This window comes from Podarcis gaigeae (assembly GCF_964106915.1).
Source record: "Podarcis gaigeae genome assembly, chromosome: 9".
NCBI lineage: Eukaryota > Metazoa > Chordata > Lepidosauria > Squamata > Lacertidae > Podarcis > Podarcis gaigeae.
The window spans coordinates 74,928,368-75,216,725 of NC_139685.1; the positions used below are offsets into that span (position 1 = coordinate 74,928,368).

Genomic DNA, 288,358 nt, shown 5'->3' on the forward strand with positions numbered 1-288,358 from the left:
CCAATCACCTTCTAAATCCGGCCCACGGACAGTCCGGGAAACAGCATGTTTTTACATGAGTAGAACGTGTCCTTTTATTTAAAATGCATCTCAGGGTTATTTGTGGGGCCTAGGAATTCGTTCATTCCCCCAAAAAATATAGTCCGGCCCACCACAAGGTCTGAGGGACAGTGGACCGGCCCCTTGCTGAAGAAGTTTGCGGACCCCTGTTCTGGTGGTTCCCTCACAGCAAGAAGTGAGGTTACAGGGAACCAGGAAGTGGGCCTTATCGGTAGTGGCACCTGCCCTGTGGAATGCCCTCCCATCAGGTGTAAGGGAAATAAACAACTATCTGACTTCTAGAAGACATCTGAAGTCAACCCTGTATTGGGAAGTTTTTAATGTTTGGTGTTTTTATTTTTTGCTGGAAACCGCCCAGAGTGGCTGGGGAAACCCAGTCAGATGGGCGGCATATAAATAATAATTTATTATTATTATTCCAACATTCGGCTTGGTTGGACGGCCATCTGCTATGGATGCTTTAGCTGATATTCCTGCATTGCAGGGAGTTGGACCAGATGACCCTCAGGGTCCCTTCCAACTCTTAAGATTCCATTAGTTCTGGTCTTACAAGAGAGGGATAAAAAACCTTTCTTTGTCCACTTTCTCCATCATTTTATAAACTTCTATCCTGTTGCCTCTTCCTCATCTTTCCTCTCAACTCAAAAGTCCCATCCCCTTGATTATTTGGGTTGCCCTCACCTGAACCTTTTCCAATGGAAAGGCAGGATGAAAGTTGTAACTCAACATCATCTGGAGGGTGGTCTGTTGAGGAAGGCTGATAAGGATGACCACCAGCCATGTCAGGATCGAGAGAGTGGCTTCTCCCACATTAAATGAACAGATTGTGGTAAAAGCATAGTAGGAAAACAATGCTAATGATTTCTTTTATCTGATACAGGAGAGGATGTCCCTATGTAGCAATTGATACACTTGGAAATGCCCCTGTGATTTTCATATATGGCACCTGAAGTCTCATCAGCAATCCATTAAGGGGAGGATTTCAATGCTCAATGGTTACCTAGCTGTGGGGGACCCTCACACGCACAAAAAAAAAAATAACTATAGGAAGGAGAACCTTTAGACACAGAGTAGAAATAGAGATTTCTTTATTATTATTTTATTAAAATACAACCAAGTTCCTTATACAAATAAAGGAATTTCTGTTGTTTCCAAGAAGCAATTCTTTTATCAAAAGAAAACCATTCACGGAAAAGAAAAGAAGTCATCAACACTAGCTAAGAGGCATGCATTGCAATCCCAACAGAGCGAGTGCAAAATAAAACATAGGCTCTTCTCTCTCGCATTCTATATTCAAAACCCTTGCATTTGGTCACGTTAAAAAATAAGCATTTAGAACCGACCTCCAGGGCACTTGGTAAGGAACCCCCCCTCCCCTTTTTGCTACAAAGTACAGCAGTTAACATGAACCAGCTACATTCCAAGTCAGGGAATGGGGGGCAGGGGGACAAAATAGGGGCAAGGCAAACCAAATCTCCCAGTGTGTTTCAGATTGTCTATGCACAATATCGCCACTTAGATGGCCCAAAAGCAGGGTGCAAGGTTTGCAGGACTTCTGGCTCAAGAAAAATGTGAAGTAAGGATTATCGAAATACCCCCATCCTGTCTTGGGTTCTGTACATTAACCCATGTCTCTAACAAAGGTAGGGGGCTGTGGAAAATGAACATCGCCCATCCCTGTTTCATCTGAGTCCAGACACGCACAAAGCATTTGCTCTGATCATGCAAGTGTTTCCTGTGCAATGGAGCAACCACAAGCGGACTTGATGTCCTCAGTTATGTTGCACCCTGACACCCCCATCCCGGGGAATATCCAGAATGTTGGGTGCTGCCGTTTGGCAAAGAGATGTAGTGTCGTCAGGAACCTGAGCATCGGTCAGTAACGGTCGCTGTGCGCATGCAATCGAATCGTGCAATGGGTACATTCAGAAAATGGCGGCCGAATGAATCGCGGGTGTTTAGCGGTTGCTAGAGAAAAGAATACAGGAAGGAAGCGAGTGACAAAGGCCACGAAACAGTTAATCTCTGCTGGATCTGCCCAGCAGGGATATGGATCGCAGTGCCACGTTCCAGCTCTATAATATTTTGCACACACGTGAATCACCGTTATCAATTTAAAAGCGCACACACAGAGAAGTCAGTGGAAGCAGACTTTTTTGGCAAGAAGGTTCAAAACTATGTTGGTTTGCAGGGGGAAATATCAAGTACTGGCATGGGATCTTAGCACTTTAAATCTGGGAGCAGATCAGTGATGCATGTGCCGTGGCTGTTTTTGCCAAATCTCCCTTTGATGAACAAAAGCTCACGAATTCAAAAACCGTTCCGCGATGGGAAAGAGGCAAGGTGGCGGGGGTGAGAGCTGATAGAAATCAATAATTCAAATGCACATATGCCACTGCTTCTGAAAACACACATTTCCTCTAAACAGAGCAGCTACGGGTGCAGGGACCAAATCGGATGCAAGTCCGGGATGGGGGCTTACAGAGCTGCTCAAAATTTTAAAAAAGGAGCAATGAAGAAAATGCCTAACAATTGCATACATTCAAATACTGGCTTAAAACCCTGGTCAGCTATACAGCAGAGCCTACCAGGCCACAATAAAACAGTGACTGACTGAGGAAGTTAACTAGATTCCTGCCAAAATATACCGTAACTAGAATTGAACACCTGATTCACAGTAGGCTGAGCACCAAGTTGAAGGATGGGGAGCTTGTGGCCCTCTAGAGAATGGTGGACTCCAGTTCTCATCAGCCCCTGCCAGCAGTCAGGGTGGATGATGGTAATTGTAGTCCAGGAACACGTGAAGGACTCCATTGCTGGCCAAGGTGATTCCTCAACCTCTTTATATATCTATTTTCTGGGCAGTCATGCTTTTTTTTCAAGATGCCACCTAAGGCTCTCTTGCTGCCACCCCAGAGATGCCAAGACCAGTTTCTGCACAGCATCCAATGATCTTTTGCTGTGGTTTCACCTGGGAGGGCTGGTGGTCAATGGCAGCTCAGGGCCAGGTAGCCACATCCTCTGGGGATCAGGTATGGGGACCTGGTCCCCAGGGAAATCCTTGGGCTGACGCACCATCAAATGAATTAAAATCAGCAGCACTGAACTCTTGAGAGCACAAGCATGTCTGCACCAGAACAGAGGCTGCTGCCTCCAACGTTGGCTTTAAAAATAGCTAGAAGTGGGAACGTGAGGAAATCAGGGTCTTGTGGGGTGGGGTAGAGGAACGATGCAGCAGAGGACAACTGCATAGCAAACTTTGGGGAGGGGGATAAGTCCCCTCAAAATGGCTTGCGCAGAGACACATGCAACCCCACATGTGACCGTCCTTTCGCTGCAAGGCGGATGAGGAGGAATCATCAGAAGACAACAAGAAGGCTGAAGGTACACAGGTGGGCGGACTTGCCAATTGGTGTGTTTCCAGACAGCGGCAGGGGATGAGAATAGAATTCGAGGCAGATATGGAGACAAAGGAATTTAGAGGTTGGGTCAGTTTCGAAAGAGGAGCTAACACGAAACCGATTTGGTGGTGAGTCTCGGTGGGCCGATATCAGTCTACTGCTATGAAACACCACTCACAGCTCGCCTCAGGTTAGCTGGCCCAAAGCCCCTCTTACTCGCAAGGTGAACTATTTATGGATCTTTAAAGGGAAGCGTTAACAGGTTTTTCTGCAGACAATTGTCTCCGGGTTGTTTAAATGGATGGGCCCATCACCAATTTTCCACCAGAGATGTCTTGTCTCATCATGGCTAACACCTGGGACTCAAGTCACATGATCAGGTGTGACCATTTCCCCATCCCCTAATAATTTCCCCTCTGCAAGTCAGTTCCTGGGAAATCAAATTTTTAATTTACAGAAAAGAAGTCTGTTGAAAATGGATCAGACCACAACCGTTAAGCCATTCGTGGTATTCATGACGGGTATATATAGATCAGCAGGTAGCAAGAAAAGAGAATTTGGGGGGTGGGAAAGGTTGTGAATCCCTCCCCAGTCCTTGAGACAGAAAGGAACGATCCACAAAACCGTCCCCTATTGGGTCTCCAGATTTAGCTTTTGATAATTTTCCAGGGGGTGGTATCTCAATTTTGCTTGGAGCAAGTTCAGGAGGAAAGTTTAAGGGGAGTTTATGGCATCAAGACAAATTTGGCCTAACAACGCTCCTCTTTTTTTTTTTTTTGCAAACTCTGCTTGCGTTAAGGGAGGTGAAAGCACCCCATAATCACAAAAAGCATTCACAGTATCTCCCGACGAGCGGAACACGTACAGAGATAGCTTCCTCGCACCCGTTTCTTTGGCAAGATTCATGCAAAGAAAGAAAATGAAATAAAAATTTTAAAAAAGTCATCTTCTCTACAGAGCTTATAATAAAAGCATTTGGTATGTACATTCTAACCGTCTTAAAACCTTCGCAGTAGTTATTAAAGTGCAGAATTTGTTCTGTCTACGACAGACACTCTTCCTTCGCTAAGTCTGTTTCCTGGTAACCCAAGTGGAGGTCAGTAGAAACAAGAAACAGAAAATAGAACAATAAAACGAACCCCCCCCCCCAAAAAAAAACCAACACCTTTTGCAGCAGGAAAGGAGGGAAAGATGAGGGACGGGCAGTCAGGGAAAACCTTCTGAAGTAAGACATGTTCTGAGACAGCTCGGTTTCTGGTCTGCTACCTGTTCAAGTACAAGACCAAGACTAGGGGGTGGAAGGTTACTGGCCTTAAAATGTGCTAAGCCGCTCAGATTTGCAAGCTCTGAAGCTCTGGGTAATAACTGGAAAAAGACTATGAAATGTGTGCCATTGTGTGTGTGTGTGTGTGTGTGTGTGTGTGTGTGTGTGTGCGCACTGTGCAATTAAATCTTAAAAGCAGGAGCAGTCCTGGGCAAGAGAGGACCATTTTCACAAAGGTATCTAAGCACATTGCTTGCTGTTAAATCTCAACAAGCTCTGCCTATTTCACACGGCATGCAGGCTACCCCTATGCTACCCCTGAGTATATAGATCTAGAAACCTCAGAGGACTCTGCCCCCATGCAGCGCACAGAGTATTTCCTGAGGACCACGGGTGGGAAGCGCACAGAGAAGCTGCACAGAAGCCGAAACCAAAATTATTATTTTTTAAAGTTCACATGAGAACATCAGGGATGCTCCCGCTGGCAAATGAGATCTGCATTCCTTGAAGTTACTCTCTGTTTGCCTTTGCGCAGCCTGCGTCAAACCCTGCACATCCACTTGCCGTAAGCTGCAAGATAAGAAACCTGGGTTGCGTGCACGGATATATGTAAGTGTTTCTATAATCTGCATCAACCTCCACAGCCAGCCACAGATCATGTGTGCCACGCGCTAGCGATTTGGCTTTTTTAAAAAAATATTAATTAAGAGGAGAGCTTTTACCCTGCTTTGCTTCCCTGCAGAACTGAAAAACTGGCCTTTGTAAATGAACTCTCTGTGCTTCATATCCATTGCACAACTAATGTGCAGTTCTATTACGTTGGGCAACAGGCTCCGTCAGAGATGCATTTGGGCAGGACCACAGACCCTGCTAAACATGGCAGCCTCACATCTAGCTATGCTCCCTTGCCCTGGCCCTGTAGCATGCAATAATGAACTTATGACATACTTTACTACCTCTTGTGGTGGGGCAAGAGGCTGCCATTTTTGGCAGCAGTCTTAAGTTTTAAAATCTGTTTACATGCTAAAAAACAAAACAAAATCCAGCTACTCCACACACAACTCCCCTGGGTTTTCTGGAGTCAAATCTCCTGCAAAGATGGCTCCCAAATTTTCTCAGCGAAGGGACACCAGTGCCAACTCCGGAAATGAGCAGCCCCTGCAAAATATGACTACAAGTCCTACCAGCCTTAGCAGAGGAATTCAAGGCAGTGGGAGCTTGAGTGAAGAGGAGAGTTCTTAGTTAAAAATAAAACCAGAGAGAGCAGAGTGTTGTTTGCGAACCTCCTATGGAACAATAAATCTGGCTTCTTACATTATACATTCATACATAGGTGGACTATCTTTAGGTTCCCGCCCAAGACCGACTACATGGTGTGTCCATAATTATTCCCTGTGATTAAGCAGCTTGGGACAGAATTACAAACTGCAACATTTCGGACAGGACTTTGCAGACCAGGCCTGGTAGGACTTTGCAGAGCCAAGATGCTAAGCTGGGTTCATTCAGGCCAAACGAGCAACTCCAGAGATATATTTTTATGCTTTTGGAAAGCTCAGCATGAGAATATGTCACCCGCAAAGGCAAAATGCCCCCCTTTTGCACTTGTTCAAAGGTAGACTGTGTCCTTTGGCCGCAAAGGTGGCCAACCTATGCAGCCTTGACCAACCGGGTGCCCTCAAGACGTCCTGGACTGCAACTCCCATCGGCCCTGGCCAGTGCAGTTGGGAGTTGTAGTCCGAATAATCCAGGGAGCACCCAGTTGGCCAATGGGACAATCTCTGAATTTCCAGATGTGGTTCTTTTATTTGGTCATCGTTCTCACTGCAGAAAGCGATGCTCAGGACTTAGTAAAACAACAACAACATCAGCTCCCCAAGTCTAGCTAACTTAGAACTGGTCTACTGCATTGGGCTGCAACAAGTGTGCATTTATGCACATATGTGCTTGTCCATTGTGATCTGAACACTGTTCCTGGGCCAAGAAGGGGGAAAATGCTATATTACTCAGAGTATTTCCATGTTAGGTAGAAAAGGAGGGGAGAATCCGTCTCCCTGGCATCTGGTTTTCTACATGTAAGGAGAGAGAGAGAGATGATAAACCACTGAAACATAAAACAGTATCTATACCTCACCTGCTGTTTATGCAGGCCAAGCAGGGAACATCCTTGACTCTGAACTATAGAACTATCTACAGACATCAAGCCTCTCCAACCAGCGGCTTGGGTTCAGGAACAACCCTGCCACTGTACGCCGCATCTAGCCTTCTGCAAAGTCTTTAGCTCTCTTTCTTGCAAAAAGAATTTTTAAAAAAAACTTACCTTGCATGGAAGAGGAATGTTGAGAAATGCAGATAACAGGGGAGTTTGACACATATGCCTAATACAATATGGATTTTTGATTCTTTCTTTTTTTTGCAGTACTTAAAATAAAAAGGAGGCGGGACCAACAGGCTGGAACACAGAACATGCACACACAAATTATAATTAGGACCCACAGTGTATAAAGCAGACATCGGGAGCATTCGGATTTTCCAGAAATATAATGTCATGTTTTGCAGTGGGGGGGGGGGGAGGAGGAGGTTAGCTACAAAATTGGAACAGGGCAGAGACAAGCAGCAGAAACACAGCCGTTTGGGGGGGGGGGGGGTGGAACGAGACAAACCCTAACCTGCAACGCGACCCTGCCCAGGACCCCAATGTTCACTATGTACTGTACATTAAAATTAAACGCCAAGAGCAAATCAAAACCGATGGAGCCAAAGGGGCTAGGATTTAAACGGAGGAGAGGTGGGAAAGAGCAGGAGTGCGAAGGAGAAAAGAAGAGGAAGGAGGAGAGAATTTAAGTTGATGCAAGATACAGTACATGTTAACACTGATTGCACAAGAACCCTTTCACTCTCAGGTGGGAAAGGGAGGGGGAACGACAGGCATCAATTACCCAGGACATTTATATGCAAAATATATACACAAATCTAGATTAGCTATGTATATATGTACACATAAGTAGTACTGTACACACAGGGGAAGGGAAGAGGGATTCTGCCAAATGTTTCAATGCCTGGTTCAGTCGCCGTCGTGCAAATCTGCTGTTCCAAGTCGGGACCGTCTGCAAGAGGGTTTGGCTAATTCGCAGCCGCCTCTGGGCTTCTGCTCGAAAGCAAGGAGCTGCCTCTGCGTCAATGCAGAGGCCCCCAGACAGAATATGATACAGAACTGGAGCAAAAATCTGTCCTGGCTCTGCTCCACGTTGGTCTTCTGGTGGCTCTTGACCGAGTCAGTCACCCACTGATCTCCGGGGCTCCTGGCATGAGAGGTTGTATTCAGAAGTAGAGGACACTGTAATTCTGTCGGGTTAAAAAGGAACGTCCTACTGTTCCTCTCGCAGAGCAGCACAGTACAGGGTGTGTGTGTTTGGGTGTGTGTGTGTCAAAAATGTCTATAAAAACGGCGCTGCCCTTCCCTAAAACAAAGAAGCAGGGAACGCAATGCCAAACTTTTGTCTTTGGGGTTTCCGTAAAGCACACCTGCCGCTCAAGCTTCAAAGAGCGCTGCTTCCCCCACCCCACCCCCCCACCCCCCCACCCCTGAAATCTGGGCACTTGGTTGGCCTCTAGCAACATGCCTTTGGGTAGTCAGTTGTGCAGGAGTACAAAAATCAAGTCACGAGAGGTTCGGGGACCAAACCAAACGTCCGGCGAGTCGCCCAGCCAGACGCCAGCTTCTTTTCTGTTTGAAAAAGATAGAAGCCCGCTGGCTGATGTAAGGGAAACAAGGCTGCATCTTCCCCTAGTGCTCAGCATCCATTGCGTCCAAGTATTTCGCTTCAATGATCCTTGGAAGCAAGTTATACCTGGGTGGAAGAAGGGGGACACCGTTAGATTCTGCCCTAAGTAGAAGACTTTCCGCATGGCTCTTTTGGGCTCTGTACCTAACGCACTGCAAGGACACAGGAAAGCGCCTTGCGGTGAGCCACACCAGTGGTCCAAGGAGCTCAGCACCTCCTACACTGGCTGGCAGTGACTCTCTGGGAATTCAGAGCAGGGAATCTATCCCAGAACTACCTGGGGAGTCGAACCCGGGACTCTTCTGCGTGGAAAGGAAGATGCTCCATCTCTGAGCTGCTGTCTTTCGCTTATGAGCCAGGAAGAGAATCTGCTGCGCATGCAGTAAGACCCCAGAATAATTTGAAATGAGAAATGCAGGATACATCATAATAGCAATAATAATCATCATCATCACAGCTGTTCATGGAGGCGCAGGTTAATTCTGTGTCCAGGGTGGCTGTCTCCCAGCTCCATCTGGTACGCAGGCTGAGACCCTTCCTGCCTGCAGACTGTCTCGCCAGAGTGGTGCATGCTCTGGTTATCTCCTGCTTGGACTACTGCAATGTGCTCTATGTGGGGCTACCTTTGAAGGTGACCCAGAAACTACAACTAATCCAGAATGCGGGAGCCAGACTGGTGACTGGGAGTAGCCGCTGAGATCATATAACACCGGTCTTGAAAGAGTTACATTGGCTCCCAGTACGTTTCCGAGCACAATTCAAAGTGTTGGTGCTGACCTTTAAAGCTCTAAACAGCCTCAGCCCAGTAGACCTGAAGGAGCATCTCCACCCACATTGTTCTGCCCAGACGCTGAGGTCCAGCTCCGAGGGCCTTCTGGCGGTTCCCTCACTATGAGAAGTGAGGTTACAGGGAACCAGGCAGAGGGCCTTCTCGGTAGTGGCGTCTGCCCTGTGGCATGCCCACCCATCAGATGTCGAAGAGATAAACAACTATTTTACTTTTAAAAGACAACTGAATGCGGCCCTGTTTAGGGAAGTTTTTAATGTCTGATGCTGTATTGTTTTTAATATTTGGTTGGAAGCTGCCCAGAGTGGCTGGTAAAACCCAGCCAGATGGGCGGGGTATAAATAATAATAAATTATTATTATTATTATTATTATTATTATTATTATTATTATTATTATTTCCAAGGTGATCTCTGTGGCTTCTGGCACCAGGCCTGTTGGCAGACCAACTCCGTGTTACAAGGATGTCTGCAACATCAGCCCCGCTGTGTGGGAATCCCTTGCAGACAACTGCAGTGGCTGGAGGCATCCGCAGCAGTGACCAGAGAAGGAATGACCGCTGGGAGGAGCGCAGAGAGCAGAAAAGTCATGTGCATCTGCGGCAGCACAACCAGACGTCTTCACCTGCCCCGGCTCCAACAAAACATGTCACAGCAGGCACACTCCTCTGTTGTCTCCCGAGACAGAGCGATGCCAACTAAATATTTACATCCCACCTTTCTTCGAATGAGCGTAGGGTTGCTTACATGCTTCCCTGCCCTGCTTCCATTTTGCTCCTCACAACATCCCTGCAAAGTAGGTCAGGCTGAAACAGGTAGCAGCCCCCCAAAGCGCATTTCACAGCTGAGCACGCATTTCAACCCTGGTTGCGCCTGGCTCTTATAGCCTGACTCTCTAACCCAGTGGTGGCCAAACCGGCCCCCCAGCTGTTTTGGGACTACAATTCCCATCATCCCTGACCACTGCTCCTGTTAGCTAGGGATGATGGGAATTGTAGTCCCAAAACAGCTGGAGGGCTGAGTTTGGCCATCACCGCTCTAACCACTACACTTCACTACCGGCAGGATAAAAGAGGCCCCATCCAAGCCCAAAGCCCTCTTGGGCAAGGAGCACATCTCCGGAGTGTACCTGATAGGGACCATTCCGATCATGATGAGGGGGAAGATCATCTTCATGTAGGGCAGGGGAGACATCCCAAATCCACAAAGGATGAGGAGCTGGAGGACCTGCAAACCCGTGAAGTAGTGGATCTTCCTCTGGGGCACCCGGCGGATGTAATGCGTCGGAGGGTAGGCCGTCTGGAAACGACAAGGGTGTTAGTGAGAGACTGAGGCTGCCACATTCTCCACCCCACCCCACCCATCCTTCAACATAGGAGCTGCTTCCAGGAGAAAATCTGTGAGGAGATTTTCTGGCTGTGCCATAAAAAAATAATTTTTTTATTGGGTTTTATAAACAGGAATAACGTTATACAAGCAAGTAGACAAAGTTTTCTCATGCCATTTGTATATCACAAAAATACCATGATACAGTGATATCTCGGGTTACAAACGCTTCGGGGTACAAACGCCTCTAACCCGGAAGTAGTTGCTCCGGGTTGTGAACTTTGCCCCAGGATGAGAACGGAAATTGTGTGGTGGCAGTGCGGCGGCAGCAGCAGGCCCCATCAGGTTAAGAACGGTTTCGGGTTAAGAACTGACCTCAGGAATGAATTAAGTTCGTAACCTGAGGTACCACTGTAAATGTGGAAAAATATCTGCAACATATGTTTCATTTACAGATAGGTAGCCGTGTTGGTCTGCCATAGTCAAAACAAACAAAAAAATTCCTTCCAGTAGCACCTTAAAGACCAACTAAGTTAGTTCTTATTATCTGAAGAAGTGTGCATGCACACGAAAGCTCATACCAAGAACTAACTTAGTTGGTCTTTAAGGTGCTACTGGAAGGAATATGTTTCATTATTAGTGGTCAATGTACTGGTTCTTGGTTCATGAATTGGTTTAAACAGTAAAGAAGGAAGGAAGGAAGGAAGGAAGGAAGGAAGGAAGGAAGGAAGGAAGAAGGGGAAGGGGGAATGGTGAGTGGGGTGGGATGAGAGGAAAGAACTCACTCTGAAACTCACTTACAGATGGTACCTAACACCACAGAAACTAGCGCTAATACGCCCAGGAGCCTCACCAAAAATGCTGGAGGTATGTGCCACAGGCACATACCTCCACATGTGGTGGGAATGCCCCAAAATCAAACCCTTCTGGATAGCAATCATACAATGAATATGCAAAATAACTAAACAAGTATTAGAAGTCACCCCAGAACCGGCCCTACTAAACATCTTCCAAGATAGTAACACCGACTCACACCATAAAGAGCTCATAACCCATCTACTCTCAGTAGCCAGAAAATGCCTATTTCCCCTCCCCTTTGTGGTTATGTGCCAGGCATAGGCAAATCTGCTTGTTATTGTCTCTTTTCAGTTCTTCACTTTCCCAGTCTCTACAATCAGTTCTACACATTTCCACACCAGTTTAGCGGCTAGTATTTTTCTTTTTTAAAGTCCTTATGAATCTATCCTGGGGGGAACGTGGCACCCTGGAGGCCCCACAAGTGAACCGTGGGTCTATGGGGAACAGGATCAAATGGGAACCCCAGTTAAGGAACGAAGAATCTGATTCCTAGAGCAGATCTCCTTCTCTCCCTTCAGTTGTCATCTATGGGGCAGCCCCTCTGCCCTAGTTCGGCGTTTTATCAAATCAGCTTCTGAACACAACTGTAGAGAGCACCCTATTTCTTAAAAATAACAGTAATAAAGCTTAGCCACAATTCTACTGGTTTACACTGGTTTTAAAAAGGAAGTCATTTGGACTGAAGGATCAGAGTTCATTGCTGCAACCCAGAAGTCAGATCGTAAAATCAAAACAGCCCCACTGTAGCTGCTCATTTGCTGGGACCACAAGATCTTCCGCCGCAGGCCAAAACTACGACTGCCTGCGATTCTGCGGGAGGAGGAAAGTGAGTGTGATCTCTCCTCCGGGAGCCCGTGTACCTGGGCTAAGCCATCATTCAAAGTTTAGTGTTACACACGGACTCTCTCTGTCTCTTGCCGCAGTGGCGAAATCTGTGCCTGGCAAACTGTGGGCTCAAGCTCTCCATTTAACACAGGCACGTCCAACTCTATACAGACTGTGATCTACTCCCAGTATAATAAAACTGGCACTGATCTACCCAAGCCCCACCTCCAGCAGGGAAGGGGTGCAGGGATCGGAAGATGCTAGGGAAAGCCTCAACACCCAGCCTGAGCAAAGGGGAAGGGAGGCAAGTCTCCCTTTGCCAACGCCCACGTTGCGCAGTAGGTTTGCGAGCAGAGAGAGGAGGAGGAGGATGGAGGTCACACACTGTTATGCTGGGGAAGGTATAAGGACCGCCCACTCCCAGATTCTGCTAGCGACTGAGCAGACATGGACTTGCGACGCTTTGCACTGTAAAATACCATATTTTTTGCTCTATAAGACTCACTTTTTCCCTCCCAAAAAGTAAGGGGAAATGTGTGTGCGTCTTATGGAGTGAATGCAGGCTGTGCAGCTATCCCAGAAGCCAGAACAGCAAGGGGGATTGCTGCTTTCACTGCACAGCGATCCCTCTTGCTGTTCTGGCTTCTGAGATTCAGAATATTTTTTTTCTTGTTTTCCTCCTCCAAAAACTAGGTGCGTCTTGTGGTCTGGTGCGTCTTATAGAGCGAAAAATACAGTAGTTCGTACAGATGATAAAGCCTGGAAAAGACAGGTTGGAGCCTTGCCTGTTTACTCTCGAGTAACCACACCATCACCTGACACCATGGCTTAGAACAAAGGCAGGTGAATGGAAATAGATACTGCGATCGTCTCCTCTTCTGCTCACAAGCAGCTCTTTGCATCAAGCAGGGAACGAGGGGGTGGCTTGGCCTGGCCGGAGCATTGCTCCCAAGCCACAGCTGGGCTTCCACGTGTTAGGAATAAATCACCAGCTGTTTGAGATGTTCTGCCCAGCCTGGTCCTGTGGGCGCCTCTGCTGTGGAAGCAGATAAAAGATTCCTGATCCCCAGCTGCTTCCTTTCATGGTACCGAGGTCCTTCTGATCAGGGCACTGCCTGCGGATTTTTCAATGCCCCCCCAAAGCATGCTGGGACTGTCTTTTCCTGGGGCAGGGACGGTTTGGACACCAGCCCAACAAGGGAAGTCAACTCCGAGGACAGCTAAATACAGGCACGAGTCCTGCGGTCAACAAGCACCATCAAGGAAAGCTGGAGGGGACTTGGAAGAGGGAGTTCAAGAGGGTGTGGAACCATTAGGAGTTTGGGAGGCCCAAGTCCTTGCAGCTGCCAAGGCAGTGGTTTGTGACACCCGCATTGCAGTGCCCATAGCTGACAGTGGTATCTTGGGTTAAGAACTTAATTCGTTCTGGAGGTCTGTTCTTAACCTGAAACTGTTCTTAACCTGAAGCACCGCTTTAGCTAATGGGGCCTCCTGCCGCCGCTGCTGCACGGCTTCTGTTCTCATCCTGAAGCAAAGTTCTTAACCCGAGGTAATATTTCTGGGTTAATGGAGTCTGTAACCTGAAGCATATGTAACCTGAAGCGTATGTAACCCGAGGTACCACTGTACCGTACAAGCACCCTTCTGTTTCTGCAGGGAGGGAGCGGTACACAACCCAGTGCCAAAGGTTGCAATCAGAAGCACAGAAATTGTGTGGCACAAAAAGAGCCTCGAGGATACAGTTATACTCGAGGATAAGTTTAATAAAGTTGTTGTTGTTGTTAGCCCTATACCTGCAGGTCTCAGGGCGGTTCACAGGATCAAATCACAATATAAAACCACAAATCACATAATAAAAATAAAAATGAAAGCAACCCAATAACCACCACCACCAAACACGTATTAAAAGGGCACTGGATGTCAATTAACCAAAGGGCTGGTTAAAGAGGAACGTTTTCACCTGGCAACTAATGGTGTATAATGAAGGTGGCAGGCGAGCCTCTCTGGGGAGAGCATCGCATGATGCGGAGCCACTGCAGAGAAGGCCCCGTTCTTGAGTTGTCACCCTCTGGACCTCTCGTGGAGGAGGCACATGAAGAAGGGACTCAGAGGATGAACATAGAGTCTGGGTAGGTTCATAATAATAAAAAAAATTCTGCACAGAGCATACGCATGTGCATTGGTGGTGCAGGGAAGCATTTTGGAAAGCTCCCCAGCTGACACATTTGCAAGAAAAATGTTCCACCTGAAACAGTCTACCACGTCAATACACCTCAGCCTTAGGCCTGACCTCTCCTTCCTCCACAAGACGGTGGGATTATTGGGGGCTAACCACCTGCAAATGCAAGCGAGAGCCTTGCTAAAAGCCATTCCCCATCAGATTTTGACTCAGCATTTGGGGGGGGGAGCCCACTCAATCCGAGTCGGCACCCTGCCCCTGCAGAGAGGGTCTCGCTCGCTGTGGAAACGGCGCCTCTGCCGCTGTGACCGCGCAGTGTAGGAAGGTCCCCTTTTATTTTGAAAAGGCTAAACAGTGGCTGCTATGCCGTTGCACAGGCAGAGGGCAAGACCAAGGCCGCTTCTGGTGCCAGGAGGTGAAAGTTGCTGTTTCCCCCCCCGGACCGGATGACTGGGATGTTCTTGCTGGCAACTGTCCCAGCGGCATTTCGCCCGTCGGGTTTTTTGCTGCCGGAGCGGAGCCAAGACAACAAACAGGGCGTGAGGCGGCAGCGGTGGTGGCAGGAGCAGAGGGAGATCATAAAAAGCAATCAGAGGCTCTTTAACGGCCGTGTTTTTCAAGTTGCGGCAATCAGCTCGTGATTATGAGCTTCCTCAGGAAACAGAGGCGTGCAGGTCCGCCGGGGCCTCGGCTCCTTATCCTGCACAGCTTGCAAAGTCCGTGCCGCCCCCCCCCCCCCGGTGCGCTTACCTGCTCTTTCAGCAGGAGGGCGACCCTCTCAAAGAGCTGGTTCCCATCGATGGAGGTCAGGGCGATGTAGAGGAACAGGCCGTAGAGGACAGGCTTCGGGATCAGTTGCAGCGGGAAAGGCAGGAGCAGCAGGGAGAGGCCCACCAGGAAGTTGGCTACCAGGGTGGTCAGCCGGGTCTCCTTCACGCTCACGATCCTGGCCGGGGAGGAAGGACAGAAGCAGGGTGTGTTACTGAGCAGCAAGAGAGCCCATCGCGCAAGGATGCGTGCAGGAGTTTGAGAGAGCAAATAGAGAGTAGTATAGTAGTACAGTGGACGCTCGGCTGTGAACATGATCCCGCAGCAGTGCGTCTGCGCAAATGCGGGTTGCAATTCGGTGCTTCTGCACATGCGCAAAGTGCAATTTTGCACTTCTGTGCATGCGCGACCATGAAACCCAGAAGTAAACCCTTCGGGTACTTCCAGGTTTTGGCAGGTCCGTAATCTGAAAAAACACAACCTGAAGCGTCTGTACAGTGGTACCTCTGGTTACGTACTTAATTCTTTCCGGAGGTCCGTTCTTAACCTGAAACTGTTCTTAACCTGAGGTACCACTTTAGCTAATGGGGCCTCCCGCTGCCGCCTGATTTCTGTTCTCATCCTGAAGTAAAGTTCTTAACCCGAGGTAATATTTCTGGGTTAGCGGAGTCTGTAACCTGAAGTGCATGTAACTTGAAGCGTATGTAACCCGAGGTATGACTGTAGTAGTAGTAGTAGTAGTAATAGTAATACAGTGGTACCTCAGTTTTTGAACGTCTTGGAAGTCGAACATTTCAGTTTTCAAACACCAAAAACCCGGAATGCTTCCGTTTTCAAACACGCCTCAGAAGTCGAACAACTTCCGCTGAGTTTGCCTATTTCCCCTTGTTCCTCGGTTTTTGAACGTTTCGTAAGTCAAACGGTCTTCCAGAATGGATTACGTTTCGAAACCAAGGTACCACTGTATTATTTTAAAATTTATACCCCCGCCCATCTGGCTGGGTATGGCTGGGTTGCCCCAGTCGCTCTGGGCAGCTTCCAACACATATAAAAACATAATAAAATGTCAAACGTTAATAATTACAATCTGATCCAATACAAAAAGTCACAAAAACTTTAAAATAAACAACTTGTTTCAAATAAAGCAAAATTCAACGGTCCATTAAAATCTAATAGCGAACAGTAAAATTAAACACCAGCAAATAACAACAAAGAACCACAAAGACCCCGGGCACACTTGATGGCTGGGTGCCGAGAGATGATTTACACGAGAGGAGGAGCCATCGAAGATCAACCACTGCAGACTGAATGTTGCATGGCTCCCGCTCTGCAATTGGTACTTAGCAGGAGTCATAGAATCAGAACTGTAGAGTTGGAAGGGACCCTGAAGATCATCCAATCCAACCCGCTGTAATGCAGGAATCTGCAGCTGTCCCATATGGGAATCGAACCTGCAACCCTGGCATTATCAGCACCGCACTCTAGCTCAGTGAGCTATCTCGCATTGATTCACATGCAAGCAGCTGAGCTCTTGGGTAAACAGAAGTAGCAAGCGGTCTGCATGCATGTGTGAACGAGTCCCACGTGTCATACTAGAGTCGTGATTCTGGACCACACCTGGGGCATTGACCTACTTTTTGTTTTGCTATATAGTGAACGCCTTGGAGTTGCCATGCCTCAGGAGCAGGACTTAGTCTCTGACCTGGAATCCTGCAAGGCCAAAGGAAGTAGAAACAATAGAGAACAATAGAGAAACCAGGGGTCTGAAAAGGTGTCAACGGACCTTTCTATGTTCACCCATAATTCTATGGAAATTGAAGGGTTGGGATCTGGAGATGCAGTAAGAAACTAAATTCAACATCCTGAAAATACCTTGAATTTTTAAAAAAATCAAGTTTCTAGTCCTTATCGATGGAAAATGCAGACTTCTTATTTGTGCAACGTCTGAAGAAATCTCCGAAGTTAAATGGGCTTTCTGGTATTCAGGGATATGTGGCTAGCAAGTGACAGGATTTGTTGAAAGTGCATAATTTATACGGGCCAGAGACCCTGCTTCTCTAGATGCACAATTAATGTGTTTTCTTTAGCAATGAGCACACACAGCTCCAGCGATTCTCTTATTCTCGTTCCCACATTCAGAGCTTAAAACTAATTTAGCCTTTGCGGCACGCTACACAAAATCTCTTCGAACGGTTCAAATCCCCCTTTCCTGCCTTTTGATCCTCTCCAAGCCGCAACTATCAGATCTCAGAGGAGGGCATTGATTTCCTTCGTTTTCGTGGCATCCAAATAACCAAAGGAAAGCGAAAAAGAAATCGAAGGGCATCTCAGCAGAAACAGAAAACCCATCACCGCGAGGGGGCCAGGTGTTCTGATGAACCTCAAGGATAATCCTGTTTATAGCGCCAAATGAAGCTGCGCAAAGTGTAATTTCTATGGGGGGATTAGGAACTTCAGCCCTGATGTGGATTACGGGAGATAACACTGGCAAAACTCCCAAGATCAAATAGCAAGTTGGGGGCAACCTTTTTGGAATTTAAAGTGAGCTCACATGCGCCAAGCATCTCTCTTGCAAACTCTAGGTCCGGCCAGCGGCAAAATGGGCAAGACGTTTATAGAGCATGTTCTCAGCTAGGGAGAAGGTCGTGAGTTTTTAAGCAGCATCAGCAGAGGGTGTCACATACAGACGTGCAGTATCTCAGGCAGGTCTTTGCAAGGGTCTCTCAGCCACAGACCCCTTAATCAGGGATCCCTGGGGTTGAGAGGTGAAAGGGTCATTCCACATCATATTAACGCTGGAGACGGTTGGAGGATGGATGGTGGCTGAATCCTGACGCGACAGGGGGACAGGAGGCAGGGGGGTGTGGAGGACTCCTTGGTCCTGAATGGGGTAACTATGCCCCTGAAGCACCAGGTGCGCAGCCTGGAAGTCATTCTGGACTCACAGCTGTCCATGGAGGCACAGGTTAATTCTGTGGCCGGGGCGGCTGTCTACCAGCTCCACCTGGTACGTAGGCTGAGACCCTATTTGCCTGCAGACTGTCTCGCCAGAGTGGTGCATGCTCTGGTTATCTCCCGCTTGGACTATTGCAATGCGCTCTATATGCGACTACCTTTGAAGGTGACCCGGAAACTACAACTAATCCAGAATGTGACAGCTAGACTGGTGACTGGGGGCAGCCGCCGAGACCATATAACACTGGTCCTGAAATACACTGGCTCCCAGTACGTTTCCGAGCACAATTCAAAGTGTTGGTGCTGACCTTTAAAGCCCTAAACGGCCTCAGTTCAGTATACCTGAAGGAGTGTCTCCACCTGCATCGTTCGGCTCCGACACTGAGGTCCAGCACCGAGGGCCTTCTGGCGGTTCCCTCACTGCGAAAAGCCAAATTACAGGCAACCAGGCAGAGGGCCTTCTCGGTAGTGGCACCCGCCCTGTGGAACGCCCTCCCACCAGATGTCAAAAAGAGACAAACAACTATCTGACTTTTAGAAGACATCTGAAGGCAGCCCTGTTTAAGGAAGCTTTTAATGTTTAATAGGTTATTGTATTTTAGTGTTTTGTTGGAAGCCGCCCAGAGTGGCTGGGGAAGCCCAGCCAGATGGGCAGGGTATAAAGTTTTAGGGTTTTAGTTTTATAGCACATTGAAGTTCCGTTAAATCTGCGTTGTCTAACCCTCGGCACAAGATACTTAACGAAACTTCAAAGTGTTATAAAATTAAAACTGTTTGAGATAGAGGGGGGAAATTTAAAGGGGGTTCTTCCAACCACAAGGGAAGGGTGTACACTAAGTTTCATCAAAATCTGAGATGGAGGGTGACATGACCTTGTTGAAATGACATGAAATGACCCGCTAGCATAAGACAGGGCTCCCCCATACTCCCACTTGCCCTGTGCCTAGGAAGCACAGCTCCAAGCGCTTTCCCCACACTTTTGAGGCATGATTCCCTGCGGTTTCACATTTGCCCTACTGCTTTCCCCAGAAAATCTGCTGTTTGGTGCTAAATTGGGGAATCCGGAGAAAACCCGATCGACGTTTGCTCCGATTCAGCAGCGAACGGCGGGTTTCCCCAGTGGAAAGTGGCAGGACAAACGGAATTGTGGATGATCCCATAGTCCCCCTCTACCACCACAGCCTCTCGCATTGTGCGTCACATTCAGACAAGCAAGGCTGCCATCAGTTACTGGTGACCTGCAGACCAGCTGCAGATGACTGTCCCTGCAAGCTCACTTCAGTCCAAGCTTGAGCATGTTTGGGAAGCATTTGAAAACTTGTTCGGGGTCTCAAGGTTAAGCCAGCAGAAGGGAGTGGGGCTGGAGGGAAAAGCTTTTGCCAAGCAGGGATAATGTTTTTTGTTTGTTTTGCTCCTATAATCTGAGCCTACAGGATTCCCACACAGACAAAGAGAACAGACCTGATTTTCAATATGTACCTGGATCCTGCACATATGAATACATTTGCTACGATTCCACATGCCTAGCAGAAGCTTCGGGGGGTGGGGCAGGGGGAGAGGGAGCAGAATCTGGAAAATATGCTCCAAGTGCCCAGCTACATGCATCATTGGGACGCGGGTGGCGCTGTGGTCTAAACCACAGAGCCTAGAGCTTGCTGATCAGAAGGTCGGCGGTTCGAATCCCCGTGACAGGGTGAGCTCCCGTTGTTCGGTCCCTGTTCCTGCCAACCTAGCAGTTCGAAAGCACGTCAAAGTACAAGTAGATAAATAGGTACCACTCTGGCGGGAAGGTAAACGGCGTTTCCATGTGCTGCTCTGGTTCGCCAGAAGCAACTTAGTCATGACCCGGAAGCTGTATGCCGGCTCCCTCGGCCAGTAAAGCGAGATGAGCGCCGCAACCCCAGAGGTGTCTGCAACCGGACCCAATTGGTCAGGGGTCCCTTTACCTTTTACATGCATCATTATATAAACCTTCTTCTAAAGTGCACCGGTGTGGAAACAGGATGTTTAGTGGCAGATGGAATTGTTTTCCACCCATGTCTGGATCCTCGGGTTCATGCGGGTCCAAAGACACGGTTTGTTGTACAAAGACACAGCACACAACCTCCACACTGTGCTACGTAGCTGCAACCATCCCACAAGCCCTCACCCTTCTGGGAGGAGGAGCAGAATGGGCGCAAGGCTGTTCCTGGAGCCCATGTTTATACGAGTTTTAATTACGCCGCCCTTCCGCTACCTGCTCCTGCCCAGAGGGTAGGACTCAAACCAACAGCTCCAGGTTACAAGAAAGGAGATTCCGACTAAAGCTCAGGAAGAACTTTCTGATAGTAAGAGCTGGTCGACAGTGGAACGGACCCCCTCGGAAGGTGATGAACTCTCCTTCCTTGGAGATTTTTCAGCAGAGGTGGGAGGGCCATTTGTCATGGATGCTTTAGCTGAGATTTCTGCATTGCAGGGGGTTGGCCAATGGGGTAACTTCCAAGTCTACAATTCTATAATTATTGGGCAGAGATGAGTTTGCAAAGACAGTCTTACTCTGGGTCAACAAAGCTGTCCCCAGTGCTTAGACAGCAGGAATGGGGAAGCTGTGGCCTCTGAGATATTGCAGGACAATGACTCTCATTATCAAAGGGGAAAGGGCTGTGGCTCAGGGGTTGTTGTTCAGTCGTTTAGTCGTGTCCGACTCTTCGTGACCCCATGGACCAGAGCACGCCAGGCACTCCTGTCTTCCACTGCCTCCCGCAGTTTGGTCAAACTCATGCTGGTAGCTTCGAGAACACTGTCCAACCATCTCTTCCTCTGTCGTCCCCTTCTCCTTGTGCCCTCCATCTTTCCCAACATCAGGGTCTTTTCCAGGGTGTCTTTTTCTTCTCATGAGGTGGCCAAAGTCTTGGAGCCTCAGCTTCAGGATCTGTCCTTCCAGTGAGCACTCAGGGCTGGTTTCCTTAAGAATGGATCGGTTTGATCTTCTTGCAGTCCATGGGACTCTCAAGAGTCTCCTCCAGCACCAGAATTCAAAAGCATCAATTCTTCGGCGATCAGCCTTCTTTATGGTCCAGCTCTCACTTCCATACATCACTACTGGGAAAGCCATAGCTTTAACTATACGGACCTTTGTTGGCAAAGTGATGTCTCTGCTTTTTAGGGGTGATCAAATCTGTCAACCTCCACATCTTTTTCTCTTATTAAGCTCAGCTCTCCACATTTCCACAACCATTTTGTTTGTCTGCTTCAAGTCCCTGAGAAAATTCATCAGCCTTTCATGCAAATTTATCCTGATACTCATTCGTTTGCAAAACAAATTCCCCCGAGTGCAGCAAATTTTGCCTTGCTTTTGGTAACATAGGCATTCTTATGCATGCTTTAGTTTGGCCCATGGGTTTTTATACTAGGTTGGGAGAACCGCACTGCAAAATTCAGGGAAGCGAGAATGTCAAAAGACGGGTCTGTTTCGGTTTGTGAATTTTCAAATACTGCAGGTTTGGGAAGTTCACCTTTAAATGAGAATTGAATCTCGTTTCTTCCCCCACCCCTATCCTATCTGCTTTGCATTCAGAAGGCCCCAAGCTCAATCTTGGAGCAGTGGGGTGCAGTGAAATTTTTCATAGGGGAACAGTTAGGGGCAGAGGCACCAGGACGTCTGGACACTGTGCGTATGAGCATCGCATCTCCTCCCCCCCTAAGCTGGGCAAAAGCTTCCCAGGTTTGGGGAAGAAGGCGCCAATAGGGAAGGGAGCATTTAAGGGACTAGTCTAGGCCCCTAATCCACTGAACGCACACCGCTGGCTGGGAGAGACCCCTGCAGAACCACTGCAAGTCAATGAGGACCATACTGAGATGGTTGGTCAATAAGGAAGCTTCCTACTATGGACACTGGGCCATACTGGCTGGGAGTTGGCAGTCCGACAACATATGTAGAGCCACAGGTCTCCCAGCCCAGGCCCTCTGGCCTTGCTTCTGCCCTTGAGAAAACAGACCCATTAATTCCAGAGGGCTATACCTGAAGGAGCGTCTCCACCCCCATCGTTCAGCCCGGACACGGAGGTCCACCTCCGAGGGCCTTCTGGCGGTTCCCTCCCTGCGAGAAGTGAGGTTACAGGGAACCAGGCAGAGGGCCTTCTCGGTGGTGGTGACTGCCCTGTGGATAGCCTTGACGTCAGATGTCAAGGAAATAAACAACTATCAGACTTTTAGAAGACATCTGAAGGCAGCCCCTGTTTAGGGAAGTTTTTAATGTTTGATGTTTTATTGTGTTTTTAATGTTCTGTTGGGGGCTGCCCAGAGTGGCTGGGGAAACCTAGCCAGATAGGCAGGGTATAAATTATTAAATTTACTACTACTACTATTCCCAAAGCACCCTGCTAGATCAGATCACAGCTGTAGCATCTCAGATTCCTCAGGGAATTCCACAAGCGGAGCTTGAAGGAAACAGCTCAGTGGCCCAGACTGCCTCTGATCCCGGAGGCTCACTTTTATAGCCATTGATTGACGCAGCCTTCGTGTCAAATCACTCTTTACAGCCAACTAAAACGAATAAACTATGCATCCAACATAGATGTTCCTAACTGCAGGGCGCCCTCTAGCGGCCACAGCATTTCTTAAAATAAAATTAAAAGATTTCATCTGATCATGGGCACAGAGGATGATCCTGAGATTCTGTGTTACGGTTCAATGCGTCATTCCTCTGTCATGGGAATTAGAAAAGCTTCTGGGGGTCTGTGTGGCTGAAGAGCCTTAAAAAGGGGGAGGGATTTTGAAAAAATACTTGATGTTTTTAATTTGTTGGAAGCTGCCCAGAGTGGCTGCTGCAACACAGTCAGATGCGGGTGGCGCTGTGGTCTAAACTGCTGAGCCTCTTGGGCTTGGCAATCGGAAAGGCGGCAGTTCGAATCCCCGCGACAGGGTCAGCTCCCGTTGCTCTGTCCCAGCTCCTGCCTACCTAGCAGTTCAAAAGCATGCTGGTGCAAGTAGATAAATAGGTTCTGCTCCGGCAGGAAGGTAAACGGCGTTTCCGTGTGCTGCTCTGGTTCGCCAGAAGCGGCTTAGTCATGCTGGCCACATGACCCGGAAGCTGTATGCCGGCTCCCTCGGCCAGTAAAGTGAGATGAGTGCCGCAACCCCAGAGTTGGCCACGACTGGACCTAATGGTCAGGGGTCCCTTTAACTTTACCTTTTTATAATTCATTATCTTATATTTCACACGCTGTCGATTGCCCTGGCCTCCAAACAAAGAAACAAACAAACGTTGACCCCGACTTACGTCTCGTAGATGTGCCCGTTCTCCACCCTCTCCTCCACGTAGGCCAGGGCTCGGACGTGCATCGGCGAGTGGGGGAACGCAGCGTGGATCCACGGCAACCCAAAGATGGAGAGCCCTATGTTGATCAGAGCCACAAGAAGGAGGTCCCAGTGATAGGCTGTTCCCTTCACTAACCTGAAATAAATTCTTGTTAGTACAGTTGTAAATGCATGCTAGCCGAGAGGTGGCAGCAAGCAGACCCGAGTCAAAACAGACCCCCCCCCCAAAGCACAGCAAGCCTCTTGGGTCACACAGAGCATTATGCACTTGGGAAACAAGAGACTTAAGAGAATCACAGAAAATCATAATGGCCAGGTTGCTCACTGGGGCAAGATGGTCTGAGCATCTTACACCGATCCTGGCTCAACTGCACTGGCTGCCTATTAGTTTCCGGGCCCAATTCAAAGTGCTGGTTTTGACCTATACAGACTTAAGTGGCTCAGGACCGCAACACGTCAAGGACCGCCTCTTTCCATGTGAACCTACCCAGACCCTGAGATCATCTTCTGAGGCCCTCCTTTGTGTGCCCCCTCCATTAGAGGTCTGGAGGGTGGCAACACAAGAACAGGGCCTTCTCTGCAGTGGCTCCCTGTTTGTGGAATGCTCTCCCCAGGGAGGTTTGCCTGGTGCCGCCTTCATTATTTTGCGACAGGCAAGAAAGTTCCTCTTTCACCAGGCCTTTGGCTGATTGACATCTAATGCCCTTTTAAATGAGTTGTGGAAGTGATGATTAATGGTTTGTTTCTGTTCTTATTTTTATTATGTATTTTGTGTTCTATATTGTAATTTTATGTTGTGAACCACCATGGTATCTATGGGTATAGGGCAGTATACACATTTAATAATAAGAATATGAATAAGAATAGAATCAATGAGTTGGAATGGATCGCGAGGAACAGTCTACTCCAACCCTTTGCAATTTAGGAAACTTTCGCCCCATATGGGGCTCAAACCCACAACCTTGAGATTAAGAGCCTCACGCTCTACCAACTGAGCTAAACTTGCTCTTGGCTTCTTCTGCATTGGGCCCACAATGACCTCTGAGCTTGTTCGCATTTAATACTATTGCCCCAAGCATCTCTTTTAACATAAAGCCCAGACCACAAGTCAGAAAGGACTGCCTGGCTGCTTATGATGCCAAGACAAACACTGTCAGGGTTTGAGTCAGAAGGCTGCATCGATTTACCTTTAGGAAAATGGAAGGAGCGTCTCCAACCGCCATCGTTCTGCCCGGACACTGAGGTCCAGCGCCATGGGCCTTCTGGCGGTTCCTTCGTGCGAGAAGCCAAGTTACAGGGAACCAGGCAGAGGGCCTTCTCGGTGGTGGCGCCCGCCCTCTGGAACGCCCTCCCACCAGATGTCAAAGAGATAAAAAACTACCAGACTTTTAGAAGACACTTGAAGGTTGCCCTGTGCAGGAAAGTTTTTAATGTTTAATAGGTTTTGTATTTTAATATTCTGTTGGAAGCCGCCCAGAGTGGCTGGGGAAACCCAGCCAGATGGGTGGGGTATAAATAAATTTTATTTTATTTTATTTTTATTATTATTATTAGAGGTATGGCTGTATTATTATTATTAAAAAGAGAGAGCCTTGTGTTCTGGTGAATTTTGGTGCTCATAGACACCATCTCTCTCTCTCTCTCTCTCAACCGATACAGAAAGAAGAAATTCAGAAAGGCTCCTGTAGGACAGGAAGAGGAAGAAATAACGCCGTCTCCCACCAGCCAGCATCTGATGCTCTGCTTGGTTCTAGTTAGCTCAGAAACATCAAAGGGAATTCTCAAGCGCTGCAGAGCCTGTGCATAAATCAGGGCTCTCTGCTAGATAAAAGCAAGAGCACGTTCCATTTCTTGGCCTACTTTCAGCTCACCCGCCTGCCGGGTGGCTCAGAGGGAGACACAAGCGCCGGGGGAACGGAGCGACGATGACGGCAGCAGCAGCAGCAGCGTGGGAGAGCAGCTCCGCGGCACAGATCCCTTTGAGGGCTGCGCTGCCTTGTAGACCAAAGAGAAGGGTGGGAAGCATCTAGTTGGCTACTGTGAGCACAAGATCCTGGGCCAGTTGGGCCACTGGCCTGATAGATCTGTCAGCCAGACTCTGTGCTGGTCTTTATCCCTGGCTGAAAGGGATTCTGGATACACCGGTCTCTAAATTCATATTCACAGCCTTTGGTCAATGCTGCCTGGCATCTGGGGGACCAGAGCAGGATGAATCCGCAGGCACAAACAGACTGTAGGGGCTGGAGAGGTGTATTTACAGGACCGCCTCTCCTGGTGTGCCCCGCAGAGGAACTCCAGGTCCATGAATAACCACAGTTTAGAGGTCCTGGGCCCTAAGGAACTCAGACTATCCTCTACCTGGGCCAGGGAATTCTCAGTGATGGCTCCAACCTAGTGGAATGCTCTGTCCCAGGAGACTAGGGCCCTGCAGGATTTAACCTCCTTCTGCCGGGCCTGTAAAAAGGTAAAGGGACCGCTGACCATTAGGTCCAGTCGTAGCCGACTCTGGGGTTGCGGCGCTCATCTCGCTTTACTGGCCGAGGGAGGCAGTGTACAGCTTCCGGGTCATATGGCCAGCATGACTAAGCCGCTTTCTGGTTAACCAGAGCAGCGCATGAAAATGCTGTTTACTTTCCCGCCAGAGTGGTACCTATTTTTCTACTTGTACTTTGACGTGCTTTCGAACTGCTAGGTTGGAGCAGGGACTGAGCAACGGGATCTCACCCCGCCACGGGGATTCGAACCTCTGACCTTCTGATTGGCAAGTCCTAGGCTCTGTGGTTTAACCCACAGCGCTACCCGTGTCCCTCCAATAGTATATTAAAAACACATTCAAACATTAAAAACTTCCCAAAACAGGGCTGCCTTCAGATGTCTTCTAAAAGTCGGATAGTTGTTTATTTCCTTGACATCTGATGGGGGAGTGTTCCACAGGGCGGGCGCCACCACCGAGAAGGCCCTCTGCCCGGTTCCCTGTAACTTGGCTTCTTGTAGTAAGGGAACCACCAGAAGGCCCTTGGCCTGGACCTCAGTGTCCGGGCAGAACAATGGGGGTGGAGACGCTCCATTAGTGTCTAGTCCTCATTGTGAAGGAAGCAGAATTTGATGTGAGGCCTCCCAGCATGCCCCCTGCCCCTACCCCCACCCCACTGCCACCTTAAACGTGGAAGAATTATAACAGAACAGGTGAAAACAAAACAGACACAAACAAAAAAATACCTGTTTTCCGGGGCGTTTGTGAGTGATGCCACTATATTTTGCTCGATGAAGAAAAGCATGGAGAGCAGGAACCCCAGGCCCATCGCACTCATAACAGAGCCAATGGAGAGGTCTAGGAGGGGGGCCAACACGAACAAGCTCTCCGACGGGTTGTAATTAAACTTAGACACTGAAAGACACAAACCGGCAGTAAAGGCTTCTTCAAAAACTGCTTCCTGACTGCCACGGTTTTGCAGGCAAACTTAGGCTGCGGAAAGAAAGTGGACTCGCTGCTCTTGTGCAAGAAACCCATTTCCAAAGAAAGAAAAAGGAAGGGGGGGGGGCTTTTTGCAGCAAGGACAGAGATTGGAAAATGCACTGAACAATGGAAGTTAGTAATTAATTCTCCCAGGTCTGAAACAACAATGTCTGTGAAAGGCTATGCATGTGAAATGGATTTTATATTTATAAGATGTAACAGAGGTGCTTTTCGTAAGGAGGAAAAAATGTGGCCAGCTGCAAGAATGGACTAACAAGTGAAAGATCAATTGGACATTAAATAAGAAATGATGCGTCTACGGGAGGAAACGATCGACATATGTTTGCAACAGGAGCGGGAAGCTTGATTTTAAGAAATTGTATTAAAGTGATTTGGTTTGATTTGTAATCACTTGGAAAATTAATAAAAATAATCTGGGATAAAAAGGAAAATGCACTGGGAAGTGTGGGATAAACAATGGTATTGGGCAATGCCATATGCAACGTGAAGAACGAATGTTCAATAAATGGAATAGTTGCAAATTAGTTGTCACCCGTCTGTCAATGGAAGTGTGCGCCCCTGGGGTAATAAAAAGAGGCAACCCACCTGTTCAAAATTTGTGCAAACAGATCAGGATGATCTACCACATTGGTTTGGAAAGTTGTGTGTTTGCTGTACATTTGAACACTTTTACAATAGCACAACCAATGGATACTATTTCGAAACAAGATGGCAGACGGGACCTTGCAAAACTGCCTTGATCTTCCTGAGCAACTAGGGGCAAGGATTCAATGGATCACCTGGATATAGCTGGGGATGGAAAGTGCTAATTTTGGAAGAATCTGACCCAAGGGTCCATGCAACCCTGTTGGACGGAGGCGATTTTAGATGAGTAGGCGGGAATGAACTAGCTGCAGACTTCTGTAGTGTGAAATGCAGCCTTGCAAGTTCAGTTTCAATGCACTGGAGGAGGGTGGTCCAAGCCTTCTCCTTTAGGATGAACCATTCTGGAATCCCAAGCGTGGTTTGACCTGCCTGTCATGCACAAATTTGGGCCACCAGCCATGCCATGTTTAGGGGAGTTTTTAATGTTTGATGTTTAATTGTGTTTTTAATATCCTGTTGGGAGCTGCCCACAGTGGCTGGGGAAACCCAGCCAGATGAGTGGGGTATAATTATTATTATTATTATTATTATTATTATTATTATTATTATTATTCCACCCCAAAATGCACATTTGGTGCAATGCATGGGACACCTGCAATTTGGTCTCCGGTCCCAATAGAAGCTGTTCCCGTTATCATTTTACAGTAGACATATAGCTGCAGAATACTGCACTTTGCTCTGAAAACGACTTCTCCCTATGGAATTGTGACCCTTAGCCAAGATCTATTCAAGATCCCTGGAGTTCCTTAGTAGTGGCACTGACTCTGGCATTCTTCCTTGCCCTCCCCTAAACCCCACCAGGACTTACAATATCCATGCCCCCCCTTCTTTTAAGCTACACAGCCAAAGCAGGCCTGGACCAGCAAGGCTTGAAGAAGCACATCCTCTAGTTCGGTGTTCTGCAAATGTTGTTGGACTACAACTCCCATCATCCCCAACCCTTTGTTTAAGAGAGCTAGGGATGATGGGCGTCATAGTCAAACAGCTGATGGAGACCCAAGGTTGAAGAAGACTGTGGACCAGAAATTGCAAGGTCAGTCTTCCCCGTTCTCCATACGCAGCAGGAAGAGCAGCTGGCAGATGTTGTTGTTACTGGGCGTGTGATGGCGTTTGTGTGTTTGCGCGCCTGGAAACCAGAGCGGCTGCACTCAGAAGATGGCCAACGGCTTCAGGCAAAACACCAGAGTTAAATCTTTCATCCCTCCAGCGCTTGGGCCAGTTCCCATCTCAGCAGCTGAGGTGCATCTGAAGCTGTTGCTTTGCAAGCTGCGCAACGGGGATTTCCACAAAATACCCCGCATTAGTTTGCTTTCTGACAGGTGGCAAGGGAGCAATTGTCATTAAGGAAGTCATGGCGCACGCAACCGAATGCTGCCCACTTTCCAGTTCCGAATGGATGGAATGATGGTCACCGGGGGGGGGGGTGCGTGGGGGGAGAGGAACCTTTCTTAATTCTCTTCCATTCATTTCCTCACATTTCCCATGCGCGTCATCACTGGGGCAGGCGATTCCTGCCTTCCTGATGTGGAAAAGGTGACCCGCTTGGCCAAGAGGGACCTGGGATAATTTTTCAGGTTTCCTTGTGCATCTGATCGTCCTAGCAGATGTACCAGGCCATCAGCACATTTCAATTAGGAAAAATATTAAGTGGCGGACGGAGGGAAAAGCTCACAGGTCAAACTCATCACCAGAACATCTGTATGTTTGCTGACAAGTCTTCCTGCCTTTGGCAATTAGGCGAGCCTTTTGTTCCCTTGCCAGAACCATACGGAGGATCAGGTCTTTAATAATAATAATAATAATAATAAACAATGCAAAAAAGCGACATTTTAATTACGCTGAAATTAAATTACAGACTGGAATAACTCGCAGGAACAATACAAACCCTGCTGATACCATCTCGTCTGATTAGCTTGCTGCATGAATTAACGCCGACTGTGAACTTGGGAGGTGATTATTTGGGTTGTGGGGGGTCAGGAGGGGAAGCTCTGGGGTTTGAGAGTCACAGTTCTGAGCTATACCTTCCTCAGACATGTTTGTGATCCCATAAACCTCCCGGCTGCCTTCCCCTCTGCTAAGCAAACCGAGGAGACCAAAGACTTACTTGTTATTTCCTTGAAGAAATAAGACCCCACGGCGGAAAAGGTTAGGACAGAAATGGGCAAGGCACAGTCGGATAGGATTTCGCGGACTCTGGCGTGCAAATAAGGGCTGCAAGGATATACATTAAAAAATACTCAAGTCAGGGCAAAGGAATACAGCATTTCTACTTCAGGGGCTTAAAATGGCAGGATGGCGGGTGGTTATACAGCACTGGTCCTACTCAGAGCAGACCCAGCTGGATAAGTTAGTGGGTTAGAGCATGGTGTTGCTAATAGTAATAATAATCATCATCATCCCCCCCGGGAATCTTTATGGACATAGGATGGATGAACCAATTTAGACTGCTTTTATTTCTAAGTCTGCATCTATATTTCTAGCGAAGGGAGAAGTAAAATCAGTTTAACTAAGCAACACACAACACATAAGCCAAGTTAAAAATACCTGAAACAGGATTGAACTTGCGAACTTCTGAATATTTAGGTATTCAATTTGTATACTGTCCTTCTTCTGTAGATCTCAGGACGGTTGACAACATACAAAGCAGCATTTTAGCATTGAGCCATAGGCCTTCCCCTTCAATCTAATGTACTGGGTTCTAAGATGTTTGCAACCCACCAAGTATTGGTACTATGTCTGGATTTGCTATGCCATTTTTATTTTTATTTTTGCTGCTCTACAATGCTCAGAGGGCCACGGGCTCCCCATCACCTTTGATGTACCTTTTCTTAAACTGATACAGCGTGTGACCGAGCCAAAGGGTTCCGAGCATCAGCATGAGACTAAGAACGGCCGTCTCTCGCCCATAGGGCGTAGCGGCAGGGGGGGCGTCCGTCTGGTTCCCCAGCGCCGAGCGCTCAGCTGACATGTTCAAGAAGAAGGTGGTGTTATCAATCGGTGTGCTGTGCACTCTCGGGAAATGGTAGTACTTTGTAAAAACTAAAACAGAGAGGGAGAGAGAGAAGAAAAATGAGTGCATTTTAATAGAAGCCAGGCCTGTGGCACCCATAGGTGGGGCTGGGACAGGGACAAGGGCGAGGAGAACTTGTTCCAGAGGATCACACAATCTTTCTTGGTTTTCGAACGTAATCCGTTCCGAAGACCATTCGACTTCCAAAATGTTTGAAAACCGAGGCTTGCTAATTCAAGAGAGAAAATTGTGAAAAACAACAGATACACGCAGAGGAAGCCGTTAAACTTCTGAGGCGTGTTCAAAAATGGAAGCATTTTCTCCCGGGTTTTTGGCGTTCGAAAACTGAATCATTCAGCAACGGAGACGTCCGAAAACCAAGGTACCACTGTATTACCTTCTCTGCTCTTTCCAAGGAAAGGAAGACATCTTTGGTCGAACTACATGCTAGGCTCTTTGTCAGGAGTGAGCCAGCAGTGAATCACCCAAACAAACTGAGCTAAGTCTTTATTAGCAGAAAGCAGGATCTGCAGAGGGGTGTCATGCCTAATGAGCAGAGCGACTCAACGCCGGCAGGTCTTTCCCCCATGAAGCAGTTGCTCAGACGAAGTTCCCAACCTCCCCACAGCTGCCTAAGTCCCCTCCTCTCCAGGGTTTCCCCCCAAGCAATCTGAGACTGTGCCTGCATGACCCTAATTTCTCCTCTGCCCTCTTCATGCCTCTACTGGTCCTGGGAGACAAGGGGAGCTTATCGCAGCAGGAGTAGGAAATAGCCATGACTCTTCACCAGCTAGACTCATCTCTGCCTCTTGGTCTCCGTCCTCCTCCACTTCAGTTTCTGATTCTGATTTGTAATGGTTGTAAGGGGTTACTTGTGCGTAAGTTGCCTGCTAGTTGTGTCTGATTGCCTGGTTCACCATGCCTTGGCTGACAGCCCACACTCCGTGGCCGGTCAGTCGCTTGCAGAATCTGTCAGTGGGCGTTTCTTGAACCTTTTCCAGCATAAGAGCTGCTTGACGCCAAGTCTCCTCCTACTTTCCCTGCGCGGAACTCGTCTGCGCAAGTAAGGGGAAGGCAGGGGTGTGCCAGCGCTCTCTCCACTAGTCTCGGATGCAGGGTCTTGGAGACCAGTCTCCAAATCCTCCATCTCCCTCCCTTCTCTACTGGTGTTGCGCTGAATTCCTTTCCCCCTGCTGGTCCCCTCTCCGGCATCGCTCTGGAGCCCTGCCTCCGCCTCTCGCTCTGATGTCAGTTCCCTGACATGATTCTTCCTGCCACAGACTCTCCCAGTCTGTGAAATATGATATTCGTCTCATATTTCAAAGGCTTTGTATTGGGAGCCTGACCTAAATCCAGAAGTGTCTAGTCTTGCTCACTCAGAGATCTTTAAGACGCTCCATCTCTCTCACACATAAAACCACACAAAATATGGTGCTGGTTAGAATCACTGTTTATGTAAAGTCTGGGGTTCCATCAGGTGGAGAGGATTTTTCTGCCTGCCAGAGACAAATTGTTCTTGCAGAAAGAAGGCAGAGTCGTGAAGGGAACAGGCTGACATAGGTCATGCACTGGTTGAAAGGGTATACAAAACAGGACGATGCCTCCAAGCCCAGCCTTTCAGCGAGTTAAAAGAGCTGCAGACCCTTTTAAGACATCATGAAGTTAACAGGTAAAGATGCTGAGCAGCGGACAAGAGTGTAGATGTGGTTTCATGCAATCACAGGTGTTTGCTAACCATTGTTCCCCAGTTCAATGGTTGTTCCTTAGAAGCTCATGTACGTCATTTTAATAAATAACCTAAGATCTGATGTGTGCAACTTTGAAATGCCACGGGATATATACGTCTGTAGAAAATGGCTGATCTTTACGTCACGTTCCTATTCTTCGGATGAACAAAGCCAACTTTTGCCGATAACTCCTAGAGTCTCTGCTCCTTTGTCTGTGCACATGAAATGGTGACTCCCTAATTTTTCTATATGATTTGTGTTGCATTTGTGATGTTCTATGACGGGGGTAGACAACCTAAGGCCCGTGGGCCTTCTCAATCCGGCCCACGGACAGTCCGGGAATCAGCGTGTTTTTACATGAGTAGAATGTGTCCTTTTATTTAAAATGCATTTCTGGGTTATTTGTGGGGCCTGCCTGGTGTTTTTACATGAGTAGAATGTGTCCTTTTATTTAAAATGCCTCTCTGGGTTATTTGTGGGGCATAGGAATTTGTTCATCCCCCCCCCCCCAAAAAAAATATAGTCCGGCCCACCACATGGTCTGAGGGACAGTGGACCAGCCCACGGCTGAAAAAGGTTGCTGACCCCTGTTCTATGATGTTCATCATGTTACTGTATTTTATTGTTCATAAGGTGCTTTGCAATTCATTTCACTGAAAAGCAGCAGAAAAATATAATAAATTATTTACTTTAAGCGCCAGGCAAAAACATTCCTCTTCTCCCAGGTTTTTGGCTAATTAGCCAATCTGTGGCATTTTAAATTCTGTGGTGGGGAAGGTTTTTGTTTGTTATCATGGTATGGTTTTTGTGTTTTTATACTGTAAACCAGCCTGTGATCATTGGGTGAAGGGTGGCATAGAAATTTAATAAAAACATAATAAAAAATGATAATAATAAAGTGGGGAACTTGTGGCTGCCTGCTGGAATACTCGAGGGAACCCAAGGCCACAGCCCCCGGCCCTTTTTGCAACCTTTTCTTCCAAGATTTGCATCTCCGTCCCTAACCTTGCTTGTTGGAGCTTCCATTGACACCAGCAGAACTTTTTCCCAACTTTGTTCTGCTGGGCTGGGGAACGCGGTCGTCCAAGCTAAAGGCCACATTCCTATCTGGGCAAGAGTAAGAGTCACGCCCATTAACCACACCCACTTCTGTTCCTGGCCCCACCCACTGCCATGTGGCCCCTCAAAGGTTGCTTACAAGGAAGGTGGCCCTCAGGCTGAAAAACATCCCCCACTGCTGATCTCTGGCACTACAAGCATGGGGGATAGCTCAGTCGGTAGGGACTGAGACTCTTAATCTCCAGGTTGTGGGTTTGAGCCCCGTGTGGGTTGAAAAAATTCTGAATTATAGGGTATATGACCCTTGTGGTCCCTCCCAACTATCCTAAGCACATGCTCTGTCCAGTGGCATAGCGTGGGTTGTCAGCACCCGGGGCAAAGCAAGTAATTTGCACCCCCTAACCCGTGGATTTGCACCCCCTAACCTGTGGATTTGCGCCCCCTAACCCTAACCCCCAGGTGTTGCGCCCAGTGCGGCCGCCCCCCCCTGCACCCCCACGCTACGCCACTGGCTCTGTCTCCTGCTCCTGTTTCTCAGTTTGTGATAACTGACTGGCAGGTTATCTCCCCAAGCCTGCCGCGTAATTAGGAATTTAGTATTTAATATTCAACTGCCGCTTACTTAGCAACTTTCGGCTGATGCGGCCCAGGAGGGCAGCTGAAGGGATCCCTCTCTGCACGAAAATTGATTAACAGATTGCCCTTTAAATAACACAAAAGGCGTCTCCTGACTAAAGCAGGGCTGTCGCGGCTTCAGGGAGTTATTTAAGGTCCCTCTGATGTTGTTTGCTTCAGCTGCTGCCTGGCTGTTTCCTGCAAAGTGCAGAAGTCAAGATCAAACAGGAGTGCAGCTTTGGTGGCTGAGCCACAACTTTGGAAAACAAAGTGTCATTAAGCTGGTGAGAAGAATGTGGGGCTTGAATGTGATGAGATTTTAAAAAGAGAGGGAGAGGGAAACCTCCCACGCCCCTTTCCTGCAGAGCCGCTGGACCAGCGGAGCTTTAGAAATTAAGAGAGATATTCAACTGATCTTCCCGTTGGAAGGAAATGGGTCATGCACAGGGATGGAAAAGGACACGGCCTCCCCCCTCCGAGCCCCCAGCAAGCGAGTTCCGAAAAAAACAAGCGGGGGGTTAATGAGGGCTAGAGATTCTGGTTATTCCATACATCTGCAGACCAGAGAGGCAGAGGAAAACAACTCATTTCTTGCACTCATTTGTGGGCAGAGGAAATTGCGAACATTCATGCCTTACATTTGAAGCACTTTCACCCCACTTTAAGCGGTCATGGTTTCCACCCAAAGAATTCTGGGAGTCGTAGGTTGTCCCCCCCCCCCCAATGCAAAATTATAACAGAAATTACAAACATTGAATCAAAAATAATACCATACATACAAATTTCAAATTTTCTCTGATTGTGTAACATGCTGTAAATTTAATATCACATTTCCATAATTTCTCCCATTGGTCCAGCCGAATTGCGTCACCTATATCGCATGCCCATTTAGTCATAACTTATTTTACTTCTTCATCCTTTAACTCACATTCTAATAATAAATTATGCATTTTAGATATACTCTTTTTAGAGTTTTGTAATAATAGTTTTTGTAAATTTGATGATCAATCCCTCTTCACAGGGAGCTCTGGGAACTGTAGTTCCGTGAGTGAAACAGGAGGGTCTCCTAACAACTCCCAGCACCCTTAACAGACTACATCTCCCAGGATTCTTTGGGGGAAACCACCACTGTTTAAAGTGGTGTCACAGAGCTTTAAATTTATGGAATGAATGTGTCCACAGGCAGCTTTTTGCCGGACCGGCGCACCCGAAATGTTCTGGGCCTCAGCCTCTCAACCAGCAACCGCTATGAGAGGCCTCCAAATCGAACTTGCTTTTTAAGGTTAGGAGTCCAAGCGTCCAGCAGATCTGCGGTATGATCTGTGCCGATTCTACCCTTTGGAATCACGGCACAAAAACAAGGCACGAATGAAGGTCCTCAGTTCCAAACACTTTCCACACCTCGTTCTACAAAGCCTTTTTTGCATGACTGAAGAACAGAATCACTGCAGATGGGGACAGCAGTCACGAAATTAAAAGACACCTGCTTCTTGGGAGAAAAGCGATGACAAACCTAGACAGCATCTTAAAAAGCAGAGACACCACCTTGCCAACAAAGGTCCGTATAGTGAAAGCTACGGTTTTCCCAGTAGTGATGTATGGAAGTGAGAGCTGGACCATAAAGAAGGCTGATCGCCGAAGAATTAATGCTTTTGAATTATGGTGCTGGAGTCCCATGGACTGCAAGAAGATCAAACCTCTCCATTCTGAAGGAAATCAGCCCTGAGTGCTCACTGGAAGGACAGATCTTGAAGCTGAGGGCTCCAATACTTTGGCCACCTCATGAGAAGAGAAGACTCCCTGGAAAAGACCCTGATGTTGGGAAAGATAGAGGGCACAAGGAGAGGGGGATGACAGAGGACGAGATGGTGGGACAGTGTTCTCGAAGCTACCAGCATGAGTTTGTCCAAACTGCGGGAGGCAGTGAAAGACAGGGGTGCCTGGCGCGCTCTGGTCCATGGGGTCACAAAGAGTTGGACACAACTAAACAACAACAGCAAAAGAACAGAAGGCTGCAACAACACAACTCTTTGTGGCTTCCACAACCAACAACAATGAGAGTCACCTGCTGCCTGGCTTACCTTTTGTTATGCCCTTGAGGGCATCAAGGACAAATGTGATGGAGATAAAAAGTGCAATGATTTCTTCCGTCGACCTGCGAAGAAATTCCAGGTGGGTCATTGCATGTGGTCTTATTTGCACCAGCGTTTTAAAATATATTTTAAGGAAAAAGCAAGGGGTGAGAACCCTACGCCAAAGGATAAATGGACATAAATCTGGTATCAGGAACCACAAGACAGAGAAACCAGTAGGAGAACAATCTCCCAGGACATTCTATACAAGATCTCAAAGTAGCTGTCTTATTACAGAAGAATTCAGAAATAGACTGGAAAGAGAAGTTGCTGAATTACAACTTATTACCAAACTTAAAACCATGGAGAGACCTGGTCTGAATAGAGACATTGGATTCTTATCTCATTATACATGATAAAGCTATTTTTAGCCATCTCACCCCTTGCTTTTTCCTATAAGACCAATTGCAGTCGTTAACAGTCATCAACAGGTTTACCACACCTATCAGCCAATCACCCATTCCCACCACCCTTCTGAGAAAAACCCCACCCTCTCCCTATATATAAGGGTCTGGTGACTTCTGTTTTCAGTGTATCTGAAGAAGTGTGCATGCACACGAAAGCTCATACCCAAAACAAACTTAGTTGGTCTCTAAGGTGCCACTGGAAGGATTTTATATATATATATATATAAAAAAACTATGTTGATGACACACTTTTGAGACATGCATCTTTTAATGACACAGTAATTCAGTTTTACTAGCAAACGGGAGGTTAAACGAACACCTTTCCAGCCCTGTGAGGAGCACAGGGAGCGTTCGTGTGACACACCTACACACTGAAGTGTTGTGAAACACAGTTTGGAAAGCTCTGGACTAGATGATCTCAGGGTCCCTTCCAAGTCTATGATCCTATGGTGGCAATTTCCCGCCTACCGAAGTGGTAGAGTTACCTTTTGAAGAGTTTCATTACAAGACTGAAATTGAAAAGGGAATACAGCATCAGGAAGAAACTGTTCCAGAGTCCCACCCAGGCGTAGAAAGCGCGAAATTCCAAGTTGTAGTCAGTGCAGATCCCTTTGATCACTGAAAACGAAAAGAGCATCATCACACAAAGATAGAAGTGTACCAATGGTAGCCTCAGCTATCTAAATACAACAACCAGCCACGTACAAGAATTAGGTTTTTGTGTTTTTATATTGTAAACCACCCTGTGATCCTTGGAAAACGGGCAGTATATAAATATAGTCAATAATAATAAGTATATACAAGTAATATTCTACGCCTAAAGTAACCAGCTCCTGCCAACCTAGCAGTTCAAAAGCACGTCAAAGTGCAAGTAGATAAACAGGTACCGCTCCGGCGGGAAGGTAAATGGTGTTTCCGTGTGCTGCTCTGGTTCGCCAGAAGCGGCTTAGTCATGCTGGCCACGTGACCCAGAAGCTGACTGCGGACAAACGCCGGCTCCCTCGGCCTACAGAGCGAGATGAGCGCGCAACCCCAGAGTCGGTCACAACTGGACCTAATGGTCAGGGGTCCCTTTACCTTTTAAAGTAACCAGCACATAAACAATTGCATGGAACAACGCATGCAGTTGCACAAAGAAGGCATGTTATTAAATCACGCTGCAGAACTGTAGTGCCACATGGGGCTTGATTTGTTTATATGTTCTATAAACATACAACAACAACAACAACAATTTATCATTTATACCCCACCCATCTGGCTGGGTTTCCCCAGCCATTCTGGACGGCTCCCATGAGAATATTAAATAACACGCTAAAACATAAAACATTAAAAAAATTCTCTAAATGGGGCTGCCTTCAGACACAACACAAGCAGCTGGCGCGACAAACTCACCATTGATGTAGAGCGCTAAAGGAGCCGTCGTCAACAGCACCACAAGCGGCTGGCCTGAGAACAGCGCATAGAGAAGACCACCAATGCACTGGCCAACGATGGTTTTCTGGACATCTGAAAAGTTGGGGGGGGGGGGAGAGAAAGATGAATTAGCAAGAATCAGGTGGCTGTTGAAGCAAGCTTGCGTTAAATGATGGCACCACTGATGGTGCAAAGAGCACAGTGCACTATGCACACTGGTGCAACAGACATGCTCAAAGCATTAGCTAGGAGGGGAGCTGTGGGAGCATGGACTGTCACACTGGACACAGTTGTGTAGATGCCTGCATCTTTTTTGGTGCGACAGCAAAACAGTTAAGTCTCTCTTCCTCCTTGTAACAGTCTTCTCCTTCGTACTGCAGCTGCAGTGCCTGCACTGCATATATTTTTATCCTATTTTTTTATCCTAAGTATCCTAACAAAGTACAGTAGAACTGGATGCAGTGCCAAGCACCAACTTCAGATTTTCTGCTTTCAAGAAAGCTCACAGTCCATTTGACAGTGAAGAACCACATGCAAACAATGAGTGTGGAAATCTCAGGAACCGGGAAGGCTGGGTCTGGGTCTAATTTCCAGGGGTTGGGGGCAAGTCTTTGATACCCCTCCTTCTGATTAGCAAAGCCAGAATAAATAACATTAATAAACACGGCTTCCTTTCAGACAAGCAGTCAAGGCAGTTTTATTCCAGTGAGCTCTTTTAAGGCACTGTTGACTTTTCGCCCTTTTTCAATTGCGCTGGATATTTTCCAATAATAATAATAATTTTTTATTATCATGCATTGCTTTCAGTTTCTGCAAGCCACCGTGAACTGGAAAAAGCAGACTATAAACGCTGAAATGAAACATGTGTTATGCAAAGCTATAGTGAACCTGCAAATTTGCTCCATTTGTACTTTTTCATTAGAGCAAGCCAATGGGCTTTACTTCTGACATACCACCGGGTGAATGTGCCATGCACTCTACTGGCTCTCAAACCAGTTCTGGGCGATATACCAATTGATCACCCAGGCCGAGTGTGTGTGTCTGTGAACTACTAGTCTAATCTACGCAGTAAGCTTATCTTGGGACGTGGGTGGCACTGTGGGTTAAATCACAGAGCCTAGGACTTGCCGATCAGAAGGTCGGCGGTTCGAATCCCCACGACAGGGTGAGCTCCCGTTGCTCGGTCTCTGCTCCTGCCAACCTAGCAGTTCAAAACCACGTCAAAGTGCAAGTAGATAAATAGGTACCACTCTGGCGGGAAGGTAAACGGCGTTTCCATGCGCTGCTCTGGTTCGCCAGAAGAGGCTTAGTCATGCTGGCTACATGACCCGGAAACTGTATGCCGGCTCCCTTGGCCAGTAAAGCGAGATGAGCGCCGCAATCCCAGAGTCGGCCACAACTGGACCTAATGGTCAGGGATCCCTTTACCTTTACCTTTAAGCTTATCTTGGGGAGAGAAGAAAAATCGCCCTTGAAAGGGCTTCATTCGTTTAGACAGCAGTGGTTTCTTTGGTTGTGATCACACAGATTAGATCTTCCCTCCGGGGTCCCCAGTGAGAACCGGAACTTCCAGGGGGGCGAGCGAGGGAAGGGGCAGGAAGGAGGGAAGACTCACCGATGACCCCGTCCGTGTTTTCGTCATTGAGGGAGCCAAAAGCGATGGAAGGCAGGAGGCAGGCGAAGTACAGAAAGATCATGGTGGTGATGTATTTGCCTATGGCTTTGTTGTTGCCGATGACGCCTAAGACAAACCCCAAAGAGCAAAGTGAAGAAAGGGGTGGGCGAACTCCACATGGATCGAAGCGCGCTCAACGCCAAAGCCGTAACCAAAAGGGCAGACCCACACTGCAGGGGGAAGGACTGGACAAGACCCTCACGGTCCCTTCCAACTCTATGGTTCTAATAAGAAGCACATGGACAACAAGAGTCATCCCATTTAAGTGGGGGCTGGCTGGGACAGTGCCCCATTTGCCCTAGTGGACTAGCTTCTTCTGGTTTGGAGACTTCCCTGAGTGAATCTGCTGCTATGCTTCACTATCAGTGGTCCGTAAACAGTTTGGGGGCCACTGCCCCTTAGTTCCATAAATAATAATAATAATAATAATAATAATAATAATAATAATAATAATTTATTTATACCCCGCCCTTCCCGATTCAGAAAACCGGGCTCAGGGCGGCTAACAACAAATCTAAAACAGTTAATTGATGCTACAAAAAACAGCATAAAATACGGTATAACAATAAAATAAAAAATCAATTTAGGGGGGAAATCCATCCAGTAAATATTAGATGATCACCAGAGCTAGCTGGCTAAATTAGTTCTATTTCGGCCAGCAAGGAGACCAGGGGAGAATTAGCTGTGGGATCCCAGAGCGAGGAATCTTTATAAAAAGGGGAGAGGGAGGGAAGGAAGGGGAATAAAAGATAAATGCATCCCTGGTGCCCCCTACCCTATAAAAAGCATTCTTGTTTATAAAACCCTATAGAGGGAAGAGCGCGCATTACACTCGTATCTTGGATCCTGAACGCCTTGGTACTCAGATGTTTCGGCTCCTGAATGCCGCAAACCTGTAAGTGAGTGTTCCGGTTTGTGAACGTTTTTTGGAAGCTGAATGTCCAACAGGGCTTCCGATTGAGTGCAGGAAGCTCCTGCGGCCAATCAGAAGCCGTGCCTTGGTTTTCGAACCGTTTCAGGAGTCGAATGGACTCCCGGAACAGATTAGGTTCAACAACCAAGGTACCACTGTATTCAGAATAGCGGTTTGCACGAAGATAGCAATGCGATAAAATTCAAATCGGTAACAATTCATTGCACATTTATTCAAAATCCAATGAAAACTAGTTGGTTTAATTCGTTAAAAAAAAATTGATGAACCAGCTTTTCAAAGTCCGGTAGTCATTTGCACCTTGTGAGCAGCCCTCACCCCGTCTCCTTGCCTCTTAGTGGGTAATTCTACCCCCCTCCCAAAAAACCCCACTGTTTCACTTTATACCAGGTCATCTTAAATTCTTGGTCCAAGGCAAAATCCATCATTGTGCAGCCACCCTCTTTTTCATGTTGGGTTTGCACCCACTGCAAAATCTCTACCAAATGTTTCCAATTATAAGGTGGCGTGGGGTGGCAGGAAGAGACCAAAAAGCCCTTCGGGGAAAACCTGATGCAAACCAAATCTTGAACACCCTGTCGCCCTGGCAGCCAACCTCCAGGGGCTTACCTAGCGCTGTAGGAGGCTTAGCAGAACGTATGATGAAATGTCAAAAAGGAAAAACACGCAGCAAAACGGCACCTCAAAAACGGCTTTGCTGGCTTGCTTCAAGTGCTGGCATTTGCTTCCATGGACGCGAGTCAATTATTTTATTTTAAAAATCCTCCAAACAGACAAAGGAAAACCAAACATGGACCCATGCTAAAGCATCACAGAGGCTCCTTTGGGGAGGCTAGTGGGCGATTTGATTCCTGCGAATAAATGAACCCCTGGCTTGTACACTCATGTATAAGGCGAGGACTGAAACTAGCGGGAGGGAGGGAGGGAGGGGAAAAATAACTAGCAGCAGCTGAACGAGAATCTGCCTGCTGTTCCTGAATTTAACAAAGGGCAGAGGGTCAGAATGAAGGATTTCCTCTTACTTGGCCAAAGACTGCCTGCGAAACAGCTGAATAAGGCTCTGCTATGCACACAGACACTCCTCCTTGCTGAAGATAAGATTTCTTTTTAAGCAGAGGAAAATACTCCCAGGCGAGGAAGCTAAATTTGAGAAAATAAACAGAACACCCGGGGGATTCCAATGGCTCTACAGCTTCTATTCCTCACGGCTATTATATCTCACAGAGAGGAGGAGACATGTTTGCTCCTGGGACACCACACTTTTAATCAAAGCGTTCAGTTTTTGCCACAAATTTGGCAATCTGTATTTGCACACAGCTGAATGCACACCACATCGTATTCCTTACATGCTGAGTTTGTCTGAGTGTTATTTTAAACTATGCTCAATAGTCTGGGTGTTATTTTAGACTATGCTCAAGAGATGTGTTTGTGTGAGCCCTTGAGATTGGAGCTTCCAGCTCGAAAACACGCTGACAAACAAACATTATCCCTGGGGGAGATAAATGTTGCTTTTGAATTTTTTAAAAAAAATATTTATGAATTCGTGGAACATAGCCTTATGCTGAGCCAGACTATTTGTCCAGCCTTACAAATAGGTGCAGAGAAGTTACTAGCCTGTAGAGCATCATTTTTCCATCTAGCCTGCTGTGGGCTGGCAGCGGAGGGAATGAGAAGCACCATGCCTCTTGCAGCAGCTCCCTGCTCTTCTATACTAGGCTAGGTAAGGGGAAGAGGGCTTTCCTCCTCTTCCAGACTCTCTGGTTTCTATTGCTGCGTTCACAGAGAGATGGAGCACCCCGACTCCCCTCCACTAGTTCTGCTCACACCTGTAAGCTATTCTTGCCACCTATGACTACCAGGCAAGCGCTCCATCTCTAAATGCAGCTCCCACAAAAAAGAAAGAGCAAATCTGTTAGTTTTGGTTTCTCTCTGTTTCTTATTTTAAGTTCAGTTCTCCATGTTTCCTTATCTATTTGCCTTTTTTAAAAGGTCCCCATGAAAATTCATCAGAACATGTGTTTTTTTTAAAGCGATATATGCATCTTTAACTCAAGCTTTCTCCCAATGTATGCATTTCTGAATGCATCACTCGGTTGGAGAACCGCCTTGCAAAATTCAGAGAAGTGCGAATTTCGAAAGATGGCGGCATCCTGGTTCTTGCAAATGAGAATGACGAAGGTTCGCCTTTAAACGCAAACCGAATTGGACCAGCCGCCTGTCCCCAACTACGCATGATGAACAGCTGCAACATAATGGAAAGAGGAAAGATCTGTGCAGACGGATGCTCACTGTTTTGCAGTCCTTGCCAATCGCGCTCCTTGCAGAACTGCAAAAACACAAAACTCTAATTAGGTGACACAACACCCGTGTGAAGAAAACAAGGCAGGAAGTGACAAATTCAAGGCTAGCCTTTGGCAGGGAAGAGGCAGCAGCATCCATCACAGCAAGTCTCTGCTCCCGGTGATCTCACCACTCTGAAGTGCAAGTGTTTGCTTACGACAAACATGGTTCGCCCTCACTTAGGAAAACGACTTTGGCTGCAATGGGCTCCACACTATCTGCTCTGAAACTCTAGCTCCAAGGGACTCATTCACACTGTAAGAAAGTAAGAGGAGACTGAGAACCCTGTTCTCATCCCACCTTTTTAAAAAGAGAGAAACAGCCAAAGAACTGATAGACAACTGTGGCCAGAATGAAGAGAAAGAACGCCAGAGAGGCTGAGCAAAGGGAGATGCATATTTTGAAGAGCAAAAAAGAGGACACATTTGACGACTTCTACTTTTAACTGTGGGTTAAACCACAGAGCCTAGGGCTTGCTGATTAGAAGGTTGGTGGTTCGAATCCCCACAACGGGGTGAGCTCCTGTTGCTCAGTCCCTGCTCCTGCCAAGCTAGCAGTTCGAAAGCACGTCAAAGTGCAAGTAGATAAATAGGTACCACTCTGGTGGGAAGGTAAACGGCGTTTCCGTGCGCTGCTCTGGTTCGCCAGAAGCGGCTTGGTCATTCTGGCCACATGACCCGGAAGTTGTACGCCGGCTCCCTCGGCCAATAAAGCGAGATGAGCACCGCAACCCCAGAGTCGGCCACGACTGGACCTAATGGTCAGGGGTCCCTTTACCCTTTACCTTTAACTATGGGTTAAACCACAGAGCCAACAGCTTGCCAATCAGAAGGTCGGTGGTTCAAATCCCCACGACGGGGTGAGCTCCCGTTGCTCAGTCCCTGCTCCTGCCAGCCTAGCAGTTCAAAAGCACGTCAAAGTGCAAGTAGATAAATAGGTACCACTCCGGCGGGAAAGTAAACGGCATTTCCGTGGGCTGCTCTGGTTCGCCAGAAGCGGCTTAGTCATGCTGGCCACATGACCCAGAAGCTGTACGCCGGCTCCCTCGCCCAGTAAAGCAAGATGAGCACCGCAACCCCAGAGTCGTCCACGACTGGCCTTAACGGTCGGGGTCCCTTTACCTTTAACCATGAATGGCGACTCTCCTTCTACATACCTATGTGTCCAGGAAAAAGAGGACATATGGCAACTCTCACTGGGAAAGAATCATGGTGTTGCAAGGGAGCCTGAGAGCTTCTAGCCCAACCTTCTGCTAAATGAGTGCAGGATGCAACAACAACATCCTTGACAGGTGGCCATCCACCCTCTACTTCATAGGTGCCAGCTACCTCGGGCCCTGGGTGCCCAAGCACCCACAAAATTCTCCATTAAGTGGCTGGGCACCCACAAATTTCGGCACTAGGGCATGCATGCTGCATGGAACTCATGGCCCTGGGCACCCACGTAACGGGGCCAAGCTGGTACTCCTGCTCTGCTGAAAAGTTCCCACTTCCAGAGGCAGGTTGTTCTACTGTCCGACAGCTCTTTTCTCTTAACGCTTAACAAAGATCGGCCTCCTTGCAATCTCCACCCATTAGTTCTAGTCACGTACACAGGAGCACCAGGGAAGCAAGTGTGCTCTGTCCGCTGCCTGACAGCTCCTCAGATATTTGAAGAATTCTATCGGGTTTCCCCTTAATCGTCTCTCCTCCAGGCGAAAACATACCCAGCTCACCATGCCCAACTCAGCAGGGGCGGCGGGAGAGCGAGAATGCAGCCTCCTCTACATCCCACACGGAATTAAGTGACAACTACACATTCCCCGAAGTAGGCACATGCTATCTGGAAAGACCTTAATCAGACCTTCTTGGGAAACGGCACACTTCGAATCAAGAAATCTAACGCTATGTGCGGCTGGGAGCACATCCTGCTGGGCGATTTTCCCATTTCTAAAAGCAAGCATCAGAATTCTCCTGCTGTACACACTGCACATTTTTTTTGTCCTTTTGGCTACGAAGCAAAATGGTAGTGACTCAAAGCACTGGGTATTTTCCTGGGGTCCTGCGTACTTTGCAGGGGCACCCCTCTTGGGACCACAACATGAGATACAGAGCAAGGTTTCCCAAAATTGGCTGTCCAGCTCTTTTTGGACTACCACTCCCATCATCTCCAACAACTGCTTCTTCTAGCTAGGGATGATGGGAGTTGTAGTCCAACAACAGCCAGGGACCCAACTGGGGAAAACCCTGATCTAGAGTAAGACCTCGGCTCAAAAGACTCATTTCTACTGGCAGAAAGGTTGGCGACGTGGAGTAGAGACTTCTCCACAATTTTCCAGAGAGGCTAATCTGAGCCTAGCCTTGCAGGGAAAAGGAGGAGACTTCTTACTTGGGGAACTTTTTTATTTGGTATGTTAAACTTGATTAGAACACGTATCTGGCTTGTTTCTTCAGATACCACAGTTGACCTACGACACTTTTACAATGCACACATTTCTCATGTTTCAAGCTACTGGCTCTCACTTTTAGGAATTTTGCAAGAGTTGCAAGCGGCACAGGACTGGTGGGATATTAAATCTGTAAAGAAATATAGAAAAATTGGGCAGGTATCTGCAAAATCAGATGGACGATTTTGTTCTCCGCTCCATCCTTCTGGCCTCTACATAAATCATTCCTCAATCTCTGAGGTACCTCCATCTTCCTTAGTCCCTGGAGGGGCTGGGGGGGGGAATCCCTATAATTTATATTTTCTAATCAGATTAAATGGTGTGCAGCCTTAGTGATCATTGTTGGAAAAGCAGAAGAAATAAAGTTAATTACATGTTTGGTGGAGTTGTGATGAGATTAGAACTTATTGGGAGAAAACCTTAAATTTATCAGAAGATATGGTTATTTACACCATACCTTTAAATCCATTACAAGTTCTGCTGTGATACCTGCAAAATGATGTTGGTCCAAAACATTTTAATCTTAAGGAAATCTATTAAGAGCTGTAAAAACGTTGTTAGATGCTAAATGGCGCTGATCAGAAGCGAAGCTGCCGAAGCGTACAAGACGACCAGTCGCCTAATACACCGGAAACTATGGTACATAACATGAATATATTATTTCTGCAAATTCCCCACATCTAACCATCTAACCCGCTTCACTGGGCAGCTTTCTCCTGTCGCAGAGCGGAGCCCGCCGCCCACTGCAGCCATACCTGGCGTATAAAACGACCCCCGACTTTTTAACCTCTTTTCCGGGGTTAAAAGGTTGCCTTATATGCCGGAATCTATGGTACAAGGCTGAAGGTGTACGGCAATTAACCATGTAGTGTGAATTAACTGGAAATAATAAAAAATAATAAAAAATTAATATAAAGTCAAAAAAGAAAAAAGAAAAAAAAGAAAGAATGCAGAAAAGCAATTGCCAAGAGATGCTTGGCTGTGGAATTGAGCCCATGGGGCCAGACCCAGGAAGAGAAGTGCCACAGAGGAGCTACACCCCTCCAAACAGCATTCCCAAGAACCTGGATTTCATAGGACAGGTGTGAGTCATTGAAGCCCCAAATATACACTCTCAGTCGAGAAACCACAGCTTAGTGCTAAGCCACATGGATATTCAAGGAATTAATAGCCTCTTTGTGGCTAAAGTTCTCTGCAGGCCCAAAGTCAACAGATAGCATGACCTCACCATGGGAAGCCTGCGGGTCAAATCTATCCAGCAAAGGTTGGGAGCTTCTGGCCCATGGGCCTAATTAAGCCCAACATGGGGCCCAATTTGACCCACGAGCCTGTTTTCCCCAACCATGCCCTCATGCCCCGCACCCCATCTTATACAGGCCTCCTCCCACTAATATGCAGGTTACGTTCTGGGCCCCTACACTCAAGTGAAATCATGCAAAGTGGAGAGTATCCTCTAAAAAATGCTTCTAAATGCCTATTCCCAGCTCTTCTCCCGCTCTCTCTCCAATCCAGACCAAAACATCTAGAGTTGAAGCTCTGGGGCTGGAAGGACACTGAAGGAGGTGCTGGAAAACTGCAGCTGCTGCGCTACCACACAAGCCGGCTGTTAGGTGAAGAGGCTGAGCAGCCTAAACAAAGCCCCACCGAGCCCTGAGCCCCTTCTCTGCCCTCACCGATGTCCTCTTCAGGCTCGGGGTGTGTGTGTGTCTTCTCATGAGCCACAAGGACTCTCTAGCTTTCTCCTGCCATTTCCTGGTATAATAATAATAATAATAATAATATATTTATACCCCGCCTATCTGGCAGGGTTTCCCCAGCCACTGTGGGCAGCTTCCAACAAAACACTAAAATACAATAACCTATTAAACATTAAAAGATTCCCTAAACAGGGCTGTCTTCAGATGTCTTCTAATAGTTTGGTAGTTGTTTTTCTCTTTTGCATCTGGTGGGAGGGCGTTCCACAGGGTGGGTGCCAGCACATAGAAGGCCCTCTGCCTGGTCCCCTGTAACTTGGCTTCTTGCAGTGAGGGAACCGCTAGAAGGCCCTCGGCGCTGGACCTCAGTGTCCGGGCAAAACAATGGGGGTGGAGACGCTCCTTCAGTCTACTGGGCTTGGGCCGTTTAGGGCTTTCAAGGCCAGCACCAACACTTGTGCTCAGAAACATACTGCTTCCATTGATTGATTGATATACTAGGTCCAGTATATCTGAAGGAGCGTCTCCTCCCCCATCGTTCTGCCCGGACACTGAGGTCCAGCTCCGAGGGTCTTCTGGCGGTTCCCTCACTGCGAGAGGCCAAGTTACAGGGAACCAGGCAGAGGGCCTTCTCGGTAGTGGCGCCCGCCCTGTGGAACGCCCTCCCATCAGATGTCAAAGCGATAAACAACTACCTGACATTCAGAAGACATCTGAAGGCAGCCCTGTTCAGGGAAGTTTTTAATGTGTGACATTTTAGTGTATTTTTCATCTTTGTTGGAAGCCGCCCAGAGTGGCTGGGGAAGCCCAGCCAGATGCGCGGGGTACAAATAATAATAAATTATTATTATTATTATTATTATTATTATTATTATTATTATTATTATTATTATTCCCAGCATGCACGCAAACACGGTCACACACAAGTTGAAAAATATGCCTCCCAACGAAGAACCAGAAATGCCAAAACGCGCTCCCAATTGGCAAAGGAGAGCTTGCTATCGCTGCCAATCAGCAACTGGGCACAAGGCAGTGTTCCCCGCTGAAAACGACGATGAGCAAACATCCTTAGCCAAGGAACTGCCTCCTATATTCCTGAAGAATGCCTGCCTGCTTTCCTCTCCCTGGCGCCTTTCTGTTGTACTGTCACTCTTTGTTTACATACAGCTGCCCTATCAATATTATTTTTAAATGCCGTATTTTTCACTCTATAGGACGCACCCGACCATAGGACGCACCTTGTTCTAGCGGGGAAGATCAAGAGAAAAAAAAATCTCCCCCTCTTTGCGCAGCGTCTCTTCAGCGAAGCGGCAGGAGAAACGGAGACCCTTCCATTTCTCCTCCCGCTTAGTTGAAGGGGTGCTGCGCCTTAGCTGAAGGGGCACCTACCCTTCAGCGAAAGCAACCCGAAGTCTCCGGAGCACGTCAGGAGTGCCCCCACTGCGCTTCGGAGGCTTCGCGTTGCTATCGCTGAAGCCAAGGAGCCTGCATTCGCTCCATAAGACGCACACACATTTCCCCTTAATTTTTGGAAGGGGACAAGTGCGTCCTATAGAGCAAAAAATACAGTAAACCTGATCATGTACTGTATAAGGAATATGGAGGTTTCGACCGGGGCACAGTTAGCCCCATGTGAACAGCTGCAGTACCAGGTGCATGGATGACCCAAGGCAGCAGGCCAGAGGATGGACTGCACCAACCCTGCAAAGCTGTTTCAAAACTCACCTACGGCTGTTGCACGGCTGTTATCGCAGCTCAGCGAGCCTCAGCTTAGTCACAGCGAGGAGGCAGGAGACTGCCTGGAGCCCCGCGTAATCTGCTCTGAGCTTCCCAGAGAAAGAGGGACATGCGCGCAGTAAATAAAAGGAAAACAGAGAAAGCATTTATGCCAGAATCAGCTCTCGGCATTTCTGAAACAGGCCCCTTCGCAAGATAAATGGCAAACTGCAGATGAAATTGTCGACAGTCAGACAAGGCCGGTAATAGCTTTTGCCTAGGAATCGTACCCAAATCACGTCACTGAGATATATGTACATAAGCAATAGTGCTCTGTCCAGAGCATGCAATGATTTCTTTTCTTTGCATTCCCACAAAGCTATTTAGGTAGAAAATGGCAGCCCTGCAGAGCAATCAGGCAATCAGGGAAGGGGATGGATGGTACATGGAAGGGCATAAGCCACGAATGTGAAGCCTCTCATACAAAGCTGCCTTTATACAGAGTCAGACCATCGTTCCATCTCCCTCAGGTGCCAGGAATCGGGGCCCCTCCCGATATTGCTCAACCCCCACCAGCCCCAGGCAGCTCTCACAAGCCACTCTTGAGTTCATATACCAATAATTTAGAAACTCTCACCACTTTGTAACTAAGCTAAGTTTTACTGCCTGTGCAACTTTTTCTGAATGCTGTATGGAAAGGCACATGAATATGACCTTTGGAGAGTTTGTAAGTAAACCATTTTAAACTTACCAAATGTGTGGTCTTTTTCTTTGCTGGGGGCAGAAGGAAACTTTGGAACACACTTGAAAGGGTATATCTTAAGGGTCTAACAGCCTATATTTCCGTATTTGTTCTGCTGCATATTTTGTGACTTTAAATCTCTGCTGGGGTCCTCTCACAAAAGAGTAATTGCCCCAACCTTGGATCTTGGCATTCAGGGTATTATCCTTTTCATATCATTTTTTCCCCTTGAAGCAACACTAAAAAATGCAATCTTTAGGGGGGAATGCTTTGCAAAAATGCGATTAGACAAAATAGCGTAAAAAATTGTGTACTGTTGGAGAAATACGTGCTAAAATGCTGATTTTTTATTTTTAAAAATGACTTTAAAAAGAAAAACTCCACGGAAAACCTAAATTAATGAGAAAATGAAATTGACAGAATTGCCAATCTCTACTCTATGGAGACATTACTCATCATTTAGCTTACAGAAATCTCAGGCAGTCATTTAAAAAGTGCCAGCAGTACGATTTTGCCAAAAACAAGGATGAGAACTCTAGTTCTGTTGGATTTTCCCCTGCTTATGAATGAAAATGTGTTTCTACATGTGGATTAGCCTTTCTGGATCAAGGAATTTATCTAAAGCACCAGCCTTGGCTGAGGACATTGGGAATAATCTATAAGCCCAACACTCGGGATCCTTCCTGGTCAGCTGTGTGGTTGTCTTTCAGAAACAACAGAGCTACTACATAAATCTCCCTGCCCTCCAAAAAAAAGAAAGAAAAGAGTGCTCTGTAAACAGGACACGGTGCTATGAGGACCCCAGTCAGGCCGGTGTTGTTGTAAACAATGGCTCACCTACCATCAGTAAAGTCCAGCGCGTACACTGGAAACCTTCGTGCGATGTCATCAAAAATTCCCTTGCCAACATTGAAGAACTCGTGGAGCTGGAGAAAGGAAGGAAATGTTATGTCAGTTCAAATGCTCATCTATTGTTGAGAGAGGAGAGGGAGGCTTGAGCTGCCTGCCACGAGACCTTTAAAACCAACGGCTTTCCTTTAAAGGCTATGCAGTGGAGATGCTAAATCACAGAATCGTCGAGGTAGAAGGGACCCCAAGGGTCATCCAGACCAACCCGCCACAGTGCAAACGAGGCAATGCACATGGTTTGGAAAAGCAGCAACCCCATCTCAACACAGCCCAAAGAGGCAAGAAAAAGGAACTTGGCTCCTGTTGTGTGTGCCATATTTGTAAAATGGTTCATATCTCTCCCACTCCAGAGGCATACCAACAAACGAACGTCTTTGCATTAGGGGATGTCCTGAAGTAGAGGACCTTACGCATTATATCTTGCGCTGCCCCTTATATAATGAAGCAAGAGAAAGGTTTTTAGCACCTATAATGACAAGGTCCCCTGGCCAGAACCCCTCTGACGTGATTTTATATCTCCTCGCAGACACAGATAAGTATGTGACCTGGCGTGCAGCACTCTTTGCAACTGCCGCTAGGAAAATTAGAGCAAATTATATAGCCAAGGTAGCCACCAACTGTAAAGGAAATGAATTAATTTGACCCTATCTACATCAAGCTATATTCTATCTTTATCACCAAACTCCGAATATAATTGCACATTGTATTAACTACCGTATTTTCCCCTCTATAACACGCAGATTTTTTCTCCTAAAAAGGAAGGGGAAATGTCTGTGCGTATTATTGAGCGAATGTGTGGTCCCTGGAGCCAAATGGCGCGAGGGGAGGCAAAAAAAACCAGGCAAAAAATCAAATCGCGAGTCTCGGAGAAGGGAAACTTGAAAAGAGGAAGCGGCTGCTTTCCTGCATTCTGCCTCAGGGTCTTACTGCCCACCCTCCTCTGTTTCCTTGCTGTGTTTGCTCAAACGGAACAAAGAGCAGGGAAAGCCCCTCCCCTCCAGGCAGAGGGAAAGCAGAGTGTGTCTCTGTGCTCCGGTGCTGCTGAAAACATGCAGAAGGGAGAGAGAGAGAGAGAGAGAGAGAGAGAGAGAGAGAGAGAGAGAGAGCTGGCTGGCTTGGGTGGGTGGGTGGGTAGGTGAGGGAAAACTTTTGCCTTCCTTTCCTCCCTCCCGTTATACCCCTCTCCTGCATTCTTAGCCAGCTGCTTCTCTGCACACCCCTCTCCTGCTCCTTGTCCCTTCTGTGTTTTTCCTTCCCTCCCCACTTAAAATGTGGTTAAAAAGCATGGATCCACATGGATCCTCAGGATCTTTGCATTGGGTCACCCCAAATTCACCATCAGATCACATAGCATGTCCATGGCTACAGCCCGCCCCCCAAAAATCACGCACCCACTGTTGCCTGGGGCTGCAATGGTGCAAAAATGTGGTTACAAAGCATGGATCTACATGGATCCTCAGGATCTTTGCATTGGGTCACCCCAAATTCACCATCAGATCACATAGCATGTCCATGGCTACAGCCTGACCCCAAAAAAATCACACACCCACTGTTGCCTGGGGCTGCAATGGTGCAAAAACGTGGTTACCAAGCATGGATTCACAGGGATCCTCAGGATCTTTGCATTGGGTCACCCCAAATTCACCATCAGATCACATGTCTGTGGCCACAGCATGAAGCACAAAAATGATACATCCACTGTTTCATTCAGAATGTTTTTTCCCTTGTTTTCCTCCTCTAAAACCGATGTGCGTGTTATGGTCAGGTGCGTGTTATAGAGCGAAAAATACGGTAACATTATTTTTTAATATATTAGTGGCCATGTGGTGATTTTAGCCTATAAATTTCATGGTTTAATGTCTGAACCTGTATATTCAGGTACTTTTATAGCTCTGTTTGGAGTAGGTAACGTCTTGATAATATAAATGTTTTAAGTTTATTGTATAAATCCGGCATATTTTCTTTTAATTGCTGAATGATTCTGTGTACATTGCAGCAGCCTTTGGCTATGTGGGAAAAAAGTGATTGACTGACTGCCTCTCTTGATATTGTGCAGGGAGGAGAGGAGGAAGCCGAGATACTGGGAGGGCCTTCATGCACGGCTCCCCCCCCCCCCCGTCAAAAAGCAGTCAGATAAATGTTCACCACACAAGATTTTGCAAATACAGCCGTACCTTGGAAGTCAAACAGAATCCGTTCCGGAAGTCCGTTCGACTTCCAAAACATTCGGAAGCCAAAGCGTGGCTTCTGATTGGCTGCAGGAAGCTCCTGCAGCCAATGGGAAGCAGCAGAAGCCCTGTTGGACATTAATAATAATAATAATAATAATAATAATAATAATAATAATAATAATTTATTTGTACCCCGCCCATCTGGCTGGGTTTCCCCAGCCACTCTGGGCGGCTTCCAACAAAGATGAAAGATACACTAAAATGTCACATATTAAAAACTTCCCTGAACAGGGCTGCCTTCAGATGTCTTCTGAATGTCAGGTAGATGTTTTTCTCTTTGACATCTGATGGGAGGGCGTTCCACAGGGCGGGCGCCACTACCGAGAAGGCCCTCTGCCTGGTTCCCTGTAACTTGGCCTCTCGCAGTGAGGGAACCGCCAGAAGGCCCTCGGAGCTGGACCTCAGTATCCGGGCAGAACGATCGGGGAGGAGACGCTCCTTCAGATATACTGGATTCCAAAGAACGTTCACAAACCAGAACACTCATTTCCGGGTTTGCGGCGTTTGGGAGCCAAAACGTCCGAGTACAAAGGCATTTGGGATCTAAGGTATGACTGTATGCGCTACCTCTGGAATGGAACCCCCATGTTTGATGGGACTGCACCGTCATACAAATAAATAAACATGGATCTGGTAACAATATGAGAAATAATATAACTAACCAAGGTTAGCCGCAGCTACCCATGTATTTGAGGAGTCACAAAATTACCGTATTTTTCGCTCTATAAGACGCACCAGACCACAAGATGCACCTAGTTTTTGGGGGAGGAAAACAAGAAAAAAATGTTCTGAATCTCAGAAGACAGAACAGCAAGAGGGATCGCTGCACATTGAAAGCAGCAATGCCTCTTGCTGTTCTGGCTTCTGGGATAGCTGTGCAGCCTGCATTTGCTTCATAAGACGCACACACATTTCCCCTTACTTTTTAGGAGGAAAAAAGTGAGTCTTATAGAGCAAAAAATACGGTAATTTCTTTGTTGCATGCAGGTTCCATATAACAGTACCAATTGCCACCAAATCTGTCTGTTTCCTTTTCTTACTTTCACCGTTTCCAATACAAAAAAACCATGCTTGAGGTCACATCCGCATCATAAATATAAAACACACAGCTTCTCCCCCAATAAAAAAGAATGATGGGAACTATAGTTTTTGAATGTTGCTGGGAATTGAGGGATAAACTACAGTCCCCAGAATTGCAACGTAAAATTTGGAGGAGTGCAGATGTTGAAGGACAGCTGTGTTTAGGTGCACGTATCGTTTGGGTAAGTGCGAATCGGGAAAATCTGCCTTTAAATGGGAACAGGATTGCATTTCTCTCCCACTCCTAGTGGTCAGAAGATAGCCTTTTCCTGGGTCTGTACGCGACAGCTTTGCATGTTTTCCACATACATTTGGGAACAAAAGGGATGCAAACTGCATCTGTCAACACCTGCTTCCAAAACCCAGCAGGGGTACTGGGAATATGGTGTGGCATTTGCTGCCAGCCCTCCATGGCCCTCGCCTGCCCCTTCGCTGCTTGGCCCCCTGTCTGTCCCTTCCAGCCTTTCCCTGCCTTATCCCCATTAGGTCTCTCCACTTGCGGGACAACTTGTTACAGCAACAGGGATTTCTAACCTCTGCTCCTCTTCTCCCTCCAGGGAGAAAATTCATTTTTTGCTCCTTTGTTTTGAGACACAATTGTCAACAGGACTGGTGGCAGGGAGAGGGTGGGTTTAAAGTGCAGAATGATTTGAGCAGAATTTAAAAGGGCTATTTTTAAGATTCTTTCTTTCCTTCTTTTTAAGTAGCTCCCAAAGGAAGGAGCACAACGGCTTCTAACAAACTTGTCCCGCTGTGACATGTGAGAAGTTGCTGGTGTTATAGGGCAGAAAAGGGAGAAGGAAAAGGATTGTGACCATTTCAGCAAGGGGGCGGTTATACTTTTTTCGATCCGCTGTGCATAATTCTATATACATCTATCATGTCCACCTCTGTGCTTAACTTGCTTTTCACTCAGCAGAGAAGTCCTGAACCTTTTTTGGGTGGGACTTTCTTCATACAACAGACATATGGGACTTTGACGGCTGGATGAGCTCTGTTGACCCAGGATGAGAGACCTGAGGGGATGCCCAACTCCCTGTCAGAATTTATGCAACTTTGGCCTCCTTGGCCAAGTGTCTGGTATTCATCTCAAGATGATTTGGCTTTATAAGGTCCACCTGAAACAGTGGACCTTCGCCACACATACCTTGAGGGGCTTGTGGTTGTGTACTATGTGCCCGTCGGCCATTGCTGATGGTCTCTGGTTCACGACGGTCAGCAGATGACGTTGGTGAACCAAAGCCTCCTTGAACTCTTCCTCCGTTTTCGTTTCTAGAAGCTTCTGCCGGAAGGTTATATCTGAGAACATTGTGGCAAATGTCCGGCCCACTTCAGTTGCAGTTTTGGTACTTTTCTGAGGGAGGAAAAACAGGGCACATCCATGAGTGGTTTGGGTTACCTACACCACAGCTTGAGTTTTATGTGACACCTTAGCTCAGACAGGGTAAACCGATCGACAGGTAGATCCCTGGGTGATCCTGGTCGATTGCGGCATCCTTATCAATTACTGGATTGAAAAAACTGTGGAATGAATGTCTCTACCCCCGCCCCCTCGCTCTGCCCCTCCGTCACGTCCAGTGGGCGTTGTTTGGCACTTTCTGTTGACGATTGGGAATACAATGATTGTTTTTAGCGCTGTGTGCATTTTTTAGCGGCGTACTTCAAGATGAGCGATGAATGTCATTCCCCCCCTTTAAAAAAGCTCAACAACTCTTGTTCATGTTTTGTGATATAACTAGTGGATACAATTATCTTTCTTTGTGGGATTTTGATGTTCAGATCCCAAGTTGCTTGCAACTTTTATGTATATATAAAAAGACCATACATATTCTTATATTCTATTATAATGGCATATCAAAAGATAAGGGGAAAGGCACAGGATTTATTTTTTTAAAAAATAAAATAAAATGGAGGAGGAGCTCAACCCTACCATTTTCGGAGGAGCAAGGACCAGAATGACGAATCGCACTTCGCAGGAGTTCTCCCCCCAGTTCTGAGGCCTTTCGAGGCGGCTGATGCAAACATGGCGACGCTGAAGGGATTTTATAGTGCAACTGTCAAACAAGAGAAGAATATTATCAGTAGTTGAAGCAAAGCAGAGGGCGGCAGACCGTTGCTGTCAAATAAGGAAATCAGGTTCCTAAGGAAGGGCAGTAGGACACTGCTATCACAGACGACCAATGGAGGAACGCATGTGGACTAGTAACTTTGAGGCGCGAAAGATGTGCAGATGCCTATGGGGATGGTGCGTTAAATCCGATGGCCCTCCAGATGCGGCTGAACTGCAGCTCCCATCATCCCTGGCCACTCGCCATGCTTGCAATGGATGCTGGGAGTTGTAGTTCAGCAACACCTGACAGGCCCAAGTTTCCTCACCTTTTTAAGTTGTTTTTTTTTTTTAAATAATTCTGCAAGATTTTAAATGATGGATTTTGGCATTTGAGTGAAATAATGCTGGGGTAGCAACGATACATTAAGTGCCAGGTGCCCACCTATCCAATTAACAAGCAAACAAACAAAAATATATGCCTGTTCTATCCATGACATTCGAAAGCACATCAAAGTGCAAGTAGATAAGTAGGTACCACTCCGGCGGGAAGGCAAACAGTGTTTCCGTGCGCTGCTCTGGTTTCTCCAGAAGCGGCTTAGTCATGCTGACCACATGACCCGGAAAAACTGTCTGCGGACAAACGCCGGCTCCCTCGGCCAGTAAAGCGAGATGAGCGCCGCAACCCCAGAGTCGTTCGCGACAGGACTTAACGGTCAGAGGTCCTTTACCTTTTTTTTATATTGAAGCCAAAGAAAAGACTGAGCTCTAACTGGGTTGGTAACTAACTATTGTTGTTTTATGCTAGCAAAAATGTGAGTGTTTAACCTTAGATCAAAGGGATCTCAGAGGGATGGATGAAGAGATCAATCACTTGAGCTGGGTTGGCCACCAAATGGGCCATCTCTTTAATGCAGAGGTGAGGAGCCTCAGGCCAAGGGAACAAATGCAGCCCCTTAGATCTCTCTCCCTGGCCTTGCCTCCACCCTAGCCACTTGTAATAATAATAATAATAATAATAATAATAATAATAATAATAATAATTTATTACTTATACCCCACTCATCTTAAACAGCATCTTAAAAAGCAGAGACATCACCCTGCAAACAAAGGTCCCTATAGTTAAAGCTATGGTTTTCCCAGTAGTGATACAGGGAAGTGAGAGCTGGACCATAAAGAAGGCTGATTGACGAAGAATTGATGCTTTTGAATTCTGGTGCTGGAGGAGACTCTGGAGAGTCCCCTGGACTGCAAGGAGATCCAGCCTATCCATTCTGAAGGAAATCTGTCCTGAGTGCTCACTGGAAGGACAGATCCTGAAGCTGAGGCTCCAATACTTTGGCCACCTCATGAGAAGAGAAGACTCCCTGGAAAAGGCCCTGATGTTGGGAAAGATGGAGGGCACAAGGAGAAGGGGACGACAGAGGACGGGATGGTTGGACAGTGTTCTCGAAGCTACCAGCATGAATTTGACCAAACGGCGGGAGGCAGTGGAAGACAGGAGTGCCTGGCGTGCTCTGGTCGACGGGGTCACGAAGAGTTGGACACGACTAAATGACTAAACAACAACAACAACACCCCACCCATCTGGTTGGGCCTCCCCAGCCACTCTTGGCGGATACAACGTCTCTCAAGAGCCATCTCCCCTCGCCTGCCCCCCACCCTCAGTCTGAAAACACATGCATCCTTTCCTCAAATGTGAGGCATTAGCCAGCCAATCAAAGAATGACCAATGATTAAAGGAGTTGGATGGGGCCCCACCAGGATCTGGACCAAAACTCGCGCTTCCTTCTCCCCACACACATTTTTCTTTATCAACACCTCCGTAAACATCCTGAGTCGAATTGCTCAGAGCGAGATTCCCTGGGTTTTGGACGAAGTCTGCAAGAACTGAATTAATTCCTTCCACCCAGGTGCCATTGGTTAGCACGTAAGTGAATCCATATGAGAGTTTCCGAATGCTGAAGGAGGCCCCTTTCTGATCGACACCTTGATAGTTAAGTCATGCAAATGAAAGCCGCCCGCGAACCGTAACAAAGACAAGCTCATTTCCATTATGTTGCTGAGGACGGTTAGAGAGTTTCTCAGGCATGCAAGATATTCCGTTTCTCTCGCACGGCCTGTCTCCACTGCCTTCTTTATTTCTGACCCAACTTTCTAAATGACCCGGCCTCCCAAGAGAAATGCCAAACCTCTGGATATCTACTCGTCAACAAAAATACACTCCAAGATGGCTTCCCAGTGTCCGGGCAGAACGGCTAACAGATTGAGGTGGAATCCTGACAAGACAAAAGTACTGTTTTTGGGAGACAGGAGGCAGGCGGGTGTGGAGGACTCCCTGGTCCTGAATGGGGTAACTGTACCCCTGAAGGACCAGGTGTGCAGCCTGGGAGTCATTTTGGACTCACAGCTGTCCATGGAGGCACAGGTCAAATCTGTGTCCAGGGCAGCTGTTTATCAGCTCCATCTGGTCCAGTATACCTGAAGGAGCGTCTCCACCCCCATCGTTCTGCCCGGACACTGAGGTCCAGCGCTAAGGGCCTTCTGGCAGTTCCCTCGCTGTGAGAAGCCAAGTTACAGGGAACCAGGCAGAGGGCCTTCTCGGTAGTGGTACCAGCCCTGTGGAACGCCCTCCCACCAGATGTCAAAAAGAGAAATAACTACCAAACTTTTAGAAGACATCTGAAGGCAGCCCTGTTTAGGGAAGCTTTTAATGTTTAATAGGTTATTGTATTTTAGTGTTCTGTTGGAAGCCGCCCAAAGTGGCTGGAGAAACCCAGCCAGATGGGCGGGGTATAAGTAATAAATTATTATTATTATTATTATTATTATAACAAGGTAAGACTGCGCCTCTTTCTTGCAGGGAGAAAGGTGCAAGACTCTCCTCCAATGCTTGCCGCGGGATCACATTCATCCAGTGCTTTAGCAACTGCACTGGCTCCCGGTGGAGTACAGGGTCAGGATTAAGGTGCTGGTTCTCACCTTTAAAGTCCTATGTGGCCTAGGACCCACATATCTACAGGACCGCCTCTCCTGGTATGCCCCGCGGAGGACCTTAAGGTCCACAAATGACAACATTTTAGAGGCCCCAAGTCGCTAGATGGTTCAATTGGTCTCAACTAGGGCCAGGGCCTTTTCAGTACTGGCCCCGACTTGGTGGAACGCTCTGTCACAAGAGACTAGGGCCCTGTGGGACTTGACATTGTTCTGCAGGACCTTCAAGACAGAGGTGTCCCGCCTGGCCTTTGGTTTGGACTCAGTCTGACCCTTATGTTTCCCTCCCCTTATGGTCTTGATCTATAGGCTACTTTTAAAATGAGGCTGCATTTTAAATTGTATTTTAATCCTAATAAATTTAATCTTAATAAATTGGTTTTTGCCCCCCCCTTATGTTTTTAGTCATTTTACTGGTGTTAGCCACCCAGGGAGGGTGGGGTATAAATAAAAATTATTATTATTATTATTATTATTATTATTATTATTATTATTATTATTCATGATGAAACCAGACGTTCTGGGGCTATGAGGATCATTTATGGGTTAGGTTTATAATTGAATCACAAAAATTGGAGACATGATTTCTAATACCGAAAAGCACCCAAAAACTTCAGCTTCAGGAAGAGAGAGTTCTCCCAGTCTCAGGACTCTTTTTTTCAGCTTTCCAAGAGGCATCTGAGTGGACAACGTGAGAATAGGATGCTGGACCAGATAGTAATAATAATAATAATAATAATAATAATAATAATAATAATAATAATATATTTATACCCCGCCCATCTGGCTGGGTTTCCCCAGCCACTCTGGGTGGCTCCCAACCAAATATTAAAAACACAATACAACATTAAGCATTAAAAACATCCCTAAACAGGGCTGCCTTCAAATATGTCATTAGCCTGACCCAGAAGGGCTTGTCCCATGTTCTTAACTGGTCCACAATGTTGCGATCAACCTATTGCCTATGATGGGATGAGCAGAGAAGGAATCTGCCCATGTTTCTCCCAGTTTCTTGGTTTTTTAACTTTAAGCCCAGTTTTCCACATCAATTTGTGATCCTTTTCTTTTAAAGAGTGAAAATTCACCAGCATGTGAATTTCTTCTGGGGTTTTTTTGTATGGAATTTCCCCTAACGCAGTGCATTTTCATGCACCCTATTTGGCTGGAGAAGCGCACTGCAAAATTCAGCAATGTGCAATTTTCGAAGGATGCCTGTGTTTCGGGTTCATTATTTCAGGAAGTACCGATTAGGTGGGTTCGCCCTTACAAGTGAATGGAATAGTATTTCTCTCCCATTCCTGTGAAAAGATCAAACCACTCTGGTTCTAGTTGACCCGCATAGGTCACCTGGTGTGATGGCCTGGGAATCCGATTCAGAGGCTGAACCGGAGGAATCCCAGCCTGCACAGGAGTCCCTGCCTCCAGGGCCGGCTGAACTGGGGCAGGGCCTTGATTCTGAAGCGCCTGCACCTGTGCCGGATCCTCAGGAGCAGGCACCAGGTGAATCCACTCTGGCTCCAGAGGTGGTTGAGGACTCAGTGCCTACAGGTGAGTCTCCCCCTGGGCCCAGTAACCCTTCAGCCTCTCCTGAGCTGCAGAGGCTCAGGGCAGAGAGGTGAAGGGAACTGGTTTCTCCCAGGAGGAGTGCTCGCCTTAATGCCAGGAGAGGCAGGTCTCCTGGGGGCCGGGACCGCCCCTGGCCTCAGAGAAGATAAAGGCCAGTCAGCCCGGTCCCAGGTTGTGGGAGCAACGTTGTTGATGAGCTGTTTCGGCCAGCATCCAGTCCTTTCCCCCCCAGAGTTCCTGTCCTTGTCCAGCTTCCCGCTGTGGACCCCGTTTCGCCCGAGGAGGACTGTCTGCCGACCCTCAACTCAGGTCCTGGACCTCGCCCCACGGTAACCTCCCCCCTGGACCAGCACACCTGTTCATTTCTGAGCTCAATTAAAGTTGCTGGTTTTACCATGATCTCCTGTTGCACATTCATCCTCGCAATTTCCACTCAACACCTGAGATCTTGCTCTGCATTCCCTGGTTGGCTGCAGTGCATTGACAAATTGCTTCCCCACAATAATGCAAAGAATTCTGTACCTTCCTGCAGAATCAGCCGATTTGTCTATAACGATTTGTCAGTCAGAGCAAGATCACACATGCAAAAATAAAATTGATATGCTAGCGAAAGAAAGAGCAAGAACTGGGATTGGCTACAGCTCCACGCTAGGTGACAAATAAGTACTACATAAAACGGCTTGTATAAACTCATTTGAAAGCCTGGAGACATTGATGCGTCAGCGCAGGTGAAAAACCTTCTATGACATCCCTCCATTGAGCTAAACAAACAGAACTTGAATATCATTTGCTCCAAGAAGCTAATTTCAATTCCCCGGAGTCGTCAGTGTGTTTAGATTTAATTGCACTCACACCCTCTTGTTCAAATTCGTATTTATTGCCATGGAACGCTCCAGATAAATAGGCTGCTCGGTTCCTAGGACTATTTGGGTGTTAAGTCATCTAGCTTCGCAGATCATTTTTCTCTCATACATATTCATCGGCAGAGCCGGCGAGTGAACCGAGAGGTGAGGAGCTAATGTACTATTTGCAATTTGCCATTTTGTTCTGTGTGTTCAGTGAGCAACCCTTTTCACCCTTAAAGGTTAAAATTCTGGAAGCTTGAGAGAGGCGGAGGGAATGAGAAAGGAAAGATTTCTGTACTAGTTTTATGATTGTGTTTAAGCACACCTCACTTGCTTGATGTTTGACTCAACGAGGGGCCCCTCCACATGTCCTTTTCCCTGTACACTCATGTCGGGGTGCATGGGGTGTCAGGGCACGGGTAGTACATCTGATGGGGGACATGCCATGCTCTGTCTCGGGGTAGTTTGTCCACCTTGGGTCCCCGCTGTACACTCAGCTCTCACCTGTGGCTCCTGGACACTGTCAACACGTGACAGCAGCCACACCCAGCAAACGGCTTCAACTGGCTGGCTAAACCAGGAGGCGGTAGCCAATGGGTCTCGAACCCTCGTTGAGTTAGGGATTTCCCCTGCATATAAAGACAGGCTCCAGCAGATGGAGTGGACAAGACCAAGAGTGGGACCAATGGTCAAGAATGAACTCACACTGTTTCTTGATGAAACTACCAAGTAAAGCCCGCCTTTCAGGGATCAAATCGTGAACTGAAATGTGAGTAAACTTTTTGTTACTTTACTCAGAAAGACTCTGGTGTCTTTATTCTTTTGAGAGGGATTAAAGGGGACACCAGGAAATATCCTTAACTAACGAATCTGCAATATATTGAGAGGAATCAGCTCTGCTACATCACTTACTAGCGTGAGTGAAGGAAGGATAATACTTATTTAGTATATCCTTTCCTCTTGGGACGCGGGTGGCGCTGTGGGTAAAACCTCAGCGCCTAGGACTTGCCGATCACATGGTCGGCGGTTCGAATCCCTGCAGCGGGGTGAGCTCCCATCGTTCGGTCCCAGCTCCTGCCCACCTAGCAGTTCGAAAGCACCCTTAAGTGCAAGTAGATAAATAGGTACCGCTTTCTAGCGGGAAGGTAAACGGCATTTCCGTGTGCTGCGCTGATGCCAGCTCGCCAGAGCAGCTTCGTCACACTGGCCACGAGATGGGTGCGCAACCCCAGAGTCAGACACGACTGGCCCATACGGGCAGGGGTACCTTTACCTTTATATCCTTTCCTACTATCCTTAACATTCCCACGGCCTTGTCCGCCTCTTTTCAGCAACTCCTGGTGCCAAACATCTTGCTCTGCTTTCCTTTGGACCACCGAGCCCAGGACGTCCAGACACACTGCCCGGTCTTGCACCCCAGGGAGGTCACTTTGGCGAATTTGTCTTGAGGTTGCGTAAGAGGAGTCCGCACAGTATTTCCTCAGCAAATCTGAAGGCCCAAAGTGGTCTGAGGGGAACTGCAGAGTAGACCCTCCCCAAGAGGCAGGCATTAACCAACGGAATGGAAAGGGGACTCAGGGCAATGGCTTCCTTACCATTAAAATAAAGCCTCTAAAGCACAGGTGAGGAACCTGGGGCCCCCCAATAGTCTCCAATTCTCATGGACTGGGACAACGATGGGAGTTGTAATTCAGCAGCGTCCGGAAGACTACAGCTTCCTCAACCCCTGATTTAAAGGCTCTGAATGTGGTCCACTAGGAAACCAGTCGAAGATCATGGCCACTGGGCCCATCACTTCCTGACAAACAGAAGGGGAAGAAATGGAGGCAGTGAGAGATTTTACTTTCTTGGGCTCCGTGATCACTGCAGATGGTGACAGCAGTCACGAAATTAAAAGACGCCTGCTCCTTGGGAGAAAGGCGATGGCAAACCTAGAAAACATCTTAAAAAGCAGAGACATCACCTTGCAAACAAAGGTCCATATAGTAAAAGCCATGGTTTTCCAGTAGTGATGTATGGAAGTGAGAGCTGGACCATAAAGAAGGCTGATCGCCGAAGAATTGATGCCTTTGAATTATGGTGCTGGAGGAGACTCTTGAGAGTCCCATGGACCGCAAGAAGATCAAACCTATCCATTCTGAAGGAAATCAGCCCTGAGTGCCCACTGGAAGGACAGATCCTGAAGCTGAAGCTCCAAGACTTTGGCCACCTCAGGAGAAGAGAAGACTGCCTGGAAAAGACCCTGATGTTGGGAAAGATGGAGGGCACAAGGAGAAGGGGACGACAGCCGACGGGATGGTGGGACAGTGTTCTTGAAGCTACCAGCATGAGTTTGCCCAAACTGCGGGAGGCAGTGGAAGACAGGAGTGCCTGGCGTGCTCTGGGATGGATCATAGGGCCCTTGGCTTGACCTCCAAAAATTCCCCATGACAATGTTAAAAACAGCTGACGATGATTATTTTGTCAACCATCTTGGCCCAATCAAACCACACCGAAGGGAAGCCTGGAGATCTTTTTGGCAGACAGCTGCCTCAAGACACGTAAGGCATCTCCTGGTTGTGAGGCAAAATCAAAAGTCAAGGGTTTGGGGGGTTTTTTTTAAGGCATATGGGAGAAAGGGAAAATGTTTGTGTGCATGTAAAAAACCAGCAACCGACAGCTGACCTGAGTGTTTATGCCTTAACAGTTTATAAACTCACAAGATCTCTGTGACTGAAGCAAGGTCATCAGTGCTGGGAATAAATACTTTGATTATATTTTGAGTGCCACCCTGATTTTAAATGGGAGGGGGGTCCAGTTTTTGGAACGGCATCGTTAGAATACAATATATAACCAAGGGAGTTCCAACTAGGAAAAATAATTAATTACCTTTGCCATGGCAATGAAGCTGAAATGCATCTCCCCCAGTGGCAAGGAACAATGGTTTGATTACATACCCAGGTGCTATCTGGAATCATGAGTATGAATGCTAAGTAATAATAATAATAATAATAATAATAATAACTGTTCATGTTTGCTGTTCTTTCTGCTTCTCAGGGTGGCAGACACGGAGGGCTACCTAACTGTATCCTCACAAGAACCTTGTTCTGTACATCAACATTGATGACTGCATTGTAAGAAGCAATGGGACTGCCTGGTCCATTCCAGTTCCACAAAGATTTTTAAATGGAAAATCCTTTAAAGAAGACTTACAAGGCAGTCCAACGGCTGCACTGCTGGCCTGAATCTTCAGAAAGGGATATTTGCCCTTTAAACTTGTAAAAACATTGAATACAACCGGCCTGCAGCGGTTAGCCTATGGGACTCCTTGCCACTGCACACTTTGAATGCAATGGAGCAAGTCCCCCAGGGAGCAACCCATCACTCTTAGGGACAATTGTATAAGAGGCAAAAACGTGGCTTCCCCCAGTATTTACCTGGGTTCTGCAGGTTCTGGAGTGGACCCATAATAATTTGTGATTTTTTAATAATTTTATTATTTATGCCCCGCCCATCTGGCTGCGTTTCCCTGATCCGATTTGGGTCTTGATTCACCCAGATTGGATGAGGGGAGTCTGCTTTGGAATCCGAGACTGTCGGGATCTCTGTTTGTTGGCTCTGACGTTGTCATGGGAAGTTCTCGTCTGGTCGGAGGTTAAAGCCAAGACTCCTTTGATCAGATGAATCATGTTTAAAATACAAAGAGGAAGGATCCTTGGCGGAGGTACGTTGGCCAAAGTCACCCATGTAAGGTCCACGGCAGACCCAGGATTTGAACTCAGATCCGTCTGGTCTAAATCAAAAACTGCCCACTACCCCATGCTGGTTCTTAATTTATCTGTCTAAATACCACATTGACACCCTGCTTTTCTGTGCATTGCACTCTGCAAAAAAAACACACAAAACACCCCCCCCCAACAGCAATGAAAAAATAAGTGCAAATCACAACATATACATTAAACAGGAGCCAATAAAAAACAGTCGGGGGATTGAATAAAACAGGACAGCTGTAAAACAGAGGTCAGGTTGAAGTCCTATTAAAATGTAGCAACAATTGGACTATGCAGAATTAGACAAACTGACAGGAAGGATTCAAAACCTGTGGGACCAGGGATTCTTAGAGGACTGGAGTAAATATCTGAATTATTTGAAAAGCAATTGTAATAAACAGATTATGCTAGTAGGACTGCAAGAAGTTTTGTAAGGAGGATTATGCGAAATATTGCAAGGAAGACTATGAAGAGAATTATTAGTTAAGGACAATTAAAAGTAATAGAGAAATTAAGAAATGCAGATTAAGGGATAAAGAATGGAAAATCTTCAGAGGTAGTCAACGGAAGTCTAAAAAAATGTATAAGATAAGAATGTATGTTAAATGATTGTTGGAAATGATATGTTAAAAAAGTAATAAAAATGTAAAAAATATACAAAACAAAACAAAACACAGCAGCAAAAAACGAACCTGATTAGACGGGCCAAAGAACTGTCTAAATAAAAATGCCTCTATGTGTTGGCAGGAGGAGAGAGGTGGCTCCCTACAACTTAACAGAATCCTGGGGCAGCCACCGAAAAGGCCCTTCTTTCAAGTTCAGCCAAACACACTTCAGATTTTGACAGGATTAAGAGAAAGGCATGTTTGGAAGATTTCGTAGCACAGGCAGGCCCAAATGGGAGAAGTGCAGCTTATTGGTCAAGCTCAGCTTTTTTGAGTTCTGCCATCAATGATTGAATCTACGGACTGCTGTTGATGCTGGTTTAACAGAACATAGTGATCTACGATGGTGCTGGTAGGGTCAGGGCTTTGGCGGGGGGCGGGGCGGACACAGACTCTTCTACTAGCTCTTTTTCAGATGACCAAGCTAGCCAGGATATCGCTGAAAGGGATGGGCTAGGAGGCTCAGCTGATTGGGACAAAGGGATGCAGGTGCTTAAAAAAAAAATTATGTGCAAGAACAGGGAAATAACATCTGAAAATAAAGTATCCACAGCTACTGCTAGAGCCAAAAGCCCCAAACAGATTCTCAAGAGTGTGCAGTTTTCCTAGTGGGCTTTTTACAGGAGACAACAATCCCCAACAATGACGCAGTGACATCATTCGTTGTCCTGCCAAAATGTCATCCAAACACATGGCAACAAAGGGAACACCACATACCTGAACCACAAAAAAAAAACTTCCTCATGCCGAGAGTGAAAAACAACAACCACAGACTGAAACCATATTGCGTCGGACGTGATCCAAGCGAGGCCTGGTTTGCTTAGTCCAGAGTCAGTGACCCAGACAAGTTTTTTGCTCTCAAAGCAAGTTATTTTCCACTTAGCAAGGGGGGAAAACCCAGGAATGGTTCTCTGCATTTATGTGCTGCTGCTGCAGAATGACATACCCTTCCAAAATTTTGGGAGGGCAAATTGGGATCAGCACCCTCACACTATCCCGCTGCCATCGTGCGCCCACTCATCACACACCCGCTCCCTTGCCTTCCTGCCCAATGACTTACAATTTTTGTTTAACCCGCAAGAAAGAAGGGCTTTTTCGCTGGCTAGGTTCAATTCTAATCCTTCTAACCTCCTTTGGGGTAGGTTTGCAGGTATGCCAGAAGGAGACAGGATGTGCCCATGCGATGCCCACCTGGTGGAAACTCTAGCTCATATGGCCCTTAAATGTAAAATGTATGATGATCTCCACCAACAACTTTTAGACCAGCTCTGTACCCCAATATGGAAACCAGAGACAGAGGTTATACGCTTCTTATTACAGGGGAGAGACCAGGACCTCACCAAGACAGTAGCTAAGTTCCTCTATTTGATTTTTTGTTGCCAAAGTACGCTGCAGGATCCTGGCCCTTGCTGGAGACCCACAGAGATGAAACAGATTGCTCACCTCTTCTTCCCTTTGGCAAATGACTGTACTGTTGGAATGGCGACGAGATCGCACTGGCCTACTTATTCTGAATGTATTCTGAATGTTCCTATGTGATGCCAATCAAGGTTACTTGACTTGTCTTACCCGCCCCCCCCCCACGCCAATCTTCTCCTGCCTTCTCCTCTGCCACTGCGGCCAAAGTGCCTTCCTGGAAGGCGACCGTGAAAAGATCGTGCCAACGGCGAGGTGGTTTTGCATGACCCTTTGAAGGTCGCGCCAAAGTGATCCGAGAAGACGCTCTGGTGCCCGTCAACAGGCTCTGGCGCGACCCTGCTGACTCGCCCGAGGGTGCCAGTCTTAAACAGGACATTCTGGGATCCAAACAGAAGCCAGGATCCGGGTCGTAACCTCTCAAAATGGGACAGTTGCGGGGTATGGAATTATGAAAGGTGCCAGTGCAGGATTAATTTACAGAACTCGCTGCCACAAGATGTGGCGAGGACTAGGACTTTAGATGGCTCTGAAAGGGGAGCTGAAAGTGCCACAGAGGGCAAGGCCATCAACGAAAGCTTGATGGATCCTCGATACAAAGGCAGTATAGCTGAGAATACAAAATGCTGAAGGCATGCGATGTGAGAGGTCTGTTGTTTTCCTGCCCTGCCCTCCTGGAAGCACTTTATTGGCTACTGTTTTAAACAGGGAATTGGACTAAAGCAGCCTTTTTACAGCATATTAAAAAGCAGAGACATCACCTTGTCAACAAAGGTCCGTATAGTTAAAGCTCTGGTTTTCCCAGTATGATGTATGGAAGTGAGAGCTGGGCCATAAAGAAGGCTGATAGCCGAAGAATGGATGCTTTTGAATTCTGGTGCTGGAAGAGACTCTTGAGAGTCCCATGGACTGCAAGAAGATCAAACCTCTCCATTCCAAAGGAAATCAGCCCTGAGTGCTCACTGGAAGGACAGATCCTGAAGCTGAGGCTCCAAGACTTTGGCCATCTCATGAGAAGAGAAGACTCTCTGGAAGAGACCCTGATGTTGGGAAAGATGGAGGGCACAAGGAGAAGGGGACGACAAGAGGACGAGATGGTTGGACAGTGTTCTCGAAGCTACCAACATGAGTTTGACGAAACTGCGGGAGGCAGTGGAAGACAGGAGTGCCTAGCGTGCTCTGGTCCAGGGGGTCACGAAGAGTCGGACACGACTAAACGACTAAACAACAAGCCTTTCTCAACCTGTGGGTCCCCAGATGTTGTTGAACTACAACTCCCATCACCCCTAGCTAGCAAGGCCAGAGCTCAGGGATGACGGGAGTTGTAGTCCAACAACATCTGGGGACCCACAGGTTGAGAACCGCTGGACTAAAAGGACTCCTGCTCTGCTTCAGCAGAACTCTTCTTATGCAGTTCTGTTCTGGAGGCCAAGACGGTTCCTAGGCTTGCAAAGAGTGAGAATTGATACGCTGAGGAAACTGCACGGGGTTCAGCAACATTTGGCCTGGAAGTGGACTCCCATCTGTCAGAGTCAGCGTGACTAATGGTCAGGGATGCTGGGATTTGTAGTCCAAAAACATCTGGAAGACCACAGGCTCTCTATCACTGCCTCAGCAGAAAGTTCTGCATGCTTAGTTTGGCAGGGCAGGAGAGAGTCGAGAAGAAAAAAGGAAGATATTCAGCAACCTCAGCAAATTATTTGTTGTTGTTGCTGCTGCTGCACCATTAGATTTGTATACCGCCCTCCATCTGTACATCTCAGGGCGGTTCGCAACATAAAAATAAAAGATAAAATCAGAAAATAAGTTACTGCTTAAAAAAAAACACTTTAAGGGTGGGGGTAAAAAACTAAAAGAAAATCAATAACACTTGGCTGCATAATTCCAGGGCACAACTTCTAATTAATTGTGGCACTTTAGGCGCCTTAGATGTAAAATGCACGTCCTTTTTAAAATACTGCATGATAATGACCTGGATTCGCCACAGTAATTCAAGCCCCAGAAGACCAAAAGAAAAGTGGCCTCAAGTCCAGGGAGAAAATTACTTTTAAATCACTTGCAGAAATAATTCACTGCTCCTCAGCACATCTCAAGGCTCAGGGGTGGGAAAATGTGTCATATGAAGATGAATTGTACACATTAAGGGAACTGAGTGGCCACTTGCCAGCTTCAGATCTTTCTGCTGTGCAAACCTGCTGAGGCCGCTGTCTCGGACGACTCCGATACTTGTTCCGTAAAGGGGAAACCTGTTGTCTGTTTGTGTGTCGCTGATCATTCCGGATTCCCACGAGGACAGCTTCATTTGCAGATTAGAGGAATAATCCAATGTACGGCATCATTGCCCGTGTTTCAGTCGAAGGCTATTTTTGCCTCCCAGCTCAGCAGCTATGTGGCTTTATTGAATTAAGAGGAAGATTTCGCTGCCCTTCAAATGCCTAATAACTGTGACAGAAGGAGGCAGCTCTGTTCATCGCACCAGTTGGCATTGGGCAGGGTTTTCTGAATAATAATAATGATAATAAAGCAGACAAGCGCATTCCGGACTGTCGCCTATTCCAGGGCAAAGCGTGGGCCGCGATTGCACAAACAGAAGCGTTCGCCGTTGTCTGTCTGCTGCAAAAAGCAAGAAATCAACTGAGTGGTTACTTAGCTGCAAGCTCTAGGTGGGGTGCTAAGGTTCTCAGAACCTCAGCTTTGCAAATGTGGTCTCCAGCAAGCAGCAGCGAATATTGCAGGAGTGAGGCCCTCCAGCCACCCCCAACCTGGTCCCATCTAGGTGCTTTAGACTACAACTCCCATCAGCCCCAGCCAGCACCTGTGAGGAATTGTGAACAGTTCAATCCTAAACAAACATACAAAAAAGCGAGGAGAATCCAGCGGACCACTTACCAAGGAGTTACAACAGTGTTTCTCAAACATGGGTCAACACCTGTTGTTGGACTACAACTCCCATCATCCATAGCTAGCAGGACCAGTGGTCAGGGATGATGGGAGTTGTAGTCCAACAATAGCTGGGGAGCTAAGTTTGAGAAACACTGAGTTACAGCCACACGGGTTGTTGCTTATAAAGCTTATAACCCTCTTGGCTCAGATTTGTGATTTGGTACAAATACCGAAGACAAATCAAAAGTTCAAGGGGACAAACAGTTGAGGGACCTGGGAATGTTTAGCCAGGAGAAGACTGGAAGGTGATATGATTGCCATCTTCAAATACCTGGAGGGCTGTCTTAGGTGAAGATGGAACAATCTTGTTTTCTGCTGCTCCAGATGGGAAGATCTGAACCAATGGATACGGAGATTCCGACTAACTTTCTGATGGGAGGAGCTGTTTGGCAGAGGAACGAACGACCTCAGAAGTGGTGGACCTTCACTGAGAGGTTTGCAAACGGAGGTTGGATGGCCATCTGTCAGGGATGCTTTAGCTGTGATTTCAACATTGACTAGTTGACCTTTGGGTGCCTCTTCCAACCTTACAATTCTAGGATTCTGTAAGTTATAGCCAAAAGGAAGCTCATGTTGGAGCTCTACCAAACCAGCAAGGTCTCGGTTGACTGAAGGACAAAGAGCTGACTTTTGCCTCTTTGAATGCGCACACTCAATAACCCCCGAACACTGAGCAAGCAGGTTCATGTGGAGGCCCAATGAGCTCTGCAGATAAGCTCCCAGGAGTTGTCAAGATGACAACTGCCGCCCTCTAAGCTCAATAAGTCTCTGAGTACTGGAGATGGAAATCCCTCCATGCATGGAGGCAGAAAATATCATACCCATCAAATTGTGAGACCTGAAGGTGGGTGGGAAAATTCCTCTGCGGATGCAGTTATGCTCAGACTGGCTTAATTCTCTTCCCAGGGAACACCAGGAACTGCAGCTTGGGGAGCGAGGAGGATACAGGTATCTCCTAACAACTCCCAGCACTCTTAACGAATTACGCAACCCAGGATTCTTTGGGGAAAGTCACGACTCTTTAAAGTGGCATGATACCACTTTGTGGTGCCGTAATCAAGAGAAACACATATTAAATATATTTGAATATGGGAAGACAGGCTCTGGCGGACTCAGCATGGTTTCTGCCTGTGCTATAACCCACTTCTCCAAATTGTTGGACTTTTTGCAATAATAATAATAACAATAATAATAATAATTTATTTGTACCCCGCCCATCTGGCTGGGTCTTCCCAGCCACTCTGGGCGGCTTCCAACAAAGATTAAAAAATACATTAAAATATCACACATTAAAAACTTCCCTGAACAGGGCTGCCTTCAGATGTCTTCTAAATGTCAGGTAGTTGTTTATATCTTTGACATCTGGTGGGAGGGCGTTCCACAGGGTGGGCGCCACTACCGAGAAGGCCCTATGCCTGGTTCCCTGTAGTTTTGCTTCTCGCAGTGAGGGAATTGCCAGAAGGCCGTCGGAGCTGGACCTCAGTGTCCGGGCAGAACGATGGGGATGGAGACGCTCCTTCAGGTATTCTGGGCTGAAGCCGTTTAGGGCTTTCAAGGTCAGCACCAACACTTTGAATTGTGCTCAGAAACGTACTGGGAGCCAATGTAGGTCTTTCAAGACCGGTGTTATGTGGTCCTAGCGGCCGCTCCCAGTCACCAGTCTAGCTGCCGCATTCTAGATTAGTTGTAGTTTCCAGGTCACCTTCAAAGGTAGGCCCACGAGGAAAGTGCGTGATAACACAATTCCATCCAAACTGCCTGCGAAGAAGGCAGCGCTAATGCTGAAGGAATCGCCAACAACGTCTTCCAATCTCCGAAGCAAACAAATCAGGATCAATGTTCAATATACACAGGATGTGCCAGTTCACAGAGAAAAAAATAAACTGTGGTTTCTTGGACAATTTCCCACAAAGTGCATCTTAATGCCATATTTCAGGGGAATATTCTGAAAGAAAATCGACTGTACATTTCAAGTGGAGAGCAATGCCAGAGAGAGAGCTAAGTTGAAGTCATCTATATTGGCAAGACAGCTTTTGCAGATACTATCCAGACTGTTCTCTGAAGAAATCTGTGCCAGCTGCAGGATTTGACTGATGGACTTAGAAAGAAAAGCTTTGGGGCAAAGTTTATTTTGTGTGTGTGTGTATGTGCTTCAGCTGCTGTTGGTGCAAGGATCAGACTTTAATGGATTCCCTTTTGGGTGGCTTTGATATTTCACGCCACAAGAGAAGACATCCTCTGCTCATTTACGTGTTCTAATCAATTAATACCACCCTCTCACTAGGCACTGTGTTGGCCTCTTTGGGTCTCAAGCATAACAAAACACGTTTTCAAACAGAGCAGATCGGCGTCCAAAGTGTCGCCTGCAAAAGAGCAACGAGGGACGATGCGTTTGTGTTCATGCCCACAGTTGGGACGCGACAATTCGAGACACTTCCGGCCACAAGGTCTTAAAAATAGAAGCAAGTTTTCTGACAAACCTCAAGTGCCTTAACATCTTTGCTGCTTATACCCTGTATTTATAAAGTGTTTCTAATATATATAAATACACACATACATAAAGGCACAATAACACATTGTCCAAAACAAAACAAAACTCACGGTGCTATTTAAAGCTTTTCTAAAACACAGACAGTGGGGGAGGATATGGGAGAAATAGTTTCTTAAGAGTCATCACTGCAATTAACGTATCCTCCCCTGTCCTGCAAAAGTACATGTGGTTACTCTGATTAAAATAAGACATGCAAAAGTTCTCTCTCTGTGTGTGTAGAAAACTAGCCAACATACTAGCAGAAATATTTGGCTATAAACCAGTTTCTTGAGCCCTTCCTCAACCAAGTGCCCCCTCCATATGTGTTGGACGACCAACATTTTTGGAGTTGTGGTCCAAAATGTCTAGAGGGCACTAGGTTGGCGAAGGCTGCCACGGAAGGATCCATGACTCAGATGCTCTGTGTTATTCACTCCTCGCAGCTGCCTGCCTTCCGAAGAAGGGAACATCGGAATTGACAGCAGCTTGCCACATGCATTTAATTAACCAGAACCTTTGCTCCCTAAGAAATTCTCCCACATCAAAATATGGCAAGAGAGCAGGAACGCAAAGAGGTGCGTTGTGAATCTCACCAGCAAACGCCTCCCGGGAGAGAGAACTTTATATGAGGACGGTTGCCTTGTAGAAGGGATGGGGGGGGGGACCTTTTTGGCCTTCTTCTGGGGGCCGTGTTCAAGTGGCGGGCAGAGGCAGAAGTGGGCCGAAAAACAAATGCAGGTCTCTCCTTTGTGCAGTAGGCTAGTTGCTACGCAACCCACTCAAGCCTCCATCCAAGGAAGCGAGATGCATTTTCAGAACTGGAGAACACATTTCAGCTAAAGGAAAAAATACTCAAGGAGGCTGCAAAACTGAGCAAGTAGGGGGTGTTGCTGGGAACGGGGTGAAGTCTGGAGAGAGTAATGAGGGCCAGACAAATAGATCTGGGGGGCCACATCTGGCATCAGGACCTGAGGTTCCCCAGGCCTGCCATATAACATTGTTGTAATGTCGTCATCAAGCGCTCATGTTTTTCTACCCAGCCAAGACTGATTTTTTTTTTAAAGCTTATTCCTAGCGTGGGAATCTTCCCTTCCAAAGACTTGACAAGAACACAATTAGATGTCTGAGAGATAAGAATTGTGGGTAAACAGCCGCACTGGCTGGAACATTTTTGGAGAGGTGTGTGGGTGTTTGGGGTTGCTGTTTTTGGGGGCAAAATGTACCTGCTCACCTGTGATTCATAGTCCCTGATTGAAGACAACCTCTATTAACACATGAGAAGGGTCTCATCATGAGTTTACCCAAAGGGAGACCTTGGTGGGCGGCCTAGAAGGTTCTCCATCCTCCAAGCAGAGATTTCACACATCACATCAGAGTGTTTACCAATAGCACATGTCCTGGTCTCTCTTCTCTTCTTCCCTACCCACTTCATATTGTTAATGCATCTTAAAAACATTCTTCTTTCTCTTATTCAATAGTGCATTGTACACATCACACGGATAATGTTCAGCGCCAAAGAAAATGCCAGATTTTGCAAAGGTCATAATGAGAAACTAACAAAGCGGAATCTTATAACGGTCTTAAGACGCAAATCTGCAGACGAAGCTATACGACAACTAATAAAATATCTCTCTATCTAAAAACCCATTTCATTTTTCTGCTTTGTGACCATGTTAAACCACACTGACAAAACTCTACTGCAATACCTTCGGTAGAGAAATTCTATCATGTCAATGGGATAAGCCAGTCAACAATTTAAATATTTTGTTCTGCAGCAGCTACCTATATCCCTACATACATTTCCGAGCACAATTCAAAGTGTTGGTGCTGACCTTTAAAGCCCTAAATGGCCTCGGTCCAGTATACCTGAAGGAGCATCTCCACCTGCATTGTTCAGCCTGGACACTTAGGTCTAGCACCGAGGGCCTTCTGGCGGTTCCCTCGCTGCGAGAAGCCAAGTTAGAGGAAACCAGGCAGAGGGCCTTCTTGGTGGTGGCACCGGCCCTGTGGAAAACCTCCCATCAGATGTCAAGGCAATAAGCAACTATTTTACTTTTAAAAGACAACTGAAGGCGGCCCTGTTTAGGGAAGTTTTTAAATGTTTAATGCTGTATTGTTTTTAATATTTGGTTGGAAGCAGCCCAGAGTGGCTGGGGAAACCCAGCCAGATGGGTCGGGTATAAATAAACTATTACTACTATTACTACTACTACTACTACTACTACTACTACATAGGGTGTGTTGCAGTAATTAAAGCCAGCTGGCTATCTCAGCTGCTGAGAGCATGTTGCTGATAATGCCAAGGTTGCAGGTTCGATTCCCGTGAGGGGAATCCTGATTCTATAATTCAAGCCCACTGTGCCCAACATCTAGAATAGCGTTTCTAAAACTTGGGTCCCCAGCTGTTGCTGGACTACAACTCCTATAATCCCCTGTCAGCACACCGGGGATCATGGGAGCTGTAGTCCAAAACATCTACAGTGGAACCTCAGTTTTTTTCGTTTTTCTCCATTGACTTTGCTGACCGCCCTTTGCGCCTCAGTTGTCGAACGTTTCGGAAGTCTAACGGTCTTCTGGAACGGATTACGTTCAACAACCAAGATACCACTGTACAAAGCAACAGGTTGGGGAATTCTGGTCTGTACAGTACTGAGTTATATGGGCATAAGGTGTTTGCAGTCTTCGAGTGCATGTGTTGATTGACAGAGAGTAGCCCGCTCTGTGCTGATTCTTCATTCAAATTTTTCTAGTTTATGATGGATTGTTTCATGTAATGTGAGTGCCGTCCCTTGCCCTGGGATCTCTTGCAATGAAGGGCAGGCTGTAAATTCGCTTAATAATAATTCTATCACATAAGAACATCCATTCTGCTGCTCTCCTCCGACTCAAAGCCCTGAGAATCTCAGCTTGGCCCATCTTTCCTGGAAAAGGCAAGCGCGCCCAGATTCTATTAGAAACTAATTGACCTAGACACACTCTTTGTCCTCACAATAGAGCATTCAGGGGGATCAACCAGCCAAGCACCAGCCAAATTATTTTTTTTCCAAATGACTTTTCTTTTTCTCCAAGGGGGGAAAAAACCCTATGTCTCCGAGAGCTTGAAAGGTCAGAGTTTTTATTAACTCGAACGTGCTTTAAAAAGACATATATTTACAAAGCCCGTGTCATTTCAACCTCAAAGAAAGGATGCACAAAGCAAATTTAAAAGGTGCTCAGGGAATAATTAATTCCTCCAGCATTAAACTTTCACCAAGGACCAAGTGCCACAACATCACACAAACACACACAAATTATACATTTACAGTTAAATGTGCATCATTTCCTTTCCCAGTCACCAAAACCTGAACAACTTTTAGCTGCCGAAAATCAGTGAATGGAAAATTGTTAAGAATTGTGTTCCTGTGTGGGTTCTGGTTTTGTGTTGGTTTTTTGCTTAACCATCACGAAGAGACTATTTATTTATGTTTTGATTTTTTTGCATTAAGGCTACCCTGGTTAAAAGGGACGTGGGTGGCGCTGTGTCTAAACCACAGAGCCTAGGGCTTGCCGATCAGAAGGTCGGTGGTTCAAATCCCCGCGACGGGGTGAGCTCCCGTTGCTCAGTCCCTGCTCCTCCCAACTTAGCAGTTCAAAAGCACATCAAAGTGCAAGTAGATAAATAGGTACCACTCCGGCGGGAAGGTAAACGGCGTTTCTGTGTGCTGCTCTGGTTCGCCAGAAGCGGCTTAGTCATGCTGGCCACATGACCCGGAAACTGTACGCCGGCTCCCTTGGCCAATAAAGCAAGATGAGCGCTGCAACCCCAGAGTCAGCCACGACTGGACCTAATGGTCAGCGGTCCCTTTACCCTGGTTAAAGGAACCTCATACCCAGTTTGCAAGGTAATTCTCCCAATCAGATGGCCTTGTAAACACAAGATGCTCCCTTCTATAAAGGCCAGCCATTGGTCCACCTAGTACAGCATCTTTTGGAGCAGAGGTTTTCAAAGGGTTGTTTGTTAGCACCACCACTCAGTTGCGGAAAAAGTCAAGAAGGTTGACTGACTTGGCCAGGGACTCAGCCCCTGATCATCACAACCAAAGCTGATAAAATTAGTGCCAGATTTACGAAGCAGGCTGGCAAGGCCAATGCTGTCCGCAACGGAAAGGGTGCAGCCTGCTAATTCTTCCCCCCAAATAACTCCCCTTTTAAAGGGGAAAAAGTGGGCCTTTCTTAGCCGGTTGGCCGAGGGCCCACAATTTCCATTGAACGGCACTGGTTTTGATAAAAGAAAACAAAAGTTTGCCAAGTGGTCTGCCAAGACCCCCAGCAATTTTTAAAAGGTTTGCATTAACTGCGAAATTTGAGGGTCACTGTTCTATGCAGATGAGCAATAGCTCTCCGGGGTTTCAGAAAGGATTGTTCTCCCAGCCTTGTCTGGAGACGTTGGGATATCGAATGCAGGTGCTCTTCTGCCAAGTTATGGCCCTTTTCCAACGCAGCTTATCAGGCGGAAATGTTCCAGGCTTTTGTCCCAGTTTACTTTCTTTTATATTTCCATGGTGGGTTGGCATAACCTCCCCAGGTGTAAGAGGGAAAGGAAAGCCAGCAGTCAGTGGCGCCTTTTGGGACTGATAGGTTGGAAGACAGAGCACGAGACTCTTAATCTGAGGGTCATGGGTTCGAATTCCATGTTGGATAAAAAGATTCCTGCATTGCAGGGGGTTGGACCAGATGACCCTCATGATTCCTTCCAACTCCAGAGTTCGTGGTTTTGTGAATTCTGTGGCTTAAGGAGCAGGAACCTGATAGGAAGTGCGACCCCCTGGATTGGTTGTGAGAAGGGCAGGTTGGTGGGGCAGTGCCCCATTTCTCCATACAAACCAGCCCCCACTGGCTCAATTTCTACAGAGGGGTTATCCCAGCAGTTGGGAGGGGGGTGTTAATTTATGGGAGATAAAGAACGGCCCAGTATACCTGAAGGAGCCTCTCCACCCCCATCATCCAGTCTGGACACTGAGGTCCAGCTCCGAGGGCCTTCTGGCAGTTCCCTCACTGTGAGAAGTGAGATTACAGGGAACCAGGCAGAGGGCCTTCTCGGTGGTGGCACCCGCCCTGTGGAACGCCCTCCCATCAGATGTCAAGGAAATAAACAACTATCCGACTTTTAGAAGACATCTGCAGGCAGCCCTGTTTAGGGAAGTTTTTAATGTTTGAAGTTTTATTCTGTTTTTAATGTTCCGTTGAAAGCCGCCCAGAGTGGCTGGGGAAACCCCGCCAGATGGGCGGGGTAGAAATGATAAATTATTAGTCTTATAAAGCAAAGAGATGTTTGTGAGATTCTGTGCGGAAGGATGGGTTGAAAGTAAACTTCTTTTCTCCTGCTCTGGAGGGCCGGACTCAATCCAACGGCCTCAAGTTACAAGAAAGGAGAGTCCTACTAACCATCAGGAAGAATTTTCTGACAGGAAGAGCTAATTTGACCGTAGGATGGAAGGTTGTGGCCTCTCCTTCCTTGGAGGTTTTTAAGCAGAGGTTGGATGGCCATCTGCCAGGGATGCTTGAGCTGAAATTCCTGCATTGCTGGGGGTTGGACTAGATGACCCTTGGGGTCCCTTCCAACTTCCATGATTCTTTGACAAGATTTCCTAATGGAGTAGTCCTTTTCACCATAACTTTGCTTGCAAAAACACTGGATTTCAATTGATCTGTAGGCAGTGGCCTGTTCTAAACCAAACCCGACGCCCTAGACACAGGAAACTATTGTATACCAAGTCAAGACGACTGGCCCATTTAGCCCAGTACTGCCTACACTGGCCTGGCAGCAGCTCTCCAGTGTATGAGGCTGGAGACATTCCTAGCTAGAGGAGCTGAGGATTCAGCTTGGAGGGGCTTCTGTGTGCAAAAGCAGATAATTTAGGACTGAGCTATAGCACCTTCCCTTGGGAAACAGAAAGGAGAAAAAGGAGATGGAGCCTTGCAATAAGAGAGAAAATATATAGTGCCCGCCACACAGTTTGGACAGAGATGCTCTGGCAAGTTTCAACAGAAACATACTGTACTTACATGATACAAAGCCAGGACTGTTGATACTGTACCCCAGTGACTGTCGCTGTGACGCCCTGAATTGTATCTGACAAGAGGTGAACTGCAGAAAAGGGGGAGGAAGAGGAAATTAAATACATTTCGAATTATATTCAAGGACTATCATATATGGAATTACATCTTCATTCAGCCACAAACTATTATCTGAGCTTTTTAACAGGCCGGGTCGCTCTCAGCCGCTCAATGGTCTTGGTATAAAGAGATAAGAAGCATTAAAAAAAGGGAAATCTCAATGAAACACCATCCTTGAAAAACCCATTGCAGCTTTGAAGTGTGAAGTTTCAGCCTCTCTCGAGCTGAAAAGAAAAGAGGAACAATGGCTAATGTGGCTTGGTAGGTGTTCCGAGAGGGTAGGATCGGGTTATTCCCCCTGCTCATTCCATTTTGCAACTTCCTGCTTAATTGGGAAACGAAACGTTCTGGCCAAGCATGGCTTGGACCGAAGACACAAGCGGTGTTATGGGAGACAAAAGCAGAGAGAAAATGCTAGAGGCTAACTCAGTGACAAATGAGTGTGTATATACCATCCCGCTACATATCAGAGAGGTTCCATCTGCATTATATTATGTATATTATCATACACATGCGGTAATTTCAACTCTTTTCATATACGCGATAGCTTTAAAACAACGACAAAAGCGAAACAAAACCACAGAAACGCATCAGATGCTTATACAATGGTACCTCGGGTCAAGAACTTAATTCGTTCCAGAGGTCCATTCTTAATCTGTTTTGGGGGTTTTCATGTCACGCTGGTCGAGTCGAATGTGCGTGTCCATTTATTATGTAACCCGTCTCAAGAGGGCTGGGCGATGAAGGGGAAGGGGGTGGAAGTTTTACAAATAAATAAAAATGCCAGAGGTAGCAGCAGCGCAGGAAAACCTCGCCTTAAAACATCAGACTATTGGGATCATCTAAAGCCACTTCCAACCCCCCCCCCCCCATGATTGGGGGGATTCCTGGCCTTGTCACCCCCTGGCTGGCCAATCGTCTGGCTTTGGGGGCGTGGCCTGCCCAATTTAAAAGCAGGCACGGCCGGGGATCTCCCTCTTTGCCGCCCGCCAGTTGTTCCTGCTTTTCCCACCCTCCCGCCCTATAAGGTTTTCGTTCCTTGACCTTGCTATGGACCTTGGTTGGTCGCCATCAAGGGGCCTGGTAGGAATTTTTCCACTTGGCAAATTGGCACCAGCCACTTGGTTTTCGCCTACCTCGTAGCAAATCGTCACAACTTTCTGGGTGTTGGCGGCTAGGCATTGGTATTGTTCTGTAGATGGAAGAGGGGAGGTAGTGCCATCACCTGCCCTGCATATTGAAGGGTAGTCCAATAAAGGATTCTGGGGGGCGTGGCTCTGTCTGAAGCCTGGGGAGGTGAGGGTCTAAGGCACGCCCCCTATTGGTGACCCCGGGGGAGTTCCTAGTTGATGTGCATCAGCAGGACTCCCCCCACTGGTGGTTAACCCTTCCCGGACTTCAAGCGGACAGGCTGAAGTCGGATATAGTCGGTTAGGACCAATGCCTAAGCCAATACCACTCACCACCTGTAACCAATAAAGTTGTGGCTTTATTTAGGCCATTAACCTTAATAATTGTGTGATTATTTCCACTGGTGGGAGGGCGGGGACTCGCCACGCAACTCTGTGTTGTCGACACTGACTGGCAGCACATCTCCAGGGCTTCGGACTGACGCTCGACCTCTTTCAGTTCAGACAAATAGAAAGAAATAAAAGAGGTATCTCACCATTCCCTTCTCTGGGGGCCCCCGAATCGGTGAATAAAGTGCTCATGATTTTGTCAAAGTTGCAGCTGGGCTCCGCGTTGTCAGAGTCCTCCGCAAAGTGTTTCAGCATCTCCCGCAGGACGTCGTCCAGAGAGGTTGCTGTCTCGTCCAGGATGATGCTGGCTCTGGCGAGGAACCCGTCGAGGTCGCGGTGAGCTCGGATTTCTTCCTCAAAATTCTTTAACTTTAGGTACTGCAACGGAAAGGCGATGCCTTAGAAACGTTTCCCTAGCAATGAGAGATTCATTCTGCTCCATATTTCTAAATTTCTTTTTAACTCAAACCATTTTTTTTCATAATTATCTTTATATAAGTTTATATTTTGTGATGTTAACCATATTGCCTAAATACTTAACCTTTTTATGGACTTCTATCTCAATATTTAGCTCTAAATCCTTTTCTTCTTCTTCCTTCAAGTTTTTGACTAGTAGTTTAGTTTTGTTCCAATTTAGTTTAAATCCTGCCACTTCCCCAAATTTCTGAATCTTTTCTATTACATTATCCAAGGTAAGAGAGCCTTTCTACTGTTTATCAGGCAATGGCTTTTCCCACCTGCCTTGCCCCACCGTAAAGCCCTAGCAGCCTTTCCCAGACCATGACAAAAGCAGCTGAGAAAGAGAGAATATTTTTAAAAAACACAATTTCATAAGTTGCGTGTCCTTGCTCAGCGCCAATGAGTTATGCAAACATCACTCTGAAACAGTCAGGTACATGCTAGTTTCATTCAAGGAATATGCAGCCAGGCTGAGGTCTTAAGCAGCAAAACCCAGATAGGAAGAAGTTGATTTATATTTTGATTTTAAACGAGACTTAAGAGGTCCTGCACAAGTCACTCTCCTTTGGCCTCAGTTCCCCAACTGCTTAATGTGAGCGGACAAAGTTCCATCTCCCAGCAGAGGTAAAGGGACCCCTGACCATTAGGTCCAGTCATGGCCGGCTCTGGGGTTGCGGCACTCTTCTCACTTTATTGGCCGAAGGAACCGGCGTACAACTTCCGGGTCATGTGGCCAGCAGGACTAAGCCGCTTCTGGCGAACCAGAGCAGCGCACGGAAATGCCGTTTACCTTCCTGCCAGAGCGGTACCTATTTATCCATTTGCACTTTGATGTGCCTTCGAACTGCTAGGTTGGCAGGAGCAGGGACCGAGCAAGGGGAGCTCACCCCGTCGCGGGGATTCGAACCGCCAACCTTCTGATCGGCAAGTCCTAGGCTCAGTGGTTTAACCCACAGCGCCACCCACGTCCCTCCCCAGAAGAGGTACAAGACAACAAAGAGGGCAGACCCTGAAAAACACCTGGTCTCTGCCTTTCATTCTGAATGCCCACCATCTAGGATGGAGCAGGAATCCCCGTCAGCGCTGCCAACTGTTTGCCCGGCCAGCTCCCCCCTTGGGCACAGAGAGCAAGACCTTCTGGTTTTCAGAGGTGCCTTCCTCTCCACCCAGCAAGCAGATAAGCGCCTTATGGGATTTCATGCGTTCCTTGCGCATAAACTGCCACAGCCGCCGAATGCGGAAGGAAGAGCCTGGGATAGGTTAACAGGCAGGAATGTACATCAAAGGCATCGCCCCCTTCGAGGGAGTGGGCAGCAGTGGAAGAATGTCGGCAGAAAAGATTAAAGCTTTAGGAAGGCTGCTTTAATTTGCCAGGCTGCGGAGCTGGCACCGGTGCTTGTGAAACAGGAAATCTAACTTTCCTTTACGGTAATTATGCACTCATCGCCGCACCGTTCGTTGGCAGGGGGCAAATGTTACTATAGCTATACCAAGTCGTAAATAAATACTGGCATAAGGCGGCCAGGATGGGGCACGAGGGACCTGTGGAGAGGGCAACCGAGCTATAATTCATATGTCAGGAAGCGTGATTGCACTGAAAGCGGAAGATGCTTTGTTCTGGAACAGACCATTGGGCTCCTCTACCTCAATGTTGCCTACACAAAGGGATGGGGCAACCTGTGGTCTTCAGGATGCTCTGAGACTACAACTCCCATCATTCCTGCTCACTGGGCATGTTGGCTGTGGCTGTTGGGAGATGGAGCCTTTGCAAGACGGAATTGAGAGCCTTCTGCACAATTATGCTCTGTGATTTGCCAGCATCAGACTCAGCCCAACGTAAGGAGAAACATGCCTTCTCTTCCAGAATAAGTAACCAAACAATTAAACCCCTGTGTTGCAAACAATTATCAGTAATATCCAAGGCAACACGATGACCAAGTACAATAATGCAATATCAATATAAACTCTTTATATACCGTATTTTTCGCTCTATAGGACGCACTTTTTCCTCTCCAAAAATGAAGGGGAATTGTGTGTGCATCCTATGGGGCGAATGCAGGCTTTCGCTGAAGCTTGGAGAGCGAGAGGCGTCGATGCGCACCAACCTCTCTCGCTCTCCAGGCTTCAGGAAGCTATCAGCAAGCCTGGGGTGTCCGCAGGAGTTCCTGCAGGGCTTCCTAGGCTGCGGATAGCAGCCTGCTGCCCGGAGTGCAGGGCGCACTGAAGCAGAGCGCCCCACGCTTCAGGAAGCTATCCGCAGCCTAGGGAGCCCTGCGGGAGTTCCCGCGGCTGGGGGGGGGGAAATAATATTTTTCTTTCTTTATTTCCCCCCCAAAAAACTAGGTGCGTCCTATGGGCCGGTGCGTCCTATAGGGTGAAAAATACGGTAGTCTATCCGGAACATTGAATAATATGAGAAACCAAATAAACAGAAATCTTATAAATCTCTGAAAGCCACTAAATGTGCACTCTTGATGGATTCTCTTGAAAACATAGAACCAAATAACTTTATGACCACTGCTCCACAGATATTGCTGTTATACAAATCCATTCACTATATAGATGGGTTTATGAAGCATTTCTGTATCCTTCTTATGATGGGATAATGAGCTGCTTGTGCGTAAAAGCTTGATCCCTCTGGGGTTTGGCTGGTCACCCAAACCTAGGCACTAACGGAGCCCCCAAAGCATGACTCTGTCAGTCACTGGTAGAATCCGACAGTGGGCGTCTACGGAACTTACTCCAACATAAAAGTTGTTTGACAGACATGCGCCTCCTGGACTCTCTGCGTGACAGCTTCCGGCGAAGGGTGGGGGTTGCTAAAGGGGGTCTTGTTACCTCCTCACTGTTCTCTCTAGAAGTATCCCAGAGCCTCTCCCCCCGATTCCCTTTCCGCTGGAACTCCTGCTCTCCCCCTACTGGTTCCTTCTTCTGCTGTAGAGTCTCTCCTATTCTCCTGGAGCCTCTCCACCACCTGTCCCTCCGATGGCAGTTCCCTGACACCTTCTGCTGTGCTGAAGAAGAATTCTACGAAACAGTGGGTATATCGGGAATCACTGTTCACTACATCTGTTTGCGGACCACTTCAGCAGCTTTGGACGTCATATAACAAAGCTTTACGGCTTGTTTTCATCAGATAAGAATCTGACCCATTGCTTCTTTCAGAGACTTGCATAGTCTACAAAGACTTTCAGAGACTTACAAGACTTATGTTTATTTGGTTCCGGAATGGCAGAGGCGGTGAATGTTTTTGAGCTCAGGGGCCGCATTTGCTTCTGGGCAACTTCTCAGGGGCCGCATGCCAGCGGTGGGTGGAGCCAGAGGGAAAAGTGGGTGGAGCAAATGTCACCTTTGCACAGCAGGCTATTTTCGGCACACCCACACATCCCTCTCTGATCTTTCTCAGATGCATTGCCAGAGTTCAAAGGCGTATTCCAGGCAGGCAGAAACACCCAAGAAAGATGTAAAGCTGTCCTGGGGATGGAAGAATCTTGTCGGCAAGGGGGGAAAACAGCTAGGAGAGCACACAATTGACCCCTGGGTCTGGGGGCCTCTTGTAAGGCAGGAATACCCTGTCAGACAGGTGACATATAAATAATAAAATTGTATTATTATTAATATTATTATTACCATCCCCAGCATCATCAAAGGGAGAAGTACTGCACTAAGGAGAGTGAAAATCATTATTATTTCAGAAGAACATCAAACTTTAGGGATTTAGGTGAACAGATTTTTAGAGACAGCAAGAGAGGCACATTTCCTCTACTCTACGGAAAAGGGAATGGCTGGACAAAGGCTAAGCGCCTTTCTGTGCTGAGAGTGTGTTAAAGGCAAGTTATTCTTAAAAGACAACAATAATAAATAAAGACAATTGTACCTACTTTTCTTGATGTGTGTAATAAAACGCACCCAGCGCCTTCGCTTTCTGCTGGAAAAGAAGAGGAAAAGTTGCAATTGTAGGTTCGCATCACACCTAAGGGAAAATCCCATCTTTGTGACCCATGTTTTCGTATTTAAATGTTCATCCCATTTCATCTCAGAAAGGCCAGCTACTGGGCCAGATTACATATTCTGGCGTTATGAGAGCTCTTGGTGCAATTTTCTTTCTGTGGAAGCAGCTTTGATTTGGGTTGAGCCATGGGGCTCTAACTCTTCCCAGATGTGTTGCACCCCCAAATCTAGTTTAGTCCAACCAGGAATCTGAAACCTTGTATTCCATGGTTAATAACAGCTTGGTGGAGAGCTGATTAGGATCTCCACTGCCAATGGGTCAGAGCACAACTGGAGTCCTGCGTCCAGTTCTGGGGACCCCAATTTAAGAAGGATATTGACAAGCTGGAAGGTGTGCAGAGGTGGGCAACCAAGATGATCAAGGGTCTGGAAACAAAGCCTTATGAGGAACGATCACAGGAGCTGGGGATGTTTACCCTGGGAAATAGAAGACTGAGTGGAGATATGAAATGAAAACCATCTTTGAATATCTCATGGAAGCTTGTTTTCTCCTGCTCTGGAGGGCAGGACTCGAACCCATGGCTTCATGTTACAAGAAAGGAGATTCCGACTGAACATCAGGAAGAACTTTCTGACAGTAAGAGGAGTTTGACAGTGGAATGGACCCCCTTGGAAAGTGGTGGATTCTCCTGCCTTGGAGGTTTTTCAGCAAAGGTTGGGTGGCCAAGTGTCATAGATGCTTTCGTTTAGATTCCTGCATTGCAGGAGCTTCAGCAGTGGTGGAGTTATGGGTGTGCAGGAGGGGCAGCTCGCCCCGGGTGGCACTGGACCTGCAGGGCATCTGAGCCACCAGGGCAGCTGTCTACCAGCTCTATCTGGTACGCAGGATGGGACCCTCCCTACCCGCAGACTGTCTCGCCAGAGTGGTGCATGCTCTAGTTATCTCCCGCTTGGACTACTGCAATGCGCTCTACGTGGGGCTACCTTTGAAGGTGACCCGGAAACTACAACTAATCCAGAATGCGGCAGCTAGACTGGTGACTGGGGGTGGCTGCCAAGACCACATAAAACCGGTCTTGAAAGACCTACACTGGCTCCCAGTATGTTTTTGAGCACAATTCAAAGTGTTGGTGCTGACCTTTAAAGCCCTAAAAGGCCTCAGCCCAGTAGACCTGAAGGCACGTCTCCACCTCCATCATTCTGCCCGGACACTGAGGTCCAGCTCTGAGGGCCTTCTGGCGGTTCCCTCACTGCGAGAAGTGAGGTTACAGGGATCAAGGCAAAGGGCCTTCTCGGTAGTGGTACCCGCCCTGTGGAACATCCTCTCATCAGATGTCAAGGAAATAAACAACTACTAGACTTTTAGAAGACATCTGAAGGCAGCCCTGTTTAGGGAAGCTTTTAATGTTTGATGCATTACTGTATTTTAATATTTTGTTGGAAGCCGCCCAGAGTGACTGGGGAAGCCCAGCCAGATGGGCGGGTTATAAATAATGAATTATATTATATATATTATATCTTTCCTGGCTGGAGGGCACCCGCGAAGGACGCGATGGCTTGGACTCCCTGCAGGCCCAGCGCTGCCCGAAAAAGCAGCACAGGGCCGGCACACGCCTGGGACACAACCACTCCGGCCAATGCCGGATTTACGTAAGCTATAGCTCAGGGCTCCACTCTCTTGGGGACCCCAAAAAAATTAAAGGAAAAAAACCTAGATGTACATTTCCGAAATAGAAGATAAAAAAGAAATGAAATAAAACCTATATACAGCAACAGTGTTTTGTGTTGTGTAGGCTCCTATGATGCAAGTCATGGGCCCCGCCTGCTAGCCTGCTCCCTAAAATATTACGGGTTTGCTCATTTCTATATATAGGGTGCCTACATTCTGCATGTGCAAATGGCTTGAGATACCTATTAGGTCCATTAATTACCATATAGCATGTATGCAACACAAAAAAACAGTGGCGATTTGTTGGTGACAAAGGACAGCTGGACATATAAAGGGCCCCATTACCTTCAGTAGCTTGGGGCCGCATCAAACCTAAATCCGGCCCTGCCTTGCCTCCATGACACAGAGCTCGCATGCATCGCCAGGCACCGGCGGGACTTTCTAAGTCGCTGTCCCTCGGGATCCCTTCCAACTCTTCTACAATTCTATGATTCCATGCTTCTCATAAAATGAAAATGACTTTGAGAGATCCGAACACAGAGCTCCAAGGATATGTCCCTTTTTATTGCATTGATGATGATTTGCGCTCACAGTGCTTTCAAGGCAGTTAGATGTGACGCTGCTTTTAACCAGGCCTTTGTTTGACATGATTGACATCCCATACCCTTTTAAAATGTGGCTCTTGGGGGGGGGGGCTGTGTGTGTTATTGGGTTATTGCATTTATTTTGATTTTATATATTGTGATCTTTTCTGTGAGACCTCTGGGTATAGGGCGGTATATAAATTCAATCAATCAATCAATCAATCAATCAATCAATCAAAATAATACTGCACCTGCAAAGGTTTTGGGGCAGACACAATGATTTGTTTCCAGTCAGGACATCCTTCAACTCCTTATAGCACCTGTTTCAGGGTTTTAATCCTCACCCATTCCTGGCTATTTTTTATTTTATTTATTTTATTTTATTTTATTTTATTTTAATTTTATGCACTATAGGCTCTCCATGATGCAGAAACTCTGAGGAAGCATTGCAGAACTACTAATATAGCAGATTGCAGGGGGCTGGACTAGATGACCCATGGGACCCCTTTCCAACTCTACATTTCTATGTTCTATGAAGACAGGCCGGCCTTCACAGCTTTCCCGTGTGAAGAGGTAATATACGTTTTGGCCCCGTTTTCAGAACGATTGCATGCCAGCCATTCCGGCCCAATACAGATGCTCCTGACCTCATGCACTTCTTATTGTTTCATAAATACAGTTTCTTAAAAAACCCCACCAGCCTTTCGTGACGTGCATTAAATTCCTAGGGACTGCAACCGACTATTCATCAGCCCTGCAGCAAAAATGCCTGCCACTTGCCGAAGAAATATTGAAGCGAATATGCTGACAGGAGCAGAACTACTAACCACAGTCTTGTCTTGTCTTCCTTCAGAGAACATACATTCTCCCCCCCCCCACCGTCTCCTATTGTCTTTTAAAAAAACAAAAACTGATGTGGAGAAATCCAATAAAAATATGCAAATAATTAGATGCAATGCAAGAGGAATCTAGCATAGCTTTGCTGACGAATCAAAATCTGCCTTCGAAAACCTGAGTGGCAGAATGCCCACGCCATTAGTGTAATTATATGCTGACTTGGGCATGAAATTTATGAAGGATTTGGGGGGGGTAGAAATGTCTTTGCGGCCCAAGTTTCAGAGGGTTAAAAAGACCAACTTGCTTCCTTAATTCATCAATGGGCAAATCAGGAGAACCAGATTTAAAATTAGGGAGATATGAATGGGGAATGTTGGAAAGATGCCTTATGCAGAGCCAGATGGTCAGTCTTCTTCCTACACCATAAGAATGGAAGAAGAGTCCTGCTGTGGCCGCCAAGACCATATAACACTGGTCCTGAAAGACCTACATTGGCTCCCAGTATGTTTCCAAGCACAATTCAAAGTGTTGGTGCTGACCTCTAAAGCCCTAAACGGCCTCAAAGGCCCAGGATACCTGAAGGAGCGTCTCCACCCCCATCGTTCAGCCCAGACACTGAGGTCCAGCTCCGAAGGCTTTCTGGCGGTTCCCTCCCTTCAAGAAGGGAGGTTACAGGGAACCAGGCAGAGGGCCTTCTTGGTGGTGGCGCCCACCCTGTGGAATGCCCTCCCATCAGATGTCAAGGAAATAAACAACTATCTGACTTTTAGAAGACATCTGAAGGCAGCCCTGTTTAGGGAAGTTTTTAATGTCTGATATTTTGTTGTGTTTTTAGTATTATGTTGGGAGCCACCCAGAGTGGCTGGGGAAACCCAGCCGACTGGGCGGGTAATGAATGAATGAATATTACAGTCATACCTTGGGTTACATATGCTTCAGGTTACGTTTTTTCAGGTTACGGACCACCGAAACCTGGAAGTACCGGAACGGGTTACTTCTGGGTTTCGGCGGTCGTGCATGCGCAGAAGCGCCGAATCGCAACCCGCACGTGCACAGACACAGGTTGTGAATGTGAATCCTGCATGGATCACGTTCGCAACCCAAGCGTCTACTGTATTATTATCATCATCATCATCATCATCATCCGGCCAATGGCCCATCTAGTCCAGCGTTCTGTTCTCACAGCGGCAAACCTGATGCCTCATCAGGGAACCCCAAAAGCAGAATCAGTACACAAAGAGGCTTCTCCCCTCCTGTGGCTTTCAGGAACTGGTATTCAGGAACACTGATTTCTCCAGCTGGGGAGGCACAACAGAGACAAGCACGATGTAAGCTTCGCAGTGAGTAGCTCCCTTCTGCCTGCGAAAGAACTGCCGACCAAGGGCTCAGAACGGTTGCTTTCCCTCCACCTCGCAACCTGCTCCAGTCCAGTCAATACCTTGAGCAACTATGAACCCACTATATGCTCCGATGTACAAACCAAGGACCAGTTCTACGAGGAACTGGACCAGGCTGCCAGGAAGGTTGCAGATCGCGAAGACCTCTTCCTAGCTGGGAGGTTTCAATGCCAGAGTTGGGGACGATCATCACACACAAGACAAGTGCATAGGTCATCATGAATGAGAATAGACAAAGGCTCTTATCACAGCCTCTGCATCACAAACACCTTCTTCTCCACCAAGGCGAAACACCGAGAGTCCTGGGGAACCTAAACTGCACACACACATATTCCTAATGCGGCCTGCCTCGCCTTACAGGGCTGTGCTGAAGATTGCTAAAGCCAGCTTCCCCAACATGGTGCCCATACACAGCCAATAGCCAGGATGATGGGAGGGAGCTCTGGTCCAAAATGCCTGGAGGGCCCCAGGTGATTTAAGGGGTGCAAGATATGCTCAAAAACACTTGAGTTGCAGTAAAGAGCTGCTTGGCTCTGCTGACATTATACAACTGACGTCGTAACGTTTTTTCTTCGGCTGTTTTAATACTTCAAAAGCAGCTCTCATTACTGGAGCCGAGGGAGCTGTTCAGCGATTTCTACCCAGGATCTCTCTCTCCTAGGTCAGAATTAGTCATCCGTTCCTATTTGCAGAAAGAAAACACAAACACCTAATTGGAATCATACTTAAAAATAGGAAAATAGCTCGCACCTAAATCTGAAGAAAAACAAGAACCGGCCTGTGTTGAGTTTTTCTCTTTTGTCTTTTCTGAGCTTTTAAGACCTCCTCATTATTATTCTTGAATATATATATTTTAATTTCAGGGATGCGACTGAGACCTGGGGTGGTGCTGCAGATGTCGGCAACAAGGGAGAGAAACAAAAGGGATCCTAAGAAACTGCAACCTCTGCCCAACCCCAGAGAGTTTATAATCAGGTGTCTGGAAGCCCATGTCATGTTGAAGGTGTGAAACATCCAATAAGGTTTCCATCGCCCTTTTGGGTCCCTCACTGAGCCTGGCTGAGCTCTTTCCTTCGCATGCGTGCCGAAGAGACGGCTGTGTTGCCATCGTCAGTTCTCAAAAATAACAGCCCCTTTCGCTTTCTCATCAAAGGAACCCGTTGCATCCCCTGAGCTGCGACTATTTCACTTCTCACCCAGCGGCAGAGTAGGAGGGGCTGAGATTTCCAACCCCCTGGAAGCCGCAGGTTTCATCGCACCCCACAATAACTTGCTCATTCCGTCAGACGGGGAAGGGAAAAAATCCCATGCATTGACACCCGCCTTCCGAAGTGTATACGAGGCCCAGGGGCAATTAAACTGAGACCATTTGGGGGGACCTGCCAGGTGACGCAAGAGAATACAAGGAGGGCCTGCCGGATCAGGATCAGTTGCCTGTGGGAAACTTGCAAGCACAAGAGCACTCCCAGATCCTCTGGTTTCCAGCAGCTGATGCTCAAAAACGCAAAATCAACAGCAAAAACAGACAGACCTCAGCGTAACACTCAACATGGAAGTGTGGCACTCTCTCAAAACAGGGCACGTCCAGCTTCCGAAAAAAGTTCACAAACCAGAACACTTACTTCCAAGTGGTTTGAGTACCAAGGCATTTGAGAACCAAGGTACCACTGTGATTGCAATTTAAAAAGAGATGCAAGCAACCTCACCATAGAAAAGGAATATGGTACCCAGGTTGCCCGCATCCCTGCTCGGTCTGGTGTCGAGGTGCTTGCAATAGACGAGCACCTCGATTTATCCTGGGCAGCTATTGCAGGAGGGGATGGCTTCTGGCAGAAGACTGTCCCCTTGGCAGCCGAAACAAAATAAAAATAAATAAATAATCATTTCCAATAGCACCTTAGAGACCAACTAAGTTAGTTGTTGGCATGAGCTTTCGTGTGCATGCACACTTCTTCAGATACCCTGGCAGCCATTCAAATAGAGGACTGTATTCTGCAAAGTAGGACACATGGGCACCCTGAGACCAGAGCTTGCCTTATTTGAGCAGTGGAAGAAATCTCTAGACCCGGGCAGCCCCTGGCTACCCCATATACACAGCATTTGATATTTTCATATATTCATTCGAAATAAGATGGGGTATCTACTCTTTTTTACTGTTTGTATTATAGTTTATATTTTTTGTAAAGTGATATGTGCATGCAGGCCATCGTCTGTAAAAAAAATATTTTCAGTTTATGAAGCAATTCTATATCATCCTACCACACTGACGAAAAATTCTATGAAACAGTAGTCGATATCTGGAATCACTGTTCAGTGTTGGACATCATATATGCTGAATTCACAAAGATTCACAGCTTGTCTTTCATCGTATAAAGTCTGGTACCTCACTTCATTTAACTATTTTCAGAGTCAAAAGATTTCATATTGTACTTGTTATGGTTTGAAGGAATTCTATAGGTAAAGGTAAAGGGATCCCTGACCATTAGGTCCAGTCGTGACCGACTCTGGGGTTGCGGCGCTCATCTCGCTTTATTGGCCGAGGGAGCCGGCGTACAGGTCATGTGGCCAGCATGACTAAGCCGCTTCTGGTGAACCAGAGCAGAGCACCGAAACGCCGTTTACCTTCCCGCCAGAGCAGTACCTCTTTATCTACTTGCACTTTTTGTGTTTTTGAACTGCTAGCTTGGCAGGAGCAGAGACCGAGCAACAGAAGCTCACCCCCTCGCGGGGATTCAAACCACCAACCTTCTGATCGGCAAGTCCTAGGCTCTGTGGTTTAACCCACAGCGCCACCCGCGTCCCAAGGAATTCTATAAAGATTGTCCATTGCGTATGTACACGGTCATTGTGTTGCCTAGACATTGCTGACCTCCCCATACACACAGCAGCCTCTTCTGCAAACTCTACGGAGGGCAGACCATTTTGACTTCCCCCTTGCTCATTCAGGGTTTATCCTGGCCCATTTGAAACAAAACCCTCCGGCCTCCGACCTCAAAACCGCACGCAAGAACTGCGCACAAGCGTTCCAAAGGCTTTAAGCCGGGCGAGCGAAGTTCCTAAGAAACATTTAAATTCTTTCCCCCCGTCTTGAACTGCCCTTGTCAACCAGGAAACACGGACAGAGGCCTGGCCTATCAGGGAACACAATTGGCCCATCCATTTTCCATTCTCGGAGTAGGAAGCGCTAAAGTGGCCGGCATCCCAGCCTGACATCAGGGTTTCTAAAATAGGATTTATCAGATGGAGCTCGCGGGGCCGGCATTGTGCCTGGCGACATGAAAAGGGCTTTGCTATTAATGTGAGGAAACGCAACTATTGTGTGCAGAATGATACCCATGCCGTCCCAGACCACTTGTCTCTGGACGGCTCTCTCTCTGGAATTCCCTGGCGCCGACAGAGTGGGCTCCTTCTTATATCCACGCAACCCCTCCTTTCGGGGGGGGGATTATCTCAGCAGCGGGACCCACCTCCTGCCCTCGCCCCCCCATGTTTTGGAAGCTCTCGCTTGCCGGTTGAGTTTCCCGGTGGTTTGCCCCGGGTGTGCCTGCGTTGCGTCTGGAGCGCTTTTCAGGAAACTGTCGATTCAGTATCTCGGCACGGCCTATTGTGTGGAGGGTGGGACAAGCCTTATTAAAAGTGGGTGTTTGTGTGCAAGAAAGTGTAAAGGCTGCCCCATTATTACCGCTAAACAAAGCCACATCCTGCCTTCCAACTGGCTCTCCACCAAATTGCTACCACCGAGAAAATAATAATAATGATTTAGGAAAAGGGGGGGTTGGACACAACCACTGCCAGAAACTTTTTTCTTTCTTGTTTTCGACCTCAGGCACAGATGCACGGAGAAGCATTTGCCATTAGGAAACAAGCCAGCTAGTAAAAGAGTGAGCACAGACGGGGGAAATAAAAAAAAATGACTTGTCCTTGGTCCCATATTGCTCAGTACTGTCTACACTGACTGGCAGAAGCTCTCCAAGATTTCAGATAGGGTTCTCTCCAGCCTTTCCTGGAGATGTCAGGATTGGAACCCGGGACCTTCTGCATGCAAAGCAGGTGTTCCTGAATGGAGCTAAACCTCTCCCCAGTTGGCACCGTCCAATATTCACAATCTTGAATCTGGGAGCAGAAATCGGCTCACCTTTCAGTTTCCCCACAGAAAGCCTCTCAGACTCAAGTTTGTCATTTTGCTAAAGGAGATGTACAATGAGCTGAAGATGGCCGAGGCAAGGACATTTCAGGTGTCCCTGCGTCTGGGTACACACACAAATATTTCTAGCTGATATGTGGTTAATGCTGATGTTATTTTACAGGTTAGAAACACCCATATTGATTTGATAATCGTATAATAGGGATTTTGCTGTAACTGCGATGTTTAGCTTATTTAGTTGTTGCTGGGCATCCAAAAAAATATTAAAATACTGTACTACTAATGCTTTAATGTATTTTAAATCTTTTGTTGGAAGCTGCTTTGGGATTCCTTTGAACAGTGGGGTAGAAATACAATCAATCAATCAATCAATCAAATTGTTCTGTGGAACGAGAAATGGCATCACCACCAAATAACTTGTGTTTTCCTCTTGGCGCTGGTTGTCTAGGTCTAGGACATGGGTAGGAAAACTAAGGCCCGGGGGCCAGATCTGGCCCAATCACCTTCTCAATCTGGCCTGCGGACGGTCCGGGAATCAGCGTATTTTTACATGAGTAGAATGTGTTCTTTTATTTAAAATGCATCTCTGGCTTATTTGTGGGGCTTGCCTGGTGTTTTTACATGAGTAGAATGTGTGCTTTTATTTAAAATGCATCTCTGGGTGATTTGTGGGGCACAGGAATACGTTCATTATTTTTTCCCCAAAATATAGTCTGGCCCCCCACAAGGTCTGAGGGACTGTGGACCGGCCCCCCGCTGAAAAAGTTTGCTGACCCCTGGTCTAGGACAATGCAAAATGCTTGCAAGTCCAGGGCACAGGCATTATCCACAGCAGACACCTTGTACCTGAAAGACAGAATGTGTGAATCAACCCTTTATCTTCAGAGGCTTAAGTTCCAAAGGTTGAGTGGCCATCTGTCCTGGATCCTTCAGCTGAGATTCCTTCATTGCAGAGGGTTGGACTAAATGACCCTTGATGTCCTTTCAAACTCTACAATTCTCTGATTCTAAACAGCTGCGTTATTCTCCTACCTTTGAGCAACAACGCTCACATCTAATTCCCCGTATTTTTCATTCTGCTGGGATGTTGTAGTAGTTACTATACACGGAGCTACTTCCTTCCACCACTAAAGCTATCACAAACCTGCAGACTCGTCAGATACCTTCCTAAGGACTAGTAACTTCTTGGGCACATAATTTAACATGGTTCTACGAATCCGCCTTTGCTCTTAAGACATGGAAGTGGCCTCAGAAACCTGAGAGGCAGACTCAGGTCATATTTCTGAATGCTCTTATCCTTACCCCCCCCCCCAAAAAAAATACCTGCCATGTGTAGGTACAGCACAGTTCTTTTCCAATACAGTGGTACCTTGGTTCTCAAACGCCTTGGTACTAAAACAACTTGGAACTCAAACACTGCAAAGGTAAGTGTTCTGGTTTGCAAACTTTTTTTGGAAGCCAAACAAGCTCCGTTTTGAGTGTTACGCTTCCGTTGCAACGGCTCTCAACCTGTGGGTCCCCAGATGTTGTTGGATTACAACTCCCATCATCCCTGACCACTGGTCATGCTGGCTAGGAATGATGGGAGATGTAGTCCAACAACATCTGGGGACCCACAGGTTGAGAAACACTGGTTTAGAATGTTACGCTGAGGTCTATCTGTTTTTGCTATTTATTTTGCGTTTTTCTGGCTCTTTCCTTTTTGTTTCTGTGACTGTGTGGAACCCAGTTCAACTACCGATTGATTGATTGATTGATTGATTGATATTGATTGATTGATTGTGTGACTGCAGTACATTGTTTATTGCTTTCATTTTATTGCTCAATGGTCTCGTTAGATAGTAAAATTCATCTTAAAGTGCTGTTTTAGAGGTTGTTTTTAAAAGTCTGGAACGGATTGATCCGTTTTGCATGACCAAAGCGCACCTTGGTTTTGCAACGGACTTCCAGAACGGATTAAGTCTGAGAACCAAGGTACCACTGTATACAAAATGTCCCAATGTCAGCCTGGATAGCTCAGTTGTTGGGAGCGTGGCGTGGCGCTGATCACGCCAAGGTTGCAGGTTCGATCCCCATCTGGGACAACTGCATTGCAGGGGATTGGACTAAACAATTTTCAGGATTCCTTCCAATTCTGTTATTCTATGATTCTAAGGTGGGATTGGGGGGGGGGGGACCATTTAAAAACACAGCGCAGCCCTGAATTCCACAAGACAGACTTCCAACTTGACTAGCTTCAATAAATTGTGCAAGCCCTGTTCTTTTTCCCCTCCCTCTCCTTCACTCCCCCAGGCAAAATTATGCTAAAGTTTAGCACATTGACAGTTTTAAAAGCAAGCCTATGACAGCGCAAGTATGAGATTTATTATACTTGCATTATGCACATGCATCCAAACGCCTCGAGGCTCTGGGCATGTTTTCTAAACCTAATAAATAACAACATGAACAGTAAGGGGTTGTTGCTTTCAATCGCATGGCTCAGATGAGCCTGTTAGGAGTTAAGTGCTCCCAGAGAGCTCAGAACATAGTTTTAAAGGGTATAAAACGTCTGTTCCCAATGGTCTATTAAAACAGGAGTTGAATGCTATTACGAGAGCGGTCTGACCTATCAATGGGGCAGGGGGACAACTAGGTCAGTTGTCCATCTAGTCAGTGACTTAGGGGGTTGGAAGGGAAAATGAGAGCAGCCACAGCAAGCTACAAGCCCCCCCCCAAACCACCAGAAATTCTGCCTTTGCAATAATCGCCGTCATGTTCAAGACCAGTAGCGAAGCCAGAAAGGTCACAGACAAAAGGGAGCGTTGCAGATCCTCCAAATGTCCCTGTTTTCCAAGGACAGTCTTGGATTTACAGAAGCCGTCCCGGTTTCCGATTTGATCCCACAATGTCCTGCTGTACACCTACAGTCATACCTCGGGTCACAGACACTTCACGCACCTGCCGAAACCTGAAAGTACCAGAACGGGTTACTTCCAGGTTTCGCTGTTGCGCTGAAGCGCTAAATCGCGCTTTGCGCATACACAGGCGCACCGAATCGCAACCCGCACGTGTGCAGACACGCCACTGTGGGCTGCGAATGTGCATCCCGCATGGATCATGTTCGAAACCCGAGCGTCCACTGTATTTTCATCGGAGAAATGTTGGAGGGTATGGTACTGGCTTCTGTATCAACGCCATTTTAGCAATCTAGGTTAGACTACTGCACTGTGCGATGCCTGGGGCTGCGTTTGGAGACAGTTGCAGAAACTTTGGCTGGCACAGAATTCGGCAGGCGGATTGCTGAACGGGACCAGGCAGACCCAAGGATATAACCTGAATTCTGGCCTGGCTGCGTTTTCTGTCAGTCGGTTTCCAGGCTCAACTCCAAATACTAATTGTGGTTACGAGTGTTTGAACCGGACCTGGGAGACCTGGGTTCAGATCCTGGGCCAACCACAAAGCTCATTGGGACACTCTTATTTCACTCTAACCTAACTCACACGGTCATTGTGGGGATAAAATGGGGAGGTGAAGAATTGCGTGCAACACCTTTAACTCTTCAGAGAAAAGGTGGGATAAAAATGTAATGGTCATCACTGTAGACTCTCTTCCTCCTGGATTCTGTTCCATCAGGCTGAGGTGTTAATTCCAAAAAAAAACCACCTCTCCTGAAAAGCCTTTTAAGGTAGTTTACCATTACGTAGCATGGACAAATTTAATGATATTTGAAACATATTTATCGAAACTATAGTGGAACCTAAATCAACATATACCCCAGTGATTAATTTATACCTCTACATATATACTCCAAAGTTTTGTAACCTTAATTATAAAGTAAAGGTAAAGGGACCCCTGACTATTAGGTCCAGTCGTGACCGACTCTGGGGTTGCAGCGCTCATCTCGCTTTATTGGCCGAGGGAGCCGGCGTACAGCTTCTGGGTCATGTGGCCAGCATGACTAAGCCGCTTCTGGCGAACCAGAGCAGCGCACGGAAATGCCGTTTACCTTCCCGCTGGAGCGGTACCTATTTATCTACTTGCACTTTGACGTGCTTTCGAACTGCTAGGTTGGCAGGAGCAGGGACCGAGCAACGGGAGCTCACCCCGTCGCGGGGATTCGAACTGCTGACCTTCTGATCGGCAAGTCCTAGGCTCTGTGATTTAACCCGCAGCGCCACCCATGTCCCTATACTTTATGGTTATTTTCTTACTGCTGTTTTCCTTTGCTTTTTATAATGTTTTAAATGTATCCTCTTTATTTTTCTCTTTTCTATTCTTTCCCCCTCCCTTTTATTTCCTTTAACTCACTATTATAATCTCAATAAAAGAAGAGTGGCAGATGAAGAACTTTGCGGAACTGGCGAAGCTGACGGGAAAAATCAGAAAACAATGCGATCAAGTATTCCAAAAGGACTGGAGCAAGTTTATACAATATTTGAAAGATCATTGTAAGCAATTAACAACACTAGCAGGGTTACCCGAAGACTTGCAATGAGAAATTTCTGGCCTTTCTATATTTATTTAAATTTTGAGGCATCTTGCCATGAGTTATATTAGAATTGGGAAATATATAAGATGCTGTGATATAAAGATTACTTTCGAAAGCCATCAGGTGGGAGGGAAGGAAGTCGATAGGCTCTAAAGAGTCGAAGAAGTAATGTGGATAATAATGATGTGATTATATATGTTTAAATGGAAAATTAATAAAAATTGTTTTTTTAAAAAATATTATAATCTCAATAAAATATAAATAGTAAAAAAAGAATATACAAGCATGGTCTCTGTCAACTGAAGAAGAGGCAGTAGCAGACGGAAAAGGAGTTCACCTCCCAGAATTTTTTGGAGAAGGAGGAAGAGGCCTATCGATGGCTACCAGCCCTGAAGGCTTCTCTCTGTCTCCACAGTCGGAGGCAGTGATGCTGATGAATATCAGTTGCTGGAAACCACAGAATGGAAGAGGGCTCTTGTGTTCGAATCCTGCTGTTGGCATTCCCAGATGACACATCTAGTTGGCCACTGTGAGAACAGGATACTGGCCTAGATGTGGACCCTTCTTATGTTTTCATTTATTTCCTTATTTAAAAATATTCAGCCTGAGGATAGCCAGGTGCCAGCTTGCTGCAGTACAGTGGTACCTCTGGTTGCGAACGGGATCCATTCCAGAGGTTCGTTCATAACATGAAAAGCCTGCAACTTGAAGCGCCATATCTGCGCAGGTGCGCAGCATGATTTGGCGCTTGTGCGCATGCGCAAAGCATGATTTAGCACTACTGCGCATGCGCGAGCAGCGAAACCTGGAAATAACCCTTTCCGGTACTTCCGGGTTGCTGTGTGACGCAACCTGAAAAAACGTAACATGAAGCAAACGTAACATGAGGTATGACTGTATACCAAAACCGCTTCTCAGATATGAGAACGAAGCACTGAGTAAAGACTAGGCACGCCTCCTGGGCACTGATTAAAACTTAACGTTTAAAGATTAGCAGAGCAAGGTGTTTCGTTTCGTTTTGACAAATGGTGTCAATCACGCCAAAAAAGGATGTCTGTCTCTGGCAATGTTTCAGCACTCCTTGTGAAAACGTTTAATTATTGCAATTGCTCTCGCTTGTATCATCTTGCAGATCAAATCTGATTGGCTATGTAGTATTTCGACATGTTCCCTGATTGGCTGGGACATCCATGGACCAAGGGAGAAATCAGCCTCCGCCAAAATGGACAACCCTTAACAGGCCTTAGCCTTCCTACGTCAACCAAAATTGCCGGTTTTTGCAGGAAACTGGGACACATTTGCGTGCAGCTGTGGAGTTCAATTAATCATTAATTTCAGAATGTGGCAGCAGCAGTCTAATGGGCAATAACAATAATATTTGAACAGCCTGTGTGCTTAGATTAAATTCGAATGCACTGCATTTTTAAATTGTTCTTCTACAGTGCATAATGATTTGGAAGAGATACTTTAGAAACTAAGCGTGTCGCGCAATTTCCAGGAAGCACTAACGCCCAGAGAAATTTATATTCTAACAGCCTTCTGAAGATTGAGGTTGCATGAGTCATACCTATGAGCCCATGCATAGTGAGCGGACGGCTTCAAATTTTATTTAACACTTTGTTGTTCGAAGCGAGTCTCTGAGATGTGCAGTGGCCTCTGTGCGAACCATTCCCAAGAAATTGCTCTCAAAGCGATACCACACCTTCAAGTAGGAATTTCTCCCTTCCATCAAATAGTGATGGATGTGAGCACTTAGCCAATGAACCCCAAACCAAGTCTTTGGTCCAGGGAGCAAGAGAGTCCGTTCGACTCGCCAACAGCTCTTACCACCAGAAAGTTCTACCTGAAGTTTAGTCAAAATTTTCTTTCTTGTAATGTGAAGCCTTGGGTTCGAGTTCTACCCTCCAGAGCGGGAGAAAACAAGCTTGTTCCCTCTCTCAAGTGACAACGCTTGAGATGCCTACCACATCTCCTCTCTGCCTCCTCTTTTCCTGGTTAAACATACCCAATTCCCTCAACCGTTCCTCATCAGGCTTGGTTTCCAGACCCTTGAATATCTTGGTTGGCCTCCTTTGTACATGTCCCAGCTTGTCGACATCCTTCTTCAATTGTGGTACCCAGAACTGGAAACAATAGTGGTGTGGTCTGACCAAGGCACAATAGTACTTCCTTTGACCCTATTGTTGCAGCCTAGAATAGCATTCGCTTTATTTGCTGCTGGATCACACTGTTGACTTGTGCTAAGCTTGTGGTCCCCTAAGATCCCTAGATCCACAAGACCAAGACAAAATATGGAACGGCCCTTACCTGTAGCCCTAAAAGCCCACTAGAGTTTAGAAAGAAGAGTAACAGGAAGGATAATATGTTATTTTAGAGCATATAAGCCAACTCCTAGGGGCTGAGGTCCTTTCAGCTCCGCCAATAAAATATTTGTGGGGCCTAGCCTCCCCAAAGTTGATGGGCATTCAAATGGTGTGTGATCAATGATGCGGGGGCGGGGCTTATCTGCACCCCACAATATTTTATTCAAGTCCCCCCCCCCCCCCCGATTTAGAGAACGGTTTGTCAGTTTCTGGACGTGCATAAAGAAGTGCACCACCTTCTCCAAAATGCGCCAACCTCTCTCATGCGCTGTTATTATTTACTTGGGAAAACTTGCAAACTGCTTAATCAAAAAGAAATACAGTCATACCTTGTTTCTCAAACGGCTTAGCTGACGAACAAATCGGCTCCCGAATGCCGAAAACCTGGAATTAAGTGTTCCAGTTTTCGAACATTTTTCGGAAGCTGAACGTCCGACGAGGCTTCTGTTTAACTGCAGGAACCTCCTGCGGCCAATCAGAAGCCATGCCTTGGTTTTTGAACGGTTTTGGGAGTCGAAGAGATTAAGTTTGAGAACCAAGGTTCCACTGCACATCTCTAGGCAGGGTATATAAAGCGATCATCCATGATGCACAGATAGAAATCAGAAGAATTAGTGTATATATAACTAAACAATGTGTCTGGGTAGCCTTCCCGGCATGGAGTGACGTTTTTAGAAGACGTCGTAAAACAGCATAGAAAAGGTGCCTGTCCAATGTTAACAGGCAGGCAGTTCCAGGCAGAACTCAGGTCCTGCTCAGAGGTTTCCCATCGCCACATCTGGCTGGCCACTGGATTGGATGGGCCTTTGGCCTCATCCGGCAGCCAGACCACAGTTGTCAACTTCTCCCTTTTTTTAAGGGAAATTCCCTTATTCCAAATAGGATTCCTCACAAGAAAAGGGAAAGGTTGGCAGCTACGAGCCGGACTCCTCTCTGCACTGCAAGACAGACGCCTCACAGCTGTGGGCCAAGCGTTATACGGCGCATGTTTGGGCTCAGCAGGCGATGGGAGTCACGTAACTTGCAGCTTCCGAAAGCAGGAGGGGAAACGGCCTTAGACCAGCCGGGGAGAGCTAAGAGCAAGGGGCCGGCACCCTCTATTCATTCCGGCGAGGGTTTTTTCCTCTGCAGTCAAACAATGCTAATTCACAAGGGCAGGATTTTTCGAATAGCAGAGAGGCAAATAATGGCACAATCGATTGCGTAAACAGAATAGCAAGACACGGACGCGGCGGGGGCACAATGAGCAGGCCGGCATTCTGGCAGTCCTCCATGCACACCCCCACGGGAAGGTGCTAAATTTAGCTGCCCCTCATTTCGCCTCGCCCTGCGTCCACCTCCCCACCCAACCCTCCGGGGGCCGTCGGGCTTATTGCATTGTCAGCGTCGGCGTATCTCAAAGTGCAGAGAGAAGAAAGCACCTCGTGGTGCAAGGAGAAGGGTGGAAAGATATACCGTATTTTTCGCTCTATAGGACACACTTTTCCCCCTCCAAAAATGAAGGGGAAATGTGTGTGCGTCCTATGGAGCGAATGCAGAGTTTCACTGAAGCCTGGAGAACAAGGGCGGTCGGTGCACACCAACCCCTCTCGCTCTCCAGGCTTCAGGAAGCTATCTGCAAGCCTTCGGAGTGTGGCGGGAGTTCTCGCCGGGCTCCGAAGGCTTGCGGATTGCAGCCTGCAGCCCGAAGCCCGGGGAGCGCTTCGGGCAGCTATCCGCAGCGCTTGCCACTGCTCCCGGACCTGTTCCCCAGCCCCCGCGGCTAAAAACGAATCCATGTGCAGCCTCTCCTGGCTGGAGAGGTTGTGCGTGGCTAAAGAGGAAGCCAAGACAGCCAGCCAAATTTTTCTTCTTTATTTCCCCGCCAAAAAAACTAGGTGCGCCCTATAGAGTGAAAAATATGGTACACCACAGTTTGTGGGAGAGAAACATAGCAGTAGCTAATGCAGATGAGACAAAGAGGTGGTTTCTCCCTAGGCGGAGAAGGGCAGCCTAACCAGAGAGAGTGAGAGAGATGCGCTACACAGGGCCACAGAAACATACAAAATTGCTTTGTGCCAAATCAGAGAACCGATCCATTTAACTCAGTGTTGTCTACACTGACTGGCGGCAGTTTTCCAGCTGAGCTACTGTCATGGACTGGCTGGATGCAGAGGAGTGGGAGGGAGGCAACCGCTGGGAATTGCCAGGGGAAGAGAGCTCAGAGCCAGGGGAATAGTGGTGGGTCGGAGGGAGAAGAGGGAGCAGACTGGGAGGAAGAGGCGTCAGAAGAGGCAGCAGGGTTTCGTGAGCTGGGAGAGTCTGTGGCAGAGAGCAGTCCAGAATCAGAGGCAAAAGCAAAGGTTGGAGAGTAGGGGAGGGGCCAAGAGGCTGAAGAATCCAGGGAGTCTCCCACTCCTGCTGCAAACAGCTCCCCTCCCCAGTGGTCTCCCAGAACCAGAAGAGGTATGAAGTGGGAGGAGCAAATTAGGCATGGTGGCATAGTCTCAGATTGCTTGGGAAGGACCCAGGAAGGGAGGAGACTTAGAATCATAGAATCATAGAGTTGGAAGAGACCACAAGGGCCATCGAGTCCAACCCCCTGCCAAGCAGGAAACACCATCAGAGCACTCCTGACATATGGTTGTCAAGCCTCTGCTTAAAGACCTCCAAAGAAGGAGACTCCACCACACGCCTTGGCAGCAAATTCCACTGTCGAACAGCTCTTACTGTCAGGAAGTTCTTCCTAATGTTTAGGTGGAATCTTCTTTCTTGTAGTTTGGATTCATTGTTCCGTGTCTGCTTCTCTGGAGCAGCAGAAAACAACCTTTCTCCCTCCTCTATGTGACATCCTTTTATATATTGGAACATGGCTATATCACCCCTTAACCTCCTCTTCTCCAGGCTAAACATGCCCAGCTCCCTTAGCCGTTCCTCATAAGGCATCGTTTCCAGGCCTTTGACCATTTTGGTTGCCCTCCTCTGGACACGTTCCAGTTTGTCAGTGTCCTTCTTGAACTGTGGTGCCCAGAACTGGACACAGTACTCCAGGTGAGGTCTGACCAGAGCAGAATACAGTGGCACTCTTACTTCCCTTGATCTAGATGCTATACTCCTATTGATGCAGCCCAGAATTGCATTGGCTTTTTTAGCTGCCGCGTCACACTGTTGGCTCATGTCAAGTTTGTGGTCGACCAAGACTCCTAGATCCTTTTCACATGTACTGCTCTCAAGCCAGGTGTCACCCATCTTGTATTTGTGCCTCTCATTTTTTTTTGCCCAAGTGCAATACTTTACATTTCTCCCTGTTAAAATTCATCTTGTTTGTTTTGGCCCAGTTCTCTAATCTGTTAAGGTCGTCTTGAAGTGTTATCCTGTCCTCTGACTTAGGGAACTTTGGGATCTTCAGTCTCCACAACAGGGGCAAGATCTACCAATTCGAGTTGCTGAGCTCGCTAGGCCTGACCTCCTGCGTCAACCTTGTTTCCAAGAGTAAACAGTTAACTTCACTGATGCCGTGTGATTTCTTGCTGACCTGCTCCTGACAGCTACAGCCTTTTCTTTCAATTTTAAGAGCAAAAGAAGTGCTTTATACTGAACCAGGCCATCGGGCCATCGAGCTGACTGGCAGCAGGGGTTCAGATGGGTTTTACAGGGGGTTACCAATATGATGCCCAAGGGCACATCTGCAGAGGCCTTCCCTGGTGCCCACAGCGTCCCCTTCCCCCGCCTTTCCTCTTGTTGAAATTAAGCTTGAAGGCAGCATTCTGTTGCAGGCAACTGAAGAGATTTATCGTGTGTGCTTGGTTGCAGTGTGTGTGTGTGTGTGTGCGCAATTCTCACAACAGTTTCCCCGGTCTGGAAATGTATCCATAGGCCCAAAATGTTTGACAACCCCTGGCACGGAACGAGATTTCCCAGAAGCTCAGGCACCTGCTGTTGTGCTAACACAGTCAGCAAACAGCGCAGATGGAAGCGAAGACAAGCGGGATGTTATGGGGAAAATCATGTATTGTAAAAATGATGGAGACGACTCTTTGAGCCTCAGTTGTGCCCATGCTTTGTTCGCCTCCTGATGCGATCAACTGTACCATTATAGACCTTGTTGCATATAGAAACATGACACAAACGTGCACGCAAATAAGAGATTCAAATAAAAAAAACATTCCAATTCTTCTGCAAATAGAAAGCAGCCTGTGTCTTCAGAATTGACTTCCGTAGCCTTAGGTGTGTTTTTTTTAGTGGGGGGAGATCGTTTTGTTAAGTCTTAACACTTTAGGGGCTAATTCGGTGTTTCCCAACTTTTTACAAATCTCTCTCTGGGAAGATGGAAGTATTTTCCAAGCATAAAAGGATATTTTATTAAGGTCAGCCTCTTTACCCATCTCTCCCTCTGCTTAGGCCAGTCCACCCAGTCTCGGTGCAACTTGTATTAGTTGCATGGTCACACCTACAGAAGTGAGGCCAATTCCTGTTTGAGTTCAATAAACAAGCCTGGTGTTGCACGGGGAGAAGATCACGGCCACTACTTGGAGTTGAGACGTGTTTTGGTTTAGTGTTAACATCCAAACTCAGGCTTGTTGGGAGAGAGACAAACCATGAGCCTGGGCTTGAATACAAGGTTCAATCAAACCATGGCTTAGTTGCCAGTAGCGTGGTGGCAGCAGGATCAGAGAAGGAGCAAAGGAGGGATGATTTTCTCCCCATCACCAACACAATGGTATCCACCTTTAAGCCATTGTCAAGCTTAAAAGGTAAAGGGACCCCTGACCATTAGGTCCAGTCGTGACCGACTCTGGGGCTGCAGCGCTCATCTCGCTTTACTGGCTGAGGGAGCCGGTGTACAGCTGGTCATGTGACCAGCATGACTAAGCCGCTTCTGGCAAACCAGAGCAGTGCACAGAAACGCCGTTTACCTTCCTGCTGGAGCGGTACCTATTTATCTACTTGCACTTTGATGTGCTTTCAAACTGCTAGGTTGGCAGGAGCAGGGACTGACAATGGGAGCTCACCCCATCGCAGGGATTCGAACTGCCGACCTTCTGATCGGCAAGTCCTAGTCTCTGTGGTTAAGCTTAGCTGCGACCTAAAAAGTGATGTGCAAACCAGGCCATGGAAAACAATATTATAACCAGACGGGAATTTAGGAGAGAGAGACACACCAAGATGGTCTCAGGTACGAAGCAGGCAGCATTTTTACCTGTAACGTTCTGCTGTACATCCAAGTTGACATTCACAAAGAACCTGATGCTGTCCCCGGAGACGATCGAGGAATTGACGGTGTCAAAAAGTTCTTCACCCCCGACTTCTTCTTTGTTCTCACAGCCATCGTCCGTATCGCACTTAAGGTAGCCTGCAACAAGAGAGAGACTGTTTTATTGCTCACTCTCCGCCACACATCTCAGGGAATCAAAGAAAAAGTCTTAATGTGTTTTTTGCAAAGGCAGAACAAAGCAGCCATTTTTGCTCTCAGCGGAACCATGTTGTTCCCACCAGGCACGTTTCAAGCGTATTCTCTGAGCGGGTCAAAGGAATTTCAGACTTAGGAGGGAGAAATAAGAAAAAGGTAGCAGAGCGGAGGAGAGGTGTGCTCAGGGCTCGAATGAGAATTCTGTCCTGGCTCGTTCGCAGCTGCCTTTATTTTGCAATAAATTGGCTTCGTGCAACTTAAAGGCTGGCCGAAGCTTGCCTTTTGTAATTGCTCCTTGAAGTCAAGAGGGTTAGAAACTTAAAAGAAAAGAAGAGAGAAAGAAGGAGAGAGAAAGCAGCCTCCACATTTTAATGAAATTTTGTTCCAGGATTTTGGGGGAAAGTCCAAGAGGAAGATGCAATAAAATGCACACTATAAAGGGAGTTGGAGGATTGGAAGGTGCTTTATACAGAATCAGGCCACGGGTCCTTCTAGCTCAGAACTGCCCACACTGGCTGGCAGCAGCTCTCTGCGGTTTCAGGTCTTTCCCCCAGCCATACCTGAAAATGGGAGGGACTGAACCAGGGACCTTCTGCATGCAGAACAGCTGCCCTACCATTTTACTATAGCCCTTGCCCTTGCACAAGAGATCAACGGAATACAGGACAGTTATAGCAAGCTCAGTTGGTTAAAGCACGCTGCTGACAATGCCAAGGTTGCAGGTTCGATCCCTGTAAGAGACAGCTGCCTATTCCTGCATTGCAAGGGGCTGGACTAGATGATCCTCAGGGTCCCTGCCAACGCTATCATTCTAGGTCAGGCTATTTGGGTGTCCAGCCCAGCCTTGAGAGCACTCTGCCAGTGCCTCTCTGAGTCTTCTTCCACATCACCTGCTACCTTCATCCTTCTGAGCTGAACTGAACCTGGAGCTTCCTTCACACAAATCATTTATTTACAGTAGAACCTTGGTTCTTGAACTTAATCCATTCTGGAAGTCCATTCCACTCCTGAAACCGTTCGAAAACCAAGGCGTCGCTTCCGATTGGCTGCAGGAGCTTCCTGCACTCAAGCGGAAACCAGATCGGACGTTCAGCTTCCAAAAAACGTCTGCAAACCAGAACACTTATGTTATGGTCTAAGTTGAATAGGATCCAAAATTCAGCAGTCTGATTGGTCCTAGAACAATAGGACCCAGAATGCAGCAGTCTGATTGGTCCACAGGAGCCACCCAATCCAGCTCCAGGTGGAAGTGAATCCGGAATCTGATTGGCCTACGGGTGAATCCTGGAATTAGCCAATCACGTGGGGCCCATTGTGTAAATAATGTATATAAAGCAGACATTCCGGGGAAACTCCTATTCCTCCTCACCACTATGAGCAGAATAAAGAGCATGAAATCCACTCTCGACTCCGAGTATATTTCAACTTACTTCCAGGTTTTTGGCGTTTGTTAACTAAGCCTTTTGAGAACCAAGGTACCGCTGTGCATTTCCATATGCACACTGCTTTTCTTCCATCTTGGAACCCGGGGCAGCAGCTTACGGTTCCCCTGCAGCCTCCCACTGCTCAGACTCAGACCTGGCTTCCTCCCCGAAGTATAGCTACTACATTTAAGCAGGAGCCCTCGAGGAAATCTGGTTTCTGTGCGTTCCGACGGGAACCGACCCATGCCACACAAAGACAGCAAGCATCCTTTTAAGGCTGCCATCTTCAGGCTGGATTCTGAACACATCCTTGGACAACTAGGCTGCTCTACGCAAGTCGCCAGAAAGGTTTCGTTTCAACATTTCCCATTCGCTCCTATTACATCATGCAACACATGTTCAGCATACAGAGTTTGCTGCTGCAAAGAGGAGACAGAGACAGCCTCCAGCTGAGATGGATTTGAAAGGCAGGTGAGGAAACAAACTTCACTCGTATATGTTCATCTCGCTGGTGATTGGAGGAGATGGGTATTGGTCTAATGCAAAACAGGCAGCTCTTCTTAAGAGCACGCAAACCACCTGGAATGAGAACTAGCAGGAATTTTTGAGTTACAGTACGGACACACAGGGTTTTGATTGCAAAAACGAAATTGGGGGTGAAGCATCACACCTAGACTGCCAGCCGGATTAAATTAATTAGAAGTGTTTCTCTTTCGCTCGCTTTCTTTAACCTCTTGCAAGCACAAATTATTGGCTTGATGTAGACATGCCGCAGTGCACTGGCTCTAAAGGATTAAGCAGCCCAAGTAGTCTTGCAACATGCAATTGGTTTAATAATAGGAGGTTCGCGGGCTTTTTCATAAACAATCGCTCCTGGGGAAAGCAAGCTAATGTTTCAAGCGTCACCTAGTTTTTTAACCAATGTGGGGATCTGTTTGTTCTTTGGTTATGACAGGGCAAAACGTGGGTGGAGCACAAGAACTACCACCGTGTAGCTGAGGAAAGATAATAATAATAATAATAATATTTTTTTATTTATACCCCGCCCTCCCCAGCCAAGGCCGGGCTCAGAGCGGCTTACAAGCAATAATAAAAACAAGATGAATGATTACAACTTAAAAACAAAAATAAAATACAACATTAAAATAATGGAACATTAAAATATTAAAATGTAGCCTCATCGCAGGAGGAGAAGGAATAGAAAGAAAGAGGGGGAAAAGAGAGAGAGAGAGAGAGAGAGAGAGAGGGAATCAAATTGGCTCCAAGCCAAAGGCCAGGCGGAACAACTCTGTCTTACAGGCCCTGCGGAAAGAAATCAGATCCTGCAGGGCCCTGGTCTCATGAGGCAGAGCGTTCCACCAGGTCGGAGCCAGAGTTGAAAAGGCCCTGGCTCTGGTTGAAGCCAATCTAACTTCTTTAGGGCCTGGGACCACTAGGGTGTTGTTATTTATGGACCTTAAGGTCCTCCGTGGGGCATACCAGGAGAGGCGGTCCCGTAGGTACGAGGGTCCTAGGCCGTGAAGGGCTTTAAAGGTCAAAAGCAGCACCTTAAATCTGACCCTGTACTCCACCGGGAGCCAGTGCAGCTGGAAAAGCACTGGGTGAATATGCTCCCATGGCAGAGACCCCGTGAGGAGCCTCGCTGCAGCATTCTGCACCCGCTGGAGTTTCTGGGACAGCTTCAAGGGCAGCCCCGCATAGAGCAAATTACAGTAGTCAAGCCTGGAGATGACCGTCGCATGGATCACTGTGGCCAGGTCGGGGCGGGAAAGGTAAGATGGGGTGCAAAAGGCAATAACAAAAAAATGTGATTTATTTAGAGAAATATGTCTATACCGCCGTAGCATGAAATAATAATAATAAATTTTTATTTATATCCCACCCTCCCCAGCCGAAGCCGGGCTCAGAGCGGCTAACAACAATAAAAGTAACACAGTTTACATAAAATCACAATCAATTAATTGACATGCATTCTAAAATCAATTCATTCTAAAATCAATTCAGAATCAAATTAATGGCAACCATTGGGCTAGAGGTCTGTGAGGATTACCAAAGGAGGGGGTCAGGCTGTGCCTTGGCCAAAGGCCTGGTGGAACAGCTCTGTCTTGCAGGCCCTACAGAAAGATATCAAGTCCTGCAGGGCCCTAGTCTCTTGTGACAGAGCGTTCCACCAGAACGGGGCCACAGCCGAAAAAGCCCTGGCTCTTGTTGAGGCCAGCCTAACCTCCCTGTGGCCTGGGATCTCCAAGATGTTTTTATTTGAAGACCGTAAGGTCCTCCGTGGGACATACCAGGAGAGGCGATGCCCAGCGTCAAAAGGTAACACCTTTTTTCAAAGTTAGGGAAGGCAAGCTTTTTGCTATTAAGAGCTGTATTCCTGGACAGCCCAGTTCAGTGTTTTCAACCAGTGTGTCGTGGCACCCTGGGGTGGCTTGAATGCTGGTCAGTCGTGCCACGGGCAACACTGGCCTCTGGCCCTCTTTTCTTCCCTGCCTCCTCTGATTTTCTCTGCATCTCTGCCTCCCCAAGCCTTGCACAGCTGTTTGTTGCAGCAGCCCTGGCCACAAGCTCTCCAGGTGAATGGCGTCTCTGGTGCTGGCCAGGGGGTGCTTCCCAGGCCCCTGTGGGGCAGTGTGAAGAGGCACCTCTCTTTGGGGCATGGGGGAGGCAGCTCGGAGAGCAGGGGCAGCAGCAATGGCTGCCCAGAGGACTCCCAAGGAGAGGGGAGAGAGGGAACACTCCACAAGGGAGGGTTTCAAAAAACATGAGACTGCCAGCTCCGCAGGCAAAGGGGTGACCTAACTAGGCTCCTGAGCCCCACAGGGGAGCCACAGAAAGAATGCAGTTGGTCAAGGAAGCCGTGGACCCAAAAAGGTTGAAAACCTCTGGCTCAGTTTGGTTAGAGAGTGGTGCTGATAATGCCAAAGTTGCAGGTTCGGTCCCCGTATGGGGCAGCAGCATTTTCCTGCCTTGCAGAGGGTTGGACTAGATGATCCTCAGGGTCTCTTCCAACTCAACTGTTCAATAATAATAATAATTTATTTATACCCCACCCATCTGGCTGGGTTTCCCCAGCCACTCTGGGCGGCTTCCAACAGAATATTAAAATACAATAACCTATTAAATATTAAAAGGTAAAGGTAAAGGGACCCCTGACCATTAGGTCCAGTTGTGGCTGACTCTGGGGTTGCAGCGCTCCTCTCGCTTTATTGGCCAAGGGAGCCGGCGTACAGCTTCCGGGTCATGTGGCCAGCATGACTTAGCCGCTTCTGGCGAACCAGAGCAACGCACAGAAATGCCGTTTACCTTTCCGCCGGAGTGGTACTTATTTATCTACTTGCACTTTGATGTGATTTCGAACTGCTAGGTTGGCAGGAGCAGCAACCGAGCCACGGGAACTCACCCCATCGCGGAGATTCGAAGCGCCGACCTTCTGATCGGCAAGCCCTAGGCTCTGTGGTTTAACCCACAGTGCCACCCCCATCCTATTAAACATTAAAAGATTCCCTAAACAGGGCTGCCTGTTGATTCCATAAGTCAGGGGTAGGCAACCTAAGGCCCGGGGGCCGAATCCGGCCCAATCGCCTTCTAAATCCAGCCCATGGACAGTCTGGGAATCAGCGTGTTTTTACATGAGTCGAATGTGTGCTTTTATTTAAAATGCATCTCTGGGTTATTTGTGTGGCATAGGAATTTGTTCATTCCCCCCCCCCCAAAAAAAATGTCCGGCTCACCACATGGTCTGAGGGATGGTGGACCGGCCCATGGCTGAAAAAGTTTCCTGACCCCTGCCATAAATAATCCATTAGGGGGCTGCATGGGAATTGTGGGTGGGGTACCAGAGAAGAAATTGGATGGGGCCACCTCTTTTCTCTTTCAGCCACCCCATTGCCTTTCTCTCTGTGCGTAGCAGGCAGATATCACATCACTCTTGCCAGAGATCTGAACTGAATTGTTTGCAGAGAGCTTTTGAAATTGGGGGTTGGGGGTTGGGGGGGGGTCTTGCAAAGCATTAGGCCAAAGACATGAGGTTACCCACATGTTTTAAAGAGATTGTGGAAACAGACAGAAACCAGTCAATCACTTCTTTGAATCTGTATCTTGTATAGAATTCCAATCTAATAACAGGTGCTACTGGAAGGAATTTTTTTTGTTTTAATCTAATAACAGTTGAACTTAAGACAGAGGGGTTATTTTCAATTAACCGACAAACAGCACACGGTATGTGTCATAAATGGTTTTTGCAGACACTCACGCTTTTATTTATTTTTAAAAAATCACACCCTGCTTTTCACATGTGTCTCAAAGCAGATGACAAAGAAAAACAAACAAATAAGAAATCATAAATAAATTTTGCTTTGAGCTTAAAAGGCAAGAGAGCAGATCTGCATCAGTGCTGTGAGTGCATTCAACAAGATTTGTGGAATTATTGACAAGAGATATCAGAAAGTCAATTGTAGGCGGACGTCTGAGCCAGATTTCACCTATTATTAAACACTGCCACTTGATAACCAAAATTGCTTATGAGCTGTTCGTAAAACAAAAAAACAATAATTGCACAACATTCTGTGCAAATTTCCTTTTGTGCAACGACCACCATCTGCTAAAACTGCTAAGCGACACAGAATCTTACTGTCTCCCTTTTTTTTAAAGCACCACCTTCGACTTCAAGGGTGCTCAGCGTCTCGGATCTCTGCTGCACCCATTTCTATTAGGTTTTAGCATCAATCAGATTGTGCTTGCTTCGGCTGCAAAAAAGAATTCTGCACTTATCAACGCTGGCAACCATCCAAAGGCCAGTGAATGATATTTCCTACCTTTCTGCAAGAATCTACAAGATGCAGAAGAATGCATCGAAATCTCTAGGAATTTGGGGAGGTTCTTTCGTTTTCGAATCCTGCAAAATACCTTGGGAGAGGGGCGTGCATTGCAAGGGATCATCACCTTGTCGTGGGGAGTGGGCTTGCACATTCCTACGACCCTTGTGAGTGAAGCCGTTGGGAATCTCGTACTCCCAGCAGAGTCACCCATGGCGGAAAGGTCAAAGGGAAGGAGCTAGAAAAAGAATGATCCAAGAAGTTCTCAGTGGCAGAACAGGCGGATGATAACAAGCCGTATGTTACAACGGCTGTGGAGGCTGAAGCAGATAAGAATCTACCGGTCGTAGTGATACTCATGCCATCGGAATACAGCAGTACCTCTGGTTAAGAACTTAATTCGTTCTGAAACTGTTCTTAACCTGAAGCACCACTTTAGCTAATGGGGCCTCCCGCTACGCCACCACACAATTTCTGTTCTCATCCTGAAGCAAAGTTCTTAACCCGAGGTAATATTTCTGGGTTAGTGGAGTCTGTAACCTGAAGCGTATGTAACCCAAGGTACCACTGTAGAGCCTTGCTGCGAAGACTGTGCATTGGTCAGTGTGCACTGATCTGCGCACACAAAACAAATTCATGCACAGGCGTCTTCCAAAAACCCATCCCAACCCCCCCAAAGTCCCGCGGCGATCGGGAAATGGTGCAAACCCTCGCCATGATCAACTCCCGCCCGGGAACGAATGTCCCCACTGTGGAAGAACGTGCGGACCCAGAATTGGCCACCACAGTTGCTTACGAACCTGCTGTTAAAACCGTGTTTATGTAAGACAATCTTACTCGACAAAGTGATTGCCGAAGGAAGAAGAAGAAGAAGAGGAAGAGTTTGGATTTGATATCCCGCTTTATCACTACCCTAAGGAGTCTCAAAGCGGCTAACATTCTCCTTTCCCTTCCTCCCCCACAACAAACACTCTGTGAGGCGAGTGGGGCTGAGAGACTTCAGAGAAGTGTGACTGGCCCAAGGTCACCCAGCAGCTGCATGTGGAGGAGCGGGGAAGCGAACCCAGTTCACCAGATTATGAGTCCACTGCTCTTAACCGCTACACCACACTGGTGTAGAAAAAGAAGCAGCAAGGGGGAGCAGAAAGAGACACGCCTAACCCGAATCGCGGCAACTGCATTCCCACTGAACTCTACACCGCTGCTGCACCAACCCTGCAGGTTCTAGATAAGTACAGATCCAGAGTGCTGTTGGGGTAAGAGAGAAAGGGTTGAAGCACCCTCCTTCTGCACCAACATACAAACAAATCACGTGTGCAATAAAATGGGGGGGGGGGGAGACAGAAGAGTCGGAGTAGCAGGCTGGCTAAGATGTAAAAGACTGAATCTGGTAAGTGTTGGAGATGCAAAGAGATGGAGGGAACGTTCTCTCAGATGTGGTGGACCTATTAAAGGGTAAAAGAGCATTGGGAAATGATCCATAATGAATTGGAAAAAGTGTTTAAAAGTAGTGTTCCAAAAAAAACCCCAGAGTCCTTTCTTTTGGGGATAATTCAGATGGAAATTCCCAGGTGTCAAAAATGGTTATTTATGTATGCCACTACTGCGGCCTGTGTTTCGTTAGCCCCAAAATGGCGAACGAGCGAGGTCCCAACTAAAGAAGAATGGCAACTTAAGCTGATGGAATACGCACAGCTTGCGGACTTAACGTAAGAGAACAAGAAGAACATATATTTAGAGAAGATTGGAAAATGTTTATTGAATATATGGGGGGGACTGTATACACTTGAAAACGCTGGCAGCATTAAGATAAATTCAACAGTGTAAATAGGTCTTGATGGATGTAACAATGGAATACTGAACGGTTTAGTTAATGTAAAATATGCAGGGATTTATGATATGCAAAATGAAGCATGGAAGGAGAAGAAGGGAAGTCTCTGATATTTTAAGGGTGTTTTTTTTAAAAACAAGAAAAATAAATAATAAACATGAAGAAGAAGAAGAAGAAGAAGAAGAAGAAGTGGTGCACAGTGTATATGGTTATATGGCTGCCTCTTGAGTTGGCAAAGACCGTAGCTCAGTGGCAGAGCACTAGCCGTGCAAGCAGAAGGTCCCGGGTTCAAGTCCTGGCATCCTCCAGGAGGCCTGCCAACTGGTGTAAATCACAAGCTGGGAGGGCGCACTGAGAAGCAGCTTCCAGATTTCCCATTGGCATCTGGTTGGTCCCTGTGAGAATGGAGTGCAGGAGCAGAATCCTAGAGTTGGAAGGCACCCAGTGGTCATCTAGTCCAACCCGCTTTGGCCCCATCCAGCGGGCAGGATTTCCTTATGTTCTGAAAAAGACGCTTGAAATGCCTGAACTGGTTCTTCCTTTTTTTTTAATCCTGGAAATAATTGTTTGCATGTCAACACAGCTTGAAGAACCGCACAAACCTTTAAGTCGCACAGATCGCTCGAGATTTGTCTCAAAGTGAGCCCTGCGGCACTATTCCCGACAGCGCTGGAGCGCTGCATTTAATCTATAATCAAGCTCTCATACGAAGGAGAGAATTTGCACGCAAAATCAGAAGGCTTCATCCTCGGCCTTTTCCAGCCAGCTCTGGCTCCCCCAAACCCCCCCCCCCTTATTCACCCTTTTCCTTTTCTAAACTTGTCAGTTTGGCGGCGGGTGGGGAGGGGGGGCAGATGCTTTAAATACAAATCAGACAGAATTGGCAAGACTTTTCGCGAAGTATTCCCAGTATCAACATTCCTTTACCCTCCCCCCCCCCTTTCCCACCCCCAATATAAACAAACCGGAGAGTCTCAAGACTTTTCCTGCAGGTCCTAACGGAGACCCCAGAATACACTATAAACTGTAGCCTTCTCCATCTGGTTTCCTTAAGTCTTTGGCTGCAAGTGGGAAGGAATGTAAACCATTCCGCGGGTTTTGAGATGCCTCGATGGCATGAAGTCTTAGCTACAGGTGAGATGGCAAATGGCAGGAGGCGGAACAGGCAAAACGGAAAAAACTGTGGGCACATGTTGCTTTCAGCTCTTTTCGGTTTCCTCAGACCCTTGTCCTTTGCGCCATCCTACAGCAATGCTGGGACGCGGGTGGCACTGTGGGTTAAACAACAGAGCCTAGGACTTGCCGATCAGAAGGTCGGCGGTTCAAATCCCCGTGACAGGGTGAGCTCCCGTTGCTCGGCCCCTGCTCCTGCCAACCTAGCAGTTCAAAAGCACGTCAAAGCGCAAGTACTGTATTTTTTGCTCTATAAGACGCACTTCCCCCCTCCTAAAAAGTAAGGGGAAATGTGTGTGCGTCTTATGGAGCGAATGCAGGCTGCACAGCTATCCCAGAAGCCAGAACAGCGAGGGGGTCGCTGTGCCGTGCTCCCTCTTGCTGTTCTAGCTCCTGGCTTAGCCCCTCTATCCCTTCCCCCACCTCCCGGAAAACCCCCTTTAAAGAGCCATGAGTGATGGGCTGCCCTTCTCCCTCCTCGGGGAAAAGCCTGCAAGTGCCGCACACATGCTCCACGCGGCTCATGAAAGGGAGTGCTGAGCAGAGCCTGGGACGCATACAGGCTCTGCTCAGCGCTCCCGTTAAAGAATATTTTTTTCCTTGTATTCCCCCTCTAAAAACTAGGTGTGCCTTATCGTCAGGTGCATCTTATGGAGCGAAAAATACGGTAGATAAATAGGTACCGCCCCGGCGGGAAGGTAAATGGCATTTCTGTGCGCTGCTCTGGTTTGCCAGAAGCGGCTTAGTCATGCTGGCCACATGACCCGGAAGCTGTACGCTGGCTCCCTCGGCCAGTAAAGCGAGATGAGCGCCACAACCCCAGAGTCATCCGCGACTGGACCTAATGGTCAGGGGTCCTTTACCTTTACCCCTCTGCATATACCCACAAAATCTGCTCTGGAGGGTCCCTCAACGCTCCAGAGATGATTTTGGGGGTGCAAGGAGGGCTGAAGGGAACAGGAGAGGAGGGAAAGTTCCACTGCATGCACAGAAGTCTGCGTTGTGAGTTCCCATTGAGTTCTATTTCTTTACTTTGTCCTATTTGTACCAGATACTTTTTTTAATGCCTGACAATATCCCCAGAGCTGGGATGCGGGTGGTGCTGTGGTGTAAACTACAGAGCCTAGGACTTGCCGATCAGAAGTTTGGCAGTTCGAATCCCCGCGATGGGTTGAGGTCCCGTTGCTCGGTCCCTGCTCCTGCCCACCTAGCAGTTCGAAAGCACGTCAAAGTGCAAGTAGATAAATAAGTACCACTCCGGCGGGAAGGTAAACGGCGTTTCCGTGCGCTGCTCTGGTTCCCCAGAAGCGGCTTAGTCATGCTGGCCACATGACCCGGAAGCTGTATGCCAGCTCCCTCGGCCAGTAAAGCGAGATGAGTGCCGTAACCCCAGAGTCATCTGCGATTGGATCTAATGGTCAGGGGTCCCTTTTCCCTTTACCTTACAGCAGTGCTTGCAATAGTCCTGCTCCGCATCCCCTCTGGTTAAAGAACCATGCATGCAGCCAGCAGTATGGATCTGCCCTAGAAAGGAGAGTCTGCCATTCCAAGACCCCTTGACAATTCACTGTGTGTTTCTGTCTGTGTGTTCATTTGGTAAAACAAGGCAGACAGCAAGGAAATATCCCAGGACCATCTTGAATGGATTTGCTTCAGTAAAGCATTTGGGTTAATTCCACAGTCAGGCAAAGAATTTGGAGAGTTATAAACAAGGCGGACATACCAAACGCAATGACAAAAGTAATGGGGGGGGATGCAATTCAGAAAGGCTGGGCGGGGGGGGGAGAGAGGCAGAGGAACCAGAGACAACAACCGGAGCTGTCTAGGGACCTCAGTGCCCTGGAGCAAGACTGCAGCTCTGCATTGCCAGCAAAACAAATTAGTCGATCCCTGGAGTTCGCCAAGACGGAGAGGCACTAAGCAAGGACAGTTGAGAGCTGGGAAAGAGGAATTGCAGAATTGTAGAGTCAGAAAGGACCGCAAGGGTTATCTATCGTGCAGTGTGGGGCTCGAACTCCCGGCCCCGAGATTAAGAGCCTCGTGGTCTACCAACTGAGCTATCCACAGGAGATGGAGATAACAGCTATTTTCATATTGGAAGGGCTGTCACATCAAAGATGGAGCAACCATGTTTTCTCCTGCTCCACAGCGGAAGACCCAAACCAATGGAGTCAAATGACAAGAAAATAGATTCCAAGTAACTTTCTTGAGCTGTTTGGCAGTGGAATGGATGACCTCAGGAGATGGAGGACTCATTGGAGGTTTCTAAGCAGAGGTTGGGTGGCCCGGAAACTACAACTAATCCAGAATGCGGCAGCTGGACTGGTGACTGGGAGCGGCTGCCGAGACCACATAACACCGGTCTTGAAAGATCTACACTGGCTCCCAGTACATTTCTGAGCACAATTCAAAGTGCTGGTGCTGACCTTGAAAGCCCTAAACGGCCTTGATCCAGTATACCTGAAGGAGCATCTCCACCCCCATTGTCCAGCCCAGACACTGAGGTCCAGCTCCGAGGGCCTTCTGGTGGTTCCCTCACTGCAAGAAGCCAAGTTACAGGGAACCAGGCAGAGGGCCTTCTCGGTAGTGGCGCCCTCCCTGTGGAACACCCTCCGACCAGATGTCAAAGAGAAGAACAACTACCAGACTATTAGAAGACATCTGAAGGCAGCCGTGTTCAGGGAAGCTTTTAATGTTTAACAGACCACTGTATATTGCAGGGGGTTGGACTAGATCGTGGGTCGGCAAACTAAGGCCTGCAGGCCGGATCAGGCCCGCAGACGGTCCGGGAATTGCCGCATGGATCGCCAGCGTGCACGTTCTTTCCCTCTCCCTCATACGGTGGGGGAGGCTTCTCCTGGCTTCTCCCCACCCTGCCTAGAGGAGGAAGGGGGCTGGGCCTTGTTGGTGCCAGCAGCAGCACTCGAGCGGCTGCCATTTTAAGCAGCCCCTCTCCAGAGCCCTTTCTCATGCCGCTCATCATTCCGCCGCCACCAGACCCTGCTGCTTGGAAGACACTGGTAAACAGCCACCGGGGCTCGTGGTGCCTTTGCATCATGTTTGTTCCCCAAAATATAGTCCAGCCCCCCACAAGGTCTGAAGGACAGTGGACCGGCCTCCTGCTGAAAACGTTTGCTGGCCCCTGGTCCTTCCAACACTACAATCCCTCCAGGCGAGGGCCACATTCCCCAGAAAAGGAAATCTACTTGCTTCCTGGACCCAAGAGCTCGTAGCACAGAACACCCTCCATCATGCCAGTTTCTATTTATTGGCCCCAATCCATCTCATCGCCACCTCCAGGCAACGGTCAAACACCTGAGCTGCCTTCTGCCGATTCAGATGGTACGGAGAGATGGAGTTGTGCGTCACACCCTGACAAAGTCCCCCCGGTACTTTCATATAACTGGTGAATAGCAACGGAGAACAAGATTAACTCCCCGTAGGGCGCCACAAGAAGTGATAAGATTTCTGATTGCTAAGTTCTAGATGAAGGGAGCGAGCCTCCGCCCCCCAGGAAACATTTGGGAACTGCTGTTTTGAAGGAAGAACAGACAGCAAAAAGATCAAATGCAGAGAACTCAGCCAGCGGGAGATAAAACAAACAAACATGTGGGCTCTGCAACAAGGTGTTGCAGCGCAGAGTGTTGCCATTTGGGCTACATTAGCAGAAGTTGAATTTGCTACTCGTAAGGTAGGATTCTACTTGCCTGTTTCTTCGAAGAAGTAGCCGTTCCTGGACATCGCTGCCGGTGGGCTTTCTAAGAGGAGAAATGAGAGAAAAACAAATTAAGAGGGCAGCTCAGACAATTCAGGGGTTTCTTTTTAAGCGAATGGACATTTGTTCTTCGGCATGCTTCACTTTTCTTCCGGAATGTCTCCGTTACATGGATTTATCATATGAAAACGTAGGTATATTTGCAAGCGCTGGTTTCCATAAGCCTTTATTTATTAGTATTCATTATTATTAGTATTCACTTTATCTCACAAAAACAACTTACGACCAATGAAACAGACAGGCAAAACCTCCCACAGAGATTCATTAAACCCAAGAGGGTAAAGAAATGGATTAAAAACATCTCACCCACTTCTAAAAGGCCACAGACATTCAAAAGCCTGGTTATAGAATAAAGAATAGAATACAGAAGTTTATAGAATAAAGTTTTTGCTTGGTGCCTAAATACATGCTATAAAGGCACCAGGTGAGCCTTCCTTTGACGACACGCTTCGTGAAAAAGTAGACTAAAGTTGACGTGTTTTTACCGAAATGGCAACTCTTAAACGTCCCATGTGCAAGTTGAAGCCATCCTATCCGGATCCGTCCTGAATTTTCCTCTTCATTTCCAGGCAAACAGGCTGCTAGGAATCTCACCGCGATAGGGGTGATGGATGAGCACAATGAGATTCGGAAAGCGAGCAGACACCGGGGAAGAGGAAGGGCACAAAGCTTTGGGGCGGGCACAAAGCTTCGGGGCGACTCACACAAGCGGCTAATGCAACATGAAACGGCACACAAGGTTTGCCAGGAGGCAGCAAAGAGGCTACTCTCTTTCACCGTTACATAATCCCAGGGTCACCCAGAGGCCCATCTCTGCCTTTTGTGTACAGGCACATCCCTCACTTTCCTCCAGGTGCTCGTATATCAAAAAAATGAGCCCTTGCCTCTTAAGGCAAGGATGGGGAATCTCCAGAAGTTGAGGGACTTTGGGATGGTGGGAGTTGTAGTCTAGCAAACCAGGCAGAGCCTTTTTGGTAGAGGCGCCCGCCCTGTTGCCAGATGAAAAGGAGACAGAAGTTCTACATACAAGTTTTTTTAAAGGTAAAGGACCTCTGGACGGTTAAGTCCAGTCAAAGGTGACTACGGGGTTGCGGCGCTCATCTCGCTTTCGGGCCGAGGGAGCCGGCGTTTGTCCACAGACAGTTTTCCGGGTCATGTGGCCGGCATGACTAAACTGCTTCTGGCACAATGGGACACCGTGACGGAAACCAGAGAGCACGGAAACGCCGTTTACCTTCCTGCCGCAGTGGTACCTATTTGTCCACTTGCACTGGTGTGCTTTCAAACTGGCAGGAGCTGGGACTAAACAACGGGAGCTCAGCCCGTTGCTGTGATTCGAACTGCCGACCTTCTGACCGGCAAGCCCAAGAGGCTCAGTGGTTTAGACCACAGCGCCACCCGTGTCCCATGTTTTAGAAGACAGCCATGATTATGTTCTTGTAGCTGATGGAAGCCACCCAGAGTGACTGAGGCAACACAGTCAGATGGCAGGGGACAAATAATACTATTATATTATTACCTGGACTAGTGATGTATGGAAGTGAGAGCTGGACCATAAAGAAGGCTGATAGCCGAAGAATTGATGCTTTTGAATTATGGTGCTGGAGGAGACTCTTGAGAGTCCCATGGACTGCAAAAAGATCAAACCTCTCCATTCTTAAGGAAATCAGCCCTGAGTGCTCACTGGAAGGACAGATCCTGAAGCTGAGGCTCCAAGACTTTGGCCACCTCATGAGAAAAGAAGACTCTCTGGAAAAGACCCTGATGTTGGGAAAGATGGAGGGCACAAGGAGAAGGGGACAGCAGAGGACGAGATGGTGGGACAGTGTTCTCGAAGCTACTAACATGACAGATAGGTAGCCGTGTTGGTCTGCCATAGTCAAAACAAAAAAAATTCCTTCCAGTAGCACCTTAAAGACCAACTAAGTCAGTTCTTGGTATGAGCTTTCGTGTGCATGCACACTTCTTCAGATACCATCTGAAGAATCGTATCTGAAGAAGTGTGCATGCACACGAAAGCTCATACCAAGAACTGACTTAGTTGGTCTTTAAGGTGCTACTGGAAGGAATTTTTTTTGTTTTGACTACTAACATGAGTTTGATCAAACTGTGAGAGGCAGTGGAAGACAGGAGTGCCTGGCGTGCTCTGGTCCAGGGGGTCACAAAGCGTCGGACACGACTAAATGACAAAAATTATCTGGACAGCACCACTTTGGAGAGTTTAACATTGCACGTGAGTGCAGCCAAATTGGAAGCCATTAGGTCCCAGGGCTAGGGACCTGGTTTAACATTGCACGTGAGTGCAGCCATTAGGTCCCAGGGCTAGGGACCTGGTTTAACATTGCACGTGAGTGCAGCCATTAGGTCCCAGGGCTAGGGACCTGGTTTAACATTGCACGTGAGTGCAGCCAAATTGGAAGCCATTAGGTCCCAGGGCTAGGAATTCAAACAGGTATCTGCTTTGTGGACCTGAGCATGCAGGTGTCGATTCTGCTCCTCCTGCGTCTAGATGCAGCCCTTATACTTCTTGTCACAGAATGAGGCCGCAATGGACCCCATGCATGAAGCATTCAATAAGAAGAGGATCCCATGCACGAAACGTTCAATAAAGAGATAGAGATCTAGAAGAACAGAGCAATTTGTAGGGCTAACCCTGCGCCTTTAAACGGCAGTGTTTTCAGAAATGTCCCCGCGACAGAACACACTCAAGACATGTTGCTGTGCAAATACCGGAATCTCGGGAAAGCACAAGAAAACAGAACAAGACACAGGAGCAGGCTTGTCAGATCAATGTTTTTTCAAAAAATAATAATAGAATATTATTAGCTCATGTGCGTTTTGCAGTGCTTCTGTGTTGAGCCATTCTGACACGAGGTATATTACTCTGGAACTGAAAACATTCCTTAATAAGGGATGCTGCAAAGGAAAGTCTTGAAACTCCGGCCCAGTCAAGGTGAAGGGGTCAACTGCAGCTGAGAGACAAGAAGGGATATTGCCTCTCTTTCTTTTTCTCTTTTCATTTCATAGATTTTTCCCCCTTTCACATTTGCACATTTGCATCCAACAACATTCCGTTATTAAATTCCTCAGAAGATTCCTCAGTGTCTTGCCAGCCAGCTCCCTTGATATTAAAAACATAACAAAACCTGCAAATTCCAGTCTCCTGAGCTCTGCTATATCCCCAACAGAAAAAGACAACCTTGCATTCCCCGAATACTTCACAGAAGCATTTCTAACTTGGGGGCAACCTGAAGGGAATACCTCCCCAGTTCCATGCTGTTGTTTCCACCCATCACATCCTTTTATTAAGATACCCCAAATCATTTACAGTTAAGCCACTGTTCCAATGGCCCTGCAAAACTCCCCATTTTATAGGGGTTTCCATAAGCCTTTATTTATTAGTATTCATTATTATTAGTATTCACTTTATCTCACAAAAACAACTTACAACCAACCAAACAGACAGGCAAAACCTCCCACAGAGATACATTAAACCCAAGAGGGGAAAGAAATGGATTAAAAACATCTCACCCACTTCTAAAAGGCCACAGACAGTCAAAAGCCTGGTTATAGAATAAAGTTTTTGCTTGGTGCCTAAATACATGCTATAAAGGCACCAGGTGAGCCTTCCTTTGACGACACGCTTCGTGAAGAAGTAGACTAAAGTCGACGTGTTTTTACCGAAATGGCAACTCTTAAACGTCCCATGTGCAAGTTGAAGCCATCCTATCCGGATCCGTCCTGAATTTTCCTCTTCATTTCCAGGCAAACAGGCTGCTAGGAATCTCACCGTGATAGGGGTGATGGATGGGCACAATGAGATTCGGAAAGCGAGCAGACACCGGGGAAGAGGAAGGGCACAAAGCTTTGGGGCGGGCACAGAACGGGGTCACCACCTTGTCCGCTTGCCACTCACCATTCTGTGGAACTTCCATGACGCTCTTTGGTTTTAAAACATATGAAACTGCCTGACTTGCTATGGCCATTGGTTCATCTAGCTCCATACCGTCAACTCTGACTGGCAACAGCTCTCCGGGATTCTCTGGTCTCTCCCGGTCCTTCCCTGAGATGCTCAGGATTCCACCTGGCTGGGACCTTCTGCATGCCAAGCTAATGCTCTACCGCTGCCCAAAAGGGAACCAATTCTCTCCAGTGCAAAAGGTGAATGTATCATCCGCTCACTGATTTAGAAATGCAACTGTCCTTGGACCACAATGGTAGGACTGAGGACAGCGCAAGACACAACCCCAAACAGTTGTTGCGGTACCATTAGGGATCACAACGAAGCCATGCAATATCTGAGGAGCTCCTTCCACACTGCAGAGAATACTGGGAGCAGCTGAGTCTGGGGCCAAGGTGAGATTCGAACCCAGGTCCTCCAGGTTCAAAACCCACACTAACCCTACATTTTGCAACAGATTGCTGGGTGCAAACAGCTCTATATTACAACGAGGGCAGGGGGGAGACAGAGGAATTTGCTGTCAATGCCTTAGTGGGCCTTCACAATACAGTGCTACCTTGGTTCTCGAATTTAATCCATTCCGGGAGTCCGTTTGGCTCCCGGAACCATTCGAAAACCAAGGCGCGGGTTCCGACTGGCTGTAGAAAAACAGTCGCAAACCGGAACACTTACTTCTGGGTTTGCCACGTTCGAGTACCAAGGTATCTGATTAATGCATAAAATGATTTGCCCACAATATTTCGCTAAGCCTCTGTCTTTGCCGTCTCTATCCTGCGTGCCCCTTTCCAAAGAGTGGGAGCTGGGAGGTGCACCTTCCAGTGTCCAACCCTGAACCGACACTGCAAATTTGCTTTTGCAACATCCTATTAGGGGGTCCATGCAGCCGTTGCTTAAATAACTTCTGAGACAAGGTCTGTTTCTGAAAGGGTGAGGTCCACTTCCTCAAGGAACAGGGAACAGGTTCACAGACAGCAGCCTCTTCCAGATGCAAGATGCTGGACAGTCTTTATTCATCCATATTTTGGCCTTTTTTTGGCTGTTGGCCCAGGATTCAATAGGTGGACAGTTAAGGAAAGAGAGGGTTTGTACCTCCATTTGGCCGGTTATTTCGTACCACCAGGAGGGTGGGAAGGTGGAGTTTAGCGGTTTTGTAAGTTGTGTGTCTTTGTTTGTATGGGCCTTAGGTTGCCTACCCCTGATTTAGGGCTTTAAAAGTCAGCACCAACACTTCAAACTACTCACTTTATGAACTACTCACTAACTTTGCCACAGATCTTAAGAATGGGAAAATGCCAACAAGTTCACTTGGGTCAAGACACTGCTGTATTTCCCCAGCAGAGAAGCTAAGCTCATGTGAACGATCGTTAATTCTGTTCTGGTTTCTGCTGGAAAAAATGCATCCGGAAGCTTTTCCCTCCTTCCCGGTGCCAAACACATCTCCGCTGCCAGCACACCTTTGTCAAACTTCAGGCCCTGCTTCTTTTGCGGCTGAAGAGATTGACAGAAACAGGGAAGGAGAAGCCTCGCTAATGAGAAATAAGAAATGCTGTACAAGCTCGCTAAGTAGGTCAGGCCTCCCTCATATTGTGCGGCATCACTCAGAGCCACGGCTAAGAAGGAAAAACACCCACCCATGAAAACAAAGAGGAAACAGAAGCACCCAGTCAGGAGGACCCGGGGCGCCTGCCTGTCAGTCTCCCTCCCTCCTACCTCCCTCCCTTACCTCATACCTTGGTTGCCATTAATTTGATTTTGAACTTGATTTGATTTTGAAATGATTTTTAAATGAATTGATTTTAGAATGTTGTGTTACTTTTATTGTCGTTAGCCGCTCTGAGCCCGGGTTTGGCTGGGGAGGGCAGGATATAAATAAATTTTTATTATTATTTTATTATTATTATGGGCAGAGGGGAAAAGCATCCACAATGGAGCCATCTCTGAGAAAGGGTCCAGCTTGGTGCCTTCCTCCAACAATCCCACAGCAACCCCAGGGGACAAGAAACAGGTTCGTCTTTGGATAGTTCCAAAATTCTGCAATTGGTTGCTTAACCCCCTAATGTGGTTCGTTTATTGATCTTGCCGAGCTCTGCGTCTGAAAATGAGATTTCGGTTCGGAGACAGTCGTGGGGGGGGGGGGGGATTGCATCTAGGCCGAATCTGGGCTGCTCGCTCCCTAAGCTGAAAACACACCCAATCAGTTTTCCTCCTTTACTAAGGTAAAGGTAAAGGGACCATTAGGTCCAGTTGTGGCCAACTCTGGGGTTGCAGCACTCATCTCGCTTTATTGGCCGAGGGAGCTGGCATACAGCCTCCAGGTCATGTGGCCAGCATGACTAAGCCACTTCTGGAGAACCAGAGCAGCGCACAGAAACGCCGTTTACCTTCCCGCTGGAGTGGTACCTATTTATCTACTTGCACTTTGAGGTGCTTTTGAACTGCTAGGTTAGCAGGAGCAGGGACCGAGCAACGGGAGCTCACCCCGTTGCGGGGATTCGAACCGCCGACCTTCTGATCGGCAAGTCCTAGGCTCTGTGGTTTAACCTACAGCGCCACCCGTGTCCCTTTGCTCCTTTAGTAGGACCACCCTACAGGCAGGGTTAGAAACTCAACTTACTATACAGTGGACACTCGGGTTGCAAACATGATCCGTGCGGGATGCGCGTTCGCAACCCACGTCTGCGCACATGCAGGTTGCGATTCAACGCTTCTGCGCATGCGCAAAGCGTGATTTAGCGCTTCTGCGTATGCACGACCGCCGAAACCTGGAAGTAACCCGTTCCAGTACTTCCAGGTTTCGGCAGTCCGTAACCCAAAAAAATGCAAACTGAAGTGTCTGTAACCCGAGGTATGACTGTATAAGCCTGGCTCGAAACGGCTCCTTAAACCAGGGTTACAGTCGCCAAGATGGAATGCATCGTTGCCATTTCAGAGAGCAGACAGCTCAAAAGTTGTACTATTTTTCAACACGACTTTCTGGTTGCTCTGATTTCACAGGCAAGAGTGAAAGGGAGGTTTCGCAGCTCAGCCTCTGAGCCCCTCTCATTTCCCAACCCAGCCAGGCGCCGGCTACAGAAGACCCCCTGCCAGGATCGCTCTCTGCAGGCACTAAAGGGATTGCTTTGCAGAAAGAAGCCGCCTCCGTTTTTTAAAAATAGCACGGGAAGCAGCAGAGGGGACCCCTCTCTCCATCCCGTAGGAGCAACCAGAGTTTTAATTTCCCTCTTTCTTGTTATTATTCATCACACTTCCAGCCTGTCGTTCTTGCAAGGACATTAAGGCAGACGGCCGGCCCTATCCTTAAGCACACTGAGGAAGCTACCTCAGGCAGTACTCTAGGAAGCCAGTAGGGTTATGGTGTCAGATGAGGACCTGGGAGATCAGGGTTCAAATCCCCACTCAGCCATGAAGGGTGACCTTGGAGTCAGTCTTAACCTACCTCACAGAGAGGGATTAACTGAGCGGGAAGGAGACAGCTACGTACTCCCTGGAGAAAAAGGTGGCATATAAAAAGCTCTTCTGCTCACCTGCTTAAGAAAGCTGGAAGGGCCAGCCAGGTGGAGAGGTCAGTCGCCAACCTGAGATCCAGAGATCTCCACGTGGTCATAACTGCACCCACATTAGCTACAAAACATGTCGGGCACCTGGGTAACTGGACCTGCACCAATCTCAAAAAAAAAAAACAAAAACCCAGCTCCTGCTTGCTGTTTTTGGATATAGATGTGCTGGTGTTTTTTGTTTTTTTAAAGAGTATACCAGCATCAAATTCGACAGATAATTTATTACGGTCAAATACCAGCTCACATAACATAACACAATAAAAACAGCATTCATAAAGATAAAATATACAATCGGAGCAGATTGCAGCAATAGCTCATGAGTTAAAATCTGAGATATATACATACACCCGTACAACTGAGATTTGGGCTACTATAAGAAATTGACCCTGAGGCGCCCCAAAGGGCAGATTCAGCATTTCCCTAGTAAGCTATTTTATTCTGGAGGATGATCTGTGCCTACAAATCTGGGCGCAGAATCTGGCTACCAGCCAGGTCGTCTTGTGATCTTTGCCTAAGAGGAGAGAATTAAATTTAGACTCGTCTGAAAGATCGGCGAGCCTCTTCAACAAGGGATCAATGGTGTCTCTATGAATCTTGATTTTTCCACCTGATAATAATGGAGCCAATCTCGCACTCTGTGGATCACGTTCGGTCAAAACTCTTAAAAAGCAGAGACATCACCTTGCCAACAGATCAGATCCTGAAGCTGAGGCTCCAAGACTTTGGCCACCTCATGAGAAAAGAAGACTCCCTGGGAAAGACCCTGATGTTGGGAAAGATGGAGGGCACAAGGAGAAGGGGACGACAGAGGACGGGATGGTGGGACAGTGTTCTCGAAGCTACCAGCATGAGTTTGACCAAACTGCGGGAGGCAGTGGAAGACAGGAGTGCCTGGCGTGCTCTGGTCCAGGGGGTCACGAAGAGTCAGGCACGACTAAACGACTAAACAACAACAAATGACCTCCTAGGTACTTTCCAGTTCTTTAATATCCTTCTGCAAAGCACCATTCCAGTTTGACCAGGCAAGTGACCTCATACCTGTCCCCCCTTGCTGTGTCACAGTAATAGTGAGGACTCAAACAGCCTTTGGTACCAGGTATATACCGCTTCAAAGGATGATGCAAAACTCAAAGAACAGAGGGCTGTAGCCAAGTTAGGAAGGGTCACAGAGGAGTTCATGTGGAAAGGGATGGGCAAGGGGGGCACGTGGAGGCCAGGGCCTTGCAATAAGCTATGTGCCCCAGAAGCAGAGATCAGAAAGAGCTCAAATTCCCTCCAGGGAGAAGAGAAGAGGCATTTTATGAAAAGAGAAAGCTGCAGAGAGAGAGAGAGAAAGAGAACAATCTAATATGCAAAGAGGAAGGAAAGATTTGAATACTGCTACAGCTCGAAGCTGTACACAGAGGAAATGAAAAGGATTTGGAAGAAATGCTTCAGCAATCCTGCCCAGTGAGAGACGAACTGGAGCATGGGTAGGCAAACGAAGGCCCGGGGGCCTGTGGATGGTCCGGGAATCAACGTGTTTTTACATGAGTAGAATGTGCCCTTTTATTAAAAATGCATCTCTGGGTTATTTGTGGGGCATAGGAATTAGTTCATTTTTTTTCCTTCCCAAAATATAGTCTGGCCCCACCCCAAGGACTGAGGGACAGTGGACCGGCCCCCTGCTGAAAATGTCTGCGGACCCCTGGACTGGATGGATCTCTGCCTGCCGAAATGCCAACTGAACAGGGGTAGGAAACGAATTTTGAACAGGGTAGGAGGAGGACAGAAAAATAAAAGGAGAGGGAAGCTGTAGGGGCAGGACACAACAGTACTGAACTGAAAAAAACAGGCGCTAAATGAATGCAAGTTCCTAACATTTAGCAATTAAGTTTACACTCCATTTCTGATGTGTGTGTTTATGTATTAGCTGTGTTTGCAATGGGCCCAGATATGCAGAAGAGAAAGGTTAAAGCATCCTAACAAATTTTGCAATACGTTAAACGTCCATCACACCGAACACTTTTCATTCCAGCAAGCATTTTATGAACTTAACTGCTTTTGTTTTCACTGGACTGAGTTGCTTGTAAAGACTGCTGCAGTTGAGTGGTATATACGTTGTCACAATAGATAAATGAAATAAATAGGAAACTCTAGGCTGGCAAAAGTGACTCTAGAGGAAGCAAGAAAACTGCATATTGCAGGAAACTGAAGCCCCAAGAACGAACTTCTACAAACCACTGAATGCCATGGTTTTCCTACTGGAGCTACTAGCAAGAGATCAACTTCAGACTCACAACTTCAGACTCACAACAGCCATCACACCGGACAGACAACAGCAGATGTAAATAAATAATAATAATAAATAATAATAATAATAACTAATAATAATTTATTATTTATTCCTGCCCACTCTGGGCAGAATATTAAAAACACGATAAAACATCAAACATTAAAAACTTCCCTAAACAGGGCTACCTTCAGACGTCTTCTAAAAGTCTGGTAGTTGTTTATTTCCTTGACATCTGATGGGAGGGCATTCCCGAGGGCAGGCACCGCCACCAGAAGGCCCTCAACCTGGTTCCCTGTAACTTCACTTCTCATAGGGAGGGAACTAGCAGAAGCCCCTTGGAGTGGGACCTCAGTGTCTGGGCCGAACAACGGGGGTGGAGACGCTCCTTCAGATATACTGGACCGCAACCGTTTAGGGCTTTAAAGGTCAGCACCAACACTTTGAATTGTGCTTGGAAACGTACTGGAAGCCAATGTAGGTCTTTCAGGACCGTTGTTATATGGTCATGGTGGCTGCCCCTAGTCACCAGTCTAGCTGCCGCATTCTGCTTTAATTGTAGTTTCCGGGGCACCTTCAAAGGTAGCCCCATATAGAGTGAATTGCAGTAGTCCAAGCGGGAGATAACTAGAGCATGCACCACTCTGGCGAGACCGTCTGTGGGCAGGTGTGTCTCAGCCTGTGTACCAGATGGAGCTGGTTGACAGCTGCCCTGGACACAGAATTGACCTGCGACTTCATGGACAGCTGTGAGTCCAAAATGACCCCCAGGATGAGAACCTGGTCCTTCAGGGGCACAGTTACCCCATTCAGGACCAGGGAGCCCTCCACACCCGCCCACCTCCTGTCCCCCAAAAACGTGTCTCTAATAATGGAAAATGGGCAGTGGAGTGGAGGGGGGAAATGAACTTCAGACCACAAGGCACCCGAAACGTAGTTAGATATCCTTTGCTACTGGATATGGTTTCACAGATGCAGCCAAGCAATCTCCATCTCTCTTTCGAAAATGCGTGCAAGCATCCCTAACGAAGAGCACACAGTTCAAAAGCCGCCAGCTGGACCCATTAGAAAGCATCGTTCCATTTGCTTTACGTTTCCCCTTTGCCACAGAGGAAGCTTGCAGCCCAGCAGGATCCTGGTCGTAGCAGCTGCTGTGTGCGTCTGCAAATGGAGCCCAGGGGAGCCGGAGAGCCAGCGGGAAGGGCAAAAATAGCTTCTCCGTGCCCGCTGGCGAAGACTTGGCAGAGAAGCCAATTGCCAAGCGTTGAAATAAAAGCACCCGGACGGAATGACGAAGTCTGTGCATGGAAAGGGCAAGCGGGTACGTAAAGGCCCAGTTGTTCGTGGAAGAAGAAAGTGCCATTTTGAAAAGTGAGAGGGAACAGGTGGTACACAGCTGGTGCAAAGAGGAACAGGCTGCAGAAAGTGGAAATTGCAACTATCTTAAAGGTAAAGGTAAAGGGACCTGCGACCATTAGGTCCAGTTATGAATGACTCTGGGGTTGCGGCGCTCTTCTCGCTTTGTTGGCCAAGGGAGCTGGCGTACAGCTTCCGGGTCATGTGGCCAGCAGGACTAAGCCGCTTCTCGCGAACCAGAGCAGCGCACGGAAACACCGTTTACCTTCCCGCTGGAGCAGTACCTATTTATCTACTTGTGCTTTTGAACTGCTAGGTTGGCAGGAGCAAGGACCGAGCAACGGGAGTTCACCCCATTGCGGGGATTCGAACCGCTGACCTTCTGATCGGCAAGTCCTAGGCTCTGTGGTTTAACCCACAGCACCACCCATGTCCCAGCTATCTTACACTTGAGTTGAGTTGGAAATGGAAGGAAGGAGCAATTCCAGGTGATTTGCCTCCTTCTGGGTGATGGGAAGAAAGTACAGGGCTCAAATGGAACCCAAATGGCACTGAGTGTAGGAATCACATAACTGTAGAGTTGGAAGGTGTTAAGTTGTGGGTGAACATATCAGACAACACAGCGATTCTTCAAACAGCTCTTGTTTATGCACAGGCCAGAACAAAACTGAACTGAAGGGTTCAGCCAACCTGCTTATATAGAGCTCCACTATAACACAACTGTAACCACTTTCTGTAACTATCCAATCACTGAACGTCACTTTCAATCCCTTATTTGCATATGTGGACCTGAGTGAAAACTATCTACAGTATCCCCCTGCTGGCCCAGGGTGAGAACTTCAGTACATAACAGAAGGGACCTCGGGGGTCATTTAGGCCAGTGTTTCCCAACCTTGGGCCTCCAGCTGTTTTTGGACTACAACTCCCATCATCCTTAGCTAGCAAGACCAGTGGTCAAGGATGATGGGCATTGTAGTCCAAAAGCAGCTGGAAGCCCAAGTTTGGGAAACACTGATCTAGGCCAACCCCCTGCAATGCAGGATTCTTTTGCCCAATGTGGGACTGCAGATTTCCATTATGTTATTTTTATCTTTTGTTTGTAAGCTGCTTTGGGATTTATTTGAATAAAAAGCGGCACAGAAATAGAATAAAATCAATCAATCAACATTACAGTGCTGGCAGTTTCCAGTGCAGATCTGTATGGCAGCAAAACAGTGAGCTGCCACAAACTGGTAGGTCGCATCCATCGCTGCATCCATTTAAAGCACATTTCTCTCTCCCCCTTCAAGAATCCTGAGAACTGTAGTTTGTTAATGGTACTGGGAGTTGCAGTTCTGTGGTGGGTGAACTAGTTCCTGTGGGTTTTTTATGGTGTGATATATAAGTATATATATATATATATATATGCAGGTTTTGGTGTCCTCGGGTGTCTTCCCGTGTAAAAGTTGGGGTGTCTAGGCGACGTTTCGACGAGGTCTCACTCGTCATCTTCAGGCTGGTGCTTTCGGCTTCTTGTTACTGGAACAGAGCGGGATCTCAATGTTTGAGTTCCTATAAATACTGTAGAGGGGGTGTGGTGTCTAGCCTCCAATGTTCTGGGCAGAGAGGAAGTTCCCAGGCTAGTGTGCCTTTTCTTCTTTTGTTCCTTAATTACTTGAGAGATACCTTGAGTGATTTCTTGAGTGATATCCTGAGTACCACTTAGGTGGGTCATTAGGTGTGGATTAGTTGCTAAAGTCTTTGTGTCTTGACCTCTTGAACTTTGTGAAGAGTTTTCCTGAGAAGATGGCTGTATTGCACTTAGTTGTGCTAACCGCTACTTACTTAGTTGTCCAACCGCTACTTACATGCACAATCACACCACCACCCTGCACAAATAAACTCCGTAGCCAAGACTCTCATCTCCAGAACCAAACGCCTGGCTGACAAAGACCACTTGACAACTGAGTTACAGAATCTCTCAAATGTGTTAATTGCCAATGGATACCAGCAAAACAGGATTACGAAGCTAATCCAAAAGGAAACACCCCCCAAAAACCAAGACACAGAAGAAAACAATGGCATGGCCCTCCTTCCTTATATCAAGGGCACTACAGATAAAATTAGCAAAATCCTCCATAAACACAATATCAAAACAGCCTTTTGCACCAACCAAAAAATAGCCAATATCCTCAGAAACCCCAAGGATAAAATCCAGTTGGAAAACCAAGGGATCTATGAAATACCCTGCAAAGTCTGCCCAGCCACGTACATTGGACAAACAAACAGACGAATAAATGCACGTATCGCAGAACACAAGAATGCCGTCAAAAAAGAAGAAAAAACTTCCTCTCTTTTCCAACACATGAAAGAAACAGGACACGAAATTAATTTTGCAGATTCCAAATTGCTCTTTAACACGGAACATCACCACAAGAGAATAATCATGGAAGCCATCGAGATAGAGAAACACCCTCACAACATGAACAAGCGTGACGACACATCCCGCTTGCCAGACATCTGGAAATTAGCCCTCCCCACAAAAACTGACACCAGATCCAGAGGCACACAGAACGCCAACACCAATCAACCACACCAGACCCAAACCCAGACCCTCTCCACAGATGAATTACTGACACCATCCAGTAGCCAATCCATGGTGGCACCTCCGGATGCTGCACCCCCCTGCAATCCCTACACAGATCTGGCTGACACAAGCCACAAAACCACAGCTCGCCCCTATACACGAAGCCAAGCCAAAGCACAACTAAGTGCAATACAGCCATCTTCTCAGGAAAACTCTTCACAAAGTTCAAGAGGTCAAGACACAAAGACTTTAGCAACTAATCCACACCTAATGACCCACCTAAGTGGTACTCAGGATATCACTCAAGAAATCACTCAAGGTATCTCTCAAGTAATTAAGGAACAAAAGAAGAAAAGGCACACTAGCCTGGGAACTTCCTCTCTGCCCAGAACATTGGAGGCTAGACACCACACCCCCTCTACAGTATTTATAGGAACTCAAACATTGAGATCCCGCTCTGTTCCAGTAACAAGAAGCCGAAAGCACCAGCCTGAAGATGACGAGTGAGACCTCGTCGAAACGTCGCCTAGACACCCCAACTTTTACACGGGAAGACACCCGAGGACACCAAAACCTGCATTCCTGTACCCGTGAAAATCTACGAAAGCATATATATATATATATATATATGCTTTCGTAGATTTATATATATATCGAGAGAGAGAACATGGCAAAAAGGGCCCCTCATTAAGTCTTGCCCAAACGAGACCGAAAAGGAACACAAAAACTCTGGCAGGTTCGCAGCTGATAAGGGAAGGGAAAGGAGAATCCATTGCTAAGACCGTTTCAGCCCAACATTATTATTATTAATAATAATAATAATAATAATAATTCAATACATTAGAACAAGGAGACTTGCCACAAAAGACAAAGCACTTCTGAAAAGAGCATTAAAAGAGGACCAATGGAGACAGCTGGGCAAGGCAGCTGAATGAATTCTTTGTATCTGCCCTCACTTCAGAAAATGTAGAACAGACAGAATTGCATTTTATTTTATTTTTTTAAGGAGGGAGACTATCTGAGGGAGGGAGGGAGGGAGGGAGAGAGAGAGAGAGAGAGAGAGAGAGAGAGAGAGAGAGATTCAACAGCCAGCGAACTCTAATCTTGTGGAATTCCCTCCCCACAGAAGTGCATTCAGCACCCTCATTCTGAAGCTTTCATCACCTTTGAAGATGTACCTATTTATGCTCTTAAGCATGTGGGGTGTGTTTGTGTGCTGTGGGGTTGGTCTGCTTGACGCCAGAGTCCCTTAAGCAATTCCTGGGGCCATGGATCCAGCAAGAGTTAAAATCCAATGGAGGTTAAAGATAGACACAAGAAGACACAAGATCTACCCACCCGGGAAGAATGGCAGATGAAGGTGATGGATTACATGGAACTGGCGGAAATGACTGGCAGAATCCGAGACCAGGGAGAAGAGTCGGTGGAAGAAGATTGGAAGAAATTTAAAGTTTATTTACAGAAACATTGTAAAATTAAAGAATGTTAGAAGGATGCTGGAATGAAGTTATGTGGTTTTAGCAGTAATGTTATAAAGGATTAAGTAAAAATGGATTGTTAATTGGTGAGAATGTAAAGTTATATTATATCAAGATAAATTATTAAGACAAAAACAAAGATGGAAAGGATTTGCTGAAATAGTTAATTGAAGTAGAATACAAAAAAGGGAGGTTTGAGGAGGTCAAGGAAACAAGCAAATGAAAGATAAGTTATGGAAAGATTGATTTGTTTTTTAATTGTTTCTATTTTTCTGTGTTTTCTTTTTTCTTTTGTATTTTTTTGAAATTTTAATAAATTATTTTTTTAAAAAAAAGATAATGTCAAAAGAGCGCAAAGCAAAAAACAGACTTCCAGTTAAAATCATGGAACCACAGAATTTACAGAAGGGTCCAACCCCCTGCGATGCAGGAATCTCAACTAGACCATCCATGACAGATGGCCATCCAAGGAAGGATGCTATATGAGAGTTCAATTGGCAGAGCAATGGACTCTTAATCTCAGGTTCATGGGTTCGAGCCCCACATCGGGCAAAAGACCTGCTCTAGTTGCGATTCTAATGGGAAATTCGAAATTCGAATCCAAGTCAAAGAGAGGTGGCAGGAGGATGCGTCAATAGGAGTATAGCATCTAGATCAAGGGAAGTAATAGTGCCACTGTATTCTGCTCTGGTCAGACCTCACCTGGAGTACTGTGTCCAGTTCTGGGCACCACAGTTCAAGAAGGACACTGACAAACTGGAACGTGTCCAGAGGAGGGCAACCAAAATGGTCAAGGGCCTGGAAACGATGCCTTATGAGGAACGGCTAAGGGAGCTGGGCATGTTTAGCCTGGAGAAGAGGAGGTTAAGGGGTGATATGATAGCCATGTTCAAATATATAAAAGGATGTCACATAGAGGAGGGAGAAAGGTTGTTTTCTGCTGCTCCAGAGAAGCGGACACGGAGCAATGGATCCAAACTACAAGAAAGAAGATTCCACCTAAACATTAGGAAGAACTTCCTGACAGTAAGAGCTGTTTGACAGTGGAATTTGCTGTCAAGGAGTGTGGTGGAGTCTCCTTCTTTGGAGGTCTTTAAGCAGAGGCTTGACAACCATATGTCAGGAGTGCTCTGATGGTGTTTCCTGCTTGGCAGGGGGTTGGACTCAATGGCCCTTGTGGTCTCTTCCAACTCTATGATTCTATGATTCTAAGCCATCAGACATGGGTACTATTCAAGTCTAGGATTCCTGAAGCTCTCAACATGCAAAATCTTTGGTCTTTTTAGCAAAAACGCCCCACTATTTGTCCCAAAACCTAGCCTCTATACCAAAGGACTAGGAAGTAACCAGTGTGGTTCAAAAGGGATCCAAGAGATCCAGCGCTTAAATCCCTGGGGGTCCCTGTAGCTACCGTATTTTTCGCCCCATAGGGCGCACCAGCCCATAGGGCGCACCTAGTTTTTGGAGGGGGAAATTTTTTAAAAAAAATATTTTCCCCCCAGGTGCGGGGCTGGGGCGGGGGAAGCCCCAGCTTCCCCAGCCCCCAGAACATGCTGCTCTCTGCTACCCAAAGCCCGGGGCGCGACTGCTCAGCGAGCCCGGGCTTCGGGATAGAGGCAGCTCTGCACAAGCCGTGGGAGGGCTCCGGCGGCTTGCGCAGAGCTACCCGAAGCCCGGGAGCGACTGCTCAGTGCGCCCGGGCTTCGGGATGCAGGCAGCTCTCCACAAGCCATGGGAGCCCGGCGGGAACTCCCGTGGGCTCCACAGGCTTGTAGATAGCTTTCTGAAGCCTGGAAAGCGAGAGGGGTCTTGCTCTCGAGGCTTCAGCGAAAGCCTGCATTTGCCCCATAGGATGCACACACATTTACCCTTCATTTTTGGAGGGGAAAAAGTGCGCCCTATAGAGCAAAAAATACGGTATTTAGCACTTGTACAGTCGTACTTTGGTCATCGAACGGGATCCATTCTGTGAGTCCGTTCGGCTTCCAAAATGTTCGCAGACCAAGGCACGGCTTCAGATTGGCTGACTGGACCCAGAAACAATGCGAACAGCCGAAATGGACATTCGGCTTCCTAAAAAAAATGTTCACAAACCAAAACACTTACTTCTGGGTTTGCGGCATTCGGGGGCCAAAACGTCTGAGTACCAAAGCATTTGACAACCAAGGTACAACTGCACTGGGATAGTTAGTGGGAAGCATTGAAATATATACACTATTAACTGTGTATATGTGTATCAGATGTCAAAGAGAGAAATAGGCAGAGAGGCAGTGGCTGGTCCAAAGTGGAGATCTTAACCCCAGTCTCCCAAGGTCCTAGTCCAGCACTCTAACCATTACACCTCGCTGCCTCTCTCTAGAGCAGCCTTGCCCAACCTGGTGCCCTCCGGATGTTTCGGTCTACAGCTCCCATCGGTCCCCGTCAGCTATGCCCTCTCAATTTTCCTCTCCGCAAGTGGGCCTTGCGCTTGGCAGCAGTTAAATCTGGGGCTGAATGTCTAATATGACTGATGGGGTGGAGACCCACTGGGGTCAGAATCTGTGTTTGAAATTAGCCAGGCGCCAGGCGCGTTTTTGCAACTGCTGCGGATCTGACTGCGACCATGTTGAGATCTCTGGATGCCAAGTTGGTGACTGACATCTCTATCTGGCTGGCTCCTCCAGCTTTTTAAAGCCGGTAAGTAGAAGATCTTATATATTGCCTCCATCTCCCCCCTTTTTCTCCAGAGAGTATATCGTTCACACCCACTCCTCAGCTAATCCCTGCAAGGACCCTGCGAGGTCGGTTAGAGTGTCGGACTAGTACCTGGGAGACACCAGGTTTCAAATCCCCACTCGGCCACAAAGCTCACTGGGTGACCTTGGACCAGGGGATTAAATGGGGTAGGGGGAGAACCATCTGTTCCACCGTGAGCTCCTTGGAGAAAAAGCTGGGATATACCTGAAGGAGCGTCTCCACCCCCATCATTCAGCCCGGACACTGAGGTCCAGCGCCGAGGGCCTTCTGGTGGTTCCCTCCCTGCGAGAAGCCAAGTTACAGGGAACCAGGCAGAGGGCCTTCTCGGTAGTGGCACCCGCCCTGTGGAACGTCCTCCCACCAGATGTCAAAGAGATAAATAACTACCAAACTTTTAGAAGACATCTGAAGGCAGCCCTGTTTAGGGAAGCTTTTAATGCTTAATAAGTTATTGTATTTTGTTGGAAGCCCCCCAGAGTGGCTGAGGAAACCCAGCCAGATGGGCAGGGTATAAAAAATAATAATTTGTTGTTGTTGTTGTTGTTGTTGTTGAACCATAGAACTGTAGAGTTGGAGGGACCCCCAGATTCATCTAGTCCAATCCACTGAAATGTAGGAATCTTTTGCCCAACGTGGGGCTCGAACTTGTGAACCTGAGATGCTCAGCCAACTGAACTATGATATAAATACTGGGCATCTGGAAATCTGACATTGTTGCTGGTTTCTTTGTAACTGACAGTATGAGCTGTTTGACAGTGGAACAGACACCCACAAGAGATGGTGACCTCTCCTTCCTTGGAGGTTTCTAAGCAGAGGTTGGATAGCCGTCTGTCATGGGTGATCTGGTTGAGATTCCTGCATTTCAGGGGGTTGGACTAGATGTCCCTTGGGAACCCTTCCAACTCTACAAATTCCATCTTTCCATGATTTTAGCTGGAAGTCTCTCTTTTGTTTTTTACGCTCTTTTAACATTATCTGTAACCCTTATTTTTATTGCAAATGCAACAGAAAGAAATGCACTCTCCCATTTACAATAAGAACGGTCTACGAATCCGGATTTAAACACACATATTTGCGGAGGCGGCCCATATGTCCAAACAAGATTGTTGATTCTAAGACATATGTTCAAATGTAGCATCGTGTGTGGAATAGAATTCAAATGTGGAATATATAATATGATTGCTGGATTTTGGCTCAGGTTGTACCCATTCTTGCCCTGGTGCCTTCGGGTAAAGGGTGGGTTATAGATCCTTTTAATTGATTAATAAGGCGACTTCTGGAGAAGGAAATATATTTTTGTTGTATTTAGTCGTGTCCGACTCTTCGTGACCCCATGGACCAGAGCACGCAAGGCACTCCTGTCTTCCACTGCCTCCCGCAGTTTAGTCAAACTCATGTTGGTAGCTTCAAGAACACTGTCCCACCATCTTGTCCTCTGTCGTCCCCTTCTCCTTGTGCCCTCCATCTTTCTCAACATCAGGGTATTTTCCAGAGAGTCTTCTCTTCTCATGAGGTGGCCAATGTCTTGGAGCCTCAGCTTCAGGATCTGTCCTTCTAGTGAGCATTCAGGGCTGATTTCCTTCAGAATGGAGAGGTTTGATCTTCTTGCAGTCCATGGGACTCTCAAGAGTCTCCTCCAGCACCAGAATTCAAAAGCATCAATTCTTTGGCAATCAGCCTTCTTTATGGTCCAGCTCTCACTTCCATACATCACTACTGGGAAAACCATAGCTTTAACTATCCAGTGGTACCTCGGGTTACATACACTTCAGGTTACATACGCTTTAGGTTACAGACTCCGCTAACCCAGAAATAGTACCTCGGGTTGAGAACTTTGCTTCAGGATGAGAACAGAAATCGTGGTCTGGCGGTGCGGAGGCAGCAGGAGGCCCCATTAGCTAAAGTGGTGTTTCAGGTTAAGAACAGTTTCAGGTTAAGAACGGACCTCCGGAACAAATTAAGTACTTAACCCAAGGTACCACTGTACGGACCTTTGTCAGCAAGGTGATGTCTCTGCTTTTTAAGATGCTGCCTAGGTTTGTCATCGCAGGCGCCTTTTAATTTCATGACTGTTGTCACCATCTGCAGTGATCATGGAACCCAAGAAAGTAAAATCAGAGATGAATTCCTTGCAAGAAGGTTTGAGGGGAGAAGGGAAAAGCAGCCTTTTTGTCGTCGTCCCCCCCTTTCTTTTCCATTGACTGCAAAAAAAAATTCACATTCTGCGACAGGGAACACCAACCTGATCAAAGCTGGAGTTGTTCAGTAAAGACGGGAAAACACTCTGCACATAATGTGAGGCAAAATCGGTTTTGTTACACTTCCAGGGGTGAGCCAAGAAGAGGAAACCAGCGGTTCTAGGCTCAGTTTAGGTAGGAGAGCATTTGGCTCTGAATGAAGGCATAGTTCACAGGCAGAGCATCTGGTAGAAAAGGTCTCCGGTTTGATCCCCAGGCAAGGCTGGGAGAAATCCCCCATTTGAAATTCTGAAGAGCAGCTGTCAGTCAGAGCAGACGGTACTAAGCCGGATGACAGATATTCCTCACAAAGCTGCAAAACTATCAAACCGCTCAAAAAAAGGGCACACAATTGGCCTGACCTGACAATTTCGCGTTCCTAGGATGGCAACCTTCACCCGATCCCTATAGAGTTCGACTCGAGTTCAAGTCTTCCTGCCACACACCTACAGCAATGCACCGCCGCCCCATCTCAGCCTCAGTTTCCCCTCTGTAATAGGAGCCTAGGACGGATCTCTCTCTCAAACACACAAGCACACACATACATATATACACCGGGAGGCTGTGCACAGAACACAGCGCCTGCAGAACGAATTTTTAAAGGCAGAGAGCGCAGAAACGGGTATAATGATGCAAAATGGAAAATTAATCTCATCCCCCCACCGGCAGAAACGGGAGGGGATTCTCCAGCGGCTGAGTGCTTTGCAGGCAAAAACATCCACCCACACACACCGTGTGTCTGGAGTGGAAGCAGGTTGCTGCCGAAACCGGCTTCATGGGAGCCGCTGCTCGGCTCCAGCCAACGCTAGGGACAAGTGCCACAACAACAACAACAACCAAGCGAGCCCAGGCAAAGGTGTCCGCGATCCGGGGCTCTTTTTCAGAGCAAGCCTGCCTCCCTGAGAAAAGTCCAAAAAGGGGGGGGGGAAACGTCTCCCCGCCACCGAGCGGACTGGGCAGCTGTTGAAAGCAACCAGGAAGCAGCTACATTTGTTTTTAAATTTTTTATTTCGCTCTCTCCTCTCCCATCCTCCCTATCTTGGCCGGCGTTCCCTTACAGGTGTCACCAAGAAGCAAAGGCCGGCTAGTTTTCCGCCCGCAAAAAACAACAACAACAACTCTGGAGGAAGGAACTACAGGGACACAGAGAAAACCCACCATGCCAATCGCTCCTCTTTTTGGCAGCGGACAATAGTGAGTTTTCACAATTGCGAGTTTGATCGGGAAGGGACAGGGACAAGACTAACGGGACAGGCGAAATGTCAAGACTGTGGGAACGCACTGGTTTCCTTTCCCCGCTTTTAAAGGGAATTTTACCGGGTGTCAAGTCTACTAGTGGAAACTCAGAAAAGCAGGTCCATGGTTTCTGATGGGGAACAAGGCAGCAAATCACCTGGTTGGCCTTTGTGGAGGACGGAATGCAAGACTGGATGAATCCCTGAAATGCATTCTGATCTGAAGTATAATTATTCCTATCAGAAAGGGTGTCTCTGCCGCCCTGTGGGCTGGGCTAGGTGGAGTTCGTGGGAATTAAGCATTTCGTTTCATTTCACTTTTCATTTGTATACCGCCTTTCTTACTATGCCCAAGGCGATACACAGCTACAAAATATACAACGAAGAACACATGCCTTATAATAATCAGATCCAATACAAAACTTTAAAATGGAACGACGTATATCGAATAAAGTCCTATTCAAGAATAAGTGTCCAGCAAGACCCCCAGAGCCACAGGCTCTGCTACATAAAAACTCAAAAGCCACGCTTTGAAAAGTACCTGGCAAGTTGCATTGTCCTAGGAGGAACACCTGAGATTCTTAGCTATCTCAGCTTTGTGTGTTCTGTTTTGTTTTTAAAAAGGCTCTAGCCTTCATGCTTCCAAACAGGGTTTTTTAAAAAAAGAAATGTGATCATCTGTGCCACACAACCTCTGCACACTTTTTCCCACCGCGGTGTTCGCACTATGATCCCAGACAAGTGTCCTATGCAATCGTCATAAAATCAGAGAGCTAATCCCATGTCTTCTGTTGACTCAAAGGCTAGGCTGTGGAAGCCCAGGGGATAAAATCCTCAAGAGGAAGGATCTGGGTGGGAGAGGCTCCTTGGTTGGGTCGTCTTAGCCTCACAGTACCCTGTCCATGAAATGGGAATAATAATATGAGCTGACTAGGAATAAATAAGGAGGATGCAGCAGCTTGCAGATTTTTAATTGCTATGTAAATTTTGCATGGGTCACAATCTGGTAGGATCTTCGCCTGCACATAAGCTACTGAAAACTGTAAGATCTGAGATCATTCAGGTCCTAAGGGGGGAACTAATTTAACACGCTACATTTAAACGGTGAGCAACAGCAGAAATGGAGTTATCCAAACCCCTCAGGATCACACAGGGGTAACGAGATGATATAGATTATTCACAGTATAGCCGTCCTACACGCCATCCTGTTGAACGAGCACTTTTCATTTCCTGATGAAGAAATGTGTATAATTCCCACCCCCCAATAAATGAATAAAAGCACAAAAACCTGCCACAACATTTAAAAAAAAACCTTCACACTGATTCTAAGATAGGGCACAGCTGGAGCCTGCAGCAACAGGTTATCTGAAGATCCCCACTTAAAACTAAATTAACGACAGAATTCAAGGCAGATGTTGATCTCCATCTGTAATAGCCAAAGGTACACCAACAAATCCAAAATATACTGAATTTTGGACCACCCAAAAATAGAAGATGGTGTTGCAGAACCATTTGAGATAAGAAATTCATGTCCCTAGATGTGTGGGAGGCAGAAGAAAGTAATAATACAGAAAGGGAGATAAATAACAAGAACGACAAGAAGAAGACACCTTGATCCAAACTTGTGGCCATTTCAACTCAGCGGAAACTATTAAGCCACAAAACGAAGATGTATTAGCAGGGATTGGGGAAAGAATCAATCTGGCCGCAATGCTGTGGGAGAGCTAAATAAGCAAAAAGCATCAGAGACTAGACAATGTGAGTATTCCCACTGTACCTCATGGAACTGGGAGAGGGGTGGACATTATTTCCAGAGAAGCTGTGTCCTAATATTGGCAAGCTGTGTACAGACAGAAGCGTGAGGAGGAAGATCTCGGGACTACAGGAACTTTAACGCCACCAGGGAAGTGGGGAGTGGCAGCCCAAAATCTGTCCATCAATCCATCCATCTGGTCAGATAAACGTGAACACACACACACACACACACCCCTATGAAAAACAGATAAACTCCCACACCACACAGATCTCAAGAAAGAACTCTGAATTTCTATGCTGGAAATCCAGGTAAGGCAGAATCTTCAGATTCTTGCCCATCAAAACACAAGTCGTACCTTTCCGGGGAGGTGGAGACCCCAAATGGCTAGGCACTTCTGAATTTTCATTCATCTCATACATAACACTGTGCGGATTAATTAGCCAAGCTGCACAGCTGCAAAGCCACCGGGAGCAGATATTTCAGCATTGGACGGGCACTTTACATACAGTTGGCCGATCAATTAATCCCATGATCGATGGTGATGGGTCTCCCCCCCCCCTTTATTCTACACGTCACCCTGGGCAGGATCAACAGTGTGCAAAAATCTGTGCTGTTAGGATGTATTAGTTGAGAACACACAGACACACAGACACACACACACCTTGGTTTATTTCCTTACGCAGCAAACACAAGCAACCTTGTTTTAATAACCCTGATACATTTCCTTTTCGTTCAGCGTCCGGATAGGAATCGACCCAGATGTTTCATTATTAAGGCAGAACGGCTCGTAAGGAAAAACAACAAAGTATCGCCTTACTCTCTGCAATTAAATATTTAAAAAGCTGGCGGATTAAGAGTTCGCGGAATCACCTGTTGAAGGGGACGCATCGCCCAGCAACAGCAGTGCCCAAATCGAAAGCAGGAGATTGTGTGTTTATTCTCAGAGAGATCAGAGAGAAAGAACTTACCTAGGCTGCAACTTTAAAGGGAGATGCTGTAGAGCCAAAAGGCAAGACTGATTTCTCTCCCCTTTGCCGATCTCCTTCCCCTTAAAGGCTCCAGCCAGCAACACTTGTTCCTCCGGTGACAGTTTTCACCCAGGTGGCCAGGCAAGGGAGTAGCTCGTGGTCCCAGCCGTCAACCCTGGGCATCTCTTCTCCTCCCCCCCACCCCAACTCGATTCCAATTGGAGAGCGGCGGATGGGTGGGAAAAAGAGAACGGACCCGTCAGATTGCAGAAAGGCAAATACAGTTTAGAGAGAGGCAGAGAGATGATGCCTCGGTCCACAGAGGTCTTTAGAAAACGGCTTCCCAAGCCAAAAGGTGCCAGGAGGATTCGCGAAGCTAATTCCTTGCAAATTTGCATTCCGTGGCACAGCGGATTAGTCCGGGAACCTGGACTCTCCCTCCTTCCCTAGACGACACTGCCTGCCTCTGCACTTTGCTGGATCTCAATATTTTCCCCCCTGCCTCTGCTGGTCTATAGGAAGAAAGGGGGGGGGGGGAATTGAACAATTAAAGCGACCCTGCACATTTCAGCCAGTGCTTTTAGGTTGGATACCCGGCAAAGCTGGCTGTTTTCTCCTTTAAAAAGCCTTGCAAAATGCAGGAACTGAGAGAGGCATGGTACCCAGAGGAGGGCAGCAGCAGGAGGAAGGGGGTAAAGAGAGGAGGGGGTGGGCAAGGCTGCGGCTCGAGGGCAAAAAAGCAGGAGCTCCCTGCCAGTTCTGCTTGCCCACGTTTATAACCCGCCATCTGGGGAAGAGGGGATGGCGCAGAAGACGACAGCGAGAAACCTCCTTGTGTGCAAGGAGCGGCCTCCCCGCCGATGCTTCCACACCTGGAAGCATCTCTCAGATCCAAGGGGAAGCTATGAGCCACTGGGAGGCAGTAAAGCAAAGGGGAAGGTTGCAAAAAATGGCAGCCCCTGCCTGCCTTGGCATTCAGCAGCAGAGGAGCAAAGAACTGGGGCTCGATTCACACAACCACACAGCTCAGGTCACGCCCACTCCGTGCATTTAAAGCACTCCTGCGTCCCTTTAACAGCCACGGTTTTCTTTCCCTGCCTTGCAAAGGATCCTGGGAGCTGTAGTTTGCTTGGGGTGCTGACCTCTCACAGAGCAGCGATTCTCAGGATCCTCAACAAACTACATCCTCCAGAATCCCCCACAACTCTTAAAGGGGTATAAAAGTGCTTTGAATATCCGGTGCGGATGCCATCGCGATGGGAGAGCACCTGTTTTTTGTGAGAAAGGTCCCAGGATCAGTCCTGCTACCAGATTCTCCAGGTCTGGCTGAGAATGGTCCCTACCTGAAACCCAGTATTGTGGCTGCCAGTCTCTGCAGTCAATAATGAGATAGACAGGACAATGAGATGCCCTGGTATAAGGCAAGTTTTTTTTACGGGGCCTTCTCAGTGGTGGCTCCCAGACTTTGGAACTTCCTTCTTAGGGAGGCTACATTGGCTCCATCCTTGCTCTCCTTTTGCTGGCAGGTAGAGATTGTTTTATTCCAGCCAGATTTGGGGGGTCTGCCTTTTTTAAAGGAACAGGATTTTAAATAGTGCTGCACTGCTTTTCCTATCAGCCTTTTAATAGATCTGTTTATCTATTGCTTTATTCAATTACCATTTAAGTATTATTTAAAATACGTTTTTAGCCTTCTGCCTTTTACCCACGTTGTTTTAATTTGTGTAAAGCGCTTGGACTCCCGGTCTGGAGGATTGTAGAATATAAATCAATCGTAGGACTGTAGAATGTTAGAGTTGAAAGGGACCCCCCAGGTCATCTAGTCCAACCCCCTGCATTGCAGAAACCTAAACTAGATCACACATGACAGGTGGCCATCCAGCCTCTGCTTTAAAAACCTCCAAGGAAGGAGAGGCCACAAATATAACAGCAACTGCAATAAATCAGTAACTCAGTAGATTATTAATCACAGGGTTGTAGGTTTGAGTCCACGTTGGGCAAAAGATTCCTGCATGGCAGAGGGTTGGACTAGATGACCCCTGTGGTCTTTTTCAACTCTACAATTTTACGGTTTTGTATAATAATAATAATAATAATAATAATGATGATGATGTGTCTCAGTAGTAGAGGATCCGCTTTGCCTGTAGATGGTCCCAGGTTGAACTGGAAACGTATGTTGTGGACAGCCCTGAGATCTACGGATGAAGGGCAGTATACAAATTTAATTAAAAATAAAAATTAAAACAACTCCCGGCACTTCCAGACAGGCCTGTGAAAGGCTACTGTCTAAAACCCCAAACAGCTGCCAGCTGTTGCTCATAATCCTGAGCTCGATGGACCAAGAGTGTGACTCACAGGATAGCTCAGCATGTTAGAGTATGGTGCTGAGAATGGCAAGGTTGCAGGTTCGATCCCCGTATAGGACAGCCGCATATTCCTGCATTGCAGGGGGCTGGACTACTAGATGATTCTCAGGTTCCCGTCCGATTCAATAATTCTATGGCTTAGTTAAAAGGCAGCTCTTTTAGTTCCTATGCCCAACAACCCCTTTCCCCTTTATTGATGATTTACACAGAAGGGTTGCACAGTCGTACCCTGGAAATCGAACAAAATCCGTTCCAAAAGTCCGTTTGACTTCCAAAACGTTCGAAAACCCAAGCACGGCTTCTGATTGGCTGCAGGAAGCTCCTGCAGCCAATCAGAAGCCGCGGAAGCCCTGTCGGAGGTTCAGCTTCCCAAAATAGTTTGCAAACTGGAACAGTCACTTCCGGGTTTGCTGTGTTCGGGAGCCGAAACGTTTGGGAACTAAGATGTTCCATAACCAAGGTATGACTGCGCCTAGTTTACAGAGGTGGCAAGGCATTCTGCACATGCTCAAGGAACTATATACTGGAGTATGGAGTCTTGGGACCCGAAAGCGGAATAATAGGGGATTAAGCCGCAAAGAAAATCACTGATCGGAAGGAGTCAAGTGTTTGCTTTAATGTTATTCCAGAAAAAGTAGAGCAGAACAGAATGGGGGTGGAGACATGAAACCCCCAATACCAGACTAAATAGGTCATATATGTATATATGTGTGTGTATCTCACATATCTGCATTAGAAGCATAAACCAGAGAGGAATTTCAGCTTACTTCCCCATGGCGTAGCATTCCTTGTTAGACTACCAAGGGATTCTGTGTTTACTTAAATTCTATACTCCTTTCCCATATAGATGGATAGCTATTCAATGTTTTCTTTGGGGGGGGGGGGGATGTAAAGGCAACACTAATAATTACTAGGCGGTTCTGAGCACTTTTCCCAAGGCTGGCTGTAAGGCGCTGGAGGATTAACAAATCATCTCCAACCCTGATTGGTTTATTTACGGGCTTTTCTGTTTTCCCAAACTGGACGTATAACCGCGCAAACACATCCGAAACTGGAACTTCAGGTTGAAAAAGTAACCCGCCGCATTCCATCGCTCCTTCTGCAAGAAATTTACAAGAAATCCGAACTTGGGAGCTTAATTATGCCCCGGCCTTAGGCAAAAACCATCGGACTCTCTCCATCACTCAGCCCAGCACAGGTATGTATAGACAAACTAGGGAGAGAGAGGCTGCTATTTTTATACTTCTGGCTACAAGCAGAAGATAAGCAATGCCGCTTAAATCAGCGTCCGTGGAGACACCCATAAGCCCATCCCCTGTGCCCCGTAAGAACGCCATGAAATTCCAAACATGAATTGCACATTTGTTCAAAACCCAATTAAAGCCAGTTTAATTAATTCAACAGAAATTGGTCCAGGGACACCAGCTTTTCAAAGTCCGAGAGTCACTTTACACTTCAGCGGCCCCCTGCCACCTCTTAACACAAACACCCCCCCAGTAATTCCCCCCAGGGGGCAGTAGCGGACAATTCTGGGAACCGCTTCTCTACAACGTGGGGGTATGGGGTGCCCAAATTTGACAGCGTTAGTCCTCAACCCTTCACTTTCAGACCCCGTTGAACTAGACTAGGAAGGTTTAACAGCAGCTATTATTAGCCACAAGGATAGCTAAATGGAGACTCCAGATTCAATGGCAGTGTATCTGTAGGTGTCACCTGCTGGGGAATAGGCAACCAGGGGAGGACAGATGTCCGCATGGCCTGCTTGAAGGAACATCTGGGAACATCTGGGTGGGCGCTGTGGGAAGCAGGGTGTTCGACTAGACCTGAGAGGGGGCATCTGTAGTCCCTTGGAAGTTGCTGGGTGACCATTCCCATCATCCCACAACTATTGAAGTTGCAGGCTGGGACTAATGGGAGCTGAGAGTCCGTCCTGATGGACCTTCCTTGCCCAGATCCAGCAGAGTTCTCACGTTCGAGAGATGGAGGCACCAGAAACGGAAGCACTTCCGAAGCCAAGCAAATGTGGAGCTTATTAGGAAGCTATGGGAGGGACTTCTCCAGAGGCAGGAGCAACACGCAACACTGTAAAGAGGGGAGCAGATTCATTTCACACACACCAAAAGAGAAGAACGGTGCCTGCACATTTTGCTGGAAATGGGATGGAAGGAAACTGGGAATTTGGGGGGGGGGGGGGTTGGTTCATCTCGAAGGAGAGGATTCCCTAATTTCCCCTGCAGTGGATGCCCACATGGGAATTGCTTTGAATCGAAGAATCATAGAATTATAGAGTTGGAAGGGCTTCCGAGGGCCATATAGTCTTACTCCATGAAATGCATTGCAGGGGTTGGACTGGATGACCCTCATGGGTCCCTATTCCCACCCTCCATCTTCAGGTTGGTAGCAACGTAGATGAATACCAAGACATCTTATTTGCTTAGGGTGAGGAAGAGTTCTGGAGAACTCAGAGGAGTAGCTCCCTATACAGCTATCTTTGCTCTTCATCTTTGCTTTCATCCTGACCGATCCTCTAAGTCTCTTTCTAATTACACTCAGATGCATCTCCACCGCCGAGACCACATAACACCGGTCCTGAGAGATCTTCATTGGCTCCCAGTACGTTTCCGAGCACAATTGAAAGTGTTGGTGCTGACCTTTAAAGGCCTAAACGGCCTCTGTCCAGTATACCTGAAGGAGCATCTCCACCCCCATCATCCAGCCCGGACACTGAGGTCCAGCGCCGAGGGCCTTCTGCCGGTTCCCTCACTGCAAGATGTGAGGTTACAGGGAACCAGGCAGAGGGCCTTCTCAGTGGTGGCACCCGCCCTGTGGAATGCCTTCCCAGCAGATGTCAAAGCAATAAACAACTATTTTACTTTTAAAAGACAACTGAAGGCAGCCCTGTTTAGGGACGTTTTTAATGCCTGACACTGTATTGTTTTTAATACTCGGTTGTAAGCCACCCAGAGTGGCTGGGGAAACGCAGCCAGATGGGCGGGGTATTATAAATTATTATTATTATTATTATCATCATCATCATCATCTGCAAGGTCTGAATGCTTGTCATCTAGAGTCCAAACGGCAAAGTCACATTTCAATTGGCTTTTGGTCATTAGGAGTTTGTAGGAGTAAACGCCTTCTGTTACTTCGCCATCCTGGTGCCCTCCAGCTTCTCTGGACTACAATTCCCATCATACCTAACTGCTCTGCATGTGCTGGCAGGAGCTGAAGGAAGTTTTGCTCCACAACACCTGGCGGAAACCAGGTTGGCAAAGGCAGGGACAAGATGTCCTTTCTAAGCTGGCAGAAACAAGCCGGCAGTAAATCACACTGTGTAACTCTTCATTAGCAAAAACAGGATCTGCACAGGAGTGTCAGGCCTAATGAGCACAGCAACTCATCTCCGGCTGGTCTTGCCCCCATGAAGCAGTTGCTGAGATAGAAGGTCCCTTCTTCCTCACAGCTGACTAGGTCCCCCTCTTCCCCAGGGCTTTTCCCAAGCAATCAGAGACTACACCTGCATGAATCCAACCTCTCCTCTGCCCTGTTCATACCTCTCCTGGTTCTGGGAGACCAAGAGGGAGAGGAGCTGGTCATAGCAAGAGCAAGAGACACCCCTGTGTCATCTCTGCCTCTTGGTCTCCCTTCTCTCCTGCTTCCGATTCTGTACTTCTCTCTGCCACCTACTCCCCCAGCTCACCAAACCCTGTTACCTCCTCATCTTCCAACGCCTCCTCCTCCCAGTTTTTCCCCTCTGATCCCCAACATCACCCCACCACCAATCCCTGGGCTCTGAGCCTTCCCCCTTTGGGGTTTTTCTCCAACTGGTTCCTCACACCATTCCTTTGCATCCAACCAGCATGTCATTAGCTTTAAAAGTATGGAAGGGAGACCCAGGGCCCTCCAGACTCCCAGCTGCCATCACCCCTGGCTCTTGTATTACAGGACCGCCTCTCCTGGTCTGCCCCGCAGAGGACCTTAAGGTCCATGAATAACCATAGTTTAGAGATCCCAGGCCCTAAGAAAGTCAGACTATCCTCCACCAGGGCCAGGGCCTTTTCAGTGATGGCTCCGACCTGGTGGAATGCTCTGTCCCATGAGACTAAGGTCCTTCATGATTTAACCTCCTTCCGTCGGGCCTATAAGACAGAACTATTCCACCTGGCCTTTAATTTGAATTCAGCCTGATCTTTTATTTCCCTTCTCTTCTCTTCTCTTCTCTCCCCCTCCCCTTTTATGAAGATCACCTGCTCTGAGACCCCACAGCTAATTCTCCCCCGGCCTCCTCACTGGCCCAAGTAGGACCAATTCAGCCAGCTAGCCCTGGAGATTATCTAATGCTTATTAGATGGATTTCCCCTAAATTGATTTCTGAACTTTGAATTTTATGGTTATTCATGGGTTTTTTCCTGTATTTTATGCTGCTTTTACAATTAAGTGTTTTACCGTATTTTTCGCCCCATAGGGCACACCGGCCCATAGGGCGAACCAAATTTTTTGGTGGGGAAATAAAGGGAAAAAATTTACCCCCCCCCCAGGCGCGGGGCTGGGGCGGGGGAAGCCTGAGCTTCCCCCGACCCCAGCCCCCAGAACAGGCTGCTCCCCACAAGCCGTGGGAGCCCTCTCATGGCTTGCGCAGAGTTACCCGAAGCCCGGGAGCGACTGCTCAGCGCGCCCAGGCTTCGGGATAGAGGCAGCTCTCCGCACGCCGTGGGAGCCCGGCGGGAACTCCCGCAGGCTCCCAAGGCTTGCAGATAGCTTCCTGAAGCCTGGAGAGCGAGAGGGGTCGGTGCGCACCGACGCCTCTCACTCTCCAAGCTTCAGCGAAAGCCTGCATTCGCCCCATAGGACGCACACACATTTCCCCTTCATTTTTGGAGGGGTAAAAGTGAGTCCTATAGGGCGAAAAATACGGCAAATTTGCTGTTAGCCGCCCTGAGCCTGGTTTTTGATGACAGCTGGAGCCCAACAGGTTGCCCCTCCCTGCCGAAAAGTGCTCCTAAGCATCCAACAGTCCAGGGATGATGGATGGATTCAATAGGCTATAGGCCAAGCAGCAGGCAGCTGTGATTTTGCCAGCCATGTCCAGGGTCTGAAAACTTGATGGTGCAATCAAAGCCAAGATGATAACTAGCCTGGCTGCCAAGCACCTTCTAGAATATAGATGCCAGGGCTGGACAGAAGTCCAAGTGAATAAATGCATTCTGCAGAAAGCAGCTGGGGGCCACAAAGACATGCACTGCCCTGTTTTCCTCCCATGGCAACGCGGAGATGCAACGGGAACAAGCGGCCAGCCTGAATGATGCTCCTCTGTGCTTTGCCACCAGCAGCTTCTCTAAGCCATGTTGGAAAGCGAGGAGAATATGCAAAACAGCAAAAGCCGAGCAGGAAAAGGCCAAACCCCACCTTCCCGTGCCAGGAATCGATAAGGCAGGTTTCAATATTCAAGTAGCAGCAGCAGCAACACTCCAGCCTCTTCCAGGAACAACTTGGACGATGTGTTTGCTGACAGTGCGCTTACATTGCTGTGTGCAATGGGAGTAAGATCTCCAGCATTTCTAGAGAATGGCTTCTGAAATGCTGGGGTACTGTGGGGGGGGGGGGGTTTGCTTACTTTCACCTTCTTCCCTCCACCTAGTTTTGAAAGGATTCTGGATGTAAGAGCTAAAACGCTCCTGCATGCGGAAGACTCTACACACACACATACACAACCCACGCTCTCCACCGGAGCAGCATGGCACAGCAGTGACACAACTTAAAAATGTCTCTCTGCTGCTTTGCACAGATTCTGGCTTCAGCTGCTGTTCAAAGCCTTCAGTGGTCAGAGCTCCCAACCACAGCACTTTATGGACTGGTTGGATGCAGAGGAATGGTGGGAGGAACCAGCTGGGGAACCCCCAAGAGGAAAAGGCTCAGAGCCTGGGATGGTGGTGGGATGAGGAGTGGTCAAAAGGAGATGACTGGGAAGAGGAGGTGTTGGAAGCCAACAGATCTTCATGAGCTGGGAGAGTCTGTGGCAGAAAGAAGACCAGAATCGGAGGCAGAAGCTGAAGCAGAAGAGAGGGGAGGCCGAGAGGCAGAGAAGAGTCTGGCTGGTGCAGAGTCACAGGTGTCTCTCCTTCCTGCTGCAACAAGTTCCCCTCCCTCCTGTTTTCCCAGAACCAGAAGAGGCGTGAGGAGGGTGGAGTAGTTACCTTCACGCAGGCATAGTCTCAGATTGCTTGGGGAAAGCCCTGGAGAGGAGGGGACTTAAGACAGCTGTGGAGGATGCAGGGATCTTCTGTTAGCAATTTCACTTCTCTGATTTGTGATGGGTGTAAATCACATGCTCGTCTGAGAAAAGTGTGGGAATCGGAAGACAGTCTTATCTCTTCCACTGTATAGTATGTACTTTGTAATGTACTTTTACTTGTGCCTGTTGTATTCTCAGAACTGGAGAGCATGGATGCCTTTATGCTTTTGTCTGTACATAACGTGTAAATAAATAGTAATTAGCTCTACGGTGCCTCACGCTTCTTGCTGTGTTATGCCAGGCGTGTTAGTGTGCATATACCATCTGGTATATGTCGCTGAGCGTACTGGAAGAGAAGGGAGATGCCTTTTCCAGAGCTGCACATACCCCAGGGTGTTTTCCAACATCTTCATTCTCAGAAACTGCTTTATGGGAGCAAGACCTACCCGAGATGACTTACTGTGCTCATTAGGCCTGACACTCAGCCAAGTCTGAGAAGATTGTGTTTTTGCTAATGAAGAGTTAACTGCAACTGTGATCAGTATTATTTACTGCCAGCAGGCTCCTTGTGACACAGCCTAAGTGACAGCTCAAGGATGATACCCCATTTCGGCAGGGACTTAATTTATTCTTTGTTGTACAGCGCTGAGGACATGTTGGACAGCCTTTAGATTGGTGGTGGGGAACCTCTGGTCTGTGGGCCAAATTAGGCCTCTCTTGCCCCACCCCCCAAGAAATCTGGTCAAGCCAAGTCCACCAGCCATACTACGTTTTATATGCAGCATCAGGTGTGTAGCAGGTAAAGCAAGCGGGAGCTTTGCAGGCACCTTATTAGCTGATTGTTAGGGCTTGCAAAGCACAGGGCTCACGACATCATTGTCAGCAGGCCCATCTGTCAAACCCAAACTGCAGAGGGTTGGGGAGGTAAGGCCAGATCCATTGCCTAAACCCAGTCCCCTATTGTGCTCTGGATATTGTCGGACCCCAACTCCCATCACCCCTGACCACTGGCTATGCCAGGCAGGGGCTGGTTGGAGATGGACTACAGCAACATCTGGAGAGCGGCAGGTTCCCCATCGCAAGCTTAAAAGGTAAAGGGACCCCTGACCATTAGGTCCAGTCGTGGCCGACTCTGGGGTTGCGGCGCTCATCTCGCTTTACTGGCCAGCATGACTAAGCCGCTTCTGGTGAACCAGAGCAGCGCACGGAAACGCTGTTTACCTTCCCGCCAGAGCGGTACCTATTTATCTACTTGCACTGGTGTGCTTTCGAACTGCTAGGTGGGCAGGAGCAGGGACCAAGCAACGGGAGCTCACCCCATCGCGGGGATTTGAACCACCTACCTTCTCATTGGCAAGTCCTAGGCTCTGTGGTTAAACCCACAGCACCACCCGTGTCCCTTCATCCCTAGTTTAGGATGATCTTAAGCCTAATGGTGATTTGGGAAATTCTTCTGCAGAAAGTATGAAGGGACTGGCTTGGGCAGATCACACTGGAGACACAACGGGAAAAAGCACCAAGGCACGGACTTGAAAAAGAATACATCTTGAAATTGTTTTGTGAAAGAATCCCCAAAGCTACACATTTTTGTCGCAGACAGAGTGCTTTAGACAAGAAATCCGATTGCGTAGGAACATCATGACGCCGTGTCATCTCAACACACGAAAAGGCTGTTAAGACATAACTTGGGGGAGAACAAGCAGACACAAGCTGAGGTTCTGCATGCCTTCCTCCAATTAGACACAGGGATTTGGCATAACCTCAGTATGCGACAAACCAGTTTGCCATTCCATCCCGAATCTGGCAATCTGGGATTGAAAAACAAAGCTGATTCCACGAGTGCAAGGACTTCCAGCCAGGCAATGGAACATTTCTGCCCTCTCCTTTCCCTATGTCTCCCTCCTCTAAATCCCCTCCAAAGGGATTGGGGGGAAACCCAAAACAAATTTAGGGAGCGTGAAGGCTGAGGATAGGATAGGGAAATTCCACACAGCTCTAAGTCCTCACACTAGCAGAACTGTCTAGCTAGATGCTGTCCACAGTTTGGAGGCAAGCTTTGGCTGAGTGGGTTTGGACACAACAGGAAACCATGGTTTGCTGCAAACTGTGATGCAGGATTTCAAAGTTTCATATTGAAATATTACAGGAATATGAAATTTCTGTATTACAGGAAATAAGCAAATACGATTTCAATCTTTAAAACTTATTCTCTTAGGTCTTTCGATAACTTCCCCACTTTCTGTATGCGAGCTGCAATTTCTGCAGGACCAACCATGGTACTTGAGAACCACGGGTGGTAGTCAACTAGCTTTTACTCAGAGTAGACCATAATCAATGACCATAATTAGGCTAGGCGCATTAATTTCAATGGGCCAACTTTGAGTAACACGTGAGCCTTGCAGGATGTCTTCAGGAGAAGAAAAGGCTCATAAAGAAGACATTCGGCTGAAACCACCTTCAAATTTCAATCTCTCCCTTTATAGACACATCAGCTTCTCAAAGCACAAGCCTTGTGCCCTACCAGTTCTGGAGCTTCTACTTAAATTATGACACCTCTCTTTTGTAAGCTCCTTGCATCCATTTATTAAAAGCTTTGCATTCTAATTTTCCAAAAGCATCCCACATAAAACGCTACCACAGTAATGTATGTTTTAAACCCACATACCCTGCGCCCCCCTTTTCACACGAAATATCCTGCCCACTGAAAGTCGGCTGAAGAAATACAGTGGTACCTCAGGTTACATACACTTCAGGTTACAGACTCCGCTAACCCAGAAATAATACCTCGGGTTAAGAACTTTGCTTCAGGAGGAGAACAGAAATCATGCTCTGGCGGTGCGGCAGCAGCAGGAGGCCCCATTAGCTAAAGTGGTACCTCAGGTTAAGAACACTTTCAGGTTAAGAACAGACCTCTGGAACGAATTAAGTACTTAACCTGAGGTACCACTGTAATGCCCTGCAGATGTTCTAGAGCTGGGGTAGAAAACACATGGCTCTCCAGATGTTGTTAGACGCCAACTCCCACTGACCAAAGTTTCAGGGATGCTGGAAGCTGCCAGCCCAGAAACATCGGGGGGGGGGGGGTTGTGCACAAGTTTAAGAAGATGCTGAGGAACATCTCCCAAAAGCAACAAACTTCTGACTATTTTTAAATAGGGCGGCGACTGATATAAGCATGTCGCTTTGTGGTTCAAACCCATGATCTGGAAGAGAAAGCCCCTTTCCTCCGGCACTCGCAATGTGTCTTCTCAATAATAATAATAATAATAATAATAATAACAATAACAATAATAATTTATTTATACCCCGCCCATCTTGCTGGGCTTCCCCAGGCACTCTGGGCAGCTTCCAACAAAATATTAAAATACAGTACAGTGGTACCTCGGGATGCGAATGGGATCCGTTCTGGAGCCTGTTCTCATCCTGAATAGAATGTAAGATGCGTCTGCGTGTCTGCACATGTCGCGTTTTGCTGCTTCTGCGCATGTGTGTGACATCATTTTGAGCGTCTGCGCAAGCGGCAAAACCCGGAATTAACGAGCTCCGTTACTTCCGGGTTGTCGCGGAGCGTAACTTGGAAACACTCAACCTGAAGCACATTCAACCCGAGGTATGACAGTAATGCATCAAACATTAAAAGCTTCCCTAAACAGGGCTGACTTCAGACGTATTCTCAAAGCACCCTCAACAGGTGAGGAGCTGAAGACACCTGGACTGGCAACATCCGGCTTGACAACTTGCACACGGGGCCCCCACAATTTGCTCGTGGGCCTCGCGGTCCACTTTGGGGCAGCCCGTGCCCAGTTAGACATTCCTTACGTCGCAATATCCCAGTTGCGAAACAGAAAGTGCCTCACAGCTGAGCATCCTTGTTCTGACAACTCAGTCTCCCTACAATGCAGCGCCACGGCTTCAGTGCTCACAGGGAGCGTCTGTCTGTTTACGTGGTGCCCGCAACGAACTCTTGAGGCAATTGGCACATGCCACTTCTCAGATGCTCCCGGACCCTCCCAAAGAAAAGCAATTGGTTCCATCCTGGACGGCACTTAGCCGCAAGCAGAAATCCAGACCTTCCTGTTCCAAGCGCAGCAGGAACAGCCGGCGGGGGAATGCCACAACATGTCGCGCACTGCCCACCTTGACAAAGAACACTGCCTTTCCCTCCTGCCAAAATGTTTAGGGCTACAGTTCCCAGCAGCCTCAGACACAACAGCCACGCTGGCTGGGAGTCCAAAATATCTGCAAGGTGTCACAACATTATGATGGAAGATTGGGAAAAATTATGGGAAACGGATTTAAAATTTACAGACTGTTCCTTACTGAAGGAGAATTACATGAAGATGATGTACAGATGGTATGCGACACCAGTGCCGTTAGGGAAAATGTATAAAACTAGTTCAAATATATGTTGGAAGTGTAAGGAAAAGGAGGGGACGTTTTATCATATGTGGTGGGACTGCAATGTAATTTAAAAAATTTCGGAAATGATATATAATGAATTGAAGAAAATGTTCCATCTCACATTTGTTAAAAAAAACCTGAAGCATTTTTGTTAGGGATTGTAGGGAAAGACCTGCCAAAAAAACTGAAAAGCATCTTCATGTATGCGACAACGGCCGCGAGAGTCTTAATAGCACAAGGATGGAAGACTGAAGAAACTTCACCTAAAGAATCATGGCAAGAAAAACTGGTGGACTATGCAGAACTGGCAAAATTGACACATAAGCTACGGGACAAGGATAACTGTGATTTTAAAGATGAGTGGGAACCCTCTACAAAACATTTGAAGACGCAGCAAAGTGAATTGGACTCCTTGGCAGGTTTTGAATATACATTCACAAACTTTTTATTGATAATAATAAGTCATATAATTTAAGGATCTATACAACTTTGTAACATGCAGAGAACAGCATTTACAGAGAAACCAAAGACTGGAACTGAGGGAAGTCAGGGGGGTGTGGGGGTTGTGGGGGGAGGGAGGAAAAATGGGGGGGGGGATTAAGGATGATATGTTTTTGGATAATATGTTTTGTTTAAATTTTCAATAAAATTATACGGTAATAGTTAAGAGTCTGGAAGAAGATGTGGTTTTAAATGTTTAAAATGGGACTCCAGGGGAAGTCCTGAGATTTGGAGGAATCTGAGTTAAAGAAAACCTATAAAAATACTTTTGTTAAAAAACCAGAAGCATTTTTACTGGGTATAGTGGGGGAAGAGATACCAAAAGGAGATAAAGAAAACTGTTTATGTATGCAACAACTGCAGCAAGAATTATTTTAGCCCAAAAATGGAAGCAACAAGAAGTCCCAACGAAAGAAGAGTGGCAGACGAAGATGATGGACTTTGCAGAACTGGCGAAGCTGACGGGAAAAATCCGAAACCAGAATGACCAAGCATTCCAAAAAGATTGGAGTAAATTTATACAATATCTGAAGGACTATTGCGAGCAATTCACAACACCATCAGGGTTGTAAAAAGACATAATGACAACTGCTCTTCCCTTTTTATATTTATTTAAAAATTGTGACATTTTGAAGGAGTGAAATGTAAATTGGAAAATGTATAAATGATATGAGATAAAGGTTAACTTTGAAGGCGGAAAGGAGGGGAGTCAACAAGCTCTTAAGAGCTAAAGAAGTAAAATGCATAGTGATGATGTGTTTAAATTTTATATAATGGAAAATTAATAAAAATTAATTTTAAAAAAGAGTCAGAGGAATCTCTGTATATGGATACGTATTTGAATTTTTTATAACTTTGTATTGGAAAATCAAATAAAAACGATTTCAAAACAAACAAATGAAAATCTGCAAGGTGCCACCAAGCTAGAAATTCCCCAGGCGCGTTTTGCAAATGGCGCAGGTCCAATTGAGACGATATGGAGATCTCTGAATGCCGGACTGGTGAATGACATCTCCATCTGGCTGGCCCCTCCGGCTTTCTTAAGCAGGTCAGCAAAACAGCTTACCTATTGAATGTAAAGGTAAAGGGGCCCCTGACCATTAGGTCCAGTCGTGACCGACTCTGGGGTTGCGGCGCTCATCTCGCTTTATTTGCCGAAGGAGCTGGCATACAGCTTCTGGGTCATGTGGCCAGCATGACTGAGCCGCTTCTGGCAAACCAGAGCAGCGCACGGAAACGCCGTTTACCTTCCCACTGGAGCGGTACCTATTTATCTACTTGCACTTTGACGTGCTTTTGAACTGCTAGGTTGGCAGGAGCAGGGACCGAGCAACGGGAGCTCACCCCGTCGCAGGGATTCGAACGGCCGACCTTCTGATTGGCAAGTCCTAGGCTCTGTGGTTTAACCCACAGCGCCACCCGCATCCCTTACCTATTGAATGTACATCCCACCTTTTTCTCCACCCCCCTCCTTGGTTAATCCCTACAATGACCCTGTGAGGTAGTTTAGGAGGCTGTGACTGGTCCAAGGTCATTGCCGAGTGGGAATTTGAACCCTGATCTCCCACGTCCTAGTCCGACACTCTAACCACTAAACCACACTGGCTTCCCAGAGTACTTCTGCTATGGGGCAGCTATATAAATTAGGTAGGTAGATAAAATATGGGGAAAGCAAAATGTCACTTAGAGAAGGACCTGAAATCTTTTCTTTGTGAATTTGTTTCATTCTGGGTTCTTTTATTTGATGTTTTAATGTCTTGCAAACCGCATTGAGATTTTTTTCATTTAAAATAGAAAGCAGTATAGAAATGAAATGAGTAATAATAATAATAATAAATTCAATTGTGGGGGAAATGGCACCTAAACATTCCATTGTGGTGACCTAGGTTTAAGGTTGGTGCTGGAGGAGACTCTTGAGAGTCCCATGGACTACAAGAAGATCAAACCTCTCCATTCTGAAGGAAATCAGCCCTGAGTGCTCACTGGAAGGACAGATCCTGAAGCTGAGGGCTCCAATACTTTGGCCACCTCATGAGAAGAGAAGACGCTCTGGAAAATACCCTGATGTTGAGAAAGATGGAGGGCGCAAGGAGAAGGGGACAACAGAGGACGAGATGGTTGGATAGTGTTCTCGAAGCTACCAGCATGAGTTTGACCAAACTGAGGGAGGCAGTGGAAGACAGGAGTGCCTGGTGTGCTCTGGTCCATGGGGTCACGAAGAGTCAGACACGACTAAACAACAACAAAAATATATTTCCTACTCCAGAAGTCGCCTTATTAATTAATTAAAAGGATCTATAACCCACCCTTTACCCGAAGGCACCAGGGCAAGAATGGGTACAACCTGAGCCAAAATCCAGCAATCATATTATATATTCCACATTTGAATTCTATTCCACACACGATGCTACATTTGAACATATGTCTTAGAATCAACAATCTTGTTTGGACATATGGGCCGCCTCCGCAAATATGTGTGTTTAAATCCGGCAGTGGAAGGCAGTGGAAGACAGGAGTGCCTGGCGTGCTCTGGTCCAGGGGGTCATGAAGAGTCAGACATGACTAAACAACTAAACAACAAGGTTTAAGGTGCCAATTGGCCAATTGGCAATTAGCTTATATATCTGAGTTTCTAATGCTGGTACCAAGTCAGAAAAGGCTAAGATAGAGCTACACTTCTTCTGCAGAAACGAAAGTGATCAGGATCTGAAACTAAGGCACTTCCTCATATTGTCAGTCGAGGCATTTGTGGAATCACAGAATTGTAGAGATGGAAGAGACTCAAAGGGGTATCCAGTCAAGACCCCCCCCAAAAAAAATGCAGGAATCACAGCTGTTCTTGCACTGTATGCAAGAATCTCCAGCTAACAGAAGACCCACCGGCTCTCTTGCAACTTGTATTTGGGAGCCGATTGTTCCCATTTCACAGATGGAAAACTGAAGCTCTGAAAAAGGTCAAGTTAGCTAACCAGACGTTCATCCCCCCCCCCCCCCCGGTTGTGTAATAAGCAGCCAAATTATGTTTGGGCCACGCCTTTGTGATCCATCTAATTAAAGGGCGGAAAACGTCTCTGGAATGATGTGTTATTTAAGACAATAGCAAGGCAACAACTCGGGCTGTTGTTGCTTCCCCCTCTGCAACCAACTCCCTGACAAGGAAACTGTCCTCTTAAAAAAAAAAAAAAGGTGTTCCTTGGATGACAGAGACGCTTGTTTTGAAAATTGCTATTTGCCGTATATTATAGAAAGTGTTAACTCTGCTCAAACTTCTTGGACTTATTGGACAGCCTAACATTTGCAACTTTTGTTTTGCAATTTTGAAAGGAAACCAGGAAAAGAAACCAGGCAAGTATAGATCTGTCCCTGTGGCACAGAAACATCTGAAGCCGCAGATCCCTTGCCCTCCAGCCATATGGATGTAAGGAACAGCCTCACACATCATTTTTGCAAGTGACAAGAATGAGATGTTCTGCAATATGCAAAAGTATGCAAGGATCTTGTGTTGGGGTTTTTTGGGTGGGGAGAGACACAAAATCAAAACACAAGTCGGATAATGTGTTTACTGGCATGCGATGGGGGTCATGCATGTTACCCAACAGTTAATTATGCAAACTGTCCTCAAACGAAGTGTCAGTTGCGAACCTTGCATAAGATCCTACACCAAGCAATTTGCCTGGGCTCTAGGGGTTTATTTCTGTCATTTCTACGTCTTGCATAGATGGCTTCAGAACAGGAGATAGGCTCTAATGGCATCTTAAAGGCCCACATATCCGATTAATCTGGCCGCCCAGGAAGTCCAAGGCAATGCATTTTTAAATGTGGACATATGCATCCCTTCCTTATGAGTACATGACAATCCGTAACAAGAATCATATTCCAGGCAGGTTTGCTCTGAAGGAAAGGGCACAGATAAAAGCAGAACAGAACCTTCAGAAAGAAGACATGTTTTGCAAAAAAAGATGAATAATCATCCACTTAGGAAGACAGGAAACTGCCTTTTGCTGAGACTGCATCTGCAATATACATTGAAGGCACTCTCCCCCACTTTAAACAGTCATAATAATAATAATAATAATTTATTTATACCCCGCCCTTCCCAGCCAGAGCTGGGCTCAGGGCGGCTAATACCAGTAAAATTACAATAAAAACATAATAGGGGGAAGAAGAAAAACCCAATTTAAAATACAGGTTAAAATACAATTTAAAATGCAGCCTCATTTTAATAGTAGCCCATAGATCAAAACCATAAGGGGAGGGAAACATAAGGGTCTGACTGAGTCCAAACCAAAGGCCAGGCGGAACAGCTCTGTCTTGCAGGCCCTGCGGAAAGATGTCAAGTCCCACAGGGCCCTAGTCTCTTGTGACAGAGCATTCCACCAAGTCGGGGCCAGTACTGAAAAGGCCGTGGCCCTAGCTGAGACCAATCTAACCACCATGCGATTTGGGACCTCCATAGTATTGTCATTTGTGGACCTTAAGGTCCTCCGCGAGGCATACCAAGAGAGGCAGCCCCCCCAAAAAAATCCTGGGAACTAGTTTTTTCAGGGTGCTGAGTGATGTTAGGTAAGGTAAAGGGACCCCTGACCATTAGGTCCAGTCGTGGACGACTCTGGGGTTGCGGCGCTCATCTTGCTTTATTGGCCAAGGGAGCTGGCATACAGCTTCCAGGTCATGTGGCCAGCATGACTAAGCCGCTTCTGGCGAACCAGAGCAGCACACGGAAACACTGTTTACCTTCCCGCCAGAGCGGTACCTATTTATCTACTAGCACTTCATGCTTTCGAACTGCTAGGTTGGCAAGAGCAGGGACTGAGCAACGGGAGCTCACGCCGTCGCGGGGATTCGAACCGCCGACCTTCATTTGACAATCAATCCCTCTTCCCTGGGAACTCTGGGAAGTGTGACTCTGCAAAGGGGAAATGGGTTTCCTAACAACTCTCCGCACCCTTAACAAACTACACTTCCCAGGATTCTCTGGGGGAAGCCAGTACTACTTAAAGTGTTATGATACAGCTTTAAATGTGCAACACAGATGAGGCCTGAGTCTGACAATTGGAATATGTAAGCTCAGGATAGTCTGCTGGCACATTTGCAAAGCTAAGCAGGGTCCAGTATGCTTTCAAATTGGATGGGAGACCAACTGAGTGTTGAGATTCCTGCATTGCAGGAGGTTGGCCGAGATGACTCTTAGGGTCCCTTCCAAATCTACAATTCTACGATTCTATGACTGAGCTATGGCCCTTCCCCAAATTATCATTCCTGTACATAATTACAAGTTCTACAAGGGAGGAGGGAAGAGAAGAGGAAGGTCAAGGCCTTACAGCCCTACTGTCAACCAAACTCCATCCATATGAGCTGGGCCGAAACAAACAAGATGAATTTTAACAGGGAGAAATGGAAAGTATTGCACTTGGGCAAAAAAAATGAGAGCCACAAATACAAGATGGGTGACACCTGGCTTGAGAGCAGTACATGTGAAAAGGATCTAGGAGTCTTGGTTGACCACAAACTTGACATGAGCCAACAGTGTGACGCGGCAGCTAAAAAAGCCAATGCAATTCTGGGCTGCATCAATAGGAGTACAGCATCTAGATCAAGGGAAGTAATAGGGCCACTGTATTCTGCTCTGGTCAGACCTCACCTGGAGTACTGTGTCCAGTTCTGGGCACCACAGTTCAAGAAGGACACTGACAAACTGGAACGTGTCCAGAGGAGGGCAACCAAAATGGTCAAAGGCCTAGAAACGATGCCTTATGAGGAACTGCTAAGGGAGCTAGGCATGATTAGCCTGGAGAAGAGGAGGTTAAGGGGTGATATGATAGCCATGTTCAAACATATAAAAGGATGTCACATAGAGGAGGGAGAAAAGTTGTTTTCTGCTGCTCCAGAGAAGCGGACACGGAGCAATGGATCCAAACTACAAGAAAGAAGATTCCACCTAAACATTAGGAAGAACTTCCTGACAGTAAGAGCTGTTTGACAGTGGAATTTGCTGCCCAGGAGTGTGGTGGAGTCTCCTTCTTTGGAGGTCTTTAAGCAGAGGCTTGACAACCATATGTCAGGAGTGCTCTGATGGTGTTTCCTGCTTGGCAGGGGGTTGGACTCGATGGCCCTGGTGGTCTCTTCCAACTCTATGATTCTATGATTCTATGAGCTGCTTAATGTATCCTAGGCACTGAGATTTTGGAGTGACGCCTACAAAGAAGAGGCTTCGCTTTAGGAAGTGATGACTGCTCATGTAAAACTGGATATTTACGGCTCTCCATCAGCACAGAACAGTACGTCCTGTGCATGTTAGAAAATATATTCCCTGAAGCGTGGACAGGTATGAGATTTATTCAGTTTGTACCACGGATCTAGGCAATTTGCTTGGCCTTCAAGAGACCAGAACACTCCCAGAGAGACTACGGGCTTGTCGGTGCCCAACAATTAAAACTCTCGAGTGCAGGTACAGACAGCCGAGCAAACTGCTGAAAGCTGCTCTGCAGCTTGGAAGTACTGCACCAGGTTTGCCAGCTTTAGTTTTTCTAGGGTAGCCAGCTCTCAAAAACGTTGCAAAATAAAGGCTGCACTCATGCATTGCGAAAAGCAATGGTTTCTGGCTTGCCATGGTTTACTGTGAAAAAGCAGAGAACTGACACTGCCCAAGCACTCTTGCATTCCTTCTCCTCTAATGCAAGCAGAAAGAACAAACCCGGAATCCACAACTAACCTTGGCTTCCAGTTATGGTTAAATACTTGGTAGTGGCTGGCTGCTCCTAAACATAACCATGGTTTGCTGCTGGTCCGATTTGTTCATCTTGCTCTCTCTAGGAGAAGAGCTAAGCCGCAGCAACTGAGCAGCATATACCACCAGTGGGCTACTCGCCGATCGCCGAAGAATGGATGCTTTTGAATTATGGTGCTGGAGGAGACTCTTGAGAGTCCCATGGACTGCAAGAAGATCAAACCTCTCCATTCCGAAGGAAATCAGCCCTGAGTGCTCACTGGAAGGACAGACCGTGAAGCTGAGGCTCCAAGACTTTGGCCACCTCATGAGAAGAGAAGACTCCCTGGAAAAGACCCTGATGTTGGGAAAGATGGAGGGCACAAGGAGAAGGGGACGACAGAGGACAAGATAGTTGGACAGCGTTCTCGAAGAAACCAACATGAGTTTAACCAAACTGCGGGAGGCAGTGGAAGGCAGGAGTGCCTGGCGTGCTCTGGTCCAGGGGGTCACGAAGAGTCAGACACGACTAAATGACTAAACAACAACAAGAAACCACAGTTTATTGTGCAAACACAAATCCGAGACCTCTTTTAAAACCCCGTTTCATAGCCAAACCTTTTTATCAGAAACCAAGGGAGAAATCCAAGACAGCATTCTAGACCTTTCTCAGCTTCCACCTGCCACTCCGTTTGATGAAATATTATTCATTGGTTTTGAAGAGATAACTCCCCTTTTCTCTCTCAGTATAATTGGCCGACCACAAATGCCACCGCCATCCCAAGTAGTGATTGTGGATCTCCCTAATTGCAACACTTTTCAACCTCCGCTGTGACTCACCAGCTCATCATCACTGCAGCCTCAACCCTCAACACCAGCAGTGTTAGGCTAAGAGATGGCAACCACCCCAACGTCACCCAATGTGCTTCATGTGGGGATTTGAACCCTGGTCTCCCAGGTCATAGTCCCAACACACTATAACCATTCTGCCACACTGGCTTGCCCTTCAGATGAAGGGTGGTATACAAATTTAATAAATAATAGCAATAGCCCAACCCCCTGCAATGTAGGGATCTTTTGCCCGACATGGGGCTCAAACCCACGACCTTGAGACTCAATGTCTCGAACTGAAATCCTAATCTGTTTCGAGTGACAATGGAGTGTGCCTCTGGGGGTGAAGTCAAACCACTGTGTTTGCAGCTTTCAAAGTGAACCCCCCCCCCCCGGGAGGGCACACAAGCCTGAGTAGTGTGTATGGAGGGCCTGGGCTGCCCTGAACTGCCCTGGTGATAAGACCCCCCTCTCAGCCTCGCTGCTCTGGTCCAAAGGAAAGCAGAGAAAGATGCGCCAACTTAGCTGCAGGATTTGCCAGAAGGAGGAATACAATGCGCCATCCAACTGTCTTAGAGACCCCACTCTGTATTTGTGTAGGGTTCACAGTGCTACCTTGGTTCTCGAACTTAATATGTTCTGGGGGTCTGTTCGACTCCCAAAACTGTTCGAAAACCAAGGCACGCTTTCCGATTGGCTGCAGGAGCTTGCTAAGTGGAAGCCACGTCAGATGTTTGGCTTCGCAAACCGGAACACTTACTGCTGGGTTTGCGGTGTTCGGGAGCCAATTTGTTTGACAACTAAGCTGCACGAGAACCAAGGCACCTCTGTACTTCTTAGCCCAGAGCATTCCAAACTGTGTCTCAAGACACATTAGTGCGTCAGCAGCAGTGTCTAGGAGTGTCGCACGGACGCTCCCCACTGTGTCGCAAAATGATGCATGTTTAGAAAGTGTGTCACCGACATGAAAAGTTTGGAAAGCTCTGCCTTAGCTTTTTCTTCTCCCGAAGCTATCCCACAAGACAGCAGAGATTTAGGATCAGAGCTTTCCTTCTCCTAGAAGGGCTTCCTTCCCAGGTGTATGAGCCCCACCTGCCCCTCACTTCCCTCTACTACAGCAAGTGCAAAAACCACCTTCTTGACCACTGGACCCACTACCGTTCTTATCCACTTACAACAACGGAGCCTGTCTTCACATGCAGGGGAAATCCCTAATACAGCAAGGTTTTGAGACTCGTCGGCTCAAACCCTCATCTGGTTTAGCAGCTGCAGAATACAACCTGAAAAAGCTGAGAGTTTCACATGAAGTACGAGAAGCTGCAAACATCAAAGGCTATCAGATAATTAGCGTTGACCATCATCAACACAAACACTTGTCTTTATGCTCAGCTGGATAACCCCAGAGGTCCACTTGTGTTCCGATATTGTGGCTACCCCAGGACAGGTACTTCTAGTAACAAGAGGCAAAGAATATACAGTGGTACCTCAGGTTACATACGCTTCAGGTTACAGACTCCGCTAACCCAGAAATAGTGCTTCAGGTTAAGAACTTTGCTTCAGGATGAGAACAGAAATCATGCTCCGGTGGCGTGACAGCAGCGGGAGGCCCCATTAGCTAAAGTGGTGCTTCAGGTTAAGAACAGTTTCAGGTTAAGTACGGACCTCTGGAACGATTTAAGTACTTAACCTGAGGTACCACTGTGGCTATAAAAAGAGAACGGGTCCACTTGTTTGGAAAGGGCCTCGTAGAATTTATGGCACCTTTTGCAACCCATATATTGGTCAGCCACACACATCCCGGGACTGGACACCTTACAGGAAATGCTTGCAGCGGTCAAGATTTGTGAGTCCCCAATGAGCTGAACTGCTCTGCCACCTACAGCTCTTTTTGCTGAGGAGCAAAGCAACCAGAAAGCCAGAAAAGGGAATGAATGGGATTTCTGCATCCTGCAAAAGTAGGGATAAGAATCGCCCCGTTCACTCCAATGGTCTAACGATGGAGAAGTTCCCCCCACAAGATTATACCGGAGCCACTTTGCTTCTAAGGAAAGGGAGGCGAGGGAGGAGAGAGGGGGAGAAACCCAGCAACCTCAAAAAAAACAAAACAAAAGACTCAAGGAAGTGCTGATAACCGCTTTAAAAACCAAAAACAAACTGAATTGCACAACATCCACTGCCTCTGTTTCGCTTGCAAATAACTCGAAGACCATCAACTACCTTATTTCAACAAGAGCAATTGCAGCAACTAAAGCCCATTATGTTTTGTTTTGTCTTCAAAAAGTCAAGTACAGAAAATACCGCTGGATGTTGCCAAAACAGCACTCCCTTTTCACTAACAATAGCTTGAAAACCCAGTATTTGACAAAGGCTTCAAACCTCTCGTTCCCTTAAGCTAGGAGCAAAAAGGAGAGCTCGCTGCTCGCTCCGCAGATCTTTGGGGAGTTGCGGCTGGCCAAGAAGAAGCGCCCCCCCCCCGACATCACCAAACCCTTCAATTTTTGTATGTGCCCCTTTCCCCAGCCGCAAAAAAACACCTTGACCTGGGCCAGTACAGGATCTGCCTTCTTGCTCGGGGTTGTTTACGCGCAGCGAGACCTGCCCTCCCTTTTGTTTAAATTCCCCTCCATCCTCCTGTCAAAAAAGGGCCGCTTCCCTTTTGCTTCCCCTTCTGCGCGCGCAAAGCGAGCTCGTCTCTTTCGCTCGCTTGCAAAACTTTGCAGAGCACGACAGCAAGCCGTGCAAAAGCCAAACTGGGGGGAGACGGTTTTGTGGGCTTCTCGGGGGGTGAGGAAGTCTTCCCAAAGTTGCGGGAGCGGGGGGAACCGTCAGCCCTCTTTTATGAAGGGCTGGGAGTGTCTGCCCCCCCAGAAACCGGACGGAGCGCGCAGTTGCAAAAAAGGCGCTCCGGGGAGGAGCTGCAACTTTGCAAGCGAGCTGCAGCAGCTGGCCCGTGACCCCGCCGGGCGAGGGGCACCTTCGCCGGCTGCTGCGGCTGCCCGAGCTCCTTCCTGCCTCCGCCTCCGCCCGCCCCGGCAAAAGCAGGCGCTCACCGCATGGCTGGAGGTGGAAGACGCGCCTCGCCGTTGCCATCGCCGCCACCGCCACCGCCGCCGCTCCGGGGCTGCGCTTCACACCATCGCCGAGGCGCGCCACGCCTGCCGCCTCGCCGCCGCCGTCGGAAGGAGCAGAGCAGCCCGAACTGAAAGCGCCCGCGCATCGGCCCGGGTTGCGGAGGGTGGAAAGGGGAAGGGACGGCCGAGGAGGAGCAGGAGGAGGCGGCGGCGGAGGCGCAGCAGAAGCGGCGGCAGCAGCAGCAGCCGCGCCGAGGGACACACCTCCCTCCCTCCCGCGCCGGTCCTAGCGCGCTTCCCGCGGCGAGGCTCCCCCCAAGGAGGCGTGGGAGGCGGAGGGAGGAGAGGCCCCCGCCACCTCCCGCTGCGCCCGCACCCTGGGGCGCCTCGCCCCTGGCGCGCTCGGGCCCCCTAGGGGCGCTTTCCAAAAGGAGGCGCAATTGCGCGCAGCAGCCGTCGAGCAGGACCCAGCGCCTCTTCGCCCAGGAAGGCTGCGCCCCGGGATGGGGAGGGGGATACAGAGTCGCCTTGAACTGATCTGAGATCCACGGGCAGAGTGCCGACTTGGATAAAATGTTGGGGAGGGGGCCATGGGCGTAGCCAAGGGGGGGCAGTGGAGGCAGATGCCCCCCAAATCAACAGAAATCAATAAAAATGCTTAAGTAACTGAGGTTCTGCTCCCCCTACCATAAGGCTTGCTCCCTCCATCATAAATCCTGGCTACACCCATGGAGGGGGCCGTGTAAGCCCCACCCAAAATAATCGATCACAAGATCACGCACGAACACCATTTGTAATGCCTATTAACTTTGAGGGGACCCACTCCCTCAAATATTTTAGGGGCGGCGAAAGGACCTCGGCCCCTAGGAGTTGGCGCCTATGCCTATGGGTGACGGGTGGTATACAAATTAAATAATAATAATTCGTTTTGCACGGATAAGAAGGGAGACGCCCTGCGTATCTCGGTTGTTGCAGCTTCCCTTTGGAATTAGGATCTCTGGGGAGCACGCTTATTTTCCCTTATTATTTACCTATTGTTTAAGTGTGGAAACCTCAAAATGGTTTTAGGGTTGCCAGGATACCCCGAAATTGTTGGGCTTTTTTTTTTTTGACCAACCCCAAAGTTGTTGAGCTATTATTATTTTTTTACAAAAATACCGGGAAAACAGGTGTGAGTTTCATAATTTAACTATGCAATGAGTGGAAAAGCACAACATTCAGCTTCCGTTGGTTGTCTTTGGATTTCAGGAGGAAGGGAGAGGAGCCACTGTGCTCCAGAGGAAAAAGGGACCCCACAGGCCTCCACATGCTTGCAGATTACACTTCTCACCATCTTATTCCTGATTGGCCTTGCTGGCTGCTGGGAGAGTTCTTAGATTTGTAGAGTTGGAAGTGTCCACGAGAGTCATCTACTCAAAACCCCATGCAATGCAGGGATCTATGGGGTTGAATTCATGATCCCAAGGTTAAGAGTTTTATGAGCTACCAACTTACTCTGTTTACCACCCTGGGCTCCACTAGGAGCAAGGGTGGGATGCAAATGAAATAGATAGATAGATGATAGATAGATAGACAGACAGACAGACAGACAGACAGACAGATACCAAAATCCAACCCACCCAGTATTCTTTGCAAGAAAGCCCAGCACCCAACAGATCCCAAACTGCCTCTTAAGAGAAGAACGGACCTGGAGACTCCTTCAAAACCCTCTCCAGTTCAGACTCTCAACTGCTCTTAAAAGAAACTCTCTGCAACAGAAAGGAAGGAAGGAAGGAAGGAAGGAAAAAGAAAAGGAAGGAAGGAATTGGAGTGATTTTTTTTATCAGCTTTTGACCTTCCCAAGTAATTGACACAGCTTCCCAAAATGCACATTTTGCATTTGCAGAGATCAGAGTTCACCACTGCAACCAGTAGGGTCCTTGTAAATTTATCAGGGCAACCAGCTGCCCAACAAACCTCAGCCCACCTGCCTGCACCTGCCTTGCTTTGGTACTTACTTACAACCAGGGGGTGGCGCTGCTGGCTGGAATCAACCTCCTCCTCTGTGTTGCCTTTGAAGAACTGGTTCAGCCTGTGGGACTCTTGGGTTCCTTATTTCCCTCTAGATATGGAACTGCCAAGTGGGAGAGTGGTGCCCCTCGCCAAAGAGCAGGGGGATAGGGGGTATTAACTAGCATTAGTTGGCTCCGCCTCTCATTGAGCTGTGGCTCCGCCTCTCATTCACGCTGGCTCCGCCTGCTGTGGTCCTTCCCCCCCCCCTTTCCAGTCCCAACGGGCAGCAGCCATCGCTGCAGGCGAGTCCAGTGACCGCAGCCCAAATGAGTCTTGCGGTACCTTATAAGGACTATCAAATATATTGTGGGAAAAGCTTTTGTGGATTAGGGATGTGAAGTCTTACCTGGATAGCTCAGTCAGCAGAGCATGATGAGACTCGTAATTTCAGGGTTTTGGGTTCGAACCCCACGTTGGGCAAGATTCCTGCCTTTGCAGGAGGTTGGTCTAGATGACTCTGGTGGTCCCTTCCGACTCTACAATTCGATGATTCTAAGAATCATGCAGGATCAGGTCGGCAGCCCATCTAGCCCAGCATCTCGTTCTCATGGTGGCCAACCAGGCGCGCATTATGGGATGTCAATAAGATGGACCCAAGTGCAACAGCAGCTCTTCAATTTGGGGGGAGGGGAGAGGTTGGCATGTATGTTGGGGAGCTAAGCACCAGGTCCACCAGTGTGAGGGGGGAAAGGTATCTGAGAAGTGGTACAAACTGACCGATATATTTGCCAGGGCAGAGCCAAGTAGAAAAGCAAGACACAAACAAACAGTGGGACTGTGCAAAGAAGAGATGCACTGTCTAAAGAATATCAGAAGCCCCTTGCAGGATCAAAGGTCCAGCACCCTGTTCCCACAGTGGCCAACCAGGTGGGAAAAAGACAGGCAGGTTTCCCTGCATTTGTAAAACCGTAAAGATGCAAGGAACCCAGAGGATCATGTAGGAATATGCAAGAATATGCAGGTGGCTTGTATGGCTATTGAACCCACAACCTTGGCGTTATCACCCTGCTCTAACCAACTGAGCTAATCTGGCTCCGGCGGGAAGGTAAACGGTGTTTCCGTGCGGTGCTCTGGTTCGCCAGAAGCAGCTCAGTCCTGCTGGCCACATGACCCGGAAAAACTGTCTGTGGACAAACCCCGCTCCCTTGGCCTGTAAAGCAAGATGAGCACTGCAACCCCAGAGTCGTTTGCGACTGGGCTTAACTGTCAGGGGTCCCTTTAACTTTTAGACTTGCTAAAATGTATAAGAAGTGGCTCCACCCCCATTGTTCTGCCCGGACACTGAGGTCCAGCGCCGAGGGCCTTCTGGCAGTTCCCTCACTGCAAGAAGCCAAGTTACAGGGAACCAGGCAGAGGGCCTTCTCAGTACAGTGGTACCTCGGGTTAAGTACTTAATTCGTTCCGGAGGTCCATTCTTAACCTGAAACCTGTTCTTAACCTGAAGCACCACTTTAGCTAATGGGGCCTCCCACTGCCGCCGTGCCGCCGGAGCATGATTTCTGTTCTCATCCTGAAGCAAAGTTCTTAACCCGAGGTAATATTTCTGGGTTAGCGGAGTCTGTAACCTGAAGCGTCTGTAACCTGAGGTACCACTGTAGTGGCACCCGCCCTGTGGAACGCCCTCCCATCAGATGTCAAAGAGAACAACAACTACCAGACCTTTAGAAGACATCTGAAGGCAGCCCTGTTTAGGGAAGCTTTTATTGTTTGATGCATTACGGTATTTAAATATTTTGTTGGAAGCCGCCCAGAGTGGCAGGGGATGCTCAGCCAGATGAGAGGGGTACAAATAATAAATCAAAAGGTCCCAAGTTCAATCCTCAACATCTTTAGGCAGTACTAGGAAACTCGAAGCAGTATGCAGCCGCCAGGAACATAGCTGTCAACTTTTCCCTTTTCTTGTGAGGAATCCTATTCGGAATAAGGGAATTTCCCTTTTAAAAAAGGAAACGTTGACAGCTATGACCAGGACCCGTAAAACATTGAAGGCTTTTTTCTCTGTGATCCTTTAGACAGGACACTGCCTTATGCTCAAGTCAGACCACTATTTCACAGTACAGTGGTACCTCGGGTTACATACGCTTCAGGTTACAGACTCCGCTAACCCAGAAATAGTACCTCGGGTTAAGAACTTTGCTTCAGGATGAGAATAGAAATCGTGCTCTGGCAGCGTGGCAGCAGGAGGGCCCTTTAGCTAAAGTGGTGCTTCAGGTTAAGAACACTTTCAGTTTAAGAACGGACCTCCGGAACAAATTAAGTACTTAACCCGACGTACCACTGTATTGGCTACACTGGCCGGCAGCAGCACTCCAGGGCATGAGGCTGGAGACATTCCTAACCCGTTGGACCCAGCTTCTGTGTGCAAAGAGATGAGCTCCCTCTGAGCTAGGGCTCTTCTCGTTTTGCCATTTATACGGCCCATTTCTAGGACCAGAGGAGGAATGACCGCTGGGAGAAGAAACGCCCCGGTGCATCTGCACAACTGGACGCCTTCCTTTGCCCCGGCTGCAACGAAACACGTCTCTCCTGCATCGGTCTCTGCAGCCGCAGCAGGTGCTGCAGTCTGCCAACAGCTTGACCTCACCCCCAAAGGCGCACTCCTCCGTTGTCTCCCGAGACGGACGAATGCCAGCCCCCAAATGTGACAGCCGTACCGCGGCTTCCAAAAAAATATTAAAATACTGTAATACATCAAACATTAAAAGCTTCCCTATACAGGGCTGCCTTCAGATGTCTTCTAAAAGTCTGGTAGTTGTTGTTCTCTTTGACATCTGGTGGGCGGGTGTTCCACAGGGCGGGTGCCACTACCGAGAAGACCCTCTGACTGGTTCCCTTTAACTTGGCTTCTTGCAGTGAGGGAACAGCCAGAAGGCCCTCGGCGCTGGACCTCAGTGTCCGGGCAGAATGATGGAGGTGGAGACGCTCCTTCAGGTATACTGGACCGAGGCTGTTTAGGGCTTTGAAGGTCAGCACCAGCACTTTGATTTGTGCTCGGAAACGTACTGGGAGCCAATGTAGGTCTTTCAAGACCGGTGTTATATGGTCTTGGTGGCCGCCCCCAGTCACCAGTCTAGCTGCCGCATTCTGGATTAGTTGTAGTTTCTGGGTCACCTTCAAAGGTAGCCCCACGTAGAGCGCATTGCAGTAGTCCAAGCGGGAGATAACCAGAGCATGCACCACTCTGGTACCTCCATGGACAGCTGGCCACAAAACACCCACTCCTGCGTTGCAAACTATTTGTGCATGGAGGCATCAATTTTTTTTTTACAGACCACTGCCCCTTTCTGGCTTTATGCAGAGGTCTGTTTCTGCTCACATAGCCAGAGAGCATCCTTGGTGACGTGCCAGCAGCCGCATTCTTCTCAGAGGGCCTGGAGCAAGTCGCCTGCAGTCCCTGTCCCACACACCACACACCCCTTAACATGCAGATTGCAGTCTCTCCCCTAGCGGGTTTGGCAAGATCAGAGGTTAGCCATTGCGACACAGGGCCCCCAAGCAGCGCTTCTGCGAGAGCCCCCAGGAAGTCCCATGCCTGAAAATTTCCCATCCCATCCCTGCGATGGGAAGTGCTTGCACCTGCAAAACGTTCATTGCTCCGTTGGAAAATACCTTCTGCCTCACCTGGGGGCTGAGAACCACTTAAGATTACACCCCACACAACCCGCCTTTTGTTCTCCAAGTTTTCTCAGAATAGAGGAGCACATTTCTTCGCTGGCTAGATAAGGCCCCTCCTGGACATGGGTCAGATCAGCAACAGATATAATTTCTACTCATTAACCGCAACAAGGTTCTGGCTATAGCTTCTAAATTTTGTTTTAAATTCTGGCGGGGAATGACCTGGATAATGGATAGTTTGTCATGTGTTAGGTTTGTCTTGTTCTCTTTTGTTTGCTGTGAAGGTTTAGCAGAAAAATATTAAAAGGGCGCAGCTGGATCGTTCTAGCCCACTCCCCCGTTTCCCATCACGGACAACCAGATGATTATGGGATGGGAGCCTGCAAGCAGGACGTAAGAGAAGGTACGCTGGAATGCGCAGTAATCGCATCCAATATGGTGAGCTAGCATAGAACCCATGCTTCCTAACCAATATCCACTGATAGCCACTGATTTGGGTGGCTTTAAAAAAGGATTAGGCAAATTCCAGGAGGAAGATAAGGCTATCGCTGCAGCTCTGGGGAGGATCCCAGTTTAACGATTAAAAAATTCCCTTTATCATTAGCTTATCTTCTTTCTTTAGATGAAAGACAGATGTGGTGAGGAATAGCTCAGCTAGTTACAGCAAGGTGCTGATAATGCGAAGGTTGCAGGTTTGGTTCCCATAAGGGACAGGTGCATATTCCTGCATTGCAGGCAGGGGTTGGACTAGAATTCAGGGTTTCCTGAACTTGGGTCTCCAGCTGTTTTTGGACTACCATTCCCATCACCCCTGACCACTGGTCCTGCTAGCTAGGGATGATGGGAGTTGTAATTCAAAAAACAACTGGAGACCCAAGTTTGGGAAACCTTGGCCTATCAGCGGTTCTCAACCTGTGGGTACCCAGATGTTGTTGGACTACAACTCCCATCATCCCTGAGCTCTGGCCTTGCTAGCCAGGGGTGATGGGAGTTGTAGTTCAACAACATCTGGGCCCACGGGTTGAGAAAGGCTGGCCTAGATCAGGCATCCCCAAACTCGGCCCTCCAGATGATTTAGGACTACAACTCCCATCATCCCTAGCTAACAGGACCAGTTGTCAGGGATGATGGGAATTGTAGTCCCAAAACATCTGGAGGGCTGAGTTTGGGGGTGCCTGGCCTAGATGATCCTCAGAGTCCCTTCCAACACTTTCTTTGACCAGATTTTTCTTTCTTTCCACAACAACAGTTATTGCAACTGATACGAGGAATAAAAAAAGACACATCAAATTATAACATCAAAAGCCACACAAAGGCGGAACTAAACTGAACTTGAGCGCTTGCGGATTTTAGCCAGCCATTTACTAGTTAAGTGATTTGATTTCGTATCCTAATCTTTTGAAGACGCTTTTGTAAGGAGGCTGGAGGAAGGGAGTTGCTGCTTTTCGACTGGGAGATAATCTGCAACCCAGTCTTCAACACATCTACCCGGAATGAGGTCACACTGAGTTCAGGAGCGTTTACTTCCTGATAAGTGTGCTTTGTCATGTTGAGGAACCTAGAATATGATTTCCTATTATTAGTAACACATCAAAGCAGCATCAGCAAAACCAACAAGTATTGTAGGAGATCCAGATTTAAGAGATTGTGTCGGCTCCAGTTTTCATCTGATCATTGTCAGATTCAGTTGCCCCTGGTTTTGGATTGCTAGAAGGAAGTCATTCTCATCTCTCACCCTGAAATGCAAAACTGGCAGGTGGTTTAGGGAACAAGGATCCCTGCCCCAAACCGCACATCTTTAATTTGCTCCCCGCCCCCAACTATGTTAGCATAAGGAAAATGAAATGAGTTTCTGCAGATTGAAAGGGATAACTGCTGAACAATCCCAACTCTGCCTATCAGTTGCGAGGCAAGGTTCACTCTGCAATTAAAAACACACATAGAGGGAGCAATTCTCAGTGATTAATCTAGCAGTTAATTAAAGCTTGCAGCCCTAGTCTACCTCATGACCCAGGAATCGGGGGACTGCTGGGTGGGGGGCAGGTGTGGCTCTGGAATTGGGAGGCTCAATGGATGTGGTTTGTACACGAGACAGGGGGTCCCCAAGTGGTCTGCAAGTTCCATGGAACATCCACGCATATCCACCGCGTTAAATATCCCTATTGATTGCTAAAGGGGTTTTCCTTCTTGGACAGCACGTGTTGCGGTGGGAGCAACCAATGACAGCCCCTGTTGCTGGGCGGGTTAGTTTGGACGGCCACGGATTTGGGCACCTCCAATGTTGCTGGGGGAAATTGATTCTTGCAATTTTATTTGATTGACAGGGGTGCTATATAGGTCCCTGTGCGCAGCGTTGAGCTTCCTCTTTTCGCTGCGTGCATCGGATTACCCGCCCACCCTCCCTAGGGTTTGTTTGCGTTGACCTTGCTATGCCTGTCATGGGGTCGTCTGCTTTGGAGCGGGGGCCTGGTAGGAATTTTACCACTTGGCTGATTGGCTGGTGCCATTTGGGTTTTGCCAACTGCGTAGCAAATCGTCACAACTTGTAAGGTTGCGGTTAGGCATTGGTTAATTTTTGGGTTGGTGGAGGGGATGTGGTTGGCTGTGCCTGCCCCATCAATGCTGCTGCTGCAAAGGTATTCTGTTAAAGGAATCCAGGGGCTCGCCATGCTTTTGTCCGTATCCCTGGCAAAGGGCTAGGGCCACACAAGAGCCCCAGGGAGCATTTGGGGAGAGGTGAGAGCCTGGCACCCACCTTTATTCTCTCCCCAAAATTGCTTACCCTTACTCACTTCCGCACAGGTGTGGTTGTCAGTTCTGTTCCTACTTCCAAGTGGGAACAGATTGTTGCTAACCAATGCCTAAGCAACCATTCACATACTGTAATTCAATAAAGTTGTGGCCAAAAATTATGCCAAAAACCCAAACCAAAACGATGTTTTTATTCAAGGGTGTCTTGGGGTTCCTCGACACGCAATTGCATTTTTATTTTGCATCTTACATTGCATTGCCACTTGAATCCTATGGATAAAATGCAATACATAAGAAACGAAAGAAGCCATTAAGATGGGATTTCAGACCATGCAGCATCTAGTACATTGCACTTGCTGCGACAGGCAGGAAAAAATAAAATAATAATTAAGTGTTCCGCCGTCAGCAATTTTCAAGCGGCTCGGGGAGAGAAAAACTTGGGAACAGAGGCTGCAGGGTACATTCCATCCTGCACACAAAGGTTTTACCCCAACAGCACACAAGCACTTATCTCCCAAGCAAGAGACACTATCACAATTCCCAGAATAATAAAATGGTGGGAACGGAATGGTTTGGAGACGACCTCTATCTGACAAAAGGGCACATTCCAGCTGAAGAATGCATTCCTGCCAGGAGGAAGGTGTGAAGTGAGGACCAAGGACCTTGAGGGTTGAAGCCTGGGCAGAAGGGTGTGGGCTTGATACATAAAACTATGCCTGGATATTACAGAGAGGTTTTCCTCCTTCTGTCATGCTATGAAGACCCAACAGGGTCATTCCATGCAGCTGAATGATGGAAGACTCGGGGAAAGAATAAAGGAAGCACGGTAGTGATGGCAACCATCTTAGATGGCTTTAAAAAGTGACTAGACAATGGCTACTGATCACGTTAACGGCATGCCGTCTCCGGGATCAGAGACTGCGTGCCTCCGAATGCGAGTTGCTGGGAAATCACAGTGGGAAGAGTGTTCTTAGAATCATAGAATCATAGAGTTGGAAGAGACCACAAGGGCCATCGAGTCCAACCCCCTGCCAAGCAGGAAACATCATCAGAGCACTCCTGACATATGGCTGTCAAGCCTCTGCTTAAAGACCTCCAAAGAAGGAGACTCCACCACACTCCTTGGCAGCAAATTCCACTGTCAAACAGCTCTTACTGTCAGGAAGTTCTTCCTAATGTTTAGGTGGAATCTTCTTTCTTGTAGTTTGGATTCATTGCTCCGTGTCCGCTTCTCTGGAGCAGCAGAAAACAACCTTTCTCCCTCCTCTATGTGACATCCTTTTATATATTTGAACATGGCTATCATATCACCCCTTAACCTCCTCTTCTCCAGGCTCAACATGCCCAGCTCCCTAAGCCGTTCCTCATAAGGCATCGTTTCCAGGCCTTTGACCATTTTGGTTGCCCTCCTCTGGACACGTTCCAGTTTGTCAGTGTCCTTCTTGAACTGTGGTGCCCAGAACTGGACACAGTACTCCAGGTGAGGTCTGACCAGAGCAGAATACAGTGGCACTATTACTTCCCTTGATCTAGATGCTATACTCTTCTTGCCCTGTCCATGTGCCCCTTGCAGGTTCCTCCACCAGCCTCTGGTCTGCCTCTGGTTGAGAATCCAATGCTGGACCAAACAGGCTTTTGGTCTGGCCCAGCAGCCAGGTTCTTCTCCTGCCACACCAAATATACCCTTTCATCGAAAAAGAGCATGAGACAAATGTCAACAAGCGTTGGGAGCCTGGGAGAGGAGAATGGCCGGCCAGCTCACACAGAGCTCAAAGCCTCAGGGTAAACAACGCGAAGGAAACCCAACACTGATCCCACGGAATTAAATTAGACAGGGACATAAAGGCTGACATTTCTCGCGCACATTACGTGAGGCAGTTGTTCCGGTATGTACAGGGCTCAGTTTTACGGGTGACATGCACTTTTCCTTTGTTTTTGATCTAGTTTTCAGGAAACGTTTGCTGCATTTTATTTTTATTTTAAAAGCACTTTAACACAAACTGCTTGGAGAGACTTTATTATATTAAGCGGTACAGTTTTCTACAAATAAATGAAACGAGCAAGCAGGCGAAAGTAGGGTGCATTGAGGTTGATGTGGCTGCTCTTGGGCTGGTGTCTGTTGAGCTCAAATTAGGCTGTTCGCCTCTCTCCATTCTAGAAGCAAGACGGAAAAGCAGGCCCAGAAATCGGAATAAGAAACTGCAGAATACAGAGTGACACCATTGGGCTCATCTAGCCCAATACTATCTACTCTGACTGGCAGCAGCCCTCTCCAGGGTTTCAGCCAGGAAGCCTTTTCCCAGGCCCACCTGGAGATGCCTGGGATTGAACCCAAGACCTTCTGCAAGCACAGGAGATGATCAACCTCTGAACCTGATGGCATCTCCGATAGACTGCCGTTTCCAATCCCATGATCCTGTTATTCCGCTCTTTTCCGGAGACGTGTGTCTGCTTGCAGGGCAGAAGAGAATCTCCAGGAACGAAGTGGGAGCAAACATTGCTCCAGAGTGCTGTGGCTCACGGTTTTAAGCAGGCAGAGCTGTCTCCTTCAAAGGCACAAAAGTCTCTCCATCTGCCTGGAAGCAGAAAGCTTGGCGAGGCTTTAGTCAAGCTGAGATCACGAGGCCGGGTGAAGATAGAAGGTTCATTAGCAGCTTAGAGTGGCCTTCGGGAGACTCCTTCGCCCAGATTAAGCTTGGGAATATGTCACTCCCCCAAAATAATTTAAAATCATCTAAAGCAAAACACCTGCTTTTAGCAGGGGCCTGCCCTCAATGCATCATTTGCCAAGACAGAAGTGAATTTTAGTGGGGGGAATGGGGCAAGAGAAAAAAGTGACTCAGAATATAAGAAACTCATTTACCTCCAGAAGCTGATCTTGGGCATTTTTCCTGAGCCAGGATGAACAGTTCTGAAACAGATGCAAGATTTATAGGGTTTTTGCTTCCCCTCATTTTCATTTTACTTTCTGTTTATTCCTCTGTAAGTCTTAGGCTTCACTTTTTTCAATTTTAAACACTTCTCTATTTTTTCCTGAACTAATTTTTCCGATTTGTGCCATTTGGGCTCCTGTTCAACCGTTTCATCTTTCTCAACTTTCCTCATTCGTCCACGCAAGCTATAATCCAAACCCACTCCTTAATCTTCAGGTTAAACTGCTATAAGGCAGTTTAGTAAACCTTTAACTAATCGGAACTGATGGAAGGGATTTTTCTGGAGGTTTTCAATCAGGGCATAATAACCATTTTTCAAATAAAGAAAAACTTTATTTGCTAGTCTAACAATGCTTTCCCTTTACAAATCGCCCTCCTCTGTTTCATTCATGCATTATGTTCTCTCCTTATATTTCAGATATTGCTGGGTGAGTTTATTTTCATTGTTCCTGCGCTGCAATTTAAGCAAATCTTTCTAATCCATTTTGTTTCTTGTCTGACTCGGTACATTTGCGATTGCAATCACTGGCTCACGGGAGCAAATTCACTGCTGCAAAATCTTAGAATCTGTTTTCATGCATCTGCGTGGCAATGCCACGTTGCGGCAAACTATCTATTGTACTTTTCGGAGCATTTATATTTCTACACCGTATAGAAAGACAGGGCAAGGGGGAAGGTACAGTGGTACCTTGGGTTAAATATGCTTCAGGTTACATACGCTTCAGGTTACAGACTCCGCTAACCCAGAAATAGTGCTTCAGGTTAAGAACTTTGCTTCAGGATGAGAACAGAAATCGTGCTTCAGCGGCGCGGCGGCAGCGGGAGGCCCCATTAGCTAAAGTGGTGCTTCAGGTTAAGAACAGTTTCAGGTTTAAGAACGGACCTCCAGGACAAATTAAGTACTTAACCCGAGGTACCACTGTATTCCTGCCTGTCTCCAGAGTCTCTGACATTTCACCAGACAAAGACAGAGTCAGGCCCAGAACAGCAAGAACAAAAAAGCAAAGTTCCTTTCCTACTGCTTTGCTAGCTAGCAGCCTCAGGTAAGTGACAGAACGCAGGCAATTAAGGTTAAGGCAGCTGCTCCAGCAAGCAGCCCTGTCTTTTTCTCCCCTGCAGAAGTGCTGCCGTGCATAGTTCCTTGTGGTTGCACAATCAAGACAGTGACAAAGTATAGGGAGAATGAATGAGCAGGCAAGTCACACAAATCAATTAGCTCTGGCTGAGGAGAAGGAGGATTATACAGTATTTTTCCGTGTATAACATGCCACCGTACAAGACTACCTATATTTTGCAGGACTCAAATTTAAGAAAATGGGGCCCAGAGTTGTTGAGCTTTGAACTTTTGGGGGGGATGATTGCCCAGAGTTTTGGGGATAATAATAATAATAATAATAATAATAATAATAAAATTTATTTGTACCCCGCCCATCTGGCTGGGTTTCCCCAGCCACTCTGGGCGGCTTCCAACAAAGACCAAAGATACACTAAAATGTCACACATCCCTGAACAGGGCTGCCTTCAGATGTCTTCTGAATGTCACGTAGTTTATCTCTTTGACATCTGATGGGAGGGCATTCCACAGGGCGGGCGCCACTACCAAGAAGGCCCTCTGCCTGGTTCCCTGTAACTTTGCTTCTTGCAATGAGGGAACTGCCAGAAGGCCCTCTGCGCTGGACCTCAGCGGGCACTGATGGGAGTTGGGGTTCAGCAGCATCATTAGGACACCTAGGAAATTTTCAAGGCGGGCATGAAGGCGATGGTCGATGTGTTTGTTCTCCACAACCATCCTTTATGATGGAGATTCTACTTGGTCCATAATAATTATCGCCCAATGATAGACCCATCTTTCATGATGTGGTCATCAGCAAGTGTTACGGGTCAGGCCCAAGGGTGCCCATCTCATCCAGCACCCAGTTCTCCCAGTGGTTAACCAGAGGCAGGTGGCGCTGTGGTCTAAACCACTGAGCCTCTTGGGCTTGCCGATCGGAAGGTCGGAGGTTCGAATCCCTGTGACGGGGTGAGCTCCCGTTGCTCTGTCCCAGCTCCTGCCAACCTAGTAGTTCAAAAGCACACCAGTGCAAGTAGATAAATAGGTATTACTGCAGCAGAAAGGTAAACGGAATTTCCATGCGCTCTGGTTTCCGCCACAGTGTTCCGTTGTGCCAGAAGCAGTTTAGTCCTGCTGGCCACATGACCCAGAAAGCTGTCTGTGGACAAACGCCAGCTCCCTCGGCCTGAAAGCAAGATGAGCACCACAACCCCATAGTCGCCTTTGACTGGACTTAACCATCCATCCGGGGGTCCTTTACCTTTTTTTGAAAAAACACAGCCAGATGCCCATTATTGGAAGCTCACAAGCAGGATCTGAGCACAAGAGCCCTCTCTCCTCCTGTGGTTTCCAGCACAGGTGAGGTGACCAGAACTGCAGACAGTATTCCAAATGCGGTTGCCCTACAGATCTGTATCCCTGTGTTAGGATTCTGGCACCATTATTCGCAGTTCCTTTTATAATGATCCCCAGCACCAAACTTGCCTTGTTCAGAGCTGCTCCCAGTGGGTTGACATGTTCATCAAGATATCTCCAAGGTCTCATTCCTGGTCCATCACCGCCAGCTCAGAACCCATTTGCATATATGCAAAATTAAGGTTCCCGCCCCCTATCACTTTACATTTGTCTACACTGAATTGCATTCCCCGTTTTACCGCCCATCCACTTAGTTTGAAAAGAGGTCCTTTTGGAGATCTTCGCCACCTCCTTTTCTTTCAGAGACCCCAAACGATGTAGCTCTTGCACATTCCTGTAAACGAGGTCCCCTGCTCTCCATCTTTTCCACATGGTCTCTTCCATCCATGGTCCAGCACAGCAGTGGAGAATCTTCTGGGGCCAAACGAGCAGGGATTTCCCCTCCGACCTCATGCCAGAGTTTCCTAGGAAATGGGTCTGTTTACTGCTAATTCTGGAATTTATTAGCTAGATCTGCCTTCCCAAAAGGCAGCCAGGATTGCAGTTTCTGGGCCAGCCGCCTGGACACATACGCCAAACAAATGTCCTTAATGGTGCTTTTGTGCCAAAATGCATTCAGGGCCGAGGGTGGCTGTTTTGTTTTTATTGTTGTGAGTAAACGCTGGCTGCACGCTCCTTCCTTAAAAGAGCTAATGTGGGACGCAGGCCCTTTTTCACAGCGAGAGGGTATCCCTCCCAGGCAAAAGCCAGAACATCTTGAACATCTTTCATAAATCTTGATTTCTCCCAACAGGGAGGCCACGTCTATGTTACCGTTTAAGAGAGAAGGGGAGAATGAAATCTGTCAGCATTTACAAGCTGTTTTCCCATGAGGAGAACCTCCTAATACAAACAGTGGGACACAATCTGCAACGCCGTGGTTAAGAGTGTTGGAATAGGACCAGGGAGAGCAGAGTTTGAATCCCCACTCAGCCCCATGACGCTCACTGGGGGGACCTTGGGAGCCAGCCCTTGCCTCTCAGCCTAGCCTACCTTACAGGGTTGTTGTGAGCATATAAGAAGAAGAGTTTGGATTTGATATCCCGCTTTATCACTACCCTAAGGAGTCTCAAAGCGGCTAACATTCTCCTTTCCCACAACAAACACTCTGTGAGGTGAGTGGGGCTGAGAGACTTCAGAGAAGTGTGACTAGCCCAAGGTCACCCAGCAGCTGCATGTGGAGGAGCGGGGAAGCGAACCCGGTTCACCAGATTACGAGTCCACCGCTCTTAACCACTACACCGTGTACACTACTTTGAGCTCCTTGGAAAGAAAGGTGGTATGTAAATATAATAATCATTTCATTCTTATTCTTATTTAACACCTTTGAGATGTAAGAAAGCATCATTTTCCATTCCACCCTGCTTCCATTCCACTGCAGCTGGTATTCCACCAAAACGTACATTTGTCTCGCCGTCCACTGTGGCCAAATTACGTAAATTACATAATTTACAGAATGAACAAGGTAAATTATGTCGTCAATAAGACATTTCACAGCATTCATTTCAATGCAGAGGAAATGCAATGCAAAGCGGGTGAGGACATAATGAAATACAGTGGATGCTCGGGTTGTGAATGTGATCCGTGCGGGAAGCACGTTTGCAACCCGCAGTGTTCGCAACCAGCAGCGCCGCATGTTCGCATGCACAGGTCGCGATTCAGCGCTTCTGTGCATGTGCAAAGCGCCGAAACCCTAAAGTAACCAGTTTCGGTACTTCCGTGTTCGGCGCGGTGCACAACCCGAAATCATACAACCTGAAGGGTCTGTAACCCGAGGTACAACTGTATGTTGAATTACTTTTTAACTTCTTTTTTAAAAGCTTTTTGTATTTCATCTCTGTGGTTCTAATTTGTGTAAGCCACTTTGAGTCCCAGTCTGGGGAGAAACAGGATATAAATAACAACAACAACAACAACAACAACAACAGAGTATCATTTGCATAATTGATTGCATTATGGATATGGAATGAATAAGCGAACAGCCACAAATTCAATTCCTGTTTTCATCAAAAATGAATGACATCTTCCCTTACAGTCGATAAAACACCTAGTGCTGAATTTCAACAATACAGTGGTACCTCAGGTTACGAACGCTTAGGGTTACTTCGGGTTACAAACTCCGCTAACCCGGAAGTAGTACCTGGGTTGAGAACCCAGGATGAGAACAGAAATCGCACGCCGCCGGCACGGTGGCAGCGGGAGGCCCCATTAGCCAAAGTATGCCTCAGGGTAAGAACGGTTTTGGGTTAAGAACGGACCTCCGGGATGAATTAAGTTCATAACCCGAGGGACCACTGTAATCTCACAGAACACGGGTCGTACCTTCCCTGTGTAAAGAGGGGGGAAACCCAATTAAATCAGACCTACTCCCAGTTCTGTTGGAAAGGGAGGTAGTGTTGGCGCTCTGCCAAAGACACTCTACTCTGCACATGTTCAAAGAACTTCAAACACAAACCCTTCAAGGAGTTTCATGGGGGAGATTGCCAAGAAGCAGGCAAAAGCAGTGCCAAGAAGCAGTGTTGCCAGGGTGAAACCCATGGCCCAGGACTAGGAAGAGCGTCTGGGTATGCAGGTGGGACACACGAAAGCAGCTAGGTGTACCCAATGTCATATGTACGGGTGAAAATGTGCAGAACCTCTGGAGATGTTCCGGTGGTGCATGCCGTTCCCAGTGAATGACCTATCATTCGATAGCAGCAGCAGCAGCACAGAGGAGGGCTGATCGATCCTGCGTCAGTCCGTGGCTTCCGCAAAGGGGCTTAAAGGGCAGGGCTTACGTCAAACAAAAGCTTTGCTGGGTTAATAGTTTCAGCTGCTTCGGGGTGGATCAGATGTAAGCCGCAGTGGTGAACGAGCCCTAAAAACCATGACCTTAAGAAATGTACAGAAAAATCCCCTTTCTGCCCAGGCAGTCGCCATCAGCACAGGAGCAGATCAGAAAGAGGCAGCGTCCGCTTGGGATCCTCTGGTTATCTCCCGCTTGGACTACTGCAATGCGCTCTACGTGGGGCTACCTTTGAAGGTGACCCAGAAACTACAACTAATCCAGAATATGGCAGCTAGACTGGTGACTGCGAGTGGCCGCCAAGACCATATAACACCAATCCTGACGTTTCCGAGCACAATTCAAAGTGTTAGTGCTGACCTTCAAAGCTCTAAATGGCCTCGGCCCAGTATACCTGAAGGAGCGTCTCCACCCCCATTGTTCAGCCCGGACACCGAGGTCCAGCTCCAAGGGTCTTCCTGGCAGTTCCCTCCCTGCAAGATGTGAGATTACAGGGAACCAGACAGAGGGCCTTCTCGGTAGTGGCGCCCACCCTGTGGAACGCCCTCCCACCAGATGTCAAGGAAATAAACAACTATCTGACTTTTAGAAGGCATCTGAAGGCAGCCCTGTTTAGGGACGCTTTTAATGTTTGATGCATTACGGTATTTAATGTTTAAGTTTTACTTTGTTTTTAGCTTGTTTGGAGGTTCTAGCAGGGGAGCGCAGCTATCGTATACCCTTGACCGAAGAACGGTACACTCCTATCTGCGATGGTTGTCCTCTTCCACCGAGCGCGCAGCTTCGGGAGGGACGCACATGGAGCGGTGAGGGAGGAAGGGGACACCCGCCTAGCCAGCCAGATCAGCCGAATCAACCCTGGCGATCAATGGGGTGACAGATGTCACAGCCAGATCGCCCTCACATCCGAAGTTTTATTTTGTTTGTAGCCCTCTGTTGGGAGCCGCCCATAGCGGCTGGAGAAATTATTTATTTATTTATTTATTTATTTATTTATTTATTTATTTATTTAAGAGAGAAGAGATAGCACAAAATCTTCCTCTGGGGGCATCTCCGTGACCCAACACAGGCAAGGAGGGTTCGCAAATGCAAGATCCTCTGTTGCCGAGGGAGACCTGGAGATGCACATAGCTAGTTGCAGGTGCTTTTCCTGTCCTGAGAAGCTGGGTGCATGAAAAATGCAGAACAAGACATTCACATTCTGATTCCAGATGCTGCATCTGCCGCGTCTGTGTTCCACTTGGTTTACAGGGCAAGGTTTGGAGGAGGTTCATTATATTATTTAAGGAAGTGAACTTGACATGAATGCACCATTAGAAAACAGCTGTCACAGAGAGCTGTCACACTTAGCAATTACAGGGAACATCTACCGTGCCCTGTCGCATGCTGCTGGGTGCATGTACCATGACCGCCTTGTGGCATGCTCTCTGCACTTTGCACAATGCAAATGCATGGCAATTTGTGGCGTCGAAAACCGGTTCGCAGCTAGGGATATGCAAAACCCCTTGAGACATTTTGAGGGTGTTTCAGCTTCCCTTCGTATGCTTTGTTAAAGAAGACACACCAAAAAGCATGACTTAGAATTTTGCAGCAAGTGGATTTGCCGTGTCAACTCCGCTGTCTACTAAACAGCCCTTAAGTTCCTAACGCATCCAGGATCTGGGGTGCAAGGAGGCAGCAGTTTCTGTCCCGTCCTTTTTAATTTGAAATCGGCGCTCTTTCCATCGTGCTGTGGTTCGGCTTCTGCAAAAACGTACGTTATTCGTCTTGCTATCTTGCTATTGAAAAAGATTTCAATACAGTCATACCTCCGGTTACAGAAGCTTCAGGTTGTGTTTTTTTGGGTTACAGACCGCCGAAACCCAGAAGTACCAGAACGGGTTATTTCCAGGTTTCAGTGGTCACGCATGCGCAGAAGCGCTAAATCGCACTTTGCGCATGCGCAGAAGTGCAGAATCGCAACCCGTGTGTGCGCAGACGTACCGCTGCGGGTTGCGAACGTGCATCCCACACAGATCACATTCGCGTCCACTGTAATGGCAATTGATGTCAATGCATTTCAGCAGAATGGAAATGTCAGAAACAATGCGCAACACAACGTAATTATTGATGGAGTCATCGTGGACTTAAAAAAACCAGTGACCATATCTGCTTACGTGATTTCCATTCCTGACCTCAAGACAAACGTAAAAACCCTGGCAAAGTCCACTCCCATTTCAGTTTCCAACAGAATTCGCCAACATTCAAATACGCTTTGCAGGAGAACGCATTACAATTCAGAGCAGCCCCCCGACTCCACAGACAAGAAATCCCAGGGCGTTTCAACCGCTTGAGTCACTCGCAGAGCACTGTGTTTCTGCGTGGAACTGCGAATGACGAGATCGCTTGTGCCAGGAGGACAAAGAGGTGATACACGAGCCCATGAGCTTGGCAGGCATTTCTGAGTCTTCCAGCTCACCCCGGCCTGTGACTCATCCTGCGCACATGTAGGCTTCATATACGCCGAGCATTTAAAGTATGCGACTTCACCCAAAGAAACCTGGGAGCTGGCGTCTGTGAAGGAATTGTAGCTCTGCGAGTGGCAAACGACACTTCCCTAGATTCTAGGGGGCGGGTGCTTTAAATGCAGGGCAGGCACGTGGAGCTTTAGTCAGTACCAGGAAGGAAGAGTCTGTCAGAAAATGGCCCCAAGGATCCCTGGGATCTGTAGTTTGTTCAGGGTGCTGGGAATTGTAGCTTTATGAAGCATAAAGTACAGCTACCAGGATCCTTTGGGGGAAATTATGTTATAAAAATATGCATTAAAGGCATGGTTTGTACGCCGCTGACGTGGGTGGAGCTGTGGGTTAAACCACAGAGCCTAGGGCTTGCCGATTCAAATCCCGTTGCTCAGTCCCAGCTCCTGCCAACCTAGCAGTTCAAAAGCATGTCAAAGGGCAAGTAGATAAATAGGTACCACTCCAGCGGGAAGGTAAACGGCGCTTCCGTGCGCGGCTCTGGTTCCCCAGAAGTGGCTTAGTCATGCCGGCCACATGTGTATGCCAGCTCCAGTGAAGCGAGATGAGCCCCGCAACCCCAGAGTCGGCCATGACTGGACCTAATGGTCAGGGGTCCCTTTACCTTTACCTTTGTACAACGCCAGTAAAGTAACAAAAGGCTGAAGCGAGTTCAAGAGTTGGCAAGCTAGGATTAATGGGTGGGCTGGTAGGCAATTGACCCCCTGTTTATTAATGACAGGCTGTGGTCAATCTGTGCGCGGGGAGAAGGCACTCTGCCCATGCTTTAAGGCACTCTCTTCCTGTATCGATTATTCTATTATCAGGTACCGTGGAAGGAAAGGCTTTCCACAGCTACAGGACTGTCTTCACAAGGAAGCTCCCTCTCTTCCCATTTTGGAGGAGATGCAAAACTTTCTTTTCATAAGGTGCTTTTTAACAAACTGACTTCTTCTGCTGCAACGGTCTCGTTCTGCCAATATCTTCTTAATGATTGGAGAAAATACCAAGGGTTAAGAGTTAAATGTTGCCTGTGTTCTATATGTGTGTGTTTTCTTTCTGCCTGCCCTGTTATATTTTGAGTAACTCCAATGAGTTCAAAAGGCAGTAAAATCCAAACCTAACGGGTTGCCTGAAGAATAGGGATGTGGGATTTTGTGTTTCCCTAGGAATAGACTGGATTTTCACCTTGTCTTAGAAAAATTGATGTTATAAGTTCCCCCCAATTTTATTTTGGCTTTAAAGGTAAGAGTTTCTTTGATTTCAAAGTATTTCTGGACGGCTTAATATTCTAGTAATTTCTAAGCGTGCACAAACAAAACAAAGCCATAATTTTTAAAAAAGCAAAACAGGGATAGATACAGAAATCCAGCCAAGACGTGTAGTTTCTCCACATCACACACCTCTATCATAAACCTGCTTGCTTGCCTTCTCTCTAAATTAAAAAAAAGCCCCAAACTTTGCTACCTGTCCATGCAGGGAAGCCCCTTCGATGGTTTTGTTTGCCTTTTCCTGCTGCCTCCAGTCCCCTTGGAAAGACTCAAGGCCTGAACAAGCTCTTCTTGGAACAACTCAGAGCAGACACTCCATGTCAGAGCCCCCACAGCTATTTTCCCACCGTTGCACGGCAGAATCGTGGACTTGGCTCCGACGCCAAAGGCCCCGGTTTATCAGGAAGCCCTTTCCACACGCCCTGACCCCACGGCACATCCCCAGGGCTGGAGCCACCTCGCAGGGGCCGGGTCCCATTCAACTGTTGGGGGAATGCTGCAGAACGGGATCTGCGGAGTCGATCAGCAAAAGCAAGAATCTCTTGGCTCCAGCCTTGCCTTCCGTACCCATCCTTGGTTTCCTTCTCCGTTGCAGCACTTAACAACACCAGAGCCCCTCTTCCATACTTTCGCAGGTCATTAGCCTAGCAGAACATCATGTCTCAAGCCAATTTTTATTACGCCGTGTGCCCCAGCAGACACTACTGTCTGTTAGTACACAGAGATTTTTGGCATAGCAGGCAGGCAAAGATGCTTCCAGTTCCATCACAACTATTCCGCATGTGTGTTTGTATTGGAGAGCTTTGACCACAAGAGGGTTTCAGATACCATGTGGGGTTCAATGTTCTTGCATATGCTGTCTGCATTTATTCTTCTTTGGCCATCACTCGTAGCCGAGTAAGATTGTCTTCCATGAACACGGTCTTAATTGTGAGTCCATAAGTGACTGTGGAGGCCAATTCTGGATCCACACATCCTTCTACAGTGGGGACATTGGTTTCCGGGCAGGAGCTGATCACGGTGTGGATTTGCCAGGTGTGCCTTCCTCTTAGCACGTTCCTCCCTTTCATCCTGAGTTCGAGTGTCTTCAAAGCCCATGACACCTTTGGTAAAGACTGTTGTCCAATTGGAGCGCTCGCAGGCCAGTGCTTCCCAGTTGTTGGTGTTTATACTACAGTGGTACCTTGGGTTAAGAACTTAATTCATTCTGGAGGTCCGTTCTTAACCAGAAACTGTTCTTAACCTGAGGTACCACTTTAGCTAATGGAGCCTCCCGCTGCCGCCACACGATTTCTGTTCTCACCCTGGGTTGCAAAAGGTGCCATAAATTCTACGAGGCCCTTTCCAAACAAGTGGACCCGTTCTCTTTTTATAGCCACAGTGGTACCTCAGGTTAAGTGCTTAAATCGTTCCAGAGGTCCGTACTTAACCTGAAACTGTTCTTAACCTGAGGTACCACTTTAGCTAATGGAGCCTCCCGCTGCCGCCACACGATTTCTGTTCTCACCCTGAAGCAAAGTTCTTAACCTGAGGTACTATTTCTGGGTTAGCAGATTCTGTAACCTGAAGCATCTGCAACCCAAGGTACCACTACATTTTTTTTAGATTTGCCTTGAGACAGTCTTTAAAGCTCTTTTGCTGACCACCAGCATTACGCTTTCCATTTTTAAGTTCGGAATAGAGTAGTTGCTTTGGAAGACGATAATCAGGCATCCACACAACATGATTAGCAGTGTCAAAGCTGTCTGTATATTCCTTATCTAGCAGCGCAACTGCATCTCTCCCCAGAAGAGAACTTTGCTTTCCCCCAATTTCCAGAAAGGTAGCTCTGCTGGTCTACAGCTGCCAAACCAGTCAAGAGTCTTCAGGCATCTTAAAAGGCACAATAAATTTATTACGGCAAACGTTTCTGTTGACCAGAGTCCACTTTCTCAGAAGCACACCCTTGTTCACAAATGTTTATAGTGTGGATCTGTCCATTTTCGTTCCTCATTTTTCAAACCCAGGCTCCATTTGCCTCATTTCTGCATCGCTTTCTGAATGTTTTATTTAAAATCCTCCCAAAGATTCCTCAGTGCTTTAGCATCCATTAATCCTAACACACATATTTTTCTTTGCAATTTTGCCCAACGTGCAGATTTTGCAAATGAATTCCCCTAATACAGTGCATCTTCCTATGTTTTTCTCACTAATATATGCATTCGCAAGCACACATTCCCATAACATGCACATTTTTTATGGTTACAGAAGTGCAGATTTTGAAGAATAGTTGCATTTTGGTTCACATACCGCTTCAGGACACATGGATTAATTAGATTTGCACCCAAATGCAAACAAGGCCCAATTCCTTTTTCTATCCTAGTCATAATACCATTCGTTCCTCTTTAGAAGTGACAAAATACCTTTCTGCTTTCGGTATTATGAACCAAGCTAACAAAATCAAAAGGGCCTTATATTTCAGATGTAAGATAAAAATAAATCGCTTACATAGCCCACTAAAAGCTTTGCAAGCTTGAACTTTGTATTCCTCAGGCAGCAGAGTTCAGACCGAAGAGGAAAACAGAAGTAGAGACTGATGTGCGTGCATCTGCATCCATCCAGATTCTGCATTCTTATATTTGTAAAATATAAACCAAGTCTTTGCAGGGCATTAGAAATAGAAACTGGTCCAAAGATATGTTATCTGTCAAGATCTGAGCCACAACACAGGACCAAAATAATTACTAATGTTCAGTTCTTTTTGTACAATCCCCAGTGCGTCACAGGGACACAGGTGGCGCTGTGGGTTAAACCACAGAGCCTAGAACCTGCCAATCGAAAGGTTGGCGGTTTGAATCCCCGTGACGGGGTGAGCTCCCGTTGCTCGGTCCCTGCTCCTGCCAACCTAGCAGTTCGAAAGCACATCAAAGTGCAAATAGATAAATAGGTACCGCTCCAGCGGGAAGGTAAACGGCGTTTCCGTGCGCTGCTCTGGTTCGCCAGAAGCGGCTTAGTCATGCTGGCCACATGACCTGGAAGCTGTACGCTGGCCCCCTCGGCCAGTAAAGCGAGATGAGCACCACAACCCCACAGTCGGCCATGACTGGACCTAATGGTCAGGGGTCCCTTTACCTTTACCTTTAATGTTCAGTTGGGAAATGGTGGGCTTAAGCTTTTGGTAGGAACAGGTGAAGCAGCTGATTGAAAAGCGAGTTCCTCCTTGGAACAGATGCTCTCAAGGAAATGTAAGATAAAGGTAAAGGGACCCCTGACCATTAGGTCCTGTGGCGGATGACTCTGGGGTTGCGGCGCGCATCTCACAGAACTTCTGCTTTCTGGGCTGCAAAGAATGAAAGGAGCAACGAAAGTGCCCCAGTTCAAGTGGGTTATATAAAGCTTCCTTCGTTCAAGGCAGAATACGTCAACAGATGCTCGGAAAGCAGCTCTCACTAAGAGAAAAACGTAAATCTCATCCAAAGCCGTATTGCCTATTATCCTGTGCAAGAGCTGAATTTAAAGCTTTGCCATCCAGGGTCTCCTTGTCAACATCTCCTTTCTCTTTCCCTCTGTGCTATTTCGCTATGACTCAAACCGAGGGAATGCATTCCTGCTATTGCCGGAGGCATCCTTCGCTAGATAAGGAGGGTAGTTATTTTTAAACGCTCAAATGTACGGAGGGACAATAAGAGGCTCCGAGTCCAAGATTTCCTGCTCTTAAACATAAAGTGCAGAGGCACGGCGCATATTCGGCAGAAGCAAAAAGGATGCTTGAAAATAGCCTTAATTGCACCTGGAAGCCACAACACAAGAGCACTCTCCTGTTGAGCACCACAACCAGAGGGGGAAAACAGAGTCATGCCCCAGTTACTGAAACACACACAAACATTGGTTTTGTTTTTCAGAACGAAAAGCATGTCACTATTTTTTTGTTCAAATTACTTCTCTCTCTCTCTCATGCACTCACACACAAATATTGAAAAATGGGAGGGATTTCACTTTACCCGATATTGTCACGAACATCGTGTCAGGGAGCGCTGGGACCCACGGCGCATGACGGTTGCAACTGGCGACCAGAGCGTGTGCCCCAAACAGCGAGAGGCAGCCTAACTTGCCAAGCCATCTTCTGTGCCGAAAGATGGACCCGAGAAGCCAAGAACCGTCCTCATCTTCAGCCGATGCCCACAAAGCAGATCTGCCAGTCATGTGCAACTCAGAGCCGTGTGCGAGCTCTGCTGAATTCTACTTCCGAACATTGAAAACAAGAATTGTCAGAGCCTGGGATGTGGTTTCGAGAAACCTTCATACTTCAGAACGTCGCCTTTTATCTCGCTGTCACAGCCTTAACAGCTGAAAACACTTGGTACATGCCAGCCTCAAACGACACTGAATCAAGAAGGGGATGTGTGTCGGAAAGCATTTTTTAAAAAGAGGGTGGGAGAAAATCAGAAGGTTTTTCTTCCCCAACTCGTTGAAAGAACAGCACTGTAGGTTCTCAATTCCTCTCATTCCACATGACATATTTCATGTTAAGAAAGTGCATCGGAACTGCGCATGCTTTGCTGAAAACAATTTAGGTCTGGAGACCAGGATGGTTGCCTTCATAAACAACGATGCTGAAGTCCTGCTCTGCTGATGCATGCCGATGACATTTATGACTTAAGATCTGGTACCAATTGTTTTTAAATGAAATAAGCCTTTGTAACATAACTGTTAGGGACGCGGGTAGCACTGTGGGTTAAACCACAGAGCCTAGGACTTGCCGATCAGAAGGTCGGTGGTTCGAATCCCTGCGACGGGGTGAGCTCCCATTGCTCGGTCCCTGCTCCTGCCAACCTAGCAGTTCAAAAGCACATCAAAGTGCAAGTAGATAAATAGGTACTGCTCTGGCGGGAAGGTAAACGGCATTTCCGTGTGCTGCTCTGGTTCGCCAGAAGCGGCTTAGTCATGCTGGCCACATGACCCGGAAGCTGTATGCCAGCTCCCCGGCCAATAAAGAGAGATGAGCGCCACAACCCCAGAGTCGGCCACGACTGGACCTAATGGCCAGGGGTCCCTTTACCTTTACATTTAATGTAACTGTTGCCAGCCAACCCAAATGGGAATGAATATTGTGCCATTACTATGCTTTGCTCGCACCTGGCACCCAATATTGAAGGGCACAATGCGAAAGAACCAGGTCTGGCCTGATCCAGTGGACTTAGATTGAGACCCCGATTTCGCCTCCTTCGTCTTTTATTGCAGCAGTGGCTCACCTCTGAGCCTCCCCACGTGGCCGGACTACAACTTCCATCATCCTTGGCTACTAGCCCATGCAAGTGGGGGGTGATGGGAGTTGCATTCCAGCAACATCTAGAGAGCCATGTTAGTCACACACACACACACACACACACACACACACACACACAGTATGAGCTTCAGCTCTATCCTACACCACTTTGTCAGCTTCTACCATGGCTTCTACTATGAACAGGGCTGGCCTACAACTTCTTTAAAGAGCTGGGCCTTTTCTGTGGTGGCCCCCCAGTTGTGGAACGCTCCTCCCAGAGAGGCTCACCTGGCACTACCATTACACGTCCTTAGGTTCCAGGCAAAAACATTCCTTTCCCCCCAGGAATATTAAATAATCTATAGCCTGTGAAAGTGTGCTTGACTATTTTATCATTATTATGCTATCTCTCAGTATGTCTTTTATTATGTTTTTATCACTGAAGTTCTGCAATGTGTTTGGAATGTTGTACACCACCCTGGGATCTTTTGATAAGGGCAATATATAAACTGAATAAATATAAATGAACAACAGCACACGACTGCCAGCAAATCACACGGATCCTTGGACTACATAATACATTCAGATTGTGTTCTGCTAGAGGCAAGAGCGCAGAGTGCTTGTGGTTCTGGGGAGTGAATGATGGCAGCGATCGCTTGAGCACCATCAACTGTTTTAAGTGAGGAACTATTTAAATGCACTCTGAACGGCTTGACACTCCGGAATCAAAAGCTCCCATGAATGCAGAACAATCCCACTTCTGTGCAAGCTCAGCCTAAAGCTGAAACTTCCAGAAATAAAAAATTTAAACCCTGTGGGTTCGTTTAAGTCTCACCACGACAAAACTCGTCTACACAGGATTTTGCCATCAAAGCTCTTATGGGCCAAGCATGCTTTTCCCCTATGGAAGATGAATGCCAGCTATTGAGCAGTGAACTGATTTCATGCTAATTCAGAAATGGGGAGAGCGGCACGACATGGGCAGCAGAGGACTCTTTGGGACTGGGGGGTATTGGTTGTTCTCGTTGACGTTGTGCCATGCATTTTTGTGGTTTTACAGTGTAAATCACCCTGTGATCTTCTGGTGAAGGGTGGAATATAGATATTATCTTAACAAAAAGGAGTGCCAGAACTCGCCATGAACACCTCTCCTGTAATCTTAGAATGGCAATGGCACCCACCTGAGAGGTGCTGGAACTAAGGGGCTTCACCGATCAAAACCAAGGCTGGGATTGTTGAGAGAAGGCAACAGAAAGCAGAGACTGCAACCAGCATGAAACCAGTGTGCTGTGTCTGCCCTGCCGAGGCTCATGAAATGCATTCCTGGTAAACAGACACATTTCGTAGAATATTAGAATCATCGTCTAGTAGAGCTGGAAAGGACTCCAACCTGACCTAAATTTGTATTATGACTCAGTCTGCTTAGATTGGTTGAAAGAGTGGATAACGTTACAAGATGGAGACCTATTGGATTTGGAAGGGTTTAACAACCGTTATGGGTGGCATGCTTATTTAGGATATGAAAAGGTGAAAGTCCACAGGGGATTTCTTAATCACATCATAAGGAAACCAATATATAGAGTATGGGTAAAATACAAGGAATTACTGGAACCTAAGACACCCTGGAGGGATGCGAGTGGCGCTGTGGGTTAAACCACAGAGCCTAGGACTTCCCAATCAGAAGGTCAGTGGTTCGAATCCCCGCAACGGGGTGAGCGCCCGTTGCTCGGTCCCTACTCCTGCCAACCTAGCAGTTCGAAAGCACGTCAAGTGCAAGTAGATAAATAGGTACTGCTACGGCGGGAAGGTAAACGGCGTTTCCACGCGCTGCTCTGGTTCGCCAGAAGCAGCTTAGTCATGCTAGCCACATGTGCGCCGGCTCCCTCTGTCAGTAAAGAGAGATGAGAGCCGCAACCCCAGAGTCGGCCATGACTGGACCTAATGGTCAGGGGTCCCTTTACCTTTACCTTAAGACGCCCTGGTGGATTTCACCTTTAGAAGTGATAATGGTAAAAAAGAAAAACATGGAATAAAATTGGGCTATATATAAGGATTTACTAAAGGAAAAAGGACTCCAAGCGTCCTCTAGTCCAACCCCCTGCAATGCAGGAATCTCAGCTAGATCATCCATGAGAGATGGCCATCCAACCTCTGCTTAGAAACCTCCAACGAAGGAGAGTCCACCATTTCCCAAGGAAGTCTGTTCCACTATCCAGCAGCTCCTACCGTCAGAAAGTTCTTCCTGACGTTTATTATTATTATTTATTGAGTTTATATACCGCCCCATACCCTGAGGTCTCAGGGCGGTTCACAGAAAAGATGACAACATATATAAACAGAATAAAAACAACAACCTAATAACACACACAGCCCAGAAAAGAGCCACATTTTAAAAGGGCATCAGATGTCAAACTGATCAACCAAAGGCCTGGTTAAAAAGAAACGTTTTTGCCTGGCGCCTAAAGGTGTATAATGTTGGTTTCTGCTTCCTTCACTGTGCAGCGAAGTGCTTGTCACGAGACAGGTGTTTACATTCCACAGTCAGCGTACTGTTGGGCTTCCCATGGGAAAGGGAGACTGGATGTGACGTACACTGGTTTCCTGTTTTTCTCAGTTCTCTCTGTGTTTCCGAAGAGAGAGGATGCTTCTCTGCTCGCAGCAGAAGCAAGATGCATGTATGTAATCTCTCAGCTTTGAAGTGTAAATAAAGTAATGTAGAGTATGTGGCACGTACTGCTCATTATTCCACTGCGTAAAAGACTCTGCAAAAACAACAGGCACCAGGCGAACTTCCCTAGGGAGAGCATTCCACAGACGGGGAGCCACTGCAGAGAAGGCCCTGTTCTCGTCCTGCCACCCTCCTGACCTCTTGAGGAGGAGGCACTCAAAAAAGGGCCTCAGAAGATGATCTCAGGGTCTGGGTAGGTTCATATGGAAAGAGGCGGTCCTTGAGGTATTGCGGTCCTGAGCTGTTTAGTCCTTCCTTGTAAGGTAAAGGTAAAGGTAAAGGTAAAGGGACCCCTGACCATTAGGTCCAGTCATGACCGATTCTGGGGTTGCGGCGCGCATCTTGCTTTATTGGCCAAGGGCGCCGGCATACAGCTTCCGGGTCATGTGGCCAGCATGACTAAACCGCTTCTGGCGAACCAGAGCAGTGCACAGAAATGCCGTTTATCCTCCCACTGGAGCGGTACCTATTTATCTACTTGCACTTTGACGTGCTTTCGAACTGCTAGGTTGGCAGGAGTTGGGACCGAGCAACGCGAGCTCACCCCGTCGCGGGGATTCAAACCGCCGACCTTCTGATTGGCAAGCCCTAGGCTCTGTGGTTTAACCCACAACGCCACCCGCGTCCCTTCCTTGTACCTTGAAGCTATTGGTTTGAGTCCTAGCCCCCAGAGCAGGAGTAAAAAAAAAGCTTGTTCCCTCTTCCATGTGACAGCCCCTGAGATACTTGAACATGGCTCTCAGTCTCCACTTTTTCAGGCTAAACAAACCCAGCTCCTTCAACCGTTCCTCATCAGGCTTGGTTCCCAGACCCTTAATCATCTTGGTTGCCCTCCTCTGCACACCTTCCAGCTTGTCGGCATCCTTTCGCAGTTGCAGCTCTTGGAGCGTGTCCGCGAAGACACTCAGCGCATCATGATAACCATCAAATGCACATGCAACAGAACACACTTCGAAACATGATACCTGAAGGCAGCTGTGCAAGACCTTGGCACGACTGTGCTCAGAGATCATCGAAACAAGGTGTGGCTGACTTCTAGCAGAAGAGAACGCCCTGGACTGCAATGACAAACTCGCTGCCCCCATTTATTAAAATGGGCGTCTTTTGAATAGTATCGTCAGGTGCTTATGGGACAAGTTCTTGCAACAGTCATTAGCAAACCTGAAAGTTGTTACTATGCGCCGATGCTATTTAGTCTTCCTCGTGCCTCGCCCCACCCTGAAGACTTGGGCAAGGAAGCTAATGCCCTACTGATGTCTGGGGAGCGGCGGGAGGAAATAACCCCATATGTTTAGGAGTCAAAGTAGATTTGAGGCTAGTTGCTCGAATAGAATTAATACGCACATTCCTAATTTAATGTAACTGGTACCCAAGAGCCCTGAACAATCTTGGCACCACAACAGGCAGCGAGTATTTAAAATGAAATTTTAAAAAATCTCTCCCTCCTTGCCATGATCCCAACAAAAACAGCCTAAAGGAAGACGCCATTTTTCATTGCATATTTTTAGGCGCCAGGCAAAAGCATTTCTTTTCAACCGGCCGTTCGGCGTCTATGGCCTTTTAAATGTGTCGGGGTGTGTGTGTGTGTGTTATTGGTTTATTTTGCTTTCATGTCATTCTGTATTTTTGTGTTTTCATTTTGCACTTTTTATCTGATCTTCAGACGAAGCGTGGTATACAAATCCAGCAAATAAGTAAATAAAACGTTTGCATTTCAAGGCAGAGAATGAAACTTCTTCATCGCAGGACTGTCAGTTCGAATCCCACGTTGGGCAGAAGATTCCTGCATTACAGAGGTGAAATCAGTTTAACGTCTGAAGATTAAACGGCGTCAAGCTATTTCGGCAGCGGGGGGCAGAAATCACTGACCTGCCTTAACACGAAACAAATTGATGCGAATTACAATTAAAATGAAGAGCCCTTCGCTGAATGGGGCAGTAGCTGGAGGGTGGGATTGAAGTTGCTAGGCAATAACAATTATACACTTCGACGCTGATCACAAAATCCAGAACAGAAGGACAACGAAGTGAATAGTGATTTATTAAGTGGAAGCGTGAGACAGGGTGCATTTATTGAGGAAATCATCTCTCCCCTTTCTTTTGTCTCTCCAAAGCAGATCATGAATTCCTGGGGTTTTTAATTTTTTTTCTCCTAAGTCTGCTGTATTTGTTGTCACGATGTTGACAAGAACATTTTGAAAACTCCCAAGGCTGTAGGACCTCAGATGACTCCAAAAGATATCCAAGCCTAGAATGTACTTGGTCCTCCAGCCTGGAGGGCAAATGTGGACCCCCAAACCTGTCTCTCTCTCTTTCTCTCTGGCCCTGGGACCACCCCCAGGCTGCCCCCCCCTTCCCAGACACACCCATCGCTGGCCTTTTTATACAAACCCCTTGAATGTTGTTTTTTTCTAGAATGGGATGTGTCAAACTCTGATAATGTCTCTTGCTGGCCTGAGCGAAGGATGGAGAGGGGTGTGTTAGTCAAAACCAGCCTCCTCTTGTACAAAGGTAAGCATTGCGTTCCTTGGTCCACCCCTTTTGTCTCTGACCTCACCCACCCCTGGTGTCAGGAGTTCGTGCAGGAGCCAGGCCCTGTGACCAGTAGGGCTTCGCAGGACAGGGGCCTTCCTAAGTTTGTTCTGAAGAGGCAAGGCGCGGCCGCACAGGTGAGGCCAATTGGTAACTCACTGCACCTGGTGGCAAGAGCTGGGAAGGGATATAAGGTCAGCATTTCTCTTCAGCTCTTTGCCACACCAACACTCTTCCTGCCTTGCTGCGTTTGGCTTCTTGTTCTCAAGCCTCAGACCTCGGCTTCTTGACTCCTTGCTTCTCGGCCCTCAAACCCTTTACTTCCTGACTCCTTGCTTTTCAACCCTCAGGCCCTTGACTTCATGACTCCAGACTTCATGACCCTCAGACCCTTGACTTCGTGACTCCTTGCTTCTCGACCCTCGGACCCTTAACTTCGTGACTCCCTGCTTCCTGACCCTCGGACTCCTGGCTTCTGGACTCTCGTTCCTGCTCCCTGGTTGTCAGGGAACTGCCATCGGAGCGAGAGGCGGAGGCAAGGCTCCAAATCGATGCTGGAGAAAGGCCCAGCAGGGAGAGAGGCAGCTCATCGGCTGGGGAAGGAAATCAGCGTAACACCAGGGATAAAGGGGGGCAGATGGGGGAATCGGCGAGGGGACTCCAGGATTCCTCGCCGGAGACCAGCAGGGAGAGCACGGGTCCTCCGCTGCCCACACCCACCCTGCGCAGAAGACGTCCGCACAGGGAGAGTAGGCGGAGACTTGGCGTCAAATAACTTCTTTGCTGGAAGAGGTTCAAGAAACGCCCACTGACGGATTCTGCTAGCGACTGAAACAGCCGCGAAGTGAAGGGCTGTCCAGACAGAAAAGGTTTAACCAGGCAACCTAACCCGGAGTGGCGGCAACTTACGCACGAGCAACCCCTATAACCATTACACTGGTCTACACAGGATTTTTTCATCAAAGCTCTTATGGGCCAAGCATGTTTTTCTCCTATGGAAGATGAATGTACTGATTTCATGCTAATTCAGAAATGGGAAGAGCGGCACGACATGGGCAGCAGACGACTCTTCGGGACTGGCGGGTGTTGGTTGCTCTCGTTGATGTTGTGCCATGCATTTTTGTGGTTTTACACTGTAAACCGCACTGTGATCTTCTGGTGAAGGGTGGAATATAGATATTATTATCTTTAAAAAAAAAATGGCACCCACCGGAGAGGGGCTTCCCCGATCAAAACCAAGGCTTCGGATTGTGGAGAGAAGGCAACAGAAAGCAGTGACTGCAGCTAGCATGAAACCAGTGTGGTCTGTCTGCCCTGTCAAGGCTCATGAAACGCATTCCTGGTAAACAGACACATTTCGTAGAGTATTAGAATCATCGTCTCATAGAGCTGGAAAGGACCCGCCATCTTGTCCCCGGTCCCAACGTCCTTAGCCAGGACTTCGATCGCCAGTCGACAGGACTGTGACACCTGGCATAACATCACAGAACTGGAAGGGACTCCAAGGGTCATTCAATCTAACCCCTTGCCATGCAGGAATCCCAACGCGTGGTCTCCCATCCAATTTGAAACTGGACCAGACCCTGCTTAGCTTTGAAAATGTGCCTGCAGTTTTATTGCTGCACCGCTAGGAAGGTGGCTTCTTCAAAAGCTTGCCCGCCATTTTGTGATTCATTTATTTATTTGCCCTAGTATGCCGAAATATCCACAAGTATTAATTTTGTTGGGCCTGCAATGATCCAACGTATGTACCAATAAAGCCCATTCGCAAACCCCCGCCTAAAAAAGAAGTCCTTAATGAGGTATTTCTCTTCCCAGAGGTGTTTATCACTAGTTATACTGCTCATTAATGTCTACATTCGCCTTCTCTGTAGTCGCGCAAATAACAGCCGCAGTCTCTCATCCTTTAGTTAACAGCCAGAAAAGTAGGAGACACAAATCCATCAAAGCTCTGTTCTCTTCCTACTTGTCATCTTTATGAACTCCAAGGGAATGATGTGTAGATTTAATGAGATCTTGTTATTTTAAGCAGAGGTTGGATGCTTTTGCTGATATTCTTGCATTGCAAGGGGGGTGGACTAGATGACCCTCGGGGTCCCTTCCAACTCTACAATTCTATGAAATATGGGCAAATGTATTTTTTTTTTAGTTTTTATTTACACTTTCCAAATTTATACCTATCATTAATTTCCACAATCATTTTAACATTTCGAAGTTTGACTTCCTTCTCCCTTTTTCTGCAGTTCCTTATTTTTTAATATCTTCTGCATATCCAAATTCATTTAATTCGCTCATTTAATTACCTAAATATAAACTCTTACGAAACTGCGGGTTATTACGATAATCCTGCCAATGTTTTTACCTGTTTGCAATTTATCTGTAAATATTTGAAAAACCATTTCCATTCTGTTTTTGTTTTTTTTTTTAAGTTATCTTGCTTTCTTATCCTTCCGGTGAGTTTCACCATTTCTGCACATTCCGTAAGTTTTTGCATCCATTCTTCCTTTGCTGCGACTTCTGCTTCTTTCCATTTTGGGGCGAGCAGCATTCTTGGTCAAATGTAATCCAAGGATACTCTGATCATGCCATCCATCGGTCAGATCTAGATTTCCCCCCCCCCCCCATTTCCTGGTGTCTGCCCTGTGCATGCAAGGAGGCTATGGAATGAAGGAGGAGTTTTCAGTTCAGAGACTAGACCCTTTCAGATTCTGAAGCTCTCTACAAGAAGTTGCAGCCTGGAAGAGGCTGTCTCCGGAGCGTTTAGCCTCTGCCTCAGTCAACTCCCAACTTTTATCAGAGCTCGTTGCTCATTCGGAGCTGTCCGTGGTCCAGAAACATTTCTCCAGCCTTGCCTGCTTCCTGCATTTGCCTGCGTCCGTGGGAAATGACGGAGATCAGAATGAGAGTTTTTGCCCAATGTGGGTGTGATGGCCTGGGACTCGGACACAGAACCAGAGGAGTCTCGGTCTGCACCGGATCCTTTGCCTCAGGCAATCTGGGGCCTGACCCTGAAGAGCCCCAGTCTGCACAGATTCCCCTGCAACAAGCACCTGATGGGCCGAGTCAGGGGCCTGAGCCTGCCCAGGCTCCAGATGCGGGAATGACCTCGTTGCTTTCAGCTGGGCAATCACTTACAGCTGCTCCACTACCGGTTGGGTCAGGGGAGGCTGAGGCGGCCTCTGGGTCTAATAATAATAATAATAATTTATTATTTATACCCTGCCCATCTGGCTGGGCTTCCCCAGCCACTCTGAGCGGCTTCCAAAAAAATATTAAAATACTGTAATACATCAAACATTAAAAGCTTCCCTGAACAGGGCTGCCTTCAGATGTCTTCTAAAAGTCTGGTAGTTGTTCTCTTTGACATCTGATGGGAGGGCGTTCCACAGGGCGGGTGCCACCACCGAGAAGTCCCTCTGCCTGGTTCCCTGTAACTTGTCTTCTTGCAGCGAGGGAACAACCAGAAGGCCCTCAGCGCTGGACCTCAGTGTCCGGGTAGAACGATGGGGGTGGAGACGCTCCTTCAGGTATACTGGGCCAAGGCTGTTTAGGGCTTTCAAGGTCAGCACCAACACTTTGAATTGTGCTTGGAAACATAGTGGGAGCCAATGTAGGTCTTTCAAGACCGGTGTTATGTGGTCTTGGCAGCCACTCCCAGTCACCAGTCTAGCTGCCGCATTCTGGATTAATTGCAATTTCCGGGTAGCCCACTTCAAAGGTAGCCCACTGACGTCTCCCAAGCTGCAGAGACTAAGGTCTGAGAGAAGGAAAGATCTGAGTACTTGCAGGAGGAGTGCTCACCTTCGGGCGGGATGGGGAGGTGAGTCGCCTGGGGATCAGGACCGGCCGCTACCCCAACAAAGATAAAAGGCTGTTGGACCCTGCCCCAGGTTGCGGGAGCAACGTTGCTGTATGCTAGATCCTGTACTTGTCCTTACCTGGTTTCCTGCCTCGGCCCTGTTGGACTGACCCCCAGCGGAACCTTCGGATTCTGGTCCAGTCCTGGACCATCTTTCACGGGTCACCCAGCACAGTGGGGCTCCAACCCGCAATCTTGAGGACAAGAGTGTCCTGCACTACCAACAGTGCTATCCCAATTGTCGGGAAATGATCATAGAATCATAGAGTTGGAAGAGACCACAAGGGCCATCGAGTCCAACCCCCTGCCAAGCAGGAAACACCATCAGAGCACTCCTGACATATGGTTGTCAAGCCTCTGCTTAAAGACCTCCAAAGAAGGAGACTCCACCACACTCCTGGGCAGCAAATTCCACTGTCGAACAGCTCTTACTGTCAGGAAGTTCTTCCTAATGTTTAGGTGGAATCTTCTTTCTTGTAGTTTGGAACCACTGCTCCGTGTCCGCTTCTCTGGAGCAGCAGAAAACAACTTTTCTCCCTCCTCTATGTGACATCCTTTTATATATTTGAACATGGCTATCATATCACCCCTTAACCTCCTCTTCTCCAGGCTAAACATGCCCAGCTCCCTTAGCCGTTCCTCATAAGGCACCGTTTCCAGGCCTTTGACCATTTTGGTTGCCCTCCTCTGGACACGTTCCAGTTTCCAGTGTCCTTCTTGAACTGTGGTGCCCAGAACTGGACACAGTACTCCAGGTGAGGTCTGACCAGAGCAGAATACAGTGGCACTATTACTTCCCTTGATCTAGATGCTATACTCCTATTGATGCAGCCCAGAATTGCATTGGCTTTTTTAGCTGCCGCATCACACTGTTTGCTCATGTCAAGTTTGTGGTCAACCAAGACTCCTAGATCCTTTTCACATGTACTGCGATGGCGATCTCTGCATTGCAGGGTGTTGGACACTTGGGTGCCCCTCCCAACTATGATTCAACGAAACCCCCAAATTGCACCCAAACTCGGAGACAGACAGAAAGTGATCTTCTCTTTGCATGTTCTTTGCAGCAAGAACAAAAATGTGTCTGAAAGTGCAGATTCCTTAACTCCCACCCCAAGCACAGAACATGACTGCTCTCAGGCAGAAGGGAGCCAGAACTTTCTAGAAAGGCCCAGTTTTGGTTTGCATAAGCTAGGGGGTGCGGAGCCGAGGTCCAACTCGCATCAGCGTTAGCCAACGTCTAACAATTGTGGGATTAGAAGCAAGGCGGGGGAGGTTGAAATTCAATTCCATTTGCATTTAAAAGCAAACCTACCTAAACTACAGGGATGCGGGTGGCGCTGTGGGTTAAACCACAGAGCCTAGGACCTACCGATCAGAAGGTTGGCGGTTCGAATCCCCGCAAAGGGGTGAGCTCCTGTTGCTCAGTCCCAGCTCCTGCCAACCTAGCAGTTCAAAGTATGTCAAAGTGCAAGTAGATAAATAGATTCCGTTCCAGCGGGAAGGTAAATTGCGTTTCCGTGCACTGCTCTGGTTTGCCAGAAGTGGCTTAGTCAGGCTGGCCACATGACCCAGAAGCTGAACGCCGGCTCCCTCGGCCAATAAAGCGAGATGAGCGCTGCAACCCCAGAGCTGTCCGCGACTGGACCTAATGGTCAGGAGTCCCTTTACCTTTATGACAGCTATTCTCTGCGCCCCCTCCCTCAACTCAAAATAATAATGCCACACAATCTTTACTTCTGCCCTCTGTCTCCCAACATGCCACAACTGCAGCTTTCAAACTTGCTGGATTGCTTCCAATAAATATTATTTTTTCTTCCTCCTAAGAAGAGTTCTGTTAGGAAAGAGCATTGTGAGCTTTGGGTGTTTCCAGAAGGAGGCTGTAAGCACACCTTGCCCAATGCAACCAGGAAACCCAGGAATTACCGTACTTGGAATTTAAATCTGGGTAAGGAATGCATTCCTTTTTCTGGCTGCATCACCTTTTGTTTTGTATTAGTGTTGCCAAGTCAGTTTTCACTGGCATGCAGGATGTTCCTCGCCTGAAACTACCCACGGCAGCCAAGAAATCAATCCACACTAGTTCTCGAGAACTGTAAGAGAGACAAATGCACACACATATTTTGTTATAGGAAATCCTAACCGTGTGTGGTGGAAATGTGTCTGGGTCAACTGAAAAGCTCATTTTTCTTTTTCCTGATTACTTACATTGGATTTTAACTTTTGTTGGCTTGGTTTTTAAAATGAAACTGGACCTTAAAGAAGGATGGGTCCAATGTGCTCTCTGGGAACTGTTATTGTTGTTGTTGTTATTATTATTATTATTATTATTATTATTATTATTGTTGTTGTTGTTGTTGTTGTTGTTGTTATTATTATTATTTGCTAGCCCTTCACCAGCAGGCCCCAGGGTGGGTTACATTAATTTAAAATTCCAACTTGGAAACAGTTAAAATTGAATTAGCCTTATGTCAGGAACAGGGAATCTGTGTCTCTCCAAATGCAGCAGAACCACAACACCCATCACCCCTCACCGTTGGCCAGATTGGCTGGTGCTGATGGGAGCTATAGTCAGGGTAGGCAAGTAATACGTCCATTCTGGTCCGTCTTAGTTTCTCACCTTTCTCTTCTTAATTTCTCGTCTCCATATTTCCTCACCAGTTTGCAATGAAAACATATAGCTCTCATGAAAATTCATTGGTGTGAATTTATTCCAATATGCACATTTTTGCAAAGCTTCCCCCCCCCTAATATTTATGCATTTCAGTACATCGTTTTCACAAAGGCATGGACTGCCGTACATACTTTACCCTAATAAATGTCTTTAGCTTTTGCGTCTTTCTTGGTCGGAGAGCATCACTACAAAATTCAGTGAATTTCGGATGGCTTCGTGTTTGCTTCGAACAGTGTTTCAGAAAGTGTAGATTAGATCATTTGCAAAGTTAGACTGTGCATACGTAGCAGTGACCAGAGGAGAAATGACCTCTGGTATAGGATTCCTGGACAGTTAAGCCCAGTCAAAGGCGACTATGGGGTGCAGAGCTCATCTCGCTTTTCAGGCCCAGGGAGCCGGCGTTTGTCCACAGACAGCTTTCAGGGTCGTGTGGCCAGCATGACTAAACCACTTCTGGTGCAACGGAACACTGTGACGGAAACCAGAGCGCATGGAAACACCATTTCCCTTCCTGCCTCAACGTTACCTGTTTATCTACTTGAACTGGTGTGCTTTCGAACTGCTAAGTTGGCAGGAGCTGGGACCGAGCAATGGGAGTTCACCTCATTGTGGGGATTCAAACCACTGACCTTCCAGTCGGCAAGCCCAAGTGGCTCAGTGGTTTAGACCACAGCGCCAGCCGCTTCCCTAATGACCGCTGGGAGGAGCGCAGAGAGAAGAAACGCTGTGATGTTCAATTGCTGTTTTAGGGGTTGTTTTTAAAAGTCTGGAATGGATTAATCCGTTTTGCATGACTTTCTATAGGAAAACGCGCCTCGGTTTTAGAACGCTTTGGTTTTGGAACAGACTTTTGGTACGGATTAAGTTTGAGAACCAAGGTACCGCTGTAATTCCTTCTCTTCAAATAATAGCGTCGTGATATTTTTATGAAAAGGGCCATCACTGTTTTAAAAAGCAGGCCAATAATCCAGCAGCACTAGAGATTCTTTACTAGCTGTGCAGCGCTATTGTCATTTGCATGCCAAAATCACTCCCCCCCCCCCAGACTGCTGTATATTAAAACACACCAATTGTGCTCACTGCAAAGGCATCTTCGGCTATCGTTAAAGGAGGAAGCTTCCCTGCAAGGCTTTGCATTTTCATCAAAACAAGAAAGGGCACCAACTCAGCGGCATTCATTTCCTTTCTGTGGTCAGAAATTATTCCCCCGCTCCTGCGAGAACAATGGAAGTGCAAAGAGACAGCTGAGAGCCCTGTACAGGGTGTCCTTCCTTATGATCAACATTACGAAACCTCCTTTGACAAGATTTATGCGCTGTACATCTTGGATTGGTGCAATTTAAGCGAAAAAGCAATACAAAAGAACCCTCTCTTAAAAAAGAAAAAACAAACTCTTCCTCTATATAAGCAATTTTTAAAAAGCTGACATTTTGTGCACTACGCAGAATGAGCAGAGAAGGAACTATCAGTAGGGATGAATGGATCTGTCAGTCTCCGTTGCTGTTTTTCAGTTTAGTTCAGTTCTCTACATTTCTTCATTGGGTTTGCAACTTTCTCTTAACGTCCTCATAAAAATTCGCCAGTATCTTGCTGCAAATTTCTCCTCGTATATTTATTTTGGTACCTGACATGCATGTATATATTTAAGCAATATCCCCCCAATATAATGCATTTTGCATGTTGGTTTCCATAGCATACACATTTAAAAGCACACTTCCCCGTAATATATACAGTATTTGTTTGAAGAACTGTGCCACAAACTTTGGGGGAGTGCAAATTTCAGAGGGTTGCTCACATATTGTTTTGGAAGACGAGGAATATGTAGGTTAACGTTAAATGCCTAACCAAATTTATTTCCTGTCCTTAATCAGAAGGTCGGTGGTTCGAATCCCCACAACAGGGTGAGCTCCCGTAGCTAGGTCCCTGCTCCGGCCAACCTAGCAGTTCAAAACCACGTCAAAGTGCAAGTAGATAAATAGGTACCACTCTGGTGGAAAGGTAAACGGCGTTTCCGTGCGCTGCTTTGGTTCGCCAGAAGCGGCTTAGTCATGCTGGCCACATGACCCGGAAGCTGTACGCTGGCTCCCTCAGCCAGTAAAGCGAGATGAGCGCCGCAACCCTAGAGTCGGTCATGACTGGACCCTAATGGTCAAGGGTCCCCTTACCTTTTTAACGATCAAGCAATGGTTGGTGGGAGCCTGTCGAATGAGGCCAAATTATTCAGGAGCAACAACTGGTGGGTCTCTTGTGTCAGATTTTAGGAGCATGTATGCAGGGCCATCGCCCAAAGGCTTATGCTGAACAGTGTTAGAAACTCAGATATATAAGCTGGGTGCCAAATGGCTCCTTAAACCAAGGTTGCAGTTGCCAAAACGGAATGTCCGGTTGCCATTTAGGGGCAAGATGGCTCTAATGTCTTATTTTTCAAATGATGGGCTATGATTGCTTCTCAGTTAAACATCTGCCTATTTCAAATGGCAACTTTGAGCTGGGTTAAGAGCTTTGAGAACTGAATAAAAAGTTCCTTGATCCAGGGGCAGTCTACATATATATTGTCCTATTCCGACCTCTTCTTCTTAATGGTGACATGGACCATTCATAACGTAAGGCTGTTTCTCACAACTGTGAGCAGGGCAGGGGGGCAATTGTCTTAGATGAGTTATAACAATTAACTATACCATTGTTCACTGTTCCAGCTCAGGCTGCACAGAAAAAGCAATTTGGTTCCTGAAATTCATTCTGATTGTGCAAATAAAATATAACCGACAGACTTCTACAGGATGTGGTATTAATGTGTGAAAACACAGTCCCTATTTTCCAGGGACATTCCTGATTCATCCTGGTACCTCTGGATGTGAACTAGATCCGTTCCGGAACTCCGTTCACATCCTGAAGCGAACGCAACCTGTGTCTGCGCATCTGCGGGTCGCGATTCGCCGCTTCTGCGCATGCGTTTGGCGTCATTTTGAGCGTCTGCGCATGTCCGAGTGGCGAAACCCAGAAGTAACGCGCTCCATTACTTCTGGGTCGCCATGTAGCACATCCCAAAAATACTCATCCCAAAGCTACTTGAACCCGACTGTATAGTAGGCTGTCCCTGTTATTGTTGGAGAAACGTTGGAAGGTACAGAGTTATCCAGCCCCTAAGGTTTTTAAAAAATGTTTAATGTTTTATTATGTTTTTCTATATGTTAGAAGGTGCCCAGAGTGGCTGGGCAACCCGGTAAGATGGTCAGGGTAAAAATTGTAAAATTATTGTCAGAGCCACCCGAGGTCCCAGCTCACAAGAGACCAAAATCCAGTCCAAGTTATATACAAAAGGTTTTATTGAAGAACATTGTTGTCGTTACATCCAAGCTCCGTGGCTCAGCATCTGTTACCCTTAGATGTTAGAAGTCCCCTCTGAGTCAGTCCCGCCCCTGCACCAGCTTAAGAGGCTTGTACTGCTCCACCTTTTCCTCTCCTTCCTTTTCCGCAGGGTCTTCCTGCCCCCCTGTGCTCCCTCCCTCCGGGACTCCCCCGAGGCTGAGTCTTCTGACGCCTGCTCCCCCCTCCTTCGTGCTTTGGGACCAGGCTCCTCCTCAGGGCTCTCCTCATTTCCGCGCGCCTCCACATTTGAACTTGGCGCGCGTACGTTGCCTCTGACCTTCCTTTCGACCGTTACGCTACTCTCGGTACTACACTCCTCCCCTTCCGGCAGGACGTTCTGCTCCGAACTCCTTCCCCTCTCTGCTTCCTGTTCTGCTCTTTCTGACACACTGGCAACTCCACCCCCTTCACTCCGTTCCGACGGAGAGGCCGGTCCCGATCTCCAACCCCCACTGGGGATTCCCTCTTCGTTCCCCTGCTTCTGACTGCTTCCCTCTCTACTGCCCCTTGGCCTGACCGGGGGGCTCCCTTTTGGGAATCCTCGGATTCACTTGACGGACTCACTGACAACCTCGGGTCGTCGTCGTCCTCTTCCTCGTCGCCCTGGGACCCCTCCCCCTCGCTCTCTGTCCCTGAAACCCTGACATCCATCCCCCCTCGAAGCCCCCCCTTCCCCCCTCCCGCCCATCGGGTGCAGGTTGTAGGAGCTGCAGCTCTTCGGAGGTGGATGCAGGATACAGGTTGTGTACCTCCATATCCTCTGCTTGCAGTTCGGTGTATGAGTGTTCGAATTCGGGTTCTTGACCCAAAGTGTTCTCTTCTCCCTCTTCCATTGGTACCTCGTCTGGTGCTGCCGGCCAAGGTCCCGTCAGCCATTTCCTGCGCCAGTCCTCCTCTGGTTGCTCGTCCCACCAATAAGAGGGTTCTGTGTCCACCCCTGAGCACGATCCCCTGGGCAGGCTAGATTCTGGCGTTCTCTCCTCGGCTGAAGAAAAACCCCGGAAAGTACTGTCTGAGAGTGTGGGCGTAAAGAGCCAGTCATCAAAGTACTCGGCTGGCATGGGTCTATGCGGGAAAAGGGCATGGAACTCGTCTTTTAGAAGAGGTTCGTCTAAAGCGTAGCCCGGCACCCAACCGTTGGCACTGGCTGGAGTGCCCTCTGTGGCTAGAAAGTATTCTACCCCCTCTTTCCCCCATCTCGAGTCCAGGATTTCTGTGACCTCGTTGAGTGGTTCGGCCCTAGGCGCCCTCTCCCTCTCCTGTGACTTAGTGTGTAGTTGCGGGACTGTTTCAGACTCCTGAAACCTGTGCGGTGCCTTGTAGGGGGTGAGCACCGACCTGTGAAATACTGGATGCACTCTGGAACCTTCGGGGAGGGCTAGTCGAAAGGCTACAGGGTTGATCTTAGCCTCCACCTGGTACGGCCCTAACTGCCTGTGCCCTAGCTTCTTCTTGGCCAACGACTTGGCTGGCATCGCTTGGGCCGCTAACCACACCCAGTCCCCCACCTGGATCTCCTCCCCCGCTCTCCTGTTTTTGTCTGCCTGCACCTTATATGCTTGCTTGGCCAGCTCCAAATGTCTCCGCAACTCTTCGTGCACCTCCTGCAGCTCCGCTGCAAACTGGTCGGCTTCTTGCGGCACCCCCTCTCTCGGTGCCCCGAACCCCGGGAAGGTTCTGGGATGACGACCGTTGTTCGCGAAGAACGGCGTCACCCCCGTGGACGCGTGCTTCGTGTTGTTGTAGGCAAACTCTGCCATCGGCAGGTAGTCCACCCAAGCTGCGGGTCGCTGATTGGCGTAACATCTCAGGTACTGCTGCATGATCGCGTTGACCCTCTCAGCTTGGCCGTTGGTCTGTGGGTGTCTCGCCGACGTAAGGTTGATCTTGACGTTCAGGATACCTAAAAGCTTCTGCCAAAAATTGGAAACAAACTGGCGCCCCCTGTCGGACAGGATGGACTGCGGCAGCCCATGCACCTTGAACATGTGATCAATGAAGAGTTTGGCAGTCTGTTCCGCCGTCGCCACCTTTGCGCACGGAATGAAGTGCGCCATCTTGGTGAACAGGTCCACAACCACCAGTACCGCCGTCTTCCCTCTGGAGCTGGGCAGGTCAGTAACGAAGTCCAGGGCTACCCTCTCCCACGGTTGCTGTGGCGTTTCCAGCGGTTCCAACAGCCCCGCTGGCTTCTGGTGTACTGGCTTGGACCTTTGACAAGTGTCACACCTGGCGACGTAATCCGCTACCTCTCCACGCATCCGAGGCCACCAAAAGTCCCTTGCCACCAGTTCTATAGTGGCCCGCACTGGGGGCGTCGTGCAACTGCTGCAGAACCTTTGCGCGAAGCTCGTCGCTTGGCACGTAGAGGGCACCTTTGCGAGTTAGCAGCCCGTCGCGTAGTTGGAAATCTTCGCCACTCTGCACACCTCTGCGCAACTCCTCCATCTTGGACTGTGCGAACTGATCCACTTGCAACGCGCGTCGCACCGCGTCCAGATCTACTGTGATGGCAGCGCACGACCACGCCTGAGGTGCGAAAATGTGCCTGGCTGCTACTGGTGTCGCTTCATCGAGATATTGCGGTTTCCTGGATAGCGCATCGGCTATAACGTTGGAATCTCCGGGGATGTACTCTATCCGAAAGTCGAAATCCGCGAAGAATTCCGCCCAGCGCATGTGTCTCTGGCTTTGGAGCTTCGCCGTGCGCCAATACTCTAGGTTCTTGTGATCCGTGCGGACCTGTACTGTGTGCTTGGCTCCTATGAGGAAGTGTCGCCACACTTTGAACGCTGCGTGAATGGCCAACAGCTCTCTGTCCCATATGGTGTAGTTTTGCTCCGCCTTGCTGAGCTTTCGGGAGTAAAAGGCACCGGGTCTCCAGTTCCCATGTGGATCTTCTTGCAGGAGCACGGCTCCAACCGCCCTGTCTGACGCGTCGGTCTCTACTCGCATGGGCCTGCCTGGATTCACGTGCAGCAGCTGCTCCTCGGAGGCGAAAAGGCTTTTAAGCTTCCGAAAAGAGCGCTCCGCCTGTTCCGTCCACACGAACCTCTTCTTCTTGGAACTCAGAGTGTCCGTGATCGCTGCCGTCTCCTTTGCAAAACCTCTGATGAATTTGCGGTAGAAGTTGGCGAAGCCGACGAATCTCTGGACTTCCTTCCGATTGCGTGGGCTCTTCCAGTCCAACACCGCGCGGACCTTGACGCTGTCCATGGCCAGCCCCTTGTCGGACAGCTTGTAGCCCAGGAAATCCACCTCCGTCACATCAAACTGGCACTTCTCTAACTTGGCGTAGAGCCTGTTCTCCCGTAGTCTTTGCAGGACTTCCTTTACGTCCCTCTCGTGGGCCTCTTCCGTCTCCGAAAAGATCAGGATGTCGTCGAGGAAACACACACATTTCTTGTAGAGGAGTCCCGCTAGCACGTGATGCATAAAGGCTTGGAAGACGTGAGATCCATTTTGGAGACCAAACGGCATAACTCTGTATTCATACGTGCCCAGAGGCGTGAACATGGCCGTTTTCCACTCATCGCCCTCCCGGATGCGTATGAGGTTATACGCTCCACGCAGATCCAATTTGGTGAAGATCTTCCCCTTCCTCACGGTTGCTAGGAGATCATCAGTCTTAGGCATGGGGAAGGCCTTGGGTTTGGTCATACTGTTTATGGTTCTATAGTCCACAATGAGTCTCTTTTGGGGCGTGTCCTTCTTCTTCACAAAGAACACAGGACTGCCCCCCACTGCTTTCGATTCCCGGATGAATCCACGCTTCAAATTGTGCTCTATGAACTCCCTGAGCTCTTGCATTTCGTCCTCAGACATGGAATACAGCTTTGCAGTCGGCAACTGTGCCCCCGGCACCAGATCGATGGCACAATCATAAGGTCTGTGGGGCGGCAACTGGTCAGCTTCCTTCTCGCAGAAAACCTCCAGGAACCCTTCGTACTTGCTAGGTACTGCCTGCACCATGCCAAGTCGCAGCTGCTGCTCAGCCCCCTCCTCCTGGCAGGACTGGATGCAATTTTGAGCACAGTACGATGAACAAAAGGTGATCTGGCGTTGGTACCACGCTACAGCAGGACTGTGTCTCTCCAGCCAACTCATGCCCAATACTATAGGCGTGTCAGACAGGTGGGTGACATTGAAGCTAATGACTTCTCGGTGATCTCCAATCCGCATCACCATGGGAGGTGTCTGTTGCACAACTTGCCCTCCTAGCAATTTCCTGCCATCCACCGTGACTACGTTCAGAGGCGTTGTGGCGGGCAGAAGCGCTATGCGATGCTGCTTGACGAATTGCATCCCCACGAAATCGGCGTTGCTCCCCGAATCGATCGTGAGGGGCACTTCTAGGGTGGTCCCATTTGGCAACTGAAGTGTTGCAGTGAGCTGCACCGCTGGCTTGGGTGGTAAAGGGTCTGTGGGTTGCAAAGACGCTGGGGACTGTTCTACAGATTCGCCTGGCTGAGCCCCAGCAATTCTGCTTCCAGCCAGGCATTGTCGTTTCCCTGAGGTTCCTCTTCCTGGATCACTTCTGCAGCTACCGTCGCTAAAGCTGCAGTGTGTTTCTGGAGCCTCTGGGGGCACTCTTTCGCCATGTGCAGTGCACTGTCGCAGATGTAACACTTCCTGGTCCCTCTAGGAGGCTTCGCCTTTACTGCACCGGAAGCTGGGGCTCTGGCTGTTGCTTGAGCCTTAGCACCACCAAGTTCCATCGGCTCCTCCCCCTGCCTCCCCAGCAGCGAGGGATGTGACTGACTGAACTCCCTGGGGATGAAAGAAGACGTCCTCGCTGGTGGACGCACCTGACGTTCTTCCTCATTGTGCCAAGGACGTCCCTCGTGACGTATCCCAATCGCCAGAGCCCTCTGCACCACCTCCTCCAGGGTCTGAGGTCTGTCTCCCCTGGCAAGTTCGTCCTTTATGGGACCGCTGAGACCCTCCCAGAACAAATCCCTCACAGGTGTGCAGTCTTTCTCCCAGCGTAACGCAGTCAGTAAAGCAAAAAATCTGGAATGGTACTGACGCACAGTGGCTTTGCCTTGCCGCAGTCCAAATATCTCCCTGCGTGCAAGATCCAAATCTACGGTTGGCAGCGTAGCCCCAAAGTTGTCCCTTTGCCACGAGGGCCAATTCTAGCGAGTGGCTGTACATTTCAAATAAACATTGCTTCCTTACAAGAGAGAGAAGGCAAGAACTGAATAGAGCCATTGTTCAGCCAAGTTCACAATGTAGACTATTATTTAACTACTCCAATACAAAAGCAATTTAAAAAGGAAAACAATGTTTTCCGTAGCACAGGCTCAGCGCTCTACCTGCCCGCTCTCGATATGTGTTTGAACACAGCACAACCCTAAACAGCAATTGTTGTGGTCACTATTAATCCTGTCCAACCCCTACAGACACACCCGGATTCCTTTTCCTGGATCTGGGATTAGCTGGCTTTGGGCCCGGGTCCAAGAGTTTGCTCTCGACCTCAGTCAACAGTCCGCATCTGGTGAAATCAACTCCTGTCCACGGAAGCCGACGCCATAATAAATTGCATCCAGTAAGTTGCATCCCATTTGGCATGGGTTCCAGTCACAAAACAGGATTTCTCCAATTTCTCCCCGAAATCCCGCACACATCTACCCCAAAGAACCTGCAGGTTTTATTTTTATTTTTTTTCAGTTTTTTAAAATTAATTTTCCAAACTTATAACAGAAATAACATACAAAACACACAAAAGGAAACACATTGCAATACTAAGGAGAAAAACAAAACAAAAAAACAAATAAAAACACTTATTACTTCTAATCTGTTTTAACTTTCATTGTTAACTGGCTTCCTCGAATCCCCCCCAACTGAATTTCATTGTATCACCTTTTAACGGTTCTCCAAAATCATATTTCATATAAAATTAACTCCTTCAATTTACTATCCTCTTCTCTTTTATTAGTATTCTTATCCTTAATTCTTCACAATTCATTCTTAATCTAATCCTAAACCTATTTGATACTTTCAAGTAATTTCTAATTATCTTATGTTACAATATTTGGCTAAATTTTCTTTGAATTTCTTCCAATCTTCTTGATATTCCTCGTTTCTGGTAGCGGATTCTTCCAGTCAGGTCGGCCAGCCAGCTCCAAAAAGTCCAACATCTTCATCTGCCATTCTTCTATTGTTGGTATTTCTTGAGATTTCCAATTTTTTGCTAATAGCAGTCTTGCCGCTGTAGTAGCATACAAAAACAATCTAACATCTTTTTGGGGCGATTCCAATCCTATTATTCCAAGAGAACCTGCAGGTTTTAAGGGTGCATAAGAGACTGAAGGGGGAAGAGGGAAAAGGCGAAATCCCATTGCAAAAGTCTGTTCCACTGGTGCCACAGCAACCCTGAGTCTTCAAAGAAGCAGCACAACACTTGGCTGTTTTCCTTTTTCTCTAGATCAGGGCAGCACAAAGTCTTTGCAGCCTGAGGGCCACCTGGCGGGAGCCGCACGCAAGTATTGCGTGAGCCCAGGGGCAAAAGTGGGCACAGCAATGAATCATAGATTCATGGAATCGTAGAATTGTAGAGTTGGGACCCCAGGGGACATCTATTCTAACCCCCCGCAATGCAGGAATCTCAGCTACAGCATCCATGACTTATGGTCATAGAATCATAGAATAGAATCATAGAATCATAGAGTTGGAAGAGACCACAAGGGCCATCGAGTCCAACCCCCTGCCAAGCAGGAAACACCATCAGAGCACTCCTGACATATGGTTGTCAAGCCTCTGCTTAAAGACCTCCAAAGAAGGAGACTCCACCACACTCCTTGGCAGCAAATTCCACTGTCAAACAGCTCTTACTGTCAGGAAGTTCTTCCTAATGTTTAGGTGGAATCTTCTTTCTTGTAGTTTGGATTCATTGCTCCGTGTCCGCTTCTCTGGAGCAGCAGAAAACAATCTTTCTCCCTCCTCTATGTGACATCCTTTTATATATTTGAACATGGCTATCATATCCCCCTTAACCTCATCTTCTCCAGGCTAAACATGCCCAGCTCCCTTAGCCGTTCCTCATAAGGCATCGTTTCCAGGCCTTTGACCATTTTGGTTGCCCTCCTCTGGACACGTTCCAGTTTGTCAGTGTCCTTCTTGAACTGTGGTGCCCAGAACTGGACACAGTACTCCAGGTGAGGTCTGACCAGAGCAGAATACAGTGGCACTATTACTTCCCTTGATCTAGATGCTATACTCCTATTGATGCAGCCCAGAATTGCATTGACTTTTTTAGCTGCCGCGTCACACTGTTGGCTCATGTCAAGTTTGTGGTCAACCAAGACTCCTAGATCCTTTTCACATGTACTGCTCTCAAGCCAGGTGTCACCCATCTTGTATTTGTGCCTCTCATTTTTTTTGCCCAAGGGCAATACTTTACATTTCTCCCTGTTAAAATTCATCTTGTTTGTTTTGGCCCAGTTCTCTAATCTGTCAAGGTCGTTTTGAAGTGTGATCCTGTCCTCTGGGGTGTTAGCCAACCTCTGCTTAAAAACCAAGGAAGGAAAGTCCACCATGTTTCATTTGAGACGGTTCCACTGTCAAACGGCTCTTACTGTCAGAAAGTTCTTCCTGATGTTTAGATGGAATCTCCTTTCTTGCAACTTGAAGCCATTGGTTCGAGTCCTACCCTCCAGAGCAGGAGAAAGCAAGCTTGTTCCCTCTTCCTCGAGATATTAGATGATGGCTCACATATCTCCTCTCAGTCTCCATTTTTCCAGGCTAAACATACCCAGCACTTCAACTGTTCCTCATAAGGCTTAATTTCCAGACCCTTGATCATCAAGTCACCCTCCTTTGCACACATTTTAGCTTGTCAACATTCTTCTTCAATTGTGGTGCCCAGAATTGGACACAGTATTCCAAGTGTGGTCTAACCAAGGCAGAATAGAGCAGTACTATAACTTCCCTTGATCTGGACACTAGACTTGTGTTGATGCAGCCTAGAATAGCATTTGCTTTTTTTGCTGCTGCATCACCCTGTTGACTCGTGTTCAGCTTGTGGTCCACCAAGACCCCTAGATCCCTTTCACACAAACTACTGACCTTTAAAGCCCTAAACGACCCCACCCATCTGGCTGAGTTTCCTCAGCTACTCTAGGCAGCTCCCAACAGAATATTAAAAACGCGATAAAACATCAAACATTAAAAACTTCCCTAAACAGGGCTGCCTGCCTTCAGATGTCTTCTAAAATTCAGGTAGTTGTTTATTTCCTTGACATCTGATGAGAGGGTGTTCCACAGGGCGGGCGCCACTACCAAGAAGGCCCTCTGCCTGGTTCCCTGTAACCTCATTTCTCACAGAGAGGGAACAGCCAGAAGGCCCTCAGCCATAGCTGTCAAGGTTTCCCTTTTTTAAAGGGAAATTCCCTTATTCCGAATAGGATTCCTCACAAGAAAAAGGACAAGTTGACAGCTATGCCCTCAGCTGGACCTCAGTGTCTGGGCAGAACGATGGGGGTGGAGATGCTCCTTCAGGTATACTGGGCTGAAGCCGTTTTGGGCTTTCAAGGTCAGCACTAACACTTTGAATTGTGCTCGGAAACATACTGGGAGCCAATGCAGATCTCTCAGGACTGGTGTTATATGGTCTCGGCGGCCACTCACAGTCACCAGTCTAGCTGCTGCATTCCTGGATTAGTTGTAGTTTCCGGGTCACCTTCAAAGGTAGCCCCACATAGAGCACATTGCAATAGTCCAAGCAGGAGATAACCAGAGCATGCACCACTCTGGCAAGATAGTCTGCGGGCAGGGAGGGTCTCATCCTGCGTACCAGATGGAGCTGGTAAACAGCTGCCCTGGACACAGAATTGACCTGCAACTCCATGGACAGCTGTGAGTCCAGAATGACTCCCAGGTTGCGCACCTGTCCTTTAGGGAGACAGCTGCCCCATTCAGGACCAGGGAGTCCTCTGCCCCCGCTCGCCCCCTGTCCCCCAGAAACAGTACCTTTTCCCCAATACTGATTTGTAACCGTGCATGCCCAGAAAATATGGAAGGGAGGAGGAGTCAGCAAAAGAACATCACCACAAAATAATAAAAGTCATTTTAAACACACTGCGTGACAGAGAGAGAGAGAGAGAGAGAGAGAGAGAGAGAGAGAGAGAGAGGAAGATGTCTGAAGAGGCATTCTCAGTGACAGTTTCATCGGCTGAGTGAAGGGGACTCTGCACATTTGTGATTAATTTGTTAGAACAGTTAATGCATGTGCCAATTAATACATCTTGCCAATTAATGGCTTTGGTCTTAATTGGTTCAGACACGAATTTAATATGTCCATTAAATTGGTCGGTCATTAAAAAAAACCCAAAAAAAACTACTATGGGTTGGGCAGGCAGTTCTGATTCCTTTAAAACTCTGCTTTGCGAGAGAGAAGCAAAATGACTTTTCTCAGATGGTGCCAGACATCTGCGGCGTTTCTAAGTACTGATATTAAAAATGTCTTTCGGTTTTTAAAACACACATGGCCCAATTAAATAGATACACCTTGTCAGTTTATTCGCAGGTTTCTGATCCAATAAATCCAGCTAGCTGACTAATCTAAGGGTCTAATTAAAACACCTCAAAAGAGAACGCAAAGGCATACTGAAAGATTCCCAACTCTGTCTCTGTGTGTTCACTTCCTTTAATTTGGGAGTGTTTTCTTATGGCGCCAATTACGGGGGGAAACTCAGCTGGAAGTAGCAATGGGAGAACCAACCCCATAATCGTTTACAGTTTCTTCACCAAACAGGGAGTCTGGAGAAGACCCCAGATTTATTTACCCCTCAGGTGCACCCCTTAGATGTCGTGGTCATGGATAAAAATAAATAAATAGTTGCAAACAGGGTGGATAAAAATCTATGATATTTTTTAAACAAAAAATAAAAGAATCTGATTTATTTTATTTAAATCAGTTTTTTTTATTTAAATTGGATTTTTAAAATAAAATGCCTTTGGAGGAAAAAATCTTTCTAAAGATAGTTTTCTATTTAAGTTACATTATAGTCCAAAGGCTATTCATCAAGAAATAAGGATCTGTTTAAGTTTTTCATGTTTGCCAAAACTCAGTCTGTTGTTGTTTTTTAAAAAAATGTTTAATCACATCAGTTAACAAACATGGATACATATGCTATTATGTTATTATTTTAGTTAAATAAATTGTTATTAAGGAAATTATCATTTTTCTCCTTCCAATAAAGAACAGCAGAAAAGTTGTTCAAATATAAGCAGTTAACTTCTTAAACCTGACAACAATTTCATAATTATCTGTTTATGTATTTCTGATAGTATAACCAAATCAGTAATTTTTGATATAACTGTAAAAACTACTCTGAAAATTTATTATTCCAAAAACAAAAGCTTAATTTGTATTCTTTTGTAAATATTAAGATTATACCAGCAAGAATGAGTCTTTCTGTAAAAAAAAAAGATGTAAATCAAGTCTAACTGATTAGTGATCATATCCACCCTGGTCGCAAAGTCTGTATTCCAACAAATGGAAATTCTTAAGCAACTTTAATATAATTGCTATGTGGTATTGGTATTAATTTTGCTCTAATCCCTTTTACATTTCTTAACAAAAAAATTACTGTTAGAGATTTTCTTTGAGGTTTTTTGGCTTTTCCTTCGCCTACTTCGTACGGAACCCAAGTATCTGTTGTTGGAACCTGATGGACCATTGATGAACCTGGGCAAAAGCATCATTCCCAAGCGCCACTTTTGAAATTTATTTACACAGATAAGCGGGTGGCGCTGTGGGTTAAACCACAGAGCCTAGGACTTGCCGATCAGAAGGTTGGTGGTTCGAATCCCTGTGATGGGGTGAGCTCCCGTTGCTCAGTCCCTGCTCCTGCCAACCTAGCAGTTCGAAAGCACATCAAATGCAAGTAGATAAAGAGGTACTGCTCTGGCGGGAAGGTAAACGGCGTTTCCATGCGCTGCTCTGGTTCGCCAGAAGCAGCTTATTTATGCTGGCCACATGAGCTGTACGCCGGCTCCCTCGGCCAATAAAGCGAGATGAGCGCCGCAACCCCAGAGTCGGTCACGACTGGACCTAATGGTCAGGGGTCCCTTTACCTTACCTATGTTATGTACTGAAGTTCTCACCCTGGGCCAGCAGGGGGATACTGTAGATAGTTATGCAAATGAAGGATCGAAAGTGACGTTTAGTGATTGGATAGTTTTAGAAAGTTGTTACAGTAACAAGGTACTGGAGCTCTATATAAGCAGGCTGACTGAGGCCTGCAGTTCAGTTCTGTTCTGGCCTCTGAATAAAGAAGAGCTGTTTGAAGAATCGCTGTGTCGTCTGATATGTTCACCCACAACTTAACAACTTATACTACACGTTTATAAACCGCTTCGCAGCCTTGAAGTCCTCGAAGCTGTGTACAGCAATAAAAAATGAGATATTAAACTGCCTCCGCAAAAGTTCTAAAAATAAATAAAACCGTTCCTACAAAAGTGCAATTAATGTTACACCGAGGACGGGGACCTCAGGGAAAGCCTTCTTAGACAAAAACAACTCTGATAGGCGCCAAAGCATTGCGACACAAGGCGCCTCATTCCCCAGGGGAAAGCTGAAAGAAAAAGCTCGTTCCTTTCCTGGCATTTAGGTTTTCCCACCAGCAAGGGGAGCTGGATGGTGGAAAGTTTGGATATCAGATCTGAAGGAGGCTGCATTCATCTCCTGGCTGCTGTCGTGCCCAAGAGCTGCAGTTTAATTTCTTTCTTTTTTGATATAATTATTATTAAATTTTCTGTTTTACAGTTTAGAATACAGTGGCACCTTGGTTCTCAAACTTAATCCGTTCCGGAAGTCTGTTCCAAAACCAAGGCGCGCTTTCCCATAGAAAGTCATGCAAAACGGATTAATCCGTTCCAGACTTTTAAAAACAACCCCTAGAAGAGCAGCTGAACATGAATTTTACTCTCTAACGAGACCATTGATCCATAAGGTGGAAGCAATAGACAATGTACTGCAGTTACACAATCAGAAACCGAACTGGGTTCTTCCACACAGTCACAAAAACAAGAGAATTGCCCAAAACCCCCAATACAAAATAAACAGCAAAAACAGATCTCAGCGTAACACTCAAATCGGAAGCGTAACACTCAAAACAGAGCACATTCGGCCTCTGAAAAAAGGTTGCAAACCATAACACTTACTTGTGCGCAAGCTTTATCCTTCTCTTCCAACGATTTGCACATGATGCACTGTTGCATGTGCTGAAATTAAACTGGAGCTCGTTTAAAAGTACTTCGCCACCCCCAAGTGTTATTTTTGTTGGGGATAATTCAGATGGAAATTCCCATGTGTCAAAAAAGGTTATTTATGTATGCCACTACTGCGGCCTGTGTTTTGCTAGCCCCAAAATGGAAAACGAGCGAGGTCCCAACTAAAGAAGAATGGCAACTTAAACTGATGGAATATGCACAGCTTGCAGACTTAACACACAGAATAACAATAACAGAATAAGGTACAGAATAACAAGAAGAACACACAGTGCTACCTTGGGTTAATAACTTAATTCATTCTGGAGGTCCATTCTTAACCTGAAACTGTTCTTAACCTGAGGTACCACTTTAACTAATGGGGCCTCCCGCTGCTGCTGCGTCGCAATCGCACAATTTCTGCTCTCATCCTGAAGCAAAGTTCTTAACCCGAGGTACTATTTCTAGGTTAATGGAGTCTGTAACCTGAAGCGTATGTAACCCGAGGTACCACTGTATGTTTAAAGAAGATTGGAAAATGTTTATTGACTATATGGGGGATATTGGTGTACACTTGAAAACGTGGGCAGCCTTAAGATAAATTCAACAGTGTAAATAAGTGTTGATGGATGTAATAATGGAATACGGAATGGCTTAGTTTATATAAAATATGCAGGGATTTATTCTGTGCAAAATGAACCATGGAAAGAGCAGAAGGGAAGTCATTGATATTTTAAGGTTGTTTAAATGAATAAAGTGGTACCTTTGTTCTCAAACAACTTGGAACCCAAACACTGCAAACCTGGAAAGGCTAAAAGGCTGGCTCCAGGAGCAGAAATATTAGCGAGAAAATTAATAACAAGGAGATTATGGAGGATGGACTCGGAAGTTGAAATTACTCATGAACAACGAAACGTTCAATGGGGAAAAAGGACCTTTAATATTGGTGCTGGCTAAAATGATGGAAAACTCGTTAAACTTCTTCATGGATGCCTTTAAGATTGTCGCGTAATAATGTAGATCTCAACTGCTGGAGGGTATGTGTAGATCAAACGTCTCATTTTCATATGCGATCGAGTTGTAGTCAAATTTCAACTATGGTTTTCAGAGAAATAAGCCTCGTTTTCAGGACAAATGTTACCGTGCCGGCATTGCTCGGGTTATGGGAAGAAAAACCTCCAAGATGGATTACACATAAAGATCTATTAAGGTTTTCATTTGTAGCTGCTGGGATGGAAATTGCTCAGTCCTGGCAGGGGGACAAGCGTCTTACTTCGGACGCATGAGACATAAGAGTTTGGATAATAATTATTATTATTATTATTATTATTATTATTATTATTATTATTTATACCCCGCCCATCTGGCTGGGTTTCCCCAGCCACTCTGGGCGGCTTCCAACAAAATATTAAAAATACAGTAAAACTGCCTTAGCAGAAAAATTAACTAATCAGATTAGAGCTGTTCAAGGGAAGTCAAATCACTTTTCCTTTCACAACAGTTGCCAACCATTTCTAGACCACGTAAAAAACAGAAGACAATGTAAGATCACCTCTGCTTGTGAAATGATCTACTGAACTGTGTCAATACCGTTAAAGTTTCATTCTTGCAGGAGCTTGTGACGACCAATATGTGGTGATGTTCTTTCGTTAGTTGCGTAGTTATGTGGCCACAAAAAAGGAATTTAAAAAAATGCATTTCTTTCTTTCTTTCTTTCTTTCTTTCTTTCTTTCTTTCTTTCTTAACTGCCTTGGGCCTGGTAGGGTTTCAGAACCACAGGCAATATCAGGGCGGAAGAAATGAGCCCGTCGTATTTTGTGCCAATAAAACAACGTCGCGCATACATTCCCTTGAGTCGTATGGGTATATAGTCTTGCCTCCAGCCACTGATTAAAGGCAGAGAGATTTTTGTTTTATTGGGGTGGGGAGAAAGAGATGGAGAATGATTCAAAATAGGAGCTTTTCGCCTCCAGGAATAACTGGAGCCAATTTGGAAGACATTGCTCAGAGGAATGCACCTGTAGAAATTCTGAGGGAAGCCCACAGGTTTCGCAAAAGAGGCGTTGAAAGCAAAAGAGAAATCCGATTGCCTGCCTGCCCCTGTTCGCAAATGCTCACCGACAAACCTCTTCCAGCTTTGCAGGGCTAGGCAAATGTGTCCCGGTTGGGTTTTAAACAACGACAGGAGCCAAAAAAAGAAAATAATGACACTGTGAGGGTTGGCAGAAGAAACCTCTGACCCTAAACCTCCGCTGCCTTGCGGGATATCTTCGGGAGAAGAAAGGTCCAAGGGGTAAACCGTACACAAATCTAGAGTGGAGTCCGTAAGATGGTTGGGTCGCACCTTGTATGCCTCCTTCCGGCAACTCCTGCAGCCAACCTGGCGCCAAAAATATTGTTCTGCTTTTCTTTGGACCACATCAGCAAGGTCAAGAAGGGGGTCTTGCTGTCTGGACAGACCAGGACCCCCCCAGGTACATTGTCTAGGCTTGCACGCTGGGGAGGTCACTTCAGTGCTAAGACAGCTGTTTGACTTCACCCTGGAGGAGAACTCCATTGATGCTTGAGACAAATGGATGCCAGCAGTATAACAACTACTACTACTACTACTACTACTACTTTTTATTATTTACAAATAAATTATTATTATTATTATTATTATTATTATTATTATTACCCTGCCCATCTGGCTGGACTTCCCCAGCCACTGGCTCCCAGTACATTGGTTCCCAGTATGTTTCCAGTACAGTTCCGAACACAATTCAAAATGTTGGTGCTGACCTTTAAAGCCCTAAATTGCCTCGGTCCAGTATACCTGAAGGAGCGTCTCCACCCCCATCGTTCAGCCCGGACACTGAGGTCCAGCGCCAAGGGCCTTATGGCAGTCCCCTCACTGCGAGAAGCAAAGCTACAGGGAACCAGGCAGAGGGCCTTCTCGGTAGTGGCGCCCGCCCTGTGGAACACCCTCCCATCAGATGTCAAAGAGATAAACAACTACCTTACATTCAGAATACATCTTAAGGCAGCCCTGTTTAGGGAAGTTTTTAATGTATGACATATTAGTGTATTTTTGGTTTTTGTGGAAGCCGCCCAGAGTGGCTGGGGGAAACCCAGCCAGATGGGCGGGGTACAAATTATTATTATTATTATTATTATTATTATTATTATTATTATTATTACCCCGCCCATCTGGCTGGGCTTCCCCAGCCACTCTGGACAGTTTCCAACAAAATATTAAAATACCGTAATGCATCAAACATTAAAAGCTTCCCTAAACAGGGCTGCCTTCAGATGTCTTCTAAAAGTCTGGTAGTTGTTGTTCTCTTTGACATCTGATGGGAGGGCGTTCCACAGGGTGGGCGCCACCACCAAGAAGTCCCTCCGCCTGGTTCCCTGTAACCTCGCTTCTCGCAGCGAGGGAACCGCCAGAAGGTCTTCAGCGCTGGACCTCAGTGTCCGGGCAGAATGATGGGGGGGAGATGCTCCTTCAGGTATCCAGGACTGAGGCCGTTTAGGGCTTTAAAGGTCAGCACCAATACTTTGAATTGTGTTCGGAAACGTACTGGGAGCCACTGCAGGTCTTTCAAGACAGGTGTTATGTGGTCTCCGCAGCCGCTCCCAGTCACCAGTCTGGCTGTCACATTCTGGATTAGTTGCAGTTTCCGGGTCACCTTCAAAGGTAGCCCCACGTAGAGGGCATTGCAGTAGTCCAAGTGGGAGACAACCAGAACATGCACCACTCTGGCGAGAGTACTTTCTTTTGCCTATTTTTCGTTTTCCAACATCCAGCTCGACTGGGTCTCCCTGAGTTCTGCTATAATTCCTATCCACTTTTCCCACACCCTGAATAATTCTGTACTCCTCTGTCGCATTCTGCCCTGGTGCACCTTTCCCCCTAGACAGAACCAAAACAAAAAGCCCCGAACGCTGCTTAGTTTTTATGCAGCACTTGCAATTAGGATGCTCAGGCACATCTTTTATTGCGACGAGCTTTAGGATGGCGACACGCTTCATAAACGCCGGCAAATGAAAAACACCAGAACGAGAACAGCGACTAAATGGAGAAGAGAAAGTGCTTTTCATTCTCCCTCACCCACTGAGGCAGCAGATGCTATCGGTTTACATAGCAATTGCCCAGGGAATATTCCTTACAACGAAGACTAACAAGCTAGTTATGAAACTGGCCGCAGGGACAAAGAAAGTCCAGATTTAGGGCAGTGAGAGCAGGCACCAAATCGAGGGGGCACAAAACAACAACAACCACCTATATTTATACCACAATAAGAATAACCTATATTTATATAGGTAATTACTGAAAAGATCCATAAAAAGCAACTGTACCAAAATGAATTATTGTAAAAATTATAAGAAGTATCTGGGGCATGGCTGTCAACTTTTCCCTTTTCTTGCGAGGAATCCTATTTGGAATAAGGGAATTTCCCTTTTAAAAAGGGAAACGTTGATAGCTATGATTATGGACCTAATAGGTATTTAAAGCTATGATCTGGGGAGGGGAAAATTTTGTCCTTGCTCAGGGTGCCATATTAACAAAGTCCCCCCCTGAGTCCAGGTGGGTCAGCTCTGCTTCAAATGATCTCCTTGCTGCTTGAATCCACAAAGTGTGCTAGACCTTAACCACTGATTTTCCCATCATAGAATTGTAGAGTTGGAGGAGAACCCCAGGATTCATCTAGTCCAACCCCCTGCAGTGCAGGACTCTTAGCTAAAGCATCCATGACCAGGGCCGGATTTAGGTTTGATGAGGCCCTAAGCTACTCAAGGTAACGGGGCCCTTTATATGTCCAGCTGTCCTTTGCCAACAACAAATTGTTGCTGTTTTTTGTGTTGAATATATGCTATATGGTAATTTATGGACCTAATAGGTATCTAAAGCCATTTGCACATAACAAAATATGTATTTTATCAAAGTAATTGTTGAACTTATATTTTGGAAATGTACATCCAGGTGTTTTTTTCCTTTAATTTTTTGGGGGCCCCAAGGGAGTAGGGCCCTAAGCTATAGCTTGTTTAGCTTACACTTAAATCCGACAGTGTCCATGACAGATGGCCATCCAACCTCTGCTTAAAAGCCCCCCATGAAGGACTGTCCACCACCTCCAAGGGAGTCCGTTCCACTGACAAACAGCTCTTTCTGTCAGGAAGTTCTTCCTGATCTTTAGTTGAAATCTCCTTCCTTGTAACTTGAGGCCATTGGTTTGAGTCCTACCCTCCAGAGCAGGTGAAAAAAAGTTTGCTCCATCTTCCCTGTGACAGCACTGTAGATATTAGAAGATGGCTCTCATATCTCCTCTCAGAGTCCTCTTTTTCAGACTAAACATACCCAGCTCCTTCAACCATTCCTCATAAGGCCTGGTTTCCAGACCTTTGATCATCTTAGTCACCCTTCTCTGCACACCTTCCAGCTTGTCAACATCCCTCTTAAACTGTGGTGCCCAGAACTGGGCACAATATTCCAGGTGTGGTCTGGCCAAGGCTGAATAGAGTGGTACTATGACTTCCCTTATGGTGACAGCAGTCACGAAATTAAAAGACGCCTGCTTCTTGGGAGAAAAGCAATGACAAACCTAGACAGCATCTTAAAAAGCAGAGGCATCACCTTGCCAACAAAGCGCTGGTTTTCCCAATAGTGATGTATGGAAGTGAGAGCTGGACCATAAAGAAGGCTGATTGCCAAAGAATCGATGCTTTTGAATTCTGGTGCTGGAGGAGAGTCTTGAGAGTCCCATGGACTGCAAGAAGATCAGACCTCTCCATTCTGAAGGAAATCAGCTCTGAGTGCCCACTGGAAGGACAGATCCTGAAGCTGAAGCTCCAATACTTTGGCCACCTCATGAGAAGAGAAGACTCCCTGGAAAAGACCCTGATGTTGGGAAAGATGGAGGGCACAATGAGAAGGGGACGACAGAGGACGAGATGGTTGGACCAGCTTGAGTTTGACCAAACTGTGGGAGGCTGTAGAAGACAGGAGTGCCTGGTGTGCTCTGGTCCATGGGGTCACAAAGAGTCGTACACGACTAAACGACTAAACAACAACATTACTTTCCTTGATCTGGACACTCGGATTATGTTGATGCTGTCTAGAATACCATTAGCTATTTTGCTGCTGCATCCCACAGTATAAAAGCATTATATAGTAGCACGCATTTTTTGAGGGGGGGGGGTGTTTATAATGTCTGTGGTTGTTTCAACTCAGAACTGCTTCCCCCTCTGCACACATAATGAATTCTTAAGATCCCCGACATAATAGTGAGAGCTTGAGATCTCATCTCACCCACGACAGTGCTTACTCATAAGTGCTTTTCATTAGGCGGCAAAAGCATGTATTGAAAGAGAAATGTTTATGGAGCGGGTAATTTTCACCTCATAAAACTAACGCATGATCAAAAGTGGCATTTAAAAAGGGGGGGAGAGAAACACCTTAACAGGAAATGTGAACAACCTGCAAAGGAGAGGTGCTAATTTAAAGCATCTGCTAAAGGACTGTTAGCACCCAATTATTTTAGGCTGTTATTTCTGATAAGCGACAAAACCATCTTAGCCCTTAACACCACCATTAACAGTAATCGTGATACAGTACAGACGTCTTGTTAAGTCTTGTTAACGGTACAAGCCATGCTATAAAGAGGATGAACAAGGGTCCATGGCTTTTAAAAAAAAATACAGAGCAATGACGTCACCTGCAAGAGCGCCAAAGTAACTGAGGAACCCTCCTTGCTCTGGACAGGGAATGGAGTGATAACGAGGCTTTCAAGTTCTATATTAAGTTGGTGGCAAACTAGCACAAATACCAAATTAGCTAGATGCCTCTTCTGTTTGTTGCGATTCCTGTTCCATGCCAGCTGTTTAAATGGAAGGGCTCTACTGCAACAACCTCACTCCTCTCTCCCCTCCAACACTGGAATCTTTGCACAAAGCAAAGTCACAGGGAAATGCACTGGAAAGTGCAGGACAACATTTGCTTGGTTCAATGTCATGAACAAATCAAAGTGAATGCTTAATAAAACATCATTCGGAAGTGGTCTTTTAATAACTAAAGACTAAAAGATGAAGCTTTCTCAAGTGCAAGTGACTGACTGATGGTTTCCAATTCATTGGAGAAAGTAATTTGTCAAGACTCCAACTTTAATCAATAATAAGCACCACTCCTCCCATGATGGTTATAGGATAGGTGCAAATACCAACTGTGCTTCTATATAAAACACTTGGAGTTAGCACACTGGTGTTAGCAGAACTTGCTGTTTAGGTGAATTAGATTGGAATAGTGACTTACAGTTTCTGGAATTCAAAGGCTTTATTTATGCAGGAACTGTTTGCAGGATGAGTGGAGATGAAAGAAATAGCAGACATCTTGTCTGAAGAGAACGGCAAAAAAAATGGCTAGAATGTATGCAAATAAAATAATCCGCAAGTTGAGCGAGCAAAATTTTCAACTGTGGAAATTCAAAATATAGAATCTCCTTGGAAGGAAGATTTGTGGCAGAGTTGTTGCTGACCCATGCCCAGCTGCTAATTTTGAATAATGGGATAACCAAGATAAGCAAGCAAAGGCCATTATCTGTCTTTCAGTGGAAGACTCACAGATCATACACATCAAAGAATTGCAACATGCCAAAGAGGTTTTGGAAGAACTGTGTAATTTGCAGAGTAATTCTCTGAAGGAGCCTGTATTCAATTAGGCTGAAACAGGATGCAGATATGCAAACTCACCAAATGCCATTGTTTGTTATTCTCTCCAGACAATGTATGTACTATTTTTTCTCTCTCATCTCAACTCATACACATCGGCCAAATATTCAATCCTCACTGTGCAAATGAAGTCTCCCCATGCTGTACACTGGGAATGTTCAGAGTGGCAGGAGAGGATATATTGTTTATTTACAGTGGTGCCCCGCAAGACGAATGCCTCGCAAGACGGAAAACCCGCTAGACGAAAGGGTTTTCCATTCTGGAGGTGCTTTGCAAAACGAATTTCCTATGGGCTTGCTTCGCAAGACGAAAATGTCTTGCGAGTTCCTGCGGGTTTTTTTCCCTTTTCCCCTCCTTTTTCTAAGCCGCTAAGCCGCTTATCAGCTGATCCGCTAAGCCGCTAAAAGCCGCTAATAGCACTAATCTGCTAAGCCGTCAATGGGCTTGCTTTGCAAGACGAAAAAACCGCTAGACGAAGAGACTCGCGGAACGGATTAATTTCGTCTTGCGAGGCACCACTGTATATCCTTCCTAACTTGCGCTAGCAAGTTCCTTTACTTAGCAGAGTTTACATTCCCCTTTACATGCACAGCAGATAGCTGGTTGCAGGCTTGTGTAAGTCTCTCACTATTATACAATTCAGTCTGTCTCAGATTGAATTGTATAGTTCCTGGTAAATTCCCTTTAATCCCTCGTAAAAGAATAAAGACACAACAATCTTACCTAAACCCTCTCCTTTAAAACAAAACTTTTCCCCACACCACCGCCACTGCTATAGTTACCTCTCCCACCCCCCTCCTCTTCTTCCCTTCGCTCCTCTTCCTTCTCTCTTTTTCTCTCCCCCTCCCCCCTCTCTCTTTAAAGAAAACACATACATACTCATACACGCACACACCACTGTAGTATACTTTTCCCTCTCATACTATAACTAAAACTATCACTGCAAACAATCTTACCTAAAGTCAATAAAAGAAGTTTACTCACATCAGTTCACAGTTGGATCCCTGAAGGCAGACTTAGTTACAAATATGTACATGTGGATCTACCCCATATGGGGGTATAATCCCAGTGCTTATGCTAGCTGAAAGCTAACATAGCAGTCCCTGGCTAAAAAGCTGGTCCAACGAAGAAGAAAGTCAAAAAGAGAGAGAGTGCTATGTGACTTCTCTTTTTTGTTACCTGGACAGGTAAGGCCACGCCCACTTCTAGTCACATGCAAGGAAGGATGCTCCAGCCCAGGAGGAAACAAGAAGTTTCGATTGGCTGGACCAAACATCCCCTTGCATGTCCACTCTAGGAAAACAAGGAATGTTGTACTTGACTGCTCCCAGTGGATTACATCCCCCATTATCATTTACTGAAAACTTATGTTCTGCATGTACTCCTAGTCTGAGCTTGTTACTGCATGCATAAAACCAAAAAGGGAACATTTATCTATGATTAATCCATCGGGAATTAAAGCTGCCTAATCCAGTGTGTGCAACCCTCAGAGATAATACGGGGCGCTCTATAAATGAGGCAGCGGCATGCGCCATCAATCACAGTTGCATCTTATCGACAACCCAAGAAAATAATTCCATTAGCTCCTTGAGTCACAAAAGCTGGAGGGAGTTCAGCTATCGGTTTTCTTCTTACGCAGTACAATCTGCTGTGCGTTGCTAGCAGTGCTTAAATGGCAAAGCCCGCACCACACTTTCTGGGCTTGATAAATTAACAGGGTTGATCAAAGGTTTGGCAGGCCTTACACTTGCTTCTCTCTCTAGCCAGACTTTTAATCAAAAGTATTTTCAAAGTACATTAAGGGAAAAGCCACTGGTAGTTAAATTGCAGGTGCAAATCTTCCAAAAGGTAGCAGTTTGACACTCAGCATTCCAGTCAAGCTACCCTTACAAATCTCATGTCTAAGTGCCCAGAAAAGGCCCTGTGCTACTGGAGAGCTTGTTCTTTTCTTTGAAAATATGTTTATTTTTTCACATTGACTTACATTCAGATCGCGTAACATACAATTTACGTCAAAATCTTTTTATCTTGGCAACTTCTCATCCTTACATCCATGAGGGTCTCGTTCTCTCTCCTGCCTGCTGCCAATCCAACCTCTTAACCTTACCTATTCACCTCAACCATGGGTAGGCAAACCAAGGCCTGGGGACCGGATCCAGCCCAATCTCCTTCTAAATCCGGCCCACAGACGGTCCAGAAATCATCGTGTTTTTACATGACTAGAATGTGTCCTTTTATTTAAAATGTATCTCTGGGTTATTTCTGGGGCATAGCAATTCGTTCATTCCCCCCCCCAAAAAAAATAATAATATATATATATATAGTCTGGCCCCCCACAAGGTCTGAGGGACAGTGGACGGGCCCCCTGCTGGAAAAGTTTGCTGACCCCTGACCTAAACCCTATATTACAATGTTTTTCTATTTTCTTTCCATTGCTCGTAAGTCAAAACCCGTTTGAACTTTTATCTGGCTGTATTGTGGTCTTCGTTTGTATAGTTAAGGTTCGTATAGTTAAAGCTATGGTTTTCCCAGTAGTGATGTATGGAAGTGAGAGTTGGACCATAAAGAAGGACCATTCGCCGAAGAATCGATGCTTTTGAATTATGGTGCTGGAGGAGACTCTTGAGAGTCCCATGGACTGCAAGAAGATCCAACCTCTCCATTCTGAAGGAAATCAGCCCTGAGTGCTCACTGGAAGGACAGATCCTGAAGCTGAGGCTCCAAGACTTTGGCCACCTCATGAGAAGAGAAGACTCCCTGGAGAAGACCCTGATGTTGGGAAAGATGGAGGGCACAAGGAGAAGGGGAAGACAGAGGACGAGATGGTTGGATAGTGTTTTCGAGGTTACCAGCATGAGTTAGACCAAACTGCGGGAGGCAGTGGAAGACAGGAGTGCCTGGCGTTCTCTGGTCCATGGGGTCACGAAGAGTCGGACACGACTAAACGACTAAACAACAACATTGTGGTCTTATCTAGACTGAAAGGTGTCTCCGTTCTTCCAAAGATATTTCATCTTTCTGATTCCTTATTTAAACCATGAGTTCTGCCATTTCTGTGAGCCTCATTCCTCCCTTGAGTACTCATTCCTCTTTTGTTGGGATTTCTGATGTTTTCCATTTTTGTGCGTAGAGTACTCTTGCTGCCGTGGTGGCGTACAAAAACCATTTAACCAACTACTGGAGAGCTTTTAGCAGTGGCCTGCTAAGGGGCTGGGGGGAGTCATCAATATGGCCAGCTATGCAAATCGTTAACTCACAACACATAATCAGTCATAATCAGCTGACAGCAGTCCTGAACACCCTTCAGAAACTGGGTTTTGCCCCTCAAGCCCTTCTAAGTATGGGGTTGGGCCAGGCAAAAGCTACGGCCAGGTAAAGAATCATAGACACTGAGAGACAACAGGACTGCTCAAGGTGCCCCAACTATAAAATTGGAGAAATCAAGAGATATATAGCCGCAGCAGCGGCTCGTATCCAAAGATGCTAGAAGGGCTAGAAGCTCAGCTCTGCCCTCGCCGGTCCTGGAAGGAGCCTTTAAAAAAGTCCCATATGCTCAGAGACTTTGTGCCTTTTCATCGGAGGAGATAGGAAGCCCAGAGCACTTGTTCTTTAGATGCCCCTTTTAGGAAGAGGCACGTAGTAAGACCATTGATCCCCTGCTGGTGAGGCTCGCTGGCCTCCCGGAAAAGCAAAAATTCGACCTTTTCCTGTTAGCCAAAGATCATAAGACGACCCAGATGGTCGCCAGATTCTGTGTACAGATCTGTAGGCACAGACCGCCCCCCGACTCAAACTAGTTCATGAAGAAAATCCCCAAATTCGGTTCCATGTGTGATTCTGGGTCAACTCTCTGCGGTATCTTATCTTAAAGTTTTAGGTGTCTATATGCTTATTGCATTTATAAATTTTAAATTTATTGTTGTACATTGTTTTAGCTGTTTGTTTTCTTTCTGGGATTTTACCCCCAAGTGTGTTTTATAAGCTGGTCCCCGACCGTAATAAATAATAAATTATCTCTCTATCCACAACACATAAATCACTGTTGGGGGAGACACAGTTGGAAGGGGTCCTATGGATCATATAGCCTGACCCCCCTGCAGTGCAGGAATATGCAGCTGTACCATGCGGGAATTGAACCTGCGACCTTGGCATTATCAGCACCATGCTCTAACCCACTGAGCTACCCCACATGATATCAGAAACCGGGATGACTTCCGTAAATCCGGGACGGTCCCTGGAAAATAGGGACGTTAGGAGGGTCTGTACTCTTTGAATGCCGGTTGTGGGAATCACCTGTCGGGGGAAGCCCTGCTTCGCTCCTCCCCACTTGAGATTCCCCACTTGCGAAACATAATCTCTCTGCTTTTTTCATCTTAGAAAAGCTGAGCCCTTGGGTGTTGAACGATAATAAACTTTCCAGCGCTTTAAACCAACAGACCAATTTGATGTGGCATTTCGCCCCGACAGCCTGCCCACTTCAGCGCTCTGTTTTTAAAGCACACTCGCTCTCAATCATCGGTGGCACTTTGGAACGGTTTTGTTCCAAATTTGTTTACTTTCGCGCTTTCCATCATTCCAGCTCGGGTGGTGGAGAATCCTTGCTAACTTTGTTTTTCTCCCGATGTCTCCTACGCTATAGAAAGAAGAGGAGTTGGGCAGGGAGGGAAGTGATGGAGCATTTGCTCCACGGACAGAACAGAACATTACACAAGAATTGCATTTTGACACCCCAGAGTCTGCTGTGTTAAAACACTTTACTGCACCAGAGATGGTGAGCAAAGGGGCAAGCGAGGACGCCACGGACTGGACTGTATCCTCCGGGATTGTACGCTGGACAGAATCTGAAGTGTGGCATTATGCTCCTAACCCACCGTACAGGGCTGGTTTGTTGGGACATTCAGGTGGTTTGCAGAGTACTAACTTATTTAACTTATATGCGGAATTCATAGTGCAAAACGCTGGGCTGGATGAATCCCTAGCCGGAATTAAGATTGCCGGAAGAAATATCAACAACCTCAGATATGTGGATGACGCAACCTTGATGGCAGAAAGTGAGGAGGAATTAAAGAACCTCTTAATGAGGGTGAAAGAGAAGAGCGCAAAATATGGTCTGAAGCTCAGCATCAAAAAAACCAAGATCATGCCCACTGGTCCCATCACCTCCTGGCAAATAGAAGGGGAAGAAATGGAGGCAGTGAGAGATTTACTTTCTTGGGCTCCATGATCACTGCAGATGGTGAGAGCAGCCACGAAATTAAAAGATGCCTGCTCCTTGGGAGAGAGGCAATGACAAACCTAGACAGCATCTTAAAAAGCAGAGACAGCACCTTGCCAACAAAGGTCCGTATAGTTAAAGCTCTGGTTTTCCCAGCAGTGATGTATGGAAGTGAGAACTGGACCATAAAAAAGGCTGATCGCTGAAGAATACAGTGGTGCCTCGCAAGACGAAATTAATTTGTTCCGCAAGTTTTTTCGTCTTGCGAGTTTTTCGTCTTGCGAAGCACGGTTTCCCATAGGAATGCATTGAAAATCAATCAATGCGTTCCTATGGAAACCGCCTTCAGACCAGGTCCGGGGACAGTCTGTCCCCCGACCTCTTCTGAAGGCTGGGGGGGGGGAACAAGGGCTTTTCTTCCCACCCCCAGCATTTTAAAAAAACCCGGAACAGCAGAGGACTTCTCTGCTGTCCCGGGGCGATTTTAAAGCCCTCGGGAAGGCAGGCGGGGGGGAGCAAAGACTTTCGCCCCCCGCCAGCCTTCAGAAGAGGTCCAGGACCTTTTCTGAAGGCCGGCGGGGGGCAAAAGTCTTTGCTCCCCCCGCCTGCCTTCAAAAGCCGTCCGGGAGCGCGTTTCTCCGCTCTCCCAGGAAGGCAGGCACGGGGGAGCAAAGACTTTTGCCCCCCGCCGGCCTTCAGAAGAGGTCCCGGACCTCTTCTGAAGGCCGGCGGGGGCCGAAAGGCTTTGCTCCCCCCCCCCCCGCCTGCCTTCAAAAGCCGTCCGGGATAGCGGGAAGCGCTTCCCTGCTATCCCGGACCGCTTTTAAAATGCTGGCGGTGGGGAGCAAAGCCTTTCGGCCCCCGCCGGCCTTCCTGGACCTCTTCTGAAGGCCGGAGGGGGGGGAAAGGCTTTGCTCCCCACCGCCAGCATTTAAAAGAGGTCCCCGGAGATTTCCCTATGGGCTTTCTTCTTGCGAAACAAGCCCATAGGGAAATTCGTCTTGTGAAGCGCCTCCAAAACGGAAAACCCTTTCGTCTAGCGGGTTTTCCGTCTTGCGAGGCCTTCGTCTTGCGGGGCACCACTGTAGATACTTTTGAATTATGGTCTGGAGGAGACTCTTGAGAGTCCAATGGACTGCAAGAAGATCCAACCTATCCATTCTGAAGGAAATCAGCTCTGAGTGCTCACTGGAAGGACAGATCCTGAAGCTGAGGCTCCAAGACTTTAGCCACCTCATGAGAAGAGAAGACTCCTTGGGAAAGCCCCTGATGTTGGGGAAGATGGAGGGCACAAGGAGAAGGGGACGACAGAGGACGAGATGGTGGGACAGTGTTCTCGAAGCTACCAGCATGAGTCTGACCAAACTGCGGGAGGCAGTGGAAGACAGGAGGGCCTGGTGTGTTCTGGTCCAGGGGGTCACAAAGAGTTGGACACCAGTAAACGACTAAACAACAACCAGTGAGGAACCAGCTGAATGCGACTCACCAATCTATTCTACATGATGGAAGGCCACACCTGAGTGGTTTTGCATGGTCAGGATGTGCCCTTTAATTGCTGCATTATAAAATCACAGAATTGTAGAATTCAATGGGACCCTGAGGGTCATCTAGATTCTAGTCCAACCCCCGTCAATGCAGGATTCTCAGCTAGATCATCCATGACAGATGGCTATCCAACCTCTGCTTAGAAACCTCCAAGGAAGGACAGTCCACATTTTATTTATACATCATTTTTGGTAGGTAAACTCCCGCAGAAGGCAACATCCCATTAATACAAAACCAAGATGTAACAAAACTGCAATCAATAAATCAAATAATATAAAATAGCAAAATCATAAATTGCCCACTACACTGGATATGTGCAATGCCTCGTGTGTTAAATGTGGTGCAGAAACTCCTGGTTTTTGCACGGCACACATATCTGCAACCTGAGCCTACAATGAAAGGGTTCATAGCATTAACACCCCAATTAAGCAGAAATCAAGCATGTCTCCCCCTCTCAGGTTCCAGCCTGCCTGTTCCTCTAGCTTCTAGCACACTTAACTCAAAAATGCCAACTCTGTGCTGTTTTTCTAACTACCAGCGAGGTGAGGGAGGGGGGACCCACTCGCCTGTAATCTGGCACAGAGCCACTTCCTTTGTTACCTTAATGACCCATACTTAGAGCCAATACCTCGCCATGAAACTAGCCTGACTATTCCAGGAATTAGAAGGGCCTCCGTGTACAGCCTACCCCTCCCCAAACTCAAAATGCAAAGAAAGGACTCTCAGTTTCAATAGCAAAATGATGCCCCTTTGGGCATTTTTTTTCAGTAGCGGCAAACACGGAACAAGAACAAAATTGTTGTGGATTCATACTGGACCATTCGGCATGACATTCTGCTTTACTGGTTGCTCTGCAATGCTTCCCCAATGTTACCGCATTATTGCCGTCCGGAGGGGCGCTCTTGCGCTATAAAGCATCACGAAAGCGGGACACAAAACAACTAAATAAACGGGAACATATTCGTGGTATAGAAAGTTACACGCTTTCTGCTGGAGGCTACAACAGACACGAGTGGAAATGAGGCAGAGCAAAACATGTTCTTCACTGGATACTTAAATTTTACTGCTCTCGTCGCTTCCAGAACTATTCCCTTTGTCCATGTTTCGTTTGTATTTTCAGATCTAAGTCATCACAATCCACAAGCAAATTATTGGTAATAGCTATTGATTTGCTTATACAGTTAGTACCTTGGTTCTCAAACGTCTGGGTTCTCAAACGCCTTGGTTCTCAAACGGCAAAAACCCTGAAATAAGTGTTCCAGTTTTCAAATGTTTTCCGGAAGCTGAACGTCCAATGCAGCTGTCAGCTATTGTTTCCGGTTTGCCTGCACCAATCAGAAGCTGTGCCTTGGTTTTTGAACATTTCGTTAGTCAAATGGAGTTCTGGAACGGATTAAGTTTGGTGCTTCTGCTTTGGGGGCTTTTTCAGTTAATTTGTTTTTGTGACTGTGTGGAATCCAGTTCAACTACTGATTGATTGACTGAATGTGCGTCTGCGGAAGTGGAGAAAAGCCTCCAATCCAAACAATGACTATTATCAGTGCAGCTAAGAATTTTTATCATCTACAATACAGTACTGTCTTATTTATTTTATAGTATAGTACATTGATTATTAATTGGGACATGGGTGGCGCTGTGGTATAAACCACTGAGCCTCTTGGGCTTGCCGATCAGAAGGTCGGCGATTCGAATCCCCACGACAGGGTGAGCTCCCTGCCAACCTAGCAGTTCAAAAGCACGTCAAAGTGCAAGTAGATAAATAGGTACCACTCCGGCAGGAAGATAAACGGCATTTCCGTGCGCTGCTCTGGTTTCGCTAGAAGCGGCTTAGTCATGCTGGCCACATGACCCGGAAGCTGTACGCCGGCTCCCTCGGCCAATAAAGTGAGATGAGCACCGCAACCCCAGAGTCATTTACAACTGGACTTAACTGTCAGGGGTCCTTTACCTTTTTACATTGATTATTGCTTTCATTTTATGGATCAGTGGTCTCGTTACATAGTAAAATTCATGTTAACTTGCTGTTTTAGGGGTTGTTTTTAAAAGTCTGGAACGGATTAATCTAGTTTGCATTACTTCCTATGGGAAAGCGCGACTTGGTTTTGGAACGCTTTGGTTTTGGAAGGGACTTCCGGAACGGATTAAGTTTGAGAACCAAGGTACCACTATAATTAGTTACCACACAGGTAACAACTAAGGGTTTGTGCATGTTACATATGAGTCTTTTATGCTATGCCTTGCCTTCATCCTTACATTTCCGTTAGTAAAAATATTTCAAATGCAGTTATTTGACATCTCTGGATCAAGTCCATCCATTTTGGTAGTGGCACCCTCCTTGTGGAACGGCCTCCCTTCCAATGCCAAGGAGATAAAGAACTACATAACTTCTAGAAGACATCTGAAGGCAGCCCTGTATCCGAAAGTTTTTAATGTTTGGTGTCTTTATTATGTTTTTAGATATGTTGTGAAATGCCCAGTGTCTGGGGAAACCCAGCCAAATGGACAGGGTATGAATAATAAATTTGTTGTTGTTGCTGTTGAATTAATTAAACTAAATAGTTTTGGCTGGGTGTTTATTATTATTATTATTAAATTTTCAGATTTTGAAATTTACAAACAATTGTCAAACCACCAAAACAGAAAGCATGCTGCTCAGATGTTACTAGCCCAAGAGATGGAAAGAAGATATAGTCCCTACCAGAGAAGAATGGCAAATTAAACTGATGGATTTTGCTGAAATGGCAAAAATGACCCTAAGAATTAGAAACCAGGAAGACCAAAATTTTAATCAGGAATGGGGAAATCTATATAATTTACTTTAAAAATCATTGTAAACAATTAAAATTAATAGTAGGACTGGAATGACGCTTGTAGTTTAACACTGGACTATGGTTGCAGTGGAGATTTAATAAAATTGGGTTAATACAGAAGATGGAATTTTCTTTTTGTTTTGGTTGTTTGACAATTGTTTGTAAATTTCAAAATCTTAAAATTAAATTAAAAAAGGAAGAAGTTTGGACTGGGTTTTGAACAGAATGTGCAATTGACTGTTGCTGTTCTGAATTCTATTGTCTTATTGTCTTCCTTAAGGTTGGGGATGACTTTTTGAACCAAGGTTCGTGGGGACGAACAAAACACAAAAAGTTTGAGAACCACTTATCAAGAGGAATGAAAAGACTTTTCCCAAAGGGCTTGTTTCTCTCACTTGAGTCTCCATCTATCCAGGCCGCCATTTTGTTCGCTCGCCTGCTGCAACAACTCTCTGAGCTCTCAAGACACAATAGTCCTTTATGCATGCATCTCTTTACCACACCTGTTTCAACAGTGGCTTTTCGCTGCTTGCAGGCCTAAAAATAAATAAATAAAATAAATACATGCTTACCTTCCACTATGGGCAAGAGGTAGCTCTCGCACACGGTCCTCTCTGAATCAGGTTTCATTTTGCCCACAGTGCACTGCTTTGCAGAGTGTAGAAATGGCAAGAGCAGGCCGGTTTTTTCTCCTAGGCACTTTGAAAGCCTTGGGGACAGGAAATGATGCAATAGAAATAGGTTTTTGTGGGGGCACCTTCAAAAGCCCTGCACTTTATTCTGGAAAAATGATGCACGCACAATTTCTCTTTTTTCTTTTCTTTTTTTGTTTGTTTCCAAATACGGTAAATATTCACTCTTCTGTTTATTTAGTACAGATTATCTAGTACATCACTAGTGACTGTTCGTAATTTTAATATTTTATTGAATTTTACAAGAAAAGAAAAAGAGAGAGAATCAAAGACCAATACATAGTTTGCATTTTGGAAAACATGTATATAGATGCACACACAATTTCAGTTATTTGCGTGCCTTTGTTTCGGAGAGAAGGAGGAGGAGGTTGAGAATTAATGCAGAAGTTTTTGCAAGAAGCCAGTCATTGCAGAGTCTGGTTTTCCCCTCTCCCAAGTCCACAAAACGTAGAGCAGGCCTCTTGACAAATGGGTGTGCAATCACAGGTCTGAGTTTGGAGAAATACCTGCTGAGGGAGTGTGCCCAAATTTGCAAACCAAGCCGAAAATAATGTAGGCCTAAGGTTTCCAACTTTCCTACTAGGCCTCTTCCGGTGCCTGATAGATACATACTTCCTGGAGCCAGTTCCCGACTCTCCTTTATTCCTTTATCAGAAAAAGGCTCGCCTGAACAATTTGTGTGTTCAGCAGGATGCTTTTTTAACAGCAATTCAGCTGTTTTTTTTTAAAAAAAGGTTGTGGGGCTCAAGCCTACATCCACAGCAAAACCAGTGGTTGAAATGGACAGGCTGTGAAAGCAGGTCCCATAGTTGTCAGGTTACACAGCACGGATCCACATGGATCCTCAGGATTTTTGCATTGGGTCACCCCAAATTCACTATCAGATCACATAGCATGTCCTGCACACAAAAACACACACGCATCCACTGTTTCGTGGGGCCGCAATGGCACAAAAACATGGTTACAAAGTACCATAGCTGTCAACTTCTCCCCCTTTTTAAGGGAAATTCCCTTATTCCAAATAGGATTCCTCATAAGAAAAGGGAAAAGTTGACAGCTATGCAAAGCACGGATCCACATGGATTCTCAGGATTTTTTAATTGGGCTACCCCAAACTCACCGTCAAATCACATGTCTGTGGCCACAGCATGAACCACAAAAATCAAACATCCACTGTTTCATTCAGAATATTTTTTTTCTTGTTTTCCTCCTCTAAAAACTAGGTGCATCTTATGGTCAGGTGCGTCTTATGGAGCGAAAAATATGGTAAGTTGTTAGCATCCTTCTGGCTTGAGAGACAATGGAGTGCAACCTCCATGGGTGAAGTCAAATCACGGGAGAATCGCAGCACCAGAGGCCAATAACTCATAACTGCTGCTTCCCATGTTGTTTTTGCTGCACTAGGTGCACCTAAGAGACGCTCTTTGCTTTCCTTTTCTTTGGACCCCATCAGCGAGGCTAAGTGGGGGGATCTTGTTGTCTGGGCAGCCCAGGACCTCCCTCCACACTGCCCAGGCTTGTGCCCCAGCAAGGTCACTTTGGTGCTGCTAAGGCAGTGGTTTGACTTCACCCCTATAATAAATAATATTAAAATTTGTATTTATACCCCACCCTTCCCAGTTCAGAAAACTGGGCTCAGGGTGGCTAACAACAAATTTAAAACACTTGATTGATGCAACAAAAAACAGCATAAAATACAGTATAAAACGTGAATAACAATAAATTCAAAATTAAAATACAGTTTTTGGGGGGGGGAATCCATCCAATAAACGTTAGATGATCACCAGGGCTAGCTGGCTAAATTAGTCGTATTTGGGCCAGCGAGGAGACCAGGGGAGAATTAGCTGTGGGGTTCCAGAGCGGGTAATCTTCATAAAAAGGGGAGGGGGAGGGAAGGAAGGGGAATAAAAGATCAGGCTAAGTTCAAATGGAAAGCCAGGCGGAATAGCTCTTTCTTACAGGCCCTGTGGAAGGAAGTTCAATCCTGCAGGGCCCTGGTCTCATAGGACAGAGCATTCCACTAGGTCGGAGCCACCACTGAGAAGGCCCTGGCCCTGGTGGAGGATAATCTGACTTCCTTAGGGCCCGGGACCTCTAAACTATGGTTATTCATGGACCTTAAGGTCCTCCGTGGGGCATACCAGAGGTGCACCCCATTGTCTCTCGAGACTGACGGATGCCAACAGCAACTCAAAGTGATGGTCCATGGAACAGTACCGGTTCACAAACCATCAGCTGACCATTCATCGTGATTTCACCACAGTCCAGGTTGTGTGGGACACTTCAGGGATCTGATATGGTGCCTTTCTGTGGACCATTGGGGGTGGGAATAACTGCCGTCCCACCACACCAGAGAGCTGAGAAGCTCTGCTTTAGAGCACACTGCAAAATGCGCACAGGAACAGCATCACTTTGCCCCTTCTATGTTGTTCTTGTTCCTCATCCAAAACCTGTAACGTTATATCCCAGGCAAGGACTTGCCCTCCGCCTTTGTCTCTGCGTACTTCATTGTGAAATCACGCCTATCAGATGAACGCCTTGGCACATCAAATAAATGCCAGCACATTCGCAGGTGAGAAATAGCAGGCCTTTCCAAATTTGCACTCGTTTGATTGCTTCGTGGGACCTGCCACGTCCTTCAAAAATTCTGGCATTGGCTGCAAACCTCAATCTGCTCTTTCCAGAGCATTGCACTTTTGCAACCGGCTCTCGGGGCTGATTTTGGAGGAGGGAGGTTGGAGGACAAGAGACTAACCCTATTGCAATCAGGCAAGGCATTGTCTCGCGAGCAACAATAGAGTTGGCCTAGACACTCGATCTTGCTTGCGCAGTAACTCAAAGAGCACACAGACCGCAGCGGAAAGAATGGGCTGGTGTCACGTAACTGCGATGCTTATGTGCTCATTACATAACACATTGCAAGCGCGCACAAGCTTTACGTTGTGTTTACCATGTTAATTTAACAAAGAAATGAACTTGGAAAGTTTAAGCAAACTTTTTGTTTTCGGTGCTTCCTTCCCTGCCCCGCAGCACATGATGCTACCTCAACAGAGGACAGGGTGTATGCATTGCTAGGTGTGCAACAGCAAGGATCATTCAGTTTGTAACTTGAGGGTTAATTCTGTTATTACTAAGTCAGCCAACCAGATGTGGGGGGCGGGAAGTGTTGCTTAGCAGCAAGAGCGGCATGATCTCTATTGAGGTAGCATATGCCTTGTTGCCTTGATTGGCTGAGCAGGTTTTCTTCTGTGTTTGGTTGAATGTTTCCTTGCTACATACAAGGCCTCAAGTAAGAAAGACAAAGTCTCTCTGTTTACAATTTCTCCCAAAATTATATACAGTGGTACCTCAGGTTACATACACTTCAGGTTACATACGCTTCAGGTTACATACACCGCTAACCCAGAAATAGTGCTTCAGGTTAAGAACTTTGCTTCAGGATGAGAACAGAAATCATGCTCAGGCGGTGCAGCAGCAGCAGGAGGCCCCATTAACTAAAGTGGTGCTTCAGGTTAAGAACAGTTTCAGGCTAAGTACGGACCTCCGGAACGAATTAAGTACTTAACCCGAGGTACCACTGTAGTTAAACCTCGGTTGTCGAACGTAATTCGTTCCGGAAGCCCATTTGAAAAACGAGGTGCGGCTTCCAATTGATTGCAAGAGATTGCAAGATTGTCGGACGTTTGGCTTCTGAAAAACCTACTTCCGGGTTTTCGGCGTTCAGGAACCAAAACATACAATAACAGAGGCGTTTGGGAACCGAGGTTTGACTGTACACTGCTTTTGTTCAATTTCCATTCCTAATTCCTTTTCTCTACACCCACCTGTGTTATTTAAGTGATTTTACTAACCTGCACAACTTTGATCTCAAAATCCAATGGTCTTAAGGGTATAAATGTTGACATGTAGCAAGCAACCACCCTCTTTTGACTCAATTTTAATGATGATGATGATGATGATGATAATAGATGGTAATAATAATTGGTTCCAACAAAACATGCCATCACTGTTTTGGGGCTGGGTAGGAAAGGAATGGAATCGATATTGTGAATTTTTTTGCTTCTGGGACCTTTAAGAGTTGATGATGAATAGCAACCCACGCAAGACTGCTTACAGGATTTATTAACAACCCTTAATAAATTGTTCCCCGACCTTTTCCCTTGCTGCATATCCCCTGTGACAGTAAATGCACAGTCCAGGTTGCAAGGTCAAGAGACTCTTCCAATAAGCCGTTGGGCCAGCGTCAGCATCTGTCGGTCGATCGTCGTCCCGATCAATCAAGCCCATGCTCTGAGCAGCCTCCATCGATTGCAAGTCCCTGTTCTGAGCAATTCCCTACAAAAGCAAAAGCAACGGCTGGCTTCTTTGCGAAGGAATGAGAAAGGGTGCCAAATCTTTTAGTCATGGATAGAGTGCGGAACCTCAAGTCCAGGTTCCTGAGGTATAGCTCTGTTGGGTAGAACATGGCAGTGCCAGATTTACGTATAAGCTAAACAAGCTATAGCTTAGGGCCCCACTCTCTTGGGGGCCCCCCAAAAAATTAAAGGGGAAAAAAACTGCATGCACATTTCCAAAATATAAGATAAAAAAACAAATAAAATAAAACCTTCATACAGCAACAGTGTTTTGTGTTGCGTACACTCCTATGAGGATGCGGGTGGCGCTATGGGTGAAACCACAGAGCCTAGGGCTTGCCGATCAGAAGGTCGGTTCGAATCCCCACAAAGGGGTGAGCTCCCGTTGCTTGGTCCCTGCTCCTGCCAAACTAGCAGTTCATTTAAAAAAAAAAAAAAAAAATTTATTCATTTTCACAAATATAACAAAATAAAAAACATAACATAACATACAATGACATAACATAACATACTAAAACATAACATACAATAACATACATAACACGACTTCCCCAAGCCTTCCCTTCACTGCACCCTTATTTTTTTTAAGACAGCATTTCTAGCAATCCTTCATTCCAATTCATAACTGATTCTCTTTATATTTTATTTAAATTTAAGATTTAACAGCTATAATTCTCTATCTTATATCCCTTGACATTTTAGCATTCCGAAATTTTACAACAGTTCCTAAGATAAACTTTAAATTTTCTCCAGTCCTCTTCCACCGTCTCTCTCCTCTGGTCACGGATTCTGCCGGTCATCTCTGCCAATCCCATAAATTCTGTCACCTTGGTCTGCCATTCTTCCAGAGTGGGTAGTTCTTGCTTCTTCCAATATTTTGCTAGTAGAATTCTTGCTGCTGTGGTTGCATACATGAAGAATGTTCTGTCTTCCGTTGGTACCATTTGGTCGACCATGCCCAAGAGAAAAGCCTCTGGTTTTTTAGCAAATGTCCGCTTAAGAATTTTCTTCATTTCATTATAGATCATTTCCCAGTAGGCCTTAATCTTTGGGCAGGTCCACCAAAGGTGATAAAAAGTTCCTTCACATTCCTTACACTTCCAGCAATTATTATTGGGCAAATGATATATCTTTGCTAGCCTGGCTGGGGTCATGTACCACCTATAGATCATTTTCATTATATTCTCTTTTAAGGCAGTGCATGCCGTAAATTTAATGCCTGTGGTCCATAACCTTTCCCAGTCCGCAAACATGATGTCATGACCAATATCTTGTGCCCATTTAATCATTGCTGATTTAACTGTTTCATCTTGGGTGTTCCATTTCAGCAGCAAATTATACATTCTAGACAAATTCTTAGTATTGGGCTCCAATAGTTCCATTTCTAACTTTGACCTCTCCTTCTGAAATCCTACTTTCCTGTCTTGCTTAAACGTTTCATTAATCTGCTGGTGATGTAACCAGTCTCTGACTTTAGGTTTTAATTTCTCCAAGCTCTGTAGTTTGAGCTTTTCACCATCATATTCCAATATTTCACTGTATTTTGGCCAGTCTGAATCCATATTAAGTTTTTTTTACCGCTTTAGCTTCCAGGGGTGACAACCACCTGGGGGTTTTATTTTCCAACAAATCTTTATAACGATTCCATACATTAAACAATGCTTTCCTGACAATATGGTTTTTAAAGCCTCTATGCACTTTTACCTTGTCATACCATAAATATGCATGCCAACCGAAGTTGTTATCATATCCTTCTAGATCTAAAATGTCTGTATTCTCAAGAAGTAGCCATTGCTTCAGCCAGCAAAAAGCTGCTGCTTCATAATAAAGTCTTAAGTCCGGCAGGGCAAAGCCCCCTCTATCCTTTGCATCAGTTAGAATCTTAAATTTTATTCTGGGCTTTTTGCCCTGCCAGACAAAATTAGATATATCTTTCTGCCACTTCTTGAAACAGTCCATTTTGTCCAAAATTTGTAATGTCTGAAATAAAAACAACACTCTCGGCAATACATTCATCTTAATAACAGCAATTCGGCCTAACAAGGAGAGTCTTAACCTAGACCATATGTCGAGATCTTTCTTCACCTCCAACCAACATTTCTCATAGTTATCTTTAAATAGGTTCACATTTTTTGATGTTAAGTTCACCCCCAGGTATTTCACCTTTTTTGTTATTTCTAAACCGGTTTCTCTTTGAAAGCTATCTTTTTCCTCGATCGTTAGATTTTTCCCCAGCACCTTCGTCTTTTGTTTGTTTAATTTAAAACCTGCCACTTGACCAAATATTTCAATAAGTTCTAAAGCTCTTTTCGTACTGGCTTCTGGTTGTTGCAGAGTTAAAACTAGATCATCTGCAAAAGCTCTTAACTTATAATGTTTAGTTCCGAGTCTTATCCCTTCTACCAGCTGGTCCCTTCTGATCATGTTCAATAATACCTCCAGGACAGATATAAATAATAGAGGGGATATTGGGCATCCCTGTCGTGTCCCTTTTTCTATTGGAATCTCATCCATAACCATACCGTTCACAATTAATTTAGCCTTTTGTTCAGAGTATATTGCACTTATACCATTTTCAAAGTTATGGCCTACCCCCATCCCATGGAGATTCCTCTTTAGAAAGGTCCAACAAATATTGTCAAAGGCTTTCTCCGCATCCACAAAGATCAACACTGCTTTTCTGTTTATCTCCATCTCCAGGAGTTCTAATATATCTATAATATTTCTCACATTGTCTGACATATATCTCCCTGGGAGAAAGCCTGTTTGGTCTTTATGAATCTCCTCTGATAACACTTTTTTAAATCTTTTTGCTAAAATTTCTGCAAAGATTTTATAATCCACATTTAAGAGTGATATAGGGCGGTAGTTCTTAACTTGGTGTTTCTCAGTTTCTGTCTTTGGTATAAGTGAGATGAATGCCTCTTTCCACGATTCGGGAGCCTTTTTCCCCTCTAAGATTTGGTTGCATACTTCCTTCAATGGTTGTATTAACCATTCCTTCAATGCTTTGTAGTATCTGGCCGTCAGTCCATCTGGTCCTGGTGATTTTCCCAGTTGCATTTTTTGGATGGCACCCTCTATTTCTTGGTCTGTAATTTTCTCATTTAAAGTCCTCTTGCTTTTTTCAGAAATCTTTGAAAGTCCATATTTTTTAATGAATTCTTCAATCTCTTGTTCTTTCTTTGGCCCTTGAGCATATAACTTTTTGAAATAACTTTGTAAACAATTGCTAATCTCGTTTGGTTTATTGATAAATTTACCATCCACTTCTAGGGATGTCACGGTGTTCAGCTTTTGTCTCTTTTTCAATTGCAATTTCCCACATTTATCTGCTGATTCAAATGATTTTTGCCTCATTTGTTTTATTTTCCATTCTATCTCCTCGTTCACCAGTTCCATATATTGAGTCTGATAGTACTTTATTTCTCTTAGAATCTCCTGAGATTTAGGTTTAGACCTCAATTTCTTCTCTCCTTCTTTTATTTGATTCCAGATTTTTTCCTTCTTCTCATTCTGTTGTTTCTTCTTTATGGAGTTTTGCTGAATCAGGAAGCCTCGCATCACGGCCTTACTTGCATCCCATATTATTCTTCTTTCCACCTCTGATCTTAAATTTATCTCGAAATAATCCTTCAATGTCTTTTGGGCCTTTTTGTAGATTGTTTCATCTTTAAACAGGGTGTCATTCATTCTCCATCTGAAGGTTCCAGTTGTTGTCAGCTTCATTTCCATCTTTACTGCATTGTGATCGGAACAAGTTTTTGGGCAGATTTCTGTCTTTTTAACCCTTGGTGCCAGATTGCTGGAAATCCATATTTGGTCAATCCTGGTCCATGTCATTTTTGCTTCAGAGAAGAAGGTCCCCTCTCTTTCTAGAGGGTTCCTTGTTCTCCAGATATCAATCAAGGCCATGGTGTCAGTCAGTTCAAAAAAGGTCTTTGGCAGTCTCCCATCCTTGGAAATCGTTTGTCTCTGCGCTTTATCCATGTTTATGGAGACTACTCCGTTCATATCGCCCATAAATATTATTTTAAAGTCCATAAAATCCATTAATGTCTCATGCAACTTCTTGAGGAACTCGGCCTTCCCTTCATTAGGTGCATAAACTCCTACAATCAGAATTTTTTCTCCTTGAATTTGAATTTCCACTGCCAGAAATCTTCCTTGTTCATCCTTGAAAATTAATTTTGGTTCTAATTTTTCTTTCACATAAATCACAACTCCCCTTTTCTTAACTTTGTCAGAAGAAATTAATTCTTGTCCCAATCTTTTATTTATCAAAAGTTTTCTGTTTATCCTGGCAATATGGGTTTCTTGCAAACATATTATATCTAGATGTTCTTTCTTTAGTATATGAAACACCTGTCCTCTTTTTCGGGGATGGTTCAGGCCGTGACAGTTCCAACTCAAAAATTGCAGAGACATTTCTGTTATTGGGCTGCTTTTCCGCCGACTGCTCCAAGTTCTTGTTCCTCATCAGCAGGTGCTGGGGCAAGTCCAAATGATAGATTTGCTATATCTGGTATTTTCCTCTCTTCTACAGTTCCTTTCTCAAAGTCCTCAAAGTATTTCTCCAAAAATTGGTCTTTATCTTGAGTTGTTTTGATCTTAATTTTCTTCCCTTTGAAGTTGAAGGACAATCCTTGTGGAAATTCCCACCTAAATGGGATATTGTATTTTTTCAGCAAATCTGCTAAAGTCTTAAATTGAGACCTCACCTCTAGGAAGTGCTTAGGAATATCCTTGAAGATCTGTACCTGGGAATTCTTAACAATCAGGGCCTTCTGGAAATGTAGGTTCAGTATTTTATCCCTTTCTTCTTTGGATCTTAAGGTGATTAAACAATCCCTTGGTTTCTTGCCTTGTTTTCTGCCAATCCGGAAGGCTGAAGTGATTGCAAATTCCTGCTCCTCTTCCCCTCCTAGTTCATCAATCCAAAATTCTTGGAATTTATCTGTCAGGAAGTCTCCCAGGTTACCCTGTTCTTCCTCTGGTACTGATCTTAATTTCAAATTCTTATTTTTCCTCTCTAGTTCCAAAAAGGCCAAAGCTGAATCATGTTCGTTGACTTTCTTTGCAATGGGTACAAACTTTCCCCTGGTGTCCTCGGCTGTGCTCCTTGCGCTCTCGGCTATTTTTCTCGTTTCTGTAGATTCTTGCACAAGACGGTTTATAGAATCTGTGTTATTTGCAATTGCCGTCGTGTTCAGGTCTAGTCTTGTTGTCAGCTCTGTCAATTTCTTACAATTATCTGTCAGTTTCCTAGAGTTCTCTGTGGACTGCTTGGTAAGTGCTTCTAAAGACTTGTTTATTCTAAGCAGTGCCTGTGTCATAGATTCCATTGATGCTGTTGTTCCTTTTTCCTGTACAGCTGTAGCTCCTAATGTGGAGCCTCTTCTTTGGGTCTGCTTTTGAGTTTGTTTTGATTTGCTTCTTGTTGTTATTTCCTCCTGTGGAGTGCTCATAACTCAAGGTCGTTCCCACAGGAAAGTTGCAAGTGGAAAATCCCACTTCTCTGTCTCTGTCACAGTGCAACTGTTTCTCTCTTTTAGTCCTCTAGAGGGGGAAATTGTATCCAAGTAATGGCGACAATAGCAACACAAAAGACAGGGAAACAAGTAGCCAATGCAAAGTTCCACCAAGCAAAAGTCCAGCCAAAAGCCTTATTTGTTTCAAATCCAATATCTTATAAGTTCAATTACCTAAAGTCCCGTTATTTTATTTCAATTAAGTTTGGCCTCTATATCCACCAGCTCTTTGACAGCTCATTTTCTGACAGCTCACTTTCCTGGCGCTTGTTTTTTTCCCGGCAGCCTGATCAGAGGCTTCGGCAGCGGAAGACTTTTTTTTCCCAACCCCCTGTCCTCTGGCAGATTAGATTTACACAGTCCTCTTCCCCCCTTCACCTGCCTGTGGGGGGGGGGGCGGATTTCTTCCAATATCAAGAGTTCAATAAGGTTTCTTAAATAGAAAGGTTCCCTTTAAAAATAGCTTGTTTTTCCATTGCTCAATCGGTCGTGCAGTTCCGGGAGGGCTGGCTTCCTTATTTTCTACCTCTCCCGTTTTCAGCCGAATTTTCTTAAATTGCTTTTAGAGTCCCGTTTAGTTTGCAGATCTTACTCACGGGTAATGTTGCCAATCGGTTGTTTCAGGAAGGAATCGGCGCTCTCCGTCAATGGCGACGCGGCTTCACTCCGTAAGCTGGGTTGCGATCCTCAGCACCGCGCTCACACCCGATGCCGCTCCGGAGCCTTTAAAAAGGCTCCTTCACGATACCAGGGGGCGCAAAGGTGCCCACCGAATCTCCTTGTTCACAGGCTTCAGCGCCTGTGATTTTAGGGGTCCCCCGCTCGCCGTAGCGGGTCAGACCCGAACTTACGGAGCAGTCTTGCCTCGGAGCTCGAGGCTAAGACCGCCATTAAACGCTGGCGCCGACCGGAAGTCTCAAACTAGCAGTTCAAAAGCAGTCAAAGTGCAAGTAGATAAATAGGTACCACTCCGGCGGGAAGGTAAACGGTGTTTCCGTGTGCTGCTCTGGTTTGCCAGAAGCAGCTTAGTCATGCTGGCCACATGACCCGGAAGCTGTACGCCAGCTCCCTCAGCCAATAAAGCGACATGAGCGCCGCAACCCCAGAGTCGGCCACGACTGGACCTAATGGCCAGGGGTCCCTTTACCTTTACCTTTAGGCTCCTATGATGTAAGTCATGGGCCCCGCCTGCTAGCCTGCTCCCTAAAATATCACTGGTTTGCTCATTTCTATGTACAGTGGTACCTTGGTTCTCAAACTTAATCCGTTCCAGTAGTCTGTTTCAAAACCAAAGTGTTCCAAAACCAAGGTGCGCTTTCCCATAGAAAGTAATGCAAAACGGATCCATCTGTTCCAGACTTTTAAAAACAACCCATAAAACATTGTATTTCACTATTAATATACTTCTTCTTAGTTGTATTTCAGTTCAACAATTACTTTGATAAAATACATATTTTGTTATGTGCAAATGGCTTTAATAATAATAATATAAATAATAATAATTTTTTATTTATACCCTGCCCTCCCCGTAAAATTACAATAAAAACATAATGGGGGAGGGAACCAATTTAAAATACAGGTTAAAATACAATTTAAAAAGCAGCCTCATTTTAATAATAGCCCATAGATCAAAACCATAAGGGGAGGGAAATATAAGGGTCAGACTGAGTCCAAACCAAAGGCCAGGCAAAACAGCTCTGTCTTGCAGGCCCTAGGAAAGATGTCAAGTCCCGCAGGGCCCTGGTCTCTTGTGACAGAGCGTTCCACCAAGTCGGGGCCAGTACTGAAAAGGCCCTGGCCTTAGTTGAGACCCATCTAACCACCTTGCGACCTGGGACCTCCAAAATATTGTCATTTGTGGAGCTTAAGGTCCTCCGTGGGGCATACCAGGAGATATCTTTAGATACCTATGAGGTCCATAAATTACCATATAGCATATATTCAACACAAAAAACAGTGACGATTTGTTGTTGACGAAGGGCCCTGTTACCTTCAGTAGCTTAGCGCCTCATCAAACCAAAATCCGGCCCTGAGCATAAGACTCAATTTCAGGGTCCTGGGTTCGAGACCCACATTGCTCAAAAGATTCCTGCATTGCAGGGGATTAGAATGAGCCAACTCTTTGATTCTAGGAGCCAAATTCGGCCTTTCCAGTCTTTTCTATCTGTCCCTCAGGACTCTTGGCAAGCCATACCCCTCCTTGGGTGGCCCAACTGGTCCAGCATTTTGTTCTTACAGTTGCCAGACAGATTCCTAGGGGAAACCCACAAGTGCGACCCAAACACCAGAGCAACTCTCCCCTCCTGTGGTTCTAGCATTGCTGGCTCTGACGATGGAGACAGAGCAAAGCCATGCATTCATTCATTCACTTATTCTTTTCAAGTTTATACATTTCACAAATTTTAAACATTTCACTAATTTTATATTCATTCTGACATTTCAAAACTTGACTTCCATCCCCCTCTTTCTGCGGTTCTTTAAATTTCTTTTTCGTATCTTCTCCATATCCAAATTGACTTACCGTATTTTTCGCTCTATAAGACACACCAGACCATAAGGCGCACCTTGTTTTTTGAGGAGGAAAACAAGAAAAAAAATATTCTGAATCCCAGAAGCCAGAACAGCAAGAGAACATTTCCCCTTACTTTTTAGGAGGGAAAAAGTGAGTCTTATAGAGCAAAAAATACGGTACTTTGCTCATTTATTCATCTTCTTTAAATATATACTCTTATAGAACTGCAGGTTGTGACAATAATCTTGCCTATGTTTCTATCTGTTTATAATTTATCTGTAAGTATTCAATAAACTATTTTCATTCTTTTGTTCTAAAAAAAATGTTATCTTGATTTCTTATTCTTATTCTTATCCATTTTGGGGCAAGTAACATTTTTGCCGCTGTACATGAATCAGTTTCTATACATTTTAGCTAGTTCTGTCCCTATAATTCCCAAAAGAAAAGCTTCTGGTTATTGTTAGCCCTCTCCTCATCCATGAATTTTTCGAACGCTCTTTTAAAACCATCCATATTGGTAGCCATTGCTGCCTACTGTGGCAGGTAGTTCCATAGGTTAACTATGCCCTGAATGAAGGAGGACTTTATTTTGGCTTAATGCCGTTTGTTTCCTATGCTTCCCTAATAAGTGTGTGCTTAATTCTCCAGCTGAAATCAACGTAAAAGAAAACGCGCCTCTTGCTGTCGATATTTTGGTAAGGCTGCCTACAAACATGTGTTTAAAATAACTACTGGTACAGTGCTGCCCCGCAAGACGAACGCCTTGCAAGACGGAAAACCCGCTAGACGAAAGGGTTTTCCGTTTTGGAGGTGCTTCGCAAAACGAATTTCCTATGGGCTTGCTTCGCAAGACGAAAATGCGGGTGTTTTCCCCTCCCCCCCTTTTTCTAAGCCGCTAAGCCGCTTATCTGCTTATCCACTAAGCTGATAAGCCGCTAAAAGCCGCTAATAGCGCTAATCTGCTAAGCCGTCAATGGGCTTGCTTCGCAAGACGAAAAAACCGCTAGACGAAGAGACTCGCGGAACGGATTAATTTCGTCTTGCGAGACACCACTGTACTTTGTTTAAAAAGAAAAAGTCTGGTGGGAATCTGGCGAAGAGCAAAGCATGGACAGCACCTACCTGCTTGCAGCTGGAGAGTAAATCTCTTCCTTCTGCACATTCAACATTCCTTACAGATTGGGACTTTGTAAAACAGAAAAGGGAGGGAGGGAGGAAAAATACTTATCACAGTACTTCAGATCCAAACATGATGCTTGTCTCCTTTTGACTGACAGTTGTGTGACAAAAGACTGTGAAACTGGAATGTTCAAAGACCTTGGTGATGTTCCAAGGCCGTTTCTTAAACAATGATCGATGCAGAATAAAACAGACTAGAGAACATGGTACGTCTTTTGTCTTATAAATATTACATATGGAAATTTTGCAAATCTTGCCATTATGCGGCAAAGAGACCTGCGGAACATTCAGCTCTGGGCTTTGTGACGTATTAGTATTATTATATATGCAAGCAAAAGACCTTTCATCCCTTTAATTAAATGCCTTTATATTCTCCACTCCGCACCCCATTCTTTGATTTAGTCTCGCTCCAGCAATCTGCATTGTGGAATTATAAGAGATATCATCAAGATCTAAACCTCTATTTTAAAATTTAAAAAAGAAGAAGAAGCAGAGAGTCGATAAAACAGCTTGTTGTTCCCTTGAAAGGTGATCAGCACTGATGGCATTAGGATAAGTTAGGAGCCTGGTCGCTCAGTCGGCAGAGCATGAGGCTCATAATCTCGGGGTTCTGGGTTCGAATCCTATGTTGGGTGAAACATTCCAGCACTTCAGGAATTGGATTAGGTGACCCCCTCTCTTTCATGAGTTATTCCAGTCCTCTTTTAAATCCATCCAGGCTGCTGGCCATCACAACCTCTTGTGCGAGAAATCGGGTCCTCCCTTAAAGAGGGCACGTATTGTGGTGAGACCTGGAAAACCAACACCCTGTGTTGTGGGCAGATACGATTGGTCAGCCACAACACCCAATTGGTAGGTCCCTCGAAGCTGGGTGCTATCTGGCCAATCGGATGCAGTCCAAATGGTTCGAGGGAACTATTTATGCCCATGCACGTGACCTCTTCCTCTTTTGGTGCGTGCATTCGGAACACCCGCCCACCTCTCCCTATATTTAGGGCTTTGCACTTGACCTTGCTATGCCGTCATGTGTCGTCTGTCGTTGGGACAGGGGCACGGCAGGAATTTCCCCCACTTGGCTGATTGGCTGTTGCCATTTGGGTTTCGCCTGCTGCGTAGCAAATCGTCACAACTTGTAAGGTTGCAGTTAGGCTCTGGTTCAGGTGATAGGGATGGGAGAACGCTCTATGTGAAGGGTATTGCGTTAAAGGAATCCAGGGACTCGATGGTTTGGTCAACCCCTGTGAGGGGGTTGTGCCCGTGCCTGAGTCCAGGGAGACATTATATAAATAATAAATTATTATTATTATTATTATTATTATTATTATGGCCTTAAAATTATTATAAAACACTGCCCCATACCTCGGCTGCCAATGTTTGCAGATTCTCTCCTCACAACTATATTCTTTTCACACAGATCTATGTTCTTGTCTCAAGACATAAGCAGGTCCTTGTTGCAGGATCAGGCCAATGGCCTATCTAGTCCAGCTTCCTGTTCTCACAGTGGCCAGATAGATTCCTGGGGGAACCGTGCAAGCAAGACTTGAACAAAACAGCTCACCTGCTAGTCCCCCTGCAACTGGAGGTAAAGAGTCACGAAAATAAATGGATTGTTGCCACAAGTTACCGTAAGTCTCTTCCTGAAAACGTCCCACTTTTGCTGAAATGTTTATACTGCCCTGCCTTTTAGCAAGATGGCTCACAGCACAAACGAAAACAGAGACGACAGAAAACATGGAATAAATATAAGTGGTTTGTTTTAAAAACGACAACAGTTTAATCAGTAACCCTATCAGAAACAGCACTGAAAACACTTAAAAGCATTTAAAAGCACCATAAATAAAATGAATCCCAATCAAGGACTGCTAAATGGAAGGCCGATTCCTCCCTGTTGACTTTCCTGGAATAGCAAAACGCTCCACCCAGTCGCCGGTCAACATCTGGAGCCAGAAGCCCTGGCAGGGTGTGTAGCAGGATCGAGTTGCCTCGAGAACAATCCCCACACCTGACAGACAAGCCTGGAAAGCTGTGCAAACAAGCCGAGGGGAGGAAAGGAAAGGGAAAGCCTTTGTGAAGGACAAGTTGGGCAGAACAAGGGAGGTTTGCATGGCTCCTAAAGTACTAGCTCATTCGCAAAGCGAATCGAAACTGCAACGTGTTTCTGCTCAGAATCTTTGTTGTTGTTGTTGTTTAGTCATTTAGTCGTGTCCGACTCTTCGTGACCCCATGGACCAGAGCACGCCAGGCACCTCTGTCCTCCACTGCCTCCCGCAGTTTGGTCTAACTCATGCTGGTAACCTCGAAAACACTATCCAACCATCTCGTCCTCTGTCGTCCCCTTCTCCTTGTGCTCTCCATCTTTCCCAACATCAGGGTCTTTTCCAGGGAGTCTTCTCTTCTCATGAGGAAGCCACAGTATCCGAGCCTCAGCTTCAGGACCTGTCCTTCCAGTGAGCACTCAGGGCTGATTTCCTTCAGAATGGATAGGTTTGATCTTCTTGCAGTCCATGGGACTCTCAAGAGTCTCCTCCAGCACCATAATTCAAAAGCATCAATTCTTCGGCGATCAGCCTTCTTCATGGTCCAACTCTCACTTCGATACATCACTACTGGGAAAACCATAGCTTTTACTATATGGACCTTTGTTGGCAAGGTGATGTCTCTGCTTTTTAAGATGCTGTCTAGGTTTGTCATTGCTTTCCTCCCAAGAAGCAGGTGTCTCTTAATTTCGTGGCTGCTGTCACCATCTGCAGTGATCATGGAGCCCAAGAAAGTAAAATCTCTCACTGCCTCCATTTCTTCCCCTTCTATTTGCCAGGAGGTGATGGGACCAGTGGCCATGATCTTCGTTTTTTTTATGTTGAGCTTCAGACCATATTTTGCGCTCTCCTTTTCACCCTCAGAATCTAAGAAGGAGCAAAGTCTAGGAATCATAGAATCATAGAGTTGGAAGAGACCACAAGGGCCATCGAGTCCAACCCCCTGCCAAGCAGGAAACACCATCAGAGCACTCCTGACATATGGTTGTCAAGCCTCTGCTTAAAGACCTCCAAAGAAGGAGACTCCACCACACTCCTTGGCAGCAAATTCCACTGTCGAACAGCTCTTACTGTCAGGAAGTTCTTCCTAATGTTTAGGTGGAATCTTCTTTCTTGTAGTTTGGATCCATTGCTCCGTGTCCGCTTGTCTGGAGCAGCAGAAAACAACCTTTCTCCCTCCTCTATGTGACATCCTTTTATATATTTGAACATGGCTATCATATCACCCCTTAACCTCCTCTTCTCCAGGCTAAACATGCCCAGCTCCATTAGCCGTTCCTCATAAGGCATTGTTTCCAGGCCTTTGACCATTTTGGCTGCCCTCCTCTGGAGGAACGCGTCGGGGATCCAGGACTGGCTGCACCAACTCCTATCCCCGCAACAAAAGGTCAAAATAGGGTTAAGCTCAGGCCCAGGCCACCTGAAGGACTGTATTTCCCCATATGGATGCGCCCAGGCTCTGAGATCCTCAGGGGAGGCTGTTCTCTGGGTCCTTCCCCTCTGTCAGGCATCCTTGATATGGACCCAAGTGAGGGCCTTTTTGGTGGTTGCTCCCAGACTTTGGAACTTCCTCCCTAAAGAAGCCAGACTGGTTCCCTCCTCATCCTTCTGTCCTCAGTTGTAGACTTTCTTGTTCCAACAGGCTTCTGGCAACTGACTGTGTTTGTTTGTTTTTTAAAGGAGAGGGTTATAAATAGTGCTGTGCTGTTTTTATTATCTGCACTTTAATAGATCTGTTTTGATTCTATTTGTTCTTGTTTAGTTATGTCCGACTCTTCGTGACCCCCTGGACCAGAGCACGCCAGGCACTCCTGTCTTCCACTGCCTCCCGCAGTTTGGTCAAACCCATGCTGGTAACCTCGAAAACACTATCCAACCATCTCGTCCTCTGTCGTCCCCTTCTCCTTGTGCCCTCCATCTTTCCCAACATCAGGGTCTTTTCCAGGGAGTCTTCTCTTCTCATGAGGTGGCCAAAGTCTTGGAGCCTCAGCTTCAGGATCTGTCCTTCCAGTGAGCACTCAGGGCTGATTTCCTTCAGAATGGAGAGGTTTGATCTTCTTGCAGTCCATGGGACTCTTAAGAGTCTCCTCCAGCACCACACAGTAGGAACCTAATCATAAGTTTTAGGGTAGTGTAGAGTGTAGAATCATAGAAAACCTCCCAGGAAGGAGAGTCCGCCACCTTCAAAGAGAGACCGTTCCACTGTTGAGCCGCTCTTACGATCAGAAAGTTCTTCCTGAAGTTAAGTCACAGTCTCCTGTCTTGTAATTTGAATCCATTGGTTCGAGTCCAACCAATGCACAGCAGAACAGCTTGTTCCATCTTCAAGGTTTACATGCAGCGAGCGCTGGCACATTTGAGCAAACAGGACAATGCCCTATCACTTCCTTATGCCAGAGCCAACCTGCCTCTTTGCCTTTTGAATTGCAACCAGGACAAGGGCTGGCACTGACTATGAGCTTCCTCAGCGCTGCCCCCCTGTGGCAGGGAGGATAATGTAGAGAAAATTAGAATTAGTTGTCTGGTCCTTATCATTGGCCATCTGCCCTACAAGTCTCTCCAGCCATAACTGATCACAGGAGATTTTTCTCCTGGATTGTGGCCCACTGAGTTTTATTTTTATTTATTAAAAAAAGGGGGGGGGAGAGGTGATGATTTCAGCTTCCATTTTAATGGGAGCTCCCAATGTATGGCTCTCTCCTTTTTCTTTTGGGGGGAGGGAAGGGGAGAGAGAGAGAGGAGGAGGAGGAAATAAATAAATAAATAAATAAATAAATAAATAAATAAATAAATAATACCCCACCCATCTGGCTGGGTTTCCCCAGCCACTCTGCACAGCTTCCAACAAAATATTAAAATACAATAGTCTGTTAAACATTAAAAGCTTTCCTATACAGGGCTGCCTTCAGATGTCTTCTAAAAAATAAACCCACACAATGGAAATAATTCCTTCAAAAATCACAAGTGGAAGAAGGAGTTTAAATCCTCTTCCTGATACAGGACATTTTGCAAACTTCTGAGTAAGAAGAATGGCCGGAGGTCTCCCTGGAGCAGGAGGCAATGAAAAATTACTAGGAACATCCCCAGAAGATGGAAGTAGATTAATGAGAGTCACACAGGAGGAACCCACAAGATAAAAGCAACGGGAGCAAGGCTGCTTCTGGTTCCTAAAGAGGATGCTGCTGTTGCCTTGGCAACAAAAGGATACAGTGATTTGCACACTGAAGAGGACTGGGACCAGGGGGAGAAATCTTGACAGGCAGTACAACCTGCAGGTCTGTAAACACCTTGAGCATTCGCAAGAGGTTCTGCTTCGGGTTTCAAACATGTGCCGCAAAAAGTTAAATGCGTCGGCATTCGAATAATAGAATCAGAGAGTTAGAAGGGCCCTGAATGTCATATAACTTAACCCAGTGACCATTGCAGGTGTATAGAGCCTCATTTAAGAGCCTCATTCAATTCTGGACAATGAGAGTGTTGGGCATCGGCAGAGACCAAAGCTGGTAGATCAAAGAATGTAAATTTTGCCTTTTGCCTTTGGTACAGTAGATTAATTTCTAGACACACAAACCTATCTAACTTCTATCCAGGGATTCACAGAACCATAGAATTTGTGGAGTTGGAAGGGACCACGAAGGTCGACCAACCCTCCGCAATGCAGGAATCTTTTGCCCAGAGTGGGGCTCAAACCCAGGACCCTGAGATGATGATGATGATGATTAATTATTATTATTATTGAATTTCTATACCACCCTATATCTGGAGGTCTCAGGGCAGTTCACAGAACAAAATCAAAATATAAAACCACAAAATATATAGTCAGAATATAAACAACCCAATAACCCCCGCACACACCCCCCCACATTTTCAAGGGCATGGGAGATTTTTTTTAAAAAAAATTGAGTATTTTTACATAACAAATTATTCCAACAATTGTGTTTTCCCCCCTCCCATTTCCCCCTCATACCCCTCCCCCCCTACGACTTCCCTCAGTTCCTCTTTCTGATTTATTAACACATATTATTCTCTGCATGTTATAAAAAATGTTAAAATCTCTGAGTTATCCATCTATTATATTAACAAATAAATTTGCGTATGTTTATTCAAAACCTGCCAAGGAGTCCCGTTCATTTTGTTGTTTCTTTAAGTATTTTGTAAAGAGTTCCTATTCTTCTTTATAGTCACATTTGTCCTTCTCATGCAGTTTGTGTGTCAATTTTGCCAGTTCCACATAGTCCATCAACTTCTCTTGCCACTGGTTTTTTGTCGGGGTTTCTTCATTCTTCCATCCTTGTGCTATTAGGACTCTTGACGCCATTGTCACGTACATAAATATGTTCTTCCTTAGGAGGTCTTTTCCTACAATCCCTAAAAGAAATGATTCTGGATTTTTATACAAATGTTAATTTGAACATTTTCTTCAACTCATTATATATCATTTCCCAATTTTTTTAAAAAAATTCTCTGCAATCCCACCACATATGATAAAGGGCATAAGGGCAGTGGCGTAGCGTGGGTTGTCAGTACCCGGGGCAAGGCAAGTAATTTGCGCACCCTAACCCGTGGATTTGCGCCCCCTAACCCTAATCCCCAGATGTTGCGCCCGGTGCGGCCGGCCCCCCCTGCACCCCCCACGCTACGCCACTGCATAAGAGATTAAGATTCTCGTGCTCTACCAATGGAGCCATCAAAGCTAGATAAGCAACAAGCATAATGACAATCCAATAATACTTCGCAGGGAAGCAAAAACTCTCCAGGAGGATGTGAAGTTAGGCTGGTGCGGTTTGTGAGTTAGTCACCTGGAGAGGGTTGTGAGGGCCGAAAACAGAGGCCTGGATTTGGGAGAGAAAGTGATTAGAACCATCTCATTGATCACGTCTTCTACTTTGCCCTTAGACTAGCCTAACACACTTATGGGGCTATTTGAGTCAAAGGGTTAAGCCTCAGGAGCTAATAGGGAAGGTAATAGTCCCTGCTCGCCTGCCAGTTGCACAAAATTCAGAAAATAGGTCAGCGCCAACAATGAAAGAAAAGCTGGCAAAGATTTGAACGGGAGCGGTAAGGTATAAAATTACAGGATTAATAAGACTGAGGGGTGGTAAACAAGAGGGAGGAGGAATTAGACAAATGGAATCCCTTAATCGAATATGTGAAGAAAGAGATACAAGATAAATATTGATGAGTACAGCAGTTTTCCTATGTGGTAAATGAATAATATTTTACAATTACTGCATTATAGTATTGGTAATAATGGTATTTACACGTATGAGATATAGATAGAAAGATAGAAAGAGAGAGAGATGGTAGGTAGGTAGAAAGATAGATAGATATAGATAGATGATAGATAGATAGATGATAGATAGATAGATAGATAGATAGATAGATAGATAGATAGATGATAGATAGATAGATAGATAGATAGATAGATAGATAGATAGATAGATAGATAGATAGATAGATGATAGATAGAGATAGATAGATAGATAGATGATAGATAGATAGATAGATAGATAGATAGATAGATAGATAGATAGATAGATAGATAGATATAGATGATAGATAGATAGATGATAGATGATTAGATAGATAGATAGATAGATGATAGATAGATGAGAGATAGATACATGATAGAGATAGATAGATAGATAGATAGATAGATAGATAGATAGATAGATAGATGAGAGATAGATACATGATAGAACACAAATCTGGACCTATATTTGTATTTATTATGTCATTGCAATGATTGAAGTTTCTAAATTACGCAATAAAGGAAAGAGGCCCCAGACCTGACGTGCAACAAGCAAACCATAGAAAGGAGGAATGTGCATTAATGCAGACTCCATGCTCCCTTTCTCAAGCCTCCAAATCCTATAAAATAATGCGCTGGAATGAGCAAGGCGAATCTCCAGAGGCTTCCCTTTTCACCTCACTGCTGAGGATAAGCTTCTCTCCAGAGAGAAATTCGCGGAGGCACTCGTGGGTTCAAGCAAGGATGTGTCCGCATGGATTAAGCTGCACAGCCTGCTTTCTGCCGCGCCATTTGCTCTGCCGGCAACTGCCGACCCATCAAGCAGCCGTCCTCTCCTCCCCCTAAAACATTTTGCAAGGTATCTTTCCTGGATACCTGGAGCCCCAGAGTCTCGTCTTTCCACCTCCTTTAGCTGAGAGTTTGCCTCGAACTCTATCCCATACTGCCTGCATGCCCCACAAAAACCCAGGGCTTGATGGAAGAAGCCATGTTCGTCCTGTTGCAGGAATTTATATATAGGTTGGGGGAGGGGGGTTGCCCCTCCAGCAGATATCATGCACATGTAGCCCACTACCAAAATCAGCACAATCGCTTTTGTGACTTTTGTGATTTGTCCCCACAAAGCACTTCATCACAGTTTCTTCCTATTGTAGCAGGAAACCCCCCCCCCCCATCATCCAGTTTGTACAAACTTCACACAAACTGCACTGTTCCATTTTTATTTTATTCCATATGACAAGGACTATCAAAAGGGGGTGGCTTGGTTCTGGTCAGCCATAATCCCTTCACCATCTCAGCACATCCACAGGAGCCCTGCCCAGTTGTTATGCCAACCCTGATGATCCCAGACAGAAGACAATCAAGATCACAAAGAACTTGCATATGGGAGTGGATTCAGCATGGACTGAAACAAAGGACACTGATCAGATCTTCCCTCTGGGGGCAGGAAACTGCAAACTCCCCTTTGTCTCCTGGAAGTGACTCATGGGGGGGGGCAAAGGAGGAACCAGCCAGGTGACAAGACACTCAGGTTACCAACTCCTCCCTCAACTCCTCCTTTCTGTAATGTATGCATGATGTTTCTGGGGGTGGACTTTACCTAGAGGAGGGGAATTTCAAAAGTTTTTATAAGACCTTGCACACTATTCTTCTGGGTCTTTCCTCTCTCCTGCAAATGAGGGGAACACCCTGTTGCAACAGTTCAATAAAGGCCAAGCCTACAGGCTGCTGTTTTGCTCCAAGTTATCCTGGTTGGTGTCTTTGTTTTGTCCAAGGGAGCCCTCGGATTTTTCCGGTAACACTATCTATTCAAAGGGCCTTTGCTGCAGGATACCAAATGTAACAATTCGCTGATAAGTGTATCTATGCACTGGCTCACTGGGAAAACCTCAGAAATTCATATAGACATGTGAGCTCAGCTACTCAGCAGCCCCTCTGCCTGAGTGATAATCCCTGACCTCCTGATACCTGAGTGCCAGACAGGTAGCCATTCAAGAATATCCACCCTCCCTTCCCCACAGGTGGGCGGGGTTTGCGGCACCGAGCGGGGCTCACCTGGGCAGGTGCCACCCAGCTGCTTGAGCTGGCCTTTGACCCGCCCTCGGCCAGGGAGGACAAGGGACGGCTGGCCAGGGGTGGGCCTAAGGCCGAAAGAAAAGAGGCTGACCCCTTGGCTCAAGCCTCTTTTGCTGTTCTTCCTTCCAGGATCACCCACCCACCTCCCTCAAATTAATAATTTCTTGCCTTATTAATTTCAGACTAGGTCAGCGATCTTCAATTTAATGATTCTTTCTTTACAGACTAATATTTTGCATTCCTGGTTAGCGGGCGCCGCTGAGGTCGTAAGATGGTTGCTGTATTCAGAACCGGGAAGGAATTTCCCCTGCATTGGCAGGTTTCGCCTTCCCCGTAGCAATTTCGTCACAACTTTGGCGTTTTTTAGGCTTTGGCGAGGTAGCATTTAGTCTAACATCAAGCATTCATGCTCCCTCCCCATGCGGCAGCACTTGCTAAAGGGCAAACACCAGGAGTCCCCTGCCCTAGAGCGGTGGCATGTAGGTTGGTGGTTGGTGCTGTGTAAGTTTGCGCTTTGCAGTCCCCTCTCACTGGGCCTCAAATGCCTGCATATCCTCAGCCAGGTGGGCTGAGAGGGTTACCTGCCAAGGTTTGTGCCAAGTTTCCCACTTCTGAAGTTCAATAAATTTGTGGCCAATTTGAACCCATACTCTGGTCTCTTGTCTCATGATTTGGGATAAAGGGGTAGGCACCACAGACGGGGTTTTGCGCGTGTTCCCGCAAATAACAAACCCAGATGAAGACAAAAGGGTGTGATTAATTTGGCTGGGAAACAGAGAAATGTAAATATCTTTTTTGTTACTCTTGATGGGTGTTTGGTGGAGGGCAAGGGGAACCATGGGGCAGGGTCCAGGATGCTCAGATTACTGCCGCCAGACCTCCCCTTTCATGATGTATGAGTGATGTAGTTTTGGGGGTGTAACATGGAGATTAGCAGCTAATAAAAGTTTGGGGGCTCTTTTGTTCGGGGCATCCATCTTGTTCCACCTTGTGGCAGGTGGGAGTCCTGTCGTGACAGTCTTTGATAAATACCAAGCCTACTGGCTGCTGTTTTGCTCTGGTATTCCTGGCTGGTGTCCTTGTTTTTTGTCCAAGGGAGCCCTCAGATTTCTCCGTTAACACTCCTGAGGTCTACACAGTACACTACAGCCAGTATGGGCGAACCTTTTTGGGCTTCCAGATGTTAGCCCCAGCCCGCAAGGGAAACATCTGGAGCTCAGCAACATCTGGAGGGCAACAGAATGGAACAACAGGGAGGCAGAATAGCTTTTGGGGACTTACTATAATAGTTTCATATGACGGTAGCTCAATTGGTTAGAGCAAGGTCCTGATAATGCCAAGGTTGCAGGTTCGATTCCTCTATGGGACAACTGCATATCCCAGCATTGCAGGGGGTTGGAGTAGAATTTAGGGTTTCCCAAACTTGGGTCTCCAGTTGTTTTTGAACTACAATTCCCATCATCCCTGACCACTGGTCCTGCTAGCTAGGGATGATGGGAGTTGTAGTCCAAAAACAGCTGAAGATCCTCTGCATAGGGTCCCTTCCAAGTCTACAATTCTTTGATGTTGGGTGCTGGATTTGGCTGCCTAGTTCATAGTATACTAAATAATAATAATAATAATAATAATAATAATAATAATAATAACAAAAACAAAAATAATTTATTTATACCCCACACATCTGGCTGCGCCTTCCCTGCCACTCTGGGCGACTTCCAACAAAGTATTAAAATACTGCAATGCATCAAACATTAAAAGCTTCTCTAAACTGATCATCAGACTCCAGGGATGTAGCATGGCCTTTATGGTTGCGGCTCCCACCTTGAAAAGTCTATACATCATGATGATGATGATATCATTTTATACATCGCCTTGAACACTTTCCGAGGAAGAAGGCGACTCAAAAGCCTATTATAATGATCACACATCCCTATGCAACTTATATTAAATAAAGCAATATTCAACAATCTGTTAAAATATAATAGTGCACAATAAAATAAAATAAAATATCAGCAAATAATAATTACGCAGAAATTCACTCTTAACAATTGCGATAAATAATTACTAAGCTACAATCAGTAAAAATAACAGCGTCACAGTGCACTAAATACCACAATACATACAAAAACCCATGTAAAAGGTATATATATATATATATATATGGGACGCAGGTGGCGCTGTGGGTTAAAGCCTCAGCGCCTAGGACTTGCCGATCGAAAGGTCGGCGGTTCGAATCCCTGCGGCGGGGTGCGCTCCCGCTGCTCGGTCCCAGCGCCTGCCAACCTAGCAGTTCGAAAGCACCTCCGGGTGCAAGTAGATAAATAGGGACCGCTTACCAGCGGGAAGGTAAACAGCGTTTCCGTGTGCAGCTCTGGCTCGCCAGAGCAGCGATGTCACGCTGGCCACGTGACCCGGAAGTGTCTCCGGACAGCGCTGGCCCCTGGCCTCTTGATTGAGATGGGCGCACAACCCCAGAGTCTGTCAAGACTGGCCCGTACGGGCAGGGGTACCTTTACCTTTACATATATATATATATATATATATATATATATATATATATATACTGTATATAATATTTTTTTAAAAAAACAAGTCCTGGACTCCTCATTTCTCCTTCTTAAATTCATGGTTTGGGAAAAACTCCTGGAGCTGGAGGGTGGAGTAAGGCAGGTGGAAAAAGCCATTGCCTGTCGGCCAGCACATAGTCTGTCTCCCCTCCCCTTAGTCTGAGGTCCCCCAACCTCAGGACTTCTGTTTGGCCATGGCAATGGATCATTGTGATTGGTCAATGTCACAAGTCATTCTTATTGGGCTGACCCTGCATGGAGGAGTGGCTAGAGTGCTGGACCACAGCCTGGGAGACCCGGGTTCAAATCCCTGTTCAGTCCATTAGGTGACTTTGGGCCAGTCAATCTCTCTCAGCCTAATCTACCTCGCAAGATTGTGGTGGGGATTAAATGAAGCGGGGGAGAAAGATGAATGTCACCCAGAGCTCCTTGGAGGAAAAGGTGGGGTGGAAATTAGTAATAAATAATTATATGATCTATGTAACCCCAAATGGGAGTGCCTGATCACCTCATCTGTCTCCTGAAAAATCTTTATGTGGGACAAGAAGCTACAGTTGGAACTGGATATGGAACAACTGATTGGTTCAAAATTGGGAAAGAAGTACGACAAGGCTGTATATTGCTTATTTAACTTATATGCAGAATTCATCATGCGAAAGGCTGGGCTAGTCCATATAGTTAAAGCTATGATTTTCCCAGTAGTGATGTATGGAAGTGAGAGCTGGACCATAAAGAAGGCAGATCACTGAAGAATTGATGCTTTTGAATTATGGTGCTTGAGGAGACTCTTGAGAGTCCCATGGACTGCAAGAAGATCAAACGTATCCATTCTGAAGGAAATCAGCCCTGAGTGCTCACTGGAAGGACAGATCCTGAAGCTGAGGCTCCAAGACTTTGGCCACCTCATGAGAAGAGAAGACTCCCTGGAAAAGACCCTGATGTTGGGAAAGATGGAGGGCACAAGAAGGGGACGACAGAGGACGAGATGGTGGGACAGTGTTCTCGAAGCTACCAGCATGAGTTTGACCAAACTACGGGAGGCAATGGAAGACAGGAGTGCCTGGTGTGCTCTGGTCCAGGGGGTCACGAAGAGTTGGACACGACTAAACGACTAAACAACAACATCATGTAACCCCAACTTTTTTTGCCAGTGAGAATGAAATGTACACCCACCCACAACAGCACACATAGAGTTTGAGAACCACTCATATCTTTCTCTCCCCCACCCCCTCCGTGGTTTCTGAGCAGGTCTTAAGATCCATGGCTCTTTTTTTACTGTATTCTCCCCCCCCCCATACAATATTTTATTGGTTTTTTCCATATTACATCACAATATGAATAAACCAAAGTCATCACCACACCCTCCCCATCCCCCCATATATCAATCAATCAAATCTAATATTCTTTTGTCCCTCCCCCCACTTCCCTCCCCCCACTCGATTTCCTCTACATTCTGAGATTACGTTTATCTTTGCATTTACAATCTTCTCAAATCTTCTATATATTCTAATTATCTTTCCTTACTAACTTACCTTCCCTCAGATACTTTACATTTTAATCTAGGCATATTAGCGTATCTTTTTTTGAGCAATATTTTACCATATATTCATCAAAACATTCCCACTCCTTTTTAAAATTTTTGATTCAATTGGTTTCTCATAATAGCTGTTAGTTTTGCCAGAGTTAAGTATTCATTTAGTTTACAAATCCATTCCTCCCTTAAGGGTAGAATTTGTGACTTCCACTTAGCAGCAATCTATTCTAGCTGCTGTACTTGCATACTGTATAAGAAGATTCTTTGTCCCCCCCCCCCCGGGGTATCTCTTACCCTATCAATCCAAGGAGATATATCTCTGTTTTTTTATTATTGATATTTTCAACATCTTCTTTAATTCTTCATGTATTACTGTCCAAAATTTCTTAATTTCCTCACACCTCCACCACATATGTATTATTGTTCCTATTTCTTTACCACATCTCTAACAAAGGTTGGATTTCAATTTGTATAGCTTTGCCAACTTAACTGGTGTTAAATACCACCTATGGAACATCTTAACAAAGTTTTCTTCGATTGTATATGAGGCGGTAAATCATATATCTTCTTGCCAGAACTTCTCCCATTGCTCTAATTAGATAGTGTGACCGACATCCTGGACCCATTTAATCATCGTTTCTTTCACTTCTTCATCCATCAAAAGATTATATGTTTTAGACAGCAATTTCTTATTGTTCTGAATTATTACAGCATTGAATTTTGAATCTTCTTTTGCAAAGCCTTTCTTTTGATCAGAGATGGCTCTTTTTAATGAACTTATTAACCTTGTCCCCCCCACTCCCCCTCCACTTTAATTCTCTTTCCCCTCAAGACAGGCTTCCATTAACCATACCTAAATTTGGAAGAGTTTATTGTTCTTTCGAGAGAGACAGCCATGACTCGCTGTAATTTGATTTGTCTTTGGACTGAACGCAATAGGATACGGGCCTGAAAGTATAAACTTGCAATAGCAACAGGAAACCAGATCCAATAAGAGTTAATCTCCATATAGGGTTACATGGAACCTCTCTCGGGATCTACTTCAAATGCATTCTCAGAATGTCTCCAGGTTGGCCAGTCTCAAACGCTGGAAGCGCTGTGCGATTCAGGTAGCGGTTGCACGCACACCTACCTGGGAGTAAGTTCCATTGAACTCTGTGGGATTTGCTTCTAAGCAGGCATAGAACTATAGATGCCTGTGCGTGAAGTTGTTTTATGTGTGTTGATCAGTGCACGCTGACCAACACAGAGTCTTCGCAGAAAGGCTCTGTTCCGATGGCATGAGTATCACAACGACTGGTAGATTCTTATCTACTGCAGCCTTCACAGCCGTTATAACAAACCGCTTGTTATCATCTGCCTGCTCTGCTGTTGAGGACTTCTTGGATCATCCTTCGTCTAGCTCCTTCCTTTTGACCTTACAGCCTTGGGTGACCCTGCTGGGAGTACGAAATTTTGTGGCGAGTCCCCCCCCCCCCCAGAAATAAAGACACATGACACAATTACCGTATTTTTCGTTCTATAGGACGCACATTTTCCCCTCCAAAAATTAAGGGGAAATGTGTGTGCGTCCTATAGAGCGAATGCAGGCTGCGCCGCTAAGCCCAAAGCCAGAACAGGAAGACGGAGCACTGCAGAGCGCTCCGTCTCGCTGCTCTAGCTTGGGGATGGCTGCGCGCACAGCCTCTCCAGGGCAGCGGGGTGCCTTCACCCCGCTGTCCTGCAGAAGCTGGCAAGGCTGTTCCCAAGCCAGAACAGCGAGACGGAGGACTCCGTCTTGCTGCTCTAGCTTGGGGACGGCTGCATGCAGAGCCTCTCCAGGGCAGCGGGGCGCTGCACTCCAAAGGCTTCAGGGATCTTTGAGGCTGGCGGTGGGGGAAAGCAGTGCTTCCCCCCACCGCCAGCCCCACAAGCTCTGGTGAATGTACCTTGAACACACCTTGTTTTAGAGGGGGAGAACAAGAAATAATTTTTCCCCTGTTCTCCCCCTCCTATAATCCAGTGCGTCCTATGGTCCGGTGCGTCCAATGGAGGTTAATGGGCTAAATATGGACACAACTTTATTGGTTACAGGTGATGAGCGGTATTGGCTTAGGCATTGGTCCTTACTGACTATATCTGACTTCAGCCTGTCCACTTGAAGTCCAGGAAGGGTTAACCACCAGTAGGGGGAGTCCTGCTGATGCACATCAACTAGGAACTCCACCGGGGTCACCGATAGGGGGCGTGCCTTAGGCCCTCACCTCCCCAGGCTTCGGACAGGGCCACGCCCCCCAGAATCCTTTATTGGACTACCCTTCAATATGCGGGGCAGGTGATGGCGCTACCTCCCCTCTTCCATCTACAGAACTATACCAATGCCTAACCGCCAATACCAAGGAAGTTGTGGCAGCAAAAGAGGGAGATCCCCGGCCACGCCTGGATTAAATAGGGCAGGCCACGCCCCCGAGCCAGCCGATTGGCTGTCCAGGGGATGACGCAGCCGGGGATTCCCTCGATCACGCGGAGGCTGAGAGCCAGCCACCGTGCGCATGGTGGGGGCCTGAAGCCCACAACACTACCTCCTCTGAAGGCGGAAGTGGCTTTCCCGACAGCTTTGCTCACAAGGGTCATAGGAACATGCAAGCCCACTCACCACGACAAGGTGATGATCCAGCGACTGAGCAATGCTGGTGGCTGGTGGTCAACAAAAGAGGTTCAAAGACTCTCTCAAGGCAAAGTTTAAAAAATGTAGTACAATTGGGAAACACTGGCCTGCGAGCGCTCCAACTGGAGAACAGCCTTTAACAAAGGTGTCCTGGGCTTTGAAGACACTCGAACTCAGGACGCGAGGGAGAAACTTCCTAAGAGGAAGGCATGCTTGGCAAATCCACACTGTGATCAACTCCCGCCTGGAAACAAAATTCCCCACTGTGGAAGGACGTGTAGATCCCTGTTTAGGGAAGTTTTGAATGTTTGATGTTTTCTCGTGTTTTTAATATTCTGTTAGCAGCCACCTGGAGTGGCTAGGGAAACCCAGCCAGATGGGTGGGGTATAAATAATAAATTATTATTATATGTGTTGGAAGCTTCCCAGAGTGGCTGGGGGCAACCCGGCCACATGGGCAAGGTATAAATAATAAAATTATGATTATACTGAATCAGACCATCGCTTCATCTAGCTCAGTGTTGTCTGCCCTGATCTCTCTTTCCACTGGGGCATCTCTCAGCCCTATCTGAAGATGCTGTGTGTTGAGCTGGAATAGTTGGGTCCATTGACCTGATGCTGGAGGCTCTTCCAAAGTTCTTGCCTGTACATTGTGAGTGCCTGGCCTTTTCAAAATGTGCAATGAAGATAGATAGATAGATAGATAGATAGATAGATAGATAGATAGATAGATGATAGATAGATAGATAGATGATAGATATAGATAGATAGATAGATAGATAGATAGATAGATAGATAGATAGATTATACTTTATTCGGCTATAAGCCCACAAGGTAAAACCAATCAATAAATAAAATAGCATTTTACATTCTAAAATATCAACTAAAATATTTCAACGCATAATCGCCTTCACATTACATACAATCTCTAGATGTACTGTATTGTGGCCTTGAATATAAAGATGGTGCATAGAGTTTACTAGATTTTTAATAGTCATGCAGCATTCCATGAAGTCTTTTATATGAAAGAACTGAATTCAGGAATCTGGCAACCTGTGATGTTCTATAAGAGTCAATGTGCAATGAAGAAATTGGGCACCCCACCAAGAGCTTGGGCTGGCTGCGGATCTCTAAGGGCATCCTCTCAGAACCAACTCAGAGTCTACTGTGCGTGAAATAGCCCTTAACAAAAGCATCACCTGGTGAGGGTACCCAGACTCAATTTCTTCATTGCTGAGAAAAAAATGTATTTGTTCCTTTGGGCCTCCTGCAAAGTTTTCTTTTTTGGCAAGGCTTCAGCTAATCAGCCATTGGTTTGTGAGCTGCTGGAAACAATTTGGTTGAGAGCCATGAGGGCGGCAAAGGTGGTGGCAGTGGGGAGGGAATGACAGCACGGGGGCTGATGCTGTTTCCACGGCAACCGGCTAAAAAGGATGTCAACATCTCTCTTTAAAGAACCTCCATTCAGAAATTGGGAAGGCGTCCAAATGGCCAAGCCAAGGAGTGTCTACAAGCACGCCTCCTTTTCGGTGAGCTGTCTGGGTGCGATTACTTTAACTCCGACTTGATTGGAAATTAATTATCGCAGGAATCAAGTAACTGGAGTAAATCTCTCCCCCTTTTCGAGAAATGAATTAAATCCAAGCGAGAGGCAGCAGGCTCCAGTCCGGGCTTCATTAAAAATGGACGGCAGTATCCCAGGCTGCCAGCAGGCACCGTGCCATCCGCCAGCAGAGTATGAGCTTGTAACTTGCCCAGGAACACATCCCAGTTGCAAGTGCCATCTTCAGAACCAGCCCGCTGTGCCAGGGAACTGTCCTGAGTTGGCCAAGGATGACACAGAGGCAACAGAGCCTCATGGCACTCTAAAGACTAACAAACCTCTTACTGGGCAAGGCTTTTCTGAACTCCAGCCCACTTCCTCAGATGCACAAAGGGGGGAGGAGGAGGAGGAGGAGGAGAAGAAGAGGAAGAGGAAGAGGAGGAGGAAGAAGAATTTATTATTTATACCCCGCCCATCTGGCTGGGTTTGCCCAGCCACTCTGATGGCTCCCAACAGATTAAAAACAGAATAAAACATCGAACATTAAAAACTTCCCTAAATAGGGCTGCCTTCAGATGTCTTCTAAAAGTCATATAGTTGTTTATTTCCTTGACATTTGATGGGAGAGCGTTCCACAAGGAGGGCGCCACCACCGAGAAGGCCCTCTGCTTGGTTCTCTGTAACCTCACTTCTTGCAGGGAGGGAATCGCCAGAAGGCCCTCGGAGGAGGACTGAACGATGGGGATGGAGACGCTCTTTCAGGTATAATAAATAATAATAATAATAATAATAATAATAATAATAATAATAATAATAATTTATTTATTTATACCCCGCCCATCTGGCTGGGTTTCCCCAGCCACTCTGAGTCGCTTCCAACAAAATATTAAAATACCGTAATGCATCAAATATTAAAAGCTTCCCTAAACAGGGCTGCCTTCGGATGTCTTCTAAAAGTCTGATAGTTGTTTTTCTCTTTGACATCTGGTGGGAGGGCGTTCCACAGGGAGGGTGCCACTACCGAGAAGGCCCTCTGCCTGGTTCCCTGTAACTTGGCTGGTTCCCTGTATACTGGGCCGAGGTCATTTAGGGCTTTAAAGATCACAGAATCATCGAGTTGGAAGGGATCCCCAGGGCTGTCAAGTCCAACCTCCCTGGAAATGCAGGAATATCAACTAAAGCAACCACGACAGGTGGCCATTGAAGCTCTGCTTTAAAATCTCCAAGGAAGGAGAGTCCACCACCTTCCGAGGGAGACTGTTCAGCTCTCAAACAGCTCTGCGAAAGCTTGTTTTCTCCTGCTCTGGAGGCAGGACCCAAACCAATGGAATCAAGTTACAAGAAGGGAGATTCCAACTTAATATCAGCAATAACTTTCTGTTTGACTGTGGAACAGACTCCCTAGGAAGGTAGAGGGCTGGGCTCTCATTCCTTGGAAGTTTTTAAGAAGAGGTTGGGTGGTCATCAGTCACGGATTCCTCAGCTGTGATTTTTGCATTTACAGAGGGTTGCATTAGATAAGCCTTGGGGTCCCTCCCAACTCCATGATTCACCCAATCTTTTTGGAAACGTTATCTGTGGGCAGAAAGCAACACTCCCTGACACAAGCAGCTTCTCCCTGAAGAATTTCTCTAGAAAACTGACCCCAAATTCTCGTGGCAGGCAGTGTTATCTGTCCTCCTGAGCCCAACATCTCCTGAAATCAATTTGGATCTTTCAGGGCTGCTTCTCATTTTTATTCCTGCCTGTGCACAGGATTGGATGTGGGAACGGCCAAAGGAGATAAAAGATACCTCAGAGGCAGGCTAATGAATTGCTTCGTGGCAACGGCCGAGTCTTGCTTTCGGAATCCATTTCCAAGGCTCCAAAGCAAATCAGCCATCTTTGCCCCAGCGCTGAAGATTTGTATGAAACGAAAAGAAGGCGATGTCCAGATAACATGGCTTATTACTTGCCATGGAAACTCGAGAGAGGCTAATTTTGCCTGCGAGCAGCTGGGGAATGGGGGTGTCTGAGAGGCGTGAAAAGGAAGAAGTCGCCCATTGTTTGACCTTGCTGCCACTTTGGCAACGGGTTGCATGAAACATTTCTCTTATTTAATGAGAGGCAGAGCTCGGAGCTGACTCCATGCCAACGAATGCACACAGGTCAGAAGCAACGAGGGATCGCAGGCAGCAGGCAAGGACTGACTTGGCTTGTTCATTAGTTGGTCTCTTGTGTCGCCGGGCAGAAATTTATCACCTGCAAAAGCAGGTCCAGACCTTCCAAGTTTTCCAGAGACAGTCCTGGATTTACAGAAGCCGTCCCGGTTTCTGATTTGATCCCAGAATGTCCCATTTTTCAATGGACGTTCCTATTTTCATCAGAGACATGTTGAAGGATTTGACCCCCTACCCGTCTGAAGGCAACTCTGCATAGGGAAGTTTTTGAATGTTTGCTGTTTTATTATGTTTTTACATACACTGGAAGCTGCCGACAGTGGCTGGGGCAACCTAGGTGGGTGAGAAGAAGAAGAAGAAGAAGAAGAAGAAGAAGAAGAAGAAGAAGAAGAAGAGGAAGAAATTTATTATTTATACCATGCCCATCTGGCTGGGTTTCCCCAGCCACTCTGGGCAACTCCCAAGAGAACATTAATAATAATAATAATAATAATAATAATAATAATAATAATAAAGCAATAAAACATTAAAAACCACCCTAAACAGGGCTGCATTCAGATGTCTTCTAAAAGTAGTTGTTTATTTCATTGACATCTGCTGGGAGGGCATTTCATAGGGCGGGCGCCACTACCAACAAGGCCCTCTGCCTGGTTCCCTGTAATCTCACTTCTCCGCAGGGAGGGAACCCCCAGAAGGCCCTCGGAGCTGGACCTCAGTGTCTGGGCAGAATGATGGGGGTGGAGATGCTATACTGGACTGAGGCCATTCAGGACTTTAAAGGTCAGCACCAACACTTTGAATTGTGCTCGGAAACGTACTGGGAGCCGATGTAGGTCTTTCAGGACTGGTGTTATATGGTCTTGGCAGCTACTCTCAGGCACCAGTCTAGTTACCGCGTTCTGGATTAGTTGTAGTTTCCAGGTCACCTTCAAAGGTAGCCCCACATAGAGCACATTGCAGTAGTCCAAGTGGGAGATAACCAGGGCATGCACCATTCGAGTCTGCGGGCAGGTAGTGTCTCATCCTGCGTACCAGATGGAGCTGGTAGACAACCGCCCTGGACACAGAATTGACCTGTGCCTCCATGGACAGCTGTGAGTCCAAAATGACCCCCAGGATGTGCACCTGGTCCTTCAGGGACACAGTTACTACTTCTAATAATAAGTATAATAATTATAATAATGGAACAGGGCATCCCTATTTTCATCAGAGAAATATTGGAGGGTATGCAGGTCTAATGAGTGCTCAGGGTCAGTAAGGGTTTGTTCCCAGTAGGTCTGGTTCCCCAGATTACGAGACTACCGCTCTTAACTCTTAACCACTACACCACACTGGCTCTCTAACTGGGTGACTAGACCCAGAAGCTGTCTCAGCTTCCCCTGACCCAACCGGTAGTGGAGCAGCTGTAAGCGATGGCCCAGGTGGAGGCAATGAGGTCATCCCCGCATCTAGAGCCAGGGCAGGCTCAGGCCCCTGACTCGGCCCAGCTGGTGCTTGTTGCAGGGGAACCTGTGCAGACCGGGACTCTTCAGGATCAGGCCCCAGACTTGGTTCAGAAGATTCCTGAGGCAGAGGATCCGGTGTGGACTGAGACTCCTCTGGCTCCGAGTCCGACCCCGAGTCCCAGGCCATCACAGGCTCAAACCCACAACCCTGAGATTAAGACTCGCATGCTCTGTTTGAAGAGCTCTTCACTTGCCTTCAGTTTCTTTTCTCCCACATTGCAGGTCAAATTTGGGAGCAAAAAAGAGGCAAATTATTTGGTTGGGAATTGCAGAAGTACAAAAGGAACCATCGGTCTGCGATGTTTTTGTTTTGATTTTTGTGTGCAGACTCCAGCTATTTGCTATATCCTAACAGGGACAGAGTTCTCCGGGTATTATCTATTAGGTATCAACAAAGACATTGCTATGAAGTCGTCTCCCCTCCATAAAGCCCAGGCTGATTATTAGGAAGGAACCTGGTCTTAATTAGGCAAGTTTCCTAACGAGAAACTGGGTGAAGTCAACTCCGCTGAGGACTTTCCAAAGCTGGCAAGAGGCCTGCCATGGAAACTGCCTATTCTCTTAGGGCGCTTGCTGCTGTAGAGACATGTGAGCCTCAGCAATGAGGCAGAGCTGTGTCCAAGTCATCCTGGCTTTGAGAACAGCCTTGCTGCATCCAATCCAAGGCCTGTCTAGTTCGTAAGAACATGAGAAGAGGACAGGGCTGCCTTCAGATGTCTTCTAAATGTCATTGACATCTGAAGGGAGGGTGTTCCACAGGGCGGGTGCCACCACCAAGAAGGCCCTCTGCCTGGTTCCCTGTAGCTTGGCTTCTCGCAGGGAGGGAACCACCAAAAGGCCCTCTGAGCTGGACCTCAGTGTTCAGGCAGAACGATGGAGGTGGAGATGCTCCTTCAGGTATACTGGGCCGGGCCGTTTACGGCTTTAAAGGTCAGCACCAACATTTTGAATGGTGCTCGGAAACGTATGGGGAGCCAGTATAGGTCTTTCAAGACTGGTGTTATGTGGTCTTGTTATGTGGTTCAGATATCTTAAGGGCTGACACATGGAAGATGGAGCAAGCTTGTTTTCTCCTGCTTTGCAGGGACGGACACGAACCAATGTCTTCAAGTTACAAGAAGGCGATTATGACTATATACAGTGGTACCTCAGGTTACATACACTTCAGGTTACAGACTCCGCTAACCCAGAAATAGTGCTTCAGGTTAAGAACTTTGCTTCAGGATGAGAACAGAAATCGTGAGAGACTGGTTACATTATGCTCAGATTAAAGAAGTCTTTAAAAACGACAAAAAGCTAGGGTTCCAGGTGGAGAAATCGAAGTTGGAAACAGAACTGTTAGAACCAAAGACTAAGGTACTCTCAAGAATGTATAACTTGCTGTTAAAATGGAATACACAAGATGAAATGGTTAAATCAGCTATGATAAAGTGGGCACAGGACATTGGGTATAATATTATGTTCGAGGACTGGGAAAGGTTGTGGACCACTGGGTTGAACTTCACTGCATGTAATGCTTTGAAGGAAAATGTAATGAAAATGATATATAGATGGTACATGACCCCAGTTAAACTTGCCAAGATATACCATTTGTCTGATAATAAATGTTGGAAATGTAAAGAAAATGAAGGAACATTCTTTCACCTCTGGTGGACCTGCCCTAGGGTGAAGGCCTTCTGGGAAATGATATATAATGAGCTGAAAAAGGTATTTAAGTATACCTTCCCTAAGAAACCAGAGGCCTTCCTTTTGGGCATTGTCGGCCAGAATGTGTTAAAGAGGGACCGAACATTTTTCATGTACGCAACAACGGCAGCAAGGATACTTATCGCTAAGAATAGGAAAACTCAAGATCTACCCACGCTGGAAGAATGGCAGATGCAACTGATGGACTATATGGAACTAGCTGAGATGACTGGCAGAATCCGAGACCTGGGAGAGGAGAGGGTCGAAGAAGATTGGAAGAAATTCAAGACTTATTTAAAAAAAACATTGTAATTTGGTTGAATGTTAAGAAAGGATGCTAGATCATAAATAATTGTGCACCACTAAATTAGATGGAATTAAGATGATAAGTAAGTTTGAGGGAAAATTATAAATCTATTGGAGAACTAACAGATTATATTTAAATGAATCTGACACAAGAGTGTAAACAAGATGATAAATTGCGGGCAAGAATCGACAATGATGCAAATGGGAGCGGGAGGTGTGAGGGAGTCCAAGGATGTTAAGAAAGTATGTTATGATATATGTTATTCTGTTTCTTTATCTTTGCATTTTTATTCAAAAATATTTATAAAAGAAAAAAGAGAACAGAAATCGTGCTCCTCCGGTGCGGCAGCAGTGGTAGGCCCCATTAGCTAAAGTGGTGCTTCAGGTTAAGAACAGTTTCAAGTTAAGTACAGACCTCCGGAACGAATTAAGTACTTAACCCGAGGTACCACTGTAACAGGAAGAACTTTCTGACGATACAAGCTGTTCAGCAGTGAAATGGACTCCCATGAAAGGTGTTGAGCTCACCTTCCCTGGAGGTTATTAAGCAGAGATCAGATGGCCATCTGTCATGGATGATCTAGCTCAGATTCCTGCTTTGCAGGGGGTTGGACTGGATGTCCTTTGGAGTCCCTTCCAACTCTGCGATTCCATGAAATCTATTTTTTCTTCCTTCTAAGTAACAGCCTCTGTCAGTGTGCCTTGGGCAGGAGCCGGGACGCTGGCAGTGTCCTCTGGCTGCTTGGCTCATCCCTGGCGATAGACTCTTCTCTGCGCACAGCGCAGGTTGGCTGAGGACAGCAAATGGAAAAGGACAGACACCATAGCTGGAAGGCAAGAGAGCATGAGGACACGGGGTGAGATTCTGCTCGGCTCGGGGAAAGTAAAGTAAGCTTGGAAGCTGCTCTGTAGCGCCAGCTGAGCCACACAGGGTGCCATTTGGCCTGAAGGTGGTCCTTGCTTGAACCACGTGGCCTGGGACTGAGTTTGACGTCTCTGTCGCTGACAACTCCATGGTGAGTCAGTCTTCCCGAGGGTGCGTTTATTGGAGCTCCTCTGCAGGGAAGCGCGTGAATGGTGTATGAAATAGTTAAAAGCAGGAAAAGCTAGTGAGCAGGTAAAACTACATTGTTTTGAGTCAGGTTAAAAGTAATAATAATAATAATAATAATAATAATAATAATAATAATAATAATATTTTTTATTTATACCCCACCCTCCCCAGCCAAGACCGGGCTCAGGGCAGCTACCACCAGGTATAAAAACAATTGATTAATTAATGAATGAATGTTAGAAAGATGTTGGAATGAAGTTACATGGCTTTAGCAGAAATGCTATAAAGAATTAAGTACAATAGATTGCAATTGGATTAAAGGGAAAAAATAAGGTTAGAATGTGATAAGATAAATTATAGAACAGAAAATTGAGGAAGATGGAAAGGATTTGCTGAAACAATTAACTGAAGTGGAATACAAAAAAGGGAGGGGTGAGGAGGTCGCTGAAACAAGTAAATGAAAGATAACAACATTGAAAGTATGGGATGTGTTCTTAATTGTTTTTGTTTTGTTTTGTTATGTATATGTAGTGTTTTTGTTTCTGTATTGTATTGTACTGTTTTGTTATGTTTAATTCTTTTTATTTTCTTTCTGTAATTTTCAAATTCTTAATAAATATTTTAAGGGGGAAAAACAATTGATTAAAATACAACTTAAAAACAAGTTTAAAATACAACATTAAAATGCAGGCTCATTTCAGTGGAAACTCAATCAAAAACTTTGGGGGGGGGGGGATAAAAACGTCAAGTCTTCACCAAGGCCAACTGTTGTGTATTGAGTCAAAGGATTTTATATCTGCATTATTATTGTCTGTATTTGCATTAGGGTAAAGTAACTGCCTTTTGGTTCCAGAGGGTACAGCTACTATTGGTTCATTTAAGCTGCTGTATTTGGATCCTCTGTCTTATTGGTTGCCTCCAAAAGGCAGGACTGTGATTGCCTGATATTGTTCCCTCCAAAATGTATCCTTTCTAGCTGGTTCCCTGTCCCTATAAATGTAGCTCTCCCCTCCTCAGTCTTCAGTCTTGTTGCTTTAATAAAGAAGTGTTACTAGAGAACTGTCTCCAGCATATTATGTCAAGAGAGCTGAAATCACAAATCCCACGTCACAACACCAACTATCCAGACTGGTCCTACGTGGGCCAGAAAAAAGCCAGGGAAGTCCCCAAATAGGAGTTCCATCACAGAAAGAGAAATGTAAAAGGAAAGAGGGGAAGGGGATCAAGTTGATTCCAAGCCAAAGGCCAGCCAGAACAACCCTGTCTTACAGGCCCTGCGTAAATAAATCAGATCCCGCAGGGCCCTGGTCTCATGAGACAGAGCATTCCACCAGGCTGGGGCCAGTGTTGAAAAGGCCCTGGCTCTGGTAGAGGCTAATCTGACTTCCTTAGGGCCTGGGACCTCTAGGGTGTTGCTATTTATGGACCTTAAGGTCCTCCGTGGGGCATACCGGGAGAGGCGGTCCCGTAGGTACGAGGGTCCTAGGCGGTGAAGGGCTTTAAAGGTCAAAACCAGCACCTTGAACCTGACCCTGTACTCCACCGGGAGCCAGTGCAGTTGGAAAAGCACTGGGTGAATATGCTCCCATGGCAGAGACCCCGTGAGGAGCCTCGCTGCAGCATTCTGCACCCGCTGGAGTTTCTGGGACTAGTGAGCAGGTAAAACTACCTTGTTTTGAGTCAGACCCTTAGTCCATGTAGCCCCACAATATGAACTTTGACGTAGGGTGGTTCTCTAAGGTAGAGCTGGGGTGTTGGTGTACTGTGAAAAATTGGTTGAATTACACCATGCCTGGGCTCATGTCTTGAGGAGCACATCCCCCCACATCTGGATGTTCAGAGATAAGATACCAGGTGCATTGGGTTACCATAGCAACACCGGTGGCATCAAATATAGGACTTGCTGAGCCTTTCACCCTCCCAAGTTGTTGACATCCATCTGTCTCGGGAGACAATGGAGGAGTGCACCTTTGGAGGTGAAGTCAAACTGCTGTTGTGGCTGTAGAGACCGATGCAGGAGAGACATGTTTTGTTGCAGCTGGGGCAGGTGAGTTTGCCCGTCCAATGATTTGTACTCTCAGGTAAAGGCACAGTCTGAAACATTCTTACTCCAGAGCTTTTTTAAAAAAATGAGCTAAAGGGAAGCATTTTAAGAGTTGAAGGATTGCAGCGTGGAAATTTGTGCGTGTTCTTCTGCAGATCCCATGAACGTCAGTGCACACCGGGCCAAATCCTGGCCAATGTAGATTCATTGGATTCCAATCAAGGTTTGATTTTGTCCACTAGCAACCCCATGGAATAGGGAGAAAAGCTTACACAAGTCTACAGTGCAGAATACAAATACAGAATAAATAATAATAATAATAATAATAATAATAATAATAATAATAATTTATTTATACCCCGCCCATCTGGCTGGGGTATAAACAGTAGTCTATTAAACATTAGAAGCTTCCCTAAACAGGGCTGCCTTCAGATGTCTTCTAAAAGTCTGGTAGTTCTTCTCTTTGACATCTGGTGGGAGAGAGTTCCACAGGACGGGCGCAACCACTGAGCAGGCGCTCTGCCTGGTTCCCTGTAACTTGGCTTCTTGCAGTGAGTGAACCTCCAGAAAGCCCTCGGCGCTGGACCTCAGTGTCCAGGCTGAACGATGGGGATGGAGACGCTCCTTCAGGTATACTGGACCGAATATCTATAGGATGACTCAAGCTGCAGATTCCCACAGACTGTTGGATAGCTCAGGCAGTAGAGCATGGGACTCTTAATCTCAGTGCTCTGAGTTCGAGCCCCACGTGGGGCAAAAGATTCCTGCAGTGGGTTGGACTAGATGACCCTTGTGGTCCCTTCCAACTCTACAATTCTCTGAAGCAAGAATGCCCAAAGTCTAGAAGACTCTGCAGAATCCAGATGGATCTATCCATTCACCGGGACTTGAATTTTCTCTGCGACCAGTAGGTGGCAGATGGGAAGCCAGATGAGTAAAGCAAGGAAGGCAACGGAAGGAAAAACCAAAAAATTATAGATGTGGATGCCCTGTAGTGGATTGTAGGGCCCGTTTGAGGCTGTCAGGGATCTGTTGCAGAAGATATCTGTGTCCTCCCCATCCCAGTTAGATGGTTTGCACCACCCACTTTACAAATAGTGTAGTTCCATAGCTAAAAGAGGGGACGTGGGTGGCGCTGTGGGTTAAACCACAGAGCCTAGGGCTTGCTGATCAGAAGGTCGGCGGTTCAAATCCCCGCGATGGGGTGAGCTCCCGTTGCTCGGTCCCTGCTCCTGCCAACCTAGCAGTTCGAAAGCACGTCTAAGTGCAAGTAGATAAATAGGTACCGCTCAGGCGGGAAGGTAAACGGCATTTCCGTGCGCTGCTCTCGTTTGCCAGAAGTGGCTTAGTCATGCTGGCCACATGACCCAGAAGCTGTACGCCAGCTCCCTCGGCCAGTAAAGCGAGATGAGCGCCGCAACCCCAGAGTCGGTCATGACTGGACTGAACGGCCAGGGATCCCTTTACCCTTTACCTATAGCTAACAGAACTTCTATGTTCAGAAGCAGTCTGCTACATCTGAATGTATTTCTTATTTATTTATTTGATTTTTCAAATTAAAATTTTACAGATACATCAAACATAAATCATAAAAACATAAAAACTTCCACCCTCCCCTTTGTGGGTCAAAGTATTAATCATTTCCTCCCACATCTTTTATGATGATCCAAATCTTTTACAGTGCTACCTCGGGTTAAGTACTTAATTCGTTCTGGAGGTCTGTTCTTAACCTGAAACTGTTCTTAACCTGAAACACCACTTTAGCTAATGGGGCCTACCACGGCTGCCGCCGCACCACCGGAGCACGATTTCTGTTCTCATCCTGAAGCAAAGTTCTTAACCTGAAGCATTATTTCTGGGTTAGCGGAGTCTGTAACCTGAAGCGTATGTAACCTGAGGTACCACTGTACATCTCCATTGTGTCCAGAATTCACCCTTAAACTACCAGGGATATTCCAATCCTACTAATGATTTTTACAATGGTCTTTAAGATAAGTTATACATTTTCCTCATCCTTTAATAAAATTTTGGTCTTCCTGATTTCCGACTCTTCCGGTCATTTTAGCCATTTCAGCATAGACCATCTACTTCATCTGCCATTCTTCTCTGGTAGCGACTTTATCTTCTTTCCATCTCCAGTAACATCCATGCAGCCATGGTCACATACATAAAAAGTCTTTTCTGCTCCCTGGGGATTTCAGTACCTAGAATTCCTTTTAAAAAGGCTTCAGGGTTTTTTTAGCAAAGGTTATTTTAAACATTTTTTTTCACTCATTATATATCATTTCCCAAAATCCTTTTGCTACCTTACAGGTCGTATTCAGAAGTTACTACTTCTGAATATCAATTGCTGCAGACAAACAAGGAGGAAGGGCACTTGTTGGCATAACCCTGCTTGTGAGCTTCCAAAAACTTCTAGTTGCACCAGGATTATGGGATAGATCTAGACTTTGGTTGGATCCAGCAGAAGTCTGCTGCCTTGCTAAAATAAAACACAGCTCTTTATCCCTATGCTGGCTTCATCTTCTTCTTTTTAAAGAAGCTTTTAAACTTTTGTTTAAGAATCAAATAGAAATCAGAAGCTGAATGTTCCTCTATTGCATTATAATTTGCAAAAACAAATTATATATATATGAACCACCCACAGATCTGCAGGTTCTGGGCAGTCGGTATACGACAACCCTGTGAGGTAGCTTAGACTGAGAGGCAGTAATTGGCTCAGCCTCTTTTTTAAAAAAAGCTTTTTCAGGACAATACATACAATACATTTTACATAAACAAAACACAACAAACAAAACAATAACAAACCGAAACACCAGAAACATCACATGTTCTCTTGACTTCCATTCATCCCCTTCATTTTTCACTTCACACTTTTATATTTCTTCTTTCTAAATATTTAAAATCACTGTATTATTTCTTCCTCTATTGTCTTGCAAGATTCAGTCCAGACCCATCAAAGCATTTAGATTTTTACAGTACTGTTTTATATACTCTCTAAAGCAGCAAACTTTTTCAGCAGGGGGCCAGTCCACTGTCCCTCAGACCTTGTGGCGGGCCGGACTATATTGGAGGGGGGGGGGGGAAATGAACGAATTCCTATGCCCCACAAATAACCCAGAGATGCATTTTAAATAAAAGTACACATTCTACTCATGTAAAAACACCCTGATTCCTGGACCGTCCGCAGGCTGGATTGAGAAGGCGATGGGGCCAGATCCGGCCCCTGGGCCTTAGTTTGCCTACCCATGTTTTAAAGACATTCCATTCTTTATTTAATCTCTGTTTTGAGTTGTTTCTTAATCTTCCCGTCATTTGGCTAATTCTATATATTCTATCATCTTCAACTGGCTCAGGCTCAACCGCATGACCAATTGGGTATTTGGACCCCGGTCTCCCAGGCTCTCGCCTGGCACTCTAACCACTGTGCCGCGCTGCCTCTCCTCAACACACCACCTCCCACTCCCCCCCCCCCCCAATGTTAAAAGTTCAGCTCCTGAATCTTGCCGCGTCCGCTGAATGATCACAGGGAGCCGTTGCACCTCTGAATGCCAGCTTCTGATAATATTCGGAAATAATCTCCGATTTTGCCCGCTATCAGGCCCCGTGGAGTGGTCGCTCTGTGCTGAGTCCTTCGGGGCTTTGTAATATTTTTAGACCCGTTGGCACCGGGGAGGTGAAGCTCAGGACAGCCGAGGCCCCGGCAGGGAGGGAAGAAAGGAGGCTTGGTACATATAGAGGTTCCCACAAGGACCTTCCGCTGCCCTGGCAGAAACAGGGTGCCTGGAGATCGCAACAGCAAGAAGAATCAGGCTAGACTGGCATCCAGGGACCAGGCAGACGGTTCCCTGAGACATCCAAGGACGAAACTGGGAGGTAAAAGCGAGCGGCAAAGGGCTTTGTCTCAGAGAGAGGGCAGGGAGAAGGTCTCTGGTTTAGTCCCCAGCACCTGAGAATGAAAACTCTGGACCTCCACTGCCAATCAGAGTAGACAATGCTGAGCTCCATCAGTGGAGGACTTGGGGCTTTCAAATTTCATCAGTGATGCCAAAATTTGGCGCCTCTCGCCTTCCGGTCTAAGTCATTGCTGCGCCGCCCTCTTGGTTCGATGCCCAGTGCGGGCAAACAGGCCGCGCTCCCCTAAATCCCCTAGACGGGCAGTATAAGGCCACTTCCTATATCCCTGTAGGGCTTTAGCTCAGTGATCAGGGCATATGCTTGGCATGTAGAAGGTCCCAACTTCAACTCCAGGTAGGGGTGGGAAATGTCCCATGTGAAACCCTGGAGAGCTGCTGCCAGCCAGTGTGGACAGTATGGAGGCAGGTGGGCCAATGTTCTGACTCTCCAGAACGGCAATTTCCTCTGGTTTTGGGGGTGTAGCTGAGTGGAAGAGGGTCTGCTTTGCATGCCGAAGGTCCCAGGTTCAGCCCCAGACATCTCCAGGTAGAACTGGAATTTGTTCCCCTGCCTGGAACCCTGGAATGCTGCTGCCAGTCCGTGTGGGCAATGCTGAGCCAGTTAGAACTATTGGTCTGCTTACAGCTGAACACGGCGGGAGAAACGGAATGGGTGTGAGTGCCTGCGGAATTTTAAGAGAGCAGCTTATATTCGGGTGCGGCTTATATTCAGGCCAATGCGGTACTTAATAAGAGGTGCCCTCCATGGGGAAGTTTTCACCTTGGTGGGCAAGAGAAGGAGCTGTGAGCCAGGACCCCAGTTCTGCAAGCTCCACTCTTCCCAGATGCAGCTTCCTCCCTCGGAATAGGGGGACATTCCTACTGGCCTGCCTTGCAGTGCTCTCGCTGTAAGGAGTGCCATGAAATCGTGCTCCAAATAGTCAGAAGTGCCATGTGCTTTCAGTGGCATCTGAGATCCTTGTAATTGCCTTTGCTGCTCTTTTTAGTTGCAGTTTTTAATGGCTGACGCGCTCTCTCTCTCTCTCAATGGCTGTTTTTATTTGCTCCTGGCTCTCTTTTAGCACTTTGCATTATAATCTGGCTCCAGGCCATCTGGCGAGAAGGCAGGATAGAAATTCTGCGCACAGATAACTGCTAAGTGTTATTCCTTTCTTTATTTCTCATAACGATATCCTGCCTTTCTCTTATAAGGGACATTTGCAGAAACCATAGGCATTTGCTGGCTCCTGCACAGCTGCCCACTCACTGGCTTTGCAGACCAATCTCTAACAAGCCCCCAGAGGAGGAAAGTTTAAAAACAGACACACCCCATACTTCATTCAGATCAGAAGAATCTGCAGAGATTCTGCTACGTTCTTTTTATAGCTTCAAGAGAAAGCTGAAGAGCTCTCTGTAAATAGCTTGTTGTTGGCATCTGTCTGTTTCGAGAGACAATGGAGCCGCACCAAAGTGACTTTCCCTTTTTTTAAAATAAATTTTTATTAAGTTTTTCTTTTACAAATAATTTTGACAACCATGATTACAAATTTACAATTTTTGAACTTCCACCAGCACCTCCCTCAATCATCCATTTTTCATATCTTCACGCATTTTCTGTGTAATATTGCCGATTTAATATTAACCTTCCATCTCAGTTTCTTTCTTACAATATACCTTGTATTGTCTCTTTAAAAGCCTCTTTAAAACCCACTAGCGTTGTCTGTTCATCACATATAGTTTTCAGATATTCCGTAAACTTTCCCCAGTCCTCGAAGAATTTGTGGTCTTTCTGATATCTAATTTTTCCAGTCATTTTATCCAATTCTGCATAGTCCATAAGTTTCATTCTCCACTCGCTCAAGGTCGGTAATTCCTCTTGTTTCCATTTTTGGGCCATTAATATTCTTGCCGCTATTACTGCATATTGAAACAGTTTATAATCACATCTTTTTATCTCTCTTCCTGTTATTCCTAACAAAAAGGCTTCTGGTTTTTTAACAAACGTATATTTAAGCATCTTTTTCAATTCATTATATATCATTTCCCAGAAATCCTTTACCTTCTTACATTCCCACCACATATGGAAAAATGAACCTTCTTTTTCTTTACATTTCCAACACTTATTACATGTTTTATACATTTTTGCTAACTTTACGGGTGTAATGTACCATCTGTAAACCATTTTCATAATATTCTCCTTTAACGCCGTTGTCAGGACTGCCGCTAGGTCCCAGCTCACAGAGGACCAACGCCCAGTGGATATTATATACAAAAGTCTTTATTGAAGTTTAGTTTCCATTTCCAAGCTCTGGGCGCGCAGACCCACGTCTTAACGCTAGACCGGCTAAGTCCCCTCTGACTCACTGCTCCACCCACACCAGTTTAAGATTCTAGCCCGGCTCCACCTCTTGCGCTGCTCTTTCCTGCGTTGGGTCCTTCTGCCCTCTGGGGTTCCCTCCTTCCTGGACTCCTCTGACGCGGAGCCTCCTGAGTCTTGCCCCTCCCTCCGGCGGGCTTTAGGACCTGGCTCCCTTCCCGGGCTCCCCGCTGTGCCGCGCTCCTGTACATTTGAACTTGGCGCGCGCGCCCAGCCGGTGACTTTCCTTCTGACCGTTTCCCCGCTTCCTGATGTGGGTGTTGCCAAACCTGACTCCTCTCCTCCCTCTGGTGGTGAGGACACTGGTCCTGACTCCTGGGACTCCCCCTCCCCACTGCGCTCTGGTGGAGACGCTGGCCCTGATCTCCAGCTGCTGTTCAGGGACTCCCCGCTGGCCCCTCCCTCTTGAGGTTTCTCCCTTGGAATCTCCCTTGCTCTGGCCACCGGCGCTCCCTTCTGTGAGTCCTCCGATTCGCTAGAGAGGCTTGTGGAATAACTCTGGCCACTGTCACTGCCTGCGCCCCCCTCGTACTCCTCCTCCTCACTCTCCATTTGCTCCCCCTCCTGTGTCTCTCCTTCTGAACCCCTGACATCCGTACATGGAGTAAATTTCATATTTTCATTCCATACCTTTTCCCAATCATCCAGTTGTATATTATAACCAAAATCTCTGGCCCAGTGAATCATAACCGACTTTATCTCCTCATCTTTTGTTTGCCATTCCAAAAGTATTTTGTACATTTTTGACATTATCTTAACATCATTATCAATTATCTCCGTTTGAAATTTCGATTCTTTCTCTGTAAATCCCCTCTCTTTGAGGTCCATTTTGAACCTTTCATTTACCTGAAGATAATGCAACCAATCATAAACATGCTCTTTAACTTGTTCATATGGCTTCATTTTCCATATGAAAATGAAGCCAAAGTGACTTTCCCAGGGCACAAACCTGGGCAGTGTGTCTGGAGGTCCTGGGCTGCCCAGGTGATAAAACCCCCCTCTTGACCTTCTTGATGGGGTCCAAAGGAAAGCAGAGCGATACGTTTGGCACCATCCAACAGTCTTAGGGACTCCATTCCCGATTTGTGAAGGTGTTTTTGTGGGATGTGAAACACAAGAGCAGTCAAGTACAACATCCCTAGAGTGGACATAAAAGGGGATGTCTGGACCACACAGTTGGAACTTCCTGTTTCTTCCAGGTTGGGACAGACTTCCTCTGATGTGACTAGAGGTGGGCATGACCTCACCTGCCCAGGTAACAAAAGACAGGACTGGTCGGTCAGCCATCTCTCTCTCTCTGACCACATTTGTCGAAGAAGCAATATCTCCTTAGCCTAAGATGCTTCTAGCCAAGAGAGGATAGAGGAGCTATCTCCTTATGGGATAGTTTCCACATGTATATTACTTTTGTAACTTAAGGTCTGCCTTCTAGAATCCAAGTTGGAAAGGATATAATCAAACAATATATCCTCTCCTGCATCCCTGAACATTCACACAGGGAAGACAGGGGGCACTGCAAGCCCTACCGGGAGATGCTGTGAGGGACTGAAACCTTGGACCATGCAAATCAGATGCTATACCCCCAGGGTTTGGTCCCTGATCTGCTTGGAGCAGATTAATAGGACTGAGGCAATGAGGATAAATCTGTGGCAGGCGATGTGAACAGAGTCGTTCCCTCAAAGTCTTCCAGCCTTTACAGTTTGCATTGTTTTTTCTGTTGGCTGTAGGAACCGAGTCTTATTCTGCCCTGAAGCCCATTCTGTAAAACTCTTACCTGTGATTATTACAGCACAACTCTAGACAAGATCTGAGGGAGCTCTTCTCAGGCAAGAAAAGTCTCCTGTGAAAAAGGGAGGGCGGACTAACAGGCCATCTCCACTCCACACGAGTCTCAGTTGGCAAGGATGAAGCGAGATGGGCACCAAAGACTTCCCCAAAACACCGAGGACATCATGGTGCCCTTTATCAGCCCATCAGCAACACACCGCAATGCCAACTGGGGCTGTCCTACTATAAACAAATCAAATATCTCAAACTGCAGAGGAAAAATGGCACAGACCAAGGAAGATGCCATCTCGTCCAGTTCTAGAGAGAGTCAAATGACGGACATCTGCAATGGCAACTTTCCCAAGGGAGGAGGAGGACCCTCCAAAGCTCTCTGCAGTTGGTCTTTGGCAACCTCCTACCAAAAGCTTCCAGGAAGCAATGGAGGGAACAAGCAGCTTCGACACTTTGGCCAGTGGTGCAAAGAAATCCCGCCCACCAGAATTACCCAGCAAGCTTTCCCCAGAAAGGACGTATTTCTGTTCTGGACAAAGAAAGCTGGCGATGGCAACGAGATGGCCCCATGGAGATCAGGCTCCAAAAAGGCACACCAGGTGCAAGAGATGATGGACCGATGTGAGGAACAAGAAGAAGACTCAAAGGGAAGATGCTGGTCTCCCACCACCAGCCCTGAAACAACCCAGAGGAAGAGGCGGAGAGATCTTTTCCCAGACTCTGAGGTTTTCAGACAGCTGGACGCCCACGTTCTTCGTGTGAGCGAGCAGGTGGGTGGAGAAAAGAACGTCCCAAAGTTCTACCATTTCTCCTTTCCGCTGGAGCTGCAGGTGGTCTTCCATTTGTGTGTCGAGACCCCGAAGCCACCCCCTCGTTGAGAAATAACACACACAAGGACACAGATATTAGGTTAATGTTATTGGGCAAATTTTGGCCACAACTTTATCGGTTGCAGAATGTGAGCAGTATTGGCTTAGGCATTGAATGAACCCGACTATATCTGACTCCTGCCCGATGTGCAGGAAGTCCAGTAAGGGTAAACCACCAGAAGGGGGAGCCCTGTCGATGCAGACCAACTCAAGCTCCCCCTGGTGTTCCCGTTGGGGTCGTGTCATGGCCCTAGCCCTGCCCCGGGCTTCGGACAAGAGCCACACCCCCAGATTCCTTTAACGGAATACCCTTAAACTTGGAGGGGCAGGTGATGGCCACAACTCACCTCCCCTTCATAAGGTCAAACAATGCCTAACCCAACCCTAACAAAGTTGTGACGATTGCTACGAGGTAAGCAAAAACCAAATGGCCTGTGCCAACTTGTCAAGTGGAAAAATTCCTACCAGGCCACTCAATGGCGACCAACCAAGGGCCATAGCAAGGCCAATGACTAACCTGGAAAATAGGGAGGGAGGGTGATTGAGGAAGTGAGCCAAAGAGGAAGCCCTCCGGCTCGCGCCTCTGCTTAAATGGCCCCGGCTAGCAGATTGGCTGGCCGGTCACTGACGTGGCTGGGATCCCCTTGGCAATGGGAGACTAAGTCCCCCACCCCCAGAGGAGAGTGGGTGGCCATGTGGTCCACCGCAACTTCTCCCCATGGGGAAGTGGAGCGGACTTACACAGTCACTGACTAAAGCTTTTAAGCTCAGATCGAAATCAGCAGGGCTAAGGTTGAAGAGCTCACACCCAGAGGCAGTCTTCCACCAGCTCCCAAACACACTCTGACAGTGGGGCAGGGAGCTGCCCCCTTCAAGGCCTGCTTGGGGGGCATTTGGCTGGCCATAGTGGGAGAAAGGATGCGAGGCTAGATGGACCTTTGAGTTGGTCCTGCTACCCGGATGGGTCACGGATGATCAATGTGTGGTCCCCCCAGGCGCTGTTGGACTCTGTCGTCCATCAGCCCCAGCTAACATGGAAGGTGGGTCGGAGGATGATGGGACTTGTAGTCCAGCAACATCTGGAGGGGCCACAGGCTGCCCAGTTCCTTCTCCAGGCGTTCTCTACAAATGCTGAGCAGAATTCCAACTGGGATGGGACAGAGTAGCCTTCACCAATTTGGTGCCCTCCAGAAATTTTGACTACAACCAGCATGGGCCAGCTGGGGCTGACTGATGTCCTCATCCAAAACACCAGGGTTGGCAATGGCTGGGCTAGACAAATGAATGGCTGCTTATCCTATTAAACAGATTGCTGATGATTGTCCAAATCCCAACCTATCTTCCCTAGCTGAAAACCAACCAGGAATCTTTGTCCGTCCAGACCATCGTTCCACTGATTACCAAAGGAGCCAATAGCCAGCTGGAGAAGGCGCGAGCCATATGGATCTGGCTGTGCCACAATATCGGTAAGTGTGTTTTCATGCAAACCTCCTTGGGGGTATTTTTAGGGTATTTTACTTTCTTCCAACAAGCAAGACATGGGGTGCTTCCTATCATAACAACCTCTTGGTAAAGTGGTGTTTTGATTTTGTTCTGCAATAGAGTACGATGTCAATGGCTTCTTGGGGTTCTCTGAGAAGATCCACACCCCTGAGCAGGTCCTTCACACCGGGAGAGGCGTGTGCTCTGGGTATGCCCATCTATACCGTGACATGTGCAGGTATGTGCTGCCGTGGCTTTTAACATGCTCCATCTCAAGGGCTGTCACATGGAAGAGGGAACGGGCT

General features: G+C 46.8%; 2 protein-coding genes across 8 annotated transcripts in view; one reads left to right on the forward strand and one right to left on the reverse strand.

The window, feature by feature from the left end:
• Positions 1–1,131: 1,131 nt before the first annotated feature.
• Positions 1,132–237,672, reverse strand: SLC4A11 (solute carrier family 4 member 11). 7 transcript variants are annotated; one of them, XM_083756430.1, is made up of 20 exons: positions 237,546–237,672; positions 118,375–118,425; positions 105,213–105,365; positions 84,502–84,545; positions 80,308–80,539; positions 78,531–78,612; positions 55,661–55,784; positions 54,878–55,084; positions 50,352–50,436; positions 39,603–39,728; positions 37,967–38,080; positions 37,060–37,192; positions 36,117–36,190; positions 30,447–30,663; positions 29,729–29,835; positions 26,721–26,889; positions 23,464–23,637; positions 15,231–15,426; positions 10,422–10,591; positions 1,132–8,573 (listed from the first exon to the last, which is right to left on the reverse strand). In XM_083756430.1, the coding sequence occupies exons 1-20, from the start codon at positions 237,601–237,603 to the stop codon at positions 8,510–8,512; spliced, it is 2,580 nt and encodes an 859-aa protein (XP_083612556.1). In that variant the 5' UTR covers positions 237,604–237,672; the 3' UTR covers positions 1,132–8,509. The 7 variants fall into 7 exon arrangements, with proteins under 7 accessions (XP_083612556.1, XP_083612555.1, XP_083612559.1 ...); XM_083756429.1 differs by having other exon boundaries at positions 84,502–84,548; positions 237,546–237,671; XM_083756433.1 differs by lacking the exon at positions 237,546–237,672 and adding an exon at positions 226,988–227,069 and having other exon boundaries at positions 84,502–84,548.
• Positions 237,673–281,218: 43,546 nt separating this feature from the next.
• LOC310852671 (kyphoscoliosis peptidase-like) overlaps positions 281,219–288,358 on the forward strand; it is a 15,499-nt gene continuing 8,359 nt past the window's right edge. Inside the window, exons 1-4 of the mRNA XM_083756464.1 lie at positions 281,219–281,526; positions 285,713–286,472; positions 287,920–288,037; positions 288,174–288,291. Of these exons, the coding sequence (XP_083612590.1) occupies positions 285,828–286,472; positions 287,920–288,037; positions 288,174–288,291 (881 nt within the window). The 5' untranslated portion in view covers positions 281,219–281,526; positions 285,713–285,827. The remainder of the gene's footprint in view (positions 281,527–285,712; positions 286,473–287,919; positions 288,038–288,173; positions 288,292–288,358) is intronic.

What these genes read in the sequence shown, in the direction of transcription:
- SLC4A11 (XM_083756427.1), bottom strand. Translation starts at nt 191,259, where the DNA reads ATGACTGGCAGATCTGCTTTGTGGGCATCGGCTGAAGATGAGGACGGT. An exon ending in TCCTTGCTCCTCCGAAAATG is followed by an intron (nt 55,085 to 55,660) that starts GTAGGGTTGAGC and finishes TTCCTCCCTCAG; the next exon opens with AAAAGTACCAAAACTGCAAC. An exon ending in CCTCAAGGGCATAACAAAAG is followed by an intron (nt 30,664 to 36,116) that starts GTAAGCCAGGCA and finishes TCTCTGTTTTAG; the next exon opens with TTTTTACAAAGTACTACCAT.